General features: G+C 38.1%; 2 protein-coding genes across 2 annotated transcripts in view; both read left to right on the forward strand.

The window, feature by feature from the left end:
• The first annotated feature begins 14592 nt into the window (after positions 1–14592).
• OTOGL (otogelin like) lies at positions 14593–187130 on the forward strand. Its single transcript, XM_060412481.1, has 57 exons — positions 14593–14626; positions 15567–15615; positions 20566–20632; positions 22286–22384; positions 25943–26097; positions 32368–32489; positions 36226–36431; positions 42520–42647; positions 43004–43110; positions 50624–50730; positions 51472–51597; positions 52897–53005; positions 54096–54142; positions 54616–54761; positions 56095–56218; positions 60691–60868; positions 64418–64542; positions 67728–67937; positions 71081–71246; positions 72023–72097; positions 74675–74727; positions 76561–76723; positions 90597–90704; positions 91453–91591; positions 102735–102869; positions 108083–108232; positions 109162–109281; positions 115060–115176; positions 116313–116469; positions 117128–117154; positions 122486–122653; positions 124661–124939; positions 126935–127052; positions 131738–131817; positions 132502–132543; positions 137189–137262; positions 140370–140547; positions 140774–140916; positions 141181–141204; positions 141302–141394; positions 147272–147461; positions 149914–150128; positions 156402–156543; positions 159039–159224; positions 160626–160838; positions 161210–161314; positions 164227–164334; positions 166249–166350; positions 167163–167267; positions 167353–167393; positions 172653–172716; positions 173823–174001; positions 174868–174972; positions 177205–177324; positions 178709–178754; positions 184645–184724; positions 185838–187130. Exons 5-57 carry the CDS (start codon positions 25951–25953, stop codon positions 186036–186038), a joined length of 6693 nt encoding a protein of 2230 aa, XP_060268464.1. The 5' UTR covers positions 14593–14626; positions 15567–15615; positions 20566–20632; positions 22286–22384; positions 25943–25950; the 3' UTR covers positions 186039–187130.
• A 21939-nt stretch (positions 187131–209069) lies between these two features.
• The window catches only part of PTPRQ (protein tyrosine phosphatase receptor type Q), a 304390-nt gene continuing 225101 nt past the window's right edge, over positions 209070–288358 (forward strand). Inside the window, exons 1-25 of the mRNA XM_060412482.1 lie at positions 209070–209163; positions 210883–210930; positions 212638–212772; positions 213170–213305; positions 213780–214034; positions 216271–216485; positions 220299–220488; positions 220592–220897; positions 222416–222691; positions 227732–228001; positions 234896–235156; positions 240051–240181; positions 240420–240549; positions 241746–241896; positions 242312–242418; positions 245184–245281; positions 264423–264588; positions 265590–265850; positions 273066–273226; positions 274037–274148; positions 274828–275054; positions 277424–277493; positions 283028–283227; positions 284337–284586; positions 286558–286686. Coding sequence (XP_060268465.1) covers positions 210883–210930; positions 212638–212772; positions 213170–213305; positions 213780–214034; positions 216271–216485; positions 220299–220488; positions 220592–220897; positions 222416–222691; positions 227732–228001; positions 234896–235156; positions 240051–240181; positions 240420–240549; positions 241746–241896; positions 242312–242418; positions 245184–245281; positions 264423–264588; positions 265590–265850; positions 273066–273226; positions 274037–274148; positions 274828–275054; positions 277424–277493; positions 283028–283227; positions 284337–284586; positions 286558–286686 — 4285 coding nt within the window. The 5' untranslated portion in view covers positions 209070–209163. The remainder of the gene's footprint in view (positions 209164–210882; positions 210931–212637; positions 212773–213169; positions 213306–213779; positions 214035–216270; positions 216486–220298; positions 220489–220591; positions 220898–222415; positions 222692–227731; positions 228002–234895; positions 235157–240050; positions 240182–240419; positions 240550–241745; positions 241897–242311; positions 242419–245183; positions 245282–264422; positions 264589–265589; positions 265851–273065; positions 273227–274036; positions 274149–274827; positions 275055–277423; positions 277494–283027; positions 283228–284336; positions 284587–286557; positions 286687–288358) is intronic.

Here is a 288358-nt window from a genome sequence, read left to right on the forward strand (position 1 = left end):
CTCAAGAGTTTTCTCCAGCACCACAGTTCAAAAGCGTAAAAATTCTTACTTTTCTTCTTCCCAAAGTGCTTGAATGACCTTGCTTTTCTGCTTCCAGATCTCAACCTTGCTTTCTTCTCTCCCTGGCTCACTCTGCCCAGAGGCACTAAAGCTTTTATTTCTTCAAATGTTCTGTTCTCTCTCCTTCTTAAGGCATCTACATAAGCTGTTTTTTTCTGCTTGGTAAAGCCTTGATTCTGTCTGATTAACTCCAGTTCTCAATTTAAAAGTAACCTTCTCTTAGAAGTCCCTTCTGACCCTCCCCTTTCCTGAAAGTCTCTTTCAAGACATCTTGCGCTTTCTTTAAGAGCACGTATTGCAATTGCAATTGAATAATTTCATAATTATCTTAATGTTTTTTTTTTTACCTCACTGAAGAAAGAGACCATCATATTCATTTTTCTGTTTTCTTTTTTTTTTTTTTTTTTTGCCTAGAATTATAGTGTCCTTCAACCGTGAACTTCCAGATGTTTAAGCTGGTTTTAGAAAAGGCAGAAGAACCAGAGATCAAATTGGCAACATCCTCTGGATCATGGAAAAAGCAAGAGAGTTCCAGAAAAACATCTATTTCTGCTTTATTGACTATGCCAAAGCCTTTGACTGTGTGGATCACAATAAACTGTGGAAAATTCTGAAAGAGATGGGAATACCAGACCACCTGACCTGCCTCTTGAGAAACCTATATGCAGGTCAGGAAGCAACAGTTTAGAACTGGACATGGAACAACTGACTGGTTCCAAATAGGAAAAGGAGTACATCAAGGCTGTATATTGTCACCCTGCTTATTTAACTTATATGTAGAATACATCATGAGAAATGCTGGACTGGAAGAAGCACAAGCTGGAATCAAGATTTCCAGGAGAAATATCAATAACCTCAGATATGCAGATGATACCAACCTTATGGCAGAAAGTGAAGAAGAACTAAAAAGCCTCTTGATGAAAGTGAAAGAGGAGAGCAAAAAAGTTGGCTTAAAGCTCAACATTCAGAAAATGAAGATTATGGCATCCGGTCCCATCACTTCATGGAAATTAGATGGGGGAAACAGTGGAAACAGTGTCAGCCTTTATTTTTTTGGGTTCCAAAAATCACTGCAGATAATGATTTCAGCCATGAAATTAAAAGACACCTACTCTTTGGAAGGAAAGTTATGACCAACCTAGATAGCATATTAAAAAGCAGAGACATCAGGATGGGGAACATGTGTATACCCATGGCAGATTCATGTTGATGTATGGCAAAACCAATACAATATTGTAAAGTAATCAGCCTCCAATTAAAATAAATAAATTTAAATTAAAAAATAAAAAAAAAATCAGAGACATTACTTTGCCAACAAAGGTCTGTCTAGTCAAGGCTCTGGGTTTTCCAGTGGTCATGTATGGATGTGAGAGTTGGACTGTGAAGAAAGCTGAGTGCCGAAGAATTGATGCTTTTGAACTGTGGTGTTGGAGAAGACTCTTGAGAGTCTCTTGGACTGCAAGGAGATCCAACCAGTCCATTCTAAAGGAGATCAGTCCTGGGTGTTCTTTGGAAGGACTGATGCTAAAGCTGAAACTCCAATACTTTGGCCACCTCATGCGAAGAGCTGACTCGTTGGAAAAGACTCTGATGCTGGGAGGGATTAGGGGCAGGAGGAGAAGGGGACGACAGAGAATGAGATGGCTGGATGGCATCACCGACTGGATGGACATGAGTTTGGATGAATTCCGGGAGTTGGTGATGGACAGGGAGGCCTGGCGTGCTGCAATTCATGGGGTCGCAAAGAGTCGGACACAACTGAGCGACTGAACTGACTGAACTGATAGTGCCCTTTAATTATAGTGCCCATCAATGAAGAGATGCTTTGAGTGTTTTATCTTTATATGTTTTATCTTCATACTAGCTAACATAGTGTTTTATCCCCAGTAAATGTCCTAAAACTTATACCAATAAATACTTATTTTCTCTATATTTCCCCCTCTGCCTCTTGCTATCTTCTCATCCATAGGAAAAGGAGAGTTCTTTGTGAGATATTTCTGTGAAGATTGAAGCAATCAAATTCAAACCAAGAAGTAAGCCAGGTGTTAGATTCTGAAATATTGAATTCAATTTCATGTAGCAGTTTGAAACTTTTAAGTCTCAGAGAAAACTCTCTCTTTTTATGTCTCTTAAAAAGTCATCAGAGACTTTTAAAGAAAATGTCCTTTGGAATTTCCAATGGATCTCAGTTGCTAGCAGTTTGCTATCAGAGACTTTTTTTTAAAATGTCCTTTGGACCTTCTAATGGATCTCAGTTGCCTCCAGGAGCAAGTCCCTTGTATTTAGCATGGAATATAAGGCTTTTCATGATCTGGACTTTGCCTCCCTTCCTCGCTTCATTTTCAACACACTTCATCCTGCCCACCAATCCTGCCTACCAGACCCAAGCATCAGGAAAGGGAGATGATCATCAACATCATTATTACCATCCCCACTAACAATATTTGTTAGGAATTAGTTTGTATCAAACTAATTAGTTTGTATCAAACTGTGCGAGGGCTTGTGGGGACATATAAAGATGTAAGTCAGAACCACAGCTCTCAATCACCTCTTAATCTAATAGAAGTGACAAATATGGAAGGTAAATTGCAATATAAATTAGTTTAATAGCAAGTGCCAAATAGTGGTTGAGAGCAGGAGTGCAGTTTCCTGAGACGCTAACAAGTGTTCTGCTCTGGTTTTATCTTTCCTCAAATAAATGTGACTCTGGGAGGAGATACTTAATGTTCTGCCCACCTCTTCGAAGATAAGTCCTATGATTTATCCACTGCTTTGTGTAATCGTCCTTCTTCCTCATCTTCAAAATTATTGCAATCATAATCTGAGTTCAGGATACAAAGGAACGGATATTTGTCAGTGACCAACGGGGCCTCATCCAAGACTCCTTGAGCCCTTCGCTCACTAACTTTACAAAGTCCGCTTAGATGTGGAGAGCAATGCTTGGATTCATTCACATGGTGGAGTTAACGAGATCCGTTGGACAATGCCAGGCATTAAAACGCAAAAGAAAAGAGCCTTTGAAAACTCCACTTCCCTCAGGGTCTTATAGCAGAGGCATATAGTAATTAACAAATAGCTTTGAGACAAGGAGGAAAGGAAATGGTTAAACTGTGTTCCATGCCCTTGAAACCCGAGAGTAGGTGAGACCCACCAGTAAATATATGATAATATGTTGTTCTGAGAGCAATGACAGTGGTATGGACGATGGGACTGAGCACCTTATTACTGGAGAAAGGCTACACAGTAGAGGCGATGTTTAAATTTAATCTAGAAGATGAGTGAAAATTAGCTTTGGGAATTCCCTGGTGGTCCAGTGGTGAGGATTCTATAATTTCACTGCCAAGGGCCCAGATTCAATCTCTGGTTGGGGAACTAAGATCCCATAAGCTGTGTGGTATGGGGGGAAAAAACTCAAGAATTAGCTTTGTTCTACCAGAAAAGCGTGGAAATTAGGTCCCCTATGTCTACTCCTGTGTGTCGTCCCATCTGTTTTCCCAGAAGTAGTAGTTCTTAGGCATAACCTGTGAAGAAAAGTGAAACTGGGTACTTTCTTGCAGCCTGGTGAAAGACCACCCTGAAGAGGAAGCCCTCCCAAGTGCCACCAAGGACAGACCACATCACCACCTCTAACTGCTCTACTGAAGCACTGAGCTTTTACTAATTCCTCTAAATGATGCTCTAATATTGTTGCAAATAACTAACAACCCCAAATCTTAATGGCACAGTACACATTTATTTTTTTGGACCACGTGAATCAGCTCTTTGAGGCCATTTTATGCTGGAATCTTCTCTATACATTTCCTCATTCTCCTTGGACTAGTGGCGATCCAGGACATATTCTTTGTCTGAGGGATGGTGCAAATGCAAGGGAACAATCCAAAACTCTGAAGTACATGTAACATCTCAGCTGGAGTTATGTCTGCTAACATTATATTGGCCAGAGAGTCATGTGACCAATTTCAAACATCAATGTTAAGGGCAAATACACTTCTACTACTCCAGTGAGAGGTCCTGCAAAAACACACAGAAAAGAGAAGACATATGATTCTGTAACTCGGAGAATATGAATGAAGAACTGGAAACAATAATCTACCCAAGGGTGTGCCTACCTGCTATCTGCATATACCACATAATTTTTAGATGAAAGCCTTCACCTCCAAGCTACAGTGCTGAAAAATGTCTCTCGAATCCCGTCTTATCACAATTTCCCTGTGTCATTGAAGTTGCCACGGCGTCTACCAGTGGAGTCCTGTGAAAGAAGTATAACCTAGAGGTTCTCCTGGATCTGACCCTCAGATGGCAGGAGAATAGCTGTATTCAGCACACTGCTTGGTGAAAACTATTTCATGTTGCCTTACTTCTGTTTCTCTGGGGGTTATCACTCATAACTCTCATCTCCCTCTCTTATTTAATATTTTCCAAGAAGGCTTTTTGAGGAAAATGTAACATCTTTGGGTACATATACATCCTAGTTCTCCAGTTTTTTCCTGTCTAAGCAGATAGTTTGGGAACCTTGGAATAGTAGACCACACCTAATTTTAGTATTTCTTAGAGTTATGGCAGAAAGTGAAGAAGAGCTAAAGAGCCTCTTGATGAAAGTGAAAGAGGAGAGTGAAAAAGTTGGCTTAAAGCTCAACATTCAGAAAACTAAAATCAAGGCATGCGGTTCTGTCACTTCATGGAAAATAGATGGAAAAACAGTAGAAACAGGCAGACTTTATTTTGGGGGCTCCAAAATCACTGCAGATGGTGACTGCAGCCATGAAATTAAAAGACGCTTACTCCTTGGAAGAAAAGTTATGACCAACCTAGATAGCATATTAAAAACCAGAGACATTACTTTGCCAACAAAGGTCTGTCTAGTCAAGGCTATGGTTTTTCCAGTGGTCATGTATGGATGTGAGAGTTGGACTATAAAGAAAGCTGAGCGCCAAAGAATTGATGCTTTTGAACTGTGGTGTTGGAGAAGACTCTTGAGACTCTTGGACTGCAAGGAGATCCAACAAGTCCATCGTAAAGGAGATCAGCCCTGGGTGTTCATTGGAAGGACTGATGTTGAAACTGAAACTCCAACACTTTGGCCACCTGATGCAAAGAACTGACTCGTTTGAAAAGACCCTGATGCTGGGGAGGATTGAAGGCAGGAGGAGAAGGGGATGACAGCGGATGAGATGGCTAGATGGCATCACCAACTCAATGGACATGAGTTTGAGTAAACTTTGGGAGTTGGTGATGGACAGGGAGGCCTGGCGTGCTGCAGTCCATGGGGTCTCAAAGAGTCAGACACGACTGAGAGATTGAACTGAACTGAACAGTTAATAGGAGGTCATTCCCAAGATCTGTAGTTGGCAAGCTAGAGACCTGGAGGGCCAATGGTATAGTTCTTGTCCAATTCTGAATCCGAAGGCAGAAGAAGACACATGAAAAAATAAAAAAAAATAAAAAAAAAAAAAAAAAAAAAAAAATAAAAAACTTAAAAAAAAAAAAAAAAAAGAAGAAGACACATGTCCCAGTTCAAAACAGTCAGGCAGAGACAATGAATCCTTCCTTACTTGCCTTTTTATTCTATCAGTTCTCCAGTGGGTTGGAAGAGGCCCACCCACTCTGGGGAGGGCAATCTGCTTTGTTCAGTCTACCAATTCACATGTTAATCTCATCCAGAAATACCTTCACAGACACAGTCAAAATACTATTGATATTTAACTGAATACCTGGGCATCCTGTGGTTCTGTCAAGTTAACACGTAAAATCAGCTATGGTCATCCTCCATTTTCTTAGTTCCTCTGTTTCACTTATGGATCATTGCATGTCATGGAATAAAACCCTAACCAAGTTAACTCAAGTAAAAAGGAAGTGATGGGGTAGATGTAGTCATGGAAACTAAAAACGCCATCACTTTCTCTGCTTCCTTTGGAACATCTGTTCCATTCTCCTGTTTCTTTTTGCAGAATAGCTTTCTTTGCTTATGTAACATGTCCATGACTGGAAAATAGCTGCCATCTCTAATCATGTGTGACCAAAATGTTCCAGGGCCCACAGCCTTATGACAACATGTGACTTTAGTCTCTATGATTTGTGTTTCAATACCTGAGAAAGAGAACTGGATCCATTGTAGAACCACCATGTATTATTTTGTTTAGCATCCAGTGCCTGTCCCAGGGACGGGGGCGCCTAGTGGGCTGCCGTCTCTGGGGTCACACAGAGTCAGACACGATTGAAGCAACTTAGCAGCAGCAGCAGCAGCAGCAGCCTGTCCCTAGTGGCCAGAGAATGTAAGTGCATGTTAGTTCCTATTGCTGCTGTAACAAATTACCACAGACTTAATGGCTAAAAACAACACAAGTTTGTTATCTTTTGGTTCTGGAGGTCAGAAATCTGAAATGAGTTTCACTGGGCTAGAATCAAGATGTTGGCAGAGCTGCATTCCTTCTGGAAGCTCTAGGAGAGAATCTTTTCCATTGCCTGCTTCTAGAAGCTCCTTGAAATCCATGGCTTGTGGCTGCTTCATCCCTCTTTGAATCTCTCCTGCACTCTAATTCTTTTGATTTCTGCTTTCACTCATAAGGACTCAGCGGTTACATTGGGCCCACAGGGAATTAAATTAGCTAACTTCATTTCATCTATAAATCTCTTTTGCAGTGTAAGCCAAAATTCACAAGCTCTGGAAATTAGGATGTGGATGTCTTTGGGGAGCCATTCCACCTATCATAGTGAGAGTTGCAAAGATATGATCCCACTGGAGCAGAAGCTATGTAGCCTCTGGGAGGAATTCCTCTGCATAAGAAGTGTGGAAAGAGGAGGAAGCAAGTTAGCAAAATAACAGACCCATTTCATCTTCCCAAACAAGGGACTGTTTACTAGTAGGTGATGAGGCTGGCCCTCCACCTCCACTTAATTTTTCCAACCTCTGTTTTGTTCTCCTCCAGGGGATCTGTCAGTGTCTCCATATTTGTAATTCACTTGCATTTCTTTTTTTGGAATAGAATGGACTAGTTTGATATTAATCTCCCCAAAGGTAGATTCCCTTTTACAACACAAATGCCTAACCTCCTTAGATTCATGGATCAGAAAACACTGGATGCAATGGAGCTGGGTTTGGGAATCCGTGCTTATAATATACTCCCTAGGTGATTCTTGCGTACACCAAAGTTTGAGAACCACCACTGTATTCTACAGTAAAGTTGATAAACTTATCTTGTTAGAAGAGAGGACTGAAAAAAACCTTCCAAGGGAACTAGTATGTTTTCACTGCAGCTTATGGGAGATATTGATAACAATTTTGCATGTAACTCAGTACGACTAATTCAGGCTGGGAGCCAGAGAAGAGGTCATGTCAAGATAAGGGGGAAACACTTTTGGGGGCGGATCTGACCTTCATGTGACTCTCAAATCACAATGAAGGGCTTAGTTTTTTTTTTTTTGAGTTATGTTTTCATATTGATTTGGGCTCTGTGAAGAAGGCTGAGCGCCAAAGAATTGATGTTTTTGAACTGTGGTGTTGGAGAAGACTCTTGAGAGAGTCCAAGGAGATCCAACCAGTCCATTCTGAAGGAGATCAGCCCTGGGATTTCTTTGGAAGGAATGATGCTAAAGCTGAGGCTCCAGTACTTTGGCCACCTCATGCGAAGAGTTGACTCATTGGAAAAGACTCTGATGCTGGGAGGGATTGGGGGCAGGAGGAGAAGGGGACGACTGAGGATGAGATGGCTGAATGGCATCACTGACTCGATGGACGTGAGTCTGAGTGAACTCCGGGAGTTGGTGATGGACAGGGAGACCTAGCGTGCTGCGATTCATGGGGTCGCAGACAGTCAGACACGACTGAGCAACTGAACTGAACTGAACTGAAAACCACAATGATGCCAGGTCTCTAAAGACAGTTATTCTGTGTTAAGCTTGCCAACCTAGTAAAGGCAGAAGATGATAAGCTGATGTTTGATTCTCCAGGCTGCAGGTTGCAGTGGCTATTGTTGTAAATTTTCGTCAGGTGTCTGAGTTAGAATCTTGGTGTTGTGTGAAGCCATCCCAACCATGACATTTGGGGATCTGACAGGTTTTGAGGTATTTAAATAATTTGATCCAAGTATAAGATGCTTTGATATGCTTTCTTTGTAAGTTTGTAGTAGTTGTTTTGAATAACTTGGTTATAATTAATACAAGAGTTAATGAGGTAAATATTTACCTGTGAATCATCAGTTCAGTTCAGTTCAGTCGCTCAGTCATGTCCGACTCTTTGTGACCCCATGAATCGCAGCACACCAGGCCTCCCTGTCCATCACCAACTCCTGGAACTCACTCCATGTCCATGGAGTTGGTGATGCCATCTAACCATCTCATCCTCTGTCGTCCCCTTCTCCTCCTGCCCTCAATCTTTCCAGCATCAGAGTCTTTTCCAGTGAGTCAAGTCTTTGCATGAGGTGGCCAAAGTATTGGAGTTTCAGCCTCAACATCAGCCCTTCCAATGAACACCCAGGGCTGATCTCCTTTACGATGGACTGGCTGGATTCCTTGCAGTACAAGGGACTCTCAAAAGTCTTCTCCAACACCACAGTTCAAAAGCATCAATTCTTTGGTGCTCCGCTTTGTTTATAGTCCAACTCTCACATCCATACGTGACCACTGGAAAAACCATAGCCTTGACTAGACGGACCTTTGTTGGCAAAGTAATGTCTCTGCTTTTGAATATGCTGTGTAGATTGGTCATAACTTTCCTTCCAAGGAGTAAGCGTCTTTTAATTTCATGGCTGCAATCACCATCTGCAGTGATTTTGGAGCCCAGAAAAATAAAGTCATAGGTGGCTCTATATTAAAGTCTAATTCAGTTGAGAATGTATGTTGCAAATATACAGAGTAGTAGCCTAGAAAATAAGAGCATATAAATTTTGATTGTTGGTGGTTCTGTTTTTGGCAGTACAGCCAATTAAATGACCTAAAATTTTGTCAGCTATTAAATACCTGGGCATGCCGAATAAAAAAATAGTCATCTATTTAAGTGATTGGATGGAAGTGGGGAATATCACCAGAGGCCAAAAGCAAAGCAGAAACTAGATTCGGCATTCCCTCACTTTGAGTCTGGGATCTGAATTTATACTCAGTACATTGGGAACTCTCAAGTTGAGAAATTTGCATGAAATTCCTTACAGCAATTGGCAGAAGCAGATAGAAACTCTTTTTTGGAGGAGCACATTTTCACCCTTGGGAGTAAAGAATCATCATAGAAAATGTTGTACCACACATGGATCCCAAATTCAAAATTACAAAATCTATGAGGTAACTTACCCTAAGTTTGAGAAGCAAACACAACCAGCAACAAGGTTAGGAACCTCCTCCCCTTGAGAAATGCAGGTAACTTTATCCCTCAGCAACTCTAAAATAAGTAAGTCCAAAATGATCGAAGATTAAAGTGGAATTGAAAACATGAGAAAGCAACTTAATTTATATTGTTATACATACATATAGTGTATTGTGTATTACACGATATATTATAAATGCACACGCAATGTGCTATAGTATGTAAGTACTTTAGAAAAAAGAACTATAGGGAATACTGGTCTTATATTTTGAACTTGATGCTAAAATGTTGGCAAGATGAAACTTTAGTTGTAGGAACATTACTTCTTTCAAGATGAAAGATAGTGGCACCATAGCAACTTGAAAAGTGAATGTCCTTATAAAATAATACATTAACTTCTGTGGGTGAGCTTTAAATTGAAATTATGGCCAACATAGATCTACTTATAACACACAGTCTGTGTTTAGAAAAGCTAAGATAGATGTCATCTACAAATTAAATTACACGAAATACCAGGAAGTGCCAAGCAACACACCTTGTGAAGCATAAATAGAACACTGAAAAGCTACTTTATAATCAGGCAGTTAAGTTCAGAGTGGTTAAAATCACGTCAAAGATATGGGACTCTTTTTTCTGCTCAATGATAACATAATTCTGGATAAAATCACTAACCTGAAATGTGTTAGGTTTAGAAAAGCAAGTGAGGACTAATTGCGCTTCACTAGTAGAATGTGATATGATGGGAATCAAATGTTATCTATTTTAGATTTGATTTCCATGAATGAAAAATGAGTGCCATATGAATCACCAAAGTAGTTAATTTTGCTTAAAGATGATAAACTTAATTAAAAATGTTCCTCTATTATTGATGTGTGACTGTACGCTCAACACTTTCCCATACCTGCCCGTTGTTTTTAATGTGATGTGTTGAAGCCAATACTTTGTCAGGCGTCAGCTTTCTAAAGATCATATTTCATGTGGGAAAATGTGCAGTGCTCTTGCAGCAGAAAGGGAACTGCTTATCCCATGCATTATGTAGTCGCCTCAGACTTCTTATGAACTTAATATCTCTTCACAAGCAGGCGACTGACTCACTCTTTGCCAGAGTTCCTTTGTCAGGGTGGAATGAAATATAAAAGCTGTCAACTAAATTTTGACAGTAATAACTTCATGTAGCAGCAGTCATAAATTCTTTTTTTGTGTGTGGTTCTGGGTTTAATCTTTCATCTAAACTCTCTATTGTAGCTATGCATGGAAGTCTAGTTTGCTTATTTCATGCAGCCTACCATTTAATGTAATGACTTCATAAAACAGTTAGTTGAAAAAGAACTTACAGTTTCTGGTATTGTTTTCTCTGCCACTGTTCATTCTACTAATCTGCCACCTACGCTAAACCTGGATGCAGGAGGGATAGAAATCCAGCATGCATAAACCTCTAGCTATAAAAGAATGGTCACCCTGAGAAGTCCCACTGTAATTTCCACTGTTTTCTTTACCAGACAATTTAATTTATAGGTTTTAAATACATAGAGTTCAAAATAGAATAAGAGTAATAAAAATGCCAGATGATACAGCCTTGGAATTTTCAACTTTAACTCGTGAAAATAGTTCCGATGCTTTTGAATTGAACGCTTAAAGATACTGTATGAAATTTGAGATGAAAAGTTGAGAGTTCTTACATTTGAATTAAGTACATAAAGTATCTAAGTATTATATTAGAAATAAATACTTTTCTCAGGCTTTATATTGTTGTTTCCTTATCCTTCTTCACCAAGTTCTGGTAGTATTTAGAAACAACTGTAAACATTATCAAAATGTTTCCTTTTTGAACCATGAAATTTAACTTTGGCTGCCATTTTTAATTTTTCTAGAAGTATGTCACTTGCGAAAAGTTTTAAGTTAGGCAGTTACCAGAGTGAGGAAAAAATAATCCTAAAATATGATTTATAGAATCGTCACATTTTAGGTCGATTTTTATAGCCAACTATGAACCTCAGAGAAACTGTTTTAAATTAAGGAGGGAACTTAGTAATGTGTATTTGTTATATACATTTTCTTGCTTTTCAGAAAGAGGTAATACATATTTTGTTTAAACAAATTTGGTGCATTGAATTAAAAAATGTTTTGTAGGAAAATTATTATTCTCTAAACAAATTTCAAGCTTTCAAATTTATTCTGTATTCACATCTTAAGTGTGTAGAATATTAATTTTAATTGTGGTTGAGTAGGTACATATTTTTAGACCAATAATTAGAGTGTAACTATAAATAACTAGGTCTATCTGTTTAGAATTATATTAATTTATTATCTAATTAATTTGAGTAATGACCAATAACCTTTTAATAAGTATTTATTAAACACATACTACACTTAAATTTTTTTGAACTGTGGTGTTGGAGAAGACTCCTGATAGTCCCTTGGACTGCAAGGAGATCCAACCAGTCCATTCTGAAGGAGATCAACCCTGGGATTTCTTTGGAAGGAATGATGCTAAAGCTGAAACTGCAGTACTTTGGCCACCTCATGCGAAGAGTTGACTCATTGGAAAAGACTCTGATGCTGGGAGGGATTGGGGGCAGGAGGAGAAGGGGACGACTGAGGATGAGATGGCTGGATGGCATCACTGACTCAATGGATGTGAGTCTGAGTGAACTCGGGGAATTGGTGATGGACAGGGAGGCCTGGCGTGCTGCGATTCATGGGGTCGCAAAGAGTCGGACACGACTGAGTGACTGAACTGAACTGAACTGAACACTTAAATTATTTAAACTAATTCATCAAAATTTTAAAATGAGTGGTACATATATGTGTATGTGTGTAGGCATAGAGCTACTTATATTTTGAGGGAGTTTATGTGTTTCTTCATGCTTAAAATATGAATTTATAGGGAAACATCTCTTGGCTCATAGCATTGGCAATTATATAGGCAGTGGAAAGGCATTAAGATCATGTAAAACAAGAGTAAAAGATTATTAAGTTTGAGACATAGACAAGAAACTGTTTATATAATAGGTGTTGGGCATGCAATATATCAGGATATCAAGGATATTTTCACAGAAAAGACCTGGAAGTCATTGCATAAAAAGTGTCTGAGTACAGCAAGGTATTAAGAACTGCTGTGTGTTTTTGTCTCGAGGTAGTTCTTGTGTAGTTAGAGATTCTTTACTACTGTGACCCATCTGCTAAGTGAGTCTGATACTCGTGCAGGTAACTGAGGGGATCTGTTATGGAAATGTGCACCCACTGTGCAGTCACGGCCTTCACTCGTTTATGGGGCTTTGCTCATCTCTTTGAAGTTCGTTGTGAAATATTAGAGCTGTTCTCTGATACTAATCCAGGTAATCAGTCGCTTCCAGAGAAGAGTACACTTTCTGCTGAATTAAGTCTTTCCTTGTTGTCTAATTGGGTGCATGTCACAGAGGATGGAAAAACACGGTGTGAAGGAAGGTTTTCAGGATTAGGTGAGTTACTTTATTTTCTTTTTAAAATCAAATATTAGACTATCATCTTTTTGCATTATTTCTGCTTCAGTTGAGGAATGTTAGAAAGATCTGTGGGCACATGAACAGGTCAACTTAAACTAGACTGTAATGGGACTACAGTTGAAAATATATGCACATAATTTTATTTTACTTATAAATCTTAAAGCAAAGTTTATAAGAACATCTATAAGTTCTGGGAATGACTAATAGGATTTTAGTTCATCTTCCTTCAAAGGACAGTAATTATTTCATGAATAAAACAGGGAAGAGATCAACAGTTAGGAATAATGGTTATCTCTTATGACATCAGGAGATAATAGTGTTTTTTGTTTGTTTGATGCTACTGTCTTTAGAAGTCATAAAAGGCTAGTAATATAGGCTACAGAGGGTATGATGTGCAGGAGTAGGGAAGGGTGTAATTAATACGGGCTCAGGTAAGCAGCTGCCATGCATTGCTAATGAGAGACTCAGCCAAAGGGTTGCCTGCAAGTTCCAAAGCTTCAGATGCTGTATGTGGTTAGAAAGGCTGGAATTCCTGTTTTAATTCCTTTATTACAAAGCTATATTTATAAGAATTAGAACACTCTACAAATACTCATACTTCTAAGATGCCATCATAGTAAAGACCAACAATTTAGTTACATTTCAGGGGAAAAGGCTATACTGAAATGAACATTGTGAGAAAACTCAATTTAATGATACCTTGGAGTATATTCTTGCTTCATATACTGCTGTTTTCATTACAAGGTAAGAACTCATATTAAACTTTTACCTTATTTTATTGTTTTTTAGTCTTTCTTGTGAATGGTGGAAACTGTTTTCTTGTATACTGTAAAGCACTTTGAAGTCATTAGAATGGGTATATGCTAAATGACACTCAGATCACTTTTGGGGAAACTTTTTAATAATGTGGATAATTTGGAACTTTTAGTTTTAAATTTATGTCTCTTTTTTAAATGTTAAAATCATGATTTTATTATGATATAAAACTACTAGAAGAGGCTTTGATTCCTTTTCTCTTCCAAATAATGGTTTAAAGTAGTTGTATAAATTAAACATTTGAAATTTTATAGTAGACAAGGAGACATTGAGTACTTAACCTCTCTTGATGTCATCACGTCAAAGAATGGCAAAATAATGTCTTAGGAAGGATTTAACATTTGAGATTAAGAATTGATTTTCAATTATAGCAAGATATTTATAAATTAATTTTTATAAAGTATTTTTATGGCAGAAAGCATTTATTCACATTTAGCCATACATTTATTTCCATTTAATCACTGAAAAAGGCTGTATATTTGGGGACTTGTAGAGGAAGTGGGAAAAATTACTGAAGCATAAAAAGCTAGCATGGTTGCAGACACTGTCTTCCAATCCTAGGAGTGACTGAGACTCCAAGAGGAGATAGTCTTAGAGCGCTGAGAGCTGGAGGGGACTTTGGAGATCAGCTTGGCCCCCCCATCATTCTGTGATGTGCTTGCTGAACTTTGGTGTTTGCTACGTGGAGGATGGGACTAGAGCTTGGATCTCTGTCTTTAAGACCAGTGCTTATTCCACTGTATCATGGCCCTGTATGCACGCTGCCCATTCTTTCTGGGTTACTGGTCACCCTGATGGCTCATAAGGAATTTACTGGTCAAAATCTCAGTCTGTATTTTAGAATTACATTTAAACTTGTTTTATAATCAGAACACGTGGCCAAGATATTTGGATAATTTGTTCATTCTTATCACATATGTTTATCTCTGGCAGGCTATATTTGTACATCGTCCATCTTGACGAGAACATCAGAGTGAGTATTTCTTGTTCTTCATGTCCTCTGAAACATAAAGATAATGGGAATGAGCCAAACTCAGCAGACTGTGTATCTGCTTTCAAAAAAATTAATGCAATATTTTACAAAACAAAGGCATGAGATGCAGTTCTTTAAACATTTGCACAAATTAAAAATTATTAAGCATTTAGTTCCTTATCAATGGAACAAAATTATTTCCTTTTATTTTAATTATAAGAGGAATTTTTGGTGGTATCCAATGACTGTGGATACTAAGACATTATTTTAATTTCAAAAGAAGTTGTTAATATATTCAGTAATTCCCTATTGTTATTATTAGTATGCATCATTGATTAGAAATGTGCAATATTCTTAACAGATTAAAGCAGTTTTTAATGATAAAAAGAATAAAATGGTTCTAGCAGTCAGTAATGAAAATTATTTTTTGGACTAGGCTGATCTGTTTAATGAAAAGCAGAATTCTACCCATTGATTTTGAAAATTTGGTTTGATACGTTTACTCACAGTAATGTTAATCTGAAGACATGGAAAAGAGAGAGAATTGAGTATTCCATCTGAAAAAAGTGAACGTGCACTTGTCGGAAACTTATGAAGTATTTTATGAAGGCACCTGGAGCAGTTATCGTGCATGTTGGTGCTACAGTGTTACATGATTTTGTTTATTTCTCTATCTCAAAGTTCCTTCCTAAAATGCAGTTTACATCAGCGACTGAAGAGATCTGGGGACACTCCTGAATTTTGTAAAATGAGACAGCGCCACCACACAAATCTAACCCCTCCAAAAGGGGGAGGGGGACCTTTTCAATGTTAAACCAAGAAAGACCTCTTTGATAAAGCGATGGAAATCGGGAGGAAAACATCAGCTCTCTCTTGGGAAAGGCTTGTTCAGGTTGCCTAGGGCCCTTTGACTATACAAGTTCTTTTTGTTTTCTTCCAGAAACGGGTTTAATGAAAATCGACAGAAAAGAGCTCTTTTAGCAGCCCAGGTAGGTTATGCCTCAGATGGAGAGAGAAGCTGAGAAATAATCCATTCTGCTTTGGGCCTCTGCTGTCACTTCAACAATGAGACCTTTGTGGAGGAAAATAAAATGCTAAAAACAAGATGAGGAGGAGGAGGAAGAGGCAAAGTAACTTCTCTAGCACTGTTCCGTGATGCTCCAGTTCAGGCTCAGTTCACAATTACTTGTTTGTGGTCAAATGCTTTTTTGCTATTCACCTCAGTTCCCGACTGATAGGTTACCACCATTGGTGAGAGATTTAATCTCATTACTTGCCAGAACATTCTAATTGGTTTAAAAATTAAATACAATATCAGAGGACAATTAAAATGGGACAGATGTGAGCAAACAGGAGCAGAGAAAGGTGTACATGATCTGAGTTAAGCACCACAAAAGGGCCCCAGAAGTGTCCTAGCGTCCTGACAAAGAGGTTTTATATTATTTAATAAACTTAAATTACAGGCACTGATGAAGAAGTGACCTCTCTTTTTCTAGAGGGGTTTAGTAGCACTGAATTTGAGGACACCTTTTTGCTTGGGTCCTGTTATCTAAATGATATTGCATGACGTAATTGTAGTATCTTCAAATTATGGTTGGAAAGTTTAAATGGGTGGATTTTAAAAAATATTTATCTGTTAACGATGGACGGTTAGATGAGAATCCTAACTCAATAAAGGCATTTCTTTGGAAAGTAATATGATTTGAGTATTTATGTAGCAGAGAGCTTATATATTCAAGGTCTTTGTCAAATGCTTAACTGTAATCAATTTCTGTTAGCATTCTCTGATGGATGCCTGATTATTTTATATATATTTAAAGATAGAAATATATCTTTAATATAAAATTATATTTTATATATTTTATTATATATTGCATATTAAATATGTTTAATATATAATTTAATTAAAGATAATTGAAAAAAAGAAATCTGATATGCTGTTGTGACAATTCAGAAGACAGAACTAATTTATCCTCAACAAGAATGAAGATCTTTCTTTGTACTAGAATAGGCAAAGAATTGTCTTCGAAAGGGAAACACTTTTTCTTTCTTAAAAAGTATTTTGTGTACATAAGTACTTAATGTTTCATGTGAAGTGGTTAAAATGGTTTTTCTCTGAGAAATGTTAAGTACATGTTTACCAGTAGACCATGTTAGCCACAAAAAGACATCCACATGACTCAGTAGAAAATTTGATTTTGAGAAAAGCTTCTTTCTGGTAGAGCCCACTAGATTGGAGAAGCTGTGAAATACACCCTGCAGTTGTCACGTTAAGCAGCCTATGGATGGGCTTATTCTATTGACCATTTGGACGTTTCTAGAATTTGTATACTTTACCCTCCTGCTGGTGCTGCTGCTAAGCCGCTTCAGTCGTGTCCGACTCTGTGCGACCCCATAGATGGCAGCCCACCAGGCTCCCCTGTCCCTGGGATTCTCCAGGCAAGAATACTGGAGTGGGGTGCCATTTCCTTCTCCAACGCATGAAAGTGAAAAGTGAAAGTGAAGTCGCTCAGTCATGTCCGACTCTTAGCAACCCCATGAACTGCAGCCTACCAGGCTCCTCTGTCCATGGGATTTTCCAGGCAAGAGTACTTTACCCCCCAGAGGTATGTTAATGCCTGCCTTTTGTTAATAAGCAAGAAATGCACTTATCTTGATTTCTCTTAGAGAGACTGAAGAGCTGGACACTTCTATTTCCTGTAGCTGGAGAACAGGCACCAACATTATTTAACATCTGAACGAACTCTAAGAGAAGAAATGTTCAAGAAGGGCAGTGAGGTTGCAGTGATGCCTTGCACAGTTTAGGACTGAAATTTCATCTGTCACAAAGGCCATTCTTGTCTACAGATTCACTTCCCCACTCTAGGAGCACGGACTGAGCTGTGCACCTAAGGACTCAGGAATACGCTGACGATGAGTTAACAGCAGAGAAGGGTAGACACGTACTGCTGTCAACGTCCCTGCACTGTCCCTGTGCAACTGTGCCTATCAGTTGTGCACTGCAGTGATTTCTCTGTGCTTCTCGCCCTCCTGTGGGTTTGTAATTGGCACGGAGGAGGAATGGGGTGTCCTCTTTCATCAGTTATGTGAATATATGCACCCACAGCTTGTAACTTTTCTTTGCATTTGTGTCTCATTTCAAAATTCTTCTCCTGAAAGCAGAGGCAAATTGTTTATGGACAGTTTGTATGTGCAGGAGTGGGATGAGGGGAGGAAAGGGGGCCAAGGAAGGGAGAGAATCCAGCACAGCTCTGTTAATGAGGGGTCTTCCTGCTTTAAACATCCGAGGCTTAGTCTTGCGGGCATCCCTCTGAGGAACTGTGTAGAGTGTTTTAGAATTGTTTCTCCAAGGAATCGGGTATCTGGGATATTTATCCACCCACACCTGCCTCTCACTGGTGGAGGGCAGCTTCTGGGGGCACTTAAATCTCCTGAAAGGCGTTTCTCTTGTCTGTTCTGCTGGGACTCTACCCTAAGGCAGAGACAGAAAGAAGCTGGTGCTTGAGAGTTTCAATGTGCTCAAAACCCCAGATGCAGGCAAAGTTCAAGATGGGCTAAGAGGATGTGAGGAGGGGCATCAACAGAACATTTTGTAGTCATGGTTCTAAACAGCTTTGTGAGGCAGATCACTCCCATTTGCGTAAGGTCTATTTTTGGTTCAGTTGGTATTTGTTGACAACATAAAAGGGGCCGTGCTAGAGATATAACCATGAACAGCAGCGCTTGTTTTCTAGAAACTTAGTGGCTAGTGGAGGCAGACCTGTAAAGAAGTCCTTTCTGTGTAACTTGTTCATTGAATCTATGACACCACCAATTATTTGCTATTGTTTGTATAACATGGAAGATTAAAAAAAAAACCCTCCAATTATAAACATAAGACATGCCATCCTGAGTTCAGATCTGTTATAAAAATAAAAGCGGTGTGTCATGTCTTAGCATTAGTGAAACGTTATAATATGATGCAGGGAATGTCACAGTAAATAGGATATTGTGGTGATCAGGAGGTTGGTGTCCTAGGTAGTCACTGAGATTCCCATGGAGGAGGTGTAGCCTAAGTTGAGTTAAAAACAAATTGTGTATTTTTGTCTTGGTCTAGTATTATCCAGTGTAATTAGTGAACTTTAATCAGTTTTTGCTTAATAATGTAAGTAGGTAACCTATTTACAAAAACTTATTATGTGCCTAGCACCATTCTTGGTGCTTTACTTCTATCATTTCGTTTAATTCTCACAATTCTGTGAGAAGGTTATTGTTATTCCATATTACAGATTGGGAAACTGAGACTGAGCAGGTTAAATACTTTGTTCTCATTAATGAGCCTGTATGAACCATAGCTGAAGTCAATGTATACTGTTCGTGAGCACCAGCAAGGAGGATTCATTAGCACCAACATGAGAAGGGTTTGGCGCCCGCTATTATTGGTGGTTGTGTTAGGTTTAGGCAGTCCCAGACAACGCAGCTAAAGAGAGAGTAAGCCTTGTCTTGGGGAAGTCCAGGTCATAGACTGTTGTGAGTCTGACTCAGTTTGAAGAGAGAGGAAAGGGAGAAAAGAGGAGGCTGAACAGTGAGGACAAAATCTTGGAGGAATGAAAGCAGACAACAGTGAGCTTGGAGCCATGATACGAAAAGACTTTAGGAAAGAGCCTCGAAGTGGTGAGTGTGGGTGGCCTTTTGTCTGCCGTGGGGCAGCTCTGCCTGTTAGAAAACGTTACCATGTGGAAAGGAGACCAGAGTCTGTTGACAAAGGGCTTTGTACCTGAAATCACATTCTTCATCCTCCTTTCTTCCTACCCTTCACTCTTTCCAGTTTTTCTGACATCCTCTGGTAGTCAATTTAACTATTATGTGGCAAATTTGGGCAATATGTATTCTTCTGGTGAATATAAAAATCCTATTGGAAAGGACATTGCCCCAGATCATACACTAAATTGGCATTAAATTGGAATAAAAAGCCATAATCGATTAGTTTTAATAATCCACAATTATTTACTACTCCTCCTCAGGCATGTCTGACTCTGCGACCCCATGGACTGTAGCCTACCAGGCTCCTTTGTCCATGGGATTTTCCAGGCAAGAGTACTGGAGTGGGTCGCCATTTCCTCTCCAACTACTTTATATTAACCTCTCTAAATCTTATAATTTTATTTGGGATCCTTAGATTAATATAAATCTCTTTCTTGCTAATCTTCTATGTGTGAGGTATTATGCTGGAATCTTCATATACGTTTTTTAAAATTCATTGTTATAGCTGCACAGTGAAGTATGTATCATTGTTCCCATTTTACAGACAAGTAAAAGAAGGTGCTAAGCAGTTAAGAAATTTGCCTTAGAGTAAATAGTGGCAGAATCAGGCCTCTAATCCAGAGCCTTTTGATTCTGCAATTCACTCTTAATGAATACCCTGATGTCCTTTGGGCTCTATAAAAGATACGTTTAACTGTTCTGTGAACTTTAAAGTGGCAGCTCTTTGGAGACTCAGGATGGCACACTCACACTTCAGCGGCCGAGGCTTCTGTAGATGGTGTCTTGCCCAGAAGGGTTGCAGACAGCGGGTACATCCCTGTCTGTTGGTCCTTCAGTCCCATGCATTTTCTCCAAACTCATCTGTACTTGGAAATATTGAAAAACTGCTACTTCTGCAGGCAAGGCAGTCAGCTAATGCAAAGATTAGATTCTGACCAGGCTCTTTTCCAAAAAGGGCAGGGAGGCAGAACTGAGGTCAGAGAGGATGCCCAAGGACTTGTCAGATTCAGGAAACAAAACCAAACCTTGAAGTTAAATCTAACTACAACCCAAGAGGAGCCCTTTCTGCCGCTCCAAGATTTTGCCTTAATAGTCCATTTTTGTGTTTGTAGCTGTTTTCCAGGTTTTCCAATTTGCATGTTCGCCTTGAATTAAATAATTTAATTCTCCTGAATTCTGATTTCTTTCTTTTAAAGTTTGAAGCAACTTCTCCAAGATACTTCTTCCATGAAGCTATTAATTGGGGTGAGAGCAAAATAAAAGGTCAGTGCTAAATCTATGGTTTTGTATTTGCTTTCTCAAAAGACCCCTTTAGGGAGTATAGTGAATGAACTCTATAATTTCCATATAATGCATAAAGGGAACTGAGCCAGGGTGGTAATAATATCAGTTTAAGTTTACTTCACATAGAAATATGAATTATATTTGGAAACAAGCAAGGCTAAGCAGACAAAGCTCATAACTGTATGACCAGGAAAGATATCAGTGGATATCTGATGTTTTATTTTTTTCTGAATCAATTGATTCTTTGACATTGCTCTTTTTTCTTACCAGTTTCTCATTTCCATTTAGCAATATGCTAATGGTAGTTTGAAATTCAATTTGTTTTTTTTTTTGTATTAAAAAAACAGGGGTTTCTGGCCAGTTTTGTTCTGGTATCTGTTTTCAGGAGAATAAACAGGGTTGTAAATAAATTTTTGAAGGCGATAATTATGTATGCTTATGTAATTACTTTGACATTTATTGATTGGAAAAATACAATATTGTGACTTAAGATAAAATTCGAAGATATATGTATATATGTACCCCCACCAGAAAAAGAGAACTGCATTTGAATTTATGACAAATGTCATTTTTATCTATATTTCTGATCAAAATTAAAATAGCTCATTTCTCCTCAATTAAGATATAATTAGAGAGTTGTATGTCTTTAAAAGTGGAGACATTTTAGATCAATGGATCTTAAGGTGCAAGGATAATAGAGTTTAAAATTCTTGCCTTCTGCAGAACTGTGGTTACAATACCACAATTAGACTAGTGCCTTTCATGACCTTACCATATTCCAAAGAGAGCCAGTCTTCAGTAAACACTTTATGGTCACTCAAAGATGTTCTCTAGTTCTCTTGATGTGTTGCTTAAATCCTTCCTGTTGAGGTTTGCCAGGGTCTCTTGTCCTCTCCTTATTAGAGGAGGGATTTTCACTGTGATTCATTTCCAGCTTTCAAACTCACTCAGGAGCTCATAGTTTCTTTCTTTCTCTTTCCAACATAATCCTTCGGGGTGATTTTTCTTTCCGTGAAAGAAAAAATATTTTGGTGACAACCAGCAGCAGCTTTGGCTTCTTCCCCATTAAAATTAGCTATGGGTCAGAAAGAATGCGTCATTTGCAATTAAGCCTGACGATTAATGCACAACTTCAAATAGAATATTTAATCGTTCTCTTAAAAAATAAGAATTTCTTTTCGAGTTCTATATTGTGCCTGATCCCGTGAGCTAATGATGGACGTTTTTCTTTAATACCACACTTGCTCCTGGAGAAGTAGCTGATCAGTTGTGCAGCTGGTGCCAAACTCTGTCAAGGGAATCATCTGCAGCTTGTGTGTTTCTGGTTCTCATCATCTGGGACAGGGATTCCTTACATGGGAACTTGACCTTTCAGTTGCTTGAAGGAGGCTAACCTTTGCTCTCAGGGTAGTTTGAGATGTGAAAGCCGGTCTTTCTTGTTTCACAGCACACATAATGAAATGAACTAGATAGAGACTTGAGGAGCTTAATTCTTTAGCTTATCAAGGCAATAGGCCCAGGGTTCTGTTTGAGTTAACAGAGGTTACAGTTAGTCCAAGCTAAATCTTGACAGATTGTGTTTATAAAAGCTGATGCATGCCAGAAGATAACTGATTTTTTTTTGCCCTTCAGGTTCTTGTCCTCATGAATGCCTTAACGGAGCTTTCTGTTCTAAGGCTGGTACATGCGACTGTCAAATATTTCAGGCCCTTGGGACACGGTGCCAGATTGGTAAGTTTCAGGGATACTTGCGAGAGAATTATGAGGTGCTACAGAGAGCACGAAGGCATAATTTGCTGTATTAGTGTTCATCCTTTGGGATTTGGGACAATCATATTGTGCATTAACTAGAGTATTCACGATTTATTTCCAGTCATTTTGAAACAATGTGAAAGAAAATGGTGATGCCCTCTTTCACTTCTCATTGAACTCTACTAGTTCAAGTATTTTTTGTTTTTAGATTTTTTAATGCAATTTTTAAAGTATAGTTGACTTACAGTATTATATTGTTTTTTCCCATATTTTTTCTATCATGGTTCAAGGATATTGAATATAGTTCCCTGTGCTATGCAATAGGACCTTTTAGTTTACCGATTCTGTATATAGTAGTTTGCATCCGCTAGTCCCAAACTCCCAGTCCATCCCTTCCCCATCCCCACCCATCTTGGCAGCCAGAAGTCTGTTCCGTGCGCCTATGAATCTATTTCTGCTTTGAAGACAGGTGCATTTCTGTCATATTTTAGATTGGACACGTGAGTGATATCATGTGATATTTGTGTTTCTCCTTCTGACTTACTTTGCACAGTGTGATAATCTCTAGGTCCATCCATGTAGCTGTAAATAGCATTATTTTATTCTTTATTCTTATGGCTGAGGAGTATTCCGTTGTATATATGTATCACATCTTTACTCATTCATCTGTCAATGGATGTTTAGGTTGTTTCCATGTCTTGGCTATTGTGAATAGTACTGCTATGAACATAGAAGAACATGTTATCTTTTTGAATTATAGTTTTGTCCAGATATATGCCCAGGAGTGGGCTTTCTGGATTGTGTAGCAACTCTATTGTTAGTTTTTTGAGGAACCTCCATACTGTTTTCCATGATGGCTGTACCTATTTACTTTCCCACCAGTGGAGTAGGAGGGTTCTCTTTTCTGCACATCCTCTCCAGCATATCTGTTATTTGCAGACTTTTATATGATGGCCACTCTGACCAGTGTGAGATGGTACCTTGTTGAAGCTTTGATTTGCATTTCTCTAATAATTAGTGATTTTAGCCATCTGTATGTCTTCTTTAGAAAATGTCTATTTGGGTCTTCTGCTCATTTTTAAAATCATGTTGTTTGTTTTGTTTTTTCTTTTTGTTATTGTGTGAGCTAACTATACATTTTTGGAATTAAGCTTTTGTTTCTCTCATCGCTTGCAAATATTTTCTCTCAGTCCATAGGCTGTCTTTTCTTTCTAAGCCCCCTTTGCTGTGCAAAAGCTTATGTTTGGTTAGGTCCCATTTGTTTATTTTTTGCTTTAATTTCTGTTGCCTTGGGAGACCGATATAAGGAAATATTGGTATGATTTATATAAAACAAAGCTTTGCCTGTGTTCTTCTAGGAGTTTCATCATGTCATATCTTATATGTAAGTCTTTAAGCCATTTTGAGCTTATTTTTGTATGTGGTATGGAGTGTTCTAACTTCATTGATTTGCATGTGGCTGTCCAGCTTTCCCAACACCACTTGCTGAAGAGGCTGTTTTTTCCCCATTGTATATTCTTGCCTCCTTTGTCAAAGATTAACTGACCATAGGTGTGTGGGTTTATTTCTGGTCTATCTATTCTGTAACACTGATCCATATATCTGCTTTTATTCCAGCACCACACTGATCTGATTACTGTAGCTTTGTACTATTGTTTGAAGTCTGGGAGGGTTAGGCTTCCTGCTTCGTTATTTTCCCCCAGGATTGGTTTGTCAATTCTGGACTTTTATGGTTCATATAAATTTTAGGATTATTTGTTCTAGTTCTGTGAAAAATGTCATGGGTAATTTGATAGGGATGGCATTAAACTGGTATTTCACTTTGGGTAGTATGGCTATTTTAACAGTATTAATTCTTCCAACCCCAGAGCATGGGATATTTTTCCATTTCTTTAAGTCATCTTCAATTTCCTATATCAATATCTTATATACTCACGGTATGAGTCTTAAACTTTTTTGGTCAGGTTTATTCCTAAAGTACTTTTTAAAAATGTGATTCAAGTGTTTTTTTCCATTTTAAATTGTACTGCCCCATTAAAACCAGGTTTCCATTCACCTTTCTTTTGCTTTATAAATTAGATTTGTTATTTGAAGCCACGCATTCTTTTCTGACTTTGAATGAATGGAATATTCTATACATGGGCTTCTCTGGCAGCTCAGACAGTAAAGAATCTGCCTGCAATTCCAGAGATCCAGGTTCAATTCCTGGGTCAGGAAGATCCCCTGGAGAAGGGAATGGCTACTCACTCTAATATTCTTGCCTGGAGAATCCCATGGGCAGAGGAGCCTGATGGGCTGCAGTCCATAGGGTCACAAAGAGTCAGATATGACTGAGCAACTAACACTTACACTTTTTTAAAGAGAGAAATAGTATTGAGAACTCTTCAAAGCAGAGGGTTCTTAAACATTTTTTTTAATCCACAGTATCTAATATAGGACCCTATATCAATAATAAACAATAAAATCCATTTGTTTAATGAGTATTTACTGAGCATCTACTAGATCCCAGGCTGGACACTGGGAAAAATGAATAATATAGACATGTTTCTGCCCTGATGGAGATTGCAGTCTAGAGGAGAGGACCAGGATATAAGACAACAGTAATTACATTTATGATGTGCTATAAAGTACAAGATTTTATGAAAATATGCAACAGACGTAAGGCATACTACCAGAAAAGACTGCCTGAATAACGAATAGCTAGCTCTGTATTTTTTCCTGAAAAGGTCTAAGTTGGTGAAAGCTAATACATTTACATAAATTACAAAAAGAAATCATTGTGCCTTCTCTCTATGCTACCTATAAAGTATATTAACATAGTCTAATGTCTTAATCAATGAATGCTCAGTAAATTTCGCTGATTCCCATATTAATCTAGAAAGAAGGGTAGAGAAAATAAAAATGGGCATCCACAAAGGTGTAAAGGGAGATAGACAAGAAGGCAACAGGAGATGGAGTTGCATGCTCCAAGACAAACACTGCTTACAATGTGCCCAGTTTGGGGTCATGAATTCCAGTATACTTTGGATGACTAATGCTCCCCATTCCCAGGTCCCAGACTTATAAACATGACTTTTTGGCCAATGATTAGTTTTCTCTGTGGATCCTAAGTTATTTTCAAAGAATTGCAGAGACCAGAACATTCCAATGCTGCCAGTATTAATTTTTAGGATACTCTGTGGTGACATTTCTCTTTTTTACAGCCATTATATTTGCTTTATCACTATCACCTTGTTTTACTCTCTCATTCTTCCCTCTTTTTCTTTCCTCCAAAGTCTTTGTTTGAAAGCAAAAATTAAGGAAGTTTCTAACGTAAATTCTTTCTTCAACTTGAAGACCGTGTTTTTCTTCAGGGGAATTTGATAGTTTTGAGAGCTGTTGGTAGTTTTATGTTAGGTATTTTTGGCTGTGATATTGTCCACCAAAGAAGTAAACATCTTTTTTAATGAAAATTAGAATCACCTACCATGACTGAACTTTGTAAGAAACAGGTATCATTTGTTTTATTTTACTAAATATTATCCTCTTTCTTTTCAGTGCCAAACATGGGCAATGGCAGAGATGGGATCTGCAAAACCTGGGGGCAATACCACTTTGAAACTTTTGATGGCATCTACTATTATTTCCCAGGAAACTGTTCTTACATTTTTGCAAAGGACTGTGGTAATTTGGAGCCTCAGTATACTGTGTGGGTAGGTGATCCTATGACATAAGTAACTTAATTATTTATGGCCAAGTCTGTGTCTTTAAAGTCCTAGACAGATGGTGAAAAATATGTAGTAATCATAGCATGAATACTTAGCATGCTAAGGAAGGAGGGGGCTGATTCTGAATGGGAAGGGCCAAGTTTGTAACTATTTTGAGCATGTTTCTATGAAGATGGGGCCTAGGACTGGGAGAAGACTGGTTTGGATCCATAAGGTAGGGACATGTAGGTAATGCAGGAATGCCTGTGTCATGGATATTGTAATATCAACTCCAGTTGATATACTCATTTTTCAGTTTTCATTTGATCAATTCAAAAAGAGAGGGTAGCTTCAGGCATCAATCATGTTACTTGTCTATGCTTCCTTCTTGACATTTCCAGTGTGATGGTCATCTGGATTTTCTTAAAAGACATATCTCACTGTGAATTGAGGACTGGAGTTTATGAAATGGAGTGTATGAATTACATAAACACAGCTAGAGGATATGGGGATAGGTAGCTAATAGGAGAAGGCAATGGCACCCCACTCCAGTACTCTTGCCTGGAAAATCCCATGGATGGAGGAGCCTGGTAGGCTGCAGTCCATGGGGTCTCTGAGAGTTGGACACGACTCAGTGACTTCACTTTCACTTTTCACTTCCATGCATTGGAGAAGGAAATGGCAACCCACTCCAGTGTTCTTGCCTGGAGAATCCCAGGGGCGGCGGAGCCTGGTGCGCTGCCGTCTATGGGGTCGCACAGAGTTGGACACAACTGAAGCGACTTAGCAGCAGCAGCTAATTTCTAGGTAGATTTATACTATATGACTGAACTCAGAATTAGTCCTTAGTTGCAGCATTCTTGCTTCAGAAGGATTCAGAGGAGAAACATCTCAAACTGTAAGCTTCAGAGTGCGTCTGGCTGTTGTAAGGAAGTCAGGAAGGGACCCTTTTCCCTGCCTGTGTCTTCCTCTGAATTTTGTGATATTTCAAAGTAAAACCAGAAAACCAGAGTGCTATCCTGTTCTAAAGCTAAAATCCTCCATAACCATCATTTGTTTGAAGCTCTCTGACATGTTGGAGTTGCCTGAATCTCCTCCTCTCTTAGACGAGGGAAATATTAAAAATTCAGTCTTGGTGCTTTTTAACAACAACAAATCCCTGTGACCTCAAAAGAAAATGAATTCTATTGAGAGTTAACTTACGGGACATAGGGATAAAAAATTGGAGGTCTCTTTAGACGGGAGTTAGTGACACGCGTTTTTGGTTCATCTAGGGCTCCTGTTCTCAGTTCGCTGTTGTCCTTTACTCTTCCACTCTGGGAAGGAGTTACTGAGTTTATCACTCAAATACCTTCTGACTCTTTCATTGAAATGTTCTTGTCCAGTGTCTGGCCCTTTGGAGGACTAAGGTGTCAACTAGATAATTGAGAGATAATAACACACAAAGCTCAGCTGTGTTTTCAGAGTTAATAGATATTGTTTTCTACTTGGCTCTGTTTGGTTGGTGGAATTTGTTTTCACATCAACAAATCCATTTATTTTAAATGTCATCTTTTCTCTGATTATAAAGTTGTTCACCTCTTTTTGTAGAAAATTGAAAAAATTTAAAGAAGTCTAAAAATACTATTAGAATTATCAGTCAAGACTTACTAGTGCTAATGGTTTCATAGATTTCCCTCTAAATTTTTCCTCTGGACTTGATACACACTTATAAAGTTGAAACTTTACTATGTATAATTTTCTTCCCCACAATTTCACCTAAGAACTAAGAACTGTTTTCCACATCAGATGTTTTTGACAAACACAAATTTTGTTAGCTGTACTTGTTCCAACTATGCAGTAATGAAATTACTTAATTATATTCTATTTTAGATATTTAGGTTTTAAAATGTTTCAGTATTTTAAAAGACATGTATTTATAAATATCTTTATGCATATATACTTTTATATTTTTGGTTCTTTTTCTTTAAATTCAATTTTATTTTTATGAAAATAGGATATGTATTTAGTTTAAAAGATTGCAATCAAGATACATGAAGGTAAAAATAGCCCTTCTTTCCTTCATTCCTTGACCCCAGCTAAAATCTGACTCTCCAAAGGCAATTGCTTCATTTTTTAAGCTATTTCTTCTTGTTTTTACCTAACACATTAAAATGTGCTGTTATTTCTTTATTTTTCAAAGTTAGGACTTGTTTCTTCACTTTTTAGTATGGAAAATGGAAAGTCATCTGTCATATCACCCTTCCTGCCTCTACCACACACACACACACACACACACACACACACGAACACATACACACTCACACTCACACTTTCCTCCCTTCTTCTTAATGGAATTCTATCACTGTTACTGGTTACATCATATGTGGTTTTTATATTATTGTCATTTACATATTTTACATATTTGAACAACAGCTATATAAGTATTGTTGAGAGCCGAGCCTAATGTTACTGTGGTTTCATTTCTCTTTATACAGTTTTATAGAATTAAGTTATCTCATCTTTTTGTTTGCTGCATTTTCTATACTTTAATCATTTTTTTCCTTCAACTCTTCTCAATATGGTCAGATAAATCAGGCGGTTTTGGATTCTCTTTCCTTCCCATGAGTTATCCCTTTCTCAGTTTTTCGTTCTCCTGTGCCAATTGGGACTGGTTGCTTTTGAGCCTACTGTACACCTAGCATTTGGAATTTCTTTTCACATTTTCCTGGTGAGTTTCATTCTTCTCTCTCCTGTATTGGATTCCTTGTTTCTTGTGCTTAGTCACTCAGGCATGTTTGGCTCTCTGTGGCTCTATGGACTGTAGCCTACCAGGCTCCTCTGTCCATGCAGGTTGCTGTTTCCTACACCCAGGGATCTTCCTGACCCAGGAATAGAACCCGCATCTGCTACATCGGCGTTGACAGGCAGATTTGTTACCTCTAGAGCCACCCTTGTATCTTAGGTCCTGTAAAATGTCTAGCAGTTCTTGAATTTTTGTTTATAATTGAGACATAGGCTCTGAAAAGCTTATTGGATGCTCTGCTCATGTGGACAGTGCTTGTTTATAGTGCTTTCTAGAGAGGAACACGTGTGTGGGCCGTTGAAGGGGCAGGAATCCTTTTCAGTCTTAACCAGTTTAACTCAAGCTAGACACCTCTGACTTCAAGTTCCTGGAAAACAACTTGGGCAGATATCTTATTGTTTAGACCACCTGCTCTTTGGAATACGTGCCTATCTTTTGTAGCAACAATTAAGATGACCTGGATTAGTGAGGGCAAGTGATGGATTTGACTAGTGGTTACTCACATCTCAAAGTGCATAGGAGAGAAATTTTGGAAGTCTTGGTTATAGCTTGCAAATCACTTTCAGAATTTTAAAATTCAGTTCCTTCTGATTTCTGATCATTTTGCATATGATCTGTTAAAATTTACCCTCTCTTTACAGAAATTTTTAGTTCTTCTCTTTATCCCCAAAATTCTGAGGTGTCATGTGAGTTGCTTTTTCATATATTGTGGTGGGTACTTGATGAGCCCTTTCTAGCATTTCAAACAATTCAGTTTTGGAATAATATTTATTTCTTAATTTCCTCTCTTTTAGTAATTTTATAACTCAGATATTAGAGCTCCTGTTCTGAGTGACTGATTCTTTAATTTTCTCATTGACTCATTTCTCTTTTCCATCTTTTTGCTTTTTTGTTTTGATATTTCTTTCCAATTATTAGATATTTATTTTCCATAGTTCTATTTCAATTATAAGTTTTTCTTATCATATTAACAATATCTAGTCGCTTATTTTTATTCCTTGAATTTCACTTTTAGCATCACTTTTTTTTTTGTTTGTTTCATGAATGGCATTTTCTCACTTTTCTCCCTGAAGATACCAATTATGGATTTTTGGAAGTTAATTTTTCTGAATTGTTTTTGACTCCTTTAATCTCCTTTTTTTGGTTTATTTGGCATCCGCCTTTCATGTTGCATGCTTTCATCAAATGATCTATGAATGTTTATTCACATATGAGTATTAGGTTCTAAAAGCTGGTTAGAAGCTCTGAATATGTGAATGGAACTTTCTTGCCTAGTGGGGGATTGAGCAGGGAACCTCTAGTTTCATTAAATAAGCCCCAGATATTGGTATCTGTGGGGCTTCCCTGGTGGCTTCGACGGTAAAGAGTCTGACTGCAATTGGGAAACCCAGGTTCGATCCCTGGGTCAAGAAGATCCCCTGGAGAAGGAAATGGCCACCCACTCCAGGATTCTTGCCTGGAGAATTCCACGGACAGAGGAGCCTGTACAGTCCATGGGGTTGCAAAGAGTCAAACACGACTGAGCAACTTTTACTTTCACTTCATTAGTATCTGTACATCTTTTTTCCATTTTGTTTTTTAAGGAGAATCTTCCATTATCCTGCCTGAGGTCCTATGTCTGGATTCCTGGATACCAAGAGCATTTCAGTTATACTTCTGCTTTAGACTTTTGCATTTGCTATTCCCTTTGCCTAGAATGGTCTAAATACCCATATGCCTTGCTCTTGCGTCTCCTTCATCTTTACTACTCGAATTTCCTCTTCTCAGTGAGGCTCTTGTTGGCCATTCAACCTAAGCTCCCCCTACCCCACTGCCAACAACCCTTGATACACACTCTCTCTGTCTCTTTTCTCCATTTAATATTTCTCCACGTCACTTAGCCCAGGATATATTTCAGTTACATGTAATTTTATTTTTTATTAACTTTAACTGTTTTCCTCTAATGAAATTCATTTCATGAGGGCAGGTATTTTTGTCTATTTTGTTTGACTAATACATCTTCAGAATCTAGAACAGTCCTCAGTACACAAGTGATCAGTAAAATTTGCATATTAATCACTAAATTAATATGTATTACATTCTTGCAATATTAAAATTTTGTATTATCATTGGTGATTTTCCTTATCACTTTTATGCTTTGAAAGTTCTTTTCTATCTATAATAGTATCTATAGATAATATAGTAGAATCTATACTACTATAGTATCTATCTGTAGTTATCTATATTTTTTTCAGTTATTTTCTGGTGTCATTATTTGGACCTTTTGAGATTTATGTTGGTGGTGGAGTAAGAAAATCTAATATTCCTCTTCTCCTCTCTTCCTCTCCTTCTCTCTTTTCTTCCTTAAAGTTTTTTTTTTTTTTTTTTTTTTTACTAGTAAGACACAGCTGTGTATAACGGACTTTTGGACTCAGACGGAGAGGGAGAGGGTGGGATGATTTGGGAGAATGGCATTCTAACATGTATATTATCATGTAAGAATTGAATCCCCAGTCTATGTCTGACACAGGATACAGCATGCTTGGGGCTGGTGCATGGGGATGACCCACAGAGATGTTATGGGGAGGGAGGTGGGAGGGGGTTCATGTTTGGGAACACATGTAAGAATTAAAGATTTTAAAATTAAAAAATAAAAACTAAAAAACTAAAAAAAAATTAAAAAAAAGAAAGTTTTTTTTTTTTTTACTAGTAAACTAATTTTCTCATCAAAGTTTTGATAATTGAAGTGAAGTGAAATGAAGTCACTCAGTTGTGTCCAACTCTTTGCACCCCCATGGACTGTAGCCTACCAGGCTCCTCAGTCCATGGGATTTTCCAGGCAAGAGTACTGGAGTGGGTTGCCATTTCCTTCTCCAGGGGATCTTCCTGACCTAGGGATTGAACCTGGGTCTCCCACACTGTAGGCAGATGGTTTACTGTCTGAGCTACCAGGGAAGGTGGTAAACTAATTTTTAATTAGTTTTAGTTTAGTAAACTAATTTTTTCATCAAAGTTTTGATAATTACTCTTCCCTAAAGTGCCCACACAATTTTATTTTAAGAGAGTTTTAGTTACTTTTGCAACCTTTAAAAATTACTCCATGTAGAACTTCATTTGAAACTCTGTTTCATGATTTTCTGTTTCATGGACAGGTAAAAATTATGGACACGAAAATTACAAATGTGTTTCTTTGTGGTGCCCTACTGTCTTCCTATCGGAACTATTTTTTTTTCAGTACATACCACTTAGTTTTAGAATATTACATCCTGCATGTAAAGATTCAGCTCATTTAAATAAATAAGCTTGTGCTTTATGAAGCTAATTGTGTTGTCCAGTTTCCGAGGTCAATATCATTTTTTCTCTCGGAAATCCTAAATGTAGTTATAATTTTGTAAAGGGTCCTGGAACTGACGCTATGAAACTGTAGACACGCATTGTGGACTTAATAACTCAAGTGAAAGCGTGTGTGTGTGTCATTGTTTCTGTGTTTTCTCTGTTTTTCTCCCTTTAAGGTTCATAACAGCCCTAAGTGCCTTGGCTCAGTGTATCATTGTTATCGCTCCATCAGCTTGTTCTTTTCAGACCAGGAAGAAATTCGAATTTATGGGCATGAAATAAAAAAGAATGGAATCAGGTAAGATATGATAAATGATATAGTGAAATCATCACAGATTAACAGAATTTCTAAATATCTCACTCTGGAACTGAATGTGGAGAGTAGGAAGAGAGGATTTCTTCAACGGTAACCTTGGAGCTGGGCTTCCCAGGTGGTGCTAGTGGTAAAGAACTCTCCTGCCAATGGAGGACACATATGAAACACAGATTCGATCCCTGGGTTGGGAAGATCTCCTGGAGAAGGGAACTGCTACCCACTCCAGTATTCTTGCCTGGAGAATTCCATGGACAGAGGAGTATGGTGGGCTCTGGTCCATGGGATGCAAAGAGTCGAACACAACAACCACCTTTAAGTTATAGCATTTGCTGTTGTCCTTTAGTTGCTAAGTCATGTCTTTTGCGACCCCGTGGACTATAGCCTACCAGGCTGCTCCATCCATGGGATTTCCCAGGCAAGAATACTGGAGTACATTGCCATTTCCTTCTCTGGGGATTTTCCTGACCAGGGATCAACCCCATGTCGCCTGCAGTAGCCAGTGGAATCTTTACCAATGAGCCACCAGGGAAGCCTTAAGTTAGAGCATGCAGACATAAAAATTTTAGTAGCTCCAAAGCTAGCCAAGTAACAAGAAATCTTAACAGTTTAGCCTCCCTAACGTTTGTGCAGGATACACATACACTTATATTGGTAGAAATAAGATTGTTACATCTAATTGTAAGAGAGATTAAGGAGAAATCCTCATAGTTCAACTCTTAAATTATTTTTTGCCATCTTTCATAAATCTTTTCTTCTTTTTTAAACAGACAGTCAAAATAAAACTAAACCTCTGCAAATCCTTTCCAAATTGTGTGAATGAAGTTTAGGTGTCACTTAGGATTTTCTGTTAGAATTAGGGTCAATAAATAACTGGTCTTGAATAGATAGGAGAGGGACCTACTTCTAGAATTCAAAATTTTCGGGAACTGGATGTTCGTTTATTTGATAGAAGGTTTTGTACATTTTAAAGTAGAAGTACAGTGTAATAATCTATCTTCCAAGCTTAATAAGTATAGGAATACCTAATTTTAAGTTGCCTCTCAACCCTTGACACACTCTCTTTTCTCTGTTTAATATTTCTCCTTCATGTCATCAAGCATAGTATATATTTTAGTTACATTTTGTCATAAATTTTATTAACGGTTTTCCTCTAACAGGGCATATTTTATGAGGGCATGTATTCTTTTTTGTTTCTGTTTTGGCTGACATTACTTTGTCAAGAAAAGTAAATTATGTGATAGAACAATTCTATCCATCATTCAGAATTCACCAGCAAGTGTTTGAACCATGGGAATTCTTTCTGGTACAATAGCTGTACCAAGGAGAAGGCAATGGCACCCCACTCCAGTGTTCTTGCTTGGAGAATCCCAGGGATGGGGGAGCCTGGTGGGCTGCAGTCCATGGGGTCGCACAGAGTCGGACATGACTGAAGTGACTTAGCAGCAGCAGCAGCAGCAGCTGTACCAACCTATGTGCTTGCTTTCTCAATTTAGATTCAAGAGGCAGCAGGTGATAGCAGAAAAGCTTTAGATGAAGTACCAGGGGAGGCAGGCTCTGACCCAGGCTTTGCCATAGTCAAGCAACCCCAAGCAGCCCCTCCTGGGCTTATTTTCTTGATCAGTTGGGTTCTTTACTTTTCAATTTCTTATAAAAGAAAGCTTATCCATTTGAATGGGAAGATAATATATTTACATATATATTTCTTAGAGCTGAATTTAAATAGTGGTTTAGGATTTTTATATGGAATTTGGGGTAGCATAGTGGGCACTTAAAATTATAGTTTTATAAAACAGAAGTGTCATTCAATTAGATTTTCGAGAATACTAACCCTTTGTTAAATCTAGGAGATCATATTTAAATTTTAACTCAGAGAAAATATTTCTTTGAAGATTTCCATTTGTATAATAAAAAGAAGATGGTTTCCTTATTATTCAGCTAAATTGCTAATAATAATGCACTTCTTGGCCTAAGGCCTATTGCGTAGCAAGTGCTAGAGAAATGTTTACCAAAAGGAAATCAAATGTGTGAGACTCTGCACCTCATATTTTACCCATCTCGATTTCAGTTGCCTCCCCTGTCAAACAAAGGGTTTTGGTACCTGTGAACCTGTGAATAATTTTCAGAATGAATCTGTGCATTCATTTTAGTTAGCATTGTTATTGTCTCCTGCCTGGGTTGCAAGGGGTTTCTCTTAAATTTATGGGAGATTATCAAATTTTTAGAATCACTACTCATCTCTACTAGCATCTTTTATTTTGTTTTCAAAAATTGCGTACTTAATCAAATTTACTGTGAACGAGATCATGTGACAAATGACTAGACCAAGGAACACCCACAGCAGAACAGCTCTACCTCCCTGCAGTGAGCAGCCCATTGCAATGGAATATCTTTACAAAGCATGACTCACTCTTCTCAAGCATAGCTTTTGTAAACTTGCAAACTTAGAAAATATTATTCATACTTTACCTTCAATTTAAAATAAATTTCTTGCGTTTTTAATTTTAATAAGTATAGATTATGACAGGAAAGTCTGCTTATTTATTCTTCAGTGTAAATTTTAGTTATTTTCTTATTCTTAAAATGAAATCTTATGACTAGATAATTATCCGCAAACATACTTGTGCAAATGATTACAGACATTTGAATCGTTTCTTTGGGACTGCTGCTGCTGCTGCTGCTAAGTCGCTTCAGTTGTGTCCGACTCTGTGTGACCCCATAGACGCCTATCCCTTTGTTAACGAGTATTCTTAATTTTATAGTTTTTATTTCATGGAGCCATGTTCACTTCCTGGAGAGGAACTCAATAATTTAAAATTTTGGAGAGAAATATTTGAACATATCTACTAACCTCTCATCTTACATTATTGTTTATAATTTTCAGTTAGCATGGCTATTTTAGTAAAAATGATTTTTTTCTCTCATTTCCTTAATTACTGACACCTGCTCTTTCCTGTAATACTTTCTGATGGAAGGAGGACAGTGTTCTTTCAAAAGCATTCTAGGTGACTTACTGTGCTTTTAAAATGCCTAACTGTTTTCTTCAGTTCTCTTATGTCTCTCGGTTCTCTTGTATGTGTATGTATTTGTGAAAAAATGGAAAGACTAGATATTGGATCAGGAGTTTAACCATTTAGTGTGACCCTTGCTTAAATAGATCAAATTGTATGCAACTTAAAAATTATAAATATAATCCCTATGCAATACTGCATGGAAAGTATCTTTATTCTTAAAGATATACTTTGCAGCATTAAAGCTGTAAATCATAACTAATCATGCCTAGACTTTTTTTGTGGGAAAAATGATGATTTGTATCAAGGTGATATTTTGGGGATAGGAGCTTTTAATTTCTTACAGCCAATTTTAAAACAAAATTAAACAAAAGCACACTTAAGCAATGTGCTTACATACTTTGAGCATTATTTATTCTTACTTCAAAATTGTTGAGCAGCATTTTAGATTATTTTAAACTCTCTGTAAGTATAAAATCTAAGTATGCAGAAATAGGTATAATTTTTCCTGCATTTATTTCAATATTAAAATTTCAAAAATGTTGAGATTTTCTATAGGGTGGTTCCTTGGGAAATCTAATTGCATGGTTTATTCAACAATTTTGAATAATAATTATCTTTTATTTCTCAGTCACTTCAAGAAAGAAATAGATCATCTGTAATTGATGTTTCATCATAATTCTTAGATTGCCTGTGTTCTGTTTTTCAAGTTTAACATTGCCTCAGACAATTGGACAGGTTTTCATTGAGAAGCTAGCTGACTATATTCTGGTGAAAACAACCTTTGGATTTTCATTGGCCTGGGATGGAATATCTGGAATTTACTTGAAGCTGTCTGAGGAGCATAAAGGGAAATCATGTGGCCTATGTGCAAACTACAATGGCATTCAGTCTGATGATTTCATCATTCAGCAAGGTGAGCTGGTGGAGGAGAAGAAAGGAGTGGGTACCTCTGAGGTCTTCCTTCTAAACCGATCACTCTGTTTATATACCCAGAAGGGAACAAAACTTGTTCTAGGTTGGATAAAAAATGGTAGCTGTTACTTGCCTGCTTACATGATTTTAAGTGAGGTTTGAACAGGAAAATGTTTTTGTGTCATTCTTGAAATCCATGAGCTAATTTACATTTGTTAAATTAATACAAGTCAGGTTTTACTCATGTAACAAATACTAACTGAGCATTTACTTTGTGTCTGGCACTGTTGTAGGAGCTTAGGATATGTCAGGGAACAAAGCAAAAACTCCTCCCCTATTGGGGCTTATATTTTAGTGTTTCAAACCCATTTGGGGCAAATTTGTCTAATTTTGGATAAAGCATAGTTTGCTTCTAGTCTGGGTAGGAATAAATTAAATTACTGCTACACAATGGTTTTGTGAATATAATAAAATGCAAGCAGAATTTATAAAAGTCAAAAAATAACTTGGAAAGATTTTTTTTATCATGTATGATGATGTACACATCATTCACTCAACTTCATTCTAAGTCATGAAACTAATCTTGGTGAGCTATTAAAAATAGGTTCTGTTTTAGTATGGGTACTAGTGTGCAGTGGCAATAAAATAAGAGAATTACAGGACTCATTCATGATTTGCAGCCATATATAAATGTGCAATAAAAAAGAATACTGTGCTTAGTGCCAGCAGACCTGGCTTTGAATCTTGTTCTAAGTCTTACAAGTTTTATAACTTGAGGCATCTCAATTAATCTCTCTGATACTCAGTTTCTTCAGCTATAAAATAGGAATTAAAATATTTTGGAACTCACAGTAGTCTTAATAATAATAAGATAGATTCATACTATTTATAGTAATAGTTAATATGAGTACATGGGCTTCCCAGATGGCTCAGTGGTAAAGAATCTACATGCTAAGCAGAAGACGTGAGTTTGATCCCTGGATCAGGAAGATCCCCTGGAGAAGGCAATCCCTTGGACATAGGAGCCTGGCAGGCTACAGTCCATGGGGTAAAAAAAAATTGGACATGACTTAGTGACTAAACAACAATAACAATATGATTACATAGCTATGTTATTCCCAACTCTTACAACATCATTCATGCAAGTGAAAGTCGCTCAGTCATGTCCGACTCTGTGTGACTCCATGGACTATACAGTCTATGGAATTCTCCAGGCCAGAATACCGGAGTGGGTAGCCTTTCCCATCTCCAGGGGATCTTCCCAACCCAGGGATAAAACCCAGGTCTCCTTCATTGCAGGTGGATTCCTTACCAGCTGAGCCATGTGAGGTGGGTGGTATTTTCTTAAGTTTACAATGAGAGCACGAGGCGATGTGTCCGATGTAATATAGCTTGTAACTGGTGCTATCAGAATTGAGCTATAGCTCCAATTCGCTCCCAATGCTTTGCCTAGATAAACATGAGAGATATTGAATTTAATCTGTAAACTGCTATATAATACTTTCTGTTTTACATTATAAAATTAACGAGAAGAGTTGCCCATATGTTGTGTTTTAAGGGAATGAAAGTCCTACTTAGAGTGTGAGTTCTGGAATCAAATTCTGCTTTGCCCCTTATTAAACTTTATAAGTTTAATGGTATACTAGTAGTGTATACTTCATAGAGTTGCAAGGTTTAAATGAGATAATCTGTGTAAAATACTTAGTACAGTGCCTGGCTTGGCAAATTGTTAATTACTGAATTATTTACTGTTATTTATTGGAAATCACTGTTAATTATTATGTTGATTATTTACCGTTATTATTACTGTTAATTACTGGCTAATTTATAGTCATCTCCTAGTGCTCTCTATAAGCCTGTAATGGAGCTAACAGGAACATGTTTAATTAAAAACATTGCTTTAAGAGGCCCTTGTTAATATGCCTACATTTTCCCTGTATGGATACTGCTTCATCAGTGTTAGTTTGCTAGTAGCTAAAGAGCAGGGCTTCAAGGAGTCAATTTTCTTACATAAAAAATGAAGATAATAATAATAACCCTGAGGCCTTCCCAGATTGTGAGGATCTAATGAGAAAATGTAAATGAAAGTGTTTCAAAGTGAGCACAATACAAATCTGCAGCATAGAGATCATTCTGAAACAGTGTTTTGCATCCAGTTGGGTATTTAGAAATGAGAGAGTTCGCAAAGTTGGCATGTTGAGACTATATTAGGAAGTAGAGTTTTGGACCCAGGCAGAACCAATTAGATGTTAATTATTGATTTCTTTCTCTTCTGTATAAAAGCATTATGAGTATTATTGAGAGCTAGAAAAGAGTTAAAGAAGACTGCTATGGGTAACTTCCCCGGGGACATTTAGGGAGCATGGTACAGAAACTGGGGTAGAAAATAGCTGCTCTTGTTAGAGGCAGAGAGATTCAGATTAGGATTTGAGTTAAAAGTCAGACAGGCTTTGATAAGCTGGAACATGGAATGGTTGCTCTCAATGACATAATTGGGCTACATGTAAAGGACTGTTGTTATCAGGTTATTTGTGGGAGAAGACCAGAAGGAGGAAATTTGACTGAATTATGGCTGAGCTGGCAGTAGGCAAGAAGGATCCTGGAAAGTATGTGGAAGAAGCCTGAAGAGAGATTTCAGCTTTTTCACAATTTTAAAGCGTATAGTATAAAGCAGGCTTCCCAGGTGGCGCTAGTGGTAAAGAACCCGCCTGCCAATGCAGGAGATAGAGGAGATGAGGGTTGGTTCGCTGGGTCAGAAGATTCTCTGGGTCAGAAGATTCCCTGGAAGAGGACACGGCAACCCACTCCAGTAGTCCTGTCTAGAGAATCTCATGGACAGAGGAACCTGGTGGGCTACAGTCCATGGGGTCGCAAAGTGTTAAATATGACTGAAGTGACTTGACACGCCTGTACCAAGCAGAATGATTTTAAAAACTAACTTACAATAATTTAGAAGGATGTGACTAGAACCTGCCTTTTGATTTTCTTCCATACTGTAATAATGCAAGAAGATGTCCATTGTTGAGCTGTATTACCTTTAGCTTAAAGATGCCCAGTATTCATATACCCCCTCCCTTTTGAACCTTCCTCCCATCTCCCATATGTATACCTATGGCTGATTCATGTTAAGGTTTGACAGAAAACAAGAAAATTCTGTAAAGCAATTATCCTTCAATTAAACAAAAAGATACCTAGTATTGTCTTGAAACAGTCTGTACTTTGCTGATTAGATAAATCTTTAGAGGCAGAGCGGTAGTTTGACTGAATGCCATTGAATTCATTGTTTCCTAACAGTGATTAAAATTATATTTCTCTGTGCATTCCTATGCATTATTCAGGCTGATTTCACAAAGAAATGGGCCTTTTCAGAATTTCTGTAGATATAGAAAGATTTAAGTTTGTTGTTTAGTTGAGATTCTTATTCCATAATTCATGTCTATAGCTAGCTACACATCATCAGAGAACCCCTGATTTTCTTTTGTTTTTCTAGCATAATAATTAATAGTGTCTCTCTTTTACTCTTAGAAGTGTGCTAATATGGACAATAAATTACTTCATTGTAGCACATTTTATATGAAGCATTTTAATTTTTGTTTTGCAGCCTCCAAGACCACCAGTTGGTTTGGATTTAAAGTCTCATAATAATACAATGCAGTTTAATAACAATAGCTAAATATGTGCTTAAACGTTGGAATTAAAATGACCTCTACAGAATTGCCCTAGTTGTTGAGTCACATTAAAATTTGTGTATAAATGGAAAAAAGTTGGCCCTAGGAAATATTTTTGATTCTTCAGACCTTTAAAATATGCTGGAGACTTCCCTGGTTGTCTGGAGATTAAGAATCCACTTTGAAAAACAAAAACAAAAAACAAAGAATCCACTGTGCAGTGCAGGGGATGCAGATTCGATCCCGAGTAGGTGAACCAAGATCCTCCGTGTGGAGCAGCTAAGCGGGCGCATCACAACTAGAGTGTCCGTGCACTACAGCGGAAGATCTGCACGGCACAACGAAGGTCCAGACCTGAACGTGAAGTCGCTCAGTTGTGTCCGACTCTTTGCGACCCCATGGACTGTAGCCTACCAGGCTCTTCAGTCCATGGAATTTTCCAGAAAAGAGTACTGGAGTGGGTTGCCATTTCCTCCTCCAGGGGATCTTCCCAACCCAGGGATTGAACCTGGGTCGCCCTCACTGTAGGCAGACGCTTTACCGTCTGAGCCACCAGGGAAGCCCCTGAGTGCAGCACAAAAAACCAACGCAGCCAAATAAACACATATTTTCAAAAAGACCCTTGAAGGAAAAATTTATGGTGATGCTTTGAAATGAAATGTGACTATAAATTTATTTAAAAGGAACATTAGTTTTCCCTTTTAAAAATTAAGTATGTTAGATCCAACCTATACTTTGTCGAGTGTGACACATTTCCAACAATATCAGAGAATGAGGTGGACCAAACATCTAGGATTCTAATAATCTATTTAATAAACCTGGCAAACTTCCTTGTGTTTATTTGTTCCTTTATTTAGCAAATATATTTTGAGCACCCACTTTATACAAGATAGTAAACTAGGGATCCAGCAATAGGATAGCTTAGACAAGCTCTCCCCCTTCATTTAGTAGAAGGCAAAATAAATAAAGAGACAAATTAAAACACAATTTTTGTGAGCAATAGCAGCCATGAAAAGAAGAGGGAAAGGAAACTGACAGTGTTTGTTTAGAGGATCTAGAGCACATGCCAGAGAAAGCTTCTCTGAGGAGGTCACGCTGAATAGAATTCCACATGAGGTCAGGGAGAGAGCAGAGGGGAAGTTGGGGGGAAGAGTGACCTTGAAGGAGGGGATGCAAGATCAAAAGCAGAAGCAGGGTGGGAATGAGCATGAGTGGAGAATGGTACAAAGCCCGAATGCTTGGAGTTGGTTGACCAAGAATAGGAGAGGAAGATGTAAGAGAGGTGGGATGGGATAGAGTCGATGGGGTAGGGAGTCGGGGGAGTGCAGAGGCCAGATCAGAAAGTCTTTCAGGCCCCAGTAAAGTCTGGGAGTTTATACTAACAGAGCAAAGCTTTCTTATGGGTAAACGTCCACAGTCTTTCCAACAATTGGTAGTAGTAAGTAGACATCTTCCTATCTGGAAGAAACTGAGAGTAGTGAACCATTTGACTTGCTGTTTTTGATTCTCGTGGTGCAGTAACTTGTATTGAATGGTACACCTGTGGCTGTGTATATCTCAGTGGTGGAGAAGCTAACACTCAGACATGAAGACTAACTGTTAGATAGAACTTCAAGATGTCATCTTATTTGGATCTGCTAAGGAACCATGGTTTCAGATTCTGCCCTTGTCTGAATGTGGGGCAGAATTCATTTTCATGTCAGGCCTTGAACTTGTCCTCAGACAGGTAGACAGCCCAGAGTGCTCTCCAGCAACCGTCTGCTTGTTGCTGCTGTACGTTAGCTCCTGAATCTTGCTTCAGAATAATGCTGGGAAGGTATGTGGATTCTTAATCTCTCCTGAGCATCTTAGAAACACTATTCATCATATTCACATGAAATTAATTCACTTCTTAGTCCCCTCTTCTCCAGCTGTCTTTTACATTTTTTCATTGTCTGTATGACCATCCTCTGAAATCTCCATGAGGGCACTAGATACCCCCTAAATGAAGCTACAATTTTAGTAAGGTTTTGGCTAATGTCAACTAGAATGAAAGGGCTGTCTGAAAATTTTTATACCAAACTTTTACTTATGTTTTTAGTTCTATGCATATTTTTCTCCTCTTTGCAGTATACACTACAGGCTAATTAGTACTTTACTGGTGTGTATGTGGTGCCACTCACTTTCAACCCTCCCCCATGTTCCTTCAATGAAGTTTGCTTTTTCTACTCCAATGGTATTATTGGTATTTGGTACTTAAGCTTTGTTCAATTTATTTTTATGGATATTATGCTAAAGTAATTCTATAGTCTAATATCATTGGTAATTATAAAGTTACTGAGTTTAGCTTTTTGACGAGAAATTTTATGTTGGTGAACTGTGTGTTTGTGGAAAGTGATCCTATTACATATATTTTTGTGTGTGTGTGTTTGTGTGAAATAGAGGACTATACAGAAGACATTGCTGTGTTTGCAAATAGATGGTCGGTGCAAACTCCAGATGACACCAAATGTGTACCCACACCTTCAGATTTTCCAAATCCTTGCTCCAGCGGAATGCCAGCATTTGAGGTAAATATGATGTGAAAAACTTTGGCATGTGGGATACAGCACACGTATAATTGTATTTGTATGTTTCACACTAAGCATTTTTAGTGTAAACACAACATATTTAAACACTATTAAATTCCAGGAATGTAATGCAAGAAGAATAAATTTGTGTTTACTTCCAAAATGATGAATGCAACGAGCTTCATAAAAGTGGTGCTCATTATGAAAACAGTTAGAAAATGTTTAAATTTATAAGCCTACATACCTTCTCTTTCCTAATAAGAACAGAGAACCTTGCAAATAGATCAACGGAAAAAAATGAGAGTACATGCATATCATTTAGTACGTTCTAGTGACTCCCATCTTTTTCTGCATAGGCAATCTTCTTCAAGTGTCAGATCCTGTTGCAGTTTCCCTTTTTGAGCTGCCATGAATATATTGATCCATACTTATATATTGCCAGCTGTGTTAATGATCTTTGCAAGTAAGTGAAATAATTAGTATTTATAATGAAATTCTTTTATCCAAAAAGAAGAGCAAAAACCATTCTATAACTTTACTATCTCAACAGTTGACAGAATGTAGTGGGAAATGTAGAAACATAAGCTGTACTAAAGCTATTAAAAACTTACTGGGTAATAGTCACACTGCATTTGAAAATATGTGATGAGAATGATGATGATGGTGGTGAAAGTAGCTCAGTCGTATCTGACTCTTTGCGACCCCATGGACTCTATAGTCCATGGAATTCTCCAGGCCAGAATACTGGAGTGGGTAGCCTTTCCCTTCTCCAGGGGCTCTTCCCAACCCAGGGCTCAAACCCAGGTCTCCTGCATTGCAAGCGAATTCTTTACCAGCTGAGCCACAAGGGAAGCCCCAAAATATGTGGGTTATTTTGAAATATCTTTTGATGTTGATTTCTAACATAATTCCACAGTGATAAGGGAACAGACTTGTATGATTTCAATACCTTTAGGCCGTGACACTTTTTGCAGCTTGTTTTATGTCCCTGGATATGTTCCAGTGTCTCCTAGTTTGTAGTCTATGGGACCTTGAATAGAGTTTGTATCCTACTGTTGTATGAAAATTGTATAAGTCTTAATTATTTTTCATTGGTTCATGGTGCTTTCCAGGTCTACCATATCCTTCTACTTTTCTGTACATTCATTCTATTAATTTTTGAGAGTTTGGTATTGAAACTCCAACTAAAAACAGTATAAACAATAATGAAAATATGAAAAAATGAGATATGAGTTATATTGATGACAAAGTTACAGATTCTGCTAAGAACATTGCCTTATGTATTGCCTATGTGTGTAACTGAAAGAAATGCTAAATATAAGCAGAAAATTAGGGAAACTAAACGTGTAATATTTTTCACACCAAGGTTACAGGCTCCTGTATTCATTCCTCGGTTAAGAACACCAGACAAAGGCGATTGTCTAGGGAGTAAATTCAGTGAGACTCATCACAATATGTTCATCAATATAGATTACCATTATTGAAGTCTTTTTATTTTTTTCAAAAATTTAACAAGATACATGCACACCAATATTCATAGCAGCACTATTAACAATAGCCAAGATATGGAAACAATTTAAGTGTCCATGAACAGATAAATGGATAAAGAGGCTGCGGCATAGGGGACATACGTATATGTATGGCAGATTCATGCTGATGTATGGCAAAAGCCAACACAATATTGTCAAGCAAATATCCTTGGATTCAAACTAAATTAAGAAAAAAATGTGACATATCTATATATCCCACGGAATACTACTCAGTCATAAAGAGAATGAAATAATGCCATTTGCAGCAACATGGATGAACCTAGAGAATATCAGGCTAAGTCAGAAAGAGAAAGACAAATGCCATATGCTATCACTTACACGTGAAATCTAAAATAGTAGCGAATTAATGGATTTATGAAACAGAAACAGACAGTCATAGAAGACAAGCTTATGTTACCAAAGGGGACAAGCTGTGGGCAGGGGTAAATTAGGAGTTTTGGATTAGCAGATACAAAATACTGTATGTATAATAGAAAAGAACAAAGTCCTACTGAATAGATCAGGGAACTGTATTCAATATCCTGTAATAAAACATAATGGAAAAGAAAATGGAAAAGAATGTGTATATATGTATAACTGAATCACTTTGCTGTACACCAGAAACTAACACAACATTGTAAATCAATTACACTTCAATTAAAAAAAATTACCAAATGTACGTGATTAGCTATCTTGAGTGTTAGAGTATCTCAAGAAATTTTTAATATACTTTTACTTTTTAAGTATTCCAAGAAGTATAAATGGTACATGGAAACATTGTTATGAAAGACCAGACTGATTTTTGTTTGAATAAAATCTCTGAAATTAAATCCTGGTAGCTTGTTAGGAGGTTTAAGTTTACCAAAGTTGAAAACAAACAGGAAAGGTGAAAACAAGCAGGAAAGGTTGAGGTAGTGTGAAATTATGTTACTTATAATCACCCTGCCTTTAACTAGATTAAGATAATTATAAAAATAATGAACGCAATGATATTTTCCAGATATTAAAATGAGATTGTTTGGGATACTTGTTAATTTTGAGTTAAGTACAGTTATACCTTTATTCGTATGTATAGTCTAAATTTCAGGGAGTTTTTTTAACTAATGCAGGAGCTTTGAAAGAATACTCCCTCTGCCCAAAATATTGAGTACTGACCTTTCTTTATATTTAACAACATTCTGTTCTCTATTTGGTTTTACTTTTCATATAAGTGCTGTATTGTTATATCTCTGTTCTATCAGTCTCTTTTGGAGGGATCTGTAGGTAGTCCATTGCCCTTACTTCTGGCAGATCCAGAAAAGTCATTCTCCATTTATTAGTTGGGATATTGTTAGGCTGCCTCAACTGGCAGAATATCAGGGACTTCAATTAAATTGAATGCTTGTATTTCTCTCGTGAAGTCGAGGCTGGCGAGTGGTCTTGGGTTCATAGCGTGTGTCTGCTCCACGAGTTTTCCAGTGACTCAGTGATACTATTGGCTATGTCATCTCTCAGGGTCTAGGGTATTATTCTCAATTTCACTGTCAAAAACTGTCTGCCATGGCCATGTCCATCTTTTAGCCCTTAGGAAGGGAGAAAGGGAAATAAAGAACTGTCATAGCTCAGTGAGTAGAGTCTGCCTGTGGTGCAGGAGACCTGGGTTCAGTCCTTGGGTCAGCAAGATCCCCTGGAGAAGGAAATGGCAAACCTATTCTAGTACTATTGCCTGGAAAATCCCATGGACAGAGGAGCCTGGTGGGCTACAGTCCATGGGGTCGCAAAAGTTGGACATGCCTTAGCGACTAAAACCCACTACCAGCATTTTTAAAGGAAGAGATCTAGACGTTTCATGCACATTTTCACTTTTAACCCTTTGGCCAGAGCTTAGAAATGTGGGGCCCTAAATGGGAAACCTTAAAACAAAGGGCTAGCTTTGCGGTTTAGAGCTAAGATGGTGCCTGGCGGAAGAGATGAGGGCGTGGCTTAAGTTGTTTGTCAAAATTTTTGATTGGCTCTCTTGATTTCCGTGCACGTGGACAGCCCGTGATCACCATAGACCCCTGTCGTGATGTAAGCACGTGGTAATCTGGCCTTTACCTTGATTGGTAGAACTATGGAAAGTCCCTCGCAAAACCCCCCCCTGCTTGACTAAACCAGGAGCTTACGACAATAAAGCGGAACTGCTTAGACAGAACCCCTGTCGCCTTTGATTGTCTCTCACTCGCGGAGGGGCTGGGTTGGCGGACAGCAGGCTCACTTTTCCTCGGGACCCCTCAGCTCTGCTGAGGGAAGTTCCACTGCCTCTCTCTTTCAGTGGAGCCCCCCCTGCAAGAAACATGACCACCCCTAGAAGTAAGGACCGCTGGGAAATGTCTTTGGCTGGGCAGCCATATGCTCAGCAAAAACTTGCAGGTTCTAATATTAAAAAGAACAGGGAGCCGGGCACAAAATGTAGGCTGCTGTGCCTGCTTCATCTGAAATTTCATCATTAAGAAGTTAGCATTTTTGTCTCGGAATTTTGTGTCTTTACGCTTTGAATTTTGAAAGCTAGTTGCTTTCTTCAGAGCAAATGAAAACAGCAGAATAGTGAAATACCTTTACTGGTTGAAATCAGCTGACACCTTAAGATCTGCATTTGAGCTGAAGAAGCCAGGCAAAGCAGGCATGTAAAGCAAACAAAAGACTATGCAAGTGAATAAGTGTGCATTGATAAAATGGAAGAGGGAAGGCACCAGAGCTGGCCTTTTACTCTCCTCAGTAGTCCATCCAGGACTACACCCGCCTACATTCTTTTTCCCCTAAAGGAGATTCTGTTCATTTCTTATATTAAAGGACTGCCTCACAGGGATTCTATACCATGATTATATAATTATGAATCTGTTGAATACAAATGTCCTGCTTGGATTAGGATAGTATATTGGATTCAATTTAATACATATTTCCTGAGTGTCTATTCTGAATTGAGCATTATGTCACATCTTGGTGCAATAGAAACAATTTGTTATGTTGATTTTTAATTTATTTTATTTAAAAACTTTTTGTGAGGTATAACTGATTTCAATATTATATTAATTTCAGGTATATAACAGTGATTGTATATGTTTATGGATTATTTTCTATTCAGAGTTATTATAAAATATTGACTATATTCTCTATGCTGTACTATACATGCTTGTATCTTGTTTATTTTATACCTAGTAGTTTGCACCTCTTAACCCCTGTTTTCTCCTATTTTGTCCCACCCCACGCCCTCTCCCTACTAGTTTGATAACCACTAGTTTTGTTCTCTGTGAGTCTGTTTTTCTTTTGTTATATTCATTCATTTAATTTTTAAAAAATTTGACCTATAAGTGAAAACACACAGTATTTACTTTCTTACTAAGCATAATACCCTTCAGGCCCATCCATGTTTCTGCAAATGGCAAAATTGTATTCCCTGTTTTGGCTGTGTAACATTCCATTTATAATATTCCATATATAATATTGTCTTTATCCATTCACCTGTTGATGGACAGTTAGGTTACTTCCATAACTTGGCTATTATAAGTAATGCTATGTGCTAAGTCACTTCAGTCATGTCCAACTCTTTGCGACTCTATGGACTGAAGCCTGCCAGCTCCTCTGACCATGGGGTTCTCCAGGCAAGAATACTGGAGTGGTTTGCCGTGCCCTCCTCCAGGGAGTTTTCCCAACCCAGGGATTGAACCCGCATCTATTCTGTCTCCTGTATTGTCAGGCGAGTTCTTTACTACTAACTTCCCTGATGGCTCAGACTGTAAAAAACCTGCCTGCAATACAGGAGACCTGTGTTCAATCCCTGAGTCAGGAAGATCCCCTGGAGAAGGAAATGGCAACTCACTTCAGTATTCTTGACAGGAAAATCCCATGGACAGAGCCTGGCAGGCGCTAGTCCCTGAGGTCACAAAGTCAGGACACAACTGAGCAACTAACACTTTCACTTTTAGTGCCTCCTGAGAAGTACGGCAAAACAAATTTGGGGTGTTTCCAGAACACAGAAAGTGTGTCTGGAGCATGGTGAATGGAAGAGAGAGAGGAGATGAAGTTAGAGAAGTAGGCAGTGTCTAGATGACCTAGAGTCTTAGGGCTCAGCTCATAGTAAGGAGTGTGAATTTTCGCTTGATTTCCTGACTATTCTCAGATCTGAATTTGCCTTTTGCCTAGTTTTTTAACTTCTCCTTATTCCAGGTAGGTTGAGTGTGTTTTATCCTGGATTGTGTTAGAATGTCAGTTAATTTGTTTAGAATGTAATAAATCAAGGGGGCAGGGGATGGTACAAAATGAAAACACAAGGCCCGTTGTTAAAAAAAATTGCTAAGCATTCAAGATAGTGACAGCGGAGCATTAAATGAATACAGGATCCAACTAAGTGAGAGCCTTTTTAAGAGCAGGGTCTGTGTGACTGACTGCACAGGTCACATTCCCATGAAACTGGTTCTGGTCTTGATAAATTTTGCTTGAAAAAATGAATGCCTTCTACTGATGAAAAATTAATGCTGTTGTGAACATTGATAAGCATGTATCTTTTCAAATTAGCGCTTTTGCTTTCTTCAGATATATACCCAAGAGTGGAACTGCTTGATCATAGGGTAATTCTATTTTTAGTTTTTTGAGGAATTTTCATTCTCTTTCCCATAGTGGCTATACTGTTTTACATTCCCACCAGTAGTTCACTTGAGTTCCTTTTTCTCCACCTCTTCACCAACAGTTTGTTATTAGTTGTTGTTGTTGTTGGTTTTTTTTGACAACAGCCATCCTGACAGGTGTGAAGTGATATCTCATTGTGGTTTTGATTTGCATTTCCCTGATGATTAGTGACATTGAGCATCCTTTCATGTGTCTGTTGGCCATGGAAACAGAAACACTTTAGAAATCGTCCCTGTCCTAGGAACTCAGATTCTCATGGGGCAGAAAAACAGGTTCTCAGCAATTGTACATGCTTTAAATGCAAAATACAGTGAGCGTGGAGGAGAGAACAACTAACCGTCTCAGGGAGTGCCTAGAGAAAATGATAGCTGGGTTGGAATTTGAAGGATGATACAATACCAGTCCTTGAACTCAGGTCCTCCTCATTCTGCTTCTAATAATGCTGAACTTAGCAGCAAGGAAATGCTTCTAATCTTGCCACACCCAAGTCAATTGATTTAAAAACAACTGTTACTTAATGCTTATTTTCCTTATTAAAGCTAATATCCAAAATGGAAAAATAAGCTAATTTTCCCCTCAGTAAATAGTTTGTTGCCCAACTGTTGTTTTTATGCAATGCCATATGTAATGTGCCTAGTATGGTTTCTAGTGGAACACAGACGATTAGGATAATAGTTGCGTTAGGTTGGAAAACCAATATTCAGTTACTTTATTAGCTTTCAAAGCCTCCATTAATTGTAAGAAAAAATGCATATGTTTAAAGTAAATCATAAATTTAACGTCTTTCTAAGAATTCAACAGTTTTAACTTACCCTTTTTTTCAGAGACTTGTTTGGAGATTTAGAATATTTTCTGTGCTTCTGAAGTCTTCAGTCCTTTTCTTCCTTCTAAAGCTTAGTTAATTGGACTAGATAATCTGCATGACTCCAGTTACAGTAACACAGGATAAGGGCAACTTGAGATCAGTGGTTTTTACAATAGAAATACTGAAAATGCTAAGGTTCACAAAATACAGCATTCTTAAGGGTGTAAAGGTATTTAGCTATTTAGACTTTCAGTTGGGTTGAAAAACAAGCCAACTATCTTATAAACACTGTTGATTTTATAGATGCCTTGTTAATCTGCTTTGGGAATTGGCTGACCTCTTATATTTGTTTGGGGGAGTTTCTAAGGTGATTATAAAAAAATACTTAGAGATTATTCACTCTTGGCAACATTAGCAAAGTAATTGGCTTTAGTAATTTAAACCTGAAGGAATTAAAAATCTTTTAAATCTCAGATGAAATGCTGTTTATTTAATCCTTCACAAGTGCTTATTATTAGTATTGATTTTATTCCAGCATGTAAACTATCAAGAGCATGGTGTCTTAGAAATCATTTTCATATTTGATATATTTGTTATGATAGGATTATCAAGTAGGATTAATAAATAATAATATTGATAAGATTTATTAAATTTTGAAAGGTCTGGGATGCTTTGTATGGGAGCAAAAAAATACAAGGATTCTAGAATAAATGTCATAATTAAAATAGAAATCTTTTTCAGTATGGTACTCTGTTGAATCCAAAGAAAAATGGCCAAATTATTGAAAGACTTAAATGAAACAATTGACTTAGTCTTTTAAATCTGGGATCCCATATGTATATGTTTTCTGCATTATTATACATTATATACATACATTTAAGCTGACATCAACTAATATTAGAATATTCACCACATAGCTTTTCTCCAGAATAGGAGCTCAAGGGCACAGTTCCTGTAAATATTTCCTGTATGATTTGATCTGTCTTTTCACTTCCCAGAACTCATGATGATGAAACCTATTGTCGAGCAGCCACCGAGTATGCTAGAGCCTGCTCCCATGCGGGCTACCCTATTCAAGATTGGAGAGATGACTTTCCAGCATGCAGTATGTTTCCTTATTTTCTAGCCGTGTCTGTGTACTTCTGTTAATTTTAGGCTTATCCTAGTACTCAAAACTTACCCTACCTGTCAAAACTAGTGAACTGCAAAGACTTGTTATTGATGCAATAATATTGGTAAACTTTTGAATACTTTTTAAACACTCTAATCTTTGTCTTTATCTGGTTTACTTGACTTATTATGATAATCTCTCACATATGTTGCTGCAAATAGCATTATTTCATTCTTTTTATGACTGAGTAATATTCTAAGATAAATACCATATGGTAAAGCATACATGTGGAATCTAAAAGATAAAAAGAAACAAATGAACTTATTTCTGAAATAGAAAGAGACTCACAGACACAGAAAACAAACCAAGGGGAAAAGAAAGGTGGGGGGGTGGCGGAGAGTAAATTAGGAGGCTGAGATTTAAATATACACACTACTATGTATAAAATAGATAACCAGTAGGGACCTACAGTATAGTACAGGGAACCATATTCAATATTATGTGATAATATATAAAGGAAAATAATCTGAAGAAGAATTTATATATATATAATATGTATAATGTATATTATATATATATAACTGAATCACTGTGATGTACACCTGAAACCTACAAGATATTGTAAATCAACTATACTTCAATTAAAAAATTAAAAACAAACCAAAAAAACACTGTAATCTTTTCAAAGAGAGTTGAGTAACATTGACTTACTGCTCACCTGTTTGCCCATTTTAGTCGATAAATGTGATGACAGCTTTGTCCATCGGGATTGTATCAGTTGTTGCCCACCAACCTGCACATTTGAGAAACAGTGTCTTGGGAGCAATCTCCATTGTCTTGATGGATGTTATTGCCCAGATGGTAAGTGCCTCATGAAAGAAACTGTATCTGCACTCATGGTGACTAGCACCCTGTGATCCAAGAATCATGTCTTAGTGTCCTCTCTTGGGATGTTAGGGCTATTGCAAATTTTATCCCCTTGTAGGATTTGATCCTTGAAGCAACTATAAGGAATGGATGCTTTTCTTTAATAAAAGCCTTTGATCCCTGGATCAGCAAGATTCCCTGGAGAAGGAAATGGCAACCCATTCCAGTACTCTAGCCTGGGAAATCCCATGGACAGAGGAACCTGGTGGGCTGCATTCCATGGTGGTCCCAAAAGAGTTGGACACGACAGCAACTAAACAACAGCAACAATAATTTATATATTTTCATTTTTTAAAGACAAAATCAAATTCAGAAAAAAAGTCTTCATATCCTGGTAGTACAAGATTTTAGTCCGGATGTAGTTTTAATATTTGTAATTAGAAGTGACATAGCAAATGATAGAGATGGGGTTTAAATCTGCAATACAAATTAATAGATATTTATAAGAACATTGAGGATTTACTCAAACCTGTTTAATTTTGCAGATTAAAAAATAGAATCCCAGAGATGATATGGGATTTTTCCCACTGTCTTATACTTAATACGAGTGAGGACTACTTAAAATCAGATCTATTGACCTCGGTCCATTGTTCTGTCAATGCTACTCAAAGTCCGTTGGACCAGTGCCAGGCCTGAAGTGTTTGCTCCCAGTCAATGATGTGATAAGGACTTTGCACCAGAACATAAATCCATACACCAGAATATAATCCCTTTGACTAGAAAGTCTTACTCTGAAAAATGATCAGCTGCATCAAAGAATGTGCTTGGTAACATTGGTTCAACCACCTTTACTCGTTAGAAAGAAGCAACAAATACAGCTCTGCTGTACTAGCTCTTTGAGAAGCATTTCCTGGCTCTTTATTATCTGTGTGATGATAGTGTATATCTCTCATTTTCACATAAACAGAAATTAAACGGAATAAATTCAATACTTTCTCCCTCCTCTCCTCCCCTCTTCTCTTAAAAGCAAAGAGACATTAGTTGCCCTATTTCTGTGTTGTGAATCTTAACATTTTGATAGCAGGTAATGGGATAATAAAGTTGAAAACAGCTGAAATAGACCCTTATAATGTAGCTACTGATTGAGACAGAGCCAGGCTCCTTAAAAGTAATTTGTATTTCTAGCACCTAGTGAAAACAAGTGTTCAATAAAAGTTGGCTGAATTATTATATTCAAAGAATATCATTCTTATTACTTCTTTTGTGCATTTGATATATATTTTTCTTAAATAGGCCTCATAATGGAAAATGGGACTTGCATCTCCTTGGAAAACTGCCCATGCAATTTTCATGGATTAGCTTATTCAGTTGGCTCAAAAATTGAACAAGAATGTACTGAATGGTATGTGATCAATTACAGCTAATTATTTCTGGGTACCTGACTAGGTGACAATCTTACCTTGACATATGTTTAAAGAGATATAACTTTTTACTGATTTTTCTTCCAAAAATTCCCAGACTCAGTTTCATTGTATTTAAAGCTTTTACAGCAACAAGGGAGTAGGAGGGACCATCTATATTTTCTTTTATGACATAGCTCTTCTCACTTCTGTTGGCAATTCTATAAACTTTTATATCCATGTGATGAACTGTTGAATAATCACTAATTTGCACTTGCTTTTACTCACAGGATTTGACGGTTCTCTTGTCCTTCTGTACTGAGTACTTTAAAAAGTGACTCTTCATATCACCAATTTTGGGCCATGATTAGAGACTTTTCAACATTCTTAAGTTAGCTAACTAATTAGCTACTATAGCCAAAGATTAAATCCCTCCAGGGCAGTCTAAAAAGAAATAGAGGTATAAATGTCATTAGGCAATTTTCCCTTTGCTGTCTGTATATATAACTGAAATACAGTTGAAAACCAACCCTGTTCTTAGATGCTGATTTGAATTCCTGCCTTTCAGAGATTATTCTTTCCTCTAAAATTCATTATCTGTTTGATGGTAGAAGGCAGAATTTATCTTACAAATGGGACATCTTTTCTCTCTCTTTAATGTCTGATGATCTGCAAAGCCAACTTTAAAGTTTTTAGTAGTGACTAGTAAAAACATGAAGTGACTTATTAATCTTAACTCATTGTATGTATTTCTCTAATGATATGGGTAAATGTTGTATTGTGTGTGGCCTTTTTTTTTTCGTTTAAGCAATGAAGGAAGGACAGAAACAGAAGTTCTCTGCTTAGTACTTTTGTTCTTGACTGATCTGCACTACCATTGTATCATCTTTATTGATTTTTAATAAATAATAATTTAGGTGCTGGCCAGTCCAAGTTGATCAGTTAATTGAACTTTTGGAGAGACATTTTTCAGGTCAGATTATTCTGAACCTAAGAAATGTGATACATTTCATATGTTAACCACTACATTATTGCAAACATTCATATAATTTCTCTGTGCAGCTAGATTAATATTTTTATCATTTTATTTAGTGTGTGCGTTGGTGGAGTTTGGAACTGCACTGAGCATGACTGCCCAGGTAATCTTTTAAAATGCTTTTAAAGAAAATGTCTTGATTTTCTTGAAACTGAGGAGGAAGCTAGCACTGACTTTTTATGAGGTCTTCTCATATGTAACAAGAGATGTAATGATCTTTAAATCCAGATATTCGGAAGATAAGTGGAAAATTGAATAAATGATAGCTCTGAGCAGACAACTTTGGTAAAAATGTATGAAAATTGTACAAATATTATAAACTCTAAAAAAAGTGGAATAGCTATCATTAAATAAATTTAAAATGTAATCAAATAATTTAGCAAGTTTGTCAAACTAGTAAATTTTAAACACTCTAACTATTCCTTTTGTTACCTGAATAGTTACTATAAGTTGGCCTACTGCTTTTTTTTGACCTACTGCTTTTTAAGAGTAAACATAACTTCTTCCTCCTCCTCCTTTTCTCCTTTTTCCTTCCTCTTCTCTTCCTGTCCCCACCCCTGCTTCTCCTTCTTCTAGTTCAGTGCTCTGTTGTAGGTGATTCTCATTTTACTACTTTTGATGGTCGACATTATTCTTTCATTGGCATGTGCCAATACATCCTTGTAAAAGGAACTGGAAAAGATAAATTCACAATTACTTTACAGAAAGCTCACTGTGAACAGGTAAGAACATTTCAAAGTGATCAGAGGAATGTTCATTTTTTTTGGCTCAAACTTCTTATCTAGGTTAAAAATAGTAACATGAATGGGTATAGTTGTTTTCTTCAGAAATCAGACACCATTGATTGTTAAGATGCATCATTATTCTGTATACCACAGTGAAAAAAACATGTTGATGATTGATCTATGTATGCTATTAACTTTATCATGTATTCTGGTTTCAAAGATATCAAAATATAAGTCTTAGATTAAATACTATATATTTATTGCATTTTCTTTCTTAAAAATAGTGTTTATATGTATAGATTTTTGAAACATTTCATGCATGACTGCACAATAAGCAATGTTTTTTGTTGCCTCAAAACTGCTATCTTAAAGATGATTTTTGACAGAGTTTAACATGTTTCACATCATTCTAAATAGATATGATGGCTTTTTCTTTTAGCATATAGGAATATTTATTTTAGACCTTTTCTTGAAATAAACACGTCTATAATTTGTAATGGCTTTCCTGGTAGCTCAGACGGTAAAGCATCTTCCTGCAATGCAGGAGACCTGGGTTCGATCCCTGGGTCAGGAAGATCCCCTGGAGAAGGAAATGGCAACCCACTCCAGTATTCTTGCCTGGAGAATTCCATGGACAGAGGAGCCTGGTGGGCTACAGTCCATGGGATCACAAAGAGTCGGACATGACTGAGCATCTTCACTTCACTTCATAATTTGTAAACAAAGAAACACAGATCTTTCATTTCTCTTTCTGAATCAAGTAGTCAAATTTTGGCAAAATCTTTTATTCTACTTTTATTCCAACATAAAGTGGTTGTTTCCAACAAAATTCCAATCTAGTTTATGAGCTTTTTTTAGTTTGATTTTTTTTCCCCGTGCAGTATGTCAGAGTCTTAATTAGCTTTCCACATGGAATTGTAATTCTCTTGGTTCTTTTCTGTACTGAATTTTTTACATTTAAATACCACAGATGAATTTGGAAAGGTACTTTATGTTCTATGGAAAACGTAATTATTGGCACTTTATTGAAAACATTTCTATTTAATAATCTATTTAATCTGTAAAAGACACATATATGCACAAGGTGTATTTACTATAAAGATATAGTTTATTAGTAATGGGGCTGCATGAGATTCACAGTAAAATGTGTAACTCCTTTATAATATTGCTTATTCTCAAGTCTTCTGTATACCAGAAATTTTTATCTGTCTACGCTCTCTCCTTTCTTCTCTGCTTCATCTCCCGTTTCTCTCTTCCGTTGTCCTTGTCCGTGACTAGGTCTCCCTTTTTCTCTCTCATTCCTTTAATTGATAATTTGATTTTTATGCAGAACCTTGGCTTGGTCTGCCTTCAGTCGGTAACTCTGATTTTGGAGGATGATTTTAACAAACAAGTGACCCTTAGTAGGGGAGGACAAATCCTCACCAGTCCTAACCAAGGCTTCAGTCTGAATGGTAAGAAGCAATGCCAATGGTATACTTTTCTTACATTAACAATAATGACAACACAACCTAAATGGAGTCTTCTCCCATTAACTGACTAACCTAACATTTATTGAGTACCTGTGTGTTTCCAGGTCCTCAGCCAAACTTAGTGGAGACCACCATGTTTATGGGGCTCAGTGTTTATCTCAAGTGTCGTATGGGACAGTGCAGACACAGAGTATTTCCATTGTTGCATGAAGTTCTATTGGGTAATGCTGTGCCTGGATATTTTCAGTTTGGATTTGATGCTGAAACAGTGGTAGCCATCTGAGAAACACTGAAAGAGGCTGGGGATCTCAAATGAAAATGGAGATAACTTGAGGTTTTGAACATTGGCTTCCCTGATAGCTCAGTTGACAAAGAATCCTCCTGCAATGCAGGAGATCCTGGTTCAATTCTGGGGCTGGGAGTATCCGCTGGAGAAGGGACAGGCTACCTATTCCTGTATTCTTGGTCTTCCCCAGTGGCTCAGCTGGTAAGGAATCTGCCTGCAATGCAGGAGACCTGGGTTTGATCCCTGGGTTGCAAAGATCTCCTGGAGAAGGAAAAGGCTACCCACTCCAGTATTCTGGCCTGGAGAATGACATGGACTGTATAGTCCATGGGGTCACAAAGAGTCAGACACAACTGAGCAACCTTCACTTCACTTCAAGTGGCCTAGAGTTTGGAAGAGGAAAGATGCAAGTAAATGACCACTTAAAGATATGATAAACTCAAAGATATGCACAGAGACTTTGGGAGTCTAAATGATTAGGTATATCTCACCCAGCACTGGGAGTGCTGGTGTGGTCAGGAAGCTCTTCTTAAAGAAAGGCTATCCAGTTGAGCATTTACAGCTGAGGAATTGCCAGGATGAAGGAGATGGGGAAAGTGTTCTAGGCATAGCAAAGAGGAGAACTATGGAGTATGTTAAGGGGAACTTTAACTAGCTTGGCACTGCTACAGCATGAAGAAGCTAAGTATAGAATGTCCAGAGATAAGAACAGGGAAAGAGATGGGCATGAGAATGAGGACGGTCTTATTTTTTTGATTGAAGTATAGCTGACTTACAATATAAGTTTCAGGTGTACAGCATAGTGATTCAATATTTTAATAGATCAAATCCATTACAAAAAAATGGCTGTATTTCCTTTTGCTGTACAAAACATCCTTCTTGCTTATCTAATTTATACATAGTAATTTGTAGCTCTTAATCTCAGTTCAGTTCAGTCACTCAGACGTGTCCGACTCTTTGCGACCCCACGAACTGCAGCATGCCAGGCCTCCCTGTGCATCACCAACTCCCGGAGTTCACTCAGACTCACGTCCATCAAGTCCATGATGCCATCCAGCCGTCTCATCCTCTGTCGTCCGCTTCTCCTCCTGCCCCCAATTCCTCCCAGCATCAGAGTCTTTCCCAATGAGTCAACTCTTCACATGAGGTGGCCAGAGTACTGGAGCTTCAGCTTTAGCATCATTCCTTCCAAAGAAATCCCAGGGCTGATCTCCTTCAGAATGGACTGGTTGGATCTCCTTCAGTCCAAGGGACTCTCAAGAGTCTTCTCCAACACCACAGTTCAAACGCATCAATTCTTCGGCACTCAGCCTTCTTTACAGTCCAACTCTCACACGCATATATGACCACAGGAAAAACCATAGCCTTGACTAGACGGGCCTTAGTCGGCAAAGTAATGTCTCTGCTTTTGAATATACCGTGTAGGTTGGTCATAACTTTTCTTCCAAGGAGTAAGTGTCTTTTAATTTCATGGCTGCAATCACCATCTGCAGTGATTTTGGAGCCCCCCAAAATAATGTCTGCCACTGTTTCCACTGTTTCCCCATCTATTTGCCATGAAGCGATGGAACCAGATGCCATGATCTTCGTTTCCTGAATGTTGAGCTTTAAGCCAACTTTTTCACTCTTGTCTTTCACTTTCATCAAGAGGCTTTTAGTTCCTCTTCACTTTCTGCCATAAGGGTGATGTCATCTGCATATCTGAGGTTATTGATATTTCTCCCGGCAATCTTGATTCCAGCTTGTGTTTCTTGCAGCCCAGCCTTTCTCATGATGTACTCTGCATAGAAGTTAAATAAGCAGGGTGACAATATACAGCCTTGACCCACTCCTTTTCCGATTTGGAACCAGTCTGTTGTTCCATGTCCAGTTCTAACTGTTGCTTCCTGACCTGCATACAGATTTCTCAAGAGGCAGGTCAGGTGGTCTGGTTCCCATCTCTTTCAGAATTTTCCACAGTTTATTGTGATCCACACAGTCCAAGTCTTTGGTATAGTCAATAAAGCAGAAATAGATGTTTTTCTGGAACTCTCTTGCTTTTTCGATGATCCAGCAGATGTTGGCAATTTGATCTCTGGTTCCTCTGCCTTTTCTAAATCCAGCTTGAACATCAGGAAGTTCACGGTTCACGTATTGCTGAAGCCTGGCTTGGAGAATTTTGAGCATTACTTTACTCGCGTGTGAGATGAGTGCAATTGTGCGGTAATCCTGGGAGGCTGTGTTCATGCCTGTGTTTGAGTGTAGCTACTTATAACAGTCACTTTTGCTCTCAGAAGTGCTTGATTTGTAAGATAAATTTTATGATCACACTCAGTGTCATTCAAGGGTATTTACTGAACTTGATATGAAATTAGTATGCAATTGTTATTATTTGACCTTGTTTGTGTACAAAGATGACAATGTCATATGCTTCAACCTAATAAGCAAGAGAGTTTTAATGAGGAGACTGACAGTTCTTTTTTTCTTAGTAGACTATTATAACAACACTATGGACGTGGATTTGAGAAATGTTAGAAAGGAGACATGGAGAACAGTTAGGACGTTATTAGAGTAGAGCAGATAAGGATTTGAGGAGAAACTGATGCAAGGCAGTGACAGTAGAGAGGGAAAGAAGAAAACAGATTGAGCTTTTAGTTAGGGAAAAAAAACCATTATCTACTTGGCGATGGAAGGGCAATAAGAAAAATGATGTGTTCAAGAATAATTCTCGGATTTCTGGGTTTGATGACAGACTGATGCAATCGTGATAGGGACTGCAGGAAGAACTTTTATGGTGGCAAAAGTCAAGTTCGATCTTTTTTTTAAAAACTGCTCATTGGAATGTCTGATGTTGAAGCTGAAACTCCAGTAGTTTGGCCATCTGATGCGAAGAGCTGACTCCTTGGAAAAGACCCTGATGCTGGGAAAGATTGAGGGCAGAAGGAGAAGGGGACGACAAAGGATGAGATGGTTGGATGGCATCACTGACTCGATGGACATGGGTTTGGGTTGACTCTGGGAGTTGGTGATAACAGGGAGGCCTGGCGTGCTGCGGTTCATGGGGTCACAAAGAGTCGGACACGACTGAGCGACTGAACTGAACTGAACTGAACTGAAGATAATTACTCCACAATATTGTGATGGTTTTTGCCATACATCAACATGAATCTTGAACACAAGTTTCTCTTCTGTAAAGATACCTCATAAAATGATGCTTCTGTAGTGCTGTGCTCTCTTTTTCACTGAATGTCTCGAGGGAATAGGGAATTTTTGAAAAAGTGCCACTTCCTTATCGACTCATGACCAATTTGGGGGACATAACACACACACACACACACACACACACACACACGAAGTAAAGGAATATAGATCCAATTTTAAATGTCTGACTGTTGAGTTGTGGTACATGTACACAATGGAATATGACTCAGCCATTAAAAAGAATACATTTGAATTGGTTCTAATGAGGTGGATGAAACTGGAGCCTATTATACAGAGTGAAGTAAGTCAGAAAGAAAAACACCAATACAGTATATTAACGCATATATATGGAATTTAGAAAGATGGTAACAATGACCCTATGTGTGAGACAGCAAAAGAGACACAGATGTAAAGAAAAGACTTTTGGACTCTGTGGGAGAGGGCGAGGGTGGGATGATTTGAGAGAATAGCATTGAAACATGTATATTATCATATGTGAAACAGATTGCCAGTCCAGGTTCGATGTCTGAGACAGGGTGCTCAGGGCCGGTGCCCTGGGATGACCCTGAGGGATGGGATGGGGAGGGAGGTGGGAGGGGGTTTCAGGATGGGGGACACATGTACACCCATGGCTGATTCATGTCAACGTATGGCAAAAACCACTATAATATTATAAAGTAATTAGCCTCCAATTAAAATACATAAATTTTAAAAAGTCTGACTATCTACCCTCACCTCATATGAAATGCTTGCCAACTGAAATTACATGGAAACCTGACATTCTGTTAAAAATATCTGCTCCTCCAGAAAGAAGGACAGAAGGGAAATGGAAGAAAAGAAAGCAAGCACAGGGTGGCAAAAATTGGCCCTGGGGGGCAGAGAGCTGGGAAGAAGTCTTTTGGAAGCAGATCCCTGATGTTGCACATTAGCATTTCAGAGCATTGCCTGTGAATCTCAGAGCTGATTTATGTATGTTCTTTTCCTGCAGGAATTGTTGAAATTCAGACTCTGTCATCCTTATTTATTCTTCTAAAAACCACATTTGGTTTAAAGATTCTGTTCGCTGTAGATGGGGAAAGAATTTATATTCAGCTAACTAGTACGTGGAAAAGAAGAACATTAGGTCTGTGTGGCACATTTAACGGGAACATAAGGGATGATTTTCTGTAAGTATGATCTCTGAACATGATGTGATGACTAGTAACTTAGAGGATATAAATTCTTACATTAAAAATGTTTACTTAACTAATAACAGCTTAGTCATCATCGCTGTTCCAAGAGCTTGACATGGATTATCATGTTTAAATATTGTAGGAATCCCCTGATTAGTAACTCTGGTTTATAGATAAAGAAGCTAACTGAAACACCAAAGTGACAAATAGATAGCTCAAAATCACTTACCTCAAATACAGTGGAGCTGACTGAATTTAGTTAGCAAGACTCAGAGCCTGAGGGCTACCCATGGAATAACTTCCCACAATTCTCTCTCTGTCACCTGTCAAGCTTAACAGTATTTTGTTTTTTAAACACTGCTGCCTTAAAAAAAAACCTTAATATCATTTGATATGAATGACAGTAAATTATACTTTTAATAATATTGATATCACTTGGTAGGAGTGATATCTCTAAAGCAACATTGTGGCATCTAAGTTAATTGGATTTTGTCATAGTTGGTGTTTTATTACGGAAAAAAAGCAATAAAATACATTTATATCCCTTGTATTGACAAAGCACTTTCATCTACGTGTAGAAAAGCCCAGAGTATAGCTTAATATAAATGCTTTGCACACCTGCTATTGTGCTAAGCACTGTGGGAAAGTTAAGGTACGAACGTGTGGTCCCCATTCTCAAGGAGCTGATGCTGCAGACTGGAGGGGACAGCTATCTTTAAGAAGTAATTTATTCAGAACATCCCTGGTGGTCCAGTGGTTAAGGCTTTGCCTTCCAGTGCAGGGGGTGTGGGTTTGATCCTAAAAGTGGGAGCTAATGTGCCGCATCCTCATGGCCGAAAAAACCAAAACACAAACCAGAAGCAGTATCGTAACAAATTCAACAAAGACTTTAAAAAGGTCCAGGTAAAAAGAGATCTTTAAAAAAGAAACAATTTGTTCTAGGCAAGGTATTAATCATGCATGCACTCACGCACACACATACAAACACATAAATCCTGAGGTAATTTCAAAAAGTTGTGTTGACCTGTGTGGTCGTGGCTAGTAGCACAGCAGAATTTTAAGTAGGCGAGTGTGGATTGGGTAGGCAGGGAGCATTTCCCGAAGGAGCCATTTTCCAAATGCCATTTTTAAAAAAGCACTTCTGCATATTCTTCCTGCTTTGGGTGCTTTTCCCTTCCTAATCTTCCTCCTTAACTCCTATTTATTTTTTCAAACCAACATAGTCATTATTTGCTTCAAAAAGGGAGTTTATATCCCACCAAAGTTCATTTTGGCTCTGTTATCTATGAACATCTATCATTGATTTGTCTGATTTCCACTTAAAACTGCAAGAGCTTTGAGAATAAAGACCACATCCTTCTGTTCTTCTTAACTAGCATAGAACCTTATATGCCCTAGACACTTGAGCTGAATAGAGATAGGACCTTTGATATAGTACCAAGAAGAAAAATTGCATCAGCAAAGAGAACGGGCTTTAAAATTTTTTAATTTCAAAAGAGAGCTTCTTTTATGTTTTCTCATGTGTAATTTATTTGCTTTTAGGTCATTTAGGTTTTTGTTTCATTTATAGGTAGGTCAGAATATTGATATCTTTATCACATTTGTGAAACAGAAATATATTAAGTGACTTGGTTAAGATGTACAGAAGTGGCATTAAGCTTTCTTTCTCTTCCTGTTTGTCAGAATGGGTTAATAGTCAATGTTTAACAGATGGTAGATATGTCTGCCTCTTTCTAAGGCACCATGTATAAACATTCAGGCCTGATAACAGTGATGGATAATATTTCAGAGATAATTTTCAAACATTGTTTAGCTTTCCAGCATAAGCAGTTAAAATTCCTTGCATCACAAAAGTTAATGTGAATCTGCAAACATAATGGAATGTAAAATATTAATTGCTTGAAAGTTTATTTTGTATGCCTTGTTTTAGTAAGTTAACCACAGTGAACTGAAAGGCTATTTTGTAAAATGAAATGCCATAGATAGATGGGTTTACATTTTAGCTCCTATTTTTTGGTATTTATTATTTTAAGTGAAATAAAAGAGCCAAGCTCTGAGTCAGTTCCTCCTGGGAACCCTGAGTACACCATCACCTTGACCAGTTATTTTATTGTGCTTTGTAGGGTGGAGAGGGATGGAGAGGCAAAGGAGGAGAAGACCTAGTTCAGGTTATGCAATTTCTGTGAGTCTTTGAGTTCTTGTTGGAGCAAAATGAGATCTTGGATTGGGTGTTTGTTATAATTCTATATAGTTTAGAATAGTTTCATTTTGAGGGATAGGAGAAAGAAGGAATGTGAAGTCGCTCAGTCATGTCTGACTCTTTGTGACCTCTTGGACTGTAGCCTATGAGGCTCCTCCATCCATGGATTTTTCCAGGCAAGAGTACTGGAGTGGGTTGCTACTTCCTTCTCCAAAGGATCTTCCCCACCCAGGGATCCAACCCCGTCTCCTGCATTGCAAGCAGATGCTTTTACCATCTGAGCCACGAGGCTCAGAAGGAAAGAAGGAAAGAATCGATATAAGGAATGCGGATTGTGGAATGGCCTGTGTGCCTCCCTTTTCTTCTCCTGCCTCAGTCCCTGTGGTGAGAAGCTCTGTATAGCTTTGTAATGGTGATTGAAATAAATGGTAAGCAAAGTAGTTATGCTTACTAAGACACTAAAAGGGCCAGGATAAATGCTGGTCTACTGATTGGCCATGCTTTAGCAATTAATGCAGTTATGGCTTGCATTAGTAAAGTTTTGCTTGGTCAGATCTTCCTACAGGAAACCTAGTCCAACCTGATTCTCTAAGTGGTTCTGACAGTGTTTGACGCAGTTCCAGTAGGGATTGTCTCTCAGTATCTAGCATCTGAAGAGTTAATAAATCTTGAAGACCACTGGAGGGGGTGTTTTAGTGTCAGACTCTTAAACATCATTGTGGTTTATAAGCCTGAAGGGTATTTCTATTCCATGTTGGTTTGTTGAGTAAACTTGGATGTAGAGTGACTCTTATACCATTTCTCTTCAATTTTCATTTGGTTTGTTTGCCCAACTTCACAATGGAACCTCAGTATTTCAGGCCTCATAATGAAAACTGAAGTATCCCAGAAGTATAGACTATATATCGTTTAGGATATTTGTCTTTACCTTGAAAAGAATCATGTGAGCTCCCTACCTCTACCTCCCAAAACACATTGATGTTTTGGTTGTTTGCATTTTCATTAAATTGGTATGAATTACATTTGAATCTCCACTCTGACACTGAGTGTCACCAGCTGAGTGAACGTTAATATTTCTCTAAGCTTCTGCTTTTCCTTCTCTCTCAAGTGGGGATAAAGGTGTTTTCTTCACAAGGCTTATTGAAGTGATTATTAAATAAAATCATATATGTCCAAGATTTGACATGGTGTAACAGGAAGCTAAAACCATGTATATTTAAAAATGTAATAAAACATTTCAAACTCTAAGATATTCTTGTAGATTAAAAGAGTAGTATTCAATATTTGAAGACTCTGAAGGAAGGAAATAAATGGGAGAGACTAAGAGAAGATTTGCTTTCTAGTTCTCCATCAGGCATGATAGAAGGTACCCCACAACTTCATGCAAATGCATGGAGAGTTTCTTCTACTTGTTTTGCACCTGTTCATGTTCCTGTGGTGGACCCCTGCAACATTAATCAACAAAACAGTAAGTCTTTCTGCATTTAAACCTAGGAAAACTTCTCTTTATTACTGTAATTTTATAAAATTAGTGATTTTAAATTCTCATTTTCTTCATTATGATAAATCAATGCCATTCCTTATGTATTTTTGTTTAATACATATGCCTCTTTATGTAATCTAGGTTACTTTAAAAAATAACTCCAGAAAATGACTATTTCATTTATTATTCTGCATTCATAAATTTCCTTGTTTTAGGTGCTCAGAAATCCCTCAGTTGTCCTAAAATGTGAGCTAGCATTTTGTATATTTCAGATTCTTTAAGTGCTAAAGAAAAATCTCTGGAGTATTATAATGCTCGAATAATCTTGGGATGTTCAGCTTTGGTGCCGCAGCATGACAGTGCATGTGAATTCCTCTCTTTATTACTGTCACATGATGAGTTCCTGCTCACAGAACATATTATTGCTTCATAAGCAGGAAGCCAGTGATCCAGAAAAGCTTCGGGCCATCAGGTGTGCAATGGTTTGAGATGCTCACACTCCAGAGTTTCCGTTTACAGTGATAGTGCAACTCACATGCCAATAATTTGGGGCTGTACTTTTTTTTTTTTTTACTAAAGTCACAGCAGACGATGGGAAAGGCTACTTTACTATTCAAGAAAATAAGGCACTTTTTTTTTTGGTAAAATCACTTTGTGAAAAAAGTTGATGTGCATGCTTAAATAGACATTTTTATAATTTAATATTGTTCCTTTAATTATTTTGGCTAGCTTACTGTTATTTTGTGGTGGTTGTTCGGAGGGATTCTGTTTATTGTTCTGCGGTCCTTACTATTAACTTGAGGCTTTAGTGTCCTGGAAAGAACATAAGATAATCTTGATTTTGTGTGTGTGTGGTGGGGGTGGTGCTCAGTCATGTCCAACTCTTGGCGATCCCATGGACTGTAGCCTGCAGAGCTCCTCAGTCCATGGAATTTTTCCAGGCAAGAATACTGGAATGGTTTGCCATTTCCTACTCCAGGAATCTTCTTTTACTACTGGCTTTTTATCTAGCTCAACTTCTAAACTTATTTTTGTTAACATCTTGGGTCATTTTTCCTATCTATAGTAAGAGGAATAGACCAGAGTCTTTTGCTTTCTATGATTTAATGCTTTTAACCTCGTTTCCATTTAACAACACTTTCCTTCCCATTCTCTCAACTTTTTACTAGTCCTTCTCATTTCATTTTTCTTGCTCAGTTTGTCTCTAAATTTTTCAGTTCCTTCCTTGATATTTTGATAAAATATTTTTAATGTTATTAGTATGTATCTTTTATTTATTTATTTATTAAGCTTATCTTTTATTCCATTACTATGTTGCATTACTAACCTGTCATTCATAGGATAAACCTTATTTAGTGATGATGGATTAGCATCATCATTAGCATTTTTATGTATTACTAGATTGCTATTATTTTGTTGAAGATATTTTACTTATATTATAGATATTTGTTTATATTTTTCTTTTCGGTGTCTGTAAGATTTGTGGTATCAGGGTTATGCTAATCTAAAATTAAGTGGCCAGCATGTTTGATTGAAATTTTGATTGAATTTACTGATGAAGCTACTTAGACTTTGATTGAATGTTTGATTGAATTTACCAGTGAAGCTATCTAGACTTCATTTTCTTCATTAAATTATTTTTGATCTCTTGAAAAAAAAACAGCATGTAAAAGTTGGAGTAGAGTCCAGTTGATGAATTCAGTTTTTCTCTAGTTGTTTCTTTAATGACTACCTTTATTACCTGTTACTTTGTTACATATATTTATTTATCACTTTTGTCCCCATATCATATGTCTTCTATGACTTATATGTTTTAGATATTATTTTTCTTCATGTTTGCCTTGAACTGTTTTTTTTTTTAATTTCAAATAGGTAAATTCAAAAACATCCCAAGAAAGTAAAGTAAATAGACAAAAGTCAATTCTAATGTGTATTCTGAACGATATTTTTAAACAAGGATTTTCTGAGTCACCTTTTCACTTAATGTCAGTAGGAATATTTTTTGACCTACAAATCCTTAGAGCATATGATACAAGTCTTTGCTTGGAGATCCTGGTAATTGGAAGTGTGCATGCCAATAGTACACTGTTACATAGTCTAAATCATTTGTTTTCACATATTATGTGCTTAACAGTACAAAATACTCAGGTTACTACTCATAATTAGCATGTGTTTCCAATAATATATTTAAAATACTTCACAAAATACGTTCAGCATAATTCCTTAATAGTGAAAAAATTCTAAAACTCTAGCAGCTCATCTTGTCTCTCAAAGACAATGACAACTCCAAGACTGATTAATTTTTCTTCCATGAGGAAATCAATGCAATTGAGGTCCATTACGCCAAGAAATCACACTAGGCTTTTTTCGGAAAGAGGAAAGCTAGATTGTTTTGTCAAACTTGGTTACTCCCACTGAGAATTATATCAGATCAGTCTTTCTCAAGGGAAAAAGTCAACAAACTCAAGATCTGATTACACAGATCCCCTCAAAAGACTTGGTAGTGGTACCTCAGAGCAGTTAGCATATGCTCCATTATCAATTTCTATTAATTATTCATTTATTCACAGATTCATTTATCAAACAGTATTGAGCTCCTAATATTTACCAGACATTGAGCACTGTGCCTGTGTGGATATTGGATTCAATGATTATGTGGCATCCACCTCATTACCATTTACCTCAGAGACTCCACTGGGGTGAGATGATTCCCAGTCCTTCCTGGATAATATATCCCAGGGAGTTGCTGTAACATCCATAACCTGACACTACTTTTATTGTGTATGGTTGTCTGGAGATAAACCTTCTAATACTCGTCAGTTATTTATAGCAAAATTGGGGTGATTTCCCAGGATGATCTGCAGGCAATGGGGTAATTGAGGCCACTTCTATCAGTGAACCCTTCTGATACTCATGTTATTCAGGTATGACACAATGTCTTTTTTTGCTAAAAGAACATTAAATATGGAGTAAGTGCTGTTACCAATATTACTGAAAATACGCCCCCCTTCAAAATATAAGCTGAAGATACTGACTCTTTTTGAATGTGCAGTACAGTGCATTTCTAGGAAAGCAAGATGCCTTGGCTAGTGCTGGAATTCGATACTTAGGGCTATCTGATGCTAGCTAGACTAGTAAGTGAAGCGCTAATGGGGTTCTTTGTCTGTCAGTTGGATATGCAGCACACTGTGATGTCATCCACCAGGAGCTCTTTGCTCCTTGCCACACCTACGTTAGCCCTGGGCTCTACTATCAGCTGTGCCGCCACGATGCGTGCAAGTGTGGGAGCACCTGCCTGTGCAATGCTCTTGCCCACTACGCCTACCTCTGTGGCCAGCGTGGCATTCCCATCGGTTTCAGAGCTCAGATTTCATTCTGTGGTGAGTATGATGGCAGTGGCCCTGATGAAGATGATCAAATAGCACTTCAGAGATTTTTGCCTTTGTAATTACTTCTATTTTTTAATAAAAAGTCAACATTTGCTTAACTTATTTGAAATACTAATATAATGTGTCAACATGAAAAAAATGGGGGCTTACTTTATTTCTTAAAATTGGCGCTCTGTTACATAAGACAATAGCTTTTGACTATTTTTACCATAAGCAAAATTAGAGTGTAGCTATCCTGGCATCTCCTGTATTATGAGCAGATTTCTTCTCATCTAGAAGTTGGCAAATTAAACCCTTGGGCTTCCTGTATTTTGCAAATAAATTTTACTGCCCATATGTTTGCATATTTAGTTACAAGGGTAGAGCTGGGTAGTTGTAACAGAGTCAGTATGGCCTGAGAAATCGAAACTATTCACCATTTCAGTTCAGTTCAGCTGTTCAGTTGTGTCCGGCTCTTTGTGACCCCATGGACTGTAGGACGCCAGGCCTCCCTGTCCATCACCAATTCCCAGAGCTTGTTCAAACTCATGTCCATCGAGTTGGTGATGCCATCCAACTATTTCATCCTCTGTCATCCCCTTCTCCTCCCACCTTCAATCTTTCCCAGCATCAGGGTCTTTTCCAATGAGTCAGTTCTTGGCATCAGGTGGCCAAAGTATTGGAGTTTCAGCTTATCCTCATACCTTCCAATGAATATTCAGGACTGATTTCCTTTCAGATTGCCTGATTTGATCTCCTTGCAGTCCAAGGGACTCTCAAGAGTCTTTTCCAACACCACAGTTCAAAAGCATCAATTCTTTGGTGCTCAGCTTTTTTTTTATAGTCCAGCTCTCACATCCATACATGACTACTGGAAAAACCAAGGCTTTGACTAGCTGGACCTTTGTTGTCAAAGTAATGTCTCTGCTTTTTAATATGCTGTCTAGGTTTGTCATAGCTTTTCTTTCAAGGAGCAAGTGTCTTTTAAGTTCATGGCTGCAGTCACCATCTGTAGTGATTTTAGAGCCCAAGAAAATAAAGTCTGTCACTGCTTCCATTGTTTCTTCCATCTATATGCCATGAAGTGATGGGACCTGATGCCATTACCTTCATTTTCTGAATGTTGAGTTTTAAGCCAACTTTTTCATCTCCTCTTTCACCTTCATCAAGAGGCTCTTTTGTTCTTCTTCACTTGCTGCCATACGGTGGTGTAATCTGTTTATCTGAGGTTATTGATATTTCTCCTAGTAATCTTGATTCCAGCGTGTGCTTCATCCAGCCCAGCATTTCGAGTGATGCACTCTACATAGAAGTTAAATAAGCAGGGTGACAGTATACAGCCTTGATGTACTCCTTTTCCTATTTAGAACCAGTCTGTTGCTCTATGTCTGGTTCTAACTGTTGCTTCTTGACCTGCATACAGGTTTCTCAAAAGACAGGTAAGGTGGTCTGGTATTCCCTTCTCTTGAAGAATTTTCCATAGTTTGTTTTGATCCACACAGTCAAGGCTTTGGTGTAGTCAATAAAACAGAAGTAGATGTTTTTCTGAAAATCTCTTGCTTTTTTGATGAGCTAGCAGATGTTGGCAATTTGATCTCTGGTTCCTCTGCCTTATCTAAATCCAGCTTGAACATCTGGAAGTTCATGGTTCACATATTGTTGAAGCCTGGCTTGGAGGATTTTGAGCATTACTTTGCTAGCCTGTGAAATGAGTGCAATTGTGTGGTAGTCTGAGCATTCTTTGGTATTGCCTTTCTATGGGATTGGAATGAAAACTGCCCTTTTCCAGTCCTGTGGCCACTGCTGAGTTTTCCAGATTTGCTGGCATATTGGATGCAGCACTTTCACAGCATCATCTTTTAGGATTTGAAGTAACTCAACTAGAATTCCATCGCCTCCACTGGCTTTGTTCATCGTGACGCTTCCTAAGGCCCACTTGACTTTGCACTCCAGGATGTCTGGCTCTAGGTGAGTGATCGCACCATCATGGTTATCTGGGTCATGAAGATTTTTTTTTTTTGTATAGTTCTTCTGTATGTTCTTGCCACCTCTTCTTAATATCTTCTGCTTCTGTTAGGTTCAGACCATTTCTGTCCTTTATTGTGCCCATCTTTGTATGAAATGTTTCCTTGGTATCTTTAATTTTCTTAAAGAGCTCTCTAGTCTTTCCCATTCTATTGTTCCTCTATTTCTTTGCATTGATCACTGAGGAAGGCTTTCTTATCTCTCCTTGCTATTCTCTGGAACCATTTAGCTCATTCCAAAAAATGTTTGCTGACCTCTGCTGTAGTCCATCTTTTCAACTGAGTTCGATGATTTTCTTGGAGGTATCAGTTAAGAGCCTACCAGTTCCTTACCTTGAAAAGGACCAACTTTCATTTTCCATTTCCTTAAGAATTAAACATAAGGTCCAAAATCACTGCAACCCACCCTCGCTTTCTCTACTTCAAGTTTTGGATTTTTTTTCTCTCCTTACCGCTGTCATCCAAAGAAGTTACCTTCCACCCTCCCCCTCCCCCGCCCTTTTTTTTTTTTCTCTCACAAGAGCAGTTGTATAATTAACATTATTTCAGTTGTTTTACCCAGCATTTCTGAGGTGTCTGTGCAAGTGTGTTTTTAGAATATTTTAGTTTGCCTACTTTAATCAATTCAGTTTTTTTCTAAAAAGAAATTGGAAGGATTTAGCAAAAGATGCAGACATGATTTAATAGGCAAAAAAAACAGGATCTGTGAGCATAGATCAATGAAATCAAGTTTTGTGTTACTTGTAGATGACAAAGTTTACTTAGGGTTAAATAATGTCATAAAGAAGATGGTGCCAACATAGCAGTAAACAAGTTTAAAATGTGAGGACAGTAGGTTTATTTAGATGGATAAAGTACCTTAAGTATATTAAGAAAATTATAGCCCAGGCTGTTAAAGAATGTTATGAAATGTCACACTTAAATATAGTTCACATAGAAATTGTATTCTTCTTTGGTTAAACTTCTATTGAGGCAAAGAATTGCTTGCTTATTTATTTATGTTATAGCAGTCAGTCATGGTGTGGAAGACCTTCTGTTTTCATGATTGGTATCTGTCATGGGCTCATCTCCCAGCATACCGTGCTCTGGGCCCTGTGCTGTCTCTCTCAGTCGCTGCTTCTCCATCCTCAGGGGTGGTGTGTCAGAAAGGCATGATGTACCATCGCTGCTCCTCCTTCTGCCGCCGCTCCTGCATCTCCCTCTCCTCCCCAGAGCAGTGCGACGATGACTGCGCAGAAGGCTGCAACTGTCCCGAAGGCAAATACTATGAAGACACACTGAGCTTTTGCGTGCCCATGTACGTCCCAGAAATGGGTTGACAGCATCCAATTTTTAACCTTTTATCTCCCTTGCAGGGAAAAGGGGCTGTTATGCCTGTTTCTTTTCTCTCTCTCTCTCTCTCTCTTTTTTTTTTTTAATCTAATTGACTCAGAACCATAAATTTTTTCCACTATTAAATGTCACTTTTTCCATAAAATAAGTGGACATATATGCAAGGATCTCCTTGTGAGTTGTTTCTTTACTATTTCTTAATATCCTTACTCTTATGTATTTATTTGTTAACCCTGTACGTGCTCACAAATCGCTGCAGAAAGAGCTAAGGAATCTGATGAGTAATCCCGAAGTTCATTCCCATGTGCTTTTGCCGTATCAATAATAATAGCAAGGTTTATGTTTCTCTGTCATGTGGCAAATTGTAATGTCTCTCAGCATTCAGAAATTTCTCAAATCTCACATGACATAAAGACTTTGTCGTCTACATAGGGTTACATGATATATTGGTTGTCTTTCTCTGAAGTCCCTCCAGGGACATTTTTGTGACAGAGACAACATGAGTCTGTACTGTGATGAAAACAATACAGAGTATGAGTTTTGGGAAACAACATCCAAAGCTGTAGAAGATTTCACATTTGTTTAACAGAATTGCATGGAATTTTGTGCAGTAATGTCATTGCTAGGCTGTACCTTAAAAGTACCAATACAGCATGTGGTCTGCTTGAATTTCAGTGTTTTTTTTTTTTTTTCTTAAATATATCCTATTTTGTTAACTTAACCTTTTTCTTCCCCTTACAGATTTCACTGCCGGTGTCATTATAGAGGCAGTATTTACCAACCCGGAGAGCTCATCCCAACACCCTCAGGCTTATGGTAGATTTCAGTAATGGTGATTGTTCTTGACAAATAACATTGAGTGATGTAAATTCTTAACCAAATCCATAAATTGAAATGTGACATCCGTAATTTGAAAAATACAGATAACCTTTTAAACCATACGTATGACATTTATATATATGTAACCCAAATACATACATATATACATTAACCCACACACACACACACACACACACACACACACATTTCATTTCAACATGGAATGCCTAAGTCTTGCGCTCATAACTGCAGAAAAGAGCAGTGAGTTAAAGTGTCAGACAGTGAAATGGAATGCCTCTGATTAGTTCTCAATAGTTAAGGGTGAGATGGCTCTCACCTTAGTTCTCAAATAATAGTTAGGGGTGAGATAAATGGTCACATGTTGTAAGTTACTGAGGCGTTTTAGTTTTGTGGCTTATCCATTGGCTCAGAAAATGCAATTTCAAATTGGAATTCACCATGTCACCCTCTGGAGTCAGAATACTGCCTCCCAAAGGACAGCCATTCTAGTGAGAAAATGCTTATTCATAAGAAAACACTCCTTCGAGTTGTAACCTGTTAAAAATGCAGACATGTCCATGCAGCAGTCCTCATAGATCTATATCCAACTCCTAACCTCCTTTTAGTTGCACCATAGGCACCCACAGATAAGAACAGACGTAAGAGGATAGTAATAATGACCATTGCAATAATCATATCTGTCCTTTCCTGTGCGCTTTCTGTAGTCCTGGTATCATTCTAGGAGTTTTACATCTATTAAAACACCCATCACTGTAACCCTAAGAGGCAGGTACAGTTGCTACAGCCCCCGTGTACAGGTGAGGAAATGAGGCACAGACAGTTAAGCACCTTGGTAACGAAGCCAGGATTCATTCCTGGACAGCCTGGCTCTGCAGTGCTTGCTCTGTTGTCTGCTTTGCTTTGCAGCTTATTTTGTATCCGTGGCAGAATATTGTTTATGCACAATTTGTATTTACTGTTATGTGCATCTCCCTTCCTTTCCCTCAATCGAGATGCAGAGGCAACCAGCTCTTGGCTCTATCTACAGTAGGTTGTACTATTACCATAGTCTCCCAAGCCATAAATCTGGGAGCTGTCTTTGACTCTTTCTTCCTCTTCAACACCCCTACCCAGTATACTGCCAATGACTTTAGATTTTATTTTCTCCATACAGTTGAAATCCATTTCCTCCTTTCTGTCACCTCTGTCTTAGCAATGTCTCTCAGCCTCTTCCCTGGACATTTCTACTTGATCTTCTTGTCTTTAGTTTCGTCTCCTTCCATGCTACCAAGATGTTATATTGCTCTTCTATTAGGACAGCCAGCTTCTATTAGGACACTAAGACTTTATCCCTGAAGTGAGTCACTAAAGACCTTAAACTCAATTATGTTTAAGTAAACTTGGCAAAAACAAAGGAACCTTCCCACCTCAGTGAGAAAGAAATTCCATTTGTCTCACGGTCTCATTTACCATTCCTCTTAAAAAGCCCGTGTCCCAGAATCAGTATGATATGAAAGGCCTGGTTCTGTGACCTGAGATCCCTGTGTCTCGGTTCCTCTCTGCCATTCGCAGTGTGAGTCATATTTCTGAGGGTCATCCTAGGGTTAGACGAGGAAGAAGCATATTTTTTGTATGGCACGGCCCTTCTCTGTTAGTCAGCTTCTTCATCTGGGCTCAAATATAGAAAATACGATCTAGTCCAGAGCTGGAAGCAAAACTGTTTATGTTGGGCTTATTGAGAATTGGTGTAAAAATCTTTCCTTACCATGATAAATCCTTAAGGGATTTTCACAATTCATATTGCCTGAATTTGGTTTTTGCCTTATGCCCTGACTTTGGAACTCAGGTTGTAAGATGTGACTCCACTGTCTCTTCCACGCTGCTGCCAGAATGACTTTCCTAGAATTCAAACCAACGATATCACATCTCTGTTTAAGGTCTTTAGTGACTCACTTCAGGGATAAAGTCTTAGTGTTCTAATAGAAGCTGGCTTTTGACACTTTGCTGTAGGCCTGTTCGGTTACGTCCCACATGGCACTCTGTTGCATAGAAAGCTGTTCCACCCCTATGTGACTTTTTACTACATCTTCACTCAGTGTGACAACATTCCTACCTTATCTATATTGTAACCTCCATACTGTCTTCAAAATTTTGCAGACTTTATCTTCTTTGACTGCCCTAATGTCAATTGCTAACAGATTTTGAAACATTGTTACGTGCTTTACTTGTGCTAATATATCTTAAAAATTTGTATGTTTCATGTCACACTGGCTTAATTATTTATTTGTATGTCTTTCTCTCCTACTGGAACATAGTAAGCACTTGGGTAAAGACTAAGAATTTTGGTCTTTGAATTCTCCATGCTAATCATAGTGCCTCACACATATACCAGTGTTTGATAAAAATGTGTTGAACTGAAATAGCTCTCTTCAAATCAGTTCTAAACCAATAACTTATTTATAAAAACTACTGGGAAAAAATCTTTTTTGTCAATTCTTGCATGTTATATTGTTTTTTAAACAGAAAAGTCTTGAGGATTATTTCATGAATTAACTATCTGTTTACTTCTACTAGCCAGTGTTCAAATGGGACTGTGAAATGTGATGAATTAGCAACGCCCTCTACTGGTAAGATGTAGATATATGTTTTCCTTAGAGAGGATGCTCTAGTACTGTCCCTACTCTTAGGGCAGAAGTTATGAATTCATCACAGCCCTCCTTGCCAATGCACATGGAGGAATAGCCTTAGGAATGCTTTTCTACATGGTGCTCTGGTGCTTCCTAACTTTTTCGCCTCCAGAATTATAATATTTGTTGGACAATGTTGGGTGAACATGTAAGGCTGCTTAGGGCAGAGCTGATCAACCCAGGGAGGCTGCCTGATGCTCCCCATCCCAGCACCACCTCAGGTCTGCCAAACGCTTTAGGGATATGTATCCAGGCACCTGTTGGAAGTCACTTGTGTAACAGCAGTTGGGAAACCCTACTCCAGATCAGCAATTCTTAGATTCCGAAAGTACACATAAAAAACCTAGGGATCTTGTTAAAATATTGATTCTGATTCAGTAGGTCAGGGTGATGCCTGCAACATTTCTGTTGATGGTCAAAGTGATGCTAATGATACCAGGTTCAGGGCTACATTTTAAGTAGCAAAGCTTTAGGACTAGCCATCAGTTAACAATGGTATGTAAAGTGACAACTGCTGTCTCTTTTGAAAATGTCACATTATGATTGCATATCATTCCTGAAGATCATATATATAGGAGACCCTTTATATTATTTATTTTTCACCACACAGAAAGCCTCAAATTTATGGTCACTGTGGAGAAATTCTAGGCAAATACTAAACAAAGGTACCTTCTGTTGATTTCAATGGGTAGCAAGAGTGTAGGCTGATAAAACCAATTGTGAGCTATTGCTTTCTTATTTATTTGCACAGTTATAAATTTTCTAAATTAGCTTTGAATTAATTATATGCCCTTGATTCAGTGTATCAGGATTCAGGCTGTCTAGGGCTTATTTACAGGGTATGTTCATGGACTGCACACATTTGGAAGCTGCTGGGCCCTCCCCGCCTTGACTCATTTGCATTGGGTGGTTCAGTACTGAGGAAAAGGAAGCCCAGGTGGCCAGGCTTCTCGCAGAGGAATCCCCAAGTTTCCTTTTGACCCCACAGAAGAGGTGGTAATCCCTCGGAACTCAAAAGCTTTCTGGAGCAACATGTAGCCCCTATAATTATGCCCATTTTCTGCACTTCCTCATTATAGTGAAAGGAGTTAGTTGCTCAGTCATGTCTGACTCTCAGTGGCCCCATGGACTGTAGCCTGCCAGGCTCCTCTGTCCATGGAATTCTCTAGGTAAGAATACTGGATAGAATACAAAGGGGTAGCCATGCCTCCTCCAGGGGATCTTGAGACCTAGGGACCCCAGGTTCGATCCCGGGCTCCCTGGGCCTCCTGCACTGCAGGCAGATCCTTTACTGTCTGAGCCACCAGGAAGGAGTAACATGAATGGTGACTCAGGGATGAAGCAAGATCTAAAAGTATCACGTGTTTGTTGTAAACACATAGCTTTGTAACAGTTTAGACTTATGGTACTGTCAGTCTTCAAAAAACGATAATGTTTGTTTAGATTAATCACAATACCCTATTTCTTGATTTCAGGAAGGTATATACTAGTTGTTTAGTTGTTTTCTTATGGAAGGCAGCTAAAGTTTTCAAACTCAAAATAGATTTTGGAAATTTAGGTGATTAAAGGAAATCTGGCTAGAGAATAGTTTAAGCTCATGAATCAAACATCACAGAGTAAAATCAGTTATTACTGGGGTCATCAGTAATTACTGGTAAAATATACTGTGTTCTATAGTTAATTGTGTTTTAATGACAAACGCATGTAAATATGATTGTGTATATGGAGCAAATACAAAGTTAAGCATATTTTCTCTGTGCCTTGTTCCTGAAGTTCACATCTGCCCTGAGGGAAAACAGTATTTCGACTGTAGGTTTCCTGACCCTGAATTACCAGCTGGTGGCATAAACTGTGAAACTACATGTGCGAATTTGGCTATGAACTTCACTTGCGCCCCATCGTCACCCTGCATAAGTGGCTGTGTTTGTGCTCCAGGGTAAGCACATTATTTTCCTTGATAATACAGAATGTTTAGGATTTTTTATAAAACACAAGAGCACTTAGAACATTGTTTATAGAAATAGCTAAAATTGTGCTCTGATTTGTGGTTAACTCTGAACTGGTAACTAGATTACTGCTGTAGGTATTTGTCTATGCTTATGGGACATATCACATATGTGTGAGATTCATGCCGCATAGAACACATGACTAAATAATGTCACAATATGTTATGTACATGATATAATTAAAGTAATGCAGTGAATTGAGGGGAGCACTCATTTCAGGATGGACTTAGCATTTATCCCCGATCCAGCTGTGATTTTGGGAAAATGACAGTGAGCCACTTTGCATTCAAAATACTTGAACTACATTTCTTTTGTATATTCTTTTTTAAAAATTAATTAATTAATTAATTTTAATTGGAGGCTAATTACTTTACAATATTGTAGTGGTTTTTGCCATACATTGACATGAATCAGCCATGGGTGTACATGTGCCCCCCCATCCGGAACCCCCATCTCACCTCCCCCCCCCATCCCATCCCTCAGGGTTGTCCCAGTGCACCAGCTTTGAGTGCTCTGTTTCATGCATCCAACTTGGACTGGCCATCTGTTTCACATATGGTAATATACATGTTTCAATGCTATTCTCTCAAATCATCCCACCCTTGCCTTTTAGCATGGAGTCCAAAAGTCTGTTCTTTATATCTGTATCTCTTTTGCTGTCTCACATATTGGGTCATCATTACCATCTTTCTAAATTCCATATATATGCATTAATATACTGTATTGATGTTTTTCTTTCTGACTTACTTCACTCTATATAATAGGCTCTAGTTTCATCCAACTCATTAGAACTGATTCAAATGTGTTCTTTTTAATAGCCAAGTAATATTCCATAATGTATATGTACCACAGCTTTCTTACCCATTTGTCTGCTGATGGACATCTAGGTTGCTTCCATGTCCTGGCTATTATAAGCAGTGCTGCGATGAACACTGACATATACGTGTCTCTTTCAATTCTAGTTTCCTTGGTGTGTGTGTCCAGCAGTGGGATTGCCAGGTCATATGGCAGTTCTATTCCAGTTTTATTAAGGAATCTCCACAATGTTCTCCATAGTGGCTGTCCTAGTTTGCATTCCCACCAACAGTGTAAGAGGGTTCCCTTTTCTCCACACCCTCTCCAACATTTGTTGCTTGTAGACTTTTTGATAGCAGCCATTCTGACTGGTGTGAGATGGTACCTCATTGTGGTTTTGATTTGCATGTCTCTGATAATGAGTGATGTTGAGCATCTTTTCATGGGTTTGTTAGCCATCTGTATGTCTTCTTTGGAGAAATGTCTGTTTAGTTATTTGGCCCATTTTTTTAATTGGGTCATTTATTTTTCTGGTATTGAGCTGCATGAGCTGCTTGTATGTTTTTGAGATAATTCTATGTCAGTTGCTTCATTTGCTATTATTTTCTCCCATTCTGAAAGCTATCCTTTTCACCTTGCTTATAGTTTCCTTCATTGTGCAAAAGCTTTTAAGTTTAATCAGGTCCCATTTGTTTATTTTTGCTTCTATTTCCATTACTCTGGGAGGTGGATCATAGAGGATCCTGCTGTGATTTATGTTTTGCCTATGCTTTCCTCTAGGAGTTTTATAGTTTCTGGTCTTACATTTAGATCTTTAATCCATTTTGAGTTTATTTTTGTATATAGTGTTAGAAAGTGTTCTAGTTTACATGTGGTTGACCAGTTTTCCCAGCACCACTTCTTAAAGAGATTGTCTTTTATCCACTGTATATTCTTGCCTGATTTGTCAAAGATGAGGTGTCAATAGGTGCATGGATTTATCTCTGGGCTTTCTGTTTTGTTCCATTGATCTATATTTTTGTCTTTGTGCCAGTACCATACTGTCTTGATGACTATAGCTTTGTAATATAGTCTGAAGTCAGGCAGATTGATTCCTCCAGTTCCATTGTTCTTTCTCAAGATTGCTTTAGCTATTCAAGGTTTTTTGTATGTCCACATAAATTGTGAAGTTATTTGTTCTAGTTCTCTGAAAAATACCATTGGAAGCTTGATAGGGATTGCATTGAATCTATAGATTGCTTTGGGTATTATACTCATTTTCACTATATTGCTTCTTCTGATTCATGAACATGGTATATTTCTCCATCTACCTGTGTCATCTTTAATTTCTTTCATCAGTGTTTTATGGTTTTCTATATATAGGTTTTTTTTGTTTCTTTAGGTAGATTTATTCCTAAATATTTTATTCTTTTTGTCTCAATGGTGAATGGAATTGTTTCCTTAATTTCTCTTTCTGTTTTCTCATTGTTAGTGTATAGGAATGCAAGGGATTTCTGTGTATTAATTTTATATCCTGCAGCTTTACTATATTCATTGATTAGGTCTAGTAATTTTCTGGTGGTGTCTTTAGGGTTTTCTGGCCACCTCATGTGAATCGTTGACTCATTGGAAAAGATCCTGATGCTGGGAGGGATTGGGGGCAGGAGGAGAAGGGGATGACAGAGGATGAGATGGCTGGATGGCACCATCGCCTTGATGCACATGAGTCTGGGTGAACTCCGGGAGTTGGTGATGGACAGGGAGGCCTGGTGTGCTGTGATTCATAGGGTCGCAAAGAGTCGGACACGACTGATCGACTGAACTGAACTGAACTGATGTAGAGGATAATGTCATTTGCAAACAATGAGAGTTTTACTTCTTTGTTTCCAATCTGGATTCCTTTTATTTCTTTTTTTTCCCTCTGATTGCTGTGGCTAAAACTTCTAAAACTATGTTGAATAGTAGTGGTGAGAGTGGACACCCTTGTCTTTTTCCTGACTTTAGGGGAAATGCTTTCAATTTTTCACCATTGAGGATAATGCTTGCTGTTGGTTTGTCATATATGGCTTTTATTATGTTGAGGTCTGTTCTTTCTATTCCTGCTTTCTGGAGGATTTTTTGTTGTTGTTTTTTCTTTTAATCACAAATGGATGTTGAATTTTGTAAAAGGCTTTTGCTGCATCTATTGAGATAATCACATTGTTTTTATCTTTCAATTTGTTAATGTGGTGTATCACATTGATTGATTTGTGAATATTGAAGAATCCTTGCATCCCTGGGATAAACCCACTTAATCATGATGCATGATCTTTTTAATATGTTGTTGGATTATGTTTACTAGAATTTTGTTGAGGGTTTTTGCATCTATGTTCATTAGTGATATTGGCCTGTAGTTTTTTTTGTGTGTGTGTGTGGCATCTTTGTCTGGTTTTGGTATTAGGGTGATGGTGGCCTCATAGAATGAGTTGGGAGTTTACCTTCCTCTGCAATTTTCTGGAAGAGTTTGAGTAGGATATGTGTTAGCTCTTCTCTAAATTTTTGGTAGAATTCACCTGTGAAGCCATCTGGTCCTGGACTTTTTATTACAGTTTTGATTTCCATGCCTATGAAGGGTCTGTTAAGATTTTCTATTTCTTCTTGGTTCAGTTTTAGAAGGTTATACTTTTCTAAGAATTCATCCATTTATTCCAAGTTGTACATTTTATTGTCATATAGTTGCTGATAGCAGTCTCTTATGATCTTTTGTATTTCTGTGTTGTCTGCTGTGGTTTCTCCATTTTCATTTTCAATTTTATTGAATTGATCCCCCCTCCTTTTATTTTAATGAGTAAGGCTAATGGTTTGTCTATTTTATTTATCTTCTCAAAGAAGCAGCTTTTAGTTTTGTTGATTTTTGCTGTAGTATCCTTTGTTTCTTTTTCATTTATTTCTGCCCTAATTTTTATGATTTCTTTTCCTTTACTGACCCTGGGGTTCTTCATTTCTTCTTTTTCTAGCTGGTTTAGGTGTAAAGTTAGGATATTTGTTAGATTTTTCTCTTGTTTCTTGAGGTAAGCTTGTATGAAGCACTGCTTTTACAGTGTCCAATAGGTTTTGGGTTGTTGTGTTTTCATTTTCATTCGTTTCTATGCATACGTTAATATCTTTTTTGATTTCTTCTGTGATTTGTTGGTTATTCAGAAGTGTGTTGTTTAACCTCCATATGTTTGCATTTTTAATAGTTTTTATCCTATAAGTTCAGTTCAGTTTCTCAGTTGTGTCTGACTCATACGACCCCATAACTGCTGCATGCAAGGACTCCTGTCCATCACCAACTCCGAGAGTTTACTCAGACTTGTGTCCATTGAGTCAGTGATGCCATCCAACCATCTCATTCTCTATTATCCCCTTCTCCTCCCACCTTCAATCTTTCCCAGCATCAGGGTCTTTTCAGATGAGTCAGTTCTTTGCATTAGGTGGCCAAAGTATTGGAGTTTCAGCTTCAACATCAGTCCTTCCAAGGTATATTAACGAGTTGGATCTCCTTGCAGTCCAAGGGACTCTCAAGAGTCTTCTCCAACACCACAGTTCAAAAGCATCAATTCTTTGGCGCTCAGCTTTCTTTATAGTCCAACTCTCACATCCATACCTGACTACTGGAAAAACCATAGCTTTGTAGACCAACCTTTGTTGGCAAAGTAATGTCTCTGCTTTTTAATATGCTGTCTAGGTTGGTCATACCTTTTCTTTCAAGGAGTAAGCGTCTTTTAATTCCATGGCTGCAGTCACCATCTGCAGTGATTTTGGAGCTCCCAAAAAGAAAGTCTGTCACTGTTTCTATTGTTTCCACATCTGTTTGCCATGAAGTGATGGGACCAGATGCCATGATCTTAGTTTTCTGAATGTTGAGTTTTAACCCAACTTTTTCATCTCCTCTTTCACCTTCATCAAGAGGCTCTTTAGTTCTTCTTTGCTTTCTGCCATAAGGGTGGTGTCATCTGCATCTCTGAGGTTATTGATACTTCTCCCAGCAATCTTGATTCCAGGTTGTGCTTCATCCAGCCTGGCATTTCTCATGATGTACTCTGCATGTAAATTAAATAAGCAAGGTGACAATATACAGCCTTGATGTACCCCTTTCCCAGTTTTGAACCAGTCTGTTGTTCCATGTCCGGTTCTAACTGTTGCTTCCTGACCTATATACAGATTTCTCAAGAGGCAGGTCAAGTGATCTGGTATTCCCATCTCTTGAAGAATTTTCTATAGTTTGTGTGGTCCACACAGTCAAAGGCTTCGGCGTAGTCATTAAAGCAGAAATAGATATTTTTTTTGGAACTCTGTTGCTGTTTTGTTGATCCCGTGGATGTTGGCAGTTTGATCTCTGGTTCCTCTGCCTTTTCTAAATCCAGCTTGAACATCTGGAAGTTCATGGTTTATGTACTGTTGAAGCCTGGCTTGGAGAATTTTGAGCATTACTTTACTAGTATGTGAGATGAGTGCAATTGTGCCATAGTTTGAACATTCTTTGGCATTGCCATTTTTGGGGATTGGAATGAATTGACTTTTTCTAGTCCTGTGGCTACTGCTGAGTTTTCCAAATTTGCTTACGTATCGAGTGCAGCACTTTCACAGCATTGTCTTTTAGGATTTGAAATAGGTCAACTGGAATTCCATCACCTCCACTAGCTTTGTTCATAGTGATGCTTCCTAAGGCCCACTTGACTTCACATTCCAGGAAGTCTTGCTCTAGGTTGATGATCACACCATCATGATGATCTGGTTCATGAAGAACTTTTTGTATAATTCTTCTGTGTGTTCTTGCCACCTCTTCTTAATCTCTTCTGCTTCTGTTAGGTCCATACCATTTCTGTCCTTTATTGTGCCCGTCTTTGTATGAAATGTTCCCTTTGTATCTCTAATTTTCTTGAAGAGATCTCTAGTCTTTCCCATTCTATTGTTTTCTTCTATTTGTTTGCATTGATCACTGAGGAAGGCTTTCTTGTCCCTCCTTGCTATTCGTTGGAACTCTGCATTCAAATGGGTATATCTTTCCCTTTCACTTCTCTATTCAAAGCTATTTGTAAGGACTTCTCAGGCAAACATTTTCCCTTTTTGTATTTCTTTTCCTTGGGATGACATCTAATCTTATCACATTGTGATCAGAAAAGATGCTTGAAATGATTTCAGTTTGTTTGAATTTACCAAGGCTAGAGTTATGGCCCAGGGTGTGATCTATCCTGGAGAATGCTCCGTGTGCTCTTGAGAAAAAGGTGTAATTCATTGCTTTGGGGTGAAATGTCCTATAGACATCAATTAAGTCTAACTGGTCCATTGTATCATTTAAAGTTTGTGTTTCCTTGCTAATTTTCTGTTTGGATGATCTATCCATAGATGTAAGTGGGGTCCGCCACTATTATTGTGTTACTGTTAATTTCCCCTTTCATACTTGTTAGCATTTGCCTTACATATTGCAGTGCCCCTATGTTGGGTGCATATATATTTATAATGTTATATCTTCTTGGATTGATCCTTTGATCATTATGTAGTGTCCTTCTTTGTCTCTTTTCACTGCTTTTACTTTAAAGTAATTACTTTGAAATAATTAAAATTCATTTTATCTGATGTGAGTATTGCTACTCCTGCTTTCTTTTGGTCTCCATTTGCATGAAATATCTTTTTCCAGTCCTTCACTTTGAGTCTGTATTTGTCCCTTGTTTTGAGGTGGGTCTCTTTTAGACAGCATATATTGGGGTCTTGTTTTTGTATCCATTCAGCCAGTCTTTGTCTTTAAGGTAATTATTGATAAGTGTGATCCCATTGCCACTTACTTTGTTGTTTTGGGTTTGAGTTTATAAACCTTTTCTGTGTTTTGTGTTTAGAGAAGACCCTTTAGCATTTGTTGAAGAGCTGGTTTGGTGGTGCTGAGTTCTCTCAGCTTTTGTTTTTCTGTAAAGCTTTTGATTTCTCCTTTGTATTTGATTGAGATCCTTGCAGGGTATAGTAATCTGGGTTGTAGGTTTTTCTCATGTATCACTTTAAGTATGTCCTGTCGTCCCCTTCTGGCCTGAGAGTTTCTATTGAAAGATCGGCTGTTATCCTTATGGGGATCCCCATGTGTGTTATTTGTTGCTTTTCCCTTGCTGCTTTTAATATTTGCTGTTTGTGTTTGATTTTCATTAATTTGATTAATATGTGTCTTGGGGTGTTTCACCTTGGGTTTACCCTGTTTGGAAGTCTCTGGGTTTCTTGGACTTGTGTGGCTATTTCCTTCCCCATTTTCGGGAAGTTTTCAAATATTATCTCCTCAAGTGTTTTCTCATGGCCTTTCTTTTTGTCTTTTGTCTTTCTTCTTCTGGGACTCCTATAATTCGAATGTTGGGGCATTTATTGTCCCAGAGGTCTCTGAGGTTGTCCTCATTTCTTTTAATTCTTTTTCCTCTCGGCTTCATTTATTTCCACCATTCTATCTTCCACCTCACTTAGCCGATCTTCTGCCTCGGTTATTCTACTGTTGGTTCTCTCCAGAGTGCTTTTGATCTCAGTTATTGCATTATTCATTATTGATTGACTCTTTTTTATTTCTTCTAGGTCCTTGTTAAACATTTCTTGCATCTTCTCAATCCTTGTCTCCAGTCTATTTATCTGTAATTCCATTTTGTCTTCAAGATTTTGGGTCATTCTTCCTATCATTATTCTGAATTCTTTTTCAGGTAGACTCCCTATCTCCTCCTCTTGTTTTGTTTGAGTGGGCACTTATCATGTTCCTTTACCTGCTGAATATTTCTCTGCCCTTTCATTTTGTTTAGATTGCTGTGTTTGGGGTGGCCTTTCTGTAGACTGGAAATTTGTGGTTCCTCTTTATTGTCAAGGTTGCTCCCTGTGGGTGGGTTGGACTAGTGGCTTGTTAAGGTTTCCTGGTTAGGGAATCTTGTGTCAGTGTTCTGGTGGTTGGAGTTGGATCTCTTCTCTCTGGAGTGCAATGAAGTGTCTAGTAGAGAGTTTTGGGGTGTCTTTGGGTTTGGCATGACTTTGGGCAGCCTCTACTTTAATGCTCAGGGCTGTGTTGCTATGTTGCTAGAGATTAGTGTGGTATGTCTTGCTCTGGAACTTGTTGGCTCTTGGGTGGAGCTTGGTTTCAGCGTAGGTATGGAGGCTTTTGGATGAGCTCTTGTCAGTTAACGTTCCTTGGAATCAGGAATTTTCTAGTGTTCTCAGGTTTTGGACTTAAGCCTCCTGCCTCTGGCTTTTAGTCTTATTCTTACAGTAGCCTCAAGACTTCTCCATCCGTACAGCATAGATACTAAAACATCTAGGTTAATGGTGAAAAGATTCTCCCCAGTGAGGGACACCCAGAGAGGTTTACAGAATTACATGGAGAAGAGAAGAGGGAGGAGGGAGATAGAGGTGACCCGGAGGAGAAGAGGGGGAATCAAAAGGGGAGAGAGCATTCTAGCCAGTAATCAATTCCCTATGTGCTCTCCTCAGTCTGGAGCACCCGGAGAGGTTCATGGAGTTACATAGGAAGAGAAGAAAAGAGTGAGGAGGGAGATAGAGGTAACCAGGAGGAGAATAGAGGGAGTCAAAAGGGGAGAGAGCAATCTAGCTGGTAATCAGTTCCCTAAGTATTCTTCACAGCCTGGAATACCTAGAGAGATTCACAGAGTTAAGTAGAGAAGATAAGGGAGAGGAAGGAGATAGAGGTGACCTGGGGGAAAGTCAAAAGGGGAGAGAGCAATCAAGCCAGTAATCACACACCTAAGTGAAAATGGATACTGAAGATTAGATTCTTAGAGGTACAAAACTGATACCAAATACCACAAAGCAAAGATTAAAAATCTAGAGGTTAGAATCTCAAAAATATAATATTAGAAATACAAAACAAAATCAATCACAAAAATTATAAAAATATATATATATGTGAAATTTGCTTTAAAAATAAGGCCTTTTTTGTAAGGTAATAATAGGTTATAAAAATGAAAATTAAATGAGTAATAAAGAAGTTAAAAATAAAAAAAATTTTACAAATAAAAAAATGATAATAATAAAAATATGTCTAGGAATTTCTATGGAGCTGTTGTGGGCAGTGTGGGGTCAGTTCACTTTCAGATGGTTCCTTTTTCCAGCTTATACTCTTAAGGTTTACAAGGCCCTTTCAATGCTTAGTCAATGCTAACTGCAGGGTTTTGATCTGTTGCACCTGTCACTTCCAGAGCGGTTCCCTCTTCTTTGTTTATTTTGGCTTCCTCTGTTTGCAAGTTTCTTCAGTATCTGATTTCTGCCCTGACACAAGGGGGCGAAGGTGGTCACTTATTTAGGCTCACTTGTCCAGTTGTGTTGTGGGGAGGGAGGAACACTGCAAACAAATATCACTTGTGTGTATGGGGAGTGCTTGCAGTGTATGGACCACACTGGGTTTGCCCCAGCTCATGGCGTGTGTGCTCTTCCAGTCTGCACTACTCAGGTTCCAGGTTGCTCTCCAGTGGTGCTGTCCAAAGCAGACCCAGCATTTCATTCACTTCCCAGGTCTAAGCCATTCAGGTTCAGGTTCTCGGTTACGCCATAAAGGCACAGACTTGGTTGGGTGTGCGTTTTGTGCCTTTCCCAGGTTTGAGCAGCTCAGGTGACCTGGTGCTTTGTGAGCACACTGTCCGAGGTGGTCTGTGTGTCTTAATCACCTCCCCAGTCCTGGCTGCTCGGTTTCCCGGTGCACTGCAAGAGCACTGTCTCAGGTGTGCGTGTGTCTCCTCCGGGGAGCTGATCTCAGGCTTCGACCCTCCTGGCAGGATCCCAGGAAGACTTGGTTAGCAACTGGGAGCCTGCTTACAGTTTGGTGGAGGATGCCATCTCTGAGGCTGAGATTGCCCCTTGCCTTCCGACTCCGGCTGTTGCACGCCTGCCTCTCCGCCTCCAGCAGAGGGCATGGAGGGAAGAGGCCTGCATGCAGCCAGCTAACTCTCCTTTAGTATTCACTCAATCCTTTGTTCTGTGAGCCAGTCAGGCTGTGTGTTAGTTTAGAGCCTTTCATGGGAAAGTTCTCTGTCTCTTTTTTTTCTCTCTCTCTCTGGCTATCCCGCAGTTTGGGATGCTATCTCACGTTAGCTCCCTCAGATTGTCCTCAGGGCATTCAGGCCCAGTCCGTACCCTAAGCACCAATGATGCAGCCCGTGCCTCCCTGTCCAGTCCCCGCTCCTGGGTGTCGGATGCGAGCGTCTGGGCTACTTCTCTGCTGGGAGTTGCGGTTAGGCGCGTATTCTCTGGATTTTGTGTTTTTTCCACACTCCCTCTCCCCCCATTTGTGTTGCCCTCTGAGATTCCATAACTCCCCACAGACCTGCGGTGAGAGGGTTTACCTGATATTTGGAAACTTGTCCTCCTTCACGACTCCCACCCCAGGATGGGTCTCCCACCCTCTCTTTTGTCTTTCTTTTTGTCCTACCTCCTTTTGAAGGGAACAGGCTGCCTTTCTGGGTGCCTGGTGTCCTCTGCCAGCGTTCAGAAGTTGTTTTGTGGAAGTTGCTTAGCATTCAAATGATCTTTTGATGAATTTGTGGGGAGAAAGTGGTCTCCCATCCTATTCCTCTGCCATCTTAGGACTGCCCCTCTTTTGTATATTCTGTTGGCTATTACTGTTGTTGATGTTAAGTTATATGATTAATATCAGTTTGCTTATCTAATGGATGTTACATAAAGTGGTATGTTGAGGTTATTTAGGGCAGTGGGTAACAGTGGGAGCTCTGGCTTCAGACACACCTATTTCAGATCCCAGCCCTGTTGATATTAGCTGAATGCCTTTTCTGCAAGTTCCTTTAAAGACCCAATTAAGCATTGTGAAATGCGGGGTGTGTGTGTGTGTGTGTGTGTGTGTGTGTGTGTGTATTTGTGCACATGTGTATATACTCAATAAATATGGGTGACTGTTTTATGATGGGCTTCTCTTGTGGCTCAGCTGTTAAAGAATCCGCCTGTAATATTGGAGATCTGGGTTCGATCCCTGGGTTGGGAAGATCCTCTGGAGAAGGAAAAGGCTACCCATTCCAGTATTCTGGCCTGGAGAATTCTGTGGACTGTATAGTCCATGGGGTTGCAAAGAGTTGGACATGCCTGAGTGACTTTCACTTTCTTTCACTTTTCTTTTATGGCAGCATAATTTACTCTTACCTTTGTAAATTTCCTGTAGTAGCAGAAATCCCTAGTACTCATGGAAGGTAAATACAGAATCTGGTGGCTGTTCGGTTCCTTGCAGGCACACATGGAATCTGGCCTCACTGCCCTTCCCTCATCTGATGATGAATAGAAGCAGTGCACAGAGGGAGAGCCACCTAAGGCAAACAGGTCATCCATTCTTTCTCAATGAACATATTCACACAAAGTGATTTCTGAGTTCAATTCATATCAGCCAGGGGCAAAGAAGAGAGAGGTTTTGTGGTCTGCTTCCCAGGAGAGTCACATTTGTCTAAATGGTCCCCATCTGAAATAGGTTGAAGAGACAAGTAACTTGGGACTGTATCAATCTCTTTATTAAAGAAAGGACACAGAAGGAGTGTGGAAGAACAAAGCCTTGCATGGGAAAATAAAGGCAGGTAGAAATCAGACCATAGAGCAGACAAGCAAGGAAGGCATTTTAGTAAAAAGGACAAAGGAAATAAAACTTTTGTTATAGTAAACTAATTGAACCCTGCAACATTACTTGATTCATTTGACTTGATTATGACTCAGGGATGCATGGCTGATTAGATAAAACTACATCCTAATTTTGTTTCATATGCTTGTGGTTGATGCAATTATTTTAGAAAGTATCTATTTGCTGTCCTCTTTGACTTTTATTTCAATAATGATTAATTAATTTATTGGTCAAATTTTATTATAAAAACTTAAAGTAATTTTCTTCCACCTTCTCTTGTTTTATTGAAATAAATAAAGTTTGAATTGACTAAGAGTCTTCTGACTCTTTAGAAATAATTTTGTAACATAGAACTTTCTATTATAAAGTTGCTTATGGAACTATGATTTGGATTGACTTCCATGTGACTTGGGGGGATTATTTTAGGATGATAAGCCTGGTATCACTTGTTTTTATGGGGCTTCTTATAGTCCCAGCAGTTTTTCAAGTGCAAATGAACCTTAGTTTAGAAATCGAACCTTAGTTTAGAAATCACTGTGGATTAAATAAATGTAAAGTAATATAGCAGAAAGAGACATACAGAACTGGGTTAAAATGCTGACCCTCTTTCTTATTAGCTAGAGTACCTCAGGGTAAATCTTAACCACATGGAGTCTCAACTTTGTTATTTTTAAACAAATGTACTATCTACCGCATAGATGGTTGAGTATATGCAGCACACCAGTCATATGGTAGGTGCTCAGCAAATGTTCATTTTATGACTAACCCCGCTTCCCAAACCTGCTTAAAGCAGACAATTCACAGTGATTTACAGCTCTCTTCTTCCTTCTTCCAGTTTTGATTATGTTATGTTGTGTTATATTTGATTATGTTATTTGTTATAAAAAACTCATCAGTCATCAGCATAACCATTTAAAACCACTACTTTGGCTGGTTGTATAAGAATTGCACTTATCACATTTAATATAGTATAATCTATAAAAATACTAAATCACTATGCTGTACACCAGAAGCTAATATAATATTACAAATCAAAGGCTAACAGAGTTTTGCCAGGGGAACACACTGGCCATAGCAAACACCCTTTTCCAACAACACAGGAGGTGACTCTATACATGGACATCACCAGATGGCCATTAAATCAGCTATACTTCAATTAACAACTGAAGTGAATGATACTTTAAGAAATAAAAGAAATGAGAATTTAAAAAAAAATTGCAGTGCAGTTCAGTGAGGCACCCCTTATCTAAACAATTCAACACCCAGTGTTTACAAACTACCTCATGTGTGGGACATTTTGTTAAGACACAGGGAAGACAGTACTAGAACAAGCACATGTGAGAAAATAATAGAATCTCCCTGATGGAACTGTCACTAGGATTAGATGAATCAATGATGCATGTAAAGTGGGCGAACCAATGGCTGGGCCATGCATGGTTAACACTCAAAAATGCTAGTTTTTGTTATTGTTTTCTATATAAGACATTTAATGAATTACTTGCAGTTCATTGGATGAACCCTCCAATAAAGGTTTGTATAGATTGCTACGTATAGGGAGTGTGGTACAGAAAAGAATGCAACTAAAAAGATTGCATCTTTACTGGTGAGAAATTGGATCTTTAGTGGTGAGAAAAAAATCTTTCTGTTTTCTAGGCAGAAGATGCTGTGCTCAGGGAAAGTGACTGAAAGTTTGGGAAGGTTAAGGGGAGAAATTATGGGCTTTAGTGGTGAGAAAAAAATCTTTTAGTTTTCTAGGCAGAAGATGCTGTGCTCAGGGAAAGTGACTGAAAGTTTGAGAAGGTTAAGGGGAGAAATTGTGGGCTCTTTTCACTCCTTCACCTTTACGCAACAGCTGAGTGTCTGCTCTGTGCTAGACATTGAAACACAACCATTAACAGGACATCCATGGGCTTTTGGAGTGAAACTTAAAGTCAAGTAGACAACATACATATTGAATAAAGACTCGCTTTACTGTGTTAGATGAACTATGAGTGAGGAAGCAGAGAACTAGGGGAGCATATGTGATTATTTATATTTGAGAGCAGAGGCAAGAAGTCACTTCTGTGTTAATATTTGAAGCAAATATTGAAGAAAGGTAGCCTTACTTCCTCTTTAATTGTCTTTTCAGAATATCTCATGTTACCCAGAAATTTAGGCTCCTGTCTCTGTTTTATTGTACTAAGAGATAGCAAAAAGTTTAAAATATTGCATCCAGTCATTTGCCTGGCCTTTATTTCTGTGATGTGAAAGATACTGTGTGGTACAATAGGGGAGAAAGACTGGATTTGGCTCTTCCATAGGTGAGATAGAACGTGCCTACAACTGTTGTACCCAATATAGATAATTTTGAATAGGACAAGATTGCTGATTTTTTAAAAAGCTGAAATTGGTAGTTGATATTAAATAGCATTTGCTTCTTCACTTGAAAGGATGGCAGAGCACAAAGGAAAGTGTTACATTCCTGAAAGCTGTCCCTGTATTTGGAAAGATTGGGAGTACCTCTCAGGAGAAGTGATTGCTACACCATGCTATACCTGGTAATGAGATCTGTTTATTCACAACTTCTCTAAGAAACTGTACCAGTTTCCATCATGTTGTGTTTACTTAATGTGACAAATTTCATCAGAAAGCAAAGCAAATCTGAGTAAATACGATTTTAAAGGCCTTCGGGGCTTAATGGGAAGCTACTACCTACTGGGGAATCATTATTTTTACACCTATTTGTGTGACCAAGAAGTAAAAAATGAACTATGATAATTTGAAAATATAATAGGAAAAACATATCTCAAATTTATAAATAAAGAGAAGGTCATATTTGATGGAAAATTTTGTTTGAAAATAATCCAAAAGAATACCATAAAATAAAATTAAAATACAGTTTCCTAGAAATGGGGATAAAAATTCAAGCTTGTGAGTAAGTCCTGTCTGTGACTGAACAGCATCAACAAAAGGCATTGAAATGGACTCACGTAAAGGAGATGGCACTGTAGTCTTTTGGCGACCGGCAGGTGTACGTTTTAGTTCTTCATTCCATCACCTGTTTTCAAAGTGACCCAGGCACAATTTCTAGGCTTGTTTGTGGTGTCTTAAGACAGAGTGGTAAATATATGCCTTATCTATCACTGTAGTAAAATGTTATCAGAAAGAATTGGCCATATTTATAAGAGCTATTGACACAGTGAATACCCTTGAATACAAACTTTCCAATACTTATGCTCCCTGAAAAATACTAATTAGAGCCACGTTTCTTGGAAAGGTGACAGTGTTGATACTGTTTTCTAATAGTGTTTGTCGACGAGGAATGTTCAGTTGCACGTATTATCCATGCCCAGCAGTATGCACAATCTATGCGGACCGGCATTATCATTCTTTTGATGGACTGGAATATGATTATATCAGTGATTGCCAGGTATTTCTGATAAAGGTATGTCACAATTGTTATTGTTGTTTGGTTCTAAGTCATGTCCGACTGTTTGCCACCCCATGGACTGTAGCCCGCCAGGCTCTTCTGTCCATGGGATTTCCCATGCAAGAATACTGGAATAGGTTGCCATTTCCTTCTCCGGGGTGTCTTCCTGACCCAGGGATCAAACCAAGGTTTTCTGCATTGCAGGCAGTTTCTTTTACATTGGGAAGCCAATGTCACAATTACTTGTTTTAGTTACAGTTATGTAGAGACAATGTAAAAAGCAAGTATGGTAGACCGTGACATATCACATCCATATATCGTTAGTAAAACATATAAAAGCTATAGCAATTTTAAATTAATTTCCTTAACTAATTGTAAAGTTTTATTATTTGTAAGTGATGAGCTAATTTCATAACATTTCTGTGCCTCTGACTTCTCATTTGTAAAATGAGGATAATAATTGTCCCTATCTCCCAGGGGTAGTTCTCAGGATTGAATGAAATAAATATATGTAAAGCTTGCATATAGTACTTACTACTTAGTAACTGCTCAGTAAATATCAGCCTTTTTTATTTTTATTGGTTTAATTTGCTGAATGTAAATTTAGCACATTAAATCATGTATTGGACCATGTATTGTTTATAGTTGTAGCAATTAAAATGACATTATTCTCATTTCTAGACATGCTATTTTGTTGATATGCTTTGATAAACCCTGGGCTTTGTATATCTGATAAAATCCTTAAAAGTTTTAGGAAGAAGTTGCCCAAGAATAAGCAAAATAACATCTTTTCATCCAGCAAGGTAACCTGTGATTTTCTTGAATGTGTGTTTTCTTCTCGGTAAGGCTTTTATGTTTTTAGCATATGTCAAGACAGTAGGCACATTCCCATTTTGTATTAGCTATTTTAAATAAAAAACAAACAGTAAATCTATAGCCTTCCAAACTTAAGCAAAGCTCCTGCTATGTTTCAAGGGAAACCATTGAGTTTCCCTTTCAGTACTATTTTTAGCCTCCTTTATGAGCAGTTTTAACTTTCTTAAAGAATAAATCCCTGGGAATGAATTTGGCAGTTAGATAATTATAGCAGATGACAAGTTGCCTGTAGGGGGTGTGTGTGTGCGTGTGTGGTTTTGATATACCTTGGAGCACAGGAAAGGCACGGTGATACATATCCATTCTATGAGTATTTGTCCTCTTCAAACAAGTATTATTTAGCAAATAATTTTACATGAGGATTTTCTTCCCTCTTGAAGTTTAGGTTGTAAATTGAGAAGCCTGGAAAAGTAAAAAGCAATTTAGAGATTTGAATGCATAAACTGATATTTTTTTCCCCCCTCATAATGTTTCAGACTGATTTTATACCAAATCCTTGCTTCCCTTGATATTTAGGTGTCTCTGATATTCCTTAAGAACCCTCTTCCTTTGCATTTCTGGCTGTTATGCTCTTGTAGCCCTTCACTGTCTCTTCTGGTTTCTCCTTTGTCTCTTTGTTGCCTTTTCTTTTTGCATAAGTCCTAGACCGTAGATGACAGAGTTGGCCCCTTCAGGGCAAGGACCAAACCCTAGTCACCATTGTTTTAGTAGTGCTGAGCACCATGCTGGGAACACTTGTCCACTGAATGTTTACTGAACTGGATGTCTGTGCTTGGGTCTCTCTCCTTTTCTCCCAATGCTTAAGTTCATCCACCTCTATAATCTTAACCTCACCTACAAGCTGATGAGTTCCCAGTTGACATGGACAGCTCTGACCTTCAACTTCGAGGCTGTCTTCTGACTCAAGTTCATCCCTATAATAATACACATTTTTCGTTCTGTTAACCTTTCTAAGACTCACATTGCTATCGTGTCATTGCTTTTTAAGAACTGCAGCTGACTCCCATTTACCAGCTTCCATAAAATCGAACTTCTCAGGATAATCCTTCCAGGGATTTTCTCAGGGTATTTTTCTGTACCTGATTGGCTCTACTCCCTCAAAGTGACTTTTCTAGTTCATATTTATCTGTTCTGTTCTTACACATCCTATAATATTTGATAGTCCTCATGTCAAAAGTAAGCAAACCATTACATTCTGATTATTTTATATGTGCTCAGTTAGATCATGTATCATTTTATGTCAGAGTTCTGTGTTATACTTCTTTTGGGTTCCTCACTAGGCCTAGCACAATTATGGTTGTATTATAAGAGCTAAAAAATTACTTGCTCTGTTTTTAACCATTTTTTAAGAGGGTAGAATTCAAAAAGTTACACTTAATTGATAATCTTATATTTGTTATAAATGCATACACATGCCTTCAACATGAAGTATATAGAGCAGTGTTCTTAAACTTTATTATATATGCATATAACTTTGAAATCTTGGTAAAATCTAGCTTCTGATTTTATGTGTTTGGAGCAGTATCTTGGAGTCTGTCTGCAATTTTAAATAAACTACTCTGATGTTTCATGTCCACTGTCCACTCTTTGAATAGGAAGAATGTAAATCATTTCCTTCTTTAAAACACCAATTGTAACTATTTTTTAAATTCTCCCCTTCTTCTGAATAGTAAACTTTGTCATATCTAGAAAAATCAAAGTATCATTGACAATACTGTATCAAATATGACTATCAATCGTTGACAATAGTGTATCAAACACTGAATATATCATTAAGGTTAATTAATGATGCTTTTTGTGGTTTCATTTTAAGTAACCAAGCAAAAATTCTGCCAAACTTTGTTTTCATTTTATGTATGGAAAAATTATTTAGAAGTATTTACTAGAAGCATTTTAAACCTTGTCTATGTATTACCATCTTTGTAAACATTTTCCAGTGTGTGGTCTTTGCTCATACATTATCATTTCATTCATTTAATACACAATTTTCAGGGCCTATTAAATATAAACTGTGTTAGCAAAGACGTTCTTTCTCTATATATTAGGATAGATTTCTCCAAGAAAATTCTGAAGTTTTGAAAACAGGGATCATACTCTATATTTCTTTTTTCCTTCCTCTCCATCGTTTTGCAAAATGCTAGGCATTTAGCAAACTCGTAATAACTACTTATTTGATCTGCTTGACTCTTCCTGAACTCCTCATCTGCTTTGCAGTAGAGAAATCATAGTATTTTCCATTGAATTTTCAAATAATGATTTTTCTTAGTTGAAGTATAATTAATTTACAACATTATGTTAGTTTCAAGTATACAGAAAAGTGATTGTGCAGACAGTAGCATATTTGTCTCAACTCTGATTCCTGACAAAATGAAATTATCTTCTTATGTCTGATGCTGAATGATGATAACGGTCATTTTTATTGGTACTGAATATAAGAATGCCATTTTATTTGGCAGGCGAGAGCCATTGAAGTTTGATTTTCAGGCTTTGTAAACCTCATTTCCTCTCATCACTTTAATTTGCTGCTATATTCTTCTGTAAAAATACATACATCATATTCAGTCTCAAGTTTTAATGAGATATGCCTACCTGTAAGTGAGAAGACATGTTGCAGGAAGTATTAGTCCAACATTTGTATAAAATGTTAAATGTCTGGGTTAAGATCTATCATTAGAGTTCATGTGGCAAAAATTAGGTATAAAGAGTATGAAAAATCTAAAGTTTTAAGTTTTAGAATTGTATATGTTTTTTTCTTTGCCAAAGCAGAATGATTCTTTTTTATTTAATAATGTTCCTTAAAAAAGAAAATGTGCTTACAAAGAATAATCTTTGAAAATTAAGAAAAGAAAACTTATGTTAGTAATTAATTAGAATTATACCAGTGAATTACTGATTATATTATAATGAGCATATTTATTGAAATTAATAAACCAGAACCAGGACCCCAGAATGGATGGGTTAGTTTGACCAACATATTTTTGACAAGCCAAGAAATATTTTATTTGACTATGGAGTAGATAATTATTTCATACCAAAGACAAATTAGTGATTAACACATGCAACCTAATAGTCATGGTTTTGAAATAGTATCATGTCAGATAGTGAATTTTTCAATGCTTGGAGATTTTCTCCTGCAATAGTTTTATAATTATTTTTTCTTATTCCATCTGCTTTACTTTTTCATGGCAAGGTGTTTTTCTTTTTTGAGAACCAGCATTTCCTTTGAGAAGGATAGAATGACTGCTAGCGCCATTCACTGGCTTGCTGCTTTTTCAGAGGCAGGATTCACTCCTGTGGATAGCATGTGTGATTCCTCCTTCTTTGTCAGGCAGCTCTCTTTCCTCTCTGTCTTGATTACAAATTCTAGGCTGTATCTTTGTCATTTGTAAAGCATTTTTACTTGGTAAAACTTATCATTTACTTTTGTGGGCCCTGTGAAGGATATAGTAATCTAATTCATAAAAATGTCATTTTTATTTGCCAGTTGGACTTTTAAAAATTAATACTTACTCAACTTTATCTTGAAGTATAATGTTACTTGACTCTGACATTCAAAGGAATAGTAAACCTGTCTTTTAATCTCTGGATTTTGGAGTCTTAGGAAACAGTTCCAAGCGAATACTTACCCTATCTTTGGTTATGTTTATCAAACTTAAAAAATTCAAGTTCTCTGCTATTTAATTCATTTTGAGGCTGTTTATGTTATACTGTACTATACTGTAAATGGCGCTTGGAATATAGCCCATTATTTTTTACGTATATTGCAGCAAACCTATGACAAAGTCATCACTGTATTTCCTGAGGTAAGAGTTTTTTAAGAGAAAAGAGAGTTGAGAAAGCAAACAGCAACTTGACCTGTGCGATAAGCTCAGAGAAAGAGAACATTGGGTGTTTTCAGCAAAAGTGAGAAATTTAATATTCTAACTCCCAGCTTTCAGAGTCAAACTTTGCTTCCATTATCTATGACAAGCCCCAGTCCCTGCTAGTTTTCTCTCTGTAAGTTGTTGTAGATTTGATTTTTCGGCATTCTGTTCAGTTGATACCGCAAACGTTTGGTGCTCTCCTTGTCTCTGAAAACGCTTCTAATATTGCTCTCAAATGCTTACGCCTTGCATCATTTTCATATCATTATTTCTCTGTGTGATGTCTGTGTGTCAGGACCTATGCTGAAAAGTGAAGGGAAAGGATGTGCAGCATAGGTATGAGTCTTGCCTCCTTCACAGTTCAGACTGGTGTGAGAGAGTCTAGATCACCAAATCACAAGAGTCATATAAAACTGCAGCTGTAAAAGTTAATGATGACATTTGCAAGATTCAGTTGAAACTTTTTAATGCTTATCTTCTTTCTTGGAAGTAGTTCTTGCTTGGTATTCTCTGAGGTATTTCTGCTGCCTCTGCTGGTCTTTGTGTCTGACCCCTCCTCAGTCTCTTCCAGTTTGACCCCTCCTTTGTGTCTGACCCCTCCTCAGTCTCTTTCTTAAAACACTAGATCTCCCAAGTTCCATATTTTCATGTCTGTCCCCTCTATAAGATTCTTAGTTGCCTGTAATCTCATAATATCTCGAAGGGTAGACCTGTATGTATTTGTATATGTGTCTATGTATTTATCTATTCATCATCCATCCGTCTGTCTATCTAGGGAAATGAAAACAGAGAGGAAAAGAAGTCAGAGGAAATCATTACACTCTATTTAAGCAAATATAAAGATCTAAATGCAGCTTTCTCTGTCAAATAAGAGTAAAATGAAAATTAATGGCACAGTAATTATAAAACAGTGTGGCACTTCAAAAGAGAGAGAAAAAGAAGTAGCATGTAAACATTATATGAAAATTTCACTGTGAATAAAATTTATTCCCCATAAAATAAAAATATTTTCTGCCTTCCAGAGGTTATGAAAGAGATGATGGAATTAACTAGTAAAATTTTAAATGTATATTCAAGGGCTATAAGAAAGTGAAAAAGAAAATGATAAAAGTAAAGAACAAATTAAAGACCAAAACACATTGTAGAGTTGAGATGTAAGCATTTCTTTTAAAAAATAAGCATATTATCTTTTGCTTCCTGTCCCTTCCTTTTGGGTCAAATGTGAGAGATGATCTAATTGGCTAGAGTTGTCTTTGTATGTGTATGTGTGTGTGTGAGAGCAATACAGTCCCTTGGTCCATCAAAGAAAGTGCTGCTTTGAGGCCATTCAGCTGTGGAACATAAAGCATGGCTGTTGGAGGCTGCTGTATCAGCAGCCTTTCTGTGGTATAGTTACCCTTCAAAGGGGCTGGGACTATGACAAGTCTTAAACTGACATGTCAAGTAAAATAATATATTACCTTGAGAGGTACTGATGTTTTATAGTTCAGAATCACTTGGAAGAATATTCTCTATCAGTATTTTCAGCACCTAAACATAGAAGTTTTGAGAAATCCATGTGGCACATGGCTCTTGACCTTTTTACTCTAGTTTTGTAATCATTTCTTACTGTGTTGCTTAGCAACTCTGTAGCACTGTCTTCAAGCCTAATATTAGCTTGAAATATATTAGAAATGGAAATTGGAGAAACATGGCTCATAGGGATTGATATTGTTTCAAGTTACTGTCAGCATAACATGATATTACCAGGCAGACCATACAATATAGACTACTTCTTGGCATTTCTGAGTTAATATACAGACTAAAGCTAATACTGAGGCCCTTTAATTAATAGTAATAAAAATGTAATGGCAATAGAAATCCTTGCAGCCAACTTTTCAGATCCTTAATCTAATAACCCTTGCTGACAAAGATCCTTATAGTCAAAGCTGGGTTTTTCCAGTAGTCATGTATGGATGTGAGAGTTGGAGCATAAAGAAGGCTGAGAGCCAGAGAATTGATGCTTTCGAACTGTGGTGCTGGAGAAGACTCTTGAGAGTCCCTTGGACTGCATGGAGATGAAACCAGTCCATCCTAAAGGAGATCAATCCTGAATATACACTGGAAGGACTGATGCTGAAGCTGAAACTCCAATACTTTGGCCACTGGATGGGAAGAACTGACTTATTGCAAAAGACCCTGATGCTGGGAAAGATTGAACGCAGGAGGAGAAGGGGATGGCAGTGGATGAGATGATTGGATGCCATCACTGATTCAATGGACATGAGTGTAAGCAAACTCCGGGAGATAGTGAAAGATAGGGAAGCCTGGTGTGCTGCAGTCCATAGGGTCACAAAGGGTCAGACATGACTGACTGACTGAATAACAACAGAGAGGAAGAGCCAAACAAAACCCTCAATTTTATATATATTTCTTCTTTGAAAACCATTCATAAGGGCAGAAAAGTATGGCGTTATTTTTTTGAGGGGGTAATACAATGCCATAATCATCTTAATGACCCTTATTATTCTCCTTTTCAAAATTTAGGCAATACTTTCAAAAAGAATTGTTAAAAAGAAGAAAAAGTTCTCAGTTCCTATGAAGTAAGGAAAACTGGGTCACAAAGGGACCAATTCATTACTCTGTCAACAGCATTCATTGTAAACCTGTCTTCTGGGCAACATGCTATAGTAATTACTAATAAGACAGAATTTGGCCAAACCAAGAAATACGTTGTGCTAGTATTCATATTGTTGGTGATATAAAAAAACTAAGTATGGAGAATTTATATCAAGACCTATATGATTTCCAGACATTTGAAAGAATTGTCGCTTTCCTTTCTGTGATATCCCACCTTCCACAAGTTAGTGGAAGGACTCAGAGCAACGGGGCTTTAACATTCATAGCAATAAGGACCACTTCAAAGATGTCATGAAAACCATGGCCTTTCTTCCTAGAAAATTACACATACTCAAAACAATCTTTTACAATGAACTCCCAGGATCTATAGAACTATTGAAACCAATTCATGAAAATGGGATACAAAATCAGAAACCGTGTTTCCAGAGAGTGAGTTCTTGGTGGATTGGAGAGGGGAGTAACTGAAGGCAGGTGAGGGTGAGGAGATGGAGAACAGGTTAGAGTGTGAGAGATTACATAACATTCTCTGAAACTAAACATTCCCTATAACCTACAACTGAATTTTCTCCTCAACCATTTCTAAACTCTTCCTAATTTCTCTAGAAGTGGCATTAAGAAAAAACAGGGTATTGAACTCTGTTCTTATCTAGCTAAGTGACTTTGGACATTCATTTAATCCTTAACTTCTGTTTCTTTATCTATAAAATAGAGATAATACATAATTCAAGAATTGTGATAAGACTTAAATGAGATCATGCATGTAAAGTTCAAAGTAAGCCCTCATATTATATGCATTATTTTATTTACTAACACAATATCAAAGTTTTATATTTATTTTGCTTTTATCTTTAGGCAAATAATTATTTAGCCAGAGAACTCCTTGAAATACAACAGAAGATATTGTCTAAATGAAAGACATCTCTCTTAAAATTTCCTTAAGTGACATATCTTATTGGATATTTGATGGGAAGAAACTGGTTGATAAATTTGAGCTGTAATGATAAATGAAAAGTATGAAAAGGCAAAAAGATATGACACTGAAAGATGAACTCCCCAGGTCAATAGGTGCCCTGTATGCTACTGGAGAAGAGAGAAGAAATAGCTCTGGAAGGAATGAAATGGTTAAGCCAAAGTGGAAACAACGCCCAGTTGTGGATGTGTCTGATGGTGAAAGTAAAGTCCAGTGCTGTAAAGATCTTGCATAGAAACCTGGAATGTTAGGTCCATGAATCAAGATAAATTGGAAGTGGTTGAACAGGAGATGGCAAGAGTGAACATCAACATTTTAGGAATCAGTGAACTAAAATGGACTGGAATGGGCAAATTTAACTCAGATGACCATTATATCTACTCCTGTGGGCAAGAATCCCTTAGAAGAAATGGAGTAGCCCTCAGAGTCAATAAAGAGTCTGAAATGCAGAACAGGTGTGCAATCTCAAAAATGACAGAATGATCTCTGTTCGTTTCCAAGGCAAACCATTCAATATCATAGTAATCCAAGTCTATGCCCCAACCAGGAATGCTAAAAAAACTGAAGTTGATTAAGTTCTATGAAGACCTACAAGATCTTCTAGATCTAACACCCAAAAAAGATGTCCTTTTCATTATAGGGGACTGGAATGCAAAAATAGGAAGTCAAGAGGTATTTGGAGTAACAAGCAAGTTTGGTCTTGGAGTACAAAATGAAGCAGGGCAAAGGCTAACAGAGTTTTGTCAAAGAACACACTGGTCATAGCAAACAATGATTCCAACAACACAAGAGATGACTCTACACATGGACATCACTGGATGGTCAATACCAAAATCAAATTGGTTTATATTCTTTGTAGCCAAAGATAGAGAAGTTCTATACAGTCAGCAAAAACAAGACCAGGAGCTGACTGTGGCTCAGACCGTGAACTCCTTATTGCAAAATTCAGACTTAAATTGAAGAAAGTAGGGAAAACCACTAGGCCATTCAGGTACTACCTAATTCAAATCCATTATGATTATACAGTGAAACTGACTAATAGATTCAAAGGATTAGATCTGATAGACAGAGTGCCTGAAGAACTATGGACGGAGGTTCATAACATTGTACAGAAGGCAGTGATCAAAACCATCACCAAGAAAAATAAATGTGAAAAAGCAAAATGGCTGTCTGAGGAGGCTTTACAAATAGCTGAGTAAAGAAGAAATGAAAAAGAGAAAAGGAAAGATATACCCATCTGAATGCAGAGTTCCAACAAATAGCAAGGAGGGATAAGAAAGCCTTGCTAAGTGAACAATGCAAAGAAATAGAAGAAAACAATAGAATGGGAAAGACTAGAGATCTCTTCAAGAAAACTAGAGATACAAAGGGAACATTTCATGCAAGTTCAGTTCAGTTCAGTTCAGTCGCTCAGTCGTGTCTGACTCTTTGCGACCCCATGAATCGCAGCATGCCAGGCCTCCCTGTTCATCACCAACTCCCGGAGTTCACCCAGATTCACGTCCATCGAGTCAGTGATGCCATCCAGCCATCTCATCCTCTGTCGTCCCCTTCTCCTCCTGCCCCCAATCCCTCCCAGCATCAAAGTCTTTTCCAATGAGTCAACACTTCTCATGAGGTGGCCAAAGTAAAAGATGGGCACAATAAAGGACAGAAATGGTATGGAACTAACAGAAGCAGAAGATATTAAGAAAAGGTGGCAAGAATACACAGAAGAACTATACAAACAAAGATCTTAATGACCCAGATAACCACGATGGTGTGATCACTCACTTAGAACCAGACATCCTGGAATGCGAAGTCAAGTGGGCCTTAGGAAGCTTCACTACAAACAAAGCTAGTGGAGGTGATGGAATTCCAGCTGAGCTGTTTCAAATCCTGAAAGATGATGCTGTGAAAGTGCTGCACTCAATATGTCAGCAAATTTGGAAAACTCAGGAGTGGCTGCATGATTAGAAAAGATCAGTTTTCATTCCAGTTCTAAAGAAAGGCAATGCCAAAGAATGTTCAGACAATGGCACCATTTTCCTGGACTCCAAAACCACTGCAGATGGTGACTGCAACCATGAAATTAAAAGACGCTTGCTCATTGGAAGAAAAGGTATGTCAAACCTAGACAGCATATTAAAAAGCAGAGATATTACTTTGTCAGCAAAGGTCCATATAGTCAAATATATGGTTTTTCCAATAGCCATTTTATGGATATGAGAGTTGGACCATAAAGAAGGCTGAGTGCTGAAGAATTGATGCTTTCAAACTGTGGTGCTGGAGTCAACTCTTGAGAGTCTCTTGGGCTGCAAGGAGATCAAATCAGTCAATCCTAAAGTAATACAATCCTGAAGATTCGTTGGAAGGACTGATGCTGAAGCTGAAGCTCCAATACTTTGGCCACGTGATGTGAAGAGCTGATTCATTAGAAAAGACCCTGATGCTGGGAAATATTGAAGGCAGGAGGAGAAGGGAACAGCAGAGGATGAGATGGTTGGATGGCATTGCCAACTCAATGGACATGAGTTTGATCAAGCTCCAGGAGATGGTGAAGGGTAGGGAAGCCTGACGTGCTGCAGTTCATGAGGTTGCAAAGGGTTGGACATGACTAAGCAACTGAACAAGCACAATAAGCAATAAAATGGAAAGAAAGCTTTCTTGGAACAACATTTTAAGCGGAGATAGTATAGATAAAAGTTTAGAGATTGAGCTAACTTGCTGTATTTGTATTAAATTCTTTACATTATGAGATCAAAATGATTTTTATTTTAGATGTAAATTGTATTTCATTTTCAATACAATTCATTATAAATCTATTAATATAATATTTTTGACATTTCAGAGTACAGATGATTCAGATATATCTGTCATTGCCCAGAACAAGAAATGCTTTGACAACGATATTGTTTGTTCTAAAAGTGTTTTGATTGCAGTTGGGGCCACTGAAATTTACCTGAATGATTCTCCTTATAAACAGGTTAGTGAATTATTTTTTGTAAAATCATTTTAACTTGTCCTGAGTATACGGAAAACAAAATAGAAGCAGTTTGAGGTACTTTTCTTTACAAGTGGTTACTAGATTTTAATTTTTTTCTCTGTCATTTTATGTGGCTTCAGTAAATCATACTCGATTTGTCTCTTTTGTTTACACTCCACGTCCCCATTTGCCAGTTCTTTCCTTGGCATCAGTTACCTGGAGTATTTCAACACTACCCAAGCTATCCAAGCTAGCCTCCAGTCTTAGTTTTCCCCCTCTGGTCCAGCTTGCCAGACTGCGGCCAGGGTGATTTTTCTAAGATGGATGTCTCGTCTCCTGTCACCCCTGTGCTGTGAAACTTTCAGATGACCTCCCACTGCCCTTACAAGGCCTCCCCAGTCTGGCTATGGCCACCTCTCCTGCCGCGTCTCATCACTTTCTGCTTCGAGCCCATGTTCTAGAAATTGGAGCTTTTATCAGTTCTTCAAATGCTCTATGTTTTTCTCTCACCTCTGACTATTCATGAATGCCATTGCTCCCACCTGGATCAACCTTCCCATTTAACCTACTCTTGGGTGACAAGTCTCATCTCCAAGGAGCTCCTCCTCATGTGCTTAAGCTCCCCGTCAGCATGTGCATCACACTTTGGTTGAAATTCCTTGTGTGGTGGTCTGTCTTTTCTATTTCTCTATGAGTTCTGTGAGAATTGAGACCACTGTTTTCTTTGTTCACGCCTGTATACTTGGAGCCAGTGCAATTTGAAAGAATGAATAAATTTCATTTACTCATTCATTTATTCCAAATGCTTACTTTATACCAAAATATGTGTTAATTATTGGGGCCACAACAATGGAAAGACACTGTGCTTTGCCTTTAAGGTACTTGTATTCAGTTGAGGGATCCATTCAAGTAGATGAGGCTGTGCAGTGTGGTATGCGATGGTAGGACTGTGCTTAGGAAAGCAGGACCATCCCTAAGAGGAAGACCTAAGCCAACTTGGGATGTTGAGGGTAGTTGTAAGGAGCATAGCCTTTGGAGTCAGAGTACTCACTTAGAACCCCTGTTCTGTCACCTGCAAACGCCGTCACTTTGGGCAACCCCTCCAAACTGCAGCTTTCACATTTGTAAATGTGCGATGATTATGAAACCCACTTCTTAAGTTCATATGAGAGTTAAATGAGAGACGTATTTCAGGAAATTCCTCTCCTCCCCTTCATCCTCCTTATTTTTGAAGGCTCAGAAGACATGCTTTGGGGAAAATGATTGGAACTGAGTCTTTAAAGGTTGAGCAGGTGTTAGCCAGATGAGGAGAAAGCATAGAAAGATAGTACAGAGGAACAGTCATGTTGAAAGGAGCAGAGCTGAAAGATAAAATGGCATGTTTGGAGAACTCGAGCAGTTTAGTTTGGTGGAGGTAGATGGGGATGGTGGAGGGAGGGTGAGGCAAAGAGATTCGGGGAGGAGTGTCCACACTGACTTTCACACAGGAAGCTCCGGGACAGGGGCAGTTGATAGGATGGCTGTGTAATATATTTGAACTTACTTTACAAGGAAGACATTTTGGAATTAAGCAAGATAATCTGACATATGGCCTTTAAAAGTGGCCTATTTCTGAATTTTTAGATTAGCATTTCTCAGTCTGGTTTGCAAAAAGTTCTTCATTCACATCATCTAGAATAGTAATTATAAGAGCTGGTTCATGAACTCCACCTCAGGTATTAGAATGGCTGAAGCTGATGACAATCAATATTTTAATGGTACCCCAAATTCCTCTGTACACTAAGATTTGAGAATTGGTGCCCTACATCAGAGCTCATGTCCTAGTCAGAAATGTTGAGACCAACCAGGCAGTGATCAAGATTTGAGTAAAACAGAGTTTGTATAAGTCATGTTGATGTCTTTTTGAAATAATTACTGCAGTTTGGGGTAGCCTTCAGCTGGATATTCATTTATCGGTGAAAGTTTTCTCTAAGAAAAAGGATGTGTTTAAAAAAAAGAAAAGCTGAAAATAGTAAATGCTCTTCTAAAGACTGTTTGACACATTTTTGAAGTGGTAATTGCAGCTCTGTGTGGCTTTCATCTTCCCGTTTTCACCTGAATGGAGCTGTTGATGAATCTCCTTCATATCAGTTGTGAAGTATAAAAGAAGATGAAGAAAAATCATAAAAATACTTTGACCCTAACAAATCCCTGGTTAATATTTTTTCTTGAACATCAGAAGTGAAAATAAGTACCATTTATTTTATGGCAGATGGATTGCTCACTTAGGGGAAGGAAAAAAACCTGTTCTTTTTTCAATTAACATACAATTCTAATTTTATCAAGTATGTAGGATATAAATATCTTATGAGTTTATTTAAGCTGTATTTTAAATGTTTTAATTCTTTACTTTTATAATTTATTTTTCTAACATCAGTAGAGTTTATTTACAGTGCTGTAATTCACCTCTGAAGTGGAGGTCTCTATTTTGGGCAATGCATAATACTTCATTCTTATGCTTCCTAATCTGAAAAGAAAGAAGCATAGTATCTCCTTCTGACCAAAAAGGACTGTTCTCTTATAGCAAACTGCCCTGTCTAATAAAAATGAAGGATTTAGCTCTACAGGCAAATATAGAGGGTGTGCTTTTACATCAGGATAACTAATACAAAACCAATCTGAAGGAAGTCCAATAATCTTATCCAAAAATTTATTTTATGTTCCAGTGATATGTCAACCAGCCTGAGGGAAGTTTAATAGGAAAATACATGACAAAGTATTTCATGGATTGAAAAGGAGCTATAAACCACAAACATTTCACTTACTTGCTTTGATTATTGCTGCTCAGGCTGGAAGCTGAGAACTATAAGTAGGCCAGTGCAAGATGGTATTAAAAATATGTGAGTTACCCTTGATCTAGAAGGTGAAGATACTGCCATAAACTTGACAAAGTACATCTTTCTAGGAGCTAACATTCACAAAGGGAGGAAGACAGATAATAAAGCCAAAGACAAATCAGATGATGAGAAGGTCCTGAAAAGTGTAATCAGAATGATAAAAATAGCTTCTATGGCAGAGAGTGATATGGCTGCCTGGTAGGCGAAAGTTTGTGGACCTAGTGAAATGAAAATGTATACCCCCTTGATAAAAACAGGGACTTTTTTCCCCTTTGTTTTGTAGTCTTTCTTGACCTGCCATAGTGTTTTTTGTTTATTACTAAATGCCTTGCTTACTTGGACACAAGTACACTTCCAGGTTGAATGCAGACCCTTACAGGTACTGAGGGCATTGCCCCATAACTCCAACTTGGTACCTGGAAGCAGAAAGAAATGAGATTACGTAGAGTCCACTAACAAAATATATACTGTCCTATACAATATACTGAGCACTTGCAAGTATGATGTTGGTCTGCTGCTGCTGCTAGGAGACTGAAAACTTCTTGTGAATATGAATTTATTTAATTTACCCTATGAAAGATTTATAAAAATGTACTCTAGTACAGGGTTTCCCAAACTATGCTTTTGTTATTACTTGGGAGAAAAAATAACCAAAGGATTTCATATCTCCTTCACAATTTAAGTTTTGCTTCTAGTTAAAAATTTGCTTTATTTACTTTGACTTAACCATGTATTTTAAAAATTATTATGTGAGTTAATTTCAGTGTTAGAGTCGGCATAATCTTTTATAGGGCATAGCTCTTACCCATAAAGAACATTGCATATTCTTACTTTAGTTTGAAGGTACTCTAAATTTTCCCAATGGATTCCATCTCCAGTTTCTCCCTGCTATTATCCTTTCTAGCACACACATTATTTTCTTTTAGTACACAAACATCGTCTGTCACTTTACTATTCAAAATCCTCTGTTGAAGGCATTTTGCACCTGAAATAACAGCCATTGACTGTAATGGGTGACTTGATGGCAAAGGGGCTTAGACTATGCTTGTCATGGAATCCCTGCTGTAGCTCTCTGTGCTTTCTCCAGTTCTGTAAAAATCTTGAACTTCCTGCCCCTCAAGCCTTTATTCCCTTGGCTTGCAATGGTTTCTTTCCTCATTCTGTTTTCCATCCCTTTTTATTTTCCTATGCATGATCTCTTACAGATCAATAGTATATGTCCTACCTCTTGCAAGAAGCCTTCCTAAGTTCCTTTGATGGAAGTTCATCTCCTCATCCTCCTTACCAACTCTTTCTCTCTCTCTATAGACACACACACACATTTTGTGCTTCTGTTTTTCAATTATGCAAAGTCATGCATTTTTGGTTGTTGTTGTCTCTGAGTCCTGTCTGACTCTCTGTGGCCCCATGGACTGCAGCACACTAGGCTTTCCTGTTCTTCACTGTTTTCTGGAGTTTGCTCAGATTCACGTCCATTGACATTTTTGGTACTCAATCAGATTTATTAACCATCAAAATAGAATTGCTGGGTTAGCAGGTATATCTGTTGCAGGAAGGGGGACCCCTTCCAGGGCCCAAACTGGGCTTTTGTCTAACACTCGGAAATGAATTGTCTGAGGAGACACACGTGCTGACAAAGCAAGAGATTTTATTGGGAAAGGGCACCCGGGTGGAGAGCAGTGGGGTAAGGGAACCCAGGAGAACAGCTCTACCATGTGGCTTGCGATCTCTGGTTTTATGGTGATGGGATTAGTTTCTGGGTTGTCCTTAGCTAATCATTCTGACTCAGAGTCCTTCCTGGTGGTACATGCCTTGTTCAGCCAAGATGGATGCCAGAGAGGAGGATTCTGGGAGGTGGTTGGACATGTGGTGTCTCCTTTTGACCTTTCCTGAACTCTTCCGGTTGGTGGAGGCTTATTAGTTCCATGTTCCTTACCAGAACCTCCTGTCATAAAACAACTCATGCAAATGGTTACTATGGTGCCTGGCCAGGGTGGGCGGTTTCAGTCAGTGCGCTTCCCCTAACAGATCCACCTAATGTACTGTATCCCCATGCCATGACTGCTCTTCTGTATAACTGAAATACCTTATTCTCTTTGCCCATTTATCTATCTGGAGCCTGTCTACCAGTTTGTGTCTTGTTATCAGTTTTATGTTTTTCCTATTTTATTCATTTGTTTTGTCTTTCATTATAAAATTAAGGAAAGATAGGGCTAAGCAAAAATACTAGTACATAGATACTTATTGACGGATATTAATTTAATTAATGTTTGCATTTGGGTGAGAAAATAAGAAATTCATTTTTTTCTGTATTATGTTTTTTCCTTTTTTTTGAAGAAACGATCAGGTTTTTTTCTGGAAAATAAACCAACATATCAGCTGTGGAAGGCAGGGTACTACATGGTAGTATACTTTCCAGAGAAAGACATCACTATTCTTTGGGATAAAAAGACAACCATCCATATCAAAGTTGGACCACAGTGGAAGGTAAGTCAACTTACTTGGTAGGTCAATCCAAATGAGATACAAGAGATGAAATTACACTTGACTTTTTAATGTTTTATGGAAATAAAATGATTGATGTTTTATTTTGAGAGATGTTATATTTTTAGAATAACTAACTCAGATCCCAGGGAAGAGTAACTATACCAAGTGTTGCATACCGTTCTTTTTAACTTCAACTTTACAGTATCCAGTTTTCCGAAGTTACTTAGTTTAGCTTCTTTTATTCCCACTCCCTACGGCATGATTATATGATATTGTTTGTAATACAGTTCGATTTATTACAATTTGTGTTCCATCTTTTCTGCCATTTTCTGGATATTTTTAAGCTTACATACAGTAAAATTCTTTAAAAATGTAAAATAATATATTTTTATGATCTGCAGTTCTATGAATTTCAACAAATGCCTGGAGTTGTGTATCTACCACCACAGTTCTAGAAAGAACAGATCTGTCAGCTTCCAAATTTCCTCTGTGTTGCCCTTTTATTGTCAGTGGCTACTTCTTACCCTTCACCCTGGGCAACCACCGTATAGTTTTGCCTTTTCTGGATACAATATAAACAAAATCATGCAATATATAGTCCTTTGGGTCTGGCTTCTTTGGCTTGATGAAACACATTCAAGATTCATTCGTATTTTTGAATGAATTAATTGTTTGTCCCTGTTTACTGCTGGGTGATACTCTTGTTGTATGGATGTACTAGTTTGTTTTATCCATTAATGGTTGAATACTCAGTCTGGATCATTAACAGTTCTTTTCCATGTATATTTTACATTGTTCTGATGATCGCTTATTGTTAAATGTTGTGCTAAATATTATTAGATATTTTATTATTTTAGATGTTTAAAATTTTAGTCCTTAAATGTTGAAATGAATATAGAATATTTCATGGTCATTTTCTTTTACTTTAGAACAAATTATCCGGATTATGTGGAAACTTTGACAAATGTACTTCAAATGACATGACTACATCCAATAACTTGGAAGTGAGAAATGCCCAGGTATTTGGAGATAGTTGGGCATTAGGACAGGTAAGTGGAATATATATATTTTAGAGCAAAACAAATATTTTCACGAAAACATTTTATTCTTACAGGAAAACTTATTTAGGTAATACTATTTTATGTAGTATTTGTGTAGTAATTTATAGTTGACAAAGTCAAACTGCTTTTACATTTAATTTCTCATGCAATCCTTGTGACAATCTGTTAATACAAAGGGTATTGACTCCATATTACAGATGAAGAAATTGAGGCTTGGGAAGGTTAAATTACTTGCCTACTATTGTGTATCCAGAAAGTCACAGAGATGATATTCAAATTCTCATCTTCTAATTTCATGCTTTTCCTAACGCTCTTTCAATGTATTTGTATTTCTAATGATGTATCTTTTGTCAACTCAAGGAAATGAATAAATGAAGAAAGAATTTCTTAACATTTGTTCTCCAGACATGGCTGTGTGTGGGGTCGGGTAAAGAGTGAATTCATAGCCCACTACCTTAGGGAGCAGCTAGGATGAATTAAGTCAGGCATATTTCTTTTTTGAAGGATTTCTTGAGGCATTATATGCCTTCAGGAGAGGGATGTGTTTGAAGGAATTCCCAAAGTTACTGACAGAGCTTATGTTTTTGTATACCAGTTCTCAAAGAAATAGTTTTCTATGGGATACAATCTGAGAAACGCTGAACTAAGAAAACAGTCAAAATGGGAATTTGTTCTACTCTTTTCTTCTTCTTCTTTTTTAAACCTAGTTTTCTAACTAAAAATAGAGTCTGCAACTACAATTTCCTGGTTGGTTACTATTTGATTAGTTGTTTTACTATTTTGCCTAGTTTACTAATATATCTAAATCTCTTTAAAAAATTAAAAGGGGATTGAGGTTAAATATTCACCCAATTTAGTAAAATTTAAGCAGTATATTTCATTGTGGTCTACATTAAAAATTATAAAGATTTTATTCTTTGATATAAAATGAATTAAGGAATACTTAATTTATAATCATACTTAAATATTTAGACCAAAGAATTTTAAACTCATTTGTACCTAATGGACAAAGCTGAAAATTTAAAAAAAAATTTCATTCAGTAAGTTCTGCTTGGCACTTAATGTTTTCCAAGAGATATGAACACATAATATGATTAAAACAGCCACTGACCTTGGGAATTTAATTTAGCAGATGAGGTAGAAAAGTTAACAATGGCACTATGAGACAGGTGCTTTGATATAGGTGTATACAACACGGAGTTTGTGGTCAAAGCAAGATGCCATTGAGCTGATTCTCCCAAGACTCACAGGCACTGTAAAACTGAAGGTGATGGGAAAGAGGGTAGCAGCAAAGGAAGGAGCAGCCCTTTAGGAGGCATCAGGAAGACTAGAGTGATACGGTGCCTCTGTGCTAAGTTGCTTCTGTTGTGTCCAGCTCTTTGTAAGCCCATGGACTATAGTCCATCAGGCTCCTCTCTCCATGGGATTTTCCAGGCGAGAATGCAGGAGTGAGCTCTCATGCCCTCCTGCATGGGATTTTCCCAAGCCAGGGACTGAACCCATGTCTCGCTTTCCCTACATTGGCAGGCAGGTTCTCTACCACTAGCGCCACGTGGAGAGAGGGCAATGGCAACCCACTGCAGTACTTGCCTGGAGAATCCCAGGGATGGAGGAGCCTGGTGGGCTGCCGTCATTGGGGTCGCAGAGAGTCGGACACGACTGACGCGACTTAGCAGCAGCAGCGTCCCCTGGGAAGCCTGAGCATAGTGGTTGTTTTTGCTCAGTCATGTCTGACTATTTGCGACCCCGTGGACTGCAGCATGCCAGGCTTCCCTGTCCTTTACCATCTCCTGCAGCTTGCTCAAACTCATGTCCATTGAGTCGGTTATGCCATCTAACTATTTTGTCTTCTGTCATCCCCTTCTCCTTCTGCTTTCAGTTTTTCCCAGATCAGGGTCTTTTCTAAAGAGTCAGTTCTTCACATCAGGTGACCAAAGTAGCTTCAGCTTCAGCATCAGTCCTTCCAGTGAATATTCAGGACTGATCTCCTTTAGGACGGACTGGTTTGATCTCCTTGCAGTCCAGGGGACTCTCAAGAGCCTTCTCCAACACCACAGTTCTAAAGCATCAATTCTTCGGCACTCAGCCTTCTTAATGGTCCAGCTCTCACAGCCATACATGACCACTGGAAAAACCATAGCTCTGACTAGACAGACATTTTTGTTGGCAAAGTAATGTCTGTACTTTGCTGTCTAGGTTTGTCATAGCTTTTCTTCCAAGGAGCAAGCGTCTTAATTCCATGGCTGCAGTCACCATCTGCAGTGATTTTGGAGCCCAAGAAAATAAAATCTGTCACTGTTTCCATTGTTTCCCCATCTATATGCCATGAAGTGATGGGACTGGATGCCATGATCTTTGTTTTTTGAGTGTTGAGTTTTAAGCCAGCTTTTTCATGCTCCTCTTTCACCATCATCAAGAGGCTGTTTAGTTCCTCTTTGCTTTCTTCCATAAGGATGGTATCATCTGCATATCTGAAGTTATTGATATTTCTCCTGGCAATCTTGATTCCAGCTTGTGAGTCATCCAGCCTAGCATTTCATATGCTGGACTCTGAATAGAAGTTAAATAAACAGGGTAACAACATACAGTCTTGACATACTCCTTTCCCAATTTTGAACCAGTCCATTGTTCCATGTCTGGTTCTAACTGTTTCTTCTTATTCTGTATACTGATTTCACAGGAGGCAGGTAAGGTGGTCTGGTATCCCCTTCTCTTTGAGAGTTTTCCAGTTTGTTGTGATCCACACAGTCAAAGGCTTTAGGGTAGTCAATGAAGCAGAAGTAGATGTTTTTCTGGAACTCTCTTGCTTTCTCTATGATCCAACAGACGTTGGCAATTTGATCTCTCATTCCTCTGCCTTTTCTAAATCCAGTTTGAACATCTGGAAGTTCTTGGTTCATGTACTGTTGAAGCCTAACTTGGAGAATTTTGAGCATTACTTGCTAGCATATATAGTGAGTAAAATTGTGTGGTAGTTTGAGCATTCTTTGGCATTGCCCTTCTTTGGAACTGGAATGAAAACTGACCTTTTCCAGTACTGTGGCCACTGCTGAGTTTTACAAATTTGCTGGCATATTGAGTGCAGCACTTTCACAGCATCATCTTTTAGGATTTGAAATAGCTCAGCTGGAATTCCATCACCTTCCACTAGCTTTGTTCGTAGTGATGCTTTCTAAGGCCCACTTGACTTTACATTCCAGGATGTCTGGCTCTAGGTGAGTGGTCACATCAGTGTGGTTATCTGGGTCATGAAGATCATTTTTGTACAGTTCTTCTGTGTATTCTTGCCACCTCTTAATACCTTCTGCTTCTGTTAGGTTCATGCTGTTTCTGTTCTTTATTGTGCCCAACTTTGCATGAAATGTTTCCTTGGTATCTCTAATTTTCTTGAAGAGATCTCTAGTCTTTCCCATTCTATTGTTTCCTCTATTTCTTTTCATGGATCACTTAGGAAGGCTTTCTTATCTCTCCTTGCTATTCTTTGGAACTCTGCAATCAGATGGGTGTGTCTTTCCTTTTCTCCTTTGCCTTTAGCTTCTCTTCTCTCCTCTGCTAGCTATAAGGCTTTCTCAGACAAACATTTTCCCCTTTGAATTTCTTTTTCTTGGGGATGGTTTTGATCACCACCTCCTATATAGTGTTACAAACCTCTGTCCACAGGTTTTCAGGCACTCTATCAGGTCTAATCCCCTGAATCTATTTGTCACTTCCACTGTATAATCATAAGGGGTTTGATTTAGGTCATACCTGAATGGCCTAGCGGTTTTCCCTACTTTCTTCAATTTTAGTCTGAATTTGGCAATAAGGAGTTCATAAGTTATGATCAACCTAGATAGCATATTCAAAAGCAGAGACATTACTTTGCCGACTAAGGTCCTTCTAGTCAAGGCTATGGTTTTTCCAGTGGTCATGTATGGATGTGAGAGTTGGACTGTGAAGAAGGCTGAGCGCCGAAGTATTGATGCTTTTGAACTGTGGTGTTGGAAAAGACTCTTGAGAGTCCCTTGGACTGCAAGGAGATCCAACCAGTCCATTCTGAAGGAGATCAGCCCTGGGATTTCTTTGGAAGGAATGATGCTAAAGCTGAAACTCCAGTACTTTGGCCACCTCATGCGAAGAGTTGACTCTTTGGAAAAGACTCTGATGCTGGGAGGGATTGGGGGCAGGAGGAGAAGGGGACGACAGAGGATGAGATGGCTGGATGGCATCGCTAACTCGATGGGTGTGAGTCTGAGTGAACTCTGGGAGTTGGTGACGGACAGGGAGGCCTGGCGTGCTGCGATTCATGGGGTCGCAAAGAGTCGGGCACGACTGAGCGACTGAACTGAACTGAACTGAGCCTGAGTATGGTACCTTACAGGAATTTTGTGCGATTCATTATGGCTCTGGTAAATGGTATGAAGTAGGGAATGGCTGGAATGCAACATACAGGGCTGCATAGTTGTGTGCTAGGATCTAGACTCGAAGGCTCTTAACTAGCTAGGTGCTTATAATCCAACTAAGAAATGTTACATTTTGAAGATTTAGAAAACTGTCCAAATTTGAGAGACACCTGAAACTGGGCTCCAGACTCTGTTGAAAGGATTTCAAAATGAAAGATTGTTTTGCAGAATTCAAGAAAGTCTCCTGTCTTCCTGGATTAATGGTTAGACACTGGTGCTTTTCCACAAGACAGGGCAAAGAGGAAAGTTGGTGGTAGGGGGTAGTGGGGACAAGACAGTGGTGTAAAGAAAAGCACAGGTCAGGATATGTTGAGAGAGAAGTGACAGAGATTTTATGTGGAAATGAGATTTCAGGAAAGAGATCTGGAATGGAAATATGGAAATGTCCAAGTTTGGAGATTTCAGAAAAGAGACCTGGGATTCAGCAGTTACTATTACATACAGGGGGCTTCCCTTGTTGCTCAGCTGGTAAAGAATCCGCCCACAATGCAGGAGACCTGGGTTTGATCCCTGGGTTGGGAAGATCCCCTGGAGAAGGAAAAGGCTACCCACTCCAGTATTCTGGCCTGGAGAATTCCATGGACTGTATAGTCCATGGGGTCGCAGAGTCTGCTGAAGGCATGAGAAGTGTATAGAATGAAAAAAATAAAGACTTGAAGGTCAAGCCTTGCAGAGAAGGGAAGTGGAATGAGGATGGGGAATAGCAGCGAATGAATCAGGAGGAAACCCACCGGAAAATGTTGCCACCAGAAACACGTGAGCCGTGTAAGTAGGGTAAAGTACTAAACAGTCAGAGACAGGGAGAGATCAGATGAGACGAAGACTGAAAAGTTGTCTTTATATTTAGTAATGAGGAGATCAATGATCACCTTTTCCAGGCCAGTTTGAGGGAGGTGGATTAGGAGAGGCAGAGACCAAATTGCTGAGTATCTGCGAGGCAAACTGTAGCTGCCTAAGTATATGTGACTCCTCCAAGGATGGCTTGTGATAGAAATGAAAGATGTGAAAATTAAAGGAAAAAGAATAACTTGCTTAAGAAAAATTTTTAGTCATGTAACACTAAAGTTGACAGTTTAAAAATTATTTAACTTCACTCTCTAATATTGTCATGGTTTTAATAGTAAATTTAGTTAAACTTTCAAAAATAACATATGCTATTAACATGAGCTGGCTGAGCGCAGGTGCTTTCGGTAAAGTCTGTCTAAAAGACTGAGAATATATTAGATATGATTGTAGTGGTTGAAGTCAGATTAGGTTACTCTGGTTTCAGCTTCAGAAATTTCCTCATTAAAAACTTTCTTTTCTCCCTTAACTTTTTCCACAGTGCGAAACCTCGGTTGAATCATTTAAACCCTGTGAGGCACATCAAAACAAATTTCCTTATGCCAAGAAAGAATGCTCCATTCTGTACAGTGATATTTTTGCTTCTTGTCGCAATGTGGTAAGTGAATACTTTATTAAACTTTCCAACTTAAACAAGTACTGCAGTGTCTATCAGAGAAGGCAATGGCAACCCACTCCAGTACTCTTGCCTGGAAAATACCATGGACGAAGGAGCCTGGTAGGCTACAGTCCATGGGGTCGCACAGAGTCGGACACGACTGAGCGACTTCCCTTTCACTTTTCACTTTCATGCACTGGAGAAGGAAATGGCAACCCACTCCAGTGTTCTTGCCTGGAGGATCCCAGGGACAGGGGAGCCTGGTGGGCTGCCGTCTATGGGGTCGAACAGAGTTGGACACGACTGAAGCGACTTAGCAGCAGCAGCAGCAGTGTCTATAATATTGAGATTAACTGGACAAATAATTTAGCTGCCCATTGCTTAGGTATGCTACCTAACCCTTATTAGGAAGACTGATTTGGTAATTTGTTTTTCTATAGAACTGGCACATTAGGTAATTTACGTTCTTCCTCATGTCATCTTATTAACAGAGTACATTTGTACATAATATTTGTTAATGGTCTTTTTCAGCTTACAAAACATTTTTATGTCCATTATCAAAGCTATATATGCTTAGTTTTCTTCGGAGAACAACACCGAATGGCATTCTTCTCCTTAACCCAAAGTATAGTTTAAAATGATTATTAGTGGCACATTTAAAATAGTTTTAGAAGTACATCCCAAGATGGAATGTAATTTATTTAGACATTAACTTTCTAAATGTCTTTTCAACATAACAATTTTAGGTCCGAATAGAAGTGTTAAAAGCAGTTTAAGATATTATTAAAAACAGTACATTTGGAAGCAGAACATTCTTTTAATGTCATGCAAATATGCCAGTAATGAAACAATGAGCTTGTACAAAATATGAATCTGTTGTATTGAAGATATTGAAATTGTATTTGTCAGTCCTATTCCCTGTTTTGCTAGTTCTTTGATCTTACATTTGCCTAATAAATTCTTTTTTCATTTGGGCAAATAGAGGTTTGAGACATTTAGAACTCTCTAGGTGGCAGTGTTACGCTGATTACAGCAAATTTTGAAAATCTACCAGCTAGTTTTCTTTTAGAAGGCTGAATTTTAATCAACTGTAGTTAGTACATTCTGAAATTAATTTATCTTTTACTTCATTGCAGATCGATGTCACTTCTTTTGCTAAAAACTGTCATGAAGACACGTGTAACTGTAATCTTGGTGGGGATTGTGAATGTTTATGCACAAGCGTAGCAGCATATGCATACAAGTGTTGTCAGGAAGGGGTTTCTGTTCACTGGAGATCGTCTACTCTTTGTTGTGAGTACCCTAATTAGAGCATCATCATTAGGTGGGACGCTTATGAGGAGATTCATGTTGTCCTATCTTGGAAATGATACCGTGGAACTCATGGAACTCAAATTTAACATGAGTAAATTTTATATTCTTTTGACGAGGTACATAAATTGTAGTATAGCTAAAGGATTTATAAAAGAAACGGAAGTAAGTTTTTCTGTTCTGTGTTTGACTTATCACTGTAGCATTTGAACTATAAATTATGTACCATCCTTGGAGAAATTGTTTACAACTCTCTTATGGCTATGAAATTCCACTGTTCTAGTGATAAGAAACATTGTTTTAAAAACATCATTTTGAATTTGTATTCAGATTTGACCTTTTAAACTTTTCATTTACTCCTTTAGATAGTATATCATCTGATAAACAGCTTATGATTTTAACACTTTCAGCGGACTATAGACTGGCTAATATATTTGCCTACTTGTAAAATAATCTTAGAAAATTTAATGAACTATTACACAGTAGTCTTAAAGAACCCTCTTAGCTCAGAGAAAATTCCCAGATAATGATGTCATTCTGAGTTCTTTCACCTGGTTATTGGTAAATCATATTTTGCACATATTCAAGATAAGTGGTCAGATTCTTATTGAGTTTAACATTTCTTCTTTTACCCTTTTAGCACTTGATTGTGAATACTACAATGAAGGTATGTGAGAATATCAGGATACTATTTTATTAAATGTATCTTTGGATTCACAGTTTTTGAACAACTTTTCTGGGAACAAAATATAAATGGTTCATAATTTGGCATACAGTTAATCCTTGAACAAGGCGGGGGTTGAGGGCACTAACCCTCTGCAGTTGGTCACCTTCATATTTGCAGTTCTACATTCTCAGATTCAACCGACTGTGGATTGTATTGTTCTTGCTCAGTTGCTTAAATTGTGTCTAACTCTTTTGTGACCCCATAGACTGTAGGCCACCAGGCTCCTCTGTCCATGGAATTTCCGAGGCAAGAATGCTGGCGTGGGTTGATATTTCCTTCTCTGGAGGATCTTCCCAACCCAGGAATCAAATCCACGTCTCCTACGTGGAAATTAAAGAAAGAAATGATAATATAGAAATTTATTTAGCCACCATTTTACAGAAAATAATTATTTGTATATTATCAGAATGAGAACTTACTGATTTAGTAATAATGAAAGTATCCTAGTCCCCCAAGCATTCAAATTTGCAACTGGAAGTCTAAGAGGAGTCAGTTCAGTTCAGTCACTCAACCGTGTCTGACTCTTTGTGACTCCATGGACTGCAGCACGCCACTCCTGGAGCCTACTCAAACTCATGTCCATTGAATTGGTGATGCCATCCAACCATCTCATCCTCTGTCGTCCCCTTCTCCTCCCACCTTCAATCTTTCACATTATCAGGGCCTTTGAGTCAGTGAGTCTAAGAGGAGGTGCTGCCTGAAACCAAGACACAGATGTAAGAGGCGGAGAATTATATCCTCTTTGAAAATGCCAGACATTAGCAGAACCGATGCAGCTTTTTTTCAAACCCATTTGATGAGGAAGGCCTGGCCACTGAAACCTAATTCAGGCGAAAAAAAGATGATCCAGGGAGGAGTCCATTTTATTAGTAACTGGGCAAGAACCCATGATGAATAGGTTAGATTTACAGTTATTGGAGAGCTGACCCATTACAGAAAAAACCCAAACCACCAATCCAAAGTGTTTTTGGTCACTTACTGAGCCAGGGAGAAATCTGTCAACTATAAACGTACAAAGAAAGAGAGAAAATTTTAGTAAAATAGAGATGATAAATTAAAAAGAAAATCTATGTTTTAGTCAGAGGAGCCTGCTGTGCTATAGTCCATGGGGTCACAAAAAGTCAGACACAACTTAGTGACTGAACAACAACAAATATCTAAAATAACAATAGTTTTTGTTGCATTACTGACATCTTTATCATATAATTTAAGCTTGAAACTATGCCTGAAAAGCATAACATTATTATTATTATCATTATTAACACTTTACAAAGGAAGAGACTGAGCGTAGATGAATGAAATAACTCGGTCCAAGTCATATAGCGAAAATGTGGTAAATGGATTGATGAACAATCTAAGTCCGAAGCAATGAGCTTGATCTCTGTGCTGCACTGTCTGGTAATGGTCAGCACGTCCTAGTCTAGGGATGACCACAGCACACCATTATCATATGCTCTAACACAAGGCGCAGACCGTACTATGAGAAGATGCGCCAGTGACTCCCTCACTCAGGGATTCCTGCCTCACACGGTCCTGCCTTGAAAGCTCTCCGTCTGTGCCTTTGCACTTGGTGCTGTTCCTTCTGCAGTCTCTTGGAAACAGAAGCAGAATTTTCTATGAATATTGAATTTCTACCTCTTGCTGCTTCAGACGTACTGCTTTTTGTCAATAAATCTGCTGCGTTTCTTTCTTCTAATGTGTTACAAGATTCTTCAAACCAGTTCTTCTAGTTTCATTTGTTAACACTGTATTGATAGTATTCAGAGGGTCAGCAAGGGACATTTTGCTTTCATGAGTGACAGAGATTCTGTTTCCTGTGATCAAAGTATTAGGGGATAGTGTCAGACTACCAAGGAAAGGAAGAGATTGTGAAAGTATAGTGCGATGCCTAAGGTCGATAATGGAAGGGGAATGAAGAGTTGTGGGAGATTGTTGATACTAATAAAAATAAATCATTTAAAATGGTTATCCTTAATTTGTTTCATCTCAATTTCACAACTATTGTAAAATTACCTAGTCTTTGCCCAGTCGTAGCTGGTGTTTTCTCTGGACACTATGTTATTAAAATACTTAAATTATTCAAAGCAAATGCAGAGATTAAAGACTGTGATTCTGTAGGAGGAAATGTTTTTAAAAGTAGGAAACTTTGGAGGTCACTGCTGAGATGAGTTTATAACCCTTCATACAATGACTTTCTATAATATTTTCATGTTCATTTTTATGGAATTTGCTAAAAATATAAAGGTTCTGTTGCTATAAGGAGTAGAAGACTTCAATATTTTGCTAAAAATTGTTACATAAATTTTTAAGTTCAGAGTGATTTTGTTAGATCGGATATACTTGTTGCTGCTGCTGCTGCTAAGTCGCTTCAGTCGTGTCTGTCTCTGTGTGACCCCATAGACGGCAGCCCACCAGGCTCCCCCATCCCTGGGATTCTCCAGGCAAGAACACTGGAGGGGGTTCAAATATACTTAATACTGTGTAAATAATCAATACAGGAAATGACTGCTTTTAGTATACAGAAATTATAATTCTCCTTCCAGAAGATTAATGATAAAATCAATGACTTTTGCCCTCAATTGCTAGTGAAAATGCTGGAAAACAATTCACATGCAAGATATCCATCAACTGGGAGTCAATTCAGAAGCTTTCAATTTTTATACAAATGGATTTCTCAGATGACAATTGTCTCTTCACGTTGCTGTAGGAAGGCGCTTGTCTTGTAGGGGAGAGAACATTTTGTTAATGGTCTGTCTCCTTTCTCCTATTCTCCTCTTGGGCATCTGTGCCTGAGGGTGCTTGGAGCTCACAAGCTGTATTTGTATATGTCTTCTTCATTTTGAATTGTATTTCATAATTTATACATTTATGTACCCATTTGTACATTATTTACATAGTCACACAAATCTATGTATTTATAAAAGTTTATGTATATTGTCTGGGTTACTTCTGTCTTTCCTAGAAAATGAACTTGTAGGTGTTGGAGATGATGATGTAGTTCTCTTTGGGTGTTATAGATATTAGCTCCCAGAGAAACTGTGCAGGGTATACGTTTGTAACAGCTCATAAAGACTTCACGGCATCTGATCAGTTCCATCTTGGTGTGGGAGCAAAGATTTTCAAATCCATGTGTACTCAAGGTGTTTGAAAGTGAAAGTCGCTCAGTAGTGTCTGACTGTTGCGACCCCATGGACTGTAGCCTGTCAAGCTCCTCTGTCCATTGAATTCTCCAGGCAAGCATACTGAAGTGGGTAGCTGTTTCTTTCTTCAAGGGATCTTCACAACCCAGGGACTGAACCCAGATCTCCCACACTGTAGGTGGATTTTTTACCATCTAAGCCCAACTGTGTCTGGGTCCCTACTAAAGCTCTTCTGTCATGGCTTAGAAGTGTCTCCAGCTCCTCAAAGTTGAAGTGTCTTGTTGATGAGTCAGTGGATGGGACAGTGCTTAAGAATAACTTGTTGTAGAACCTCTTATCCTGGCTCTTGTGATGGAAATTTTGGGTCTTGCTCTCCTTCCTGTTTGGGAGACTTTTAAACCCTCTAATTCAATTACCTTCTCCCCTTCTCTTATGCCTAGTCTTGGTCCTGAAAGGGGAAAAACACAGGTGGTTGATTTAATTTTTTTCCCCTCCATCTTAAGAATAGGCTGGGAAAGGAAAACTGTCCTTGAGATAAAAACTGAAGAGGAAAAATGAAATTCACTCAGGGCAACCAGATTGATCTTTTATGAAATCACCTACCACACCTGTATTAGAATTTTATATAACCTACAACATAAATATCTAAATATAACTGTAAAAAGTACCCAGCTAATAATTATGTAATTTAATTTTGATAATTCAGAAGAAACATCAAAATTTTATAGTACCTCACTTATTTTAAAACATTAAACGTCATAAAGGTTGGGTTGAAGGTAAACTGATCTTATTGTCATGATACAATGCATAAGTTTATTTTGAATAGCAGTGAGCTTTTAAAATAAATTATATACTTTTCTTTGTAAGATGAAGTTCTTAGAAATATTACTTTGACTTTCAGGTTTAGTTCCATACTAACTAGTTTTTTTTTTTTTTTTTTTGCTACAGTATTTTCTACTTTATGTGAAATGATATAAGTGCATAGAAATGATAACATAAGTAAAATGACACTTGACTTCTCTGTTCAGCATCATCTTATTTTCTTCTCTATAGACATCTCACTGACGAAATTCAATAATTCCCAAACAGTAAAATATTATGTATCATATCTGTGAATTCTGCTTTAATGCAATGAACCTACTAAGGAGAAATGATTTTTGGAAGACTAACAAAATTCCTTCCATTGATAGAACTAAATTTAAGTTTATGGACAGTAGAATATTAAAATATCAAAGTGAAAGGTGACCTAGACAAACATCTTCATAGAGGTGAGAAAATTTGAGGTCTAGAAGTCTTAAGTCAACCTTTCATTCATCACTGCTGAGTATTCGTGTATGTATACATATACACACACATTCATGTACATATATATTCTAAATTACATATTCTAGGGACTTCCCTGGTGATCTAGTGGTTAAGACTTTGCCTTTCAAGGCAAGGGGTGTGGGTTCAATCCCTGGTCAGGAAGCTGAGATCCCACATGCCTCAGGGCCAAAAAACCAAAACATAAAAGCAAGAGAAGCAATACTGTAACAAATTCAATAAACACTTTAAAAAAAGGGTCCACATCAGAAGAAATAAATTACACATTCTAAATACATATGTATATATTCCAGATCAATATAATGTGTCCTTTTTAATAATCTCATTCACTCATTTAGTTTTGGCTCTGCTGGGTCTTGGCTGCTGTGCTGGCTATTCTCTGGTGGAGCGGGAGTGCCTCTCGAGTGGCAATATGCGGGCTTCTTGTCATGGGGGCACCGGCTCTAGGGGTCACCGGCTTCAGCAGTTGTGCTGTGTGAACTCAGGAATTGTGGCGCCAGGGCTTCAGAGCACAGGTTCGATCGTTGCGGCACATGGACTTAATCGCTCTGGGTCACGTGGGACCTTCCCGGACTAGGGGTGGAACTGGAGTCTACTGCGATGGCAGACAGACTCTTTACCACTTAGCAACCAGGGAAGCCCCATATGGCCGTTTTGAAAAGAGTTCAGTTATTTTGTTAATGATAAGTGTTTAAATGCTCAATGAGTTTGGAGTCCTTTTGTTATTAAAATTTGTTCCATTGAAATGACAGCTTGAAATGTAAAGATCCTATGCAAATTTATAATTCTCTTATTTGCATTTGACTAGGGCTTGGAGAAGGACCATATATGCTGGCAAGTTATGGGCAGACTGGCCTCATTCTGGGAGCCAATATAACCAGTGGAAGCATTTTCTCTCTGCCAAAAAGTAGTATTCATGGCAGTTTATTTTTTAATTTTATGATCACTCCAGGCCTTTTCAAAGACAAGGCATCATGTAAGTAGAATTTGCAACTGAAAATAAGGATGTAGTTTACCATTGACTCTTTTCATTTATCCGTGCAGTAAATATTAATTGGGGAGTTTAATATGTTTATGACATCTTTCTAGGTGCTCTAAACGATTTGAAATAAAATAAGACACTGGCATACGAACCAGCTCTCTCTTTTGTGTATAAAATCATTTCTTTGTTTATCTATTGGCATATATATAGATACAATTAGAATTGTAATTGTTTGGTTGGGTTTTTGGTCCTTGGAAAAGCACAGCTTCAGTTTTCATTCTCTTGGTCACAGAATTTAATTTGAAACTTTTGACTATTTTTAAAATAGTCTGCTGATAATTAACATGTGAAAGATTTTAATGCCAGATTAAAGAAAAAAGTTATAATTTAATATCAAGGAAGTTAAATTAAGAGCATAAATCAAAGTCTAGACAGTCATTGAGACAGACTGTTATGCTTATGTGGCCTGGTCTGTCTTGGTACCTGGGTCCACATTTACTAGCTTGCCCCTGTAGATTTATACCGGTTGTATCCACTTGGCATCTATTCTAACTGATGATTTGTGTCTCTTTCTGATGCCTGATGTTCAGGGTGCATTGTTACTATTCTAACCCTGCTTAGAACTATGCATGGTGTGTTCTATAAACATAGGAAATATTTAGTGAATGAATGAATCTGACCTAACTGATACTAGTTTAGAGAACTCTCCTGATTTTCCAGCTAAAATAATTTGCTCTATTCTTGTAAAAAGAGCTCCTTTAGTTCTTTTAATCTATGAAAACACCTACCACAGTCTACGTTTTCATTTATGTGTTAGTTATATATTTTTTCTTTTATAATTTTTAAATTCTCCTTTTCATACTCCAGTGCTCAATAGAAGGGTTTGTATATTTTAGGACACAATGAATGCTTTTTGAATCATTTATTGGACTTGAGAGAGCTCTTTATTATATAATTTAAAATAATTAATGTTTTAATAGAAAAATCCTTTAGGTCAAATTAAGCAAGACCTAAAGAAATTAATGCCTAAGAAATTAAATCTAAGAGCTCAATTAAGAGACTTATACCATGGGTTTTACAAATACAGGGGAAACTTTTAAAGCACATAACAAAAAAGCATGACACTGCTCAAATGCTTTGTAGTTGTTCATTAGCTTTCTTATCATCTCTAGGGAAATAAGACAATAAGGTTGAGCAAATAGTCATTTCTTAATGCAGTAAAATCACTTGAAAGAACATTTGCTCATTAAGAGTTCAGTGATATTGAAATGCAGTGACATGTCTAAATTGATCTGTTTCACTATTTCTTTTTCTTTTCTATCATCCAGTTTAGCCATTTGTATATTTTATACATTTGAAAATGTTAAAGCTTGCAAGTGCAAATGTATGTCCAATTAATTATTCAACTATTTGTATGGAGTTGTACATTCTGGGGTCCTAGGTTGACCTTTTTTTTTTTCTTCCTCCATGAACATGATCAATTATTTTAAAAAATAGAACTTATGAAAGACTGATATTTTTGGAGCTGTCACTCTTATGCATTGCATAAAAATATAATTTTTTTCCTTTAGAGATCTGCAACTCATTCCTAAAATCTTTGAGAATGGCATTAACTATTCATGACAGTTGTACAGTTCTGTTTTTGTCAGCCTTCAATGGCACCCCACTCCAGTACTCTTGCCTGGAAAATCCCATGGACGGAGGAGCCTGGTGGGCTGCAGTCCATGGGGTCGCTAAGAATCAGGCGCGACTAAGTGACTTCACTTTCACTTTTCACTTTCATGCATTGGAGAAGGAAATGGCAACCCATGCCAGTGTTCTTGCCTGGAGAATCCCAGGGATGGGGGAGCCTGGTGGGCTGCCGTCTATGGGGTTGCACAGAGTTGGACACGACTGAAGTGACTTAGCAGCAGCACACATGAGTTTTACAATGCCAGTGCTGATGATCCACCTTCTCCAGAGAACCCAGGGAGTTGTCAAACAGACTGCTCTGTTTTCCAGCATCGGCACTTGTTTCCTTGGAATCTGCCGAAAGGCCCAACTACTTTCTCTGTGTCCACGATGACAACACTCTTAGTTTGAAACTGTGGGAAGCGAATGCAGCCTTTCATCGGAAAGCTACGTTTTTTTACCATCAAGACCTCTGGATTCCTGGTTACAGTGCTTTTGAGTTATACAGCAAGAAAGGCTTTTTCATCATATTGACAGATTCTAGTGCCAAAGCATCAAAATATGATGATTCTGAAGAATTTAAACACTTAAGTAGCTTCAGTGTGGAAGGTATGTGTCCTGAGATGTCCATATATTATGTAGCTAACCTAAGGAGTGACAGAAAATATATTAGATTTTTAACTTATAAAATATTTTAACGTGTATAATTAGTTGTATGACCTTAGTGTGTTTCTTAACCTCCCTATCCTTAAGTTTACACATCTGTCTCATGGAAAAAATAATACCTACTTTATAGGGTTATTTTGCTACATAAGTTAATGTAGTAAATTGTTTAGAATAGCCTTAAATGACATTATTTTTTAGGATTGCCTCAATTTTTACTTTCAGTGATGTCTGGGCTTTGGAAATAGAGCTTACCTATGTCTTCTTGTAGAGTTTTGTTATCTACTTTTTCTTTCTTAGAAGGCAACTTCTCACTTAGTCTGATTCTTTATGACAAAGACGATGTGTTTATCTCTTTGAATACTTCAAATACTTTGAATGCTTTGAATGTGTTCTTTGAATACTTTGGAGTCCAATTGTACTGACCTCTAGATTTTTCTGGTTCAGCAGAATCCCTGTCTTATTTCTACAGATCCTTGCAGTTCTATAGCTATTGAATTTTCTAAATTTCAGAGAGGAATCCTCACTGCCTCATCCAGTGTTTAAAAGTCATGCTTTATTTTCAAAACCTAAGAGCTCAATATTTGCCTTGGGTCTCCCCAATTTTTCATTCTAACCAACTTTTCTAAGTCATTTCTAAGAAAGCTAAGCATTTGCTTTTTTTTTTTTTTTTTGTGGTTAAATTTCTATAAATCTGTTTGGATGTTAGAAAGTTCAAACTGAGCTTCAAATTTTTGCCTATTGAATGGAGTTCCTGGTCTCATGAGAAAGAGTCACTGACATGTGTATACAATATTCTGTAGAGTAAGTGTGATAATTTTACTTGAGTTTAGTTAAAAGTTGAATTTTGCGAGCCTCTATTTCCCCTCCATTACACAAATCCACTCCATCATAACCAGACCCAGTGGCCCTACCTGAGCTTTGGACAACTGCAGTCAATGGCATCATCCGAATCTCAGAAACTCATCTTTGTGAGCTTCCCGAACTTAGGAGACACTCTGGGTTTATTCTAGTCTTGGAACCAGTCTTTTTTTATGACCCATGATTCTATTAACCCAGGTTTAACTATTATTTTAATATTGAGATGCTTAAGTGCCTTCCAGAAAGCCTCATTTTCCTTCTCATACCTTGGAATTAAATTCCATATCTGAAGTCCAAGTAACATAACCTATTTCCTGAACTTCCTGCCTTACAGAGCTCTCTTCTTCAGAGATAATCTTGGACTGCTGCAGAAGGGCTGCTCTGTGACAGGGGAAGGGGAAAGTATTAGCTGAGTTTGCAGGAGAAAAAGCTTCCATTAGGGAAGTTTTTGTAACTACGAGCATGTATTATTAAAATCAATTCATTCATTTATGTCATCAGATAATACTTACCACTTACTCATTGCAAGGCAATGAGTTAAATTCTGTGAGAAGAACAAAGATGGAGTGTTTTCCTTAAGCTTCATGTCAGGCTATATGTCTTTGGTCTTGCCATTTTCCTAATTGAATTTGGCATGTCACTTGGCTCCTGTTAGCCTCAGTTCCCTCATTTATAATATTCACTCAACAGGGCAGTTAAGGGTAAAATAGAATAATGGACAAAAAGCTATTTTGCAAAAACTTAAATTCTAAACAAGTGCGTGCTATTATCATGATACATAGATCACTGAACACTAGCAAAACATAAATAAAGGAAGATGATTTAGAATTGTCCTTAGTCTCCTCCTACCTCTTGCTTTTTCAAATATTTGGAAGAAGAACTAACATTTTGATGTTCAGCCCGAGCATGAAATGCCTTGATCACCAAGCAGTTACACTGTTTCCTCCCTCTCCCCATCTCTGCTGCCCTGTCTTTTCAATCAAAAAAGGTTCAGATCTTAATGGGTTTACTATTATAAATCACTAGATTCCAAGCTGCCCATTAAACACACACACACTCTGAACTTCATTTTTTCCCCAGAAATCCAGGCAGCAGTGCCCTACAGGAGGATGTGCGAATGGAGATACGAACCTTGTGCCACTCCCTGTTTTAAAACGTGCAGTGACCCTGAAGCTCTCGCGTGTAAATTTCTTCCACCGTGAGTCATGTTTAACCAGTAATGAATAGATTCTAGCATTAGCAGATTCTGTTCCCAGTGATTATATTTTTAGATTAAAAAAATTCTCAAGAAGAATTTATTCTAGTTACTCATTCATGAATGTGTTTAATTTTATTCAAGCAGTAGTTATTGGGAGTCTGCTCTATGCCCAATTCTTGTAGCTGCTGGGATAGAGTACTGAACAAAGTATTTACCTTTCTTTAGCTAAAACATTTTGCTGCACTGAGGCAAAGAATAAAAAATTAAAATGTAAATATATAATGGGATCTATTGTTTAGATGGATTTATAATGGACAAAAATAAAGGAAGGGAGAAGGGAGCATAAAACAGGTATGTGCGTTTGCTCATTAATATAGGGTGGTCAGGGAAGAACAGGCTGACAAGGCAGTCTATAGTAAGAGATGGGAAGGAAGTGAGGGAACTAGCCATGTGGATGTCTGGGGAAAAAGCGTTTCAACCTGAGAAAAGGATAAAGGTCCAGGGTGGGAATATGTCTGGCGTGTTTGAGGATGAGCACGGAGGCTAGTTAATTGGGGGAAAGTGAACAAAACTTAGAGAGGAAACCAGAAAAAGAGGCTGGCAAATCCCATAGGGCCTTGTAGCCTGTCGTGAGGACTTCGTCATTTTCTGTGAGCAATGTCCTGGTGTATTTCGGGACAGAGGAGTGGACTCGGTCCTTTCACAAGTTTACACTGGCCACTGCACTGGCTTTTGGGGAGGGGAAGAACAAGGGCAGAACCGGGCAGTGATACAGACAGGACGTGAAGGGACTTTCACTAGGTTGGTGGCCCTGGAGGTTGTGGGGGCAGAGAACAGATTCTGCCTGCATGTTGAATTTAAGGCCATAGGGATGCTGACAGATTTAACATTAGTTATGAGAGAAGGAGGCTTCCTCAGGGGCTCAGTGGTTAAGGATCCACCTGCGGTGCCGGAGACGCGGGTTCAATCCCTGGGTTCGGAAGATCCCCTGGAGAAGGGCATGGAAATGCACTCCAGTATTCTTGCCTGGAGAATCCCATGGACAGAGGAGCCTGGTGGGCTACAGTATATAGGTTCGCGAAGAGTCGGACACGACTGAAGTGGCTGAGCACGCACGCATGCACGTGAAAGAGGAGGTAAGGACTCCAGGTCAGGCCTCGGCATTTCATTGATTTCAGAATCATATGAAATTGCCATTTTTGTGGTCAAATCTGGTCAAATGTCAACAAACTCAAATGATTCAATTTAATGGAAGGACTGAGTTGCCAGTTACTGAGATAAGGAAGGTATTAGGAGGAGAAGTTTAGAGGAAAAGTCAGGAATTTGGTTTCGAGGATTTTAAATTTGAGACTGAAAATTAGTCTTTGAATTTGGTAATCTGGAGAATAGGAAGAGGCGAAATGGAGATTGACGGTGTAACAGCTGTTTTTTTTTTTTTTTTAAAGCAGTTTTATTGTAAAGGAGAACAGAGAAATGCAATTAGTAGTAGGAGGGAATATTTTTAAATGAATCATATTCCATTAGTTATTTATGAGCTACTGCTCTACAACAAATACAGAAGGTTCTGGCATATGAATAAGTGAGATGCAGTCCCTATTTCAAGAGCTCAAAGTCTTTAGGAAGAAGACAGGAACACTAGCAGAGAATTGACAGTATAGGGGAAAGAGGACCAGAGGAATAAATGCCACAAACACAGCACACTGAAATATTTAAATACAACATGATGCTCACGGTGCTAAGTGCTATAAAATGGGTAATCTCATTGTTCCTGTTGTCAGAAGAGAAAACAAACCAAGGCCACATGGAAGTTAAGCAGCTTGCCTCAGACCACACAGCCTTCAGGCAGCTGAGCCAGAGTTTGAACAACGACATCCTGTCAGACAACATGTGCTACGGAAACAGAGGGAAGGAAACGATCAGTTCAGTTCAGTTCTGTCGCTCAGTCATGTCCAACTCTTTGCAACCCCATGGGCTGCAGCACGCCAGGCCTCCCTGCCCATCACCAACTCCTGGAGTTCACTCAAACTCACGTCCATTGAGTTGGTGATGCCATCCAACCGTCTCATCCTCTGTCGTCCCCTTCTCCTCCCGCCTTCAATCTTTCTCAGCATCAGAAGCTGAGACTCCAATACATTGAAACTCCAATACTTTAGCCACCTGACGCTAAGTGCTGACTCATTTGAAAACAACCAGTTCTTTCTGAAAAGAAGCCTTCACCACTCACTTGGACCCTTCACATTCACAAACCTATTTCCTGTCTCCTCTGGGAGCCATCAGGAGGTGGGGAAATAGCAGGGCCTTCATAGGGAGGAAGGCATGCTGGGGAGGAGGAAGGGAGAAAGAGAGGCGGACAAGAGCAGCCCTGGAACTTGGAAGGAAATGGAGCTGTATTTGAAGTGGCATTAGGCTAGTTGTTTTCTGTGGCATGCGCAGTCTCCAGGGTGGTTGAACCCAGATCTTCAGTGCTTCCACTGTTTGGTCTATAGATACCCTGGGGTGTCTGTTTTGGTATGATTAGAGAGTGGAGCAGAGACTCAGGATGAAACTTCACCCCTGCCAAGCCAGTCCTCATCTCTGTCTTCTTCACTGTTTCCTTTCTACTGCTCCCCTTTCCTGGCTGAGGCACCTCACTAGGGCTCCTCCTGGTCCTTGCTGTCCTGAGAGGAGACTCAGGTACTAGGTTGGCATGTCAGCATCATGTTGCACACCTCCTCCAAGTCCCCAGCAGAACCACCACGCTGGTTCTGGAAGATTTCAGTTTCTGGCACATAGCAAGTGTTGAAAATAAAAACATCTAGTGGAAATGAGAACTTTCATAAGAAAAGATGCCAACTAGCATACCACAGAGCCCATATGTAAGTAGCGTTATTCCTATTACATAATATGCCTATTATAAGAACTGTTCTGCATCTGAGGCGTGTTTATCTGTCAGAAGTCGACTAAATTACCAGTTGTATGACAGAGTGAAGGGAACCCTGCTGCGTGCAATCATGAAGACATTTTAAAGGAACAAGTTCCTGGGTTTTGGAAGATATTTTTAAAAGAATAGCTGTGGTTTGACTTGCATAAAGCAATTACAAAATAATTGAGTTGCATAAAAAAGTGGTGTTTATTTAATTTGAGGATAGCCAACTGTCCCTGATATTTTCAGTAATTTAGTAGCTTTTTCTTATGTGCTTGACAAAGTTTAGAGTAGGATAGGTATATCATATAGAGTCAGACACGACTGAAGTGACTTAGCAGCAGCAGCAGCAGGAATATCATATACTGGTTAAAGGTTTATTATTTAAGTTCATTTTATGAAATAATTGGTCTCATAAACTAAGCTGAAATATTTCTTTAAAAAAATTGTAAAGAAATTATCTAAGAGACAACAACACAGTCTCCTGTTAAAAGAAAAGTTAGCTTTTCTTGGGTTTGATTTCCTTCCATGAACAAGTGCCCTCTGGTGGCAACACGTGCCCAGAGTATCAGGTTAGTTCATAGCCACACTGAATTGGAAAGGGGTTGTATTTGGGTCCAAACTTTTACTTTATAGTTAAGGCAATTGGAAATATTTTACAATACTGAGGGACCTTCCTGGCTGTCCAGTGGTTAAAATTCCACTTTCAATTCAGAGTGTGCCGCCGGTTCAATCTCTGGTCAAGTAACTAAGATTCCATATGCCGCATAGCCAAAAAAAAATCATTTAAATAAGTAAAATATTAAAAATAGTATTATAGCCTGCTGGTGTATTTGAGAGGCAGACAAGCAAGCCTTTTAAAAACCGTATGTACGTTAGTTCTCTCTAGTATGTGTGAGTCTAAGAACTGGCTGTACTTGAAGGGTATATTTCTTTTGAATCAAAATAAACTGGACTCTGAGACCCAACTGAATGAAAAGGAAGATGTAGTCTCAGTCATCATCTTGGCTTCATTCCCTTAGAGCAGAAGCATTTCAGGATGGTCTCCTCTGTTTTGGGCTCATGAATCCCAAATCCATTCTTTTTGAAATTTGGGATTCTTGAAAGTGCAATGCGCCGCATAAAAGACCAGATGTTTCGGAGCTTGAAATTCTGTCTCCTTAGGCTCATACACAACCACCCCCTCTCTGAGCACTGCTGCTATTTCAGACACAGGCCCTGAGGCTCTTGAGAGAACTGTATCCTCTGCCATTCCCCTCCCTGTCCTCCAAAAGCAACCAGGTCCCGACTCCATGTCTGCCACTCAGAGATTTCTAATTACTTTCCAATGACTTTAGGGCTCAGTAATAGGCAGAGACAGCCACCAAACATTCTGATTTTGTTCTACCAACATCCTTATGAATATTCAAATAGTGGGTCTTATCTTCTTATATGTGAGGGAGTGTAGGAAGATAACAGTATGATGAACATAGAGTAAAATCACAATAAAGGATTCTTCTGCATTTCCAGTAATTTATAGAACGTGGCCTTGGTGTGTGCCAAATTTAAGTGTATGTTTTGAATGTTCTGTGTTCAAATTCTGCCTCAATCATGACTATTTCGTTATCATCCACTAACTTGTGGTTTCATACAATGAGGTATGATGGAAAATAGCAAATGGAGCAATCCTTAGTGTTTGAAAAGGTGAATAGAAGAATTATAGGAAAACTGTATCTTAATTGCATATATTAAATGCCATATATTGTTATATTAAATTTTTTTCTTTGATTTTTTTCATGTGAAGGATTGAAGGATGCTTGCCCTACTGCCCTAAACATATGATCCTTGATGAAGTCACTCTTAAATGTGTTTATCCAGAAGACTGTAAGTATGAATCTTACTTAACTTATTCTGAAGTGTAAAATACATGAATATATTTATACAGTGGCAAGTAACTATAAAAACAGACATTTTAGACAAACAGTAAACCTTCATAAGATTCTCCTTCATTGTCTTTTTCAAAGTGGTTTTTTTTTTTTTTTTTTTGGTTCTGAGTTACTTTTCAGTTCGGTTCGGTTCAGTTGCTCAGTTGTGTCCGACTCTTTGTGACCCCATGAATCGCAGCATGCCAGGCCTCCCTGTCCATCACCAACTCCTGGAGTTCACTCAAACTCATGTCCATAGAGTCGGTGATGCCATCCAGCCATCTCATCCTCTGTCGTCCCCTTCTCCTCCTGCCCCCAATCTCTCCCAGCATCAGAGTCTTTTCCAATGAGTCAACTCTTCGCATGAGGTGGCCAAAGTATTGGAGTTTCAGCTTTAGCATCAGTCCTTCCAATGAACACCCAGGACTGATCTCCTTTAGGATGGACTGGTTGGACCTCCTTGCAGTCCAAGGGACTCTCAAGAGTCTTCTCCAACATTAAAACTATGTAAATTTTTCTTCTAACATTCCTCTTGCAGCTTCTCTCCCAAAACATTTTCCTTATATGAATATTCTTATATGAACTGTCTGGGCCTCACTTTAAGCAAAACAGATTAAAGAAGAGTATCTTTGTTCCTTTGTAGGCATACCTCTGATTCCCACAGAACCAGCATTAATTTCACCAGGTAAGCCATCTCTACCCATGTTTATAAGTATTGTAATTTTAGACATTAAACTTAGCATTATGTAATTTAGATCTTGGCACACTTAAACAGCTGCTGGTGTTAGTTATACCTAACCCACTGGAGAACCCAGCAGTCACTTTTGTTTCACTAAGTAACTATTTACTGGATCAACGAGCCACACTTTCAGAATGGTTTCTGCATCTGGTCTGTGTCTGTCCCATTTCAGTTAGTATAGGTAATGAGAATGCCCCTCACATTTTTGCCTAGACTTTGTTGTTGTTCAGCCTCTCAGTCATGTCTGACCCTTTGTGACCCCATGGACTGCAGCACACTAGGTTTCCCTGTCCTTCACCCTCTCCCAGAGTTTGCTCAAACTCATGTCCATTGAGTCGATGATGCCATCCAACCATCTCATCCTCTGTCACCCTCTTCTCCTGCCTTCAGTCTTGCCCAGCATCAGGGTCTTTTCCAGTGAGTGAGTTCTTTGCATCAGGTGGCCAGAATGTTAGAGCTTCAGCTTCAGCATCAATCTCTCCAATGAATATTCAGGTTGATTTCCTTTAGGATGGACTGGTTTGATCTCCAAGGGACTCTCAAGGGTCTTCTCCAATACCACATTGCAAAAGGATCAGTTCTTCAGTGCTCAGCCTTCTATATGGTCCAACTCTCAGAACCATCCATGACTACTGGAAAAACCGTAGCTTTGACTAAATGGACATTGTCAGCAAAGTGATAACTCTGCTTTTGACGATGCTGTCTAAGTTTGTCATAGCTTTTCTTCCAAGGAGCAAGTGTCTTTTAATTTTATGGCTGCAATCACCATCTGCAGTGATTTTGGAGCCAAGGAAAATAAAATCTGCCAATTCCCCACATTTCCCCATCTATTTGCCATGAAGTGATGGGACCAGATGCCATGATCTTTGTTTTTTGAATGTTAAATTTTAGGCCAGCTTTTTCACACTCCAGTTTCACCTTCATCAAGAGGCTCTTTAGTTCCCCCTCACTTTCCTCCATTAAAGTACTATCACCTGCATATCTAAGGTTGTTGATTTTTCTCCTGGACATCTTTATTCCAGCTTATGATTCATCCACCCCAGCAATTCTCATGACGTACTCTGCATGTAAGTTAAATAAGCAGGGTGACAGTATACAGGCCTGATGTGCTCCTTTCCCAGTTGTTCCACACATGCTAAGTTGCTTCAGTTGTGTTTGACTCTTTATGACCCTATGGACTATAGCCCACTAGGCTCCTGTCCATGGGACTATCCAGGGAAGAATCCTGGAGTGAGTTGCCATTTTCTCCTCCAGGGGATCTTCCCGACCCAGGGATTAAACCCTCATCTCTATGTCTCCTGCACTGGTGGGCAGGTTCTTTACCACTAGCACCACCTGGGGAGCCCATCATTTCTAGCTATTGCTTCCTGACCTGCATACAGTTTTCTCAGGAGGCAGGTAGGGTGGTCTCTTATTCCCATGTCTCTAAGAATTTTCCAGTTTGTTGTGATCCACACAGTCAAAAGCTTTAGTGTAGTCAGTGAAGCAGAAATAGATGTTGGCATAAATCCTCTTGCACGAGGCTGCTATTAGCCCTACCATAGAGACCGTGGACTCTAGGACTGGGCTGCTTTAGGCCAAGCAACTAAGGGGCCTCCCCCATCGGCAGAAAATTGGATTAAAGATTTACTGGGCATGGCCCTACCCACCAGAGGAAGACCCTCCCATCAGGAAGCTTGCATAAGCCTCTCTCCAACTCCAGACAGAAGAAGCAAGAACTACAATCCCATTTTTAGTTTGTAAAATTGTCATATTCTGTAGAAGTTACAACATCTAATAAACCATGAACCCAGCTTTTAGGACCAAGCAATAGAAGTTTTTATTCTACTTTATGATAAGTTGTTAGAATATACAAAATAAGTTATTTATAAAATTTATTTATTCTCTGATGTCATTGTGGTAGGCTGAATAATGCCCCCCCCCAAAGATGTCCATGTCGTCATCTCCAGAATTTGTGAAAATGGGAACTTGCATGCTGAAGATGTGATGAAGTTAAGAATTTTGAGATGGGAAGTTTTCCTGAATTATCTCTGTGAGCCCAGTGTAATCACAAAGATCCTTATAAAAGACATGGGGGATGGTCAGAGTCAGAAGAGATAATGCATGTGAGAAGTCAAAATTAGCAGGGAAGGACAAAGGGAGAGGAGGAAGAAGGGAGAGAGAGAGACTGAGATTTGGAAATACTATTCTGTGGTTTGGAAGATGAGAAAGGGGCCATGATTCATCAATATATTCATGCAATCCATAGTTGGAAAAGCAAGGAAACAAATTCTTCCATAGAGACTCTAGAAGGAATACAGCCATTGCTGATACCTTGATTTTAGGACTTCTGACTTCCAGAACCACAAAATAATGATTTGGTGATGTTTTAAACCACTAAACTTGAAATAATTTGTTTATAGCAGCCACAGGAAACTAATATGGTCATTTTAGACAGTATCAACAATGGATAGTGCAATTACAGCTAGACAAAATTTCAGCCCTTCATTTTGGCACAAGGAGTTCATCAAAGCTATATATTGTCACCCTGCTTATTTAAATTATATGCAGAGTACATCATGTGAAATACTGGACTGGATGAAGCACAAGCTGGAATCGAGATTGCTGTGAGAATATTAATAACCTCAGATATTTGGATGACACCACCCTTATGGCAGAAAGCAAAGAGGAACTAAAGAACCTCTTGATAAAGGTGAAAGATGAGAGTGAAAAAAGATGGCTTAAAACTCAACATTGAAAAAACAAGGATCATGGCATCTGGTCCCATCACTTCATGGCAATATATAGAGAAACAATGGAAACAGTGACAGACTTTATTTTCTTGGGCTCCAAAATCACTGCAGATGGTGACTCTGTGTGTGTGCTCAGTCGTGTCCAACTCTCTGCAACCCCATGGAATGTAGCCCATAAGGCTCCTCTGTCCATGGAATTTTCCAGGCAATAATTCTGGAATGGGTTGCCATTTCCTTCTCCAGGATGGTGACTGCAGCCATGAAATTAAAAGATAGCTTTGGAAGTTGGTGATGGACAGGGAAGCCTGGCATTCAGCAGTCCATGGGGTAGCAAAAAGTCTGACACAACTGAGTGGCTGAACTGAACTGCTCCTTGGAAGAAAAGCTATGACAAACCTAGACAGCATATTAAAAAGCAGAGACATTACTTTGCCGAGAAAGATTCAAATAGTCAAAGCTATTATTTTTCCAGTAGTCATGTATGGATGTGAGAGTTGGGCCATTAAGAAGGCTGAATGTGGAAGAATTGATGCTTTCAAACTGTGGTGTTGGAGAAGACTCTTGAGCGACTGAAAAACAACAGTCCTTAGGACTTTGAATATTTTGGAGACATCTTTATTACTAACAAAAAACTTTAGAAGGCATCTTACAAATATGTTTCAGTTCAGTTCAGTCACTCAGTCGTGTCCAACTCTTTGCAGCCCCATGGACTGCTGCACGCCAGGCTTCCTTGTCCACCACCAACTCCCGAAGCTTGCTCAAACTCATGTCCATCCAGTTGGTGATACCATCCAACCATCTCATCTTCTGTCGTCCCCTTCTCCTCCACCTTCAATCTTTCCCAGCATCAGAGTCTTTTCCAGTGAGTCAGTTCTTTGCATCAGGTGGCCAAAGTATTGGAGTTTCAGCTTCAGCATCAGTCCTTCCAATGAATGTTCAGGACTGATTTCCTTTAGGATTGACTGGTGGGATCTCCTTGCAGTCCAGGGGACTCTCAAAAGCCTTTTCCAACACCACAGTTCAAAAGCATTAATTCTTTGGCTCTCAGCTTTCTTTATAGTCCAACTCTCATATCCATACCTGACTACTGGAAAAACCATAGCTTTGACTAGATGGACCTTTGTTGGCAAAGTAAAGTTTCTGCTTTTTAATATGCTGTCTAGATTAGTCATAGCTTTTCTTCCAAGGAGCAAGCATCTTTTAATTTCATGGCTGCAGTCACCATCTGCAGTGATTTTGGAGCCCCCCAAATAAAGTCTCTCATTGTTTCTATTGTTCCCACATCTATTTGCCATGAAGTGTTGGGACCAGATGCCATGATCTTCATTTTCTGAATGTTTACCAGTCATATTTTCCCTTTCAATGGATACCTTCTTTACCACATCCTCAACTGGGGTCTTGATTAGTCCATAGCATCATCTATTCTGCTTGCAAGGAAAACATTCTAGAGATTCACTGGGAAATGAATCAACCTCGCTATGTATTTTAAGAATTCAACAAAATTTGTAACTCCTGAGCAGTCTTTAGTGATACTGTTGATATTTCTACCAGTTCAAACAAATATGTTGACACAATCAAGGCAGTGAATGTGTTTTATAGAATGGTGCCTCAAAGCAAGTACTCTGGAATCAGAATTCCCAGGTTCAAATTCTGCCTTTGATACCAGCTTACTTCTCTATAGCTTAGTCTCCTTATCTGTAAAATGACAATAATATTATTATCTATACTTCACAGGGTTCTTGTTAGAATTAAGTGAAATAATCTATATAAAATTTCTGACCATGGTGTCTGTCACAAATGAATTTTATACATGAGCAATACCACTTCACTAATGTTGGGGACCTCTTTATTTCCTTCAGGTCCAGAAATGATTACTCCATCAGACTTCACTGCAATTGACATGCTAACAACGACAACAGGTTTGGAATGTGAGGTATGACTGAGTAATACCTTCAGCTATCTCTCATTTCCTGATTGTGTCTATTGTTTCTGTATCACTATCCAAATGCTATTAAAATTCTTTTGGTATACTCTCAAGTCTTTCTTTGTTAAATTAAGTATGCCTTCAGTTCAGTTCAGTTCAGTCGCTCAGTTGTGTCCGACTCTTTGCGACCCCATGAATCGTAGCACACTAGGCCTCCCTGTCCATCACCAACTCCCGAGTTCACTCAAACTCATGTCCATCGAGTTGGTGATGCCATCCAGCCATCTCATCTTCTGTAGTCCCCTTCTCCTCCTGCCCTCAATCCCTCCCAGCATCAGGGTCTTTTCCAATCAGTCAACTCTTCGCATGAGGTGGCCAAAATATTGGAGTTTCAGCTTCAGCATCAGTCCCTCCAATGAACACCCAGGACTGATCTCCTTTAGGATGTCTTACATTTTAATAATTGTATTTCCTTAACTGTCAGATATTTCTTAATAATTAGATTCTGGTTACACTAAGAAAAACAAAATGAAATGCAAATGAAGTCTTAAAGATGAATCCTTAATAACAATAATTTTGTGATAATTAGGTGTAATAATAATTACATGTGTTAATTTAATACTCTTATTTATTAATTTATTAATTTCTTAATTTATAATTAAACGTGATTCCTTAATAATTTTTTAATGATAATAATTCTTTATAATAATAAAGGGTATATTTTGGGTTTCTCTGTAAATTAGGCATTCAAAAATATTTATCAAGCAGCTACTATATACCATCTGTTGACCTGTGCACATGTTCAGTCATGTCCGACTCTGTGCAACCCTTTGAACTGTAGCCTACCAGGCTCCTCCGTCCATGGGATTATCCAGGCAAGAATACTGGAATGGGTTGCCATTTTCTCCTCCAAGGGATCATCCTGACCTAGGGCTCAAACCCGCATCTCCTGAGTCTCCTGCGTTGCAGGCAGATTCTTTACCTGCTAAACCACTGGGGCACTGTGCAAAATGACGAAGATTTACGAGTAAAAGATAAGGTCACTGAATCCCAGAGCTGGTAATTGTCCTGGCTGAGACTTGAGAAATTATCTCCTTACTCCAAATATGCCACTTGTTCTGATAAACCAATTATTTATCCAACTAATATTTATTCAGCACTATTGCTGGCTAGGAGCTATTCAGGTAAATTACTGCTTTTACAGAGTTTATATCGGATTGGATTCTAAAGCAGACAATAAGCAAAATTAATTTGCCAAGTTATATAAAACATTATAGAGCTTGGTGTTCAGGAGAAAAATAAGACTATTTTCAATGATGTGATTTTCACTGATCCTCATTAATAGAGTAACTGTTACTTTAAAGAAAAAAATCTGAAGAAGTTAAGAGAGTGAACCATGCAAAGAACCATGCAAAGCAATCCAAGCAGAGGGATCAGCAAGTGCAAAGGCCCTGAGTTGAAAATGTACCTAACCACCTAAAAAAATGAAATAGCAAGGAGGTCATGCAGTAAGTCCAGAGTGAAATAGTGGGAAATGGGTTATGTAAGGCCTTGTGGATGACATAAAGACTGTGGCTCCCATTCTGAGTGACTTAGGAAGAGCAGAGGGAGATTTCTGAGCAGAGGCATCATATGAGCTGCATATATCATCTGCATGTCTGAGATTGTTGACATTTCTCCTGGCAGTCTTGATTCCAGCCTGTGCTTCCTCCCGCCCAGCGTTTCTCATAATGTATTCTGCATATACATTAAATAAGCAGGGTGACAATATACAACCTTGACGTACTCCTTTTCCTATTTGGAAGCAGTCTGTTGTTCCATGTCCAGTTCTAACTGTTGCTTCCTGGCCTGCATACAGGTTTCTCAAGAGGCAGGTCAGGTGGTCTGGTATTCCCATCTTTTTTTTTTTTTTTTCAGAAGTATTTGGACTTTTATTTTATTTTTCACTTGGGGTACTCCCATCTCTTTCAGGATTTTCCGCAGTTTATTGTGATCCACACAGTCAAAGGCTTTGGCATAGTCAATAAAGCAGAAGTAGATGTTTTTCTGGAACTCACTTGGTTTTTCGATGATCCAGTGGATGTGGTCATTTGATCTCTGGTTCCTCTGCCTTTTCTAAAACCAGCTTGAACATCAGGGAGTTCATGGTTCATGTATTGCTGAAGCCTGGCTTGGAGAATTTTAAGCATTACTTTACCAGCGTGTGAGATGAGTGCAATTGTGCGGTAGTTTGAGCATTCTTTGGCACTGCCTTTCTTTGGGATTTAGTTTGACCTTAAACCTGATTTTCTATCTACGAAATAGGGAAAAATTTTAATACCTACCTCAGAGGGTGCTTTTGTGGAAATAAAATGGACTAATTAGAACAAGGCCTGGAGCATAATAAGTGGTATGATATTTATCATTGCTACAGTTATTAGTATAATTTATATAGAATACAATTTATAAGCTTTGAAAAATATGCAACTTTATCTAGAAGTCTGTAAGCTATATGTAAAACAATAAATTTTAATGATTCTATCCAGATACTGCCCAACTGATATTGCATTTGATTTTTAATGAAATATTTGGATAATATTAAGTTGTAACTTTTTAAACTGAAATTAATACAAGTCTTAATCATACTAGCTTTATACAACATAATATGAAAGGTCAACTGCCACTGTTTTAAGTCTGCTTGCAGAACACTAATCTAGACAATTTAGGACAAGACTTCAGTTTTCTTGGAAGTTGGATATGTGGGCAGTTCTAATATCAAATCAATATTAAGGTACAATTAAATGACCATACTGCTGAGTATTTTAGAGACGATACCTCAACAAAAGCCATTGTGAAATTTTCTTTTTATTTTATTTTACTTATTTATTTTATTTTACTTTATTTTACTTTACAATACTGTATTGGTTTTTGCCATACATCAACATGAATCCACCATGGGTGTACACGTGTTCCCAATCCTGAACCCCCCTCCTGCCTCAATTTTCATTGTTCATCTTTCAAAAGATTTTGTGTTTAGGAAGTGTATACTATAGGCAATGTGAATGGGAAATTTTTTAAAAATTAAAACATTAGTTGAAAATGGAAAAAAATGCGTTAATTTTCTTTTTTATTAACAGCCTCAACAATTTGATCCTGTTTATAATTGTAGCCAATATATATGTCTTAACATGGAATGGAAGTTGTACAACTGGTCTCTTAATTGCCCAAAGGAATTGGAAATGCCTGACTGTGGTTTCCGGGGAAGACCTGTTCAAGTGAATAGTGATATCTGCTGCCCTGAGTGGGAATGTCCATGTGAGTTTATCAGTTTTAAATCAGGAGGAGATGGTTATTTTTTTCAAGCTATCACTTCATCAAGTCAGAGTTCAGCTGACTTATGACTTTGGTTTCCAATAACTTTTAGAGTTGCTTTTTGTCAAACAGAGTAAGACCAATTCGAAAGATGTTTTTAAAGGAGAAGTTATTACTGTAATACAAATAATTAGGTAATAGACTAAATCTACTCTCTATCACGTTTTAGGTCGTTGTTCCATGTTGTCAGAACTCAGCATTATTACTTTTGATGGAAATAACGCAGCATTATATAGTATGGCTTCTTATATCTTAGTAAGAATTCCTGGGGAAGTTATAGTTGCTCATATTGAAAAATGTTCCATGAATCAGGTAAGTCATAATTTATTCTTGCATCATTTATTCATAAATCGAGCAGCTGAAGTATGTCACAACAGTAGGTATTCCCACAATAAGAAGGGACTCAAGAATTCACTGAGATTTATCTTCTGGTACTTAAAACATGAGTATATTTCAAGTGAATATATTTAGAATATATTTAGAAGCATATAATATTAATCCAAATAATGTTTTTAAAAGTCAAGTAGTGTATTTTTTTTAAGTGTTTTATCCCTATAACTTTTTTTTTTTTTTCAGAATGGAAACTCATTTAAAAAGCTAGTGAGTATTTGGAAAATGTTTAGTAAATTACTACTATTTATTGCTAAAATTATGTTTAACTCCATAAAGTTTCAATTTTTTTTTTTTTTCAATGAAGGCTTCCTCTGGAAGAGTCTCTGGACTTTGTTTTAAGAAGTTAAATTTGACCACATCTCTACATAAAGTACTTGTCAATCGGGTAGCAAGAAAGGTAGGGACACAAAGTTAAAACATGTCTTCACCTTAGATGAAACTGAGAAATTATGTAAGTACAGTTATTTTCCAAAAGAGAGGAATTAAGCATATCAGTGGATTTCCATTGCTACGATGTCTAATCATTCTTTTTACAGACAGTATAAAAATGTGTTTCATAATCTTATATGTCTCCTACCATAACCTCCCAACTGTTGCAAATGGTTCTCCTTTTGTGAGGTTAACTGAAACTGCCATGTTAAACGTTCTAAAGCTCTCTCGGTAATGTGAGTTGCCAAGCTTCCTAGTGTTAGAGTTAATGTTAGTGTTTCAAATTAGGCAGAGTGGAAATGAGGTGAAAGAGGGGATCATAAGGTTGCAAAGAGTAGCAGGCAGCCAAGAATACCAGAATGAAGACCATGGAGAGAACAAATGGATAGAGTAGTTTTGTAATATCAATACTGTTGATTGATGGCTAAAATAAGAAAAAAAAAAAAGAAGGAATATTTAAATTTATTGAAATAAATGGGAGAAGAGCAATGCATCATTAAAAAGCTGGAAAGGAGCCTTTTGATCTTACAGGGAAAACCTTTATCCCAAGGAGTTATGCTTCCCCAATAGGAGTGTTGAGAGCTGGATGACTCGCTCAGACATATAGTCCAGTGCATGCTCAGTCGTGTCTGACTCTTTGCAACCCCGTGGGCTGTAGCCCACCAGGCTACTCTGCCCATGGGGTTCTCCAGGCAAGAATATTGGAATAGGATACCATTTCCTCCTCCAGAGATCTTCCCAACACACAGGTTGAACCCAATCTCCTGCATTGGCAGGCAGATTCTTTACCACTAGCGCCACCTGGGAAGCCCTCAGATAACACATGGTGCTCTCAAAAATAGAAGAAAGTACTATGTAAAGATTTAGCTCAAAATGGCTGAGATGTTATGTGTTTTTCAGAAATAATTCTCTTTTAGCGCAGGCCATAGATTCTGAACTGGAAACAGTGTTAAAGCAAGCCTATATACAGTAAAATGTCAGAAAGTTTAGGAGCAGTGACCCCACAGGAGACTGACCCAGACTTGCCTATGAGTATCCAGGAGTCTCTGGGGAGGCATGGGTTGGTGGTGGCCTGCTGCAGGGTAAGGGGCACTGAGGTCGGCAGTGTGTGCATGGGACCTTTTGAAGGAGGTTGCCATTATCTTCATTACCTCCACCATAGTTTGGTCTCAGTTCAAACAACAGGGAGGGAACACAGCCCTCCCTGCCCATCAGCAGAAAACTGGATTAAAGATTTACTGAGCATGGCCCCGCCCATCAGAACAAGACCCAGTTTCCAGTCAGTCTCTCCCATCAGGAAGCTTCCATAAGCCTCTTATCCTTCTCCATCAGAGGGCAGAAAGAATGAAAACCACAATCACAGAAAACTAACTGATCTGATCACATGGGCCACAGCCTTGTTTAACTCAATGAAAGTATGAGTCATGCCATGTAGGGCCACCCAAGACAGACGGGTCATGGTGGAGAGTTCTGACAAATTGTGGTCCACTGGAGAAGGGAATGGCAAACCACTTCAGTATTATTGCCTTGAGAACTCCATGAAAAGGCAAAAAGATAGGACACTGAAAGATGAACTCCCCAGGTCAGTAGGGGCTGAATATACTACTGGAGAAGAGTAGAGAAATACTCCAGGAAGAATGAAGAGATGGAGCCAAAGCAAAAAACAACCCCCAGTTGTGGACGTGACTAGTGATGAAAGTAAAGTCCGATGCTATAAAGAACAATCTTGCGTAGAAACCTGGAATGTTAGGTCCGTGAACCAAGGTAAATTGGAAGTGGTCAAACAGGAGGTGGCAACAGTGAATGTCGACATTCTAGGAATCAGTGAACTAAAATGGACTGGATGGGCGAATTTAACTCAGATGACCATTATATCTACTCCTGTGGGCAAGAATCCCTTAGAAGAAATGGAGTAGCCCTCGCAGTCAGTAAAGAGTCTGAAATGCAGAACATGCGTGCAATCTCAAAAACAACAGAATGATCTTGGTTTGTTTCCAAGGCAAACTATTCAATATCATAGTAATCCAAGTCTATGCCCCAACCAGTAATGCTAAAAAAGCTGAAGTTGAAAAGTTCTATGAAGACTTACAAGATCTTCTAGATCTAATACCCAAAAAAGATGTCCTTTTCATTATAGGGGACTGGAATGCAAAAATAGGGAGTCAAGAGGTATCTGGAGTAACAAGCAAGTTTGGTGTTGGAGTACAAAATGAAGCAGGGCAAAGGCTAACAGAGTTTTGTCAAAAAAAGCACTGGTTATAACAAGAACCCTCTTGCACCAACACAAGAAACATGTGTGTTAGACATCATATGGACATCACCAGATGGTCAATACTGAAATCAGATTGATTATGTTCTTTGCAGCCAAAGATAGAGAAACTGTATACAGTCAGCAAAAACAAGACAGGGAGCTGACTGTGGCTAATATCATGAACTCCTTATTGCAAAATTCAGACGAAAATTGAAGAAAGTAAGGAAAACAATGACACCGTGCAGGTATGACCTAAGTAAAATCCCTTACGGTTATACAGTGGAAGTGACAAATAGATTCAAGGGAATAGACCTGACAGACTGCCTGAAGAACAGTGGATGGAGGTTCCTGACATTGTACAGTGGGCAGTGATCAAGACCATCCCCAAGAAAAAGAACTGCAAAATGGCAAAATGGCTGTCTGAGGGGGCCTTACAAAGAGCTGAGAAAAGAAAAGAAGTGAAAGGCAAAGGAGAAAATGAAAGATACACAGATTTAAATGCAGAGTTCCCAAGAATAGCAAAGAGAGATAAGAAAACCTTCCTCAGTGACCAAAGCAAAAAAATAGAGGAAAACAATAGAATGGGAAAGACTAGAGAGCTCATCAAGAAAATTAGAGATACCAAGGGACATTTTATGCAAAGATTGGCTCAATAAAGGACAGAAACAATATGGACCTAACAGAAGCAGGAGATATTAAGAAGAGCTGGCAAGAATACACAGAACCATGCAAAAAATTTTCATGACCCAGATAACTGTGATGGTGTGATCATTGACTTAGAGCCAGACATCCTGGAATGTAAAGTCAAGTGGGCCTTAGGAAGCATCACTATGAACAAAACTAATGGAGGTAATCAAATTCCAGTTGAGCTATTTCAAATCCTAAAAGATGATGCTGTGAAAGGGCTGCACTCAATATGCCAGCAAATTTGGAAAACTCAACAGTAGCCACAGGACTGGAAAAAGGCAGTTTTCATTCCAATCCCAAAGAAAGGCAATGCCAAAGAATGCTCAAACTACCACACAATTGCACTCATCTCACACACTAGCAAAGTAATGCTCAAAATTCTCCAAACCAGGCTTCAACAGTGTGTGAACCATGAACTTTGAGGTGTTCAAGCTGGATTTAGAAAAGGCAGAGGAACCAGAGATCAAATTGCCAACATCTGTTGCATCACTGAAAAAGTAAGACAGTTCCAGAAAAACATCTACTTCTGCTTTACTGACTATGTCAAAGCCTTCAACTGTGTGGATCACTACAAATTATGGAAAATTCATAGAGGTGGTAATGCCAGACCACCTTACCTGCCTCCTGAGAAATCTTTGTGCAGGTCAGGAAGCAAGAGTTAGAACTGGACATGGAAAACAGACTTGTTCCAAATTGGGAAGGGAGTACAACAAAGCTGTATATTGTCACCCTGCTTATTTAACTTACATGCAGAGTACATCATGAGAAATGCCAGGCTGGATCAAGCACAAGCTGGAATCAAGATTGCTGGGAGAAATATCAGTAACCTCAGATACGCAGATGACACCACAATTATGGCAGAAAGCGAAGAAGAACTAAAGAGCCTCTTGATGAAAGTGAAGGAGGAAAGAGAAAAAGTAGGCTTAAAACTCAACATTCAGAAAACTAAAATCATGGCATCTGGTCCCATCACTTCATGGGAAATAGATGGGGAAACAATGGAAACAATGAGACTTTATTTTTTTGGGCTCCAAAATCACTGCAGATGGTGACTGCAGCCATGAAATTAAAAGATGCTTGCTCCTTGGAAGAAAAGCTATGACCAACCTAGATGGCATTTTAAAAAACAGAGACGTTACTTTGCCAACAAAGGTCCATCGAGTTGAAGCTGTGGTTTTTCCAATAGTCATGTATAGGTGTGAGAGCTGGACTATAAAGAAAGCTGAACATCAAAGAATTGATGCTTTTTAATGGTAGTGTTGGAGAAGGCTCTTGAGAGTCCCTTGGACTGCAAGAAGATCCAACCAGTCAACCCTAAAGGAAATCAGTCCTGAAATTTCATTGGAAGGACTGATGCTGAAGGTGAAAATCCAATACTTTGGCCATCTGATATGAAGAACTGACTCATTGGAAAAGACAGCGATGCTGGGAAAGATTTAAGGCAAGAGGAGAAGGGGACGAGAGAGGATGAGATGGTTGGATGGCATCACTGACTCGATGGCCATGAGTTTGAACAAGCTCTGGGAGTTGGTGATGGATAGGGAAGCCTGCTGTGCTGCAGTCCAGGGGGTCACAAAGAGTCAGACATGACTGAGCAACTGTACTGAACTGAAACTTAAAATTGAATGCATGGCTTTTTTGGATACTAGAATATCTATATATATCTTTGACTTTCATAAGGTTGGTATATAATAGTGGGTAGGAAATAAGCTTAAACCTGGTCAGCACTATGGTTGTGAGCATTTGGGTGGAAGGGCTTATTTTCGGCTTCAGCTGAACTGCTGATTGGTCATGGATTCAGTTGAAAACTTATTAACTTAAAAAATCATTTAGTGAGTTTATGTGATAAAATGAAACAGTTCCTGATCTCAAGTAACTTGCAGTGGTGTGTGGGGTACATACATGTGATTTTTTGCCAATTAAAGGCAGCAGGAGCCAAAATAATAGAGTCATGGCCAAGATATCATGGAAACAGAGATAGGGCTCATTTAAATGCTGTGTATAGCAGGGTCAAATAGATATTTTTGGAGAAAGTGACACCTGAGATAAATCTTAAAGAAGGAGTAGAAATTCAGCAGGCAAAGGATGTTTCAGCTTGAGGGTGGCAGTATGAGGGAGATTTAAAGATTAGAAATTGGATGGTTACTTAGGTATAACTTTGAGAATTTTACTGATAGTTATAGAGTTCGTGGTTCATTGTCTGTTATTTAAAGCACTGTTTTCCAAGTAAAATCCTTAGATTGCTTATAGTAGTATTACAAAGAAAGCATGTTAAAACTATAAAATATAGAATCTAGCTGAAACCTGGAATGTAGAATTTCTGAAAATCCTAATATTTACCAAGCCTCACAGATGGTTATTACAGGCATTATAAGTAAACAAACACTGATTTAGATCAAAGAAAGAACCCAGATTAAAGAAAACCTCCTGATAAAAAGCTTTATATTAAATTTATATTAGGAAGTAATAGTGTAATCAATATATATTGAAGGAAGCAAATTAACATAGTATAACTTAGAGGAAGGCTTGGGTAGAAAACAAAGGGCAATGTTGCTGTTTGGTCACTGAGTAGTATCTGGCTCTTCTGTGACCCCATGGACTGTAGCCGGCCGTGATCTTCTGTTCATGGGGTTTTCCAGGCAGGAATACTGGAGCGGGTTGCCATTTCCTTCTCCAGGGCATCTTCTCGACTGAGGGATTGAACCCGAGGCTCCTGCCACATCCCCTGCTTTGGCAGGCGGATTCTTTACCACTGAGCCACCCGGGACGCCCCCAGATATTGAATATAACAAGACATGAAAGAGCAATAAAAGAATTTAGGAGTTCTGAGAAACGGTGACAGCAACAGGGTGTGTATTAAAACATGAACATTGTTCTAACAGGTGTAAATGCATTATGCAATTTTAGGTAGAAGTGGATTCTGTAGTTGCGCCTTTGCCCTTTTCAAATCAAGGTCTGTCCATAGAGGATTCTGGTTCAATGTACGTGATTACCACTCCAGCTGGACTAATCATAAAGTGGACTCACCTTACGGGGATCGTAGACATTCATTTTGGCTCTCAATTTAACTTGTCATCCTACACAGAAGGACTTTGTGGTGAGCGCTGCTTTTCAAATATCTGTTTCTTCTTCTTCTTCTTCTTCTTTTTTTTTTTTTCTGTTCACATTACACAGCTTTGGCCCTTGATTCCCTGCTTTGTTTGGACTGAAGAGATGTTACTTTCAGTACCTCCTCATGTGAATAGTGAAGGAAACAATGTCTTTCTATAAATGGAAAGGAAGAAGCAAGATAATACAGTTTAACTTGGGTGTTTTTTAGAGATACATGCTTACCACTATTGCTACAATACTGTTTGCATTCCTACCATCTCATCTTTATTAAGCATTAATGAAGTCTCAGGCATTATTTTACAAACTTTAACTCATTCGATTCTAGCAGTAGCCCTAATAAGTAGGCACCAGTGTTAATTTATAAGTGATAAAAATGAGGCATAGAATGATTAAAAACTTAATTTTGTTTCTTACTTACTTTTTAAAGTTTGGCATCAAAGAAAGCTTAGTTAAGTCATCTTGAAAGGTATATATTCAGGGAGCACAATGTTCTGAATATTAGTCCCAGTTTTGTTATGAAGTGTAAAGCCTTTTTTGTTAAGTCACTTCAGTCGTGTCTCTGCGACCCCATAGACGGCAGCCCACCAGGCTCCTCCATCCCTGGGATTCTCCAGGCAAGAACACTGGAGTGGGTTGCCATTGCCTTCTCCAATGCATGAAAGTGAAATGTGAAAGTGAAGTCGCTCAGTCGTGTAACATATTGTGATATGAAACCTTAGGGTAAAGGCACATCTAACACAATATGTTATATAGATACATAGTTACAAGCCAAAGGAAACAAATTAGAAATATCTCTAGGTATATAAAAAAAAATTCTGACTGGTGTCTGCTAGGCGATATCCCCTTTACAGATGTTTAAGTGAACATCAGTTTCCTTATCTTCAGATGGGAATAGTAAAATCCACCTTCAAGATTGTTGTTAGAACTGAATATGGAAGTTAATGTAAAACTCTGAAGACATTGTTTAATACAGTCAATAAATATTAGCTTAGCACAAATATACCTATTTTAAGCTCAGTAAATATTAATTGAGTAGAAGTTTATGGATGAGTTTCTGAATATCTGACCTTATGCTTCATGCTGACAACTCAAAAGAAATAGACCAGGTCCTTGCTCTCAACAAACTGCCTGAAATACCCAAATTTCTTCTTCAAAAATGTAAAGCCTTTAGTGGAAAGTTTGGCTAAAATGGTTGATGATTTCCTTGCCTGCTTAGAGCATGCTAAACATAGCACAAGTCAGCATTGTGGAAATAGTTATTGAGTATGCGTTGTGTTGTGTGTACATAAATACAATTCAGTAGGTATTACTGAATAATAACTCAGAGGTATTGAGAATGCATATTTGTTCTGATTCATCACTTCTGTGTGCTATGACTTCTGTTTGATTTTCGCATTTGTTTTCTTCTTTTACTTTCAGCTTCTGCTTTTATGGAGACAGTGTGCTAACTGGATTCTTAACTAATCACTGCAGAGAAGGGGCTAGGGTCATCTTTTTGCTAACAAAGATCACCCTCTAAACTTCTACAGTGGGAGAGCGGTGGTTTGTTTAAAGAAAAGCAGGGTGCTGGCTGATAGAGTTGTAGTGACCCAAATTGAGCCTGGACAGCAGAATGGGAGGTCTATATTGACAACTTGTTCTACAAAGAAATGCGAAGTCCGCAGGAGTGGTGGCTGGAGGTGCAATGAAAACATATTTTTACTAGCAATTACCTTTCCCCAGGAGAGTTTAGACTTTTAAAATAGCTGTTTTACAGTATAGGTGGCTTAACTTGAGGTATTTTTATTTTTGTTTGTTTTGGTCATTTATTTTTTTTTCACCGTATTCAGTCTCCTATATATTTACAGGTGTGGGGCAACTATGGCAGCAGAAACCCTTATTGATCTTGATATAACTGCTTGAGGATTAAGATTTGATACTTGAAAAAAAATGTTTAACTCGTATCTTTTATAGCTAGGAGTCTTAGGAATTAAGAAAAAATTATATCTTAGAGTAGAGTGGAATTCAGGTAAGGTATGATCAGGATCTAGGTTCATTTCTTTCTACTTCCCTTGGCTTTGCACTTGACTAGATAAAAAGTAAGTTATGCCCACTAGTCTGGGGAATACCTTGTCAGATTTAAGAACTACTTCTTAAATTAGGAGATAGTGGTAATAGTGAAAGAGCCTGAGACAGAATCAATCTTCTCTTTCTTCTCCTATGATCTTTTCACAAATCTTGCCTTCTAGGATCATGGTTTCTTTCTTACCTGGTTAAGAAAGATCTGCATTATTTAATCCATGTGTAATTAAAAAAAATCCACCAACATTAGAGTCAAAGGACATAAATTTGGTACTTGATTCAGTAGATTATTTATTCATTTTAAAGCAGTTATTGAGTTGATTTATTTCTGGTTAAAGTGAAAAGAATTTCCTTCTAAATGTCACACATCTTCTTAGGAATTTGCAATGAAGATCCGGATGACGATCTAAGGATGCAAAATGGCACAATCATTACAAATATGGAGGACATAGAACTGTTCATTGAGAGCTGGGAAACTGAGAAATCATTTAAAGTAACAACAAGAAGGCCTGTTAGAAATTGTACTGAGCAGGACTGCAGTCACTGCATTGAGTTATTAAATAGAAGAGTTTTCGCCCCATGCCATGATGCAGTAAGTTGAAAGCAACTGTAAATCACAGCTGTTGTGTCAGATGTGCTGAGAGTAAAAGCCAATAAATTCTTGGTCTTGCCATGATGTTCTTCCACTAAGAATAGTTTATCCCCAGGGGACTTCAAAATCATTCACTGTTTATTGACTTACAGAACAGGAAGAATAACTATCTTTTCCCCCATGTATTTTAATGACCTATATCTCCAGCTTTCAAGAAAAATGAAACTTTGTCCTATGAATACATTCCTATGGAGGAAAGAGATGGATGCCACTCGATAACCCAGTATAAAACCCAAGACAGTGAGGCTTTAGTCACCTCTCAGGTGTGTGGCCTCTCAGGTGTAGACTTAGGATCTGCCACATATTCAATTTAATTGTTCTTTATTAGTCTCTAACTTCCTGACTTGAGGTGACTAGTAGATACTGAAACAACCTGTACTGTTTAAAAAAAGGATCCATTGTCAGAAACATGCTAAGTCACTTTAGTCGTGTCGGACTCTGTGCAACCCCATAGACGGAAGCCCACCAGTCTCCCACATCACGGATTTTCCAGGCAAGAACACTGGAGTGGGTTGCCATTTCCTTCTCCAATGCATGAAAATGAAAGGTAAGGTATGTCGCTCAGTCATGTCTGACTCTTAGCGACCCCATGAACTGCAGCCTCCCAGGCTCCTCCGTCCATGGGGTTTTGCAGGCAAGAGTACTGGAGTGGGTTGCCATTGCCTTCTCCGATTGTTAGAAACAAAGGACAAGCAAATACAGCATTTCATGAATCATTAAATGAAAAGTTTGTGAGTATCAAGCACCTACTAGGAACTGTGTTCCTAGTATAACTCCTGTGATACAAAGATGAGTAAGACCCTCTCCTTGCTCTCAAAAAGTCTAGAAGGAAGGCAAGTCTGTGAACAGATTCACCACAGTATACACTGTGGAGATGAATAGGAACCCACATTAGAAGACTTCCCAGAGTTTCAGACATTTGAATTATTTGGAAGGATGTTTGCCAGGAGAGAAGAGGGAGGAAGGGAGACCGAGGCAGAGGAAACAGTATGACAGGAGCTGGGTTGCTAGAAATGACCGTGTTAGGAAAACACTGACATAGCTTAATGCAAGACTACGGGGAGGCGTCTGGGAAGGAGAGCGAGTGAACTGTCAAAGCAGAAGGGCTTCACTCGGCAGGATCTTCAGTGCTCCTCCACTGACTGTGGACGCCATAGACCTCAGCCCATCCTGTGAGTTTCCTGAGGGAAAAGACAAAGGATGTGAAGTCATGGGATAAAAATGGTGCAGTTTCTGGGGCTTCAGTTTTACTCAGAGATCTGCAGGCAAATACATTTTAAATGTTGATGTTTTAAAGTGCATGTGTATAAAAATGAAAAAAACTGCAAATAATTTTAAACTCATTTAAGTGCCATTGTAATCTATCTTTTTAAAGCATAACAACTTTCAAAAATTGCTTTTTTAACTGGGAACTTATAAGATTGATTATTAAATCAGGAGACTTTTCAGCTTGACTAGTCAAGGCATAGTGAAGCAACCCAGGATACCATTTAATCTGTGATAGTCCCAGCTTTCCCTACAGATTGTCCCAGTGAATTTGATGGCAAAAGAAGGGGTACTGTTTATTTAGTTTTCCTACTTCTAATATTCATCCTCGTTTGCAAATGTCCACATAGTAGGCAGATGATCTTTTGAAAATGGAAACACGATTGGATTATTTCTCTACCTAAAATCCTTCGGGGTCTTTCACTTACTCCTAGAATTCATTCTTAACTTCTTATCAGGGCTTTATATTTTTCTTTGTGCTTTGGCCTGCCTGCTTCTCCAGCTTCCTCTTGTGCTACACTTTTCTGGTTGTCTACGGTCCAGGCACTTCAGTCTCCTTTCAACTGTTTCACTATTTCAAGATTTTCCTGTGTGTGGGCTTTTATGCCTGCAGTGCCCTAAACTGGCACACTGCCCTCCTCTGATCTCTTTCAGCGTGGTGACGCCTCTTGGTTCTATATATAGGCTTTAACCATGAGATCCACAAGAACAGGTCTGTTTTAGTCACCTTTATATTACTTATGCATAGTAGGTACCTGACATGTAGTTAGGTGCCCAAGAAATTGTGGAAGGATGCAATGGATGAATGGAGGATACAGGAGAATTAGCTCTTGTGGGTTTAGTAGAGAAAGGATACAATTTTTTCATGTTGGGCAGATTAAGTCATGTGGGACTTTAAGGCTAATATACCCAGAAAAAAAAAACTGAAGCTATTCTAGATCTCAGAAGAGACTAATTGAATCCAGAGATCAGATTTGGGGAGTTATTGGTATAGAGAGTTTCTAAATAACAATAACTCATGTATGATGTGCCAGGGTCTGCTCTGAACCCTTTCCATATATTAGCTCACAGCAGTCTTAAGTACTGGTAGGTTTTTAAAAATTAACTCTATTTAACTTATGAAGAAACTGAGGTGAATATGTAAATGCCCAAGATGGTGGTAGAAACCTGGGAAATTGATGCGCCCAGGAAGAGCATTTGTAGTGAGTAGACAGGGCTATGGAAGAAAGTAAGTCGCTCAGCTATGTCTGACTCTTTGCAACCCCATGGACTGTAGCCCGCCAGGAGCCTTTGTCCATGGGATTCTCCAGGCAAGAACACTGGAGTGGGTTGCCATTTCCTCCTCCAGGGGTTCTTCCTGACCAGGGGATCGAACTCTCACCTCCCACACTGCATGGAAGAAAGGGTCTAGACAAAGATTCAGAATGAGGCAGGGAGAGGAGACAACAATGAACAGACAAAAAGGCCCTGGAGTGTGGTGCTGTGAAAGTCAAAGGAGAGGGTCAAGAAACGGGGGGCGTGCATGGCCTCACAGGCCTCTGAGAGGTTGAGGAGGGTTTTACAGTATCAGTGTTCCCTGGATTTGGCAATTAGGGGGCCTCTTGATGATCAAAGCAAGTATTCCATGCAAAATGAAATGGTTGGAAACTGACAAGATTCAATAGTTGAGACTAAAAAGGAGGCAATGTCTTAGTTTTTATAGATATGGACTTTGGAGAAGAAATAATGGGATATGAAAAATATAAAGTATTTTTACCTGATACTTTGCCCTGTCCAAATAGAGCATCTGAATGTAGATGCTCAGAATGTTTGCAGAATAAATGAGTAGAAAATAATGGAGTAATATTGTTAAAAGTTAAATTATTTAGATTTTAGGTATCTCTAAATCAAAATGAAACATAATCTGTAGAAAAAAATGAGTTCTTAATTAAGTTGAGGCATGATAAATTATGCAAATTGTTTGACCAATGTTCAATATTAATCCACAATTTTTGGAGGAGCTTTTATAATCTCATTTAAAGAGCAATGCCATTTAAGAAACCTGTGAAAAAAGTGAAAGTGTTAGTCACTCAGTCGCATCCAACTTTTTGCGACACCATGAATTGTAGCCTGCCCTGCTCCTCTGTCCATGGATTTCTCTAGGCAAGAATATCGGAGTGGGTAGCCATTCCTTTCTTCGGGGAATCTTCCCAACACAGGGACTGAACTCGGGTCTCTTGCGTTGCAGGCGATTCTCTACTGTGTGAGCCAACAGGGAAGAAAGCTGTTGGAGCTTTTATCTATAGTGGATCAAAGTCTTTTATAGTATATAAAAAAGAGGATTATAATCCAAAATGTAATATCAGAAATAGATTTTTGCTAGGACCACATACTCTATTTCTTTCCCATCTTTGTAAAATAAGTTTATGTAGATTAGTACAGACAATATTTGGGGTTTCCCAGGTGGCACTAATGGTAAAGAACCCACCTGCCAGTACAGGAGACATAAGAGGCATGGGTTCAATTGCTGGATCAGGAAGATCCCCTGGAGAAGGGCATGGCAACCCACTCCAGTATCCTCTCCTGGAGAATCCCATGGACAGAGGAGCCTGGTGGGCTACAGTCCATAGTGTCTCAAAGAGTCAGACATGACTGAAGCAACTTAGCATTCACAGATAACATTTATCTCATCTAAACTGTGTGTTTAAACAATTATAAATTCAGAAGTGATATCTAATATTATGAAACTTTAAAGATCTAAGGTCAAAGAGGAACTGTTAGGAATATTGACTTGCTACTACCTTTTGATTTTCCAAATAGTTTTAGTCTTGGAGAATCAAAAATCAATCGAGTTTAGGGCCTTCAGTTCAGTTCAGTTCAGTCGCTCAGTCATGTTGGACTCTTTACAACCCCATGGATGGCAGCACGCAAGGCTTTCCTGTCCATCACCAACTCCCGGCGCCTACTCCAACTCATGTGCATCATGTCGGTGATGCCATGCAACAGTCTCATCCTCTGTCGTCCCCTTCTCCCCCTGCCTTCAATCTTTCCCAACATCAGGGTCTTTTCCAATGAATCAGTTCTTCTCATCAGGTGGCCAAAGTGTTGGAGTTTCAGCTTCAGCATCAGTCCTTCCAATGAATATTCAGGACTGATTTCCTTTAGGATGGACTGGTTGGATCTCCTTGCAGTCCAAGGGACTTTCAAGAGTCTCCTCCAACACCACAGTTCAAAACCATCAATTCTTCTACACTCAGCTTTCTTTACAGTCCAATTCTCACATCCATACATGATTACTGGAAAAACCAAGGCTCTGACTAGACGGACCTTTGTTGGTAAAGTATTGTCTCTGCTTTTTAATATGCTGTCTAGGTTGGTCACAGCTTTTCTTCCAAGTAACAAGCATCTTTTAACTTCATGGCTGCAATCACCATCTGCAGTGATTTTGGAGACCCCCAAAATAAAGTCTCTCATTGTTTCTATTGTCTCCCTATCTATTTGCCATGAGATGATGAGACCAGATGCCATGATCTTAAGTTTCTGAATGTTGAGTTTTAAGCTGACTTTTTCACTCTCCTCTTTCACTTTCATCAGGAGGGTCTTTGGTTCTTCTTCTGCCAGAAGTGTGGTGTCATCTGCATATCTGAGGTTATTTATGTTTCTCCCAGCAATATTGATTCCAGCTTGTGCTTTATTCAGCTCAGGGTTTCTCATGATGTACTCTGCATATAAGTTAAATAAGCAGGGTGACAATATACAGCCTTGACGTACTCCTTTTCCTATTTGGAACCAGTCTGTTGTTCTATGTCCAGTTCTAACTGTTGCTTCTTGACCTGCACAAAGATTTCTCAGGAGACAGGTAAGGTGGTCTGGTATTCTCATCTCTTTCAGAATTTTCCACAGTTTGTTGTGATCCACACAGTCAAGGCTTTGGCATAATTAATACAGCAGAAGTAGATGCTTTTCTGGAACTCTCTTGTGTTTTTGATGATCCAACAGAGGTTGGCAATTTGATCTCTGGTTCCTCTGCGTTTTCTAAATCCAGCTTGAACATCTCGAAGTTCACGGTTCATGTAATGTTGAAGCTTGGCTTGGAGAATTTTGAGCATTACTTTGCTAGTGTGTGAGATGAGCACAATTGTGTGGTAGTTTGAGCATTCTTTGGCATTGCCTTTCTTTGGGATTGGAATGAAAGCTGACCTTTTCCAGTCTTGTGGCCACTGCTGAGTTTTCCAAATTTGTTGGCATATTGAGTGCAGCACTTTCACAGCATCATCTTTCAGGATTTGAAGTAGCTCAACTGTAATTCCATCATCTCCACTAGCTTTGTTCATAGTGATGCTTCCTAAGGCCCACTTGACTTTGCATTCCAGGATGTCTGGCTCTAGGTGAGTGATCGCACCATCATGGTTATCTGGGTCATAAAGATCTTTTTTGTATAGTTCTTCTGTGTGTTCTTGCCACCTCTTCTTAATATCTTCTGCTTCTGTTTGGTTCATACAATTTCAGTTCTTTATTGAGCCCATCTTTGCAGGAAATGTTCCCTTGGTATCTCTAATTTTCTTGAAGAGATCTCTAGTCTTTCCCACTTTATTGTTTTCCTCTATTTCTTTGCATTGATCACTGAGGAAGGTTTTCTTTTCTCTCTTTGCTATTCTTTGGAACTCTGCATTCAAATGGTTGTATCTTTCCTTTTCTCTTTAGCTTTTCTTCTTTTCTGAGCTATTTGTAAAGCCTCCTCAGTATACCATTTTACTTTTTGCATTTCTTTTTCTTGGGGATGGTGTTGATCACTACCTCATGTACAATGTCATGAACCTCTGTCCATAGTTCTTCAGGCACTCTGTCTATCAGCTATAATCCCTTGAATCTATTTGTCACTTCCACTGTATAATCATAAGGGTTTTGATTTAGGTCATCAGATACATAAAATAACATAACTTATCCCAGGGCACAATGTGTCTCTAGGTTTCGCCACAAGACTTCTGTGAAAAGATGTGGATCAATTATACCTATTTTTGGAACTATGAATGTGATGCCCTTTCTGCATATGTGGCTGTATGCAACAAGTTTGACATTTGTATTCCATGGAGAACACCTGATTACTGCTGTAAGTAGTACACTGCAAACTATATTTTCCAACAATCCAATATTTCAGTTTTTTTTTTACATTCACATCTTTCTTTTTACTTTTATCACAAAATGATTTTGTAAGAATAAAATGAATGTAAATGTAACCTATAGTTAGAGGTCATAGCTCCCCCTTAAGCAACTTCTGTTTTTATCCTGGTATAAATTTAAAGTAAGAGGGAGGGTCAAGAAGGTGGAGTAGCAAGATCCTGAATTCCCCTCCTTCAACAGACATATCAAAATTACAGTTACTTACAAATGAACTATCTATGCAACTGATCTGAAGACTAGCAGAAAAGATATTTCACAGATAAAGAGAGAAGAACGACACCAGAATGGGTGGGAGAGGCAGAGATACAGTATAGTCAGGACCCACACCCCTTGGTCTGTGACCCTCACACAGAAGGAATACACAACTGTAGACCTCCTTCCTAGGAGGTGAGAAGTCTAAAGCCCCACACTGGCCTTCCCAGCCTAGAAGTTCTGCACCAGGAAGACGAGTCCCCAGAACTTCTGGCTTTGAAAACCAGTAAGGCTGATGCTTGAGAAAGCTGGAGAGCTATAGGAAATAGAGACTCTGCCCTTAAAGGAAATGCACAAAATCGCCTGTGCTCCCAGTCCCAGAGCAGAGGAAGTAGTTTGAAAGGACCCTGGGGAGGAACGACTTGCTGATGTTGGAGAGCCTCCAGGAGAGGCAGGAGGCACCTAGGACTCCCCTGGGGGTGGAGATGCGGAGAGCATCCATTTTGGGAGCTGATTCTGTGATCACACTGGCGCTGGCAAAAGACTCTTTTGGAATCCTCCCCTCATCTGTTAGTTCCAAAAGCTTATCTGCCCTCCAGTGAGCCAGACCCAGCTTCAAGCCTTTCAGGATCTGCAGACAGCCATGCAGAAAGCCTGCCCCAGCCTCCAGTGTCCCCCAGACACTGTGGCATTGCAGCCTCCTGGCCAAGGGCCAGCCTGGCCTACCAGGGCACCCACAGTAGTTGGCACTGCCACAGCTGAGGCGTGCACACAGGTTATGTAGGGGGCACTCCTAGAGCTCTAAAGACCAGAGAGAAGTGTGCCCTGATAACAAAAACCAGAAAAAGACACCAAAGAAAAGAAAATTACAGGTCAGTATCACTGATGAACATAGATACAAAAGCTCGCAACAAAACAGTAGCAAACTGAATTCAACAAAACGTTAAAAGAATCATGCATTCTGATGAAGGGATTTACCCCTAGGGATGCCAGTGATGGCTCAGTATCTGCAATCAGTCATTGTGATAAGCCACATTACCCAACTGAAGAGTAAAAATCATCTCAATAGTTTAAAAAAAAAAGAACTTTTGACAAAATTCAACATCCACTGATGATAAAACTCTCTCAACAAGTACAGGGGGAACATAGCTCAAAATAATAAAGACCATATTTGATAAAACTACAGCCAGCACCATACTCAACAGTGAAACATTGTCATCTCCTGCCTCCCCAGGTAGAATAAAATACATAGAAAAATAACATATTGGAGACTCTAGTTACATGACTCCGCTTGGGAAATAAAGCAGCTCCTTGTGAGCTCGCTCCAGGCCTCTCCTCTCTCCACAGCCCCAGCTGTTGTTGTTCAGTCACGCAGTCACATCTGACTCTTTGTGACCCCCTGGACTGCAGCACAGCAGGCTTGCCTGTCCATCACCAACTCCAGGAGCTTGCTCAAACTCATGTCCATCCAGTCTGTGATGCCATCCAACCATCTTGTCCTCTGTCTTCCCCTTCTCCTCCTGCCTTCAGTTTTCCCCAGGATCAGGGTATTTCCCCCCAGAGGTAATGACTATTCAAGAGTGGGGTTGCTTGATTCATTGGGAACTTAGGACATCTTCAATATCACTAGATTGTGAATTTTTTCTCCGCTAATATCTTACTGGTTTACACCCCCGCCATCTGCATGTTCATTTTTTGGTGAGTATGACTTTTTAAGGTGATATAAAAGCAACATGAATTCTCTGAAACATCATTTAGAAACTGCTCAGCAACAGTAATTTCTTTTGACAGTGAAGGATTAAGCCTAAATATGTGGCATTTTTCTTTTTTAGGACTTGGTTGAGTTGCATAGTTAAAACATATTTCTGTGCTTATTCCGAGTGGATTGTTGGATCTCCTCCCACTGCACAGAGCAGTAACTTCATAATAGTTGACTCTATATTTATGCCAACCAAACTTGGGCTGCCTGTTGGTAGTATTTATTTGATATAAGTCACATGAACTTTCCCTACTGTAACATAATACCAGCTGGACACCTGGAAGATGCTCAAAAACACTCATTGATTGTTTTGTTTCTAATTTATGGTTACATAATACTGAAAAATGGATTTGGAAGAGGCTGAAAGTGTGCAAAAATTTGCTTTCAGAGAGAAAACTGACATTTCTTCCTCTTACTAGAATTCAAGTAGGTCACTTTTATCAGTAGCAAATTCTGTCCTCGGTTATTCACAGCTCTGACTTGTCCAGAGGGGAAGGAATATCAACCCTGTGTGCGACCCTGTGAAGCAAGCACATGTCTGAACAGATGGGTCTATGGGCATTCTTCATGTTTGAATTTAAGAGAAGACTGTGTGTGCAAAAATGGAACCGTTCTTCACAGGCCAGATTCAGCTCGATGTATTCCAGAGAAAGAATGTGGTAAGCAGAAAAGCAAAAACAACACCGTAGGGACCCAGGAAATAAACAGATAAGACTGTTTTTAAATCTTGGAGAAATGTGCTGAAAGGATTAATCAAAGTTTGCCTAAGTGTTGGAAAGGAAACAAGTATGTTGTTCGATTGTAATATGATTCCAATCAAAGTTGCCAAAATTGGGGGCTTCAGTGGTAATATGTTTTATTTCTACTTATGCCTAAAATAACTGGAAAAGGATGTGGCAAATTAAGAATGAAGAGAATAGTATGTGGACTGAATTGAAATTCCAGTTATTTCGTGTGTTAATGATTCTGCTTTACATGAGCCTGAAATTGTACATCTGCAAAATGTGGAAAGTAATAGGACTTATAACACAAGGTTAGTGTGAGGATACACAAAAAAACAGAAAATTTTGCAAAAGTGCCTAGAGAAAAATAAGCCCTCAAGAAGTTTCAGAAAGTGTTAGTATCTGGCAGAAAACATCGAGTATTTCTGCTTTCATTTTCAACCCATTTTGACACATAGTCTCCATGTGGTTGTGGATTTGAAAAAGTGCAAAATTGAGAAAATTGCTATACAACACTTTTTATCTATCACAAGGATTTTTGTTATGGTCAAAACTAAAGATAATAATTAAAGGGGAAGGCAAGTAGAAGCAAAATGCATATATAGTTTCAGAAACAATCTGCCATTGAGAAAATATTTGTGGAAGGATTTGAGAATACACAGGCATGCTTATATATTTTTTTAGGGACCTGAGAGATTGGTTTAGTAGTAAATAAAGAAAAGTCCATTGGAAGCTTGGAATATGGTGGTCACTTCATTTATCCTTATTATCCTTAAAGAACTACTAGAGGGCTATATTTGTCATTAAGTAAAATGTTCATAATAAAATGAACAGAGTCATTAAACAATATTTGCTTGACTGCCTACTTTTCACATTTAGATTTTAAAGCTGGGATCTTTTGAATTTTGCTATGACAAACATGTTAATGTGAGGTAGAGACTACCTTATTTTCTAATACTACTAAGTTTTTATAGTTAGTATTTTAAAACTAATTTAAATTTATGTTACTGAGTTTGTTTAAGCTAAATAAATTATACTAGCAAGACTTAAAATGAATACAAAATAATTAGATCATCTTATTTATAGAAGAGGTCATGCAAATTTACAGACAGTTAGTTGTAGAAGGGAAAAATATTTTCCATGGACTACAAAAAGTTCATTAAAGAAAAAATGTAAGCTAGTAGTTGATGAACAAAAAGAAGAAGCTGCAAAAAAGTAGATAACATGACAAGTTATCTGTGCCCCTGGACCAAGTCACAGTCTGAAATCAAAACATCGCAGCTTGATTTATTTTCATACCCAAGTTCTAAGTGATATAACATTGACTGTCTTTTTAAGCATGCACTGATCGTGAAGACCAGCCTCGAACTGCTGGTGAAGTTTGGAATGGGGGCATTGACGAATGTGCCCTGTACAAATGTTTCGCGAATGGAAGCATTATTCCCATAGAACCTGACTGTGATGAACAGCCCTCGCCAATTTGTGAACGAGAAGCTGAAGTTGTCCTGGGCTTCGTTGATAGGTGGACCTGCTGTTCAAAGGAAGTTTGCAGTATGTATGCAGCCTGAAGCCTTACAGTCTATTAATGCCACCAAATATGTTGATATTCTTTGAGAAAAAACAGGGCATGTATGATGCTTGGTGTTAAAAAAAAATGTACCGGGTTAAAGTAACTATTGCCATGAATGTCACTTACACTTTCTCAAAGCAACTTTCACCTCATTATAGTTTTGTTGATTTTGCAGACAGACATGCAAAACTCTAGCTATTATAATTAATAACATTCTGAAAGACATGACAAGATAAAGGGTCTGTAATTGCAGTGTAAAACATGCATATTGAGAATCCTTTTCCTTCTTTAAGTTAGAACCTCAGGATTTTAGCTGCGTACACAGTTTTTTAATATTTCTGATTATTTCCAGGATGTGACATGACTTTGTGTGAAACTGCCATTCCAACATGTACAAACAGTCAAAAACTGGTTGTTGGGCATAGCCCCTTTTCTTGCTGTCCACAGTACCACTGTGGTGAGTAATGAACTAGGAAAAGTGAGATTCATTGTTCATTCAGAGTAGAAGATTAGATTCTAATTTTTGTGTCTACAAAAAAATTTATCAAACAGATTGTTTGCAGAACTGTCTTGCTAAAGGTAGTTTTTCTTTTAAACCTATGACTTCTTTGTAAATATGTATATATATGAACTTTAATTATATTTATTATATAGATTATATGTATATATAATTAGTTCACTTTAATGATCTTAATTTTAGTAGAAATATGTATTTTAAGTGTATACATTTATATGTTTTAAATATAAAAAATCTATTTCTTATATATTTTTGCTGAGATTTTATAGCAGTTTATATACATATATATGCAAATACATACATGCATATAGGTGATTAATGATGTCAGTTCAGTCAGTTCAGTTGCTCAGTTGTGTCCGACTCTTTGCGACTCCATGAATCACAGCACGCCAGGCCTCCCTGTCCATCACCAACCCTCGGAGTTCACTCAGACTTGCGTCCATTGAGTCAGTGATGCCATCCAGCCATCTCATCCTCTGTCGTCCCCTTCTTCTCCCGCCTCCAATCCCTCCCAGCATCAGAGTCTTTTCCAATGAGTCAACTCTTCGCATGAGGTGGCCAAAGTACCAGAGTTTCAGCTTTAGCATCCTTCCTTCCAAAGAAATCCCAGGGCTGATCTCCTTCAGAATGGACTGGTTGGATCTCCTTGCAGTCCAAGGGACTCTCAAGAGTCTTCTCCAACACCACAGTTCAAAAGCATCAATTCTTCGGCGCTCAGCTTTCTTCACGGTCCAACTCTCACATCCATACATACCACTGGAAAAACAGTAGCCTTGACTAGATGGACCTTAGTCAGCAAAGTAATGTCCCTGCTTTTGAATATGCTATCTAGGTTGGTCATAACTTTTCTTCCAAGGAGTAAGCATCTTTTAATTTCATGGCTGCAGTCACCATCTGCAGTAATTTTGGAGCCCAAAAAAGTAAAGTCTGACACTGTTTCCACTGTTTCCCCATCTATTTCCCATGAAGTGATGGGACCGGATGCCATAATCTTCGTTTTCTGAATGTTGAGCTTTAAGCCAACTTTTTCGCTCTCCTCTTTCACTTTCATCAAGAGGCTCTTTAGTTCCTCCTCACTTTCTTCCATAAGGGTGGTGTCATCTGAGGTTATTGATATTTCTCCCGGCAATCTTGATTCCAGCTTGTGTTTCTTCCAGCCCGTGTTTCTTCCAGCCCAGCGTTTCTCATGATGTACTCTGCATATAAGTTAAATAAGCAGGGTGACAATATACAGCCTTTATGTACTCCTTTTCTTATTTGGAACCAGTCAGTTGTTCCATGACCAATTCTAACTGTTGCTTTCTGACCTGCATACAGATTTCTCAAGAGGCAGGTCAGGTGGCCTGGTATTCCCATCTCTCTCAGAATTTTCCACAGTTTATTGTGATCCACACAGTCAAAGGCTTTGGTATAGTCAATAAAGCAGAAGTAGATGTTTTTCTGGAACTCTCTTGCTTTTTTGATGATCCAGCAGATGTTGGCAACTTGATCTCTGGTTCCTCTGCCTTTTCTAAAACCAGCTTGAACATCAGGAAATTCACAGTTCACATATTGCTGAAGCCTGGCTTGGAGAACTTTGAGCATTACTTTACTAGCATGTGAGATGAGTGCAATTGTGTGGTAGTTTGAGCATTCTTTGGCATTGCCTTTCTTTGGAATTGGAATGAAAACTGACCTTTTCCAGTCCTGTGGCCACTGCTGAGTTTTCCAAATTTGCTGGCATATTGAGTGCAGCACTTTCACAGCATCATCTTTCAGGATTTGAAGTAGCTCAACTTTAATTCCATCACCTCCACTAGCTTTGTTCATAATGATGCTTTCTAAGGCCCACTTGACTTCACATTCCAGGATGTCTGGCTCTAGATGAGTGATCATACCATTGTGATTATCTGGGTCGTGAAGATCTTTTTTGTACATTTCTTCTGTGTATTCTTGCCACCTCTTCTTAATATCTTCTGCTTCTGTTAGGTCCATACCATTTCTGTCTTTTATTGAGCCCATCTTTGCATGAAATGTTCCCTTGGTATCTGTCATTTTCTTGAAGAGATCTCTAGTCTTTCCCATTCTGTTGTTTTCCTCTATTTCTTTGCATTGATCGCTGAAAAGGCTTTCTTATCTCTCCTTGCTATTCTTTGGAACTCTGCCTCAGATGCTTATATCTTTCCTTTTCTCCTTTGCTTTTTGCTTCTCTTCTTTTCACAGCTATTTGTAAGGCCTCCCCCAACAGCCATTTTGCTTTTTTGCATTTCTTTTCCATGGGGATGGTCTTGATCCCTGTCTCCTGTACAATGTCACGAACCTCATTCCATAGTTTATCAGGCACTCTATCTATCAGATCTAGGCCCTTAAATCTATTTCTCACTTTTTAGGTCATACCTGAATGGTCTAGTGGTTTTCCCTACTTTCTTCAATGTAAGTCTGAATTTGGTAATAAGGTATTTATGATCTGAGCCACAGTCAGCTCCTGGTCTTATTTTTGTTGACTGTATAGAGCTTCTCCATCTTTGGCTGTGAAGAATATAATCAATCTGATATTGGTGTTGACCATCTGGTGATGTCCATGTGTAGAGTCTTCTCTTGTGTTGTTGGAAGAGGGTGTTTGCTATGACCAGTGATTAATCATGTATATATGATTAAGATAAAGTATATATATATTTTAAATGTCTATTTACATATAGTTTTATGTAAAATACTTATTTTTAATAATAACCTGCTATTGCCTATATATTTCTTCAAAGATTAAGATTTTTATTTGAACTAATTTTTACTCAATTCAAAGAGAAATGAACCACACTATTTCATTTATTCATCTTACTCTATATAAATTTCCAAATATCTTTGTGTTTTTGCAGAATGTGACCCATTCAAATGCCCCCAGATTTCAATACCAGAATGCAGAGAAGATCAATTCATGATTCAGGTTCAAGAGGAGGAGACTTGCTGCTTTTCTCCTCTCTGTGGTAAGTGTTTTGTGAGATGGTTTCTTGGAAGAAGAGGAAAGATCAAAGGAAAATCTCTTATTTGGTGTGAATTTCATGGAACTCATAGTAACCAATATTCTACCAATATATCATAAAATTCAACTAAATTAGAGTGGTAGGGAAAAAAAAGGATATAGCATTTTAAATGATTATTGACATTTATTACAATTGGTACTACTTTCCCCTATTGACAGAGACTATGTATATAAGTCAACACCTAATCAAAGATATTATAATCAATTAAAAAATAAAGCTAGCACATAGGTCTTTTTAGAGAAAAAATTTAGTCCTGACTTTCCTGAAGAACTAAGTGAATAAAGGGCTCTACTAAGCAGAGTAACTCTTTAAAACTTCATCTGCTATATAGGATATGTACGGGATGTGTAAGCACAATGATCTCGAAAAAGAAACGAAAGGTGTCTAGAAAATGACAGTATTTGGTGCTGTATATTCTGTCTGGTGAACTGGACTTTCAAAAATAAACAGTTCTCTCTTTACCATTCCGTTGGGGAATTATCATATCAAAGACTGGTGATGAATGTAGGTTTCAGATAAACCCATGTGGATCATAGCACTTCTTTGTGTATAATTTAAGTTTCTTTGACTGCAATGGCAACAACTGATTGATTCTGCATAGCTTGCTGCTGCTGCTGCTGCTAAGTCGCTTTAGTTGTGTCCGACTCTGTACGACCCCATAGATGGCAGCTCACCAGGTTCCCCCTGTCCCTGGGATTCTCCAGGCAAAAACACTGGAGTGGGTTGCCATTTCCTTCTCCAACGCATGAAAGTGAAAAGTGAAAATGAAGTTGCTCAGTTGTGTCCAAGCCTTCGCAACCCCATGGACTGCAGCCTACCAGGCTCCTCTGTCCATGGGAGTTTCCAGGCAAGAGTATTGGAGTGGGTTGCCATTTCCTTCTCCGCTACATAGCCTGTGCTGCTGCTGCTAAGTCACTTCAGGCAGCCCACCAGGCTTCCCCATCCCTGGGATTCTCCAGGCAAGAAGACTGGAGTGGGTTGCCATTTCCTTCTCCAATGCATGAAAGTGAAAAGTGAAAGTGAAATTGCTCAGTCATGTCCGACTCTTAGCAACCCCCTGGACTGTAGCCTACCAGGCTCCTCCATCCATGGGATTCTCCAGGCAAGAGTACTGGAGTGGGGTGCCATTGCCTTTTCTTCATAGCCTATACACAACCAATTATTGGGAGAATTGGGGGATCAAGATTTTGTAGGATTGAGATGAAGCAGAACAGCCAAACTCTGGGAAGGAGAGAAACCAGCTTCTCTAGGTGGCAGTCACCAATGATTGAGTCAGCCACATCCATTTATGTCCTGTCTCAATGTGCTTCTATGACTCAAACGCTATAGAAAGATATTCTAACTCATGTAAAGTGGGCTTTTCCTACACAAAGACTGATAAGTATGAGGCACCTTTATTAAGAGTCACTCCAAGACTGTGTGGGTGGGGCATTTCGTCAAATTCATTGAGAGTTATTATCAAAGTTGGAAGAAGGATACTAAGAGTTCAGAAGAATATGTGCCTACTATATTGTTCATCCATAAATTGGAGTAATCAAGAGTAGTGAATTAAGAAAATTTAAGTAAATCAGTGGCATTTTGAGAACAAATAACTCCTGAAATCTCAATGTCCTATACTTCTGGTAAGATGGTTCTTTTATATCACTGTGCTTGGGAAAGTATAAAATAATACATTCAGATAATATTGTTTTTATGACCAAATGAAGAGATCTGTTTTTTAAATCCTTATTTTCCTTGTTTCCTGTTTTGTTTTATATAATGTGTTTTATTTTGATTTTGTATGTGTACAGACATTTGAACTTATAACTAGTTTGTTTTTAGCTCAACTATGACTTTGCCTTTTGGTGTCATCTTTAGTGTGCAAACCATGTACTGAACCTTTTCCACTGTGTACTGACGGAGAATTTCTCACTGTGGATCTTAATACTACACACTTCTGTTGTCCTCAGTATTACTGTGGTAAATATACTTTAATTAATTACAAATATTTAGTTATGTTTGGCATTTAAGAAGTCCAGCACCTCTTTTTAAAATTTTTTAAGGCTAATTTTTATTTATTTGGTTTAATCTTGGCTGCCCTTGGTCTTCATTGCTGCCTGTGGGCTTTCTCTAGTTGTGGCAAGCAAGGGCTGCCCTTCACTGCAGTGCTCAGGCCTCCCATCGGGGTGCCTTATCCTGTTACCATGGACCGTAGGCATGCAGGCTACAGGCGTTGTGGCGCATGGGCTCTCGAGTGTGGGCTCAGTAGTTGTGACGCTCAGGCTTAGTTGCCCAAGGGCATATGGGATCTTCTCAGACCAGGCATCAAACCCCTGCATTGTCAGGCAGATTCTAAACCACGGATCACCAGGGAAGCCTCAGGCCAGTGCGTGTTAGTCGTATGGTTATGTCAGACGTTAGGTGATTTCTAGCATGTTAAATATAGAGTGCTTCTTGGACAATTTTGTTACCGTCCCAAAAAAGATTAGCTATGACATTTCTCCTCATCCTAGACTTTCTAGATTTCCAAGTGATTCCATACCCTTTTCACTTCAGTTCTCTTCTTGCCCCCCTGCCACTTCTCAGGGCTCTTGACCAAAAGAGCATGTCCTAGCTGTACTACTATCTGCTTGTGAGTCCTCTGTTCTGTCTTTATCGACACATTGCAATTGGGTGGTGGGTGGTCAGCTCTGGGGAGATCCCAGTATATCAGTAATGGCAGTGAATGATAGCTAGTGAAAACCAGCAATTAAACAAAGTTAATCTTTACTCATGTTATTTTTTTAATTTAGTGTGTGAGCCAAATCTTTGTCCTATGCCTCTATTCAACTGTGCAGAAGATATGAATCTTGTGAAAGAAAATGTATCTGGTCAATGTTGTCCAACATGGCATTGTGGTAACTAATTTTTATATTTTAAAGTCTTATTACATTGTATTAGTATATAATGATCAACATAAATATGTCGACTTTTGCCTTTTAGAATGTAGCTGTGAAAATCTTGTTATGCCAACTTGTGAAGTGGTAAGAGCACATATTTTGACTGAAGTTTTAATATAACATAAATCAATTTTTGTTCCTTTATTTCTTTCATTTCTGATTTCTTCTCAGGGTAAATAGATTTATTCTCTGTAAGTTTTAATTAAGTAAATTAAAAGAAATCTGCTTTGATATAGGGAGCAGTCAACATTTCATATTTTGCTAGAGATAGGAAGTTCAGTTCAGTTCAGTCGCTCAGTTGTGTCTGACTCTTTGCCACCCCATGGACTACAGCACACCAGGCTTCCCTGTCTATTACCAACTCCCGGAGCTTACACGAACTCATGTCCATTGAGTCAGTGATGCCATCCAACAATCTCATCATCCATCTTCCCCTTCTCCTGCCACCTTCAATCTTTCCCAGCATCAGGGTCTTTTCCATTGAGTCAGTTCTCTGCATCAGGTGGCCAAAGATTTGGGCTTTCACCTTCAGTATCAGTCCTTCCAGTGAATACTCAGGATTGATTTCCTTTAGGATGGACTGGTTGGATCTCCTTGCAGTCCAAGGGACTCTCAAGAGTCTTCTCCAACACCACAGTTCAAAAGCATCAATTCTTTGATGTTCAGCTTTCTTTATAGTCCAACTCTCACATCCATACATGACTACTGGAAAAACCATAGCTTTGACTAGATGGACATTTGTTGGCAAAGTAATGTCTCTGCTTCTTAATATGCTGTCTAGGCTGGTCATAGCTTTTCTTCCAAGGTGCAAGCATCTTTTAATTTCATGGCTGCAGTTACCATCTGCAGTGGCTTTGGAGCCCAAGAAAATAAACTCTGACACTCTTTTCCTTGTTTCCCCATCTATTTGCCATGAAGTGATGGAACCAGATGCCGTGATCTTCGTTTTCTGAATGCTGAGTTTTAAGCCAATTTTTTTCACTCTCCTCTCTCACTTTCATCAAGAGGCTGTTTAGTTCTTCATTTTCTGCTGTAAGTGTGGTGTCATCTGCATATCTGAGGTAATTGATATTTCTCCCAGCAATCTTGATTCCAGCTTGCACTTCATCCAGCACAGTGCTTCTCATGATGTACTCTGCATAGAAGTTAAATAAGCAGGGTGACAATATACAGCCTTGATGTACTTCTTTTCCTATTTGGAAACAGTCTGTTGTTCCATGTCTAATTCTAACTGTTGCTTCTTGACCTGCATACAGATTTCTCAGGAGGAAGGTAAGGTGATCTGGTATTCCCATCTCTTAAAAAATTTTTTGTTTGTTGTGATCCACACAGTCAAAGGCTTTGGCATATTCAGTAAAGCAAAAGTAGATGTTTTTCTGGAACTCCCTCGCTTTTTCGATGATCCAACGGATGTTGGCAATTTGATCTTTGGTTCCTCTGCCTTTTCTAAATCCAGCTTGAATATCTGGTAGTTCACGGTTCACATACTGTTGAAGCCTGGCTTGGAGAATTTTGAGCATTACTTTGCTAGTATATGAGATGAGTGCAATTGTGTGGTAGTTTGAGCATTCTTTGGCATTGCCTTTCTTTGGGATTGGAATGAAAACTGCCCCTTTCCAGTCCTGTGGCTACTGCTGAGTTTTCCAGTTTTGCTGGCATATTGATGGCAGCACTTTAACAGCATCATCTTTTAGGATTTGAAATAGCTCAGTTGGAATTCCATCACCTCCACTAGCTTTGTTCATAGTGATGCTTTCTAAGGCCCACTTGATGTCACATTCCAGAATGTCTGGTTCTTGGTAAATGATCACACGATGTTATTTTTTCCATTGGTGACTAAATCTACCTTCGATAGATTTAGTCATATCTACCTTATATAGATATAGTCTTATACCTATATAAGTTCACTGGTCTAAAATGAAGCAGAATATTGAAAATATATTATCTCAATATTGAAAGTGTTCCCAGTGATTCCTTAAGAAAGTGTACTAACAATGCATTTGTTGCAGAGGAGGAGGAGGTATAAATAGGTAACTAGCTGTCTGTACCTTCTTAGGAGTTATCTCTGAACATGCATATCTTTTAGGAATTACACAGATTTAACTTACAGAAACAATAATTATAACTCTGGTATCACTTTTTTAACTATTTCAGATGGACACTTAGTATATGGATAATCATTGGATATGACACTTTGCAAGTCTTTTTTTTTTTCCCTTTGAATATTTGCCTCTATGATATGCCTCTAAGACTTGAGAAAGATAATATATTTTTTGCCTTATCTATCAAAGAAGACATGTTTGGGCTTCCCTCATAGCTCAGTCAATAAAGAATCTGCCTGCAATGCAGGAGACCCCTGTTCAATTCCTGGGTCATGAAGATCCCCTGGAGAAGGAAATGGCAACCCACTCCAGTATTCTCACCTAGAGAATCCCATGGACAAAGGAGCATGGCAGGCTACAGACCACAGTGTTTTTATAAAAAGTACATTGTCTTAGACACTAAAACAAATATTTAATAATATATTTCTTTTTTAGCAACAGCTTTATTGAAATATTATTCACATACCACACAATTCAGCCATTTAGAGTGTGAAATTAAATGGTTTTTATTTTGCTTACAGATTGTGCAACCATCAGCACAATCAATTTTAGAAAAAGTGTATTACCCTCTGCCCCAAGAAACTCTGTACCTCTTAGGAGTTACTGTGTCCCTCAAAACTCCCTTGACCTAGGAAATTACAATATCCTCTCTATCTCTATAGATTTTCTTATTCTTAATATTTCATGTAAGTGAAATCATATAATGTGTGGTCTTTTGCGATTCCTTTCACTTAGCATTAGGTTGTCGAGATTCATCTGTGTTGTAGCATGTATCAGTACTTCATTTCCTCTTTTATTCTTAAATAATATTCCATTTTGTGGATATAACCAGACATTTGTCCAAATATGCAGTGGACAATAGCGTTTGAAGAGTTCCTTTACATCACTAGCTATTAGTTAGTAACTCAGATGGTAAAGAATCTGCCTGTAATGTGGACTGACTTTGATCCCTGAGTCAGAAAGATCCCTTGGAGAAGGGGGTGGCTACCCACTCCAGTACTCTTGCCTGGAGAATTCCTTGGACAGAGGAGGCTTGCAGTTCAGTCCATGGAGTCACGAAGAGTCGGACATGACTGAGTCACTAACTCTTTCACTTTTTCAAATGCAAATCAGAACTACAGTGAAAGATCACTTCACACTCACTGAAAAGACAGATATTAATACACGTTGGCAAGGATGTGAAGAAATTGGAACCCTTATGCTCTGCTGTGGGAATACAAAACTAGCTGCTTTGGAAGACAGCCTGGTACTTACTCAAAAGGTTAAATATATAGTCACCATATGACTCAGCAATTCCACTCCTACGTATATATCCATGAGAAATGAAAACATACGTCCCCGCAAATTTGAATGTTCATAGCAGCACTATTTGTAATAGCTAAAAAGTGGGAACACTTTGAGGTGATTTTGCTACTGACTGTAAAGGGGAGGGATGCTTGCTTGAGAATAAAAACAAAATACCATCATATTTGATTAATATTAAGTATTGGTAGAACAATCAAGGAGCTATTTCATCTGATTGACATTGGGTACTTATGAGAATAAAAGTGTAACTAAATCCATGAGTAAGATCTCAGAGGAAACAAGTTAGGAAGGAAGATGAAAAGATTTAAGCCTAAGCTTGAGAGGACACTGTGGGCATTGTGCTCTAACTATTGAAAAACAGCTAAGTGACTTAAAAGAGTTAGTGAGAGCCTACTTCCTTATCTAATCTTTTGGAATAGTTTACGCAGTGGGAGAGCTTGATTTATTACTATTTTAAACTCTATATTTCTAATATTTTATTTCCAGTCCCACTGGAATTGTATAATGACTAAAAGCCATAAAACATCAAATGTGTTAATGTTTATGAAATTACTTTGCAACCCATGCTGCTGCTGCTGCTAAGTCGCTTCAGTCGTGTCTGACTCTGTGCAACCCCATAGACGGCAGCCCACCAGGCTCCCCCGTCCCTGGGATTCTCCAGGCAAGAACACTGGAGTGGGTTGCCATTTCCTTCTCCAATGCATGAAAGTGAAAAGTGAAAGGGAAGTCGCTCAGTCGTGTCCAACTCTTAGTGACCCCATGGACTGTGGCCCACCAGGCTCCTCTGTCCATGGGATTTTCCAGGCAAGAGTGCTGGAGTGGGGTGCCATTGCCTTCTCCATTGCAACCCATAAGGCACTATAAAAAGTAGAATATTACTAATTATGGAAGAAGTGCCTTTTATATATTACTATGAATTTATCTGAATTATTTTTTGCGTTGATAATCAAATTAGTGTTTATTACTATCATATGAAAATTAAAGATACCCAGGAAAAGTTGATGTCTAAAATACAATTCTTGAAGCTTTAGGCCTGAGTCCTACTTGAGAAGAACCAATACAATTTTCCTACTAAAAAGTTTAAGCATTGGTTGTGACAGCAATTTACCTACTACCTTGCCTGGAAAATGTCATGGACAGAGGAGCCTGGCAGGCTGTAGTCCATGGGGTTGCAAAGAGTCACACACAACTGAGCAGAGAGCAGAGCAGAGAGAGAGAGCAAGATTATAGCACTTTCTGTACATCAGCTTATTTGAAGCCCTTATATATATTGATCCATTTGTTTCTTTCAACATTTCTAAGAGGCAGATAGTATTATTATCACCATTTTGTAAATGAGGAAGGTGAGGAGCAGACTGGTTAAGTAACCTGCCCTAGATCACACAGCTAGCAAGTAGCAGAGCAAGATTGGCAGAAGGGCAGTATTGTTCCTGAGCCTGTGATATTAATCGTTCACTCTTCTGCTCTTGTTTTATACGCTATAGCAGCGTTGCTCTGTGCATACATCACAGTTCTGGACCACCTCTATAGAACAGATCAAGAACATTTTCCTCAAGAGAGGTTTCTAGGATTAGCAAGCATTCTCTTTATCTTGAATTGCCCACTAGAAGCTCGGAGTCAAACAGCATAATTTTAAAGTTAGGACAGTCCATAAAGATCATCTTATCCATCTTCACTCATTTAATAGATAAGAAATTAAAGTTTAGACAGACTGTCTGGTCTATGATCATATTGCTTATTGTGAGTTTTTTCCTTAGGCTGCTAATTAAATGACTGCTGGGTTAATCAAAGCTTGTTCCCTATCAAATATTTACTATGAAGTTGCTATGTGGTTGTGGGATAGGATACTTATTAGATATTATAGTGTGTATTTTTTTCAATGGTAATACAATAAACTATGTTGGTAAGTCATATAATAATAATATCTTTCTAATAGGGAGAATTTACTGCGATAGACTACAACTTTCAGAGTGACTGTGGATGTGTACAGTATATCTGTGGTAACTATGTCTTTGAAACTTTTAAGTGATAATCATATTATTGGTATATGTTATTCACTATTAAAAATTAAATTAAATTAATTTTTTAAAAATTAAAAATTATTTTTGAGACTATATTATACATTTTAAGCCATTTGCCAGTTTTTAGTATAAAAAGTGTACTTTTTATTTTTTATTTCCTCTTGTGTAATATTCCTAAATGTTCTGAGAAACTTCATAAGTGAAGTTGCTCAGAAACTTCATAACAAAACATAAAAATGATTCTTTTTCAAAGGCTTCACAGAATTTAAAGTTAATGCCAAGGTTCTTTTCTGTGTATCTAATTTAATTTAAAAATAGATAACATCTAAAAGTAAGAGATTTTTGTTCACTCTTTTATAATTATTGATGTTAACACCATATGGCATAAGGTTGATTTTTCTATGAAATAACAAATCTTCATAGAAGTAGGTTAATAGAAAACAAACAGTTGTTCAATATCTTGAAACTCTGGTATTTTTATATGAGAGAAGAATTAAATCCAGCATTGGCAAGGCGCAAAGAGTTATTCCAGCCTACCTAAAGCCACTTTCAAAGATGTGATAGCACAATGTATCAGCTACCTTCATCATAAAGGATGACATATACTTATATATTTTGCAGCACAATAAAATTGAAAATTTTTCTCCCAAAATAACAAACATGAAATGTTACACAATACCTTTATGAAGAGGCCTACTGTTACTGATTTATATTTTTGCCTTCATTTATATCCATTCCCCCAAATTGTCATGTTATGTTTCCAGAAGAGGGAACAGCAAGTAGCTTGATGATTACTTTAAGCTAAAATTCTAGAATCTACTATATATGATAGCTTTTAGAGAAAGTTCAAACAGTAAATAGTAGTTGAGTTTATATATAATTTCTTACTGTATGTTAAGGAATAAATGTCATATTCATTATTAAGTGAACTCGAGCTATTATAATCTATAAAGTTAAAGATCTTTATTGGTTTTTAAAAAATTACACATCGTAATAAAAACATAGTCTTAAATAAAAGTTCTATTGATTGATTAATAGAAAACCTGAATATTGTACTTTTTGTTGACTTCTTAATTTTTTCTTAGAAAAAGATGATGTGTGTGTATTTCAAGAAACATCAGTATTGAATCCTGGCCAATCTATGATAAGGTATTTGGAAGGGGATTTTTGTTACATGGTAGAGTGTCTCGAAGAAAAAGATAACCATACAGGCTTCCACACTTTGAACTTTACAATGGTGAATTGTTCAAAAGAATGTGATATTGTAAGTATTTTTTCTAAGTCATTCTGGTACAAGTTCATTAATCTTAAAATGGCAGCTGTAGAATTTGAACAAGTAAATACTCTATAATTTAAAAATATACACTTGAATAGTGCTTTAATAATCTATTAATTGATAGTATAACTATATAATACAGTATCCTTTTCTTGTGTATAACCTTGAATTTCAGGAGTCTTATTTTCTATACACGGAGAAGGCGATGGCACCCCACTCCAGTACTCTTGCCTGGAAAAATCCCATGGATGGAGGAGCCTGGTGGGCTGCAGTCCGTGGGGTCGCGAAGAGTCTGACACAACTAAGTTACTTCACTTTCACTTTTCACCTTCATGCACTGGAGAAGGAAATGGCAACCCACTCCAGTGTTCTTGCCTGGAGAATCCCAGGGATGGTAGAGCCTGGTGGGCTGCCGTCTGTCGGGTCGCACAGAGTCGGACATGACTGAAGCAACTTAGCAGCAGCAGCAGCATTTTCTATACAGCTTGTTTGACCTGAGCTTTTTACATCTGCTTGATGAATCTTTTCTGTTAGGTGTAAAGGTTAACAACTACTTCACCTCTAATACAGCTATATTATTTGATGTGCCTCAAATTCAACCTTAGAAATGCTGGCAGGTATTCTAAGGGAGCATAATTTTGGAAATTTATTGTTAATTGTAGGATAATCACTTTACAATGCTGTGTCGGTTTCTGCCATACATCAACATGAATCAGCCATAGTATGCCTATGCCCTCTTCCTCTTGACCCTCCCTCTGAGAGCATACGTTATAATGGGAAGCACTTTCAGAACTAACTCATTAAAAATATCAGTACTGCTCTTGGCTAATTCAAATTATTATTACTATGCACAGCACCAGGTGTATACTCCACCTCCAAGTGATTATGATTGTTGTGGTACCTGCAAAAATATATCCTGCAAATTTCAAATGGAAAATGGAACTACAGTTATATATGAGGTATGAATTACTTCATCCCTAAAATGTATTCCTCTGGAGGGTCGCTCTCTGTGCTATTTTCTGAATAAGGTGTTCACATAAATTTGAAAAACCTCTCTCACACACACAGTATTCCACATACAGTAAGCACACCCACGTACAGCACACTTGCAATACACAAGACACAGTTAACATTTTAAAGTCCATGATTCCTTTTGCGAAGGAGCATATTTAACTGCTTTCTCAAACGTATTTTATCAGAGATCCTTACTTTTCCCCCAGATGTTAGGAATGGGCTTTGAGAAATGTTGATTTCTAATCATTAGAACAAAAGAAAAGAGTGTTATTTTATTCACTCATTTGAAATGAAGCATTTTAACAAAAGTCTGAAACTCAAGATGTTAGTACTTTATTAGTTCAGGTATTGAAGACTTCAGTGGGTAAATATAAGAAAAGATTTAAAATATTTGAAAATTTTAAAAAGAAGATTTCAGGAATAATGAATGCTGTATCACATCCTTCCTCAATATAATAATTATTCAGAATTCTTCCATTATCTTATAATAACTCTATGGAGGTTTGCAGACTGACCTACTCTTTCTCATTTTTAGAACAGAAGAAGGGAACCATATAATTTTAATACAATTATTGGTGATGTCATCAGATTTAGGAGGGTCACAAATTCTGATTATAATTTGCATTACCTGAGGATAGTCCCAATTTATTATTGCTAATCTTAAGTTTTTTCCATTAATAGTTTAATTATATAGAGGTATTATTTACGGTATTCTTAATTGTAGAATTGTATTCTTAATTGTAGAAATGGAATTAACTATATACCCAAAAGAAAAACAGATTTCTCCAATCCTGTGCATTTTACTAAGTAAGAAAAAGTTAACAGTTATCTTATTTTATAACAAGGTAACATACGCTTGTTGTCTGTTTTATAATTATGTATAAATAGTGTTATTGATTTAAATAATGTTGATATTATTTATCTGTTTAATCATAGCAATATTTCTGCTTTATATTATATTTTTTAAAGAGGAAGTCTTGAAAAAGCAAGCTTATAAAAATGATGAGACAGGTGTCAGTGACAGAAAATGAATCAGAGGTTACTTGAAAATATATAGTAATGTGGGGATTTTAGTAAAGAGCAACATGAACTCTACAGATATCAATAATCCAGGAACTATTGGTGTATATAATCAGTATTCACAGTGATAATCCTGATATTTAAATAAAAGATTAAATTATGTTTAGAATATTTATTGTGAACACAAGTAATATAGGTAAATATTCATCGAGATTGTTATAATAACTCTTGGCTCTTTCAAAGATAAGTTTTATTTATCTAGAAATCTAATTCCCATGGAACAATTAATTTTGGATTCCATATAAATTAGAACATACTATTTGAATTGAATATTAGAATTAATATTTGATTTGAATGTTTTATCTTCTTTTAGACCTGGACTTGTAGATCTTTTCCAGCTGAGGTTCATAGAGGACCTGAAGACATTTATAAATTAAAATAGAATCCACAGAAAAGGAAGCTTGTCAGAATTTTTGCTGGTCCACAAGGAATCTTCAAGTCAGAGTTTGACTAACATTTTAAAATTCAGGTTATAAAAAATATATAGACTAACAATTACAGCCTAATAGTTATATTATAATTAGTTTCAGCTGATTTTATTTGTAAATAGGAATTCTGAAATCAGGAGTGAAATAAACAGTTACTATCTTAAAATTTTGTTAAAGAATAGGGATACATCTTAAAATAACCAGAAGGTATAGAAAACCAGAACTATGGGTGAATAATCACGATCATCCAAAGATTTTTAAATTTTTTGTTGATAAGGGAGTAGAAGAAAAAACAAACCAGCCTCAAGTGAGGAGTCATACTAACTAATATGATTTGTTGTTTTATAATTAGTGAGGGAATATTAGAGCAAGACCTTTGACACTTGGCCAAATTAGATAATTAATTTTGTAGTAGAAAAAGACGCTGAGTTGCTTCTTTCCTCTCTATTGTTTTGCTCCACATTTACATCTCAGTTCTAGTATGAAACCAAACATACCCACTCACCTGCCACGTACTTAGATAAGTTTAGGTACAGCTCCAGACAGACATTTTATGTCAAAAGAAGCTCTCTAAATCTTGACTTTTAATTCAGTAAGATAGGAAACATTCTGCTTATGAAATATGGCAGATTTTAATAAACAAACAGAATCTCTCTCTTTTATTTTTAGGAGGGGAGCACCTGGCACTATAATTGTACAACATTTGAATGTGTTAAGACTGATGAAGGGGCAATGATTCTTAACTACACTATGGTCTGTCCACCTTTTAATGAGACTGAATGCAAAATGGTTTGTACTTTATTATAGCTAAGAAAATTTAGCATTAAATATAATTTTTAAAATGCACATTAATATGTTTTCCAAGGTCATGCATACATGTTTTTTTTAATTTTGGTAAATGTTTTATTTTCATATATACATAAAAGCTTGATTATATTTCCTGTTTGACAGTTTGAGTTGTATATGGCACTCCAAATAATTTTGACTCTCCCCGAATGGACATGATACCATCTCTGGGTTTTTAATATGTAGACTAAAGGATTATTGAAAAATCTTTTGATTAGCCGACTTAGCCTCTCTTTCAATATGGATTAATAAACTACTGGATCTGAACTTGGTCAAGTTTCTCTTAAACCCACAGCAGATTTTTTATGTCATTTGCTTTTCAATGCATGCTGGTTTAAGGGAGGCCATAGTTTCTCTGAGCATGGGCCACTGTGAAGCTCAGCTTACGCTGGAGCATAGCTGATCCTTCAGCTTTGCTCTTCCAGTTCCTTGTTCTCCCAGAGAAAAGCCCGCTGGGACAGTAGAGTTTTGAAAGTCACATAGTATTTTAAAAAGATTCTTTGTAGCCTTAATTATTTAGGAAATAATAATCCCTAATGAAAAGTAAACTTTACTCTGTTGTGTGAGGCAGTATTTTTCTTTCAGTGTAAAGAAATAGCATGATTTCACTGATTTTTTTCAACACGTGCCCTTTTAGTGATGATGGTTAGCTAGCTGGCTAAATAACAAGAGACAATATGTACCAAGGTAATAGAATTTTAGCTCTTTAAAGAATCTTACACATCATCTTATTTCACATATCCATTTTTATAGAATATATTATTCTTTTATTTGAATTATAATTAGCGGGTTACTAAAAGCAATAAGGCAATTATGGTAAGAATTCCAAAAGATAATCAACGAAATTTTCTTAATTTAGCCTTTGGCAAGAGACAGTCAGAAGTAGAAGATTTGTTTAAAATAATAAAATATTAGCGAAAAAGAGATATCATTTTAAAATTCAGTTATATTCAGGAACTCAGTCTAGTCTTAAAAAGTAGTTTATTTCAAGGAGTCTAAAAAATACACTGATCTCTGTTTAGAGTACCTCTCGACTTGGTAAGAAGATCTTTTGTTTTATTTTAAATGTGTTCTTTTAAGTAAGTTAATCTTTTTGCACTCTTTTTCATATTACTTATGAAGAAATAACAATTTTTTAAAAATAATTTAAAGTATCTGCTCCTACTTTTAAAAATAAAAATTGTTATTAGATATAGTTGTTTCAATCCTTTTTCTATAAAAGTCTTTTTGATGTTTAGTAAATATATTGAAAAATTAGTTTTTTATTTCTAATCTAGGAGGAAATGACCAAACATTGAGTTTAACACTATTCCTTCTCTCATCCTAGAATGAAGGGATTGTGAAGCTTTATAACGAAGGCTGTTGCAGGATCTGTAAGTGAGGACAAATTATATACATTAATTTTATTAGTTTTAATTGTTCAGATTATGATTTTTCTCATAAGATTCACTTATGTTGCAATGAGAGAAATGTCTTTTTTAATGTATATTATTTGAATGTTTTTATGGCAAGTGGTTGATTATTTTGTAATTTAGTCTTTATTTTCTGGAACATAAATACAGTTTTTAATTTAGGTGAATTTTAATCTAAATTTAATTTAAATATTAGAAATGTCTTTTTTGCTGCATTTCTCAAAAGGTATAGCACAGAATTTCAGTAGGGTTTAAGTTTAAAAAGTGCTCTATGGTCAAATGTGCTTTAAACTACACAAAATTGTTATGAGATTCCAATAAGGACATAGTATGATACTTTCTAAACCTATTTGAACAAATCTGTGGTTCTGTATAAATAATACATTTGAGAAATACCAATTTAGTGAGTTATATTTAAATAATATGTATATAAAATATCCCATAAATATAAACTCATATTTATATATAAATTTATATTTACTTGAATTATATGGCTTATTTCATAGTGCTTTATAACGTCCTTTGAAGAGTGTTCAAAGTAGAGGAAATGGCAAAGTGCAGTCATAGCATAGGGATGAAAGTAATAAAAGAGGATAAGGACATTAAAGTCATGTTAAAGATGAAATAGAATAGAGGGGTATTTGTGCAATTTTTATTTGTATGCTTAAGAATTTATTTTTCACCTACTCGTGAGTTTATGTCAAGATAAAAATAGAAGTGTTAGAAAACTTGGCATAAACAGTAATTTTAATATTGTTTAGAGAAGCTTTTGGGAAAAAGACTTCACGATTCAGGTTAATAATGCCATTGTGTAGCATTGGATTCTTAGTCACAAGAATTCTATAGCCCCATGTTCTATAGCCTCATTAGAGAATTGAGCATAGTTACGTTATCTGAGGGCAGACAAGGGAATATCTGTTTGACTGACCATATTACTACTATTGATTGTCAGCCACACACCAACAGTCTATTAAACCCATTGCAGATAACACTGCAACCAGTCTTCACCACAGTTCTGGGAAGTATGTGGGGAAATAGGTATGATTTCCCTTACAGTTGAGGAAATGAAGGTTCAGAAAAGTAGATTACACTCATAATCAGTGATAGACTTAAGTCTCTCCAGTGCCTGGTCTCAGGATCGTTCAGTTTGGCCCAGCTCCTTAAGTTGCAGAATCGTAACAAGCTGCCTCGTTTTCTCTGCACATCTCTTTCTGATGTGTAAGAACCTGTGAAGTAGTATCTGCTTTGGCATCAGAGAACCCCTGTCTGTAGTCTTTGCTTTTGGGTGACCAGGCTTTATCAGAAAGACTGCAGATGTTGGCTGTTATCATAGGTACTATGCTAAACGACATGTGTTACAATTATAAAGACACTGAGAAATGAATAGAAAATGGCTCTCGGCACAAACAAATTCAGTCAACTAGGATGTCCCAGTATCATTTATTGAATGAATGGACATAAATTTTTGTTGAGCGCCTCTCATGTAGCAGACACTCTTATAGGTACTGGGACTATGATAGAAGATGAAACAATCTCTGCCTGCTTAGTGCATGTTGTCAACAAGGGGAGGAAACAATAACTGGTAAATATACACCATTACGTCAGGTACTGACAAATGGTATAAAGAACAACAGTTAAGAATACAAGGGATGGAGAGGGAGGGGAATTGGGTTGTTCATTTAAGTGGGTGATTAGAGAATGCCTCTTTGATGAGGTGTCAGTTGAGTAGAGACTGAATGTCCTTGGGAGCCAGCCGGGAAGAGAGAAGGGTGTTCAAAGTGGAGGAAGTGGCAAAGTGTTGTCACAGGAGTTAAAGTGATCGGAGAGGATAAGGTCTTATAGGTCATGTTAAAGATGTTTCTTTCTTGACTAGTCTTTCTTTTAAAACTTGTATGACAATTAAAGTGTTAATGAAGTAACCAATGCTTGAAAGCATCGTGAGACACAAAACAGCTTGCCGTCTGTCACCAACACTGAGTCTCAGGCTATGCTGTAGTTGGGAGGTCCAGGAATGAAAATGACCACGTATAAGAGACTGTTGTTCAGTTGTTCAGTCATGTTGGACCCTTTGAAATCCCATGAACTGCAGCACGCCAGGCTTCCCTGTCCTTCACCATCTCCTGGAGCTCGCTCAAACTCATGTCCGTTGAGTCAGTGATGCCATCCCACATACATCTCATCCTCTGTCATCCCCTTCTCTTCCTGCCTTCAATCTTTCCTAGCATGAGGGTCTTTTATAATGAGGCAGCTCTTCTCATTAGGCGGCCAAAGTTTTGGAGCTTCAGCTTCAGCATCAGTCCTTCCAATGAATATTCAGGATTGATTTCCTTTAGGATGGACTGGTTGGATCTTCTGGCAGTCCAAGGGACTCTCAAGAGTTTTCTCTAACACCACAGTTTAAAAGCATCAATTCTTTGGTTCTCAACCTTCTTTATGGTCCAACTCTCACATCCATACATGACTACTGGAAAAACCATAGCTTTGACTAGACCTACGTTTGTCAGCAAAGTAATGTCTCTGCTTTTTAATATGCTGTCTAGGTTGGTCATAGCTTTTCTCCCAAGGAGCAAGCATCTTTTAATTTCATGGCTGCAGTCACCATCTGTAGTAATTTTGGAGCATAAGAAAATAAAGTATGTCACTGTTTCCCTTATTTCCCCATCTGTTTGCCATGAAGTGATGGGGCTGGATGCCATGATCTTAGTTTTCTGAACGTTGAGTTTTAGGTCAGCTTTTTCACTCTCCTCTTTCACCTTCATCACGAGGCTCTTTCCATTCCTCTTTGCTTTCTGCCATAAGGGTGGTGTCATCTGCATACCTGAGATTATTGATATTTCTCCCAGCAATCTGGATTTCATCTGTGTTTCATCCAGCCTGGCATTTCACATGATGTATTCTAGATGTAAGTTAAATAAACAGGGTGACAATCAATATACAGCCTTGACGTACTCCTTTCCCAATTTGGAACCATCCATTGTTCCATATCTGTGTCTACCTGGTGCTTCTTGACCAGCATACAGGTTTCGCAGCAGTAAGGTAAGGTGGTCTGGTATTCCCATCTCTTGAATTTTCCACAGTTTTTGTGATCCACACAGTCAAAAGCTTTAGCATAGTCAATGAAGCAGAAATATGGTTTTCTGGAATTCTCTTGTTTTTTCTATGATCCAATGGATGTTGGCAATTTGATCTCTGGTTCCTCTGCCTTTTCTAAATCCAGCTTGTACATCTGGAAGTTCTTGGTTCACATACTGTTGAAGCCTGGCATGGAAAACTTTGCTAGCATGTGAAATGGGTGCAATTGTGTGGTAGTTTGAACATTCTTTGGAATTGCCCTTCTTTGGGACTGGAATGAAAACTGAACTTTTCCAGTCCTGTGGCCACTGCTGAGTTTTCCAAATTTGCTGGCATATTGAGTGCAGCACTTTCACAGCATCATCTTTCAGGATTTGAAATAGCTCAACTGGAATTCCATCACCTCCACTAGCTTTGTTCGTAGTGATGCTTCCTAAGGCCCACTTGACTTCACATTCCAGGATGTCTGGCTGTAGGTGGGTGATCACACCATCGGGGTTATCTGGGTCATGAAGACCTTTTTTGTATAGCTCTTCTTGCCACCTCTTAATATCATCTGCTTCTGTTAGGTCCATATCATCTGTGTCCTTTATTGAGCCCATCTTTGCCTGAAATGCTCCCTTGGTATCTCCGATTTTCTTGAAGAGATCTCTAGTCTTTCCCGTTCTGTTGTTTTCCTCTGTTCTTTGCACTGGTCATTTAGGAAGTTCCTTGTGCGCACGAGGACCAAGGGAAAGAAGCAGTGATCCCCACAAGAGACTGAGCCAGACCTGCCTTTGAGTGTTTGAGTGTCTCCCGCAGAGACACAACTCGGCAACGACCTGCTGCAGGGACAGGGGTTCTGGCTTCAACAGACCTGGGAGACACTGCGTGTGCCAAAACTCCTCTTGGAGATGGTTGCCATTAGCACCACTATAGAGCTGCTGAGTAGACGACCCATAAACTGGAGAACAGTTACACCAAAAAAGTTCTCACACTGTTGCAAAAGTTGTAGGGCCTACAACAGATTTCCCAACCTGGGGATCTGGCAAAAGGACTGAGAACCTCCAGGGAAACAGATTCTTGGAGGGCACAAACAAAACCTTGTGCACACCAGGACCCAAGACAAAGGACCAGTGTCCTCACAAGAGACTGAACCAGACTTGCCTATGAGTGCCTGGGAGTCTCCAGCAGAGGTGTAGGTTGACAGTGGCCTGCTGCGGGGTCAAGGGTACTGACTACAACAGTCTTAGGAGCAGCAGCGTGCTGGCATAAGTGCTTTTGAAGGAAATCACCATTACCTCCATTACCCCATCAGCAGAAAATTGGATTAATTTATTGACCATAGCCTTGCCCACCCGAGCAAGACCCAGTTTCCCCCACAGCCAGTCCCTCCCATCAGGAAGCTTCCACAAGCCTCTTATCCTCATGCATCAGACGGCAGACAGAATGAAAATCACAGTCACAGAAAACTAACTGATCACATGAATCACAGCCTTGTCTAACTCAGTGCAACTATGCCATGTAGGACCACCTGAGTTGGACAGGTCATGGTGGAGAGTTCTGACAAAACATGGTCCACTGGAGAAGGGAATGGCAAACCACTTCAGCATTCTTGCCTTGGGAACCCCATGACCAGCATGAAAACGCAAAAATGGGAGACTGGTGGAGGAGACATAAAGAGATTGGGGGAAAACCAGTGTGTGCTCTTGGAGTCAAGTGCAGAAAGTGTATCCAGGAGGAAAGACTGATGGATTGACACAAATGTTGCTGAGAAGTCAAGTAGCAAGAGAACAGACATAACCTTTGAATACAGCAACTGAAGGTCATGGATGACAAGAACAGCTTAATTTCAGGCAATCTTGCTACCCATCTATACTTCAACCAGAGTAGCTTAACTTTTATATACTTCACATCTTGGGATTTCATACGAGCATTTATTTTAAACAACGGTTTTGTGACTAAACTCACTTGAAGATTGGAGCTCTAACTCCAGTCTTTTGCAAACAAGGAAACTCAGCAGAATGGTTTAATGGCTTTCCTAAAGTGACAAAGTGAATTCTTAATAGTAACAGAGTGAGATAAGAACCTTGGTTGTTTTGCATCCTGATTCATGGATTACATCCACTATCATACAGCATTAAATATATATTATTGGGTATATTATCAAGTGATAATCCATCATGCACACAGAGGCATAATAATATATTACTTCATATAAGGCATTTTCATTAGAAATTGTGATATCATTTCAGAGCCATAAAATCAAGTATGAGTCATCCATACATTTCAACATGGTTGGTAACAATTCAGTTACATTTATGCATAATTTTATATTAATATCCATTAAGATAAAGTGATCTTAAATCTATCGATTTATATTTTAAAAGAGATTTATATATGTATGTATGCCTTAATTACGTACATGTATATTTACCTATATATAACATGGTTGATTTTTTTATATACAATATTAAAATATATGCTGAACACACAGATTGATGTTAGCATTACTCCATGTGTAGAATATGTTTGATTTATGATCATAATAATTATTGTAAGACAATAAGGTAAAGAGAAAAATATAAGGCTAGAAAATATGTGAGAAAATCTATTTAGAAATTGAAAATAAATATTGAACATAAACTACATAAGAGTAAAATGTCAACTATCTCATTATAGAAATATATTTCATATAAATATATGTTTTCCATTGTAAATATATTCATATGTTTAATTGAATTAAGAAACAATTTGACATGAACCTTTGGATGAATAAATACATTCTATATTTTATCAGGTAAACGAGAAGAAAGAATATGCCAGAAAGTGATTATTAAGTCAATTATAAGGAAGCAGGACTGTATAAGTCAAAGCTCTGTAAGTGGATAAATATAATTTGTTATGTAAAGGGTCTATGTCTTTCCAGAAGTATATGTGTGTCGTCACTGGTAAGTTTGTAAGCAAACAAAATGCCAGCACTTAAAATATTTAACTTTGAGATTATCCCTACATTCTAGTAGTGAAATATTCTGTTTGTGAAGAAGTATGAATTTATTCTTGGCATAAATAATCAACAGTTTTGAATGATGATTTCAATCCAGAGAGATGGAAATTTAAATCTAAATATACTTGACCACATATTGTCTTAAGTATGCAATTTTAATAAGCAAAAATAGTCTTATGTCTAAGTTTGCCCACTTTTATAAGACCTATATAATTCTGTAGTCTACTTAAGAAAGTGAAAGTGAAAGTGAAGTCGCTTAGTCGTTGTCTGACTCTTTGTGACTCCATGGACAGTAGCCTACCAGGTTCCTCCATCCATGGGATTTTCCAGGCAAGAATACTGGAGTGGGGTGCCATTTCCTTCTCCAAGAGATCTTCCTGACTCAGGGATTGAACCCAGGTCCCCTGCATTGTAGGCAGACGCTTTACCGTCTGAGCCACCACTTAGCTGTGATATAATACAACTTAAATAGAATCATTAGATTGTGATTAATACATTCCATAGATCTGTCTAGTTATGTGTGCACATTTCATACTTTGAGTTATGTCACATTGCCATCTTGGACAATCAATATGCTACCTTCAGTTCAGTTCAGTTGCTCAGTCATGTCCAGCTCTTTGCGACCCCATGGCCTGCAGCACGCCAGGCCTCCCTGTCCATCACCAACTCCTGGAGTTTACTCATACTCATGTCCATTGAGTCGGTGATGCCATCCAACCATCTCATCCTCTGTCGTCCCCTTCTCCTCCCGCCTTCAATCTTTCCCAGCATCAGAGGCTTTTCAAATGAGTTAGTTCTTCTCATCAGGTGGCCAAAGTATTGGAGTTTCAGCTTCAGCATCAGTCTTTCCAGTGAATATTCAGGACTGATTTCCTTTAGGATGGACTGGTTGGATATCCTTGCTATCCAAGAGACTCTACCTTAGTGGAATCAATATCACTGTTTTAAAAGTTTTAAGACATTTTCCTCATTGTCTCTCCTTACAGATAAATGTTGCATCTTGTGATGGAAAATGCCCATCAGCTACCATATATAACATCAATGTTGAGAGCCATCTGAGATTCTGTAAGTGCTGCCGTGAAAACGGGGTGCGCAACTTGACTGTGCCACTCTATTGCTCAGGCAATGGCACTGAAGTCCTGCACACTCTCCAGGAACCTATAGACTGCACGTGCCAGTGGAATTAAACTCTGGGTTCCAAGAACTCTATGCAACATCGTAAGGTCAAATGGAGCTAACTTTTATTAGCTCTTTTTAAGGCACCTGGCAGATTTATACTGTTTAATAATAATGTGTATTTTTCAGACTCTTGGATATGGCAGTTTAACACTTGCTGCAAAATCTATACAATTTCCAAGAAATATTAGGTTTATTGATTTAGTCTATTTTACAGAATCAAATGAACTTAAGGTGTTCAGCTGAAATTCTATTATGTATATAACTGCAACATGAAATTATATTCTCTTCTATTAGAAAGTTGTTTTGCAGGATTCTTTCAGTTTCACTCAATTTTTATTTGTTTTTGTTTTTTAAAAGTCTGCCATAAATATTAAAATTAAGATACTCTTTTATTGCTAGTGTTTATTCTGGCAAATGTAATCAGCTAATAGTGACAATTTTAATTTGGATAGTCATAAAGAGCGGTCTGCTTAGAGACAGATCATAGAACAATAAGATTTTAGATTATTTAAATTGAGTGGACATTAAGGATATAATTGCAAATTTCCCTTAGTTTGCGAGTTTATCACATAGCCAGAGAAGCTGTGTGACTTGTACAAATTCATTTGGTATAATAACATAATGAATTCACGTTAACAGTTGGATTAAGTCTACATCTTTTACCTTCCAGCAATGTGTTCTTTTCTTTTGAACAGTATGGTAAGGTGTGTATCACAGAACCTTTTATTCTTAAAGAGTTTGCTTTACCTAGAATTAAGAATTTTAAATTCAGTGCCTTTAGAAAAAGGAAAAATGCCACACGTACATATGTATATATATCCGTATAATAGTTACCTGAATAATAAGGAATGGGGAAATATAGCATCAGTTGCTAAATAGAGGAGAGAGATCTTGGGGTTTTATTTTTATTTTTTTTTACCATTAAAACTGTTTTAAAATAGGTTGTTATTATTTAATGTTTAGTTAGCTATTTACCGTCTCATAGATGTCTGGTTTTTGAGATGTATTCAATATTTGCCTAATTATTGAAGTTGCGTGCTATTTTTCTGTTCATGTTGCTGTTTTGCCAATGAAGGATGAAATAAAGTTGTTTGAATGTATTAATGATTCTACAGTGGAATTCTGTACTTTTTAAATACAGTCGATTATTGACATTTACAACGAATATATTCTGAGATTTTTACAAATCTCCCAATTCTTTGCCACTCATAATGTATAATTATATTTGATTTTATCTGTAAAAAGGACAGAACGCCCCACTTAGTATGATTGTTGTGAGGATCAAATGAAGTCAAACATCAGTGAGGGAACCGTAAAACTGTACTGAAAAGCAGATGTGGGAGCCTGGTGGACTAGGCTGAGCTAGGTAATTTGGCTCCATTTCAAAATCATGCTACCCAGAAAAATTACAACAGGTTAGATATTTTGGGGCCTCCAAGGTTACTTAGAAATGGATAAAAGAATGAAATGCACATTGCATCTTCAAAGCCCCTGTATCTACTGTATATAAAAGTTGATTGTATCTTATTTGTGCATAATAACACTTGGAAGTATTCTGTCTAAGACACTAACATTTCAATATTTGTTGACTCTTGTTAACATCTAGACTGAATCAAATGTTTTTGGTTAAAATATGTTAACACTTTGCCTAAGGGAAACTGTATGAACCTCAAATGAGGCACATAATATTGTATATTGTCTACCATGATTTCTTTATTTTCATGTTCTGTTAAATATTTACTACTATATTAAAATACTTAATTATATTTAAACACATTTGTGGGAAAAAGGGAAACCTTTTCCTAGGACTTCATAAACAGTCTAAATACAACAAACATATATTGACTACCTTCTATGTGCCAGGCACTGTTCTAAGCTCTGAGAATAAGGGCAATTTAAACAGACACAGTGCTTACCCTCATGTCACTTACGGTCTAGTGAGAAAGTAAGTATTGGATAAATAAGCACGCCTGTGGAGAAAGTGCATGAAGGAGAACCCCAAATTCTAGCTCAAGGTGGCCATCAGGGCAGCAGAGGGGGTACAAATAGACTTTCTATAAGTGGTGCTGGGACAACTGGATAGTAATCTGAATAAAGAGATGTTAACTCAGGGTCGATGCAGTCTGAGCTATGAACTTCTCCATGCAGAACAATATATTTTTTGACTTTTGATCTATATCTGTATCATATATTCCTCATACTTAAGTTAGCTATAAGTATAAAGGATCTTAGAAAAGAACAGTCAGGAAAGGAGACTGAGAAAGGATAGTCACAGAGTTTGGAGTTGAGCCCAGAGCCTCAGTGAAGCAGCCACAGAATCCAAGGAAACAGAAGGTTGCACAAAGGATTGGAGTTATGATCTGTCAAATGATGATGAAGAGTCATTTGATTTATAGAAATGGAATTCATTTGTGTTTCTTATTACGAACAAAAGCCAAAATGAAGTGGTGTCTTAGTTTGGGCTGGTATAATAAAACAGCATAAACTGAACGACTTAGAAACAACAGGCATTTATTTCTTACAGTTCTAGAGGCTGGTAAGTCCAAGATCAAGGTGCCAGCAGATTTGGTGTCTGGTAATGGTCTGCTTCTCAGTTCAAAGACAGCAGTCTTCTTGCTGTGTCCTTTCCTGACAGAAGGGTTAAAGGACTTTCTGGTCTCTTATAAAAGGACACGAATCCCACTCATGGGGGCTCCACTCTCATGTTCCATTCACTGCCCAAAGGGCTCACCTTCTAATACCATCATATGAAAGGTTAGTATTTCAACATATGAATTTTGAGGGAACGTAAACATTCAGCCCATTGCAAATGAGTTGAAAGGTGCTGAGTAGATGATTAATTGGACTCTGTGCACGGTTCCTGATGTACTCATGCCTGGATTCGGTCAGATACATGCTTATGTTTCTGCAGCTGCTGGCGCTGAACCCACTCCCACCTCCATGGTAGTTTCTCCTCCCAGACAGCCTGGAGCACCTAGGCAGGAACAGCGCAGCACCTGTGCCGTGGGTCCAGACTTGCCCATGCGCCTCCTTGCCATATTCTGACCACTGTCTCAGTCTTCTGGGGAGAAAGGGCTGCATCCTTCCCCCATGCCTGCCATAGGGGATCTGCTTTCTCCCACCACTTAGGAGCCTGGAAAAAGCACTATGTCCCCTGATCACCCCGAAGAACTGAGAAATGCAGCCTGGGGAAAAAAAGGAGGAATTAATACTCTGTGGAATAAACTTTGAACAATGAAGGACAGGTCCAGGAACCAGCAGGTAAACTGCTCACTGTCACTGCTCATCCTCAATGACTATTCCAAGATGTGTGGTTCTATTGGCCTTCCCAGATATATGTATGTTTTCTGTAAGCAGTGGCCTGCTCTATAACAATTGGACTTAGTATTAGCTTTTGTTTCTCTTCTGTCTCACTCTCCTTAAATCAGTTCCTTGAAGAGTCTTCTTCACTTCAGTAAATAACAACTGTCAAACTACATTAAAACTACAAGTTGTGATTTATAGCTCTTTAAATCAACAGCTTTTGATTTACTGTCATGTTGGAAAGAAGAGTAAATAATAAACTCTCATATTGTTTATAGGAAAAAAATATAAAATATGCATATGAATAATTTCTATTTGTTATTCTGCTGGTTTTTCTTGCTGCCTCTCCTGATCTGACATTAAATTAAGCATATTTTTTAATTTCTTTAAGGACTTTTAGTGATAGCAATCTTGAGGAAAAAAACCAAAGCTGGAGTTAGCATGCTGCCTTACTTCATGCTAGAAGATGAAAATTCATCAAAAAACTAAAAATAGAACTACCATATGAACCAGCAATGCCACTGTTGGCTATATATCCTAAAAAAATGAAAACACACACCAGAAAAAATAAATAACCCAATCAAAAAGTGGGGAAAAGACCTAAAACAGACATTTCTCCAAAGAAGACATCAGTTCAGTTCAGTTCAGTTGCTCAGTCGTGTCCGACTCTTTGCGACCCCATGAATCGCAGCACGCCAGACCTCCCTGTCCATCACCAACTCCCGGAGTTCACTCAGACTCACGTCCATCGAGTCAGTGATGCCATCCAGCCATCTCATCCTCTGTCATCCTCTTCTCCTCCTGCCCCCAATCCCTCCCAGCATCAGAGTCTTTTCCAATGAGTCAGCTCTTCGCATGAGGTGGCCAAAGTATTGGAGTTTCAGCTTCAACATCAGTCCTTCCATTGAACACCTAGGACTGATCTCCTTTAGGATGGGCTGGTTGGATCTCCTTGCAGTCCAAGGGACTCTCAAGAGTCTTCTCTAACACCATAGTTCAAAAGCATCAATTCTTCAGGGCTCAGCCTTCTTCACAGTCCAGCTCTCACATCTATACATGACCACTGGAAAAACCATACAGATCACTAATAAACACATTAAAAGATACTCAGCATCACTCATTATTAGAGAGATGCAAATCAAAACCACAGTGAAATACTGTCTCACACTGGTCAGAATGGCCACAATCAAAAAGTTTACAAACAATGAATGCTGGAGAGGGTGTGGAGAACAGAGAACACTCTTACACTGTTGGTGGGAATGCAAACTAGTACAGCCACTATGGAGAACAGTGTGGAGATTCCTTTAAAAACTGGAACTAGAACTGCCATACAACCCAGCAATCCCACTGCTGTTTATACACACAGAGGAAACCAGAGTTGAAAGAGACACGTGTACCCCAATGTTCATCGCAGCACTGTTTACAATAGCCGGGACCTGGAAGCAACCTAGATGTCCATCAGCAGACGAATGGATAAGGAAGTTGTGGTACATATACACTATGGAATATTACTTGGCTGTAAAAAGGAATACATTTGAGTCAGTTCTAATGAGGTGAATGAAACTAGAGCCTAATATAAAGAGTGAAGTAAGTCAGAAAGAGAAACACCAATACAGTATATTAATGCATATATATATGGAATTTAGAAAGACGGTAATGACAATCCTATATACAAAGCAGCAAAAGAGACACAGATGTAATAACAGACTTTTGAACTTTGTGGGAGAAGGTGAGGGTGGGATGATTTGAGAGAATAGCATTGAAACATATATATTACCACATGTTAAATAGATGACCAATGCAAGTTCAATGCATGAAGCAGGGCACTCAAAATTGGTGCTCTGGGACAACCCGGAGGGATAGGACATGGTGGGAGGTTGGAGTGGACTTCAGGATGGGGGGACACATGTGCACCCATGGCTGATTCATGTAGCTGTATGGCAAAACCCACCACAATATTGTAATTATCGTCCAATTAAAATAGTTAATTAAAAAAATGAAAACTCATATTTGAAAAGATACATGCATTCCAGTGTTCACAGTGGTATTATTTACAATTGCCAAGTTATGGGAACAATCTAAGTTTCCACCAACAGTTGAACAGATAAAGAAGATGTGACACATACATGCAATGGAATACTGTTGTTGTTCAGTCATTCAGTCATGTCCGACTCTCTTGTGACCCCGTGGACTGTGGCTTGCCAGGCTCCTCTGTCCATAGGATTTCCCAGGCAAGAATGCTGAAGTGGGTTGCCATTTCCTTCTCCAGGGGATCTTCCTGACTCAAGAATCAAACCTGAGTCTCCTGCATTGCAGATGGGATTCTTTGCTACTGAGCTACTTGGGAAGCCCACAATGAAATATTACTCAGCTGTATGAAATTCTGCCATTTGCAACAATATGCATGGACCTGGATGGTGGTATGCTTATTAAATGTTGGACAGAGAAACACAAACACTGTATATTATCACTTATAGGTGGCATCTAAAGAATAAAAGAAATGAGCAAAGATAACAAAACAGAGACAGACTCATGGATGTAGAAGTCAAACTAGCAGTTACCAATGAGGAAAGAAGAATGAGGAAAAAGATAATGGTGGAGAAGGAAATGGCAACCCACTCCAGTATTCTTGCCTGGAGAATCCCAGGGACGGGGAAGCCTGGTGGGCAGCCTTCTATGGGGTCGCACAGAGTCGGACACGACTGAAGCGACTTAACAACAACAACAACAACAAGGAGCTAAGAGGTACAGCCTACTATGTATAAAATAATAAGAAACAGGATGTAATATGCAGCACAGAGAATAGAGCCAATATTTTATAATAAAATTTAAATAAAACTATAAAAATATTGAATCACTGTGATGTACACCTGAAACTAATATCAGTTCAGTTCAGTTGCTCTGTTGTATCCAACTCTTTGTGACCCCATGGACTGCAGCACGCCAGGCTTCCCTGTCCATCATCAATGCCCAGAGCTGGCTCAAACTCATGTCCATTGAGTCGGTGATGCCATCCAACCATCTCATCCTCTGTCATCCCCTTCTCTTCCCACCTTTGTTCTTTCCAAGCATCGGGGTCTTTTCCAAGGAGTCAGTTCTTTGCATCAAGTGGCCAAAGTATTGGAGCTTCAGCTTCAGCATCAGTCTTTCCAATGAAAACTCATCCTTTAGGATGGACTGGTTGGATTTCCTTGCAGTACAAGGGACTCTCAAGCATCTTCTCCAACACCACAGTTCAAAAGCATCAATTCTTCAGTACTCAGCTTTCTTTACAGTCCAACTCTCACATCCATACCTGACCACTGGAAAAACCAGAGCCTTGACTAGACAGACCTTAATTGGCAAAGTAATGTCTCTGCTTTTTAATATGCTGTCTACGTTGGTTATAACTTTTCTTCCAAGGAGCAAGTGTCTTTTAATTTCATGGCTGCAATCACCATCTGCAGTGATTTTGGAGCCCCCCCAAATAAAGCCTGTCAGTTTCCACTGTTTCCCCATCTATTTCCCCATAAAGTGATGGGACCAGAAGCCATGATCTTCATTTTCTAAATGCTGAGTTTTAAGCGAACTTTTTCACTCTCCTCTTTCACTTTCATTAAGAGACTCTTTAGTTCTTCTTTGCTTTCTGCTGTAAGGGTGGTGTCATCTGCATATCTGAGGTTATTGATATTTCTCCTGCCAATCTTGATTCCAGCTGTGTTTCATCCAGCCCAACATTTTGCATGATGTACTCTGCATAGAAGTTAAATAAACAAGGTGACAATATACAGCCTTGATGTACTTCTTTCTCAATTTGGAACCAATCTGTTGTACCATGTACAGTTCCAACTCTTGCTTCTTGACCTGAATACAGATTGCTTTTTCAATCAGCCTTTGGATATTGGCAATTTGATCTCTTTTTCCTCTGCCCTTTCTAAGTCCAGCTTGAGTATCTGGAAGTTCATGATTCTCCAAGCCTGGCTTGGAGACTTTTGAGCATTACTTTGCTAGTATGTGGGATGAATGCAATTGTACAGTAGTTTGAGCATTCTTTGGCATTGCCTTTCTTTGGGATTGGAATGAAAACTGACCTTTTCCAGTCCTGTGGCCACTGCAGAGTTTCCAAATTTGCTGGCATATTGAGTGCAGCACTTTCACAGCATCATCTTTCAGGATTTGAAATAACTCAACTTGCATTCCATCACCTCTTCTAGCTTTGTGTGTAGTGATGCTTCCTAAGGTCCACTTGACTTCTCATTCTAAGGTGTCTGACTCTAGGTGAGTGATTACACCATTGTGGTTATCTGGGTCATGAAGATCTTTTTTGTATAGTTCTTCTGTGTATTCTTGCCACCTCTTCTTAATATCTCCTGCTTCTGTTAGGTCTGTATCATTTGTGTCCTTTTTTGTGCCCATCTTTGCATGAAATATTCCCTTGGTGTCTCTGATTTTCTTGAAGAGATTTCTAGTCTTTCCCATTCTGTTGCATTGATCACTGAGGAAGACTTTCTTATCTCTCTTTGCTGTTCTTTGAAACTCTGCATTCAAATGGGTATATCTTTCCTTTTCTTTTTTGCCTTTAGCTTCTCTTCTATTCTGAGCTATTTGTAAGGCCTCCTCACACAACCATTTTGCCTTTTTGAATTTCTTTTTCTTGGGAATGGTCTTGATCACTGTCTTCTCTACAGTGTCACAAACCTCCGTCCACAGTTCTTCAGGCACTTACTCTATCAGATCTATTCCCTTGAATCTGTTTGTTATTTCCACTGTATAATTGTAAGGAATTTTATTTAGGTCATACCTGAATGGTCTAGTGGTTTTCCCTACTCTCTTCAATGTAAGTCTGAATTTGGCAATAAGGAGTTCATGTTCTGAGCCACAGTCAGCTCCCAGTCTTATTTTTGCTGACTGTATAGAAACTAATATAATATTGTAAATAAACTATACTTCAGTAAAAAATAAATTTTATATTCTTAAACTTTTTCTGTAGTTAAAATTATATATACTGTATAGTATCATATTCCGTTAAGTAAATATTACAATTTGTTTAACCAGTCTATAATAGGTACTAAATTTGTTTCTAATTTTCTATAATTTAAATACTTATGCATGAAGTGCAACTGAGGGATCAAACAGGATCAATGTGCTGACGAATTTTCCACATGTCTTTCCTTATTTGTCTTTCACAACTGCTGAATCAACTTATTCCTCCGACAAGAAGGTTATAAGAGTTTCTTTTTATTAATCCTTTATCATCATCCACACTAGATAGGCACAGAAATTAGTCCTTGTTGATACAGTAAGCAGAAAACGTCTGTTCACATTAGTATACATGTCTGTGTGTGCTGCTCAATTCAAATATTTTTCTTATTTTATTTCTTAGCTTGTCAATTTTTTTCTTTTTCCATTTTCTTAGTGGTACTTTCACAGTGTGCCTATCAGAAGAAATAATTTGACAAGCTTTAACTTACCTGTCCCTACCTTTAAGGTTGTAGTATAATTAATATACTCTGGGATTTGGGGTTCCACTTTAAAAAATTGTTTTCATTAATAAAACAAACCTCTTATTCATGTCAGTTTTAAGAGATGAATCTGCATAAACTACTCATATATTCTATTCAATGAAGTTGGGAAAAAAAAAAGAAACAGACCTGTACCCTAAGGCTCTGATACTCAAAAGGAGAACAGAGGCTCTCAATGGGAGTTGGGAGGTCACTGAGCTTTTTCTAGGCTGTTAATTACCATACAGTGTTTCAAGATTAACATTCACAGAACACACAAAATAACATGAGTGAAATCTAGATCTCTCAACAATTTCTTCATGTTAACCTATTGAGAACGTGTGTGGTCACAATACATAGAGAATAAGCAGGACTCTGATCAGAGGGCCTGGAGCCCAGGTGGATTAGGATTCACATCTATGCTAATATTGCCAGGTAGGCTCTCTGTCATCATTTTACATTTTGGTCCCTGTATGAAAGTGCTCATCTGATGGGCGAGGACATGCTGAAATCTGACTCAGCTTCCTCAAGCCGGGTCATGAACCCTCCATGATAAGAGGCTGTTTCTGCACAGAAGATGAAATTCCTTTTTGTTTGCACAAAGGCACCGGCCTCTTGCCAAACCAAACACTCATCTTTGGGACTGCATCTTTCCAGAGGGAGGGGCCTGTTTCTAATAACTCCTGAGGTAAGAAAGGGGAGGCATTTTCTAATCCATCCATCAGACATTGTGCCTTTTTCTAATATACCTGCCATTCAGTTCAGTTCCGTTCAGTCACTCAGTCATGCCCGACTCTCTGCGACCCCATGAATCGCAGCACGCCAGGCCTCCCTATCATCACCAACGCCCAGAGTCCACCCAGACCCATGTCCATTGAGTCGGTGATGCCATCCAACCATCTCATCCTCTGCCGTCCCCTTCTCCTCCCGCCTTCAATCTTTCCCAGCATCAGGGTCTTTTTTAATGAGTCAGTTCTTCACATCAGGTGGCCGAAGTACTGGAGTTTCAGCTTCAACATCAGTCCTTACAGTGAACACCCAGGACTGATCTCCTTTAGGATGGACTGGTTTGATCTCCTTGCAGTCCAAGGGACTCTCAAGAGTCTTCTCCAACACCACAGTTCAAAAGCATCAATTCTTCAGCGCTCAGCCTTCTTTATAGTCCAACTCTACTTGCCATTAGTAGGCATTTTTTTGATCATTTGCACAAAGGTTAGCATCTCTCTGTTCCCAGCTTTCACTTCTTTCTAATTAAGTCTTAAAAATGGCTATATTGCTTGAAATGAAATCTTGCCTCTAGATCTTTGGGGGAAAAAAAAATCCAGAGTTTTTCACTAATGACTGCTAATTTGAAGGCTCGAAGTTCTGGCTAAAATATTATATTATTAGTTTATCAAAAATGTTATCTATTACCAGAAAATACAGAGGTTAGCAAACCTTGAGAAGATGTAAAGAAAATTATGTCTCCTGAAAAGTATGGAATTTAAGTTTCCTGCCTTCTCAAATTCATTTTGTGTCAAAATTATGTGTCTGTTTTTTCTATTAAAACTGTAAACATATATAAATACATTTTAGCTTTGTAACCCAATCTAATAGTTCTATATGTGAGTAAACTGTGGCGGATTCATGTTGATGTATGGCAAAACCAATACAATGTTGTAAAGCAATTAACCTCCAATTAAAATAAATAAATTTATATTAAAAAAATCCTTACCATCAGTGTCAGTGGCTCCATTATTTAATTCTTATGTTTGATTTATTTCTTGGCTGTTTAATTTCAATCTCCAAGTTATTTTTCTCAAGAAAAGTACATGGATTGTATATCTTCCAACTTTTTACTCACAGGGTGCTTATGACAGCTAAGATCTTGGGCTCTCAGACAAAGTACAAATTCCAATACTAACACCTTCTTTTCCTGTGATTCTAAGTAAATTTAACAATTTTGCACTGCATATTTTTCAAATTTCTTACTGGGCTAGTGTAAGGCTAATGGAACTAATGTTCACAAAGCACTTATTATCTTTTAAAAAGGATTTGTATATTAGCTGAGTATAAAAGTTAGAGGTTATAGTTTGCTTTTAAACTGTAAGTATTGTTTTACTGCATTTAGATATTGAGTGTTGCAAAAGAAACATTTGGTTCTAGCTGATAATTTTTTCCATCATGTTTCTTTCCTTTTTTCTTTTGAATGATTGCATATTAAAATTTTCCTTCAAGTTTTGAATTTTGATAATGTGAAAATGTACATAGGCATGGTTTGTTGGTATTCTTTTGGATGTTTTGAAATCCTCCAGTATTCACAGAATCCTTTTCTAAAATTCACAAGAAGTATTTCGTCTACTGCTGGTATATTTTTATTTGTTATGCTTAACTTTAATCTGGTTTTATATTCAGGAATATGAATTATGTGTATGCTGTTTCTCTTACACTTGTGACATTCCTCTCATATGTCATAATCTATTTGTGTTTTTGCTCTACATAACTGTAGAGGTTTTCAGGCTTTTCTTCCATAGTAGTTACTCATACTTGCTGTGCTTCCATCACCGTGGATTATAATTCTATGAATACATTTTTAGTCTCCTTGCATTTATTCTTATCAAATTCCCCTTTTAACCACCTTTAATCTTCAGGTTGTTTTCTATTTATACCACGCCATTTTTTTCCTCTCAATAATTTTCTCTATATTTCTGTGAAAATCATGTCTTTTTGCAAGCTTTAGAGAAAACCCAAACTTCCCTGATTTTTTTTTTCCTGAATTTTGCAACAGGGTGCTTGCACTCACGACTCTGTTCTTCCTGTCATTATTTTTTACAATGATATTCTTTGAAATATTTTTTCATAGTTCTCATAGCTTATTTTCATGTCACTTTTGCTGTTTATTAATAAATAAATTATATGGATTGCCCTTTGTTGTTGCTTAGTCACCAAGTCATGTCCGACTCTTGCAACCCCATGGACTGTAGCCCGCCAGGCTCCTCTGTCCATGGGATTTTTCCAGGCAAGAATACTCCAGTGGGTTGCCATTTCCTTCTCCAGAGGATCTTCCCAGCCCAGGGATAGAACCTGTGGTTCCCGCATTGGCAGGCAGATTCTTTATCACTGGGCTACCAGGGAAGCTCCATGGATTGCTATTACCACTTGAGGAATAGCGAAAATTTTCTTCTCCTATTTCCAGCTAAGTCAAATACAATTTCACTTCCCATGTTCTAGCTGGTATTTCCTAATATTTCTCAACTGGGCAGAAGTGACAACTCTTCCTTTTATACTTTCATGCTTTTCTGATCGCTCAAATTATCAAAATTCGTGAAAAGCTACAATTTTATTCTTTCACAACAACTGTTTTTGTTGTTGGCCATCGTTCTTCATCTATGCTGTTTATTTTGTGATGGCCACCCATAAAATACTGATAGAATCTGTTGTTTCCTGAGAGCTACTATGTCTGAATACGTATAGAAAGACCAGAGAGACAGTTAAAGGAACTTTAACTACTTTTGAAAGATGCAATTTTGTAATAATATGGCTCCTGAACAGTGTTTGGTATTTATAGATCTCAAAACCCTAAGTTTAGGCATAGGAAATGGGAGAGATGTAAGTTATTTCCTTTCCTTTCTCCTGGGAGATGTTGGTCTATCTATAATAACAGAATTTCTTCTGAAATCAATTTTGTTCTGTTAAACAATTTCAGTTTGTGAATTTTTGTTTGTATATTTTTGTTTCTTCCCTGTTTAGAGAAACATTAGTCAGGGATACATTAAAGTGCTGGTGAGACACCATTTTAAACTTGAAGATCCATTTAAATATTTTTTATAGTGCCCCAAATTTGGAAACACCTTAAATAATCTACAATTCTACAGTTTGGATTTTGTTTTATAAGTTATGTGATATCCATAAATTGGATTATTATGCATAATTCTAGGCTATATTTTCATAAATTCTTTACTGAAGCAGCATGTTTTATGAACAAATACAATATATAAAAGATAATTTCAATCTTTCTGAAAAGATATATATGCATTGCACAAATGATATCTTGGGAAGAAACAGATAAGTATGTTGAACACTCATTATCTTGGGCTGATGGCATTATGGGTAAATTTAAGGAAAATTATGGTAAATTTTCCATGTATACAGAGATATATACATCTTTTTTATACATCTGCATACCAAAAATTTATACAAAATATATGCTTCTCTTTAAAAACAAGTGTTTCTTTGGGGATTAAAAAAAATAGATTTATTTCTAAAGGAAAAAGTGAAATCTTAGAAAAACAATTTTGGTAGATAGGATGAAAAAATAAAAATTACCCCAAAGAATAAATTTTATTACTTAAGCAGTGCATAAAGAATTCTACTCATTCTTTGCACTTTTCTTTAGAATTAGGCATTTTGAATAATATAAACCCCAAACAAATATTGTAACACTTAATAGAAGAGAAAAATTGAAAACTGGTTTGTTAAAGGAGTAAAGGAGTCTCTACTCTAATTCATGTGGAATTTGTGGCCCATATTTTAAAAGAATGATGTTTATTTATATTAAAAGAGAAACTCCCACCAGCCTTTCAAGATTTACTAGCGTGGTAATTGCTCCTCTTCACTTAAGAATTAGAAAACACTGAGGAGGACCACTGCTTATGTCTATCATTGTCAAAAAATGACCATATTCAGCAGCTTGATTTTGGCTAAAATAGCAGGCATAGCCTGTGTGTTTATGTGCCACATGAAATTGGAACAGAACACTGCATTTTCTCCTCATCTGTGATGAACACTTATTTTTTGTGTCCTTCCTTTCCTGGATTGGAACTATATATTCCATAATCATATACAATACTTTTTGCACTCAGATCTTATCACTGATTATACTTTAGCACAGTACAACCTCAGAAAACAAACAGCAACTTTACACAAAATGTTTATACAATTTTGAAAAGATGTCTTAAGGAAATAAACTGACTATAATATTAAGTTTAAAAACACTTAGCCCAATATATAATTATTCAATTAGGAGAATAGTACAATAAAGTCAACATTTAGAAAATGATTTCCTAACTTTAGAAAGTACATAGGATATACATGTCTTGGACTTGTACTAAAGGTAGTACCTAAATGTCTGTACTTTTTTAGTTATATTCATTTCCTTGGCCTAGCCACAGCTGCTCTAAATTATATCAAATAAGGCAAAATTAATTATTTAGTCAATGAGCAAGGAGATCCTAAAGCTCTTTTTGTGATTAATGGTTAGGAGAACAGACTCCGGCATAGACTGGGTAAATTCCAGGGATGTTATTTACTAATCTGGGAGCACGAGCAATGGCATGAGTGCCAATCCAGTAGATTCCTTCAAAGAATTTAAGATAACCAGACTCTGAGGTGGGCGAGAGAGAATGAAATGCTGGGACTTGAATGCATTAGTCTCTGCTTCCCTTTCTCTGCCAGCTTCATCTCTCCCAGGTTGCACCCAAGGTTGTTCCACATGCAACTTTGATAACTGCATACAGCCTTGACCACACAGCTTTGGTGAAATGGTCTTTATTATGTTTGTTGACAAGGATGAATGGACATCTGCCTCTGAGCTCTAGTTAGGAAATCCTGTGCAATGATTGGTCAGGCTTGCTTATCAACCTGTTGATTACATTGACCACTGGGTGTGAATTAGCTTTCTATTGCCAAGAAATGAATTACCAGAAATTTGGTGGCTTGAAGCAGAATATTTATTAACTGACGGTTTCGGAGGGTCTGGAGTCTGGACAGGGTTTACCTGGGCATTCTGCTCAGGATCTCACCAGGCTGAAATTAAGTTTTTAGTTGGAGCTGTGATCCATCATGTGAGGTTTAGGGGCCTCTTCTTCCAGGCTCATTCAGGCTGTTGGCAGAAATTAAGTTCCCTGTGATTGCAGAAAACTGGGGCCTGTTTTCTTGCTGGCTGAGGCCTGGGGCACACTCTCAGCTATTGGAGGTGCCGCTATGCTCTACCACTTGGCCTTCTCACATCACGGCTGCTTACTTAAGAGCCAGCAGGAGACTCCCTCTTTGTTCTGCTAAAATCAAGTCTTGTATAATGCAACACAGTCGTGGAAGTGACTGTTACAGGTCCCATCAACCAACAGGGCAGGGGGATAGTAGAAGATGTGACGACCTGGATCTGAGAATATTAGGTGTCTTCCTAGAATTCTGCTTACAGCAAGGCTTAGAGTATTATGCTTGGACCAGCCAGGATCGCTGGTCATCTCTATGAACTTACAGAGCTCTGTCATCCTCTACTCTCCTAGAAAGAGGGGCTAATTTATGCAGCTTAGAAGATTTAAGTAAGGATGCCTTTATGTTGGTCATTAATTTTTTTCTCAACTTTTTCAAAGTGTAAGGATAATGGACCTTCTCCTTTGGATAAAAAGCCCTTGCAGTAAGTCAGGATTTTACTGTGTGTGTCCTTTCCTTTCCCTCCATCTAAGATACTTTCTTCATCAGAGCTTCTCAGTAAAAGTTTACTGAACTGAATTCATTACATATATTAAATGTGTTGATAATCTCATTTGGAAATAAATTCCCACCCATCCTGGCATGCTTGTTAACAAATCTAGTAGGAAAGCCATAAACTTCATGAACCAGACTTCTGAACTACTTCACAACCACCCCCATCCTGGAGATGAAGATCCTTGTTTAGTTCCATTCCTCAACATGACATTTTCATTGTTTAGTCCACACAAATGGATATAGAGAAATATAAATTTTAATCTTGGCCAAAAACTCTTTATTGAACATAACATTTTCATTCAAAGTAAATTAATTTGGATTGTTTTGGATAATTAAATATTTTCATAAAATAATGACTTTTCATATTGTATAAGTGAATATGCTAAAAGAGAATATAATAATTTAAGGAAATTTTATAATGTAGAAAAGACCAATCCTAGTTATAGAACTAAAAAGCTGATTTTTTTGGCATCACATTTAAGAAATCAAATACAGATGAAAAATGCTACTAATCCATCTTTTATTTTCTTTCTCTTTTAACTCATGCCAGCAAAATAAAGCTTATGAATTCTATAGCAATAATGTCTTTCCATTAAATAGTGATAGAAATATGGTTCACTTTGATTACATATCAGCTTATTAAAAGTGTTATTTTTGTGAGAAAGTTTGAGTAAAATCTCTTCTTTGAAAGCGGAAACTTAAAAAAATCTATTAACAACAGGAGACATGAGATAAGGAAAGACAAAAAATAGTGCCAATAGTACTAATTTTTCCAGTTCAGAAGATTTAAAGAAAAATGTTTTTTTTTATGTTGATCTTTAATTTTTAAGTATGGTTCCATTTAAATATTAACACAGTACACATTTCTACACTCTGGAATGGAATAGATTTTGGCCACTCTAAAGGTTAACACATACTTTAAAAAACAAAATTCAACTGAGCAAATTTTAAAGGTCTTATTGGCTTTACTTATGAATGCATGAAAGGAGCAGTACCCAATCTAGCAGACAGAAAGGAGCTCCAAGAAGCTGCATAAAATGGAAGATTCTTCTGGACAAAAGGAATCAGGAACAAGGAGGTGACACTAGACAAAAAACAGATTGTTATGACAAGGGCCCTTTCCTTTTGGTAATGGCAGGGGTCTAGATGACGTAACTAGTGCCAATCAGGTGAGTTCTGATTCATGGATTTAAGATTCCATTTCTGGGGAAGATGAAACCACAATTAAGTATCAATTTGGTGATGTGGAGCTTAACATAAGTGACTCCATTTGGGGCCTGTTGTTTTGTTTTTAACAACATTTAGAAAGATTATCATGAACATTGCAAAGGGCTCGGAAGACAGAGTTCAAGACAAAACCAGAAGTTTACAGTAATATTATAGATCGTGCATGAGTTTTTCCCAGAGTGTCATGACTCACGTCAAAACTTCTCTTTGCTTTTTCCAAAAAACATTTTTAATCTTTACAATGTAGTAAATCCTGTGTCACCTAGAAAAAGGAGGTAGTAGAGTTTCATAATATTACTTCAATATGTATTTATTCAAAAAATATATATTGAGTGTCTACCTTGTAAGGTATTATGATTGACTCCATAGATAGTATGAAGATCAATGAAATATAAATCTTACCTTCAGGGAGATTACAGTTTGTAGCGGTGCCAAAATGTCCACAGATAACTGTATAAAAATATAATTCAGTGAATCATCCATTAGAGGCATTAAGTGCCAGAGAAGTAGAGAGAAGGGGATAGGACTCTTGTAAAGAGTACCTAGGAAAAGTTTCATGAAAATGGTAAAGTAGAAGGGAACTTTTAAGGGAAAATACAGAGAACTGAAAATGCTTATAAAGTGAACAGAAAATGTTTCTTGAAGACTTAAATGGGCCAAGTAAGGAATGAGGAATGCTGAGGAGCCGTCACAGTCATTTTGATGAGAAATTAATATTAGAACTGACTTTTAGGAAGATTAATCTTAAGACAGTTGAAAATGGATTAAAGTAGGGATGGTAAAGAATCTGCTGGCAATGCAGGAGAGCTGGGTTCAATCCCTGGGTCAGGAAGATCCCCTGGAGAAGGGAATGGGCTTGGAGAATCCCATAAACAGAGGAGCCTGGCAGGCTACAGTCTATGGGGTGAAGAAATAGTTGGATAAGACTGAGCTACCAAAAAGATAGGAGGCACGTTAAAACTGTCTCTTGTTATGTTAATAAGGTAATTTGGGGACCTAAGTATGGGACTGATTGTCAGAAAATCAGACATGTGATTAGATGGTTTGCTGACTTTCAAGCCTGCCCCCAACCTCTGGAGAGGGGAGGAGAGCTGAGGTTAAATCAATTACCAATGGCCAATGATATAATCAATCATGCCTATGTAATGGAGCCTCCATAAAAACCTCAAAAGTCAGGGCTTGCAGAGCTTCTGGACTGGTGAACACTTGGAGATTTGGGGAGACTAGGCGACTCCAAGAGTGCATGGAAGCTCCACGCCCCTTCCCACATGCTTTACCCTGTGCATCTCTTCAGTCTGGTTTCTCCTAAATTATACCCTTTTATAGGCTCAGACGGTCGTCTGTCTGCAATGAAGGAGACCCGAGTTTGATCCCTGGGTTGGGAAGATCCCCTGGAGAAGGAAATGGCAACCCGTTCCAGTATTCTTGCCTGGAGAATCCCATAGATGGAGGAGCCTGCCAGGATACAGTCCATGGGGTCTCAAGGAGTCAGATACGACTGAGCGACTTGGCTTTCAGTAATCTAATGAGTAAACAGGTTTCCCGAGTTCTGTGAGCCACTCTAGCAAATCAGTTGAACTCAAGGAAGGGTCTGTGGCAACCGCCAATCTGTAATCGGTTGGTCAGAGCACAGTTAACAGCTGGGCTTATGAGTGCCATCTGGGGGTGAGGGGGTCAGTCTTATAGGACTAAACCCTCAAGCCATGGAATCTGATGCTACTTCTGAGTAGATAGTGTCAGAATGGTTGAATTGTAGGACACCCAGCTGGTATCCCAAGGTTTGCTTGGTGTTATGGGGATGTGTCCCCCTTACTGCTGCTAACACACACACACTTACACACCTCACATGTTGGAATTCGATTCAGGAACCCGAAAGACTAGATGGCAGAGAAAGAGGGTCTGGATTTAGATAGTAACAGCCAGGAGGAGTAAGTTTATGCACAGACTCAGAGTACACAACACTCAGCCGCTCCTTCAGTAGAACTGAAGCTCCACGAGGGAAGGACTAACCACATGTGTTGCTGGTCCTCAGTGCTTCAGTTCAGTTCAGTTGCTCAGTCGTGTCCGACTCTTTGCGACCCCATGAATCGCAGCCTGCCAGGCCTCCCTGTCCACCACCAACTCCTGGAGTTCACTAAGACTCACGTCCTTCGAGTCCGTGATGCCATCCAGCCATCTCATCCTCTGTCATCCCCTTCTCCTCCTGCCCCCAATCCCTCCCAGCATCAGAGTCTTTTCCAATGAGTGAGCTCTTCGCATGAGGTGGCCAAAGTACTGGAGTTTCAGCTTCAGCATCATTCCTTCCAAAGAAATCCCAGGGCTGATCTCCTTCAGAATGGGCTGGTTGGATCTCCTTGCAGTCCAAAGGACTCTCAAGAGTCTTCTCCAACACCACAGTTCAAAAGCATCAGTTCTTCAGTGCTCAGCTTTCTTCATAGTCCAACTCTCACATCCATATATGACTACTGGAAAAACCATAGCCTTGACTAGACGGACCTTAGCCGGAAAAGTAATGTCTCTGCTTTTGAATATGCTATCTAGGTTGGTCATAACTTTTCTTCCACGGAGTGAGGGTCTTTTCATTTCATAGCTGCAGTCACCATTTGCAGTGATTTTGGAGCCCCCCCAAATAAAGTCTGACACTGTTTCCACTGTTTCCCCATCTATTTCCCATGGAGTGATGGGACCAGATGCCATGATCTTCATTTTCTGAATGTTGAGCTAAGCCAAGTTTTTCACTCTCCTCTTTCACTTTCATCAAGAGGCTTTTGAGTCCCTCTTCACTTTCTGCCATAAGGGTGGTGTCATCTGCATATCTGAGGTTATTGATATTTCTCCCAGAAATCTTGATTCCAGCTTGTGCTTCTTCCAGCCCAGTGTTTCTCATGATGTACTCTACATAGAAGTTAAATAAGCAGGGTGACAATATACAGCCTTGATGTACTCCTTTTCCTATGTGGAACCAGTCTGTTGTTCCATGTCCAGTTCTAACTGTTGCTTCCTGACTTGCATATAGGTTTCTCAAGAGGCAGGTCAGGTGGTCTGGTATTCCCATCTCTTTCAGAATTTTCCACAGTTTATTGTGATCCACACAGTCAGCACTCAGTATTTTCGACTAAATGAATGACTGGAATTCAAACACGAGGAAGGGGAGGGTATTGCGTTTACTTCTATGTGTATCATGTTTTTTCCTCTATACCTAGGTTCCTAGGCCAAATGAAAAGATAAGGCAGGAAAAAGGCCACACTACCTGATAGGATAACCCTTCAGGAAGGAGAACTTATTAGGAAAGCCCACTGGTTAACTTGCTACCAAGTTTATTGACCTACCAGAGTTGATGTTGTCAGTTGGTGTTGTTAAGTTGCTTAGTTGTGTGTGACTCTGCGACTCCATGGACTGCAGTACGCCAGGCTTCCCTGTCCATCACCAACTCCCGGAGCCTACCCAACCTCACGTCCATTGAGTCGGTGATGTCATCCAACCATCTCATCCTCTGTTTTCCCTTTCTTCTCCTGCCCTAAATCTTTCCCAGCATCAGGGTCTTTTCCAATGAGTCAGCTCTTCACATCAAGTGGCCAAAGTATTGGAGCTTCAGCTTCAGTTCTTCCAATGAATATTCAGGACTGATTTCCTTTAGGATGGACTGGTTGGATCTCCTTGCAGTCCAAGGGACTCTCAAGAATCTTCTCCAACACCACAGTTCAAAAGCCTCAATTCTTCTGTGCTCAGCCTTCTCTATTGTCCAACTGTCACATCCATACATGACCACTGGAAAACTATAGCTTTGACTAGATGGACCTTTGTCAGCAAAGCAATGTCTATGCTTTTTAATACACTGCTTAGGTTTGTCATAGAATTTCTTCCAAGGAGCAAGCGTCTTTTAATTTTATGATTGCACCATCTGCAGTGATTTTGGAACCCAAGAAAATAAACTGTCACTCTTTCCCTCGTTTCCCCATCTATATGCCATGAAGTGATGGGACTGGATACCATGATCTTAGTTTTTTGAGTGTTGGGTTTTAAGCCAGCTTTTTCACTCTCCTCTTTCACCTTCATCAAGAGGCTATTTCATTTCTCTTTGCTTTCTGCCATAAAGGTAGTATCATCTGCATATCTGAGGTAATTGATTTGATTCCAGCTTGTGCTTCATCCAACCCAGCATTTTGCATGATGTGCTCTGCATATAAATTAAATAAGCAGGGTGACAATATATAGCCTTTATATACTCCTTTCCCAATTTTCAATCAGTCTGTTGTTCCATGTACGGTTCTAACTGTTGCTTCTTTACCTGCATACACGTTTCTCAGGAGGCAGGTGAGGAGGTCTAGTATTCCTATCTGTTTAGGAATCTTCCACAGTTTGTGGTGATCCACACAGTCAAAGACCTAGTGGAGAGACTGATGTAACCACAAAAGGTGATAGTGTTTTTGATGGCTGCTTATTTAAAATGCAATTGTTTGCCTAGCAAATGTGTGATAAAAAAATATTGAAATAGATACACTTTATTTAATTCACTTGATGTGTTTTTATGTATTTTTAGCAATTTCCTGATTTTTAGCAATTTGATTGCGGGAATAGAGAGGAAGTTATCATCCTAAACATGTTTTAGAAGAAGAACCAAAAGGATTTTTGAGTTCTTAGGTAGTAAGGGAAAGAATCTCAGCATGTAGAGTTGGTGATTTTTTTTTTTTTTTTGGTTGGCTTCCCTCTGCACAGGAAAGGCTGGGAGAAGGCAGATCATGAATTTAGTTTTGGAAAGATGGTTCTGAGTTGCCTATGGTGGACAGCTAGGTGTAAATGGTCAATGCAGACCAGTATATAGTTAGTGCTCTGAAGCGCTGGAAAGAAATGAGATCCAAGATGGAATGACTGGGAGTCTGAATATGGCTGAAAATCATAAAAGGGAATGAAATAACTTCAACTCTCGGAAGGTGAGACAGGGTGGGAATCGGGAGTGCTAGAACATGCACTTAGACCAACATCTTTTAGAGAAACAGAATACAAAGACACTGTAAGGGTCTAAATCAATTAATTAATTAATGCAGGGATGGGGCAAATATTAACATTAAGACACAAAAAGGCCAGAAATCAACGGCCATTTCTGAGGTGCCAAGAGCAAAACCAGGATACTGTGTATAATCCTTGCACACACAGCCACCGAGGGTGTGTGCAGACCACCAAAGCCACCCTTCCATTGGCCCCACCGACCTGCCCTCACCTTCTTTTATGAAACCAACTCTTCCCACTCCCCCGCCAGGAATGGGCAAGGGCACCTGTTTCTTGCTCTCACTTCTTCCAGGTGCAGCAAGAGTCCCAGTAAAGCCGTGTCTGAATTCTTCATCTGGCCTCTTACCAATTTCTACTGATTATGAGACAGGCTGGGACCTGAAATCTGGGACCTGAGACCCTTTGCTCCAGTGCTTGCACATGGACAAATGTCTCCTTGTGCAACAAAATACGAAAAAACTCATAAGGAACTAGAAATAACCGTATGCATGTGCAATTGGGAAAAAACATAAACAACGAGGTGTACACACACACACACACACACACACACACACACACACACAATTCCACTTCTGAGGACTCAGGAGCAAAAGCAGGGCATCCACAGGGCACTACATATGCACCCAGCAAAGCGAGGAGCAGACCACCTAAGCCACCCCTGTCCTGACCCCTAGACCCTCGCCCCATGTAGGGAGCCAGCTCGCCTGACTTAGGGAGGGAGCAAGCAAGGACACCTGTTACTTGTTTTCTCCCCCTCCTGTTGCAACACAGGTGCCAATAAAGCCTTGTCTGAATTTCTTATCTGGCTTTTTATCAGTTTCTACTGATTAAGAAGTCCAAGAACCCTGGCTGGTAACAATTATAGAGTTTAAGGACCCTACTAGTAACAAAGGCATCTTGTGTTTTAGTCACTTTCGAGTTGGACTCTTCGCAACCCTATGGACTGCAGGCTGTCAGGCTCCTCAGTCCCTGAGATGCTCCAGGCAAGAATACTGGAGTGCGTATCCATTCCCTTCTCCAGGGGATCTTCCCCACCCAGGGACGGAACCTGGGTCTCCCACATTCTGGGCAGTCTTTACCATTTGAGCCACCAGGGAAGCCGGAAGACATCATGGGTCAAGACAATTTTTAAGTTGCAAATTTTAAGGGTGACTTGGCTAAGATGATAGAGGAACCAGGAGAGAGTGATGTCAGGAAAGCTAACTGAGAAGACCTCAGCATGGAGGAAGGGCTCCAGCAACACTGTAAAAACCAAACAAGCAAACAGCTCACACAACTGTTAACAATGAAGGAAGGTGGCTTCATACGAAGCCCAACGATGAACTTAAAACTGGGATTTTTTTCACAGTCAAGGCCAACTGACTTGTTTTTCCTGAGAGGCCAATCGTGTTCTCCTTCACCGCCCTACACTTTACTCCCTTTTTCCACGTAGTGTAAGTCTCCTTCAGAAATCGCTGATTTGAGGGACTCACTTCCCACTCCTTTTCCCCTCCCCCCTACTTGCTATTTCCTTGGCGACCATCACTTAACTAACCCAAGGAGAGAGAGGGCGTTGCCCGAGGGAACAGAATCCACCGGAGCAGCCGCTGAGAGAGCTGGAGAGGAGCGAGGGCTGGCTGAGCGGAGAGAAGCGCGGAGCAGGCGCCAGGTGGGGGCGATGGGCGGCTCCGCACCTCCGGGACCGGGTCTCTGGGGCGCAGCACGTGTCGCGCGAAACTTGCAAGGCGCGGGCTACGCGGCGGGGGCTCAAGGTCTGGGTGGTGTCGGGGCTGCGGGCGCACCTTGGCACCCGCAGGTTCCTCCTCTGAGCACCCATCGCGCTTTGGCTCCCAGGTCTCAGATCTTTTTCCTTTTTCCACCAGTCTAACCATTCTTGAAATCCCCGTGTTTTCCTTTAAACTCTGTTCTCTCCTCCTTTGTTCAAAAGTTCCGGAATATTGCTAAAACGGCGCGCCTCGGGGCTGCTGCTATTTTTTTCTTCACTTTGGGAGCAACCGCTGAAACTTAAGGGCTGAATTTGAGTGGGGGTTGGGGCTTCTGTCCTGGAGAAGGAAACGGCAACCCACTCCAGTATTCATTCTTGGAGAATTCCATGGACAGAGGAGCCTGGTGGGCTGCAGTCCATGCGGTCGCAAAGAGTCGGGCACGACTGAGCAATTAACACTGGGGCCTCTGTGGTGGCCCAGACGGTAAAGAATCCGTTTACAGTGCAGGAGACCCAGGTTGGATCCCCGGGTCAGGTAGATCCCCTGGAGAAGGAACTGGCAACCCACTCCAGTACTCTTGCCTGGAGAATCCCATGGGGTCGCAAGAGAGTCCGACGTGACGACTAACATACTTTTTGGCCTTGAACAGGCAGCTGGGAGCGATATTTGCACTTTGGTGTTTTTGTATAGCACACAAACCTTCAAAATTCTACTTGACTGCTTAGATTTGGGGGAGAGGGGGGTTAATAACACAGCCCCGCCAAGGGAACGCTTATAACAGCTTGCTGAGAAAAACGAAGAGGGCTAAAGCTTTGCAGTTTTGTGGACGAACCTGTGAATTGAATGATTAGGTATTTTTTAACCAGGCTGCATTTTATCTGAGGTGGACACCTGCTTAAGATTTAAGAACACCTAGAGAGGATTTTGTAGGAAGAAACCTGCTTTGAAAGAACGGGCTTTACAGAGCTTTAAGATTGATCCTGGGGACCTATTTGCTATTAATGGTATTTCTCAGTTTTAGACATGTGTAGTTCTTGAAAAAAAAAAAAAAAGTGTTTTTGTTTTTCTTTTTCTCTTTATACCTCAAGTTGAATGTGAGAGTTAAGTCCCCAGTGATTAAGGTTCCTGGGAAAAGTTACACAAGCTTTTTGGATCAATGCATTTTTAAAACAAAAGAAATTGATTACTAAATTGTTCTTCCAATTTGTTTCAATTTCATCCACAGTATTTGAAATATTTTTCAAAAAGATGGTATAATTTTAGAATGTGAGAAATTACTTCCAGCAAAGTAGCAGTGTGTAGGTGTTCTAGATTTTCATTAATTAAGCTTAAATACTTTCACACAATGCAATGTAATTTTTGTATAATTGCCTGATAATTCGTTTGATTGCTAACACCTCCTTTGTATTTAATTATGGCAGCTCCTAAAAGAAAATTGTTTGGCTCTTTGTCATTTGTTGAAAAGTATTGATGTATCTAGTTTTCTTGGGTGGACAATATCATGAAGCACTTACTTATCAGTGCCTTAATGTTTGGTTGAATGAGCAGTCTAAATCGTAGAGACCTGACTTTAAAGTGATACATGCACAACCTAAGGAATGTTCAGTAGTTTAATTTTGAAGCTAAAAATATGCATGTTTGAGCTGAATATACTTTTGCAGATGGAGAAATCAATTATTCTACTGCTCTGCCTACAATATGTTGTTAAGGTAAGACATTTTTTAATGTACCCTTTTTGGAATAACTAAATGGGCTTCCCTGGTGGCTCAGAGGTTAAAGCGCCTGCCTCCAATGCGGGAGACCGGGGTTCGATCCCTGGGTTGGGAAGATCCCCTGGAGAAGGAAATGGTAACCCACTTCAGTATTCTTGCCTGGAAAATCCCATGGACGGAGAGGCCTGGTAGGCTACAGTCCATGGGGTCGCAAAGATTCGGACACGACTGAGCTACTTCATTTACTAATGGGCAAGAAGTTATTGCATTGAGTCTATCTATTTTGGAAAATAGAATGTAAGAGAAATAACACTAAATATTAGATTTAGTACCTAAGAAAAAATGTCTGCTAGGTTGCTCTGCAAATATGAGCATACTGGTGGCCGATGTTTTCAGGGCTTGCAGATTGTTTGGGGGGAATAATCACTGCAGAAGGAGAGATCAGAACTTGGTAAAAGACCCAGTAATAGTGAAACATTTTAAAGTTGTTTTGGGTAGGAAGTTTGAATATATCATTCTCTTGAGAGTTGAATTCTTATTTGTCATCTAGGGAACATAAAGGTCTCTGATAACGTGGTCTGGCTGTTTTGCCTCAATTGCTGATATTTTCTTTACCTACAAATGAACCAAGGGTTTGAAATTAGAGTCAGGTATTTCACACTCAAACTTAGGTTCATTCTAAGTGTTGTCAAGAATCTGTTATCATCAAGGCGCACAGTTTGACGGGCTAAGACGGTGTGCTGGGACCTTGTTTCTTTATCCCCGTTGACCCCGGAATCACCGAGTTTCCTACTGTGCTTGTGTGTTAGTTGCTCAGTCGTGTCCAACTCTTTGCAACCCCATGGGCTGGAGCCCACCAGGCTCCTCTGTCCATGAAAATTTCCAGGCACGACCACTGGAGTAGGTTGCCATTTCCTATTCTATGGGATCTTCCTAACCGCAGGATCCAGTACGCATCTCCTGCATCAGCAGGCGGATTCTTTACCACAAGCCACCTGGGAAGCCCATGGTGTTTCCTAACATGCATCTAAAATTTGCCTGCTTTTATTCGACTTGCGTTTCTTTTACTTATTATTGTAGTTGATTTACAGAGTTGCGTTAGTTCCTTCTGTACAGCAAAGTGAATTGTTTCTACGTATATCCACTCTTTTTTTAAGATTCTTTTCCCATATAGGTCTTTACAGAGTGTTGAGTAGAGTTTCATGTGCTGTATAATAGGACCTTATTAGTTACCTGATGTATATATGCCAATCTCAACCTTCCAATTTATCCCTCCCCAACCTTTCCCCCTTGTAACCATAAACTTGTTTTCTACATCTGTGACTCTTATTACCGTTTTGTATTTAAGTTCATTTATATCATTCTTTTTTTGATTCCACATATGAGCGATACTCGTACAATATCGTCTTTCTCTGACTTCCTTAACTTAGTATGGTAATCTCTACGTCCATCCATGTTGCTGCAAATGGCATTAGTTTGTTCTTTTTTTAATGTTTACTTGCCTTTAAGTTTTTTCCCAAACTGTGCTTATAAATAGTGTATCCAATGGATGTTGTTTAATTCATGTGTAGAAATTATTTCTAAAATATTTTTAAATTATAATTTGGTATAGTCTAGGTTTCATTTTTGTAAATTTGCTTATGAAACAATAACCCAGAATGCATTTTAATTTTTCTTCAGCATTATTATTCTTTCTCATTTCAGATCTCAAGAAGTTTCCACTATATACCAAAGGATAAACAAACAACAGTTTTTATTGAATGGGATGAATTTCCTAAGGGAGGAAGTCCTGAATTTTATTTTTTAAAATACCAACTTGTTAATAATTTTGCTCAAGAAGTAAGGCATCTTTTATTTCATGGGTCTGATAAAAGTGAGCATAGTAAATTTGTTATAACTAAATGCCTCATCATAAATAGGAATTTAATAGCTATTACAATTTCTTATTTTAATTTTACTAATATATATAATTCTAGCATTTTATGAAATATCTTTAATAACTAGGTCAAAATAGTATTTGACTATTTCATTAGAATGTTTATGAATTTGCCTTTATAGAATTTATATACTACACAGTATTTAAAAAATAATATTTTATATAAAAATAATTTATATATGTTTGCATTTCATACTGGAAAAACTGCTATGAAGATATACAGCAGTCAAACTTCTAATTATAATGTATCTTACATAGTTAACAAACATTTCTCAGGCAAATAAATCTCCTTATTTACAGAATGTTAAAAAGATTCTTGCAGAACCACAAAAGTTTCCAAAATCAATACTAACACTAGAAGAAAATGAAGATTATCACATCGTTATACAGTCTGTAAAATATGGACAAATTTTAAGTGAAAAGTCATTTCAAACTCGTAAGTAGTGTGTATGTGTTGTTCAGCTATCTTACCTAATCTTGAAAGGACAAATGTTTTATTACCAGATAATTTGAATTTTACAATGATGAACAGATAGGTAATGGTAATCAAAAAAATCATATCATGATAGTATTTTGTTTGTTTATAATTTAGTTTTCAAAATTTAAAGGAAATTGAAGCTAAAGTAAGAATACAGTTTTCAGTTTTGGCATTTAATGTGTGCCAAAATGGTAGATAGGTATAGTGTAGATTGACACATAATCCAGATTATCCTTAAACTATAATGTGGACTGTAGTCTGCTGTAATTCATCCATTCTAAATAGAGTACCAGAAACTCCCATATAATCCAGGAAACATTTTATAGTTGGATCAAGTTTTTCCATCATGGTGAATCTTTGGTAATTCAACAAACCTTGTGTTTCTTTCCGTTTTATTTGAAACTGTGCTAATTATTTGCCCTGATCTTTTAGGTGGAGTATCAGCTAGAAATATTGAAACAGTAGCAACAAGTACGAGTGTTTCTTTTAACTGGAGTGTGCTATCTTCCAATGACATTTTGGTGTCAATATTGCTTAATAATTCTTCACAAGTTATGCAGAATGTCATGTTTTATGAGTGGGATGACTTGAAACCTGCCACCTTATATGTTTTTACACTTGAATTTAAACAGTTGCATTTGGATTTTATAAATATACTTCAGAGATTGGATATTCAAATTGAAACAGGTATGTAGATATTTATTAATTTATATATTATGTATCTTGTAGATAAATTGGTAGCCTTTAAAAAGTGATTCAGTCAAGTATTAACCAGTGTAAACTACTTGTAAATGAACTAGCATAGTCCTCTTTTTCTAACTATATTATTCCAATATTTGATTTATTGAACAAGCCGGATTTAGCTGGTAAAGATAATTTTTCTTCCACCACTTCTTTTAAACTGAACCAAGTGGGTGCTCTTTCCTTTAACTCTGACAATGGTTCATATAGATTTTCCAGGAGATACTGGAGGACAGAGGAGCCTGGAGTGTTGTAGTCCATGGGGTTGCAGAGAGTTGGACGTGACTTAGTGTCGAACAACATATAGAGTCCATGAATTTTTGGGTAACTTCAATATATCAATGAATGGTTTCATTTCCAGATATTAAATTATCATTAAAATATAGTATAACATAGAAATATTTCATTAGCACACCCAGAATGCAGTGGACCCTCATAAATAACAAAAGGTGAAAAGTACAGCTCGGCAGACTTAGAGTGCTAACTACCAACTCCTCTAGTCTCAAGTTATTGTTCAGAAACATAGCATCAAATTGGATGCCGGGACACTTAGAGAGATTCTAGTCCACATGGTTGCTTTATGGTATGTCAACGGATTGTAGCTCTAAGAAGCAAATTCTTTTAAGAATCTGTGTCAAATAAATCTATCTTTCCTGAAGGAGGAAAAAAATATATAAATTTTCCATTTTATTTGAAGTTTCTCCATTACTCATCCCCGATCAGACCTGACCTAAATTTGAAATACTGCAAGGGGGAGCTGAATGTGTTCAATTTTTGGTGTCTTCCTATTTCCTGTTCCTTCTCACACATGGTAGGAAAAGATTTGAGGACAGAGTCCTAGGTGGCTAATAGGGGCAATGCGCTTTCTGTGATGAGCTAAGAGTCCCATTTCAATACCCTGTACAGGAACAATAAGTGAATCACAATATCTGTTATAATAAATCTTGTTAGTACAAAGACAATAAGGTAGTTAAAGCATTTCCTCTCATACTTCTTCCCCAAGGAAAACAAGACAACAGTTCAAAATAGCCTTTACAGAGTGAACCAAGTCAGAAAAAGAAAAAAATATATAACACATATATATGAAATCTAGAAAAATGGTTCTGATGACGAACCTGTTTGTAGGGTAGGAATCAGGCATAGAGAGTGGATTTGTGGACATGGAGGGAGAGGGTGGGATGAACTGAGAGCGGCACTGACGTATATACACAAGCCCGTGGGAAATAGATGGTGGGAAGCTGCTGCATAGCTCAGGGAGCTCGGCTCAGTGCTCTGCCATGACCTAGAGGGGCAACATGAGGGGGATGGGAGGGAGCTATGAGAGGGAGGGGAAATGTGTGTGTATGTGTATATGTGTGTGTGTGTATATATTTATCTGATTCAGATTGTTGTACAGTAGAAACTAACTCAGCATTGCAAAACAATTATACTCCAATTAAAAAAAAATCCTTTTTATATCTTCCTAATATGTTGGGTTGGTCACTGATGCTTCATCAGCATCAGCATGGTTTTACTCTGAACAGGATGATATTTTCCTGTCTCTCTGTGGCATGTAATCTTCGAGAAAGGACTAAATGGCCAGCCATTCCAGTTTTTTTTTTTTTTTCTTTATCTGGAAAGTGAACCCATTTGAAATCAAATGACAAAGAGCAGAATTCATAGCAAGCATGATGTCTTGTGTATGTGTGCGTGTATGCCGAGTCATGTCTGACTCTCTGCGACCCCATGGACCATAGCCTGCCAGCCTCTGTTCCATGGAATTTCCTAGGCAAGATTGCTGGAGTGGGTTGCCATTTCCTACTCCAGGAGAGTCCTCTAAATTTAAAAAAAAGCCTGTAATTTACTTAAAAAGTTCTCTAGCAGTATAAGAGTAAAGGAAAGGAAGGGTAACCTAAAGTAATTTAGAAAGAAAAATATTTGTGGTTTTGCGTTAAGTTGTAATTGGGCAGTACTTCTGTATAATTAATTCTTAAAGCTACTTAAAACTATTTTAGTTGGTAACAATTCACTTACTACTAGAATAAAGCAGCTTTAGCACTTTTATTGGTTTAGGAGAAATATAGGGAAAGTGCACAGTTAATACTATGAGGTTTTTAGAGTTAACCTCTGTAGATGTTAAATAGAGTTATGAAATGTTATATTGCTGAATCCATCTTTAACAAAAACATTTTTCTTTTGGTAGGTTCATGTTCACAAGGATGGGTAGCATTAAAAAATAGCTGTTACAGAATCAGCAAAGAGAGTAAGCCATGGAATATAGCCCAGCAATACTGTAAGCTATCCTTAAGTTCTGCACATCTGGTGGATATAAAAAATGAGGAGGAAAAAAAATTTGTATTTTCACATCTCAGGTCAAAGAATCAAATAATAATATGGACTGGTCTTAACGACTTTAAGGTCAGTAGATATAAAGAATATGTATTGTGATAAAACTGTTTTTACCTATGTTCATTCATTCATCTATTTCTTCTTACCTTAATTCAGTAAATATATATATATATATATATATTTTAATTTTTTTTTTACTTTACAATACTGTATTGGTTTTGCCATACATCAGCATGAATCCGCCACGGGTGTAAATAAATATTTACTGAGTACTTCTTATAACCAGGGGATTCCCTGGTGGCTCAGACAGTAAAGAATCCACCTGCAATGTGGGAGACTTGGGTTCAATCCCTGGGTTGGGAGATCCACTGGAGTGGAACCCCCTCCAGTATTCTGGCCTGGAGAATTCTGTGTTCTATATAGTCCATGGGGTCGCAAAGAGTTGGACATGACTGAGCAACTTTCACTTCACTTCCTATAAGCCGGACACTGTTTCTCTTTATTTTTCCATTATCTTTCTTTTTTTAGAGTATTTATAGGTTCACAGCAAAATTGAAGGAAAGACAGAGATTACCCATGTACCCTCCACCTCCAGACACACATTGCCTCCCCCATTAGGAGCATCACCAACCAGGATGGTAATCTGTTACAACCCAGGAGCCTGTGTTGATACATCATCATCACTCAAAGCCTAGGGTTTCCATCATGGTTCAGCCTTGGTTTCATTCATTCTATGGGTTTGGATAAATATAATATGTACCCATCATTTTAGTATGGTACAGAGTATTTTCATTGTCCTAAAAACCCTCTTTTCTCTGTCTATTCATTCCTTCCCCACCTCCTCCAATCTCTTTTGTAGGCATTCATTTCTTTATCTAATTTTTTTTTAATTTTGATTTTTCCCAGACCCCGTATTGAGTACGAGTGATCTTATTCATTTCTTATTTTTTTCCCACCTGAACCAGTTCTCAAATGTTCATCTAGCCCACTTTCCTCTTATGAGGTTCAGTTCAGTTTAGTTGCTTAGTCATGTCCGACTCTCTGTGTCCCCATGGACTGAACACGCCAGGCCTCCCTGTCCATCACCAACTCCGGGAGTCTACCCAAAGTCATGTCCATCGAGTTGGTGATGCCATCCAATCATCTCATCCTCTGTCATCCCCTTCTCCTCCTGCCATCAGTCTTTCTCAACATCAGGGTCTTTTCAAGAGAGTCAGCTCTTCACATCAGCTGGCCAAAGTATTAAGGAGTTTCAGCTTCAACATCAGTCCTTCCAATGAACACCCAGAACTGATGATCTTTAGGATGGACTGGTTGGCTCTCCTTGCAGTCCAAGGGACTCTCAAGAGTCTTCTCCAACACCACAGTTCACAAAGTTTCAGACATCTATCTAGTTTTCTTCTGCTTATTTTTCCCTTTTGAAGTTTTCCACAGACACTTCAATATTGCCAAAACTGACTTTTCACATCCTTCCCATCAAACCTGCTCCACTTCCTCTCTTTCTTACCTCTGTGAACAATGCAATCATATGAACCTGAAAACTTGGAGGTCTCCATTTCACTTCTTTCACTGTAGACATCCAGGTTTTAGAGTTCAGTTTTACTAAAAGAGATACAGAACAATCTGAAAATTTCAGTCAATACCGGTGAGATAAGGAGTGAGTGACATTTTTCTCCAAACATTCCTAACCCTGTGGAATAGCTCATGAAATCTCATTTTGGTTAAAGTTTCATAGGAAAGCTTGAGACCTAACACTACCTTTGTCTAATCTGTGTTTTCTTCTTGGTGTTCCATTTATTTTTATTTCCTGCCACTCTGTTCTCCATGAGATACTCTGATCTCTCGTGACCCAAGGCAAATTCGATCAGTTTTGATACCAGTTTTCCTTTAGAAGTTTGTGTAAGCTTGGGTGAAACTATTGGCAGTCTTTAAGTACATTTTCATCATTCCGTTAATGAGATTTATTTATCTTTTAATGGGCAGTGAAGGGAATTCTAATAAAGATTCCTCAAACCACAGTTCATCTCAGAAGTCCTCCTTCCAGTGTGCTAGTCTCTTTCCAGTAGGCCAGTTATATATGTAATTTCTTTCCTGCTTCTAGGTTGGTGGTACTGAACTGTTTAAATTAGAATGCTTTCTTCCAATAGTTAGGTTACTGGTTTTTGTTATGAAGTTAGATCATACACCCATGAGAGGCAAAGTGAGGCTCTCAAGGCATCCTTGTGATGGTTATGAATTTTTCTAAAGTGTCTAAGATACAGATTCTGCTTTAAGATACTTAAAAATAATTTGGAAAGTGAGTGAAACATCAAAGTAACTATTAAAAAAAAACTTCCTTTGTAATAATAGCTGAGTCCTATAATATCTCCTAAGTGCTAAGTATAGTTCTATGTGATTTACTTGTGTGACAGAGGAAATTAGCACACCTGTCTGATCTTAACCACTATATTCTACAACCTTTCAAGCTGTTCTCTTGAGGTTGACATCAGAGTTAACTTCTGGGTCAATCCTTGTGATAGACTGAGAAAGTCATCACCCCTTTAAGTAAAGCCATGCTAAGTAAGTGTGAGTTTGTTATTGGATGTCATAGAAAAAGATTGATTCATCATTACATCCTAGTTTCCAAATGGGACTTGGCCACTCAATAGGAACTTAATGAAAGATTAATAAGTTCTATATTCTACTTTTGGAAGGGTTACATATGTAATTCTCATTGAGTTCTTGCAACAGCCTTATGAATAGGCAATGTAATTATTCTCATTTTATAGATAAGGAAAATGAAATAACAGAAATATCCTGGGTCACGTAGCTAACAAATGGCCATGCCAGACCTCAAACCTGTATCTGTTTGACCAACATTCATGCCCTAATTGTCTGACCATACTGCCTCTGAGCCTCTGTCTGTTTTCAAAATGGCAGTACAATATATACAATACAGCAGGCTCTTTAAGGAAATTATATTCCTCCATTCTACTTGATGGAATTGGAATGTACTGTTTAAAAATCTCTTTAGAATATCTGAAGGGAGCAGATCTTTTCAGTTTTCATCCATGCCACTAGCTTGGCACTGTGCTTGATGCTGGGGATGGCGTCATAATCACAGTATGGACATAGTCTTAGTTTTCACAGAACTCATGGTCTCTAAGAATCATATTTGATTTTGAGCCACCGTTCTGTGCCTGGTCTTTGGCATTCGTACTCTAAACCTGTTGACTGCCATGCAGAGTGGTCCTGATTAGCTCCATTGCACTGGTGAGAATATTTCATTTCTAAGAGGTTAGCAGTTGTCTGTTACTTAGATAGTAAGTGCCAAAACTGTTGATTAGACTCCAGGTATATTTTTGTCAAAGCTTCTACTTTTCCTACGACCCCTTTCAAGGAGAGTAGCCACTACCTAAAGACAGATTTATTACTTGTGAAAGTTGAGGTTGATGCTACTCACTACTGACATCCTTGCCAGAATGGTAATAGAAACCTCTTCTGATGCTTAAGACTTATGTGATGACTTGACTCAAAATAATCTCTGAAGAATAAAGGGTCTGTGCTTGGCATTGTTTTGAGCACTTCACATGCACTGCCTGTAATGCTCACAACAAATTAGATGTAGTTTCTATCACTACACCTATTTTCCAGATGAGAAAACAGAGGTTTAATGCAAAAATTTATTCTCCTGAAGACATGGCTAATGAATGGATGAAAATGAACTCTGCCTCCAGCTCAGAATCTTTATCATGAAAGAAATCTGCAAGAAAATATGAAACTGGTTGATTTAACAATCTTAGAAAATTTTATAATATAGATATCTAATAAAAATCTTTAAATACACATATTTGAAATGTGACTTTTCCTTTAAATTGGCTTAATTTGTACATCTTATTACAGAAAGAAGGTCATCTCACATGGACAGATGGATCATCTTTTGACCTTAAGGAAAATGAAATACTTTCTTTTCCACTACTACCCAAGAATGAAACAGATTGCTACATTTTACAGCAAAATTCAACTGGATCAAACTATTTCTTTACAGGATTTTTCTGTTATGTTCCGTTGCCATATATTTGTGAATATGAAGGTAATTATTTTTTTAGTGTTTGTCTATTCATGCATCTTCTTTTATTACTTTAAAGATAGAATTATAATTTCTAATAAAAATAGTGCTCTTCTATTTCTTTCAGCACCTTCTCTGCAGGAAAACCTTTTGTTCTATGTAAAGGATGTTGGAACAACTGAAGTTGTGTTTAGTTGGAATAATTTGAGTGCTTGGAATAATTTGAATAAGTGGCTGAAACTTGGGTATAAAATTATCATTAAATATTATTTAGATTGTACAGAAGAGCAACATTTTGAAAGCATGCCCCCAGATACTACAGAGAAAGCAATTACACAATTGTATCCTGGCCGTGTTTACAGATTTTTATTCTCTGCAATAAATGAATGGGAGGCAAAAACTACTTTAAGTCCAGTATTCACTGTTGAAACACGTAAGTCACAAGATATCTGAAAGTATAATTTTTCAAATATTTAATATCATCATTAGCATGTAATTCCTGAGGGCCTGCTATTTTCTTATAAGATTCTGAGAAATATCTCTTTAACCATTTAAAATTACAATGAATCTGTTTATGTGTTTGGCTTTCCTATTAAACTATACACCCAGAAGGGCAGGAACTATATCTTATTTACAGTAGTGAGACTGGTTCCCAGTTCACAGTAGGTAATAAGTTTGGGGGAAGCTGAATTTTTGATGTGCTAAAGCAGGAGATAAACAGACATGCATCCTGGATTATAAGGGACTTACAATGGAGAGAATTAGTAAGGAATAAAATTAAATGCAAACAATATTGTATAGAGAAGTGTAATTACCCAAATTCCCAGTCCATGGTACATTTAATAAATGCTTTTTAGCATTCAGAGGGTGAGTGACAGGGGCAGAATTATGGAAGGGATAGGCTTAGATTCAAACTTGAAGGAAGAAAAGCACATCGTGAGCAAAAGTGTGCTGATGTGAATTTGCAGGAAAAGAACAGTGTGGACCGACTGGAGACCTTCGGGCATGAGGGTAATAGTGGTTTGAGCAGTGGGTAGCATCAGATTCGGGCATGCTAGCAGTCTCTGTTTTAGATGGTTGGACTTGACCTTAGAAACACGGGAAATCCATGAAGACTATGGTTTCTAAGTCTTGTTTTACCTTTTCCAAGTACTTTAGTGCATTATTTTATAGTCTGTGTCTCAGCATTTGGAGTAGCTGTAGAGAAATGAGAAAACTGAGCTTCAGAAAGGAGTACATTGACTAGACTAACATGGCTTGTTAAGCCACGCAAGAATCCAGGCACCCAGATGGTCTTCTTTTAACTGTTGAACTATTGCTTCTAAAGAAAGAATCAAAAAGAATGTGTGTGCATGTTTCTGTGTTGGGAGGGTAGGGAACGGATACAGGTTTGAGGCTGATAATTGCAAGGCGCCACTTTAGGAAAACTAATATGGAGGGATTAACTGGGGAAATAACTGGCACCGGATGAAACAATCTGGAGTTGGGAAATATTTCTGTAAGAGGATGAATGCCTGAGTTCCAGTGATGTTAGGGATGAAGAATGAATAATATGAAGTCCCCGCCCTCTTGTCGCAAGGCAGAAATAAAAGACATAACATGATGACTGAGTGTCAGAAGTAGCATTTTGGTGACGCTTGTAATAAAATTGCACAGTAGTGTGTGTCAAACACTTTTGACAAGTGCTTTACTTTCCACATTTTATTTAATCTTCATAATTACTACTATAATACCCATTTTATATTAAAAAAAAACCTGAGGCTCAGAAAGAATAAGTAATTCACTCAGGAAGTTGGAGATATAAATTGGAAGTGTCAGGGCTCAAATCTAATTTTCCTTTTCTCTCCAAATTTAGAGTATCATGGAAGTACTGAGAAGTAAGAGGTTACTCTCCCAAACCGTATTACTAGTATAATGTCTTTTTTTTTTTTGGTTTCTTCTCATCTACTAGGTCCATTATCACCCCAAAATGTCACAGTTACTCATGTGACCCCAACGGAAATATTTTTACACTGGGATGCTCCAGATCCTGTATCTTTTGACCATTATCTTGTGGTTATTTTGGATGCTGAAAATGCTAAATCAGAAGAAGTGTTTGTTGAAAAACCCAACACATCCAAAACAATTGGAAATCTCAAATTTTTCCATCATTATCTGATCTATCTATTCAGTGTGGCAGAAAGAGGAACTCTAAGCTTCTTTGAGAAACCTATTTCAGCCGTTACAGGTATGGGCACATTTTGCTTTTTGATCAGTACAAACTGCATACTTTGAAATACTGTTTTGCTGAAATTTAATTGTGTTGATCCTTCATTAGTGTCTAGATGTTGAATCATGATTCTAAGCATGGATTCTAAATACTAAATTAACTTAGATTTAAATGAACTCCTTAAATATCTGCATTTTTCCTACCAGAGTTCCTAGAAGGAATATTTCTTACCATAGTCTTTGTTGGAAAATAAATTATCCTAAAAGATGAAGATTAGTTACCCAGTTCTCTTTGATAGCTTCAGACCCAGCAAGTAGGTCTGCACATTTAATCATGCTCTTTTCCTATGCAATGTTATGCGTTGACCTCTAGGGAGCAGTGTCACTCCAGGACTTTTGGTGAAGACGGTTCTAAACTACACTCACCTTGGCATAGCAGTTTTTGAATCATCGTCTAGAACATAATCATTAAAGTAACCTATCTTTTAATTAAGCATTCTGTTTACCCCTAAAGTCAGTCTTTTTTGAAAGGAGAAAACTCGATTCATGAAAGCACATAACTCAGCACACTGTATTGTCTGTGCAATGTGTAGTTAACACGTTTACATGCAAGGTTCTTTGAAATTTCACCAGCTAAAATTTAAACACGAGAACTGAAGGAGGAGGAATGGAAAGCCTGCATGGGCACAGCCACAGATTAACCTTCTCATCCTTGGGAATACTTGGGATTCTTTGACAATGACAATGATGATTATTTGTAAAGCAAATAATAAAATATATCATTTCATGCTTACTGAATGCAAATACTTAAGATACATGCATTCAGTGTTGCAAATCCTAATCAGAAGTATTTTTCCAGTTGGATACTGGAGAACAGATGTGTTCTTATCCCCAAGCTCAGACAAAGCATGTCAATTGATACATGCTTGATTGAGTTCCTGACACTTTAGGAAGATGCTTTCATTTTTAACTGACAGGCAGACTAGGAGGATTTCTCACAGATTGATTAATTTTTAAATCACATTAAAATCTTCCGTGGGATGTACCTATTTGTGCAGTAGAGGGACAGGAGAAAGGTACATGTGAGCCTGCACATTTAATTGTGTGACTTGCCATATATGTTGACTCTAAACTGACATAGCAGTGCATGTTTAAGGATTTAGTAATCCAATGCTCTTTTACTTTCCTATGGTTGAAGCAATATTCCTTTTTTTCCCCATTCATTATTTACTCAATAGATTATGTTTTAGTGTTAGGAATTGCATTGGAGGCTAGAAATGCAAAGATGAATAAGACTAGGATCTACCTTCAGAGGACTTACATGTTAATGGAGTGAGACAAATTTTTTAAAATAATGATTGTGTGTTATAATTGCTATGAAGGCTTATGCTGTTGATACTATAGGAGCATAGAGAGAAATCTGTTAACTCAGACCGGGGTACAAGGATAACCGTGAGACTCTTTGTGGAGGAGTGATACACTGAGTCATGAGGGGAGGTGAGAGTGAGCCGAGCAGGAGTGGGGATCCAGAAGCGTGCTGCGAGGAGGGCAAGCAGCATGTGAACAGATGGAGAGGACTGGAGTAGAGGCATCCACCTAGCTCTTGCTGGGAGAGCCAGAGGAGACTTTTTGAAGACTGGCAACTGAACATTAGGAAATGATGAGTAGATTGGCATGGCTAGAGTACAGGGGGCATATATCGAGGGTCTGGAAAATGAAGCCAAGCACTCAACAGGAAGAGACTTGATGGAGTACATTTTATTCATTAAAATTTAGCTGTTTTGGGTTAATGGAGTCTTTGAAAATGTGGAAAAAAATAATGGACTTTCTCCCATAAAAATGCACAGGCATGTATAGAAAACTCTTTGAGTAACTATAGGACTATAACAGACTCCTAAGTTTTGTAGGGGTGTGTGTAAGAAAAAATATCTGAAATTGTTTCACCGTGGAATCTTTTGAATGGTTTTTCTAATGGAACTATTCTGAACTTTCCTGATAATTTAATATGATCGATTTCAACACCTAGAGTCAAGCTAGCTTCAGTTTTGTGAAATGAAGTTACTATGAAATGAATAGACCCAGAATATTTTCCTAAGAAATTAAAATGTGTTTGATTTTGTTGATTAGGAACTTAACTTCAAAACATATTGACAATCAACTTATAGTTTCTGAAAACAAAATGACTATGAAAATCATGGAGAGTTCTTTTTAAAATTATTTTTTAATTGAAGGATAATTGTTTGACAGAATTTTGTTTTCAGTCAGACATCAACATGAATCAGCCATAGGTGTACGTACATCCCCTCCCTCTTGAACCTCCCTCATATTTCCCTCCCCATCCCACCCCTCTAGGCTGATACAGAGCCCCCGTTTGAGTTCCCTGAGACATACAGCAAATTCCCATTGGCTATCCCTTTTACATATGGTAATGTAAATTTCCATACTCTCTCCATACATCACACCTCTCCTCCCCTCTTCCCGTGTCTGTAAGTCTGTTCTCTGTTTCTCTTTGCCTTACAAATAAATTCTTCAGTACCATATTCCTAGATTCCATATATATGCATTAGTATATGATATTTATCTTCTCTTTCTGACTTACTTCTCTCTGTATAATAGGCTCTAGGTTCATCCACCTCATTAGAACAGACTCAAATGTGTTCCTTTTTTATGGCCGAGTAATATTCCATTGTGTGTGTGTACCACAAATTCTTTATCCATTCATCTGTTGATGGACATCTAGATTGCTTCCATGTTCTAGATATTGTAAATAGTGCTACAAGGAGCAGTGGGGCACATGTGTCTTTTTCAATTTTTATTTCCTCAGGGTATATGCCTAGGAGTGGGATTGCTGGGTCATATGGTGGTTTTATTCCTAGTTTTTTAAGGAATCTCCATATCGTCTTCCATAGTGGTGGGATCAATTTACATTCTCACCAACAGTGCAAGAGGGTTCCCTTTTCTCCACACCCTTTTCAGCATTTATTGTTTATAGACGTTTTGATGATGGCCATTCTGACTGGTGTGAGGTGATATCTCATTGTAGTTTTTGATCTGCATTTCTCTAGTAATGAGCAGTATTGAGCATCTTTTCCTGTGTTTGTTAGCCATCTGTATGTTTTCTTTGGAGAAATGTCTGTTTAGGTCTTTTTCCCACTTTTTGATTGGGTTGTTTTTCTGGTATTGAGTTGTTTGAGCTGCTTTTATATTTTGGAAATAAATCCTTCATCAGTTGTTTCATTTGCTATTATTTTCTCCCATTCTGCGCGTTGTCTTTTTACCTTATTTATAGTTTCCTTTGCTGTGCAAAAGCTTTTAAGTTTAACTAGGTCCTGCTTGTTTACTGTTGTTTTTTATTTCCATTACTTTAGGAGCTGGGTCATAGAGGATCTTGTTTTGATTATGTCATTGAGTGTTCTGCCTATGTTTTCCTCTAAAAGTTTTATAGTTTCTGGTCTTACATTTAGGTCTTTAATCCATTTTGATTTTATCTTTGTGTATGGTGTTAGAAAGTGTTCTATTTCATTCTTTTACTTATCAGTTCAGTTCAGTCGCTCAGTCATGTCCGACTCTTTGCGACCTCATGAATCGCAGCACGCCAGGCCTCCCTGTCCATCACCAACTCCCGGAGTTCACTCAGATTCACGTCCATCGAGTCAGTGATGCCATCCCGCCATCTAATCCTCTGTCATCCCCTTCTTCTCCTGCCCCCAATCCCTCCCAGCATCAGAGTCTTTTCCAATGAGTCAACTCTTCGCATGAGGTGGCCAAAGTATTGGAGTTTCAGCTTCAGCATCATTCCTTCCAAAAAAAAATCCCAGGGCTGACCTCCTTCAGGATGGACTGTTTGGATCTCTCCCAGCACCATGTATCGAAAAGGCTATCTTTGCCCCATTGTATGTTCTTGCCTCCTTTGTCAAAAATAAGGTACCCGTAGATGTGTGGGTTTATGTCTGGACTTTCTATTTGTTCCATTGGTTTATAGTTCTGTTTTTGTGTCAGTACTGCACTGTCTTGGTGACTATAGCTTTGTAGTATAATCTGAAGTCAGGAAGGATGATTCCTCCAGCTCCATTCTTTCTCAAGACTGCTTTGGCTGTTCGGGGTCTTTTTGTGTATGAATTGTGAAATTTTGTGTTCTTCTGTGAAGAATGCCGTTGGTAATTTGATAGGGATCACATCGAATCTGTAGATTGCCTTTGGTAGTATTGTCATTTTCACAATATTGATTCTTCCTACCCAGAAACATGGACTATCTCTCCATCTGCTTATGTCATCTTTGATTTCTTTCATCAGTGTCTTATAATGTTCTGTATACAGTTATTTTTTCTCCTTAAGTAGGTCTATTCCTATATATTTTATTCTTTTTGTTGCAGTGGTGAGTGCAATTGGAAAATCATGGAGAATCCTTTAAAAATTATTTAAGGTAAAGCTTCTCTGATAGCTCAGTCAGTAAGCTCATCTGCCTGCAGTGCAGGAGACCTGGGTTCAATCCCTGGGTTGAGAAGATTCCCTGGAGAAGGAAATGGCAACCCACTCCAGTATTCTCACCTGGAAAATCCTGTGTACAGAGGAGCCTGGTGGGCTACAGTCTGTGGGGTTGCAAGAGTCAGACTAAACCACCAAACCAAGATAAAGCTATTGAACAGTTTAAAAGTGCGTAATTATCCTTACATATATGAACTAATTATTGATCATTGTAGCTGAGAACTATCAAAAGTTTAGAGGAGGCTTGTAACATAAGACAATGAGATTAAAAGGAAGGCATTACAATTTCCAGAGAATAGTAGTGAAAACTGTAAGGCATGATATTCAAATAAATTGTGTAAGAAGATAAACTAGTGTCTTTTGTTTGGTTATTACAAAAATAGTCAAGAACATTCTCCAATACTTGAATAGTAATAGCAAAGACACATTTTTTTCCCCTAAAATTTAGTCCTTTTCAAGACACGGTGACATGATTTGTTTACTTTGAACATGAATTAATACTAAATTGATATATTTTTACTCAACAGCATGAGTAATAACAGAAAATAAACTAAAATGTATGTATTTCTCAAAGGTATTAATCCACCTCAGAAAATTTGTGTAAAACCTGAAGATGTGGATGAAGACAGTATAACTCTCCAGTGGGAACCCTCGCAAGATAGCCATGAGGTCTACATTCAAATCAGATCCATAGCAAATACAGGAGAAATCAGGAAGCTTTTTGTAAAGGATGCTAATAGTTGCAAGATTGATCACTTAATCCCTGGAATGACATACGACATTGGAATGGCAACAGTAATGAATGGGAACTTGAGCGAGCTGGTAACTATTCAACAAACTCTAAGTGAGAATCAGATACTTTTCATTTCTTACCAGATATTTCCTGATTTGGGGGTATTATAAAATAGTTTCTGATAGATTTCTCTGGTAGCAGGTTTTACCTTTTTAAGTAGATTGTTGGGGTATTTCAGGATCTGGAGCAATTTCCATCCATTGTATCTTGCAAATGTCCCATGTTTGAATAAAGGAAGCACTGTTTATGTTTAGGAACTTCATCCCAAAGTCACACTGTCTAGGTTTGAATCTGAGTTCAGCTATTTCACTAATCCTGGGCAATGCATTCAACCTGTTTATGCCTCAGTTTCCAAATTTGTAAAGTGAAAGAAACTAATAGTGTAGGTTTCATGGGTTGTCCTGAGAATAACTGATTTAATAAATATAAGGACATAGAACAATGCCTGACATATAGGCACTGTTTGTAATTTTTATTGTCTCCTCAGAGGCATGCTATAGCATGCCAGAAGGAAATATTGACAGTGTATAAAAGGTTTAGGACCCCAAAATTTTTCATTTTTCAAATGAAATTAATTCAATGAACAATAATTATTAAAAATGTAATAAGGAAGAAAGAAAAGGAAAAAAGTAAATACATTAAATAATATTCATAGATATTTGTAAATTGTGATAAACCTTAAGGAAAGCAGAAAAATTAAGTCAATGAGAGTGTTAACTGAAAAAAAAAAGCCCAACATAAGAGCAGTGAGTTGCAGTTTTATTCAGGGATCTTGGTGAGGACTGCAGCCTGGGAGACAGCCTCTCAGAGAGCTTAGAGGAACTTGCTCCAAAGAGGCAGGGGGAGGGGCCAGTATGCAGGTGATTTTGGCTAAGGGACCTATGCAATCAAGCATATGTCATGGTGGAAGATTACTACTAGTCACAAGGAACAGGTATCTCAGTTAATGATTTTAGTGCTTTTCCAAGTGTGGGAAGATGTAAGAATATGGGGTCATTAAAATTTTTCCTGAAACACATCCAGCTGTTTAAGGGCCTGTTTTGCCTGTTTTCACAAAGCGTAGCGTGCTTCATTCTGTCCTTCACCCTGAAGTCCTTTCGGGGCGTGTTGTAGGTCAGCAAGGGCAGTGACTAATGACTTACTGTTCCCTTGCTAGAAGACACGCCATGACACACCTTGTCTACGAGAGGAACTGAAGAGGGATGGAGGGGCTGCTGTAGATGGACTGTAATAGGGGTTGCATTTGTTGGAGGCTTAAATGATCAGGAGGAGCCAGAGCAGAACGAGGAGGAGGAAGGGTACTTGAGAAACGAACAACTGTCATGAAGAATGTGAGACAAAGACAGACCTGGTGTCTGAGAACAGAAAGGCCAGGATAAGGAAGAGGGAGAGGGGTAGTAGGACATGATATTGAATGAGGATTCAGGGGTCAGAGCACAGGGAGCCTGCGGGCTGTGCTTTTGAGTTTGTTCTGAGGGCAGTGGAAAGTCATTGAGGGGGTTTATGCAGCAGAGGTGACAGGGTGAGGTCACCTTGTCACAAAAATGGCCTTCTGATATGGGCAAAGAGTGATTTGTTTAGGGGCAAGAATGGAACTGGGAAACTGGTTCCAGGGGGTTGTAGAGTCTAGGCAAAAGATTATAGTGATCAAGGTAGGGAAGTGCAGCTGGAAAGTCGTAGCCATGTTTTACGATATGAAAGTTCAAGCTTTCATGCTGGAGTGCTTATGATCAGTAAGTGAAAGTCACTCAGTCATGTAGGAGTCTTTGCCACCCCATGGATGGTAGCCCGCCAGGCTCCTCTGTCCTTGGAATTCTCCAGGCAAGAATATTGGAGTGGGTAGCCATTCCCTTCTCCAGGGGATCTTCCCAACCTTGAGATCAAACCCTGATCTCCTGCATTGCAGGTGGATTCTTTACCATGAGTTACCAGGGAAGCTCCTGATCACGAGCAGAGGAAGGGAGAAACTGGGTGTTTGACTTGACTAATTTAGATGAATAGTGATGACTCTGAGAAAGGAAAGATCACTGGACCTCACAGGCCTTTTAGCTAACAAGAAGGGTAGTCTGGTGGGAAAAATGAATTAATTAAAAAAAAATTATGTGTTAGCAGTGTCTACATTCAGCCAGCATGAAATCTTCCTGTTTTATCTTTCAAAGACTAAACTGAAATTTATTTCCATAGTTCCATACTTAAATTTTTGAGAAAAACTACCTAAAGATAATTATCATAGAAAACAGTTATGAAAAAGAAGACAACTTGATAATTAAGCAAGATATATTGCCAAAAAATCTATTTTATATCTACTAAACAACTCAACATAAATTTATATGCAGAATGGAAGTATAAAACTAAAATGTGTAGATAAGAAATGTACTGTTGTCTTAGAGCCACCAGTCATTACCAGAATGGGATTAGATTTCCCCCATATTATCTCTGGGCCTAAGGTTTTGCTCCCTAAGATTTAGGTCACTGAATGTATTTTTAAACTGATTTTCACCTGTAAAGTCCTATTCTTGTTTGACTCTGGGGAACTTAGCCTATTTCAACCCATTTACCATCTAAAAACAAATCTTACCATCCTCTCCAGATAGTCAATTCCTTTGAAATCTTATTTGGATGTCTATCTTCAGGTGCCAACATAGACATAGACTCTGCTTAATTCAGATACTTATTGATAAAGTCAGTATCTAGCATGAATGCTGAAACGTGGATTAACATATATAAATCTGAGGAAGGCTAATAGAATTTTAGGGCTTAAAGTTGAACTGTTTTAAAGTTCAAAAACAGATCTTCTGGCCAGTGCAGCAAGGATATACCATTCTTCTGATCATTGTGTAATGCACCTCTATAATCTCTGTCTAGCTTGGAGCCGTGTCTGTTACTCCAGAGTGTCACAAAGCAGATCTGCTCATTGATCCACGTGAAAGGCCATCATGTTTGGAAACGCCCGTTAGGTGCTCGTGATGTCTATATTTTCTCTCCTTCAAATACTCCACTGTTTCTTCCTTTTTTAAGAAAGACGTTATTTCTTTGGCTCTCTGGGTCTTCACTGCTGGGGGTGCTTTGACTCTGATGGGTGGGGACTACTGCTGAGCTGCAGTACACGGGGCTTCTCATTGTGATGGCTGCTCTTGTTGAGGAGCGCCGGTTCTGGAGCGCTCAGGCTTCAGTAGTTGCGGTTCCCCAGCTCTAGAGCACAGCCTCGATAGCTGGGCAGCACAGGCTTAGCTGCTCCATGGCATGTGAGATCTTCTCAGCCCAGGGATTGATCCGTTGTCTCTTGCATTTGCAGGCGGATTCTTAAGCTCTGAGCCACTAGGGAAGCCCTCCAATCCGGTTGGTCTTTCTATTCAGTTCTTAAACTTTATAATCAACTTTTGGCATCACCTGATTATTTATCATTCATCATTGTCGCTTGTGTCAAGATGAGCAAATATTAATCTATCCCAAGGTACATAGGTAGACATTCTCTCCTTGTATTCATTTAACAAATAATTACTGATAATTACTCTTCATTGGATTGGCCAAAAATGTTCATTTGGGTGCTCTCAATCTTATGGAAAAACCCGAATGAACTTTTTGGCCAGCCTGATATTATATCCTGTCTCTCTTTCTTCCATACACTTTGAGGCAGTCAAGCATAGAGGGACTTTTACCTTTTAATGAGCTTCTACATGTTACATGTAGAAAAAAATTAATTTGGACATTGCTTTTTCCTTTGACCCTTCTCTCTCCATCTGTCTATGTTATCTCAAAAGCAACTGTTGATAATGAAACTTGATCTCTGGTTACTAGTGTGCACCTGATCTATCAAATGTGCCCTTTGGGAGAAGGCTGTGCTTACGACAGCGGACCTTGGAACCAGATTACCTGGGTTAGAATCACAGCTCCACAAGACCAGTTCATGTCCTTTGGAAAGTCATTCAATCTTTCTGGCCCTCAGTTTTCTTCTCCCTAAAATGGGAGTGATGATAATCTTACCTACGTTATGCAGTTAATATAATTGAAAGGCTCAGACACCAAGCAAACACTCTGAGAGTCTTGGTGATTGTTACCGTTTTTATCTCTCTGCAGGAGCAGAGTGGCGGCACTGAGGAGCTTTGGCCGTCTGTAATGGGGAGTAAAGTTGTTCTAGCTGTTTGTGCATCTCTTTTTGTCAGAGCAATTAGTGAACCCATTTTTCTTGAAAGGAGAGCTGTAAGAGAGCTGGTGTTTGAGTTTTCTTTTTTTCCTCTCACAAAAGAATAAATTTTAAGAAAGACTGGGCATCTCTGAGGGTTCATTCTAACCAACCTATGGTAAAAGCCTTTGAATTTGGCCTGGTTTAGTTTATCTCATATTGAAAAAACCTCATACAGCCCTTAGGTTGCCACTTCCTCTGAAGATGATTTTGCAGGAAAATAGGTTAGGATAGAGGTCCTGGTCACAGAGGTTGGAATCCAACTCATTGGAATCCAACACAGAGGTGGAATCTACTCGTTGGAATCTACCAGAAATGCCAATGCCTTTCTTTTTGTTTTTTTTTTTTAAGTGTAACCTTCTCCCATTCGAGGTTTCAGAAGTTTGCGGTATAGTTATGAAGAGAAGAAATAGCTGTATCCTGTTCTACACCTTTCCAGCCTTGGTGCCCCTGTGCTTTAACATATCACTTGTTAATACTGTTGGCTACCTCTGCCTGGACAAATGGAATTGATGTAAAGCTTCACACTTACCCACTGGAGGGAGTGTTTCCAGCTGTATCCTTTCAGAGCCTACAGTAAACGAGGCCTATTTGAAGCACTGACCCTCCCTAGAAAATGTTTTCAGTACCCAAGAAGCTGGAAGTGATTGTTTCCATGAGTATATCAGTCATTTCCAAATCCAAGATATTTAATTTCTGTTCAAAGTATCTTTAGACGTGTTCACAGATCACTGCCCATAGATTCAGATGGGCTGGAAGCTTGCGGGATATCATGCTAGTCTTGGAAAAGTCCTATTTACTGTGAGAGCTTTCCAAGCTGTAAGGAATTTAGAGAGGAAACCCACCAAAGATGTTAGTAATGACAGAAGAAGAAAAGTAAATACAACTGGAAAAAGAAAAACAGTAAAAGTGCCTTGAAACCCAGTAATATTCTCTATGGAGTGTGTTATGATTAGTATAGTGAATATTTCCTGATAACCACCAGGAACGGAAGAAGAAAGTTCTATTATTACAGCTGAATGAATTGATGGGAGATAGTGCACAGATTTTATGTTCTGTGTTTCTAATTATAGATGTGTGTTTAAATCCTTTTGGACGGTCCTGTCTCTGGGTAAAGTCAGATATTTAACAGTGACTTAGAACAAGTTCCATTGCATCAAACCAGATGTCACCAAAAAAAAAAAAAAAAACAAACAAACTGAAAAGAGAAGGCCATCTACTTATTCTCTGGAGAGGAAAAGCAAAAACTTTTTAGAATGTATATTTGAGAAGATATCTGTTTGGAAGACAGACAGACCTAAGTATATACTGGACAGTATCCCAATAATCTAAAAATAGAATTGAAATTAAAATTGATCTGAGGAAAAATAATGTGGATAGAAATTGTCTAAAATTTTAATCTGCTCTAAGTAGCACAATAAAGCTCTTTTACAGACGTCAGAGAGAAAATAAAATGTGAATGAATCCTTCCACCAAAAGTTTGCCAGAACCACGTTCCTAAAAATGAAATGTCTGCCCAAAATCCCTGTGCGGACAGAATAGCCTGACCTCTGGGGCATGGGCTTCCCTGGCAGCTCAGCTGGTAAAGAATCCGCCTGCACCACGGGAGACTTGGGTTCATTCTCTGGGTTGGGAAGATCCCCTGGAGAAGGGAAAGGCTACCCACTCCAGTATTCTGGCCTGGAGAATTCCATGGACTCTATAGTCCATGGGGTCCCAAAGAGTCGGACACAACTGAGTCACTTTCACCAGAGCATGGCAGGCAGAGCCTCTCGTGGACAGTGATCAGCCTCGGACCTTGCCCGCTCCCTGTTGCTCAAACACACCTGTGCTTGAACCACCCTGAGTGCCTGGCTGTGCCTGAGCAGTTTAGAAGAAACCAGGGCACAGAGTGACTAAGAGACTTGCTAAAGACTAGTAACTGGAAGCTCGTTGCCAAGGACTAGTGGTAAGAGCTGGAAGAGCTCGGTGTTCCCTGGATATGCGATGATGCCGTTTCCCCAGGCCTTGCTGATGCTTGCTCTTGGTCTGGGATTCCCTCCTGACTGCCTCCCTGTGCCCTGCACATTCCTTCTGGGAGACTTGCTCTGTCCTGTAAGACAGACACAACGTTGTCCTCGACTCTGCAAAGCCCTCCCCAGAGCTGTTAGTTCTGCTAGAGTTCCCTTTCTGTTCTCAGCAGCCTTTGTTCATGTCCCTCTAACCATGCGGGACTCTAGTTAGGGATCTGCTTGTATTTCTTAAATAATGACAAATTTCATGATATTTGGATGATTCTTTTAGAACTGGACAAACACCATCCTAAGGATGAGACTAAATGTCTGAATCACGTAGCACACAAATGAATAGTATACTTAGGCTCACCTGTAGGTGCATAGGAGCACGCAAGTTCCGAGTTTGAGAATTATATGAAGGCAGGAATCTGGCCTTATTTACTTTCTTTGAGCATTCCTTCTGGTACGTAGGTTTTCAAAAGTATTTTCTTAATAAATAGATAAGGTAAAAAACAGGTCGATCTCAGATTTTTATGTTGTTTTAGACTATTAATGAGAATCAAAAAATGAAAGTTAATTAGGTCCTTTCAATATATATGTATATATGATCTGTCAGAATATCCTCTTTGTTTCTCTGTCCAATGCTAGCCTAGTAAATGTACGTTGACTACATAAGCATTTAATTGTTTCACAAATTCTAGAACATGTTAGAGAAATATGGAAATTTTAAGACCATGCTAATTATAAATATCTCTCTTTATCTTCCAGAGCCCAAACCAGTTCAGATTGTTATTCCTTATGAAAGCCACAGTACCTCTGTAACCTTATTTGTTCAGATGCCTGATATTGGGGTGTTTGATGGCATACATATTGCAAGTGACCGAGGCCCAAATGTAACCAGGCTTTTGAAACAAGACAACAAAATAACTGTTGACAATTTAACCCCAGGCACAGAATATAATTTCTTTGTTTCTACAGTCAGTGGGACTAAATTAAGTAATATATATTATGTACCTGCAGTAAAAACATGTAAGTATTTTAGGAGTTGCCTAAGGTGCTTATCGATTTTGCTTTTGTGTGCCATTTCAAATTAGTACTCTGTGTTCACTATAATGCAATCAATTTCAAAGATTCTTTAAAACAATTGCAAAAACCTCATTACTGAGCCTGATCTGTAATTCCTGAGTATATAGATAGAGCTAACCTTGTTTAAAATTGAGAAGTTACAAAGTTTTTCTTATCTATTACCAAAAAACCGCATATGCGTATTAATTGGAACTTTCAGTGACTTAATCCAAGAGTGAGGAATGTGAGTAATTTTTAGGCAAATTATGAAAACTAGACCATACTTTGTGAGTCTGGGAGCCCTGATGGTGTCTCTTAAAACACGATAGGTGTACATTTATCATGTACACTTATCGCGTACACTCCCCATACTGCCGTTTGTCTGAAAAAAGCTAGTGCATATTTTCTTCATCTCTTTGAATATTTTAAATTATTATGTAGAATATGTGTACATACAAATACTTTACATTTTGAGATTCGCATTGATTTTGATTTAAGTCACTCAAAATTCTACAGATATTAATTTTGAACATTTGGAATACTTGAAATTTGACCCCACCATAGTCTAATCCAAGGACCCAAGCCTGCTCAGGCTCCAGGGATGGGATGGCAGCCCAGCTCAGGGAGGTTGGAGGGATAAACATGGCTTTTTTTCCTTTTCTTTAATTTTATGCCGGTAGTGGGTTGGAGCAATATTGTGCTTGTTTTCAGTGTACAGCCTCCTGGTTCAGTGATGATATGTATGGGTATATCATAGCTATTCTCTTTTGGATTCTTTTGTCTCGGAAGTTATTACAGAAGCTCGAGCAGAGTTCCAAGTGCTGAACATTAGTTCTTTGTGGATGGATGGATGATGGATGGGTGGAAAGAACAAAAATAATCCTTGTGGATTATATATTACAGATACAGATTTCTGTGGATATGTTAGTCCACACACACCTAATTCATTCTTGGCCCTTCAGTTTGTTTGTTTGTGTTTTTTTTTTTTGAACTATATGTTTGAATTCTCAGAGTTTCTTTTTGTGTTGTAAATTAGTTCGTATGTATCTTTTTTTGTTTTGCCTAGAGGGGACACCATATGCTATTGTCTGCTGTGTGGCTGACTTCACTTAGTGTCATCCTCCAAGGTCCATCCCTGTGGCTACTGGTGGCATCATTTCACGTGTTTTTGTGGCTGAGCAATAGTCCACTGTATGCACACATCGCGTCTTCTCTGAGCTTGAATGGGGTGGTGGGCATTTTGCTGGTTCTGTGTGTTGGCTGTTGTAAGTAGTGCCGCAGTGAATGTTGGGGTGCATGTGTCTTATTGAATTATGGTTTTCTTGGGATATAGGCCCAGGTGTGGGAATATCAAATGCTAGGCTTAGCTCTTGTTTTTTTATTTTTCTGGCATTTGGAGACTGTCTTTTATAGTGACTGTGACAATACATATACCCACCAATAGTATATGTGGGTTCCCTTTCCTCCAGGCTTTCTCCTTCATTTATTGTTTGTAAACTTGTGAGGACGTCTATTCTGACTGGTGGGATTTGATTTCTCATTGTAATTTTGATTGGCATTCCTGTAATAATTAGGGATGCTGAGCATCTTGTCCTTTGGTAGTGTGGGTTGTTTTTCTTTCTTCCTTAAATGGAGTGAGGAAATTTTGCCTGTTGTGATTGGCTTTGTAAAAGTCGGTAGTGTTTGGAATTTATTTCTGTAATATCTGCCCCAGGACATTTCCTGAGGGCAGCTGGCATTAGCAGCCACCCAGACCCTGTAATTGGAAGCGGAAGTATTAGTCTCAGTCGTGTCCAACTCTTTGCGACCCTGTGGATTGTAGCCTAACAGGCTCCCCTGTCCATAAAATTCTCCAGGCAAGAATACTGGAGTGGGCTGTTGTTCCCTTCTCCAGGGGATCTTCCCAACCGAGGGATCAAACTCTTGGTCTCCTGAATTGCAGCCAGATTCTTTATCATCTGAGCCACCAGGGATTGGAGGTTCCAGTAAGCACTGGTTGTCAAGTTGTAGTTACAGAGAGTGTCCACAAGGCGACAGCATAGCCTTAGGGAAAGTCCTGGGCTGTAAATTAGAGCAAACACCCAAGGGCTTGTGTCTCACTACTTCTTCTAAAGCTTCAACCCCTTATACGGACTAATCCCAACCTGGACCACATCACCCTGCAGAGGATGCTTAGCTGCCTGAGCTTAGGAGGCTGCACTCTCAGGAAGGAAGCTTGAGCTGGGAACCCAGGCACCAAGAGATGTGGAGGCTAGGTGACTTTTCCAAGGTCCCCAAGGCCAGGGGGTCAGGCCACCATCCTTTGGGTGCGCTGTGGACTCTGGTCCCAGCCAGAGCATACCATCCAGGTTTAAGAGAAGACTGAACTAAAGACACCCTGCCTGACTGTCTTGACCTCCACACAGTCCAGCCTTGGGACCCAAGCCTGCTCAGGCTCCAGGGTATAAGATAGCAGTCCAAGTCAGGGAGGTCAGAGGGGATAAACTAGGCATGGCTTTTTTTTTTTTTTTCTTCTTTTCCTTTTCTTTAATTTCAGGCTGATGGTATATTGGAGTATAGTTGATTTCTAATATGCTTCTCGTTAGTGTACAGCCTCCTGGTTCAGTTATGGTGTGTGGACCAGGTCAGTTCATGTGTGTGAACACATACAAACAGCAGACCTATTCATTTGGATTCTGTTGCCGTAGAGTTATTGCAGAAGCTTGAGCAGAGTTCCCTGTGCTGAACGTCAGGTCCTTGGGTATAGAAGGAATGACGATAATCCTTGTGGATTATCTATTACAGATACACATTTCCGTGTGTGTGTTAGTCGTGCATGCACGTGTGTGTGCGTGCTCACTTGGCTTCAGCCGTGTCCACCTCTTTGTGATCCTGTGGCTATAGGCCTCCAGGCTCCTCTGTCCATGGGATTCTCCAGGCAAGAATACTGGAGTGGGTTGCCATGCCCTCCTCCAGGGGATCTTCCCGACCCAGGGAACGAACCCCCATCTCCTGCTTTGGCACTTGGATTCTTTACCACTGAGCCACTGGAGGCCTCCATATGTCAGTCCTGACCTCCTAATTCATCCCTGCCCTTTACTTTTTTTTTTTTGACTTTACAATACTGTATTGGTCTTGCCATACATCAACATGAATCCGCCACGAGTGTACATGAGTTCCCAATCCTGAATGCTCAATTCTCAGAATCTCTTAAAATTAGTTTATTTGTATCTCCTTTTCCATTTTGCCTAGATGGAACATCATATGTCTCCCGATGTGGCTGACTTCACTTAGCATCATCCTCCAGGGTCCATCCCTGTGGCTGCCAGTGGCATCATTTCATGTGTTTCTTTGTGGCTGAGTAGTAGTCCACTGTATGCACACACCACGTCTTCTCTGAGCTTGAATGGGGTGGTGGGCATTTTGCTGGTTCTGTGTGTTGGCTGTTGTAAGTAGTGCTGTCGTGAATGTTGGGGTTAATGTGTCTTTTTCAAGTATGGTGGTCTTGGGATATAGACCCAGGTGTAGGAACGTCACATCCTAGGCTGAGCTTTCTTCAGTATTTTTTTTTTCGCTTTCAGAGACTGTTCTTTATAGTGACTGTGCCAATGCATTTTCCACAGTGTATGTGGGTTCCTCTCCTCCCGGGCTTCCATGGCAGCTCAGGGGTAAAGAATCTATCTACTGATACAGGAGACACAGGTTTGATCCCTGGGTGGGGAAGGTCCCCTGGAAGAGCAAATGGCAACCCACTCCAGTATTCTTATCTGGAAAATCCCATGGAGAGAGGAGCCTGGTGGGCTACGGTTCATAAGGTTGCAAAGAGTTGGACATGACTGAGCACATACGTGTGTCCACTTGATGTAGAAATTGATGGCAAGTAATAATGAATGCCATACAAAAATTGCATGGTGTCCTAAAATCATTACATTTCTGACTGTAAATGTAAATAAGTGTCAAGGTTCTTAATGTATGCTTTTCCTGAGTAATCAGGAAATCATCTTCACATACGTTATTATACCATATTGTATTATGTATCTTTTCCCCCAAAATTGTAATCCTTACGTTATTGTTTAAACTCAATTTTTGCACAAAATAATCTCAAGCTGATGTCATAAGTCATGTATTCTAATAGCATTTTAACATATCTATAATCAGCTCAGATATATGTTTATATTTTACTTATAATATTTGTGTACTTTTTATACGTATATTCTCTGCTTCTTATGAATCATTGTGGGCAACATTCTGTTTTACAGTTCTTGTCTCTAAAAATAAGTAATACTTGATCCTCTAACTATATCAATATTATTATATCAGTAGCAGAAATACCAGTATATAAGACAATACTCTAAAGCTGACATTTTTCAGTTTTTTAAAAATAGTTGTTTTCCTTTATGCTAGATGAAATCTTTAATTGGGAAAATGAACACTAAAATTCATCAGATAAAATTTGTTTTTAACTTCAGCTAATATTTGGTACAAAGAAATTCTTTTACTTCTTTGTCTAGCCCTCATATTTCTATCTCTGTTGTGTTTTAGTAGTTTCAGAAAGCTTTAATTTCATTTTCCTCCTTTGAATATTGTGCATTTGCTCCCATCAATTTGCTTTCACCTAGTTTTTGCTGTAGCATCAGAGTTAACTGCATGCAATGCTGTTTCCAGTGACTCTGACTACAATTGATTATCAAATTTTATAAGCTGTTAAATGGATAAACAACTATTTTTAATTAGGATAGAGATAATTCATTAATAAACTACATTGTCCTTTTTTTTGTGTGTGTGTTGTGCTTTTTACTCTCTTTGAAGGGACAATTAAAAGAAAAAGCTGGTTAGAAAACATCCAGGAGCAATTTAGTGTTTTCTGTGTTTTGCGTAGGTCTGGAAGCACCATCAAATATCCATGAGGGCAAAGTTACGGACTCTTCCATTGAGATTCTCTGGAGTCGAGCTGATGGGAATTTTCAGCATTATGAAATCACATGCGTAAACTGTGCTGCTGGTTTCATGGTACGTTATACGGGACTCTCAGAGGAATCAAACTTTCATGCTGAAACCAAGATTACTCATGCTTACATCAGATCAGATGGTCTGGTGTGCTACAGTCCATGAGGTCACAGAGTTGGACACGACAACATGTTGGACAGTAACATTAAATAACCCCCAAACTTTTCTCTTTTTTGCTTGTGTTTGCTTGTGGAATATTTCTTAAATGAACACTTGGTAAATTATTCTTTTGGATTGTCAGGTCCAGAAGGTATCTCAAGAAGCTGCAATATTCTCTAACCTGGATCCTGCCACGGTGTACACCTTTTCAATTCGCACTGAAAAAGAAGGTTTTAAAGACAGTTCTCCCTACATAAAAGAAATACAGACAGGTACAGCTTGTATAAACATTTTTGATATTATTTTAATGTTCAATTAAAAATTTCCACTTTTCAAAAATAATTAATCAGAAGGATTCCATAAAAGTGCTTTGTGGTATATATTATTTTCTTTTTTAAAGAAAAATTTATTTAGCCAGGTTGCATTGACTTCATTTTATAAGTTTCAATGTTCAAATATTCATTTGGTTCTTATAGAGAAGAATTAGTAAATAGTTCATTCTTTACAAATTTTCTCTATGGGCAGGCAGTATTGCCTCTTGTCTCTTTTTCTACTTCCCCTTGTATGAATTAGCACAGCCTCTTTTGTTATGTGTATTTCCAGACAGTAGAGTTGCTAACTGCCTGGGTTCTGGCCAGAGTCTCCCTTTGTGATTTAATGTTTGCATTGTTCAGTTAAACAGACAATGGAGTGTGCCATTTCCCCAGTGTTAGCAACTTATTCCCAGTGGCAGATGGTGACTTATTCCATGGTAGTCAAATAAAGGGTAATTGGAAAGGGTACGTGCACGTTTTCAAAGCTAGGTGAAGTAAGATTGTCAACTATTCAACTAAAATAACTATTTTAGTTATTCTTGACACTGATGGCATGGGAAGATTGATTTATGTGTTTAGAAACTGGTCACATCTGGTGTTCTTGTATTATAATAATAAAGAACAGACATGAGAGAGAATATCTTGGCAGTTTTTTTTACTTTCCCACACGTGGAAGAATTTTAAAGGAGAAATAAAATATATATTATATACTATATTAACATTTTTCTTCAGAAAAATAAGGGAAGCATTTCATATTTAGATGGCAATGAACTTTCCTGTTGACTGACCTTGTTACTATTTGGTATTTAACTAGAATGATGCCTTGAAAATCTTTATAAACATTTCTGAGGTTGGTGGTTACACTAAAGCAAGATATCACCTCTTTCTACATTATAGAGGCAGGGTAGATACTGAGTACAACACTGCTGGGGTACATATAAGTTCTGCTTCAAAGTTTAAAATGATTCTTGCTGGGTTTTTTTTTTTTTTTTCACTCTCTTGACTTTTAACTTCTCATATCTACCAGGAGGAATAAAGGAAATATCTCGGTTACCTTCAGAGTTGGCAAAGTCAAAGAAATCCAAAACAGTTTTAAAATAGGTGCTCTGTATGGTAGAAAATGTTATTTTATGTGTATGTTTTAAATGATATAGCCCCAAGTGCGGTTGAATTTGTGAATCATAGTAGGAATTCAAATGCAGTAACCATTAGTTGGCCTTCAGCCAGAAGTCTTCTGGATGGATATATTATTTCAATATCCAGTGAAAGCTTAATGAAAGAAGAAATCCTGCCTTCCACAAAAAGGTATGAAAACATTAAAAAGAGATTATGTTAAGTTACATGAAACACAAAATTAACATTTTATATGTGCTTTTAGAAAGTTGTTTTAGTAGCATAGTATAAATAGAATTTATAAGAGTTTGCAGGACAACTTTTTGGACTGTAGTGTGATTAGAATAACTAAATCTGATGTACAGTGCCATATTATGTACATGGATAGATAGTAATGAATTAATTCAGGATATCATCATGCTTGTATGCATGACATATACACTTTTTGACTTAAATTTCTCCACTTAAGAAGCTATGATTTCCAAATAGCCATTCGTGTTTAAGCATATAAAATTGTGCCCATAATAGAAAATTAAAAATATATATATAAAATTCCAAATATTTCTGAGCTAAATATCTTAATGGGTGATTTTTCTTTAATGTGTAGGACATTCACATTTAACAGACTTTCTCCGGGGACTGATTTTTTAATCAGCATTATAGCTACTAAGGGACTAAAGAGAAGCCACCCTACTGTCCTCATGGTTAGCACTTGTAAGTTCATTTTATATTTGATTAACTTTTCATGGGTTAAGGGAAAATAAGGGAAATTGTTGCACTTAAAGTCAATGACTAGTTGTGTGTGTGTACAGGCTCAGTTGTGTCTGACTCTGCGACTCCATGGGCAGCAGCCCACCAGGCTCCCTCCTGTCCATGGAATTTTTCAGGCAAGAATACTGGAGTGGGTTGCCATTTCCTTCTCCAGGGGGTCTTCCCAATCCAGGAATCAAATCTATGGCTCTTGCATCTTCTGTATTGGCAGACAGATTCTTTACCACTGGCGCCACCTGGGAAACCCCACTATCTAGTTAACCATCAATTAAAATAGAAGTGGTTTATGACACTATGGCTTGAAGAGATGGGGCATTTCGCTTTGGTGGAGAATGCCTGAATTATAGTCCTTTCTTTAATCATTTATTGTGACCTTGGGCAAAACTATGAAGTTCTCACCTAAACAATGAGAATAATTATTCCTGGTTGGGTATAAACTCTTGTTACTAAAATCGAATGCAAAGCTTTTTGTGAGAAGTTCAGAGTACTCTAAAACCCTAAGGTATTGTCGTCATGAAATACTCAATATTTCTCTAATAGTTTGACTGTATTATTAACGTTTTATGAGAAATGAAGCACTGAAACCAGAAGAACTAGATGGTGGTGTCTTTTCATTTGCATATGTTGGATTCAGTTTACATCCTCTGACCTTGTTAACATCGCTTACATGTCTGCCTGCCCTGAACATACGCGGATGTTCCAAAGCGCCCTGTTACTTGTGGGTCACAGTCACGTGGATGTGTGCTCAAGCATGAGAGGAGGCTTCATATCAGGGTTTGCAGTGTGGAGGAAGGGAAAACACTGGAAAATGCAGCAACAGTCGAAACAATTCTGGAAAATAATCCAAAAAAGTCTGTGAGCACTATCGTACCCCAGCACGGTGACTGTGCTGCGCTAAGTTTCTTCAGTCGTGTCTGACTCTATGCGACCCTATGAACCCTAGCCCACCAGTTTCCCTGTCCATGGGATTCTCTGGGCAAGAATCCTGGCACAGATTGCCCTTCCCTTCTCCAGGGGATCTTCCTGATCCAGGGGTCGAACCAGCGTGTCATATCTAACCTGCATTGGTAGGCGGGTTCTTTACCCCTAGTGCTACCTGGGAAGGCCAGGTGCTTAAGTTACTGTGTTTAATCTCCCTGGGTGACCTAACCTGTAGGTTAAGGCTCAGAGGTGTGAGATTTAACCCAGGTATCTAACTCAGATGGAGACGACACTCTGCTGCCCCTCACAAAGATCATCCTAGCACATCAGAAATAGATGAGAAAAGGCATTTAAAAAAAAAAAAAAAAAAAGCCTTATATCGTTCCGTCTCAGGGAAAGCATCTTAGGTCGCTGCTTAGCTTTGTTTGTGTCATTACCGTAGTTACTCTCACCATTGCTGTTGTCTTCCTTGTCATCACTCTGGTTATCACAGAGTGCTTGTCCTTTGTCCCGAGCTTTGCGAAGCAGTTTCTGTGCTATTTGTCACCTAGTTCTCAATCACGACCTTCACAACCTTCATTCTACCAATCATGTTAAGATGCATTTTTCTTTTTTTACAGAGGAGGAAACTGAGGCTTACAGAATTTCAGTAGCTTGTATAGGATGATAGAACTTCGAACCCACATTTCCCTGACATCACACCCTGTCCTTGTAACCACTCTGCTTTAGTGGAAAGGCCACTCTGACACAGGAAGGACCCTGACTCTCCCATTCTTGGCTCTTTGGCTTTGTATCACTATTCTACTTGGACCTCAAGCTTGTTTCTACCCTGAGATTAACAGTACATTCTGCGTTATAAGAGGTTTTTGCTTTGGCTATGTTTTCCCAAACAAATCTGGCAACCTTCCTCCCGTCCCCACACTCTCACCACTTTACAATTTGACTTTTATCTTCCACTGTCAATTAATATTTTTTGGTCTTTTTATGCCTCTCGTTTTTTGCAAGCTACCTCAAATCCATTTGGAAGCAGATGGAATATTAATAATGATATGAAAGAAACCTAGATATATCATGGGAATATGGGGGGATGGTAAATGGTTATTGATAATTCCAGCTGAAAGGGAATATGTATAAAAGAAAAATAGAGTAAAAAGGATTGTCAATCAGTGACACAGGTTTAAATTTACCACTGATTGAATTCATATAAACTTAAATCTATAAATAAGAAAAAAATTCCTATAAAATTTGAATTTTAGAGATGAGATTATTCCAGTAAAATTTTAGCATTATATTTCTTCCAGTTAAGGGAAGAAATGCCACACTTCAGTTTGAAATATAAATTAGAAGTAGGGACGTACTACTGATTTGAAAAATGAGTTTCTAGAATCTCCTCAGATAAAATGTTTAAAGGAAAAAGGAGTTTGGAAACTTAAGCGGGTTAGATATATCTCTTAATTTATGCAGTGCATAAAATCTCAGTTAAAAATCTCACTTCTAATAATTTCATACTGAATTCTGCTATGAGAAAAATAAATATGAAATCCATATAATTTTATTGTGAAAAAAGGCTTTCTAGAAAATTTTTTCCTCTTCCACCATTGTAGAGATGAGGAGACTGAGACTCTCACATAGTGCCAAAGCTGATTGGAAAACCCTGATTACCCTGCCTCTCTTCCACAGTGTGAGGGTCAGGGTTATCAGTCCAGTGTAGATAACATGATGATAGAAATGTTTGCTTGTTTCTTTGTTTTTAAGATTTCTTTTCATATTTTACTTCCTTGTCCTAGATCCAGACCCACCGTCAGATTTACTGATTTTGGGGCAAGAAGAAAACACAATATATTTGTCTTGGAAACTCCCACAGGGTGGTTTTGAGAAGTTTCAGGTAAAGTTGCTGTCATGCATGATTTCACTCTTTTTTGTCCTTCCTTTTACAAATTATGATGCCTCTCCTTTACTGGAAACTTATTTTCCTCCAAAATAAGTTTTCTATTTGTTGCTTTATAAGTACAAAGTTGTCATGGGAGTTTGTGAGATTTGAGTAAAAGCTGGCGCTTGACTTTAAATGTTTGGGTTTTCCAGTGGAGACAGATGCGTGTATGTGTGGTGCACGGTTGTGAGTAAAGGAATGATGGTGCTGAAGGACAGCGCTTCTGTGACAGCCGCGGTCACAGCAAAGATTCCAGAGGTTAGAGCTGGGTGGCGTGCTACAATCTTCCTTTCAGCTCCATCCTGCAGATGTGGTTGAGTGGAGACTTGCAGCCCAGGGGGTAGGAGAGAAAGAGGCACAAAGAAGCTGCTTTTTAATTGTCTGTGATATAAATGCGTGCATTTTTTGGTTGCTCTTTGTGGTAAATAATGTAACCTGGCATCAAGTAAGGATATATTATATACGCCCTACATCCTGCATTGTATGGTTTTCAGGGTGAGTAAGCTTCTGGAGATAGCATTATTTTTTTGTTTTAAATTTATTTATTAAAAAGGTTATTTATGTGACTGCTCCAGGTCGTTAATCTTCATGATGGCATGTGGGATCTTTGGAAGCAGCTTGTGAACGCTCAGCTGCAGCGTGTGAATTCCTGTTGCGCCGTGTGGAATCCAGTCCCCTGACCAGGGGTTGAACCCAGCCCCCACCTTGCACTGGGGGCTCAGTGTCTTAGCCGCTGGACCGCCAAGGAAGTCCTTGGGGATATCACTGTTGCTTTGTAATCTATGGGGGCAAACACATTTTCCACACTTTCATAGTAGTAGGAGATGGTGATTTTAGTTATAAAAGAACAGAAAACAAAATAGTTAAGAAATTTATCATATTAATGAAAGAGTGCCTCATGGAGACAAAGGCAAAGACGATAACTGGGTGTTTGGAAAAATCAGAATCAGATATTTAAGGCCGTTGAGACCACTGGGATTGTTTTCTTAATGTCTGTCTTCTACTTTCTGCTCATTAGCCTTAATTTATTTTTACTTATTTTTCCTGATGACCAGCTTTCTCTGGTAAGCAATCCATATGATGAGTGGAAGAATGCCATGCACAACTTCTGAGCATAAATGGTATATTATGAGCCACAGAAAAGACAGATGTTCTCTAAATTCCCAAGGAAGGGACTGTGATTATTCCAAATATTAGACACCCAGTCCAGTTTCAGTCAACTGTTGTTGCAGGCCCCATGTCGTGTGAAAATGGTGGCTCTGGATCTGTGGATGGTGGGGGTTAGAGAGTCATTAGAATTTGAGCAGGTACAACAAAAGGTGTTTCCTGAAAGTGAAGAGCAATATAGAATTTAATAATTTATAGAATCAATATGTCTAAAAGGAACCAGAGCAGTAAAATTGCCAGACACTTGAACTAATTAGTACATCTGAGTTTTATATCCGAGTATGAATTTCTTAACAATTACAGTTCATAATGAGAAACAAGATAATAGTTATTATATGATAGACATAAAAAGAATCCATATTTATTTATTTATAGTAGCTGGTACTAAAGACAAAGAGGGCAGAATGTAGTGGGCAGAATAATGACCTTCCAAAGATCCAGCCTAATTCACAGAACCTGAAATATGTTATATTACATGGTAAAGGGGAAGCAGATGGAATTAAATTGGCTAATTAGCAGGTTTTAAAATAGAGAGATTATAGAGAGTCTGGATCCAGATGGTGGAGTAGGAAGACCCTGAGCTCACCTCCTCCCATAGACATGCAAAAACTACTACATATAGAATAACTATCTCTGAGAGTCACATAATGACTAGCAGAACAGATTTTCTGCAATTAAGGAGATAAAGAGTAGGCCACATTGAGATGGGTAGGAGGGGCAGAGATGCAGTCTAGTTAGAACCCACATACCCTGTGCAGTAACCCACAAGTGGGGAGTACTGTCCCAACCACAGAGGTCCCCCTTGAGGAGTGAGGGGCCTGAGCCCCATGGAAGGCTCCCCAGCCTGGGGGACATGCATGGGTAGAAGAGCCACATGACATCTGCCTTTGAAACCAGCAGGGCTTATATCTGGGAAATCCAGAAGCCTGTGGAATATCGAGACCCTTCTCTTGAAGAGCTCTCACACAAACTCACTGATTCTGAGTCCCAGGGAAGAGGCAGTAGCTTGAAAAACAGCTAGGTCATAAGAGAAGATTCGTTGACTAGTATTAGGGTGTGTGCTGGAAGGGCAGGGATCTGGTGGAACTTTCCTTGGGAATGGAAGTACTGGTAGGTGCAGCTCTTTTTTTCCCCCTAAACTCTCCTTCCACCTAGCTGGGCAGGTGCTGGCAGACACCATTTCTATCACTCTCAGTCAACCTAACCAACACCATGTGCTCTGCCCCAGTATTCCCGGAGGGTCAGTCTGCTCATCCATCGACCACGGCTAGATTCTCCAAAGGGACTCCTAACCTGTTCCATATAGCAGGTGGATCTGAACGGCCCCAGTGCCCCTCCTAAGCAACCCCTGCCTGCGGGATCAGTTTTGTACAACAGTATACTTGCAGCAGTTGCAACTGGGCCTCATAGCTAGTCACACTGGGAACTGGTCCCACCCACCAGTGGACCTGCAGTGAGCATGGCCCAACCACAAAAGGAGGGGATGCACAGCTCACATGGAGGATACTCCAGGGGCATCTGGCTCTGGTGACCTGGGAGGACTGTGCCACTGAGCATCACAGAAAACCTTCTAAATAAAGCCACTGTTTCAATATTGGAAGATGTGACTGTATATCTGATTGCTATTGTTCAGTCACTAAGTCGTGTCCAGCTCTTTGCTACCCCATGAACTGCAGCACACCAGACTTCCCTGTCCTTTTCTATCTTCAGAAGTTTGCTCAAACTCATGTCCGTTGAGTCAGTGATGCCATCCAACCATCTCATCCTCTGTTGCCCTCTTCTCCTCTTGCCCTCAATCTTTCCCAGATCAGGGTCTTTTCCAGTGAGTGGGCTCTTGGCTTCAGGTTGCCAAAGTATTAGAGCTTCAGCATTGGTCTTTCCAATGAATATTTAGAGTTGATTTCCTTTAGGATTGACTGGTTTGTCTTTTTTGCTGTCCAAGGGATTCTCTAACACCACAATTCAGAAGCATCAATCCTATTTGCTAGGTAAAGCTAATAAATAGAAACAAACAGCTAGGAAATCTTGGGGGACAATGGCAAACCTTTCAAATGAAGGAACAAGACAAGACTTCAGAATAGTAATTCAATGAAATGGAGACAGACAGTTTAACAAAAGGGCGTTGAAAGTAATAGTCATAAAGATGTGCACTGAACTGAGAAGAACTGATGGATACAGTGATAAATTGAACACAGAGGTAGAAAATGTAAAGAACTGGTAAGAAGTAAAGACTGCAATGACTGAAATCTAAAATACACTGGAGAGAATCAACAGTGCATTAGAGGATACAGAAGAATGGGTCAGCAGTCTGAAAGACAGGGTAGCAGAAATCACCCACTCAGGACATAAAGGGATTTTTTTAAAATGAGGGTAACTTAAAGAATGTCTGCAACCAGTATTTACTTTTTTCAAGGGGTCCCAGTAGGAGAGAGAAAGTTCCAGGAGACCTATTTGGAGAAGTTAGGGCTGACAAAAAATTTAACCTGGTAAAGGAACCAAGTCTAGAAAACACAGACACCCAATCAAGATGAACTTGAAGAGACTCACATCAAGACACATTGTAATTAACATGTCAGAAGTTAGAAATGTAAAAGCAGCAAGAGAAAAACTTAAAAGGGAGCCCTCCTTTCAACTGATTAATTTTTAGCAGAAACTTTATAGGCCAAAAGGGACTGCATGATATATTAAAATTACTGAAAGTAAAAAAAAAAAAGAAAAAAGAAAAAACTTACAACCAATAATACATTATTTGGCCAAGGTTATTAATCAGAAATTAGGAAAGATAAAAAGTTTCCCAAACAAGCAAAAGCTAAGGAAATTTATCACCGCTAAAGTAGCCTTACAGACATCAGTGGTAGTCCAGTGGTTTAAGAATCTTCTTGCCAGTGGAGGGTACGTGGGTTCGATCCCTGGTCCAGAAAGATTCCACATGCCATGGGGCAACTAAGCCTCTCCCTTGTCATACAGCCATTGAGTGCTCTTTCTTAAAAGTATTAATAAAATATCATTCCTTTGCTTAAGAGTTTCTTTACCATGGCTTACTAGGCTCTGCCTGTCCCTGGTGACCTCACTATAGCTCTTCCATTCTTTCCCATCTCAGGAAAGGACCATGTCCTAAAATCATTTGCTCAGTGATCTTTGATTCTTCCCATTCCCTCATCCCTCAGTCTAGCAGTGGGTTCTGCCACTTCTACCTATGAAATGGATCCTTAATGTGTCCAGCTCTCTTTATTTCCATTATACCACCCTCGTCCTCATTTCTTACTGAGATCAACAGCCTAGGTGACAGATGACAGTCTCTTACCGCCTCTTTTTTTTTTTTTTTTTTTTCTTTTAAGATGTGTGTGTGTGAGTGCTCAGTCATGTTTGACTCCATGGACTGTAGTCTGCCAGGCTCCCCTGTCCAGGGGATCCTCTAGGCAAGAATACTGGAGTGGGTTGCCATATCCTTCTCCAGGAGATCTCTCCAACCCAGGGATCGAACCCATATCTCTTGGGTCTCCTGCATTGGCAGGTGGACTCTTTACCACTGCAACACCTGCGAAGCCCCCCACCTGTTTTTTTAAATTAATTTATTTATTTGGAGGCTAATTACTTTATAATATTGTATTGGTTTTGCCATATATTGACATGAATCAGCCATGGGTGTACATGTGTTCCCCATCCTGAAACCCCCTCCCACATCCCTCCCTATCCCATCCCTCAGGGTCACCCCAAGCACCAGCCCTGAGCACCCTGTCTCATGCATCAAACCTGGACTGGCGATCTGTTTCACATATGATAATATACATGTTTCAATGCTATTCTCTCAAATCATCCCACCCTCGCCTTTTCCCACAGAATTCAATGGACTGTTCTGTACATCTGTGTCTCTTTTGCTGTCGTGTATATAGGGTCATTGTTACCATCTTTCTAAATTCCATATATATGCGTTAGTATACTGTATTGGTGTTTCTCTTTATGACTTACTTCACTCTGTATAATAGGCTCCAGTTTCATCCACCTCATTAGAACTGATTCAAATGCATTTTTTTAAATAGCTGAGTAATAATATTCCATTGTGTATATGTACTACAGCTTTCTTATCCATTCGTCTGCTGATGGACGTCTAGGTTGCTTCCATGTCCTGGCTATTGTAAACAGTGCTGTGATGAACATTGGGGTACAGGTACATTCATTTCCAGTTTCCTCGGTGTGTTTGTCCAGCAGTGGGATTGCTGGGTCATATGGCAGTTCTATTTCCAGCTTTTAAGGAATCTCCACACTGTTCTCCGTAGTGGCTGTCCTAGTTTGCATTCCCACCAACAGTGTAAGAGGGTTCCCTTTTCTCCATACCCTCTCCAGCATTTATTGCCTGTAGACTTTTGGATCGCAGCCATTCTGACTAGTGTGAGATGGTACCCCATTGTGGTTTTGATTTGCATTTCAATGATAATGAGTGATGCTGAGCATCTTTTCATGTGTTTCTTAGCCATCTGTATGTCTTCTTTGGAGAAATGTCTGTTTAGTTCTTTGGCCCATTTTTTGATTGGGTCGTTTATTTTTCTGGAATTGAGCTGCAGGAGTTGCTTGTATATTTTTGAGATTAATCCTTTGTCAGTTGCTTCATTTGCTATTATTTTCTCCCGTTCTGAAGGCTGTCTTTCCCCCTGCTTATGGTTTCCTTCATCATGCAAAAGCTTTTAAGTTTAATTAGGTCCCATTTGTTTATCTTTGCTTTTACTTCCATTATTCTAGGAAGTGGGTCATAGAGGATCCTGTGTGATTTATGTCAGAGAATGTTTTGCCTATGTTTTCTTCTAGGAGTTTTATAGTTTCTGGTCTTAAATTTAGATCTTTAATCCATTTTGAGTTTATTTTTGCGTATGGTGTTAGAAAGTGTTCTAGTTTAATTCTTTTCCAAATGGTTGACAGTTTCCCCAGCACCACTTGTTAAAGAGATTGTCTTTTACCCATTGTATATTCTGGCCTCCTTTGTCAAAGGTGTCCATCAGTTCAGTCCAGTCACTCAGTCATGTCCGACTCTTTGTGACCACATGACAGCATGCCAGGCCTCCCTGTCCGTCACCAACTCCCAGAGTTCACTCAGACTCAAGTCCATCGAGTCAGTGATGTCATCCTCTGTCGTCTCCTTCTCCTCCTGCCCCCAATCCCTCCCAGCATCAGAGTCTTTTCCAATGAGTCAACTCTTTGCATGAGGTGGCCAAAGTACTGGAGTTTCAGCTTTAGCATCATTCCTTCCAAAGAACACCCAAGACTGAACTCCTTCAGAATGGACTGGTTGGATCTCCTTGCAGTCCAAGGGACTCTCAAGAGTCTTCTCCAACACCACAGTTCAAAAGCATCAATTCTTTGGTGCTCAGCTTTCTTCACAGTCCAACTCTCACATCCATACATGACCACTGGAAAAACCATAGCCTCGACTAGACAGACCTTTGTTGGCAAAGTAATGTCTCTGCTTTTCAATACGCTATCTAGGTTGGTTGTAACTTTTCTTCCAAGGCGTAAGAGTCTTTTAATTTCATGGCTGTAGTCACCATCTGCAGTGATTTTAAAGCCCAGAAAAATAAGGTCTGACACTGTTTCCCCATCTATTTCCCATGAAGTGATGGGACCAGATGCCATGATCTTCGTTTTCTGAAATTTGAGTTTTAAGCCAACTTTTTCACTCTCCATTTTCACTTTCATCAAGAGGCTTTTTAGTTCCTCTTCACTTTCTGCCATAAGGGTGGTGTCATCTGCATATCTGAGGTTATTGATATTTCTCCTGGAAATCTTGATTCCAGCTTGTGCTTCTTCCAGCCCAGCGTTTCACATGATGTACTCTTCATAGCAGTTAAATAAGCAGGGTGACAATATACAGCCTTGACGTACTCCTTTAACTATTTGGAACCAGTCTGTTGTTCCATGTCTAGTTCTAACTGTTGCTTCCTGACCTGCATATAGGTTTCTCAAGAGGCAAATCAGGTGGTCTGGTATTCCCATCTCTTTCAGAATTTTCCAGTTTATTGTGATCCACATAGTCGAAGGCTGTGGCATAGTCAATAAAGCAGAAATAGATGTTTTTCTGGAACTCTCTTGCTTTTTCCATGATCCAGCAGATGTTGGCAATTTGATCTCTGGTTCCTCTGCCTTTTCTAAAACCAGCTTGAACATCTGGAAGTTCATGTATTGCTGAAGCCTGGCTTGGAGAATTTTGATGTGCATGGATTTCTATTTTGCTCCATTGAGCTATATTTCTGTCTTTGTGCCAGTACCATACTGCCTTGATGACTGTAGCTTTGTAGTATAGCCTGAAGTCAGGCAGGTTGATTCCTCCAGTTCCATTCTTCTTTCTCAAAATTGCTTTGGCTATTCGAGGTTTTGTATGTCCATACAAATTGTGAAATTATTTGTTCTAGTTCTCTGAAAAATGCCATTGGAAACGTGATAGGGATTGCATTGAATGTACAGATTGCTTTGGGTGGTATACTCATTTTCACTATATTGATTTTTCTGATCTATGAACATGGTATATTTCTCCATCTATTTGTGTTATTTTTTTATTTCTTTCATTAGCATTTTATAGTTTTCTTTATATAGATCTTTTATTTCTTTAGGTAAATTTATTCCTAAGTATTTTATTCTTTTCATTGCAATGGTGAATGGAATTTTTCCCTTAATTTCTATGATTTCTCATGGTTAGTATATAGGAATGCAAGTGATTTCTGTATGTTAATTTTATATCCTGCAACTTTACTATATTCATTGATTAGCTCTAGTAATTTTCTGGTGGAGTCTTTAGGGTTTTCTATGTAGGGGATCATGTCATCTGCAAACAGTTTTATTTCTTCTTTTCCAATCTGGATTCGTTTTATTTCTTTTTCTTCTCTGATTGCTGTGGCTAATACTTCTAAAACTATGTTGAATAGTAGTGGTGAGAGTAGGCACCCTTGTCTTGTTCCTGACTTTAGGGGAAATGCTTTCAACTTTTCACCATTGAGGATAATGTTTACTGTGGGTTTGTTATATATGACTTTTATTATCTTGAGGTATGTTCCTTCTATGCCTGCTTTCTGGAGGGTTTTTTATCATAAATGGATGTTGAATTTTGTCAAAGGCTTTCTTTGCAACTATTGAGATAATCATATGGTTTTTATCTTTCAATTCGTTACTGTGGTATATCACATTGATTGATTTTGTGGCCTTTAAATAATCCTTGCATCCCTGGGATAAAGTCCACTTGGTCGTGATGTATGATCTTTTTAATATGTTGTTTAATATGTTCTAGAATTTTGTTGAGGATTTTTGCATGTTGAGGATTTTTCTATGTTCATCAGTGATATTGGCCTGTAGGTTTCTTTTTTTGTGGCATCTTTGGTTTTCCTAAGGGTGATGGTGGCCTCATAGAATGAGTTTGAAAGTTTACCTTCCTCTGCAATTTTCTGGAAGAGTTTGAGTAGGATAGGTGTTAGCTCTTCTCTAAAGTTTTGGTAGAATTAAGCTGTGAGGCCATCTGGTCAAGGGCTTTTTTTTGCTGGACGATTTCTGATTACAGTTTCAATTTCTGTGCTTGTGATGGGTCTGTTAAGATTTTTATTTCTTCCTGGTTCAGTTTTGGAAAGTTGTACTTATCTAAAAACTTGTCCATTTCTTCCCAGTTGTCCATTTTATTGGCATATAGTTGCTGATTGTCATCTTTTATGATCATTTGTATTTTTGTGTTATCTCTTGTGATTTCTCCATTTTCACTTCTGATTTTGTTGATTTGATTCATCTCCCTTTTTTTCTTGATGAGTCTGGCTAATGGTTTGTCTATTTTATTTATCTTTTCAAAGAACCAGCTTTTAGCTTTGTTGATTTTTGCTATGGTCTCCTTTGTTTCTTTTTCACTTATTTCTGCCCTAATTTGTATGATTTTTTTCCTTCTACTAACCCTTGGGTTGTTAATTTCTTCCTTTCCTAGTTGCTTTAGGTGTAGAGTTAGGTTATATATTTGATTTTTCTCTTGTTTCTTGAGATAAGCTTATATTGCTATGACCCTTCCCCTTACCACTGCTTTTACTCAGTCCCATAGGCTTTGGGTTGTTGTGTTTTCATTTTCATTTGTTTCTGTGTATATTTTGATTTCTTCTGTAATTTGTTAGTTATTCAGAACTGTGTTGTTTAGCCTTCATATGTTTGTATTTTTAATAGTTTTTTTCCTGTAGTTGATATCTAATCTTACCACCTTCTGATTAGAAAAGATGTTTGGAATGATTTCAACTTTTTTGAATTTAGCAAGGCTGGATTTATGGCCCAGGATGTGATCTATCCTGGAGAATGTTCCGTGTGCACTTGAGAAAAGGTGAAATTCATTGTTTTGGGGTGAAATGTCCTATAGATATCAATTCGGTCTAACTGGTCCATTGTATCATTTAAAGTTTGTGTTTCCTTGTTAACTTTCTGTTTAGTTGATCTATCCATAGGTGTGAGTGGGGTATTAAAGTCTCCCACTATTATTGTGCTATTGTTAATTTCCCTTTCATACTTGTTAGCATTTGTCTTAGATATTGTGGTGCTCCTATGTTGAGTGCATATATATTTATAATTGTTATATCTTCTTGGATTTATCCTTTGATCATTATGTAGTGTCCTTTTTTGTCTCTTTTCACAGCCTTTGTTTTAAAGTCTATTTTATCTGATACGGGTATTGCTACTCCTGCTTTCTTTTGGTCTCCATTTGTGTGAAATATCTTTTTCCAGCCTTTCACTTTCCATCTGTATGTGTGCCTTGTTTTGAGGTGGGTCTCTTGTAGACAGCATATATAGGGGTCTTGTTTTTGTATCCATTCAGCCAGCCTTTGTCTTTTGATTGGGGCATTCAGACTATTTACATTTAAGGTAATTATTGATAAGTGTGATCCCGTTGTCATTTACTTTGTTGTTTTGGGTTTGAGTTTATACACTTTTTCTGTGTTTCATGTCTAGAGAAGATCCTTTAGCATTTGTTGAAGAGCTGGTTTGATGGTGCTGAATTCTCTCAGCTTTTGCTTGTCTGTAAAGCTTTTGATTTCTCCTTCATATTTGAATGAGATTCTTGCTGGGTACAGTAATCTGGGTTGTAGGGTTTTCTCTTTCATCACTTTAAGTATGCCCTGCCATTCCCTTCTGGCTTGAAGAGTTTCTATTGAAAGATCGGCTGTTATCCTTATGGGAATCCCCTTGTGTGTTATTTGTTGTCTTTCCCTTGCTGCTTTTAATATTTGTTCTTTGTGTTTGATCTTTGTTAGTTTGATTAATATGTGTCTTGGGTGTTTTGCATTGGGTTTATCCTGTTTGGGACTCTGGGTTTTTTGGACTTGGGTGGCTATTTCCTTCCCCATTTTCAGGAAGTTTTCAAATATTATCTCCTCAAGTGTTTTCTTGTGGGCTTTCTTTTTGTCTTCTTCTGGGACTCCTGTGATTCGAATGTTGGGGCATTTGACATTGTCCCAGAAATCTCTGAGGTTGTCCTCATTTCTTTTAATTCTTTTTCCTCTCTGCTTCATTTATTTCTACCATTCTATCTTCCACCTCACTTATCCTATCTTCTGCCTCAGTTATTCTACTGTTGGTTCCCTCCTGAATGTTTTTGATCTCAGTTATTGCATTATTCATTATTGATTGACTCTTATTTATTTCTTCTAGGTCCTTGTTAAACATTTCTTGCATCTTCTCAGTCCTTGTCTCCAGACTATTTATCTGTAACTCTATTCTGTTTGCAAGATTTGGATCATTTTTATTATCATTATTCTGAATTCTTTTTTAGGTAGACTCCGTATCTCCTCCTCTGGTTTGGTTTGAGTGGGCATTTATCATGTTCCTTTATCTGCTGAATATTTCTCTGCCTTTTCATCTTGTTTAGATTGCTGTGTTTGGGGTGGCCTTTCTGTATGCTGGAAGTTTGTGGTTCCTCTTTATTGTGGAGGTTCCTCCCTGTGGGTGGGGTTGGACAAGTGGCTTGTCAAGGTTTCCTGGTTAGGAAAGCTTGCATCAGTGTTCTGGTAGGTGGAGCTGAATCTCTTCTCTCTGGGGTGCAATGAAGTGTCTAGTAGTGAGTTTCGAGGTGTCTCTGGGTTTGGTGTGACTTTGGGCAGCCTGTGTGTTAATGCTCAGGGCTATGTTCCTGTGTTGCTGGAGAATCAGTATGGTATGTCTTGCTCTGGAACTTGTTGACTCTTGGGTGGAGCTTGGTTTCAGTGTAGGTATGGGGGCTTTTGGATGAGCTTTTGTCGATTAATGTTCCTTGGAATCAGGAATTTTCTGGTGTTCTCAAGTTTTGGACTTAAGCCTCCTGCCTCTGGTTTGCAGTCTTATTCTTACGGTAGCCTCAAAACTTCTCCATCCATACAGCACAGAATATAAAACATCTAGGTTAATAGAAAGAAGATTCTCCACAGTGAGGTACATCCAGAGAGGTTCACAGAGTTATGTGGAGAAGAGAAGAGGGAGGAGAGAGATAGAGGTGACCAGGAGAAGAGGGGGAATCAAAAGGGGAGAGAGAAATCTAGCCAGTAATGTATTCCCTATGTGTTCTTCACATTCTGGAACACTTAGAGAGGTTCACGGAGTTACATAGAGAAGAGAAGTGGGAGGAGAGAGATGGGGGTGACCAGGAGGAGAAGATGGGGAGTCAAAAGGAGAGAGACAGATCCAGCTAGTAATCAGTTCCCTAAGTGTTCTCCATAGCCCGGAACACACAGAGAGATTCACAGAGTTGGGTAGAGAAGAGAAGTGGGAGGGAGGAGCTAGAGGTGACCTGGGGGAGAAAAAGGAGAGTCAAAAGGGGGAGAGGGCAATGAAGCCAGTAATCACACTCCTAAGTAAAAGTGGGTACTGAGACTGGATTCTTAAAGGTACAAAATTGATAAAAAAAAATACCAAAGAGCAAAGATTAAAAATCTAGAGTAAAGGTTAGAGTCTCAAAAATGCAATATTAAAAAAACAAAATCACAAAATTATAAGAAGTATATATGAAATTTGCTTAAAAAATACGGTCTTTTTTTTTGCAATGTTATAAAAATGAAAATTAAAGGAGTAATAAAGGACTCAATTTTTTTTTTAATTAAAAAAATCATAATAGTAAAGTATATCTTGGAATTTCTCTGGAGCTGTTGCAGCAGTGTGGGGTCAGTTCAGTTTCAGATAGTTCCTGTTTCCAGCTTATACTTCTTCTCAAGGTTTATAGGCCCCTTCCAATGTAGTCGGTACTAACTACAGGGTTTTAATCTGTTTTACCTATTACTTCCAGAGCAGTTCCCTCTGTTTATTTTGGCTTCTTCTGTTTGCAAGTTTCTTCAGTGTCTAATTTCCGCCCTGACACAGGGGGCCGAAGGTGGTCACTTATTAAAACTCACTTATTCAGTTTGCTGTGGAGAGGGAGGAACACTACAAATAAATATCACTGGCCTGTATGGGGAGTGCTTGCAGTGTCTGGGCCACACTGGGTTTGCCTCAGCTCATGATGTGTGTGCTTTCCCGGTCTACATTGCTCAGGTTCCACGTTGCTGTGCAGGTGAACTGTCTGAGGCAGGCCCTGGGTTGTCTGCACTTCCCAGGTCTAAGCTACTCAGGTTCAGGTTCTCAGGTACTCCACAAAGGCACAGACTCTGTTGGGCCTGCATTATGCCCTTCGCAGGTCCGAGCAGCTCAGGCAACCAGGTGCTTGGCGAGTGCACTCTCCCCAGGTGGGCAGTGCGTCTTATCACCTCTCTGGTCCCAGCTGCTTGGTTTCCTGGGTGCAGAGTGGGAGTGCTGTCTCAGATGTGCTGTGTATCTCCTTGGGGAGCTGATCTCTTCGGGCGACCCTCCTGCGGGATGTCAACCATCCAGGATCGAAGCAAGACTTGGTTAGCAACTGGGAGCCTGCTCACAGTTTGGTGGAGGATGCCATCTCTGGGGCCAAGATTGCCCCTTCTGACTCTGGCTGTTGCCCACCTGCCTCTTTGTCTCCAGCGGGGGAAGGGGCCTGTCTGTAGCCGGCTAGCTCTTCTTTGATATTCGCTCAGTCCTTTGTTCTGTGAGCGGGCTGGCAGTGCCTTAGGTTAGAGCTTTCCATGGGAAAGTTCTGTCTCTCTCTTTCTCTTTTATTTTTTTCTCTCTCTCTCTGGCTATCCCACAGTTTTGGTTGCTATCTCACCTTAGCTCCCTCAGATTGCCCTCAGGGCTTTCAGGCTCTGTCCTTACTGTAAGCATGCAACCAGTGCCTCCCTGTTCAGCTCCCGCTTGCTGGTGGTGGACACGAACATCTGGGCTACTTATCTACTGGCAGTTGCGGTTAGGCATGGAATCTGTGGGTTTTATTTATTTATTTATTTTTCTTCCCCGTTATGTTGCCCTCTGAGATTCCAAAACTCCCCACAGACCCGCCGGTTAGAGAGTTTCGTAGTGTTTGGAAAATTCTGCTCTTTCACAACTCCCTTTCCAGGGTGGGTCTCCGTCCCTAACTCTTTTGTCTCTCTTTCTATCTTTTATATTTTGTCTTATCCCTTTGAAGACAATGGGCTTCCTTTCTGGGTGCCTGGTGTCCTCCATCAGCATTCAGAAGTTGTTTTGTGGAATTTGCTCAGCATTCAAACGATCTTTTGATGAATTTGTGGGGGAGATAGTGGTGGTCTCCCCGTCCTATTCCTCCATCATCTTATTAAGATATATGTGTTTAATTAAAAATTATTTATTTATTTTTGGCTGCGCTGGGTCTGTCTTCACTGCTCCAAGTGGGGGCTACTCTAGCTGAGGGTACAGGCTTCTCATTGTGGTGGCTTCTCTTGTTGTGGAGCCTGGGGCATAAGCTCTAGGTGCACGGGCTGAGGAGTTGTGGCTTGCAGGCTCTAGAGCATAAGCTCGGTAGTTTTGACGCACAGGCTCAGCTGTTCTAACACATGGTCTCAGTTGGTCCATGGCATGTGGAATCTCCCAGGACTAGGGATCGAACCCATGTCCCCTGCATTGGCAGGCAAATACCTAACCACTAGACCCCAGGGAAGTCCTCTGTCTCTGTTCTTGATTTCCATATTATCTACTTTGCACATAGTGGCCAGAGAGAATGCAGGTGACAGAGATACAGTGTCTCTCATTGATTTAACAATCTCCTTTAGATTTCCATCACCCATCACTTAAAGTCTAAACTTTATGTGTTTATGTAGCCTTAAAGTGGTCTCCAAGAGCTCACCTGATTGGACCTTCATCTAATTATGCTGCCTGCTTGGTTTCTATGCTGGTAGCATATTGGGCTCTCTTTCTAGTTCCTTTAGCATGCCATGCACATCCCTGCTGCAGAATTTTTGTACTTGATATTCATTTTGCATGGGTATTTCGCCTTCAGTTTTGGTCAACTTTTTTCTATCATTGGATTCTCAGCTCCAGAATAATTTGTTGACTATAAGAAAAATGCACAATGTTAGAGTTGTGAGTTTCAGTTTTATTCAGAGAATTTATGAGAGCTATAGCTTAGGAAATAGCCTCTCCATAGGTCTGAGGGAACTGCTGTGGGGAAGTAGGGGAGAAGCCCTAATATATAACTTAGGGATAAGAAATACGTGCAGTCAAGCATACATCTCAGTAAAAGGTCACTGCTAGTCCCAGGACACAGATATACCAGTTAATGATTTTAGAATGATTTCTATGTATGGAAAAATGTAAGAATCTGGGTTCATAAAAATTCTTCCTGAGATATACATCTAACCTTCTGATGGGCTTGTTTATCCAAAGCACAGAATGCCTCATCTTGTTTTGCATCCCGAATTCCTTTCATGGTGCGCTGTAGGTTAATAGCTGCAGTGGCTAATGACTTAATCCTTGTAGAACTAAACTGTGAGCAATTCTTTGTTTTATATTCTCATCTACTTGCTTGATTACCTACTCTAAATAAAACCACTCTTTGTTTCCTCTGAGATGTAGCTGATTATTTCATTCATTTGTTTATTGAGTTGATTGTTGTTAGGTGTCACCCTTAGAGTGTAACTTCCCTACAATGGGAAGCCTTTTTTGTCTTGTTTACTGTAAAATACCTAGTACTGAGAATAATGCTTTCCCTGTAATAGATGATCAATAAATATTTAGTATATAAATAAAACTTTGTATAACAGTGTTACCATATATCAGTGGTCCCCAATCTTTCTGGCACCAGGGACCAATTTCACAGAAGAAAATTTTTCCACTGACTGGGGATAGGGGGTAGTTTTAGGATGATGCAGGTAATTATGTATGTATTATGTACATCATGTAACAAAGGCATTATATTTATTGTGCACTTTATTTTTCATTAATGCTGCCCCTGATCTGGAGGAGGTACTAGTCCATGGCCTGGAGGTTGGGTACCCCTGCCATATATGATTGGGGTTTTGGAGGAGGAGTATCAATATTGAACACGGTTATCAGCAAAGGGTAGAACTTGAGATGAACTTTTGGGAACGGGTAAGATTCAGACTCACTGAAAAGAGAAGAGGATATTTTACATGAGCAAGTCTAGGGGAACATTCTATTTGTCATTTGTAAATGTCATTCAATGATTGGGGTGTCTTGAGCTATAAATGATTCATGAAAAATTCTATCCTTTCTAGAATGATTTAATTCATTCCTATACTTAGTATAGGTATTTCCTAGAGAAAATTCTAGGTATCTATAATATTAATTGTAGAATATGCACATTTTTTACCCTTATCTGTTTGTCCTAATTCTCATATTTCAAGGCAAATGGCTAAAAAGATGATCTTTTCTTGGGTTGGCTGAGGCCATAAAATTATTTGTTGTCAGATAAAATATATACTCCTAGAATTGCTTTTTGCTATTTTTATATGAATGCTTTTTTTGAGATTGTAATTTATGTATGAAGTAAAACTTATTTTAAAAAATCATGTTAATCTTCTGGATTCAGATTATATTTATTAACTATATTAACTATCTCTAATAGTTATTCTAGTCTTTCTCTACCAATGAGATTATTTGTTAAATTTTAATGCCTTAAGCAACAGTATCCTGGTTGCTTAGCAAAGTGTACATGCATAATTGGGATCATTTTCCTAATCATTTAAAATTAATCATTTCAAGTCTTCGATTCTGCTTTAAATGTAGAAATAAAAGAACAAATTGCATTTTCTTCAGTTGGTTTCTATTAGATACACGGAGCCCACATAGTTGGAACTCGACAAACCTCTATTTTACAAGTTTATTTTTAAAATTTTCATAATTTTATCTTGAGATCACTGCAATTGATTTCTTTTCCTTTCAGTCCTTCATTAATGCCTTGCTCTGATTCTTTGTACGTCGGAGTTTACCATTTCATCAAGGTTGTATTCTTCCTCTGCTACATGGTACTTTCTCCTACCATCCTTTTTCATATCAGAATTTCTCAGCATTCTGTTCACTTTTCCTATCTTACCATATGCCAGACAAACAAGGCAATTGCCAGTGACACCTTATAAATCAATAAGCAGTGATATGCTTCTAGACCTCATGATTATCTTTCTTCAGTAACTAAATACTCTTCCCACAAGACAGCGATAAACATGTCTGCCCAGGAAATTTGTTTCTGTGACGCTTACCACAAACAAGTGGTTTTTAAAGGAGAATATAATTAAAATTATAAAATGAATGTGATTACTTTCATTTAGATGTATCTTTCTTTTACACCTTGAAATATGGAATAAAGAAGAGGAAAGTTTATTATAAGTAGCTTTGAATGAATTTTAAAAAATCCCCCAAATATTGGGACTATCAGATCAGTCCACTGAAAATTTCTAAAGGCAATGCCAATTCTGAAAGTTTTAATGAATAATTGGCTATACTGGAAGATGGTTATAATGAAAGATAAACTGACATGGAACTTGACACATCATTGGGTCAACAAAAATTGAACTGCTTCCTCTATGCCAGGTGTTTATTTTTGTTGTTTTCTCTCTTGCTGTTTTTTTTTTTTTTTTTTAACTACTCCCTTGACTAACACTGACTGACTTCCATTGATACCTGTTTAGCAGCCCTTAAAATACAGTCTCTCTCCTGGGACACATATGTGAGTTCTTTGTGAGGGAGGTGGGGATTACCCACACTACCCACGTCCTTGACATGACAGACCCAGGTCCAGCTCTATCTTTTCCAGCCCTTCTCAGTTCTTCCCTCTTGTATTATATCCCACTACCTTTTGCTGCTTGGGTGTGTTTGCACAGAGGTGAAACTTCTTGGGTGAGGTACTGGTAAGTTGGTTCAAGTCTGATCACTCCATGTCGTCATACTTGACCCACGGGAGACTGTGGCATCTTTGTCAGGGCAAAGGTGGGTGCACAGATTACTGTCCGCTCTTACCAGTTTCCTTTTTCTCTGGGCAACCAGACACATGAGTGGGAAGCTGGCTGCCTCTTACCTTCCAACTAGACTGTCAGTCTCTCCAGCAGACATCCTCCATGCATGGTTACGATACCCACAGGGCCCTCCTCATTTAGCTGGACTGTGGGCAGAGGCACCCCCTTTCCATCCCTTAGGCAGCCAGGAGAAAGCCATGGCATCTTCCTAGGGTCAGAAAGTTGGGACTTCAGCAACATCTGCCTTCACTTCCTCTAGTCTTCTGCTTACCTGGAGTTGGGAGAACAGTTCAGTTCAGTTCAGTCGCTCAGTCGTGTCCAACTCTTTGCGACCCCATGAATTGCAGCACGCCAGGCCTCCCTGCCATTACCAACTCCCAGAGTTCACTCAGACTCATGCCCATTGAGTCCATGATGCCATCCAGCCATCTCATCCTCTGTTGTCCCCTTCTCCTCCTGCCCCCAACCCCTCCCAGCATCAGAGTCTTCCAATGAGTCAACTCTTCACATGAGGTGGCCAAAGTACAGGAGTTTCAGCTTTAGCATCATTCCTTCCAAAAGAACACCCAGGGCTGATCTCCTTCAGAATGGATTGGTTGGATCTCCTTGCAGTCCAGGGGATTCTCAAGAGTCTTCTCCAACATCACAGTTTAAAAGCATCAAGTCATTGGTGCTCAGCTTTCTTCACAGTCCAACTCTCACATCCATACATGACCACAGGAAAAACCATAGCCTTGACTAGACAGACCTTTGTTGGCAAAGTAATGTCTCTGCTTTTCAATATGCTGTCTAGGTTGGTCATAACTTTCCTTCCAAGGAGTAAGCATCTTTTAATTTCATGGCTGTAGTCACCATCTGCAGTGATTTTGGAGCCCCCCAGAATAAAGTCTGACACTGTTTCCTCATCTATTTCCCATGAAGTGATGGGACCAGATGCCATGATCTTCGTTTTCTGAATGTTGAGCTTTAAGCCAACTTTTTCACTCTCCACTTTTACTTTCATCAAGAGGCATTTTAGTTCCTCTTTACTTTCTGCCATGAGGGTGGTGTCATCTACATATCAGGTTATTGATAACAGGCATTTATGAAATGTTACAGAACAGTTTTTGTTTTCAGGTGAACCAACAGGTAAAGTCTCACTCATATCTATTATATTATGCATGTATATATGTATGCTGCTGCTGCTGCTAAGTCACTTCAGTCGTGTCCAACTCCATGCGACCCATAGACAGCAGCCCATCAGGCTCTGCCATCCCTGGGATTCTCCAGGCAAGAGTACTGGAGTGGGGTGCCATTGCCTTCTCTGATATATATATATAAATACATAAATCATGTGTTTGTATACACACACATATATATATATACACACATACACACCTGTATGTGAAATTTAGAAACATTTGGAGGCTACTGGTCTTTTAGTATATAAACTCCTATGTTGGTTCACTAACCTTATTGCTATGTGAATGTCACTAAGTTATCCAGCCTCAACTACCTCCACATTACTTCTTGGTGAAGATAGGAAGTATTATAACTCCTCTCTTGCAGTATTAATTTATGTGATGTGATTAGTGTGGAGTTCATGACAGATCCTTTTTAAATCATGAAAAATATGAATTTATCTCTTTCTCTAGATATCCTATTGTATGACATCTAGAAGGGAAAAACTATTCCAAGTAATTGTATATACCAACAAAGCCAAAGTCAAGAATCTGACTCCAGGTGTGGACTATGTGTTCCACGTGAAGACGGTTAGAGGCAAAGATTACAGCGTATCTGTAATGAAAAATGTGGCTACAAGTAAGGAAATATCAGAAATAAAATTTTTCTTTATAGTTTTATGATAACTGAAAGTATTTTGACCCCAGATAATTAAAGCTATTTTTAAACATAAAGCTTGATAATGAAGGAATAATGATGATCATGATATGATTAAGAAGCTCTCAAAAATATGTGAACTTAAATTCTTTGTCTAAATTTATTGGGAACTACATAGTTTCTTAATAATCTGAAGCAAACATGTATATATATGTATATATGTATCATGTATGCCACATATATGGAATATATGTATATATATACACATATGTGCAATATAACATGTCATAATGTTATAAATACAGCTCATTTTCTACTGAGATAGGGGTTTGATAAAGAGGAAAACTTTTTTTTCCTTCCTTGATGTTTATAAATTCATTGTAAATAACTTTCATATTGTTTTTGAGTGGGGAGGAGTGATAGTATACGTCACCAACAGTTCTTGTGAAAATCTATGATGCTTACAGGGTCTCTTCTCGGTAAACAAATGATAATGCAAGAAACAATATTACTTTACCAGATGAACTGATTAACAATGCAGCAATATAGAAATGCTGAAAACTTTGGAATTGGAAGAACCACATTTGAAAATGCCCTTACTTCTGACCTTCACTGCCTCTTTAAGTTACTCTATTTCATCTTCATCCAATATCTAGCTATCTGCTAGATGGTAGCTAACAAACCCGTAACTGTATCATATAAGGACACTTTTGAACACACAGGAGGCACAATTCTAGAGGAATGCCTATTGATGATGATCCATGATTTGACTAAGGAAAGATATTTGGGAGCTAGAGTCACTTAAAACTCATGTTTATATAATAGCCTATTTCTCTATTTGCAGAGCTGAGCATGTAAGACATTATACTTGAATAAATTCAAGGATTATTACATAGATTTAAAAATGATACTATTTATGTTTGCTTTATTTTTTCATATATGTACGCAGTTTTTACTTATATATATATTTGCCTTTTCAATAGAACCATCCAGAATTTGTGGCTTAACCTTGAAAGCTGTGAATACTTCTTCTGCACATTTAAGGTGGAATCCAGCAGAGACCAATTTCACTCATTACAAGATTTATATATCAAACAGAACATTTGCAGAAGAATATCTTATTTGGGGCGTGATGACTGAGCACACAGTTACAGATCTGACTCCTGGTGGAATATATAACATCACAATATACAGAGTGAGAGGAAATGTTGAAGGGTCTGGCACATTTATCAGAGTCATTGCAGGTATATTTACAAATTCCTTTTGATATTTAAAAACTTCACATTTTGCATATTGTGCTGCTTAAGATAAAATTTCATTTCTTTGAAATTTGAAATTTTACAATGTATAGAATATTTCAGAGGGTAAAAAATACTCACTGTATTCTAAGGATTTGGGGGATAATATATGTAAGATATAAATTGGATAACAGAGTTTTGGCACATAGTCAGTACTCAATAAATAATGCCTAATACTATATACAGTATCACATCAAATGAGAGGTCCAGCCAGTAGAATTAGATGGTTGATTTGGATATCATCCATTCTCCTACAACTGTATTCTTTGTCTTTAATATTCTACTATATACTATACATATGAAAAATCACAGTCTTAGGGTGTGCGGAGAGGAGTAAAGATTATGAGCATGGAAATACATATAGTATAAGTCAAATTAAGAGGTGAAGCAATGGAAGTATTTCAGTCTTATTGTGGTTGCACAGCAAGGGAATGATTACCTTTACTGAATGGATGGAAAAGTCTCTCCAGGGCTGCAAAAAGATAAGGAGTTTCCTAAACAAACTAGAGGGCGTGTGGGGTGTGTGGAAAGGAGGATTCCGAGAGAGGGAACAGTCTGCTCAAAATTATGGAGGTGTAAATAATATGGTGTGTTTGTGGAATGTTAGCAATTCAGCATTGCAACATTTTGTTTCTATATGAGAAGAGACCAAAATCCTATTCTGAGTAATTTAAAGCATCATTTTTTATATCCAAATGAAGTTGTTAAACCTATTAATATTTAAATTTTCTTAAGAGAACAAGATTGCAGTAATAACTAATTAATAACTAATGAGACTACATTTAAATGATCTTTAAGGCTATGATATGACAGGTAATCCAAAGCAGACACATGATGATAACTCAGTCTGTAGACGTTTGTTACGTGGATGTCACACTGTGTTGGTTTCCTGTGGTTCTGTAACAAATTGCCACAAGCTTTGTGGCTTAAAATAACCCAAATTGACTGTGTCAGAGTTCTATAGGTCATAAGTCTGACATGGTTTCTAATTAGGCTAAAATCAAGATATTGGGGGGACTCTAGGGGAGAGTCCTTTTCTTTGATCATTCAGGTTATTTGGAGAATTCTGTTCTTGTGGCTGTAGGACTGAGGTTGCTACTGCTGAGTCACTTCAGTCATGTCCGACTCTGTGCAACCCCATAGATAGCAGCCCACCAGGCTCCCCCGTCCCTGGGATTCTCCAGGCAAGAATACTGGAGTGGGTTGCCATTTCCCTCCCCCATGTATGAAAGTGAAAAGTGAAAGTGAAGTTGCTCAGTCGTGTCAGACTCTTGGCAACCCCATGGACTGGAGCCCACCAGGTTCCTCCATCCATGGGATTTTCCAGGCAAGAGTACTGGAGTGGGGTGTCATTGCCTTCTCCAAGGACTGAGGTTACACACAGGTTAAACCTTGCTGGCTGTCAGCTGAGATCTGATCCCCCTCTAGTGAATATCTCATTCCTTGGCTTGTGACCTTCTTCCTCTATCTTCAAAGACAATAAAACAGAATTGGGTTGCATTCATGCTTCAACTCTCTTTCCATTTTTACTGTTACATCAGACTCTTCTGCCTTCCTCTTCCACTTTTAAGGGCCTTATGATTAGATTGGGCCCACCTAGATAAACTAGATTGCTCTCCTTGTTTTAAGGTTCATATTCTTAATTCCATCTGCAAAGTCTGTTTTGCCTGTAATGTAATATATTCACAGGTTCCAGGGTTTAAGTTGTGGGCATCCTTGAAGGGGGCATTATTCTATGTATCTTATATTACTATTATTCTCCTAAATGTGATATTCGTGTGATAATGAAAACAGGCAGAGTTTGCAATTCATATACCAACCACATTCCTGTATTTGACACTTGCTAGCTAAGTTGTTGATCTCTGAGATGCCTTATGACTTTTAAATTTTTTATTACATTTTAACTTTTATATTATGTATATAATAACATTTCTTAAAAAGTGCATGTGTTAAATGATGTGTTGAATGTCTTTTTATGATAGGTAAAGTATATAATCAAACACATTAACACTGGACCCACTGGTGAAGTTTCAGTGAGTCTATGACAAGGTTTCTTAATTGCTGTGCTGTTGACATTTTGGGCTGGCTGATTCTCTCTTATGGGAATCTGTCCTGTACATTTTAGGATGTTTAGAAGCGTCCCTGACCTCTACCCACTAGATACCAGTAGGGTCCTCTTAATTGTGGTAATCAAGGAATAATTAACTATGACAACCAAATATTTTTCCTAGCAATCCCCAGAAGTCCAGAAAGTTGGCTTAAAGCTTACTCCTTGGAAGGAAAGTTATGACCAACCTAGACAGCCTATTAAAAAGCAGAGATATTATTTTGCCAGCAATGGTCTGTCTAGTCAAGGCTTTGGTTTTTCCAGTAGTCATGTATGGATGTGAGAGTTGGACTGTGAAGAAAGCTGAGCACCGAAGAATTGATGCTTTTGAACTGTGGTGTTGGAGAAGACTGTTGAGTCCCATGGACTGCAAGGAGATCAAACCAGTCCATTCTAAAGGAGATTAGTCCTTGTTGTTTTTTGGAAGGAATGATGCTAAAGGTGAAACTCCAGTACTTTGGCCACCTCATGCGAAGAGTTGACTTGTTGGAAAAGTCTCTGATGCTGGGAGGGATTGGGGGCAGGAGGAGAAGTAAGTGAACTCTGGGAGTTGGTGATGGACAGGGAGGCCTGGCGTGCTGCAATTCATGGGGTCGCAAAGAGTCAGACACGACTGAGCAACTGAACTGAATGATAGTATGTCCTTATGATTTGTTATGGCTGTTACATAAAACATAATCAGAGAAAAAGATTAGAACTGTGCATAGTGTGTCATAAACTTGATACGAATTGCTTCTTACTACTCTGCATATCTGACATTTCCTTGGTCAGAACGTATATTGTGCCCTGTGTTGTGTTAATCACTCAGCCGTGTCTGTCTCTTGGCGACCCCACAGACTGTAAACTGCCAGGCTTCTCTGTCCATGGAATTCTCCAGGGAAGAACACTGGAGTGGATTGCCATTCCCTTCTCCAGAGGAACTTCCCAACCCAGGGATTGTACCCTGGTCTCCTGCCTAACAGGCAGATTCTTTACCATTTGAGCTATATTATGCCCAACCTATGATAAATTATGTGATGTTCAATGTGATGTTGAAAGTTTATTATATACATTGTTGGTACACGGGAAGTATAAATAAAAGTTAATAATAATGGTGTGTTTTTAAGTCTTCACTTTTTCTTTTAAAATACCTGTCCACTGTAGGCTTTGTTTCCTTAGCACTGTTCTGATAGGCTTGTGTGACTCTTTATGGGTATCTCAAGGTATGTACCATTGTGCTCTCATTTCGTATACACTCTTTAAAGAATCAAAATCTACTGAGGCTTGTGCTTTCTTTTCTATTTGGAATAGAAGCTTGCTTTTCTATTTGGAATCTCTTCTTACTCTCCGTCTCAAAGGTTAATCCACCAGAGTTTGTATCAGAACTTAGTATGTGGTCCTTTTAACTCTTTTGAACTCTTTTCCTATATAGACATCATAGGATCATACTTGTGTTTTTTCTCAGCTTCTCAAAATGCAGTTGAGGTAAATTTACTGAAATACCAAAGGGAAAAGTTGAGAGATGCTTTAGAACTGCACTGTCCAGTATGCAGTGATTAGCAACACATAACTATTGAGCCTTGAAATGGGGCTAGTCCAAATTCAGATGGGCTCTAAGTGTGAGAGACACATGGGATTTCAAAGACTTGGTATGAAAAAAAGTGACTATCTCATTAATAATTTCTTATTGATTATATGTGAAATGATATTTTTTGAAATTTTGTGTTCAGTTCATTCGCTCAGTCGTATCTGACTCTTTGCGACCCCATGAATCGCAGCACACCAGGCCTCCCTATCCATCACCAACTCCTGGAGTTCACTCAAACTCATATCCATCGAGTCGGTGATGCCATCCAGCCATCTCATCCTGTCATCCCCTTCTCCTCCTGCCCCCAATCCCTCCCCAGCATCAGAGTCTTTTCAAATGAGTCAGCTCTTTGCATGAAGTGGCCAAAGTACTGGAGTTTGAGCTTTAGCATCAGTCCTTCCAAAGAACACCCAAGACTGATTTCCTTTAGAATGGACTGGCTGGATCTCCTTGCAGTCCAAGGGACTCTCAAGAGTCTTCTCCAACACCACAGTTCAAAAGCATCAATTCTTCGGTGCTCAGCTTTCTTCACAGTCCGAGTCTCACATCCTAGATAAAAAATATTTTAAAAATTAACTTTACTCTTTTCTTTTTACTTGTTTAATGTGGTTTATATTATATTTTTATCAGAGAGTGCTGCTTTAGAGAAGCACAAGTCACATATCTAAACTTATTTAAGACTGAGTTAACCTGCAATAAAGGAAGCTGTTTCATGTAAAAAAGGAATTATTTGACAAAATGGTTTGATCACTGACATCTATTAAATTCTAGGGATTTAGGGTACTAAGGATTAATTTTTGGAAAATTCTGGTCTAAAAAATTAACTAGGCCTAGAATTACTCTTGCTAGCCCTAATTAAATTGAATGCAATGTGAGATATACATATATATATATAAAACTCAAAGATATATATGTTATATATGATATCTATTAACTGAACATAATGTGAGATATATATAAAACTCAAAGATATATATAAGATATATATAAGATACATATATATATAACTCAAAAGCTACCACACAATTTGATTTTATTGGTTAGTAACAATTAAATTGAGAATGATGTTTTTCTTCATATTTTTCTACCTTTTCAGAGGTTAAATTCCATGAAATACAAATGATGGACTTATTATGGGATCTGTTTCATTAATTGAATCTTTCAGTTCTTATCCAGAAAGCTCCACTCTCACAATGACTTAAGTATCACTTCATCTCTACTCCCTTTTCCTGCGAGCAAGCCTCCCTCCTCTCAGTTCAGAACGACAGTATCCTACTAACTGGCTTCATGCTGCCACTTTTGCCTCTCACCAGTTTATATCCCATCTTCCAGGGAAATCTTTTAAAATTAAAAATAAGTCAGATTGACTTTCTGCTTAAAAATTTTCAATGTTTTCCATTGCATTTAAGGGAAAAAAAAAAAAAAACTAAAATTTTATTGCGGCATGCATGACCATCAGGCTGTTCTCTTTTAAATGATCCCACAACTCAGGCTGGTTTTCCTCAGTCATTTTATTTTCTGTCCATTTGCAGGGCGTCTATTCACTTTGCTTTGAGAGGCCTTTATGAAACTGTCCTGAAGCTTTCAGGCCTTCCCTTTTTTATCAGATTGGAAGATAGCCAGACAAATATATTCTTCCTCCTCTTAGTGAGACAGACTTCATCCTTGGCCAAGAGTTCTTCAGTGTGTAATTGTAGACCTTCCAGGAAACTACATCCTCTCTCCGTCACCACTGTCTTAGTAAACAGCCCTTCACTTCTATATTCATTTTCCTTTCGAAGTCTCATCCCAGCTCTTTTTCTAGTTTCTTAAGACTTCTTAAATGTTAGATACTTTTTTAGGACTCTTGAAGAAATAGTATTAGCCCTCACAATCAGTAAGTGTGAGTAGTGGTTGGATGTCTGTCACGTTAAACGTTTGTCTGTTTTAACATGGACTGGTGAGGAGAATAAAGGCCTTTTCTCTCAGGCATGAGAATACAGAGGACATAGGTCTGTGTGCAGAATCATCCAGGAAAAATGCCAGCAGCTATGCCTACGAAGAAATTATGCCCATCACAAACTGGGTATTTCTCTGATCACCTTAGAAAGCACATCTTTCACCTTAGATAAGCCATATTTCTAAAGAGTTATTATGAAACTGTGGTGCTCACTGCATAGGCAGCTTGGAGGTGATGCCTAGAGAATGTTTGTGTCTTTGAGGATGTTATGTGAAAATTAATTGATCAATATTATCTTCAATCATTGGGCTTCCCACGTGGCACTAGTGGTAAAGAACCCACCTGCCAATTCAGGTAGAAGAGACACAGGTTTGATCCCTGGGTCGAGAAGATCCCCTGGGGGAGGGCACAGCAATCCACTCCAGTATTCTTGCCTTGGGAATCCCATGGACAGAGGAGCCTGGTGGGCTACAATCCATAAGGTCACACAGAGCTGGACATGACTGAAGCGACTTAGCATGCACTAGTGAGATGGTTTTATTATAACCATTAAAGAAATTTTTCAAAGGAGATAAAGAAAAACCATTCTAAAAAATATCCCCCCCCCAATACACTAGGAAATGGCCCTTAAAGGTTTGTATTTTATGCAATGTGCCTTATCAGTTATATTAGGAAATGTGCAATTCATTTTTTAAATATATAGATTTTCAAATCACTTCTGGTGGAAAACGGAGTGTTAAAATGATAAACGGATTTCGAGGAAGAGTTCCAGACTCCTTTCTTTTGGAAATGGTGTTAGAGTGGATCTGTATCAGGATGTTTTTCACATGCTTTGCTTCACAATCTCCCTCCCCTTATATTGTTTGACTGGAATCTGTACTAAAGATAAGAGTGCAAACCTGATTCACTGGCAACCAATCCAAAGAACTTTATGCGGAAAACTCCCTGCAAGTAGGTACAGGCAGCATAAACAAAACTTTGGAAATAGTGAAAGAAAAGGTAGAAAAAAATATGGTTGCAATGGCTAGGACAATTACTAGTTATTGTTTAAAAATTATCTTGTTTTCATTTCCAATATGAAAACTTTTCTTTTAAAGAAACACCTAACTAAATATTCATCAGAAATGCTCATCTTTTAAAATGTTTGGCATATTTTGTTATTTTTTGGAATTATTTTCTGTTTGATAAATATCCAGGTAATTGCGTAAGTATTTTGTACCTACTTGTTTTTAAAATGATTTGATTTTTTACTTAGAACATAAGCTTTAAAAAACAATCTGGTCAGCCAACAGATTTTAGTAGATAAGGAATATCCAAGAAACAGATACATAAGTTGATATATTATTTCTGATAATTAAACTTAAAACTAGATATTTTAAAAGATATACGTGCCTAACACCTGCAGAGGGTTAGTGAGAATGTAAAGGCTCTGACACTTTCTAACAGTGTGGTTGTTTTAAAACTTGGCCCTTAAACCTTTGATTTTCCTTTTTCCTTTGAAAGTTTAGGAGAATAACTCTATTCTAAACCTCTATTTTTCAATACCAGAACCGGAAAGACCCAGGAAACTTACAGCTTTCAATATTTCTGCACATGCCTTTTCTCTGCACTGGAGCCTACCCTCTGGCCACGTGGACAGGTTTCATGTGGATCTTGTTCCTGACAGTGGCTTTGTTACTATCAGCGATCTTGGAGGTGGAGAATATCAGGTATTGTTTTCATTATCATACTTGGCCAAGCCAACTTGTATTTTATATTTAGCCCAAGTAGGAAAGTTCTTTATGAAACTCATCCACCATGAAAACGTCCTTCTTTGAGCCTCTTTAAAAGCATAAGATGAAGACAAAAACACTGATGCCGAATTGATGAGTGTAAGTTTCAGTGTTGGTGGACTGTTACCTTAGCAATGTCTGGTTTTTCTTTTTTTTTTAAGTCTACCCTGAACCTACAGCCAACCATCCAAGGGTTCATGAATAATTTAACAAAGAAAGGGCAGAGCTATTGAGTAATCCAGGCTCATTAATTGTGCACTTGCCAGGAGGATCTGTCTTTAAATCATTAATGCAGGCAACATTTCTCTCTAGAGCCATCAATGTGATTCGACTGCCTGAAAAATGTGATAATGATGGGTTTTCTTGTCATTTTTCTTTTACTTTTTATTGGAACTTCAGAGACACAGGTATCTTGCACACACTCTTAAATGCCAGGGCTAATCAATGGACTATATAGATTTCTTAGGACTCTTAAATAGTTGTGACAGTGAATTGGGATTGCTAGAAATACTGATTTAGTCTTTGATAATGTAGTATGTTTTGTAAGTTTTGACTGCATGTTATTTGGTAAATATTTCTGCCATAGCAAATGTATATTTTTACAATAATAGGAAACACATTGTGATAAATAGTACAGAGTTATGCAGTAAAGTGCTAACTTTACTTTTTTGATTGTGATAGATTTATTGTTTGAGCTTTCCTGCATTTCAGAATTTTTAACACAGTCGTCTGTTTTTGGTGTTTTAGGTTGATGTTTCTAATGCTGTTCCTGGTACACGGTACAACATTACCATCTCTTCAATTTCTGCTACAACATATAGCTCGCCTGTTAGCAGAACAGTGACGACAAATGTGACAAGTAAGTATATGTTTTCCATTTTCTTTCTTTCTTTTTTTTTTTTTTACAAAGTATTTGGGCCCTTTATAAATCTATTGGATGGGACTATTTGCATTGGCAATATGTACACTGAATGCATGAAAACAGTTGAGTAATTAAAGCAAAATGGAAACTTAAGAAAGTGATCTGTTTAGAACCTGCATTCTGCTGGTTCTTTATCTTCCTTTACTTTCAAAGAGCAAAGATAATTTTTCCATACTTGTTGTGAAATGGTCAGAGGCACTGTTAATGGTAATAGTTTAATACAAAACCATGAAAATAAACTCACTATACTTGCTCCCAAAGAATTACTCAGTTTGTAAGGCTGGTTCTTGTTTCCTTAGTGTTTATGTATAAGCCTTGCATCAACTGAGTGTTTATAAAAAAATGATTTGGCATTAAAACTGTATTTGGCATGTAGTATTTAGTAGCATTCCATTTTTCACATTCTTATAAAAGAATGTTTTTGGTATTCCCCATAGCATTTAATCATTTTTTACTCCTGGTAGCAAAGCTCTAGGGAAGATAAACTTACACTTACGAGACACTTAGTCTTTGGGAACTTTAAAAGTCTACAGTTTGTAAATATTTTTCTTACATATGTTTGTGAAAATACAATAATTGATTGACCTTATAACAACATGCATTTTTGGAAAAATAGAACCAGGGCCTCCAGTCTTCCTGGCGGGGGAAAGAGTCGGATCTGCTGGGATTCTTCTGTCTTGGAATACACCACCTAATCCAAATGGGAGAATTATATCTTACATTGTAAAATATAAGGAAGTTTGTCCATGGATGCAGGCAACGTATACACAAGTTAGAACGAAACCAGATAGTCTGGAAGTTCTTCTTACTAATCTAAATCCTGGAACAACATATGAAATCAAGGTAATTATTTTGTAAATAGTATTAAAATATTTCATTCATTTTAAAAGTGAAGGAGCTTTATCCCAACAGGTCAAGCTTTTGCAGCAAGAGACTTGAAGAATGATCATCTGAATCATGTCCTCATTGCCCATCTGGGCTTTTAAAATTTAAACAGATGTTATAAGCTTTGTGTGTGTGAGTATTTATATAATGTATCTATTTTAGAAAGCATTAGTTTGGTGACTTTAAAAAAATAAAGTTTAATAGGTTTTACAAGCACATATACTCTTAGATCAAATTTTTAGTTAGCTTTGTTATTTTTCTCTTAATCTGCTTATATTTCCATGTTATTGTAATTTGGGATAATGGTTTGAAGGTTTCTAAAGAACCAGTTTCTCAAAGAACAACGAATTCAAATTGGTTCCATTCAACAAATATTTCCTGGATGCATATGACCTCTTTTATGTTTACAAAGAATTTATGCCTTTACAGCACTAAATATACGAAATCTAAGAACACTTTATTAAAATATTAAAGAATAGCATGCAAAAAGCAGTCTTTTGTTAGTTAGGCCATGTGAAAATGTTTACAGTTAAGAGATGTGGTGATGCTAGTGGTAAAAAAAATCTGCCTGCCTATGTAGGAGACACAAGGCGGACTGCAGTCCATGGGATCACCAAAAGTTGGATACGACAGAGCAATACACACACGCGCGGTATTTCCAGGGGATAGGAAAGAATACAGGCATTTTCTCATTCCTCCCTATTTTCAGTATAACGTCAATATGTTCTTTAGTCTCGACTCAAGAGAAAAGCTGTGTAAATATGTGATCATACATAGCTGAGATGACCATCTAAATGGATGAAATGATAAGAAAGAGACACTTGCCTGTTTTTAAAATCTAATTGCAAGTATGCCCATTTGCAGAATCAAAATCATAATAACAGGAGAGTAGGCATACCAAGAGTAGGCACCCCCCAAATATTAAAGAAAAATACAGGCTTTTACTTATGCAGTGGTAAAAACCACAGATTTGATGGCTATTTCTCTGCAGTAACATGAGTTAAAGAGTAGGCAACCTTTTTCTAACTGATACCTGAGAATTATTTGGCACAGATATTTTCTATCATAAGCTCACATATTAATTCAAATTAATTTATACGTTAAGATATACTATTCAAAATAATAAAGATTATCTTTTAATGTGATATAAGAAGCTGCTACTGATAGAAAGGTAATTTAGCCAACCTCATTCTGCTTAGATCTATTTTTACAGAATTTAAATTTTTATTCCTTTGAATTCTCTTATTTCAGGACTATAGGGAAGCCCCTATTCTCTTTTTCACCCCACACTTTATTAACCACTGTTGTAACTTTTATTCTGTTTGAATATATGTTAGCCATTGCAGAATTTCAAAGGGCATTTGACATGGTGCATTTGATACCTTCAGATGTCAATATCAAATCTACATGATATGGGGAAAATCCTGTTTAGTATTTTACATGTGTTATTTCATTTAGTATTCAGAATAATCTTATGACATAGATATATTGTTTCCATTTTAAAGTAAAGGAAAATAAGATAACCTTTTTATCTGAGAATTGGTAGAGCTGCAATTTAAACCAAGGCTGTCTGATTCCAGTTATAGCATTTGTAAAAGCTTAAGAATTCTCATTTATGACAGTTTCTCTGTCTGTTCTAGTGTATTTGACTAGCTATTTCAAGCCAGAATAGTTTCTATCTTTTAAATTCTAGAATATTTAGTCTAAATGATTACCTATTTATTTTTAAAATTTGCCTAATTAGATTGTAAACTCTAAAGTCAGACACAGTGTTTATGGTCTCATGTTCATTACAGAAATAATCATGGTGTCTTAGAGTGAATAGAGTAGAAAGAAACTGAGCTTTAGAAATAAACACAACTTCAACTGAATTCTGATACTGCCACTTAGTCCTGTGACATGGGGCAAGTTACTTGACCTCTCTCAACCAGTTTTCTCATATGTAAAATATTGACAATAATTCCTTGTATTTTGATTATGTGGATAAAATGAGATATGTAAAATCCCTAGTCATTTTCTGAGTATACAGAAGGTGCTTTATAAATAGTAACTGAAATTGTTATTGCTACTAATAGACATTAAACTTGATTATTAATTTCTCTATCAGGAATCAGAAATCTGTTGATTAAGGCTATGTTGCAAATATTCACTTAAGGGAAATGGAAATACTGAATAGCTCTATATTTGCTTCTGCTTCGAGAGTATTGTTAAGAATTAGAGGGGAAAGTATCTTTATTGTTTATCTAATGGATGAATCAAAGTTTTATTATTTCAGACTCTGTTTAATTAGAGTATAAAGCTTGTGTAATTTTTGTGGTTTGTTCTAGGTTGCTGCAGAAAACAGTGCTGGCATTGGAGTGTTTAGTGACCCATTTCTCTTCCAAACTGCAGAAAGTGGTAATTTTCCTAAATCATTTATTCTGAATTAACTTAGTTAAGAGTTTTCATCATTTAAAATAAATAGGGATATAAACAAAATCTGGCACTAAAATGCATACAGTTTTCAACAGCATGGTCATTAAATTACTTTTAGAGTCTTCTTGGATAGTGAATTTATTAATTAAAACATATATTATTCTTTCTGATGGTAAAAACACTAAGTGTTATCTGAGAAAATTTAAAAATACCTCATAATACAAAAAAAAAAGAAAGTTATCCATGGCCCTGTTATATAAAAACATACATTTCTGGCTGATCCTTCTTCTCCTATGAATATGTCTTTGTGACTATATATTAGTGAAAATAGGCTTGTGCCATTTGTGCAAATTTGCACCCTGCATTTTAAAATCAAATCATAAGTATTTTTATGACATTAGAGTTTTGGAAACATGGATTATAATGGTTATCATATTATTCCATACCTTGCAGTCATTACCAAACCAACTTAAGCTACTTCCATTTTCCCAGTGACTGAGAAGAAATATATGACGTTATCCTTGATTGTAATCAATCAGTTCAGTCCAGTTCAGTTCAGTTGCTCAGTCATGTCCACTCTTCACGACCCCATGAATTGCAGCACGCCAAGCCTCCCTGTCCATCACCAACTCCCGGAGTTCACTCAGACTCACATCCATCTAGTCAGTGATGCCATCCAGCCATCTCATCCTCTGTCGTCCCCTTCTCCTCCTGACTCTAATCCCTCCCAGCATCAGAGTCTTTTCCAATGAGTCAGCTCTTCACATGAGGTGGCCAAAGTACTGGAGTTTCAGCTTCAGCATCATTCCTTCCAAAGAAATCCCAGGGCTGATCTCCTTCAGAATGGACCAGTTGGATCTCCTTGCAGTCCAGGGGACTCTCAAGAGTCTTCTCCAACACCACAGTTCAAAAGCATCAATTCTTCGGTGCTCAGCCTTCTTCACAGTCCAACTCTCACATCCACACATGACCACTGGAAAACCATAGCCTTGACTAGACGGACCTTAGTCGGCAAAGTAATGTCTCTGCTTTTGAATATGCTATCTAGGTTGGTCATAACTTTGCTTCCAAGGAGTAAGTATCTTTTAATTTCATGGCTGCAGTCACCATCTGCAGTGATTTTGGAGCCCCCCAAAATAAAGTCTGACACTGTTTCCACTGTTTCTCCATCTATTTCCCATGGAGTAATAGGACCGGATGCCATGATCTTCGTTTTCTGAATGTTGAGCTTTAATACAACTTTTTCACTCTCCTCTTTTACTTTCATTAAGAGGCTTTTTAGTTTCTCTTCACTTTCTGCCATAAGGGTGGTGTCATCAGTAGTACTGTATAATCAATCAATAGTACTGTATAATCTATCAAGAAGTCCTTCCAGAATTATATCAAAATATATCCTGAATCTCACCCCTCTTGTTAATCACCCTGTATAATCTATCATCATTTCTTGCCTGATCATTTGAAAGCCTCTACTTTGGTTTTCCTATTTCTAGCTTACCTGCCTATAGTCTACTCCCCCCGCAAGAGTCACATCATCTTTTGAAGCAGAAGCTAGACTGCCGTTATTTCTCTCTTCCCAACATGGCTCCTGTCTCATTCAGAGCAAGAACCTAAGTCCTTCCCATGACCTACAGTGCTCTGGGTGCCCTCAACCCTCGCTGAATCATCTCTCTCTATTCTCCGTCTCCCTCCATCCGCTCCAGTCACAATGAGCTTCCACCTTAGGGTCTTTTCTCTTGCTGCTCCTCCTGCCTGGAGCACTCCTTCACTAAATTATCCACAGGCGCTTCCTCAGTGGCTCAGCAGATAAAGAGCCTGCCTGCAGGGCAGGAGACACAGGTTTAATCCCTGGGTCGGGAAGATTCCCTGGAGGAGGAAGATGGCAACCCACTTTGCAAAGAGTCAGATGTGGCTAAGCAAATATCCACAGAACTCTCTCCCCAGCTGATGCACATCTCACTTTACCTTTCCTGACTACACCTTCTGAAATAACCCCTATTTCCTGCGATCCATCTTTATTGCCAACAAATTAATTTTTCTCCATTTGAATAGCTTGATGTATAACACATTTACTTGCTTTTTATTGCATATATTAGCCTAGTAGAATATAACATTTGTGATAAAAATAAGCTGTTATGGAATGGAGGTGATTTAGTTAGTAATTTGGCTGTTTATTCATAACAGCAAACAGAACCAATAAATAGAAAAACAGTTAGTAAATAATGGCATCTCCAATCAATAGCAAATATTTTTAGTGAAGTTTATCTTCTAGTGGGATAAGATAAACAAATGGGTTACTAAGTAATAGACTGAAGTGTTACTTGCTCAGTCGTGTAAAACTCTGCAACTCCATGGACTGTAGCCTACCAGGCTCCTCTGTCCATGAAATTCTCCAGGCAAGAATATTGGAGTGGGTTGCCATTCCCTTCTCCAGAGGATCTTCCCGACCCAGGGATTGAACCCAGGTCTCCTGCATTGCAGGCAGATTCTTTAAACCATCTGAGCCGCCAGGGAAGCCCAAGAAATAGACTGGAGAAGTGCTATAAAAAGTTTCTATAATTTTATATAACTATAAATATTTTGTATATTTAAACATAAAAATCTTCCAGCAGTTCATTGCCAAAGGGATAAACTGAAATGGACCCTGTTTATCTCGGGAGGATTATGCAATTCTCAGTGTTAAAAGAAGCACGTGACAAGCTTTATGTCCAGTTCTTATCTGAGACCCCATTGAGAGAAGCGGGTGAATACACGCTCTATGCCGTCCGAAGAATGAAGGGAAAATTCTAGAGTTTATTTAAAATTAGAAAGTAATGATTCTTGAAATCTTTTACTGATATTGAACCTACTTGTATTCAGATTATTAGCACAACTGAAAATTGAGAAATTATTTTTAAGATTAAATATTCATTAGGATATGAAAGATAGTTTATGACTTACACTTTTAGGGAAAATAATTGGAATAATTTTTGGATGACTTAACAAATAGTTTGGTCTTTTTAAAAAACACTCATCTTGGTAAAGCCTGGTACATTATGAGTTCAGATTATGATTTCAACTTGACAGCACTTTGAACTTTATATATTTTATATTCTGCTAACTGACATAATTTCTAGAGTCATTTTCTCTCTCAGCAAATTATGATTGGGACAAACTAAAACTCTAGGTTGGCAATAAACCTGGAACAGGAGTTTCATTCTGTTTATGACTTGCTGTGTTTTCTTGGAGAAATTACATAATCACATAATCACTCTTACCTTATCATTTAAAAAAATGTTGAGGTTAAAATGTAAATCTAAGTTTAGTTAGATCAGTTTCGTCCAATTTTTTCCCCCAAAGCCTCCTTTTAATTATTTATGTTACACAGAGCTCAAATTTAATGAAAAATTCTGTGGAATAAATAAATTGCATTTATAATGATTAAGCCAGAAATAATTTCTCTCTCCATGAATAAAAATACTCCTGAAGTATTCCAATAGAGTTAGCCCAAAATACCATTCTAAGCTGATATTACATCCACGAGTACAAAATCTCAGCTTTTTAGAAATATCCCTTGTAGCTTCATTTTTAACTTGATGGATCCTTAGTAATATAGGAAAATTCTTTATAGTAGTCTCTGTATTTTATTTAGAAAGATTTTTTTCTGGTTCAGGAAAATGTATGTTTTGTAGAGTGTACCTTTTGAAAAGTTTTAGTTAGTTTCACATACTTGTATATTTACTTGTTTAGCTATGACCTTATCTGAAATATGATGTGACTTTATAAATAGAATTTTTTGATCCTTTAGTATCATATCTTTACTTGGAGCAAGATGGATAAATTCCCTCTATAAAAATCAAGAGATGATGGGATTTTGGTACCTAAAAGTCCAGAGGTAGAAACTAGAATATTTAAAGTACAGGAAGACCTGTCAGCTACAAAAAAGAGCCAGAATTAGTCTTCAGACACCATCAAGTCAAAAAAAGAAAACATAGATTTTACTGGGGCAAAAATAATGTAAAGTTAATATGAAAACTTCTTTTTCACGAAATGTTTTTTTAACAGATTTAATTAATTTTTATCTATTATATTGAGTTTGCTTTAAAAGGTATTTTGAAATCATACTTTGGAATTTATAAAGTTTGGTTACCTTATAAATTCAAATTTCTCTACACTTGAGCAGATTCTCATGATTGCTAAGGCCGATTTGGAAATGTGCCAGCTTGTATGCAGTCTGTTATTAATATAAACTTCAGGCATTTTTACAAAATTTACATACTTTAGACAAAGAAATTTAAAACAATGATTAATATTAATGGCAAAGGCTTTGGTTCTTATAATTCTATAGCATCAGATATTTGACAGACTTTTTGTTTTATTATATTTTATCTGCCTGAAAGAAATTTTAGTGCTAAATCTTTAGGGTTAGAGACTTATCTTGTCATTGTCCTTCTTAAGCTTTAATTCCATTGATAAATTCCCTTGAAGAAAAAAATTTCTATCCATTATGTCATCCATTATTAATGATTAGTCATCATCCCAAATTGTTATTATTTTGCTGTTGTTAAAATGTAGCTATTGTCAAGTTTCTTATTTACTACTCTTTAATTCATATCATTCACATACACCTCTCCTTCCCAGGGCCTAACTGTCTTATATAATTTATATGGCTTTCATTTTCAGATCACATCTTCATATTCCTCTCTACAGTGTACACCTAAACTCTAGTTATTTGATTTCTTAATACTAGGCATGTTTTATCTCAAACATCTTGTATTTTTTTTTCTTTTGGCAGTGACTTGCATGGTTGTTTTATATTCTAAAGGACATTGATTATTTACTTTGTCAGTTTCCCACAGCTAACCTTGAATTAACAGTCATTCCAATTAAAATAGCCCACAGCTTATTATTATGCAGATTACTAATATTTAATAACAAGGTGTCATGAGTTCTGATGAAAGTTGATTTTGAGGGTGTATAAAGGTTAAAATATAATAATCACAACCAGTTGGTGGTATCACTTTATATTAGACACTGGTTATTTACTTACACTCCAGAAATGTGATTTTTGTGCAAATGGTTGGATAATTGTTTGAATTTGCCACTTCTTCATTATCTAAGAATTTGCTACTTCTTCATTATCTAAGGAAATTACATAATTCCAAAGTATATCAGATGCTAAGATAATCATTATTCAAATTTGTATAACCACAAACAACTATTGATTGAATATTTTTCAGACTTATTTGAAATAGTTTATTGATGGATTTATTGACTTATTAATCCTGAAAAAAGCTTATTTGCCTCTTAAACACAAGTCTGTGGGCCCAATTTCTGGTTTGTTATTTTAGGCAAAATCAATTCAAAAAGTATACCCAAATATATATTTTAAGAAGTATTACCCAAATAGATTTTATCCAATGTATTACATATTTAATTTTATATAACATGGGAATTATAACATCCCCAAATTATATAAATGTCATTCTAAGTTGTATAACAGTATTTTTCTTCTCCTTCAATCCCTTACACGTCCCCAGCTCCAGGAAAAGTGGTGAATCTCACCGTCGAGGCCTTTAACTATTCAGCAGTAAACCTGATTTGGTATTTACCTCGGCAACCAAATGGCAAAATTACCAGCTTCAAGATTAGCGTTAAACATGCCAGAAGTGGGATAGTTGTGAAGGATGTTTCAATCAGAGTAGAGGACATTTTGACTGGGAAGCTGCCAGAATGTAATGTAAGTCTCATGGAACATTTTCTATGTCTCAAAAATTTTAGGTAAGTTACATTTTGGAACTCCCGGCATCTGGATACTATGTATTTCTCTGAGCCACCAGGGAAGCTCAACTATGTATTTTACCAAAGTGATTATTAGCTATTTGATTACTTATAGTATCGTATTATATACCCTTGACTATAGTCAAGGTAAAATCAGAGAAGAGTTTCAGAATTCAACAGTGAGATATAAACATCCCTTAGGGAGCTCTGGAAAGACTTGATAGGTATAGCATTTGTGATGGGCCTTGGAATAAGTAGGTGATTGTATGAGGGTGGAGGATACTTTATAAGCCTTAAAGTAGGAAAGCATAGGATATCATTGGGAAAAAGAGAATACTTCCATGTGACAGGATAGGAAGGGAACAAAATAGTAAAGTTTAAATTTGTGGAATTAGATTGTTTTTGTTGTATATTATCTTTAGTGAAGAATTTGTTACTACTCTAAGCACTAATGTGAAATCCTTGGAAGTACTGTAATTATGCTTTTTTAAAATTAATTTTGGTGATCACTGTGATACTATTGATGAAAAGACAAGAAAAATTACTTTTTTAAAAAATGCTTTAAGTTAATGGAAGTCACAAATATTTTTAATTTAGATATATTTCTAATATACATAAACACATACCCACACGTTCTTTTGGTGTTATCTTTTGAATATTTATGGGGAAAAATGATCATAATAGTAAGACAGTGATGTATATTTGAAATTTCACCAAAGGGGGAAAAATTTTATCTTTTTGGCTCTTAAATTTTTATTGTGGATTTAAAAATTTTTTAATAATCATTTTGCTGTAGTTATACCTTTATTCAAAGTCACATGAAATCCTATTTATAAGAAAGATTAAGGTATAAATAAACATATTCTATTCTGAAACTGTGGACAATGGTATTAACCATATAACTGTAGATAATAAATGGGTATAATTAAAATCTAGCAGATTTATCTGTAGCTATGATGAGTAGTACACGCACAAAATAATATTTGTAATATAAAGAAAAAAATGAATCACACTTATCTTTACCAAGTGATACATTATTTTCCCATTTATGCTTCTTTTATTTACTAGGAGAATAATGAATCTTTTTTATGGAGTACAACCAGCCCTTCGCCAACCCTGGGGAGAGTCACGCCTCCACCGCGCACGACGTATTCATCTAGCGCGTTGTCACAGAGTAAGACTAGCTCTGTGTGGAAAGAGCCTATCGGTTTTGTAGTGACACATTTGAGACCTTATACGACGTATCTTTTTGAAGTTTCTGCTGTTACAACCGAAGCAGGTTATGTTGATAGTGCGATTGTCAGAACACCGGAATCAGGTATGCGGTTTTTTTTTTTTTTTTGGTAGGAAAAAAAGTTAAATTATTCATAGAATAATCTTTCTTTCTTTTTGTTTTATTCATGTAGATCTTTTTGTTAAAGATCTTCCGTCTCTTTCAGTAACTTTTTTCTCCCTAATAACGGATAATAGGCATGCCATTTGGAGCATCTTCAATTTCAATACTCTTTTAAGATACTAACATAAGCACCTAAAAGAAGAAAGGAGATTTGAAAGAAAAGATTCTTGAGCTAATAACCATGCTCCGATGATCAGCTCTTATGATTCTGTGACCTCAGGAATTTTTAATAATTGCCTCTGTTCGTCTACATTTTACATTATCATCTGATGATGACTTCTCTCACTGATATTGCTGTTACCAGATGTGGAGATAACATCTGCAGTAGCAGAAATATCATGTGATTAACATTCAGTATCAGATAAAAACAGTAGTTAGAAAATGCCTACCTACCTGCATCTTCTCTGTACTGCAGTTTCTTTATGTGATGAATGGAGACATCATCATTGTGGGTATGGTGTTAGTACTAAATGAGCATTATTAGATATTACTACTGCTAAATTCTAAGTACATACTGCTAGGTATAGTATTTGTATGATTAATTATATTATGTAGGCTGTGCTGTGCTTAGTGGCCCAGTTGTGTCCGACTCTTTGCAACCCCATGAACTGTAGCCTGCCAGGCTCCTCTGCCCATGGGGATTCTCCAGACAAGAATACTGGAGTGGGTTGCCATGCCCTCCTCCAGGGAATCTTCCCAACCCAGGGATCCAACCCAGGTCTCCCACACTGTGGGTGGATTCTTTACCGTCTGAGCCACCAAAGAAGCTGAAGAATACTGGGGTGGGTAGCCTAGCCTTTCTCGAGGGGATTTTCCTGACCCAGGAGTGGAACTGGGGTCTCCTGCATTGCAGGCGGATTCTTACCAGCTGAGATACTGTTATGTCACTGTATTACACACTGTAAGACAAAATATAGAGGAGCAGACATTCAGTTATGATTGATAATTTTTAGGTTACTGGGCATTATTCCTGGTAGGGTAATTTCACTAAAGCATAGTATTTTTTTCTGATGACTTAGGTGTTAGGTCTTATCATTTCATTACATGTAAGTGTGAAGGTTTTTTACCTTGATTTAAGTAAAAATCTCTAAATAAGACCATTTACTCTTCCATACTCCTTACTTCTTATTACGAAAAAAAGAAATAATTTCATGAGAGTCACACAAAGTGAAATTTGGTTGACAAGAAGTTTGTTTCAAAAAATATTTGGAATGTTTTGTGTCAATGAAAGATGTTTTAAAATATTAGATACATGTATGAAAAATAGACCTCAATGGACATGAATTGGAGCAAACTCCAGAAGACAGTGAAGGACAGGGAAGCCTGATGTGCTGCAGTCCATGGGGTCACAAAGAGTCCAATATGACTGAGTGACTGAACAACAACAAATTAAAAACAGACTTTTAAACATCATTATTATTTTTATGTCACCAATATTACATTGGAAGGTAGGTTATAAATTTCCTTTCAGAACAAAATACAGATATTGATAGAAGACGTAAAATCACTGCCAGTACATTCCGAAGGCTGAGTTACTACGTTGGCCCTTCCCCCTGTGTACAGCAGAGGGAAAGTGTTTATCAAGCCAGATGCTCAGGGCTTGTTGTTGCAATACATATTAATAGATATGCTTCAGGACAACGTAACTGTACAAAGAATTGCATAGCAATGAGACACCCTGTGCAGTCATGTACAACATTAAATAAAAATAGTAATGGTTGCAAGTACGGAGTTCAATGATCCACCATTTACTCGCATTCTTCAATTATAGCCTATTTTTTCTTTAAGTTGAAAAAATGCTTCGATGTGTGATATTTTATTTTTTCTCTGATTTTGTATTTTCTGTATATAATAAGGTGCTTTTAATTCATTTTTTTCCCCCTATAATTTTAGTGCCTGAAGGACCACCACAAAACTGTTTAACAGGCAACATTACAGGGAAGTCCTTTGCAATATCATGGGACCCACCAACTGTAGTAACAGGAAAATTTAGTTACAGAGTTGAATTATATGGGCCATCAGGTAAGTCTTAATCAATTATATGTTTATCTTTTGGAGTAAGAATTGTATAAAATATTTTACTATTTTCAAACTTTTTAAAAAGTATTGAACTATTTTTAAAAGACCCTTAGCCATGTTGAAACTCTTAAAACTTTTGTTTAAAGCTGTAAATAAGGATGGTAAAGCCTTGTCCATGTTCCATATTTCATGACAAAGGGCTGAAAGAATGAGAGAGAATCCTTCAAGAAGACAAACATTAGAGGAGATACATTTTTTCAAATATTTGATCAGGAGGACCTTGATTTGCTCTGATTGCAAATGTATTTATGAAGCAAAATGGGCCTCAGTTATATTAAATCAGATTTCTGCTTAGAACAGAGAAACCATTTCAAATAACTGGAGGTCTCTAAAAATAATATGAGCAACTTTATAGTGTAGTGAGGTCACATCTTTATGAAGAAGCAAGAGCTGGACATCTACTTGTCAGATATTTTGAGAGCTTCAAAAACTATACTAGTGGAAGTTAAGTAAGCTCTATAATTCTTAATCCAAGATTTTATGGTTCTATGAAAGAAATTTATTTCAAATAGTAATGCAGTAACATAAATGCACATATTGTCATTTTGAAAGAATGGAAAAATAGACAAAGGTCCAAATTAATCATTTTGAAATTTCTAGGACTCTGTCATGAATCACATGAGTAACCTTTATTTCTCATCCCTGAGTACCTTCAGTTCAGTTCAGTTGTTCAGTCATGTCTGACTCTTTGTGATCTCATGGACTGCAGCACGCCAGGCCTCCCTGTCCATCACCAACTCATGAGTTTACTCAAACTCATGTCCACTGAGTCAGTGATGCCATCCAACCATCTCATCCTCTGTTGTCTCCTTCTCCTCCCGCCTTCAATCTTATCTAGCATCAGGGTCTTTTCCAATGAGTCGATTCTTTGCATCAGTTGGCCAAACTATTGGAGCTTGAGCTTTAGCATCAGTCCTTCTAATGAATATTCAGGTTGATTTCCTTTAGGATTGACTGGTTTGATCTCCTTGAAGTCTAAGGGACTCTCAAGAATCTTTCCAACACTACAGTTCACAGACATCAATTATTCGGCCCTCAGCTTTCTTTATGGTCCAACTCTCACATCCATACGTCACTACTGGAAAAACCATAGCTTTGACTAGATGGACCGTTGTTGGCAAAGTTTTGCTTTTCAATATGCTGTCTAGGTTTGTCATAGCTTTTCTTCCAAGGAGCAAGTGTCTTAATTTCATGGCTGCAGTCACTATTTGCAATGATTTTGGAGCCCAAGAAAATAAAGTCTGTCACTGTTTCCACTGTTTCCCCATCTATTTACCATAAAGTGATGGGACTGGATGCCATGATCTTAGTTTTCTGAATGTTGAGTTTTAAGTGAGCTTTTTAACTCTCCTCTTTCACGTTCATTAAGAGGCTCTTTAGTTCCTCTTCACTTTCTGTCATAAGAGTGGTGTCGTCTGCATATCTGAGGTTATTGATATTTCTCCTGGCAATCTTGATTCCAGCTTGTGCTGCATCCAGCCCAGCATTTTGCATGATGTACTCTGCATATAACTTAAATAAGCAGCATGACAATATACAGTATTTAGGCTCCTAAAGTTCTGAAATGTTTCAGACCTAAAAATATGATAGTCCTTTTCTCCCCTCCCTGCTCAAT

Source organism: Ovis aries, chromosome 3, assembly GCF_016772045.2.
Source record: "Ovis aries strain OAR_USU_Benz2616 breed Rambouillet chromosome 3, ARS-UI_Ramb_v3.0, whole genome shotgun sequence".
NCBI classification, from domain to species: domain Eukaryota; kingdom Metazoa; phylum Chordata; class Mammalia; order Artiodactyla; family Bovidae; genus Ovis; species Ovis aries.

Bases quoted from the DNA above. Each gene is read 5' to 3' on its own strand.
- OTOGL (XM_060412481.1), top strand. From the start codon at position 25,951: ATGGGCAATGGCAGAGATGGGATCTGCAAAACCTGGGGGCAATACCAC. The intron at 102,870-108,082 runs GTTAGTGAATTA...TTTTTTTTGAAG, and splicing joins ATGATTCTCCTTATAAACAG to AAACGATCAGGTTTTTTTCT. The intron at 164,335-166,248 runs GTAAGTGTTTTG...TGTCATCTTTAG, and splicing joins CTGCTTTTCTCCTCTCTGTG to TGTGCAAACCATGTACTGAA.